General features: G+C 45.4%; 2 protein-coding genes and 1 long non-coding RNA gene across 11 annotated transcripts; 2 read left to right on the top strand and 1 right to left on the bottom strand.

The window, feature by feature from the left end:
• Positions 1 to 24,952: 24,952 nt before the first annotated feature.
• On the top strand, positions 24,953 to 136,117 carry USP48 (ubiquitin specific peptidase 48). 3 transcript variants are annotated; one of them, XM_049878190.1, is made up of 27 exons: positions 24,953 to 25,283; positions 51,004 to 51,124; positions 52,681 to 52,837; positions 56,154 to 56,281; positions 61,104 to 61,228; positions 61,778 to 61,886; positions 64,505 to 64,638; positions 65,373 to 65,455; positions 77,701 to 77,880; positions 81,586 to 81,711; positions 82,429 to 82,578; positions 86,748 to 86,945; positions 88,189 to 88,303; positions 89,286 to 89,416; positions 93,187 to 93,258; positions 108,936 to 109,060; positions 109,213 to 109,335; positions 109,629 to 109,690; positions 109,959 to 110,069; positions 111,364 to 111,494; positions 111,837 to 111,943; positions 118,135 to 118,239; positions 123,685 to 123,840; positions 127,894 to 128,019; positions 130,135 to 130,183; positions 132,325 to 132,351; positions 133,399 to 136,117. In XM_049878190.1, the coding sequence occupies exons 1-27, from the start codon at positions 25,150 to 25,152 to the stop codon at positions 133,419 to 133,421; spliced, it is 3,108 nt and encodes a 1,035-aa protein (XP_049734147.1). In that variant the 5' UTR covers positions 24,953 to 25,149; the 3' UTR covers positions 133,422 to 136,117. The 3 variants fall into 3 exon arrangements, with proteins under 3 accessions (XP_049734147.1, XP_049734146.1, XP_049734148.1); XM_049878189.1 differs by having other exon boundaries at positions 81,583 to 81,711; positions 133,399 to 136,116; XM_049878191.1 differs by lacking the exons at positions 127,894 to 128,019; positions 130,135 to 130,183; positions 132,325 to 132,351; positions 133,399 to 136,117 and adding an exon at positions 124,989 to 127,887 and having other exon boundaries at positions 81,583 to 81,711.
• Positions 136,118 to 142,606: 6,489 nt separating this feature from the next.
• On the top strand, positions 142,607 to 214,424 carry RAP1GAP (RAP1 GTPase activating protein). 7 transcript variants are annotated; one of them, XM_049878187.1, is made up of 26 exons: positions 142,607 to 142,702; positions 162,739 to 162,774; positions 184,209 to 184,302; positions 190,819 to 190,854; positions 191,895 to 191,942; positions 193,190 to 193,228; positions 193,851 to 194,036; positions 197,078 to 197,181; positions 197,411 to 197,489; positions 197,945 to 197,998; positions 199,075 to 199,158; positions 199,385 to 199,485; positions 199,620 to 199,749; positions 200,695 to 200,850; positions 201,607 to 201,678; positions 202,221 to 202,307; positions 202,995 to 203,132; positions 205,276 to 205,407; positions 207,962 to 208,039; positions 208,914 to 209,023; positions 210,109 to 210,222; positions 212,005 to 212,128; positions 213,057 to 213,159; positions 213,602 to 213,705; positions 213,948 to 213,990; positions 214,368 to 214,424. In XM_049878187.1, exons 4-25 carry the CDS (start codon positions 190,837 to 190,839, stop codon positions 213,954 to 213,956), a joined length of 2,070 nt encoding a protein of 689 aa, XP_049734144.1. In that variant the 5' UTR covers positions 142,607 to 142,702; positions 162,739 to 162,774; positions 184,209 to 184,302; positions 190,819 to 190,836; the 3' UTR covers positions 213,957 to 213,990; positions 214,368 to 214,424. The 7 variants fall into 7 exon arrangements, 4 of the variants coding, with proteins under 4 accessions (XP_049734144.1, XP_049734145.1, XP_049734141.1 ...); XR_007516552.1 differs by lacking the exon at positions 207,962 to 208,039 and having other exon boundaries at positions 213,571 to 213,705; positions 214,368 to 214,411; XM_049878188.1 differs by lacking the exon at positions 207,962 to 208,039.
• LOC126072679 (uncharacterized) lies at positions 170,595 to 171,494 on the bottom strand. The gene is made up of 3 exons (XR_007516553.1): positions 171,367 to 171,494; positions 171,085 to 171,277; positions 170,595 to 170,740 (listed from the first exon to the last, which is right to left on the bottom strand). It is a non-coding gene; the product is annotated as an uncharacterized LOC126072679 (long non-coding RNA).
• Positions 214,425 to 223,636: the final 9,212 nt, after the last annotated feature.

Raw genomic sequence — 223,636 nt, 5'->3', positions numbered from 1 at the left:
TGCAGTAATCATCTCTAGGATCAACATATTAGGGTTTGCTAAATTGCATATAGCCAATCATAGCAAGGGTGTGAACAACAACAAACACAGGGAAATGAATCACAGGAGGGTTCCAAAGGAAAAGAAAAATCCTAACCCTGATGCCACCTGCTCCCACAGCAAGAGTGCATGCTGTCCCTTGCTCTCGTGATGATGCTTGAAGGCCAGTTTCTAGGCAGATGATTGTGCCAGATCCAATTCACAGTGGCAATCTAGGCAGTGACTGAGAAGAGAGAGAATCATTCATATTGAGAAGGTGATTAATGGACCCACACAATCACCTACCTAGAGGTTAAGGCACTATGACCTTTTACTCCATCCCAAAGGAATATGTGTTGGGGGGGAACTAACGTATTAATAGAAAGGTTTATTCTAGGTGGATAAGATACTATCATATTCAATAATCTTTCATTATACTGAATAATTTTGTAATAAATATAATTTTCCAAAGGCTACCTCTGATCATTTACCGCATTATTGCATCAAAGTTAGTGGAGTGAATATAAGATAGTTCACTGTATGTCTCAGCCCCTCTCCCCACCATCCTTGTCAACAAATAACTCCTGGGTTGTAGATGTCAAAGGAAGACTCGATTGTAGAATATGATCATATACATGCTGATACATAATTGTAGCAGAGGAAAGTGTCAATGTTGCTTCCACAGTGCCCACATAAATGGTACCTCAGATACAGTGCAGCCCAGGCTCCTTCCACTCTTCTCTTCCTTAGGTGGTGAAACACTACAGCCATTCACTTCTCTTTTTGGCTTGGGATTCTCTCCCTCTCTTTCCCACTGGGTCTTGGAAGAATGGATGATGACATTGTCTTTGTTATCTAGTGCTGCTGTAACAGAAACAGCAAAGAGGATGGCTTTAATAAACAAAAATTTATTCTTTCACAGTCTAGGAGGCTAGAAGTCTGAATTCAGGGCACCAGCTCCCGGGGAATGCTTTCTCTCTGTTAGTTCTGTGGGAAAGTCCTTGTCATCAATTTTCCCCTCATCTAGGAGCTTCTCAGTACAGGGACCCCGGGTTCGAAGGACTAGCCCCACTCCCAGCATTTCTTTCTTGGTGGCATAAGGTTCCTCTCCTCTCTGCTTGATTCTCTCTGTTATATTTCAAAAGAGACTGACTCAAGGTACAACATAATCCTATAGGTTGAGTCCCACCTTATTAATATAACTGCCTCTAATCCTGCCTCATTAACATCATAGGGGTTAGGGTTTACAACACATAGAATAATCACATCAGGTCACAAAATAGTGAACAACCAAACAATACTGGGAATCATGACCTAGACAAGTTGACACACATTTTTGGGGGACACAATTCAATCTATAGCAACATTAAAAATAACTTGTGCTTCACGTATTCTTTGTAAGTCTCTGTTTAGATTTAAAGGCGCCTTCATTTAGAAAAAAGAACCTGCTTCTACCCACGCCTCTAGATCTAGAAAACTAATTCTTAATCAGACTGATGTACATCCATTCATTTAGTAAACATTTATTAAGTACCTACTAAGTGTCAGACGGGAAACACTGGTGGCATAGTGGTTAAGTGCTATGGCTGCTAACGAAAAGGTTGGCAATTTGAATCCACCAGGAGCTCCTTGGAAACTCTATGGGGCAGTTCTACTCTGTCCTATAGGGTCGCTATGAGTCGGAATTGACTCCACAGCAACATGGTATGTGTCAGGCAAGTTCCCTACGTGGCACAAAAGGTTTGTGCTCAACTACTAACCTAAAGGTTGGCGGTTTGAACCTACCCAGTGGTACTGCAAAAAAAAAAAAAAAAACCTGCTCTCATGGATTGAATTATGTCCCCCGAAAAATGTGTGTATCAACGTAGGCCATGTGTGGTTGCCCTCCATTTTGTGATTGTAATTTTATGTTGAGAGGATTAGGGTGGAATTGTGACACCACCCTTCCTCAGGTCACCTCCCTGATCCAAGGTAAAGGGAGTTTCCCTGGGGTGTGGCCTGCACTACCTTTTTTTTTTAATAATTTTTATTGTGCTTTAAGTGGAAGTTTACAAATCAAATCAGTCTGTCACATATAAGCTTATATATACCTTACTCCATACTCCCACTTACTCTCCCCCTAATGAGTCAGCCCGCTCCCTCCTTCCAGTCTCTCCTTTCGTGACCGTTTTGCCAGTTTCTAACCCTCTCTATCCTCCCATCTTCCCTCCAGACAGGAGATGCCAACACAGTCTCAAGTGTCCACCTGAAACAATTAGCTCACTCTTCATCAGCATCTCTCACCAACCCATTGTCCAGTCCCTTCCACGTCTGATGAGTTGTCTTCAGGAATGGTTCCTGTCCTGGGCCAAGAGAAGGTTTGGGGACCATGACCGCTGGGATTCTTCTAGTCTCAGTTCGACCATTAAGTCTGATCTTTTTATGAGAATTTGGGGTCTACATCCCACTGATCTCCTGCTCCCTCAGGGGTTCTCTGTTGTGCTCGCTGTCAGGGCAGTCATCGGTTGTGGCTGGGCACCATCTAGTTCTTCTGGTCTCAGGATGATGTAAGTCTCTGGTTCATGTGGCCCTTTCTGTCTCTTGGGCTCATAGTTATCGTGTGACCTTGGTGTTCTTCATTCTCCTTTGATCCATGTGGGTTGAGACCAATTGACGCATCTTAGATGGCCGCTTGTTAGCATTTAAGACCCCAGATGCCACACTTCAAAGTGGGGTGCAGAATGTTTTCATAAGAGAATTATTTTGCCAATTGACTTAGAAGTCCCCTTAAGCCATAGTCCCCAAACCCCCGCCCTTGCTCCACTGACCTTTGAAGCATTCAGTTTATCCCGGAAACTTCTTTGCTTTTGGTCCTGTCCAGTCGAGCTGACCTTCCGTGTATTGAGTATTGTCCTTCCCTTCACCTAAAGTAGTTCTTATCTACTAACTAATCAGTAAATAACCTTCTCCCACCCTCCCTCCCCACCTCTTAACCACAAAAGTATGTGTTCTTCTCGGTTTATACTATTTCTCAAGATCTTATAATAGTGGTCTTATACAATATTTGTCCTTTTGCATCTGACTAATTTCACTCAGCATAATGCCTTCCAGGTTCCTCCATGTTATGAAATGTTTCACAGATTCGTCACTGTTCTTTATCGATGTGTAGTATTCCATTGTGTGAATATACCATAATTTATTTAACTATTCATTCATTGATGGACACCTTGGTTGCTTCCAGCTTTTTGCTATTGTAAACAGAGCTGCAATAAACATGGGTGTGCATATATCTGTTTGTGTAAAGGCTCTTATTTCTCTAGGGTATATTTTAAGGAGTGGGATTTCTGGGTTGTATGGTAGTTCTATTTCTAACTTTTCAAGAAAATGCCAGATAGATTTCCAAAGTGGTTGTACCATTTTACATTCCCACCAGCAGTGTATAAGAGTTCCAATCTCTCTGCAGCCTCTCCAACATTTATTATTTTGTGTTGTTTGGATTAATGCCAGCCTTGTTGGAGTGAGATGGAATCTCATCGTAGTTTTAATTTGCATTTCTCTAACGGCTAATGATCGAGAGCATTTTCTCATGTGTCTGTTAGCTGCCTGAATATCTTTTTTAGTGAAGTGTGTGTTCATATGCTTTGCCCACTTCTTGATTGGGTTGTTTGTCTTTTTGTGGTTGAGTTTTGACAGAATCATATAGATTTTAGAGATCAGGCACTGGTTGGAGATGTCATAGTTGAAAATTTTTTCCCAATCTGTAGGTGGTCTTTTTACTCTTTTGGTGAAGTCTTTAGATGAGCATAGGTGTTTGATTTTTAGGAGCTCCCAGTTATCTGGTTTCTCTTCGTCAATTTTGGTAATGTTTTGTATTCTGTTTATGCCTTGTATTAGGGCTCCTAACATTGTCCCTATTTTTTCTTCCATGATCCTTATCGTTTTAGTCTTTATGTTTATGTCTTTGATCCACTTGGAGTTAGTTTTTGTGCATGGTGTGAGGTATGGGTCCTGTTTCATTTTTTTGCAAAGGGATATCCAGTTATGCCAGCACCATTTGTTAAAAAGACTATCTTTTCCCCAATTAACTGACACTGGGCCTTTGTCAAATATCAGCTGCTCATACATGGATGGATTTATATCTGGGTTCTCAATTCTGTTCCATTGGTCTGTGTGCCTGTTGTTGTACCAGTACCAGGCTGTTTTGACTACTGTGGCTGTATAATAGATTCTAAAATCAGGTAGAGTGAGGCCTCCCACTTTCTTCTTCTTTTTCTGTAATGCTTTACTTATCCGAGGCTTCTTTCCCTTCCATATGAAGTTGGTGATTTGTTTCTCCATCACATTAAAAAATGTCATTGGAATTTGGATCAGAAGTGTATTGTATGTATAGATGGCTTTTGGTAGAATAGACATTTTTACTATGTTAAGTCTTCCTATCCATGAGCAAGGTATGTTTTTCCACTTATGCAGGTCCTTTTTAGTTTCTTGCACCAGTACTTTCTAGTTTTCTTTGTACAGGTCTTTCACATCTTTGGTAAGATTTATCCCTAAGTATTTTTCTTCTTGGGGGCTACTGTGAATGGTATTGATTTGGTGATTTCCTCTTCGATGTTCTTTTTGTTGATGTAGAGGAATCCAAGTGATTTTTGTATGTTTATGTTGTAACCTGAGACTCCGCCAAACTCTTCTATAAGTTTCAGTAGTTTTCTGGAGGATTCCTTAGGGTTTTCTGTGTATAAGATCATGTCATCTGCAAATAGAGATAATTTTACTTCTTCCTTGCCAGTCCAGATGCCCTTTATTTCTTTGTCTAGTCTAACTGCTCTGGCTAGGACCTCTAGCACAATGTTGAATAAGAGTGGTGATAAAGGGCATCCTTGTCTGGTTCCCGTTCTCAAGGGAAATGCTTTCAGGCTCTCTCCATTTAGACTGATGTTGGCTGTTGGCTTTGTATAGATGCCCTTTATTATGTTGAGGAACTTTCCTTCAATTCCTATTTTGCTGAGAGTTTTTATCATGAATGGGTGTTGGAATTTGTCAAATGCCTTTTCTGCATCAATTGATAAGATCATGTGGTTTTTGTCTTTTGTTTTATTTATATGGTGGATTACATTAACGGTTTTTCTAATATTAAACCAACCTTGCATAAAAATAAAACCTTGCATACCTGGTATAAATCCCACTTGGTCGTGGTGGATTATTTTTTTGATATGTTGTTGAATTCTATTGGCTAGAATTTTGTTGAGGATTTTTGCATCTATGTTCATGAGGGATATAGGTCTGTAATTTTCTTTTTTTGTGGTGTCTTTACCTGGTTTTGGTATCAGGCATATGGTGGCTTCATAGAATGAGGCCATCATTTTCTATGCTTTGAAATACCTTTAGTAGTAGTGGTGTTAACTCTTCTCTGAAAGTTTGGTAGAACTCTGCAGTGAAGCCATCCGGGCCAGGGCTTTTTTTTGTTGGGAGTTTTTTGATTACCTTTTCAATCTCTTCTTTTGTTATGGGTCTATTTAGTTGTTCTACTTCTGATTGTGTTAGTTTAGGTAGGTAGTGTTTTTCTAGGAATTCATCCATTTCTTCTAGGTTTGCAAATGTGTTAGAGTACAATTTTTCATAATAATCTGATATGGTTCTTTTAATTTCAGTTGGGCCTGTTGTGATATGGCCCATCTCGTCTCTTATTCGGGTTATTTGTTTCCTTTCCTGTATTTCTTTAGTCAGTCTGGCCAATGGTTTATCAATTTTGTGAATTTTTTCAAAGAACCAGCTTTTGGCTTTGTTAATTCTTTCAATTGTTTTTCTGTTCTCTATTTCATTTAGTTCAGCTCTAATTTTTATTGTTTGTTTTCTTCTGGTGCCTGATGGATTCTTTTGTTGCTCACTTTCTATTTGTTCAAGTTGTAGGGACAGTACTCTGATTTTGCCTCTTTCTTCTTTTTGTATGTATGCATTTATTGATATAAATTGACCTCTGAGCACTGCTTTTGCTGTGTCCCAGAGGTTTTGATAGGAAGTGTTTTCATTCTCGTTGCATTCTGTGAATTTCTTTATTCCCTCCTTAATGTATTCTGTAACCCAGTCTTTTTTGAGCATGATATTGTTCAGTTTCCAAGTATTTGATTTCTTTTCCCTGATTTTTCTGTTATTGATTTCCACTTTTATGGCCTTGTGGTCTGAGAAGATGCTTTGTAATATTTCAATGTTTTGGATTCTGCAAAGGCTTGTTTTATGATGTAGTATTTTTATCTCTTCTAGAAAATGTTCCATGTGTGCTAGAAAAAAAAGTATACTTTGCAGCTGTTGGGTGGAGTGTTCTGTATAAGTCTATGAGGTCAAGTTGGTTGATTGTAGCAATTAGGTCTTCCGTGTCTCTGTTGAGCTTCTTACTGGAAGTCCTGTCCTTCTTCGAAAGCGGTGTGTTGAGGTCTCCTACTATAATTGTGGAGGTGTCTATCTCACTTTTCAGTTCTGTTAAAAGTTTGTTTTATGTATCTTGCAGCCCTGTCATTGGGTGGATAAATATTTAATATGGTTACATCTTCTTGGTCAATTGTCCCTTTAATCATTATGTAGTGTCCTTTATCCTTTGTGGTGGATTTAACTTTAAATTCTATTTTGTCAGGAATTAATATTGCTACTCTTGCTCTTTTTTGCTTATTGTTTGCTTGATATATTTTTTTCCATCCTTTGAGTTTTAATTTGTTTGTGTCTCTAAGTCTAAGGTGTGTCTCTTGTAGGCAGCATATAGACAGATCGTGTTTCTTTATCCAGTCTGAGACTCTCTGTCTCTTTATTGGTGCATTTAGTCCATTTACATTCAGCGTAATTATAGATAAGTATGTGTTTAGTGCTGTCATTTTGATGCCTTTTTGTGTGTGTTGTTGACAATTTCATTTTTCCACTTACTTTTTTGTGCTAAGATGTTTTTCTTTGTAATGTGTGTGTTCCTCATTTTCATAGTAGTTGAATTTATGTTTGCTGAGTCATTATGTTTTTCTTGGTTTTTATATTGAGTTATGGAATTGTTATACCTCTTTGTGGTTACCTTAATATTTACCCCTATTTTTCTAAGTAAAAACCTAACTTGTATTGTCCTATATCACCTTGTTTTCCTCTCCACATGTCAGTTCTATGCCTCCTGTATTTAGTCCCTCTTTTTTATTATTGTAATCTTTTATATATTGACTTCAATGATTCCCTGTTTTGAGCGTTTTTTTTCTTTTTAAAAATTAATCTTAATTTGTTTTTGTGATTTCCCTATTTGAGTTGATATCAGGATGTTCTGTTCTGTGACCCTGTGTTGTGCTGGTATCTGATATTATTGATTTTCTGACGAATTTCCTTTAGTATTTCTTGTAGCTTTGGTTTGGTTTTTGCAAATTCTCTATGCTTGTGTTTATCTGTAAATGTTTTAATTTCACCTTCATATTTGAGAGAGAGTTTTGCTGGATATATGATCCTCGGCTGGCAGTTTTTCTCCTTCAGTGCTCTATATATGTCATCTCATTGCCTTCTTGACTGCATAGTTTCTGCTCAGTAGTCTGAACTTATTCTTATTGATTCTCCTTTGTAGGAGACCTTTCTTTTATCCCTGGCTGCTTTTAAAATTTTCTCTTCATCTTTGGTTTTGGCAAGTTTGATGATAATATGTCTTGGTGATTTTCTTTTTGGATCAATCTTATATGGGGTTCGATGAGCATCTTGGATAGATATCCCTTCATCTTTCACGATGTCGGGGAAATTTTCTGCCAACAGATCATCAACTATTCTCTCTGTATTTTCTGTTATCCCTCCTTGTTCTGGAACTCTAATCGCATGCAAGTTATTCTTCTTGATAGAGTCACACATGATTTTTAGGGTTTCTTCATTTTTTTTAATTCTTCTATCTGATTTTTTTTCAGCTATATTGGTGTCAATTCCCTTATCCTCCAGGTCCCCCATTCTACATTCCAATTGCTCGATTCTGCTCCTCTGGCTTCCTATTGAGTTGTCTAATTCTGTAATTTTACTGTTAATCTGTTGGATTTCTGAATGCCGTCTCTCTATGGATTCTTGCAGCTTATTAATTCTTCCACTATGTTCTTGAATAATCTTTTTGATTTCTTCAACTGCTTTATCAGTGTGTTCCTTGGCTTTTTCTGTACATTGCCTTATTTCATTTATGAGGTCATCCCTGATGTCTTGAAGCATTCTGTAAATTAGTTCTTTATAGTCTGCATCTGGCAATTCCAGGATTGTATCTTCATTTGGGAAAGATTTTGATTCCTTAATTTGGGGAGTTGTAGAAGCAATCATGGTCTTCTTCTTTATGTGGTTTGATATCGACTGCTCTCTCCGAGCCATCTATAAGATATTGTAGTAATTTATTTTATATTTGCTCACTGACTCTTATCTTGTTTTGTTTTCTTTCAACATACACAGATGGGCTACTAGATTGCGCTGTCTTGATTGTTGTAGCCCTTGAATCACTTATGTCCTATTACCAGCTGGTTTGGGCTGTTACCAGATATATAAGCCTAAGAGTCCATTCACTATTCTTGAGTAGAATCTGCTTTTGGGTCACCAAGTGTGTGGTGCAGACTGTCACCTATTTACCTAGAGGAGTTGTGGTGCTAGTTGTGTGCACCAGATTTTAGTAGCAGCAGGGGGTCACACTCCAGGGGGGGCAGGATGCTCACAGGCTTCTCCCAAGTGCCAGTGAAGTAGGTGTGTCTCTATTCCTAAAGCACTTTGGTGGGTGGGCTCTGCAGCTATACCTTAGGCACCCAATGCCTGTACCTCTACAGATTGGTAGGTGTCACCATCCTCAGACCCCTAAGGCAGAGGGCTAGGTGGTCTGGGGGGAGCTTCAGCCCTCAGTTCCCCGTTGTGGGTCAGTGAGGGCTCTGTTTAATATGCAGAGATATCAGACCTGGGAAACTTGTCTTTCCAGTAATCCGCTAAAACAATTCCAGTCAGATCCCTATCACAATTGCCTTTGCATTATAACAGCCACCTTGTTCCCTGTAGGGATGAAAGCCCAAGACTGCGGATCTCTTATGCTTGGCTGGAGCTGGTTCTGTATTTTTAGTCCAATTTCAGGAAGTCAGGGAAGGATTTTTGGGCCCTGGGTTTTTTGTAACTGCTTCTCTCAGGCCAGGAGAATGGGTTAGGAAAAGACCAAACAAACAAACAAAAAAAACACAAACAAACAAAAAAAAAAACGCAGAGCACTTCACTCTCTGGCCCAGGAAATTCCAATGTTAATGAAGCCGCCTGGGAAGGGGAGGGACGGGATCAGATAGGAGAGAGTAGCACCTCAGAATATAGACAAAGTTACTTATCTTGCTTGGTGATGACTGTTTTATCTGAGATTCCCAAGAGGGGTGTATAGCCTGTGCGCGTTGGCTGGGTCGAGATTGCCCCCAAGGGCCAGGCCCGCGTCCTGTGCTTGTGCTGTCTCAGAAGCCGTGGTCAGTTTCTCTGCTCCCAGTCTAAAGCCCAGCGCCAAGGTTTCCTGGCTGGGACACCACACTCCAGGCTCCAAAACCAGTCGCTGTCTCCTGGTGACTTCTCCTCCTGTCAGCCGCGTCACTGTGCTGCCTGTGTGCACTGGCTGGGCTTCCCCCGAGGTCACTTCTGGGGGCTACGGCTGCGTCCTATGTTTGCGCCGTCTCAGGATGCTGTGCTTAGCTCCCCTGTGCCCAGTCCAAAGCCCGGTACCAAGGTTTTCTGACTGGGACGCTGGCTCTAGGCTCCAAAAACAGTCTTTGCTTCCCCGTGGCTGCTTGTTCTCAGTCTCTGTCACTCAGGTCAACTCTTTAGATCTGTGTTTGATGGTCAGGGTTCGTAGATTGTCATGTATGTGATCGATTCACTTGTTTTTCCAAGTCTTTGTTGCAAGAGGGATCCGAGGTAGCTTCTACCTAGTCAGCCATCTTGGCCCCACCTCCCCTGCACTACCTTTTATCTCTCAAGGGATAAAAAGAAAGGGAAGCAAGCAGAGAGTTGGGGACATCATACCACCAAGAAAGCAGCACCAGGAGCAGAGCAGGTTCTTTGGACACGGGGTCCCTGTGCCTGAGAAGCTCCTCAACCAAGGGAAGATTGAGGACATGGACATTCCTCCAGAGCCGACAGAGAGAGAAAGCCATCCCCTGGAGCTGGTGCCCTGATTTTGGACTTGTAAACTATTAGACTGTGAGAAAATAAAATTTCTCTTTGTTAAAGCCACCCACTTGTGGTATTTCTGTTATGGCAATACTAGATGACTAAGACACCTGCCAATCTATTTCCATTAAGATTACAGCCAGGAAAATCCTATGGGGCAGTTTTACGGTGTAACAAAATGGGTCGCCATGAGTTAGAATTGCCTCGATGGCAAGAGGTTATATCAGGGAATGTTCTGGGTGCTGAGAACACAGCAACGAACAAGGCAGTGAGGTTCCCATTGTTGAGGAGCTGATAATCTAGAGGGGAAGACATATAATGAGTGAGTATTATGGATTGAATTGTGTCCCCCAAAATAAATGTTCAAATACTAACCCCTTGGAGCTCTGGTAGTGCAGTGGTTAAGAGCTTGGCTGCTAACCAAAAGTTCAGCAGTTTGAATCCGCCATCCACTCTTTGGAAAACCTATCAGTCAGTTGTGCTTTCTCTTATAGGGTTGCTGTGAGTTGGAATTGATTAGACTACAATGGGTTTGGTGTTTTGGCTTTATACCTGGGGATGCAATCTAATCTAATGTAATCACTTTCCATATTCAATCTAATGTAATCAATCAGTTGAGGTCATACCAGTGTAGGGTGGATCCAAAACCCAATCATTTCTGAGTTATATAAAGAGTAGTATACACACAGAGACATGCACACATATACTGGTGAAGACAGATGGCATATGAGGCTCTCCAAGAACCAAGGAATGCCCAGGGCTGCCGAAGAGGAAGGAAAAGACACTGCCTAGACCTTAATTTGGACTTTCAGCTTCCAGAGCTGTGAGAAAATAAATTTCTGTTCTTAAACTCACCCACTTGTGGTATTTGTGCTACAGAAGTGCTAGGAAACTAAGACAGTGAGTAAACAATAAGACAATAATGAACACAATCTCTTCAGACATGAGAAGAAGAAAAATAAACAGGGATGCAATGAAGTAAGAGGGGGTATCAGAAGGGTGTCTACTTTGACAGGCTTGTTAGGGAGGCCTTCTCTGTAGAGATGACATTTGAGCTCAGACCTGAAAGGAGCCAGGCATGTGAAGAGCTGGGGAAGAAGGAACAGCAATTGCAAAGGCCCTGAAACAGAAAAGTACTTGACTACTGTGGCTAAAGCACAGGGAATGAGGGGGCAACAGTAAAAGAGATTGGAGAGTTAGGAGGGGCCAGATCATGATAGGTCCTTATATTAGCTTCCTATTGCTGCTGCAACAAATTAATACAAATTTAGTGGCTTAAAACTATCTCATCATTTTGGAGGTCAGAAGTCTAAAATGGGTTCCACTAAGCTAAAATGTGGACTGTGCTCCTTTTGGAGGTTCAGGGGGAGGAGTTTCCCTTGGATTTTCCTGCTTCTAGAGGCTGCCTGCCTTCTTTGACTTGTGGTTCCTTCCTCCATCTTCAAAGGCAGCAGCATAGTCTCTTCAAACCTCTCTCTGACTCTGACCCTATCCTGCCTCCCTCCTTCACTTGTAAGAACACTCGTGATTATATTGGGCCCACCAGATAATCCAGAATAATCTCCCCATCTCAAAATCCTTAACCTAATCCCATCTGTAAATTCCATTTTGCCACCTAAGGTAACATATTCATTCACAGGTTCCAGAAGTTAGGACATAGACATCTTTCGGTAGCCATTATTTTACCTGTGATAGCCCTGTAGGTCATGAAAAGAAATTTAGATTTTATTCAAAAATACAAAGGGATGACAAAAGGGAATGACATGATCTAAGTTTATACCTGTTTCTCTCTTTTTTAATTATTATTTTTTAATTGACTGATATAGCAGAGGGCCCAGGACAAAGGCTAGAAAAACTCCAGCACTCAGAAAACCAATAGAGGAGGAGGCAGCAAAAAAGACTGAGAAGGAGCAGCCATTGAGGTGGAGAACCAGGAGAGGGTACTACCCAGAAACCAAGAGATGGACATTTCAAGATGGCAGGACATTTCAATCTGTGCCAGTGATGGCTGAGAGGAGGTGAAAGCTGAGGACAGATAGAAGACCATTGGATTTCGTAATCTGGAAGTCATGGTGACCTTGATAAAAGCAGGTATAGAGGAGTGGTGGGGTCATAGGTCAGAATGGAGTTGCTTGATGAGTGAATAGCTGATGAAGAAATAAAGGAAGTGTATACCTGTGCTGTCCACTATGGTAGGCACCTGTGGCTACTGGGCACTTAAAATATGACTAATTTGAATTGAGATGAGCTGTAAATGTAAAACACACACTGGATTTCCAAAACATAGTGTGAAAAAAAGAATGCAGAATATCTCATTAATATTTTTATATTGATTACATGTGGAATGGTAAATATTTTGGATATATTGGATTAATGAAATATATTATTAAAATTAACTTCACTTCTTTAAAATGTGGTTATTAGAAAATTTACTTACATATGTGGCTCATATTACATGTCTGTTGGATAGTGTTGTGATAGATAATTCTTTCAATAATTATGCTGGGAAGAGAACTAAGAAATGGGGAGGAAGATAAAGGGAGATTTAACATTGCTGACCATTCCCACCTTCTTAAAACTTTCATCCCTCAGTTTGTGAGATATTCAATTCCTCCAATTCTCCTTACACCTATTGTTCCATCTGGACCTTCTTCCCAGGGTCCTCCTTCTATTCCCATCATTTATCATGTGAAGGAGCTGGCCACATGGCCATGTAGGGAAGAGTATTCTATGCAAAGGAAACAGCAAGTACAAAGGCCCAGGGTCCTAACAGTCAGGGTGATAAAAAGTGGTTGTATTCTGTACTTATTTTGAGGGCAAAACTGACAAGATTTACTGAAGGACTAGATAGGTGTAAGAGAAATAAATGAGTTAAGGCTGTGTCTTAGTCATCTAGTGCTGCTACAACAGAAATACCACAAGCGGATAGCTTTAACAAAGGGAAATTTATTTTCTCACAATCTAGGAGGCTAGAAGTTCAAATTCAGGGTGCCAGCTTCAGGAGAAGCCTTTCTCTGTCCCTGCTCTAGGGGAAGGTCCTTCTCATCAATCTTCCCTTGGTCAAGGAGCTTCTCTGTGCAGGAACCCCAGGTCCAAAGGATTTGCTGTGCTCCAGGTGTTGCTTTCTTGAGGTCCCCACATCTCTCTGGTCACTTCTCTCTTTTATATCTCAAAAGAGATTGGCTTAAGGAACAACCTAATCTTGAAGGTTGAGTCCTGCTCCATTAACATAACTGCCAGCTAATCCCACCTCATCAACATCATAGAGATAGGATTTACAACACACAAGACAATCACATCAGATGGCAAAATGGTGGGCAACCACACAATACTGGGAATCATGGCCTAGCCAAATTGACACATATTTTGGGGGAACACAACTCAGTCCATGACAGGTTGCCTCTAAGATTTCTGGAGGATGGAACGGCCATCTACTGAGATGGAAAAGATTACAGAGGGATTTTGGGGGGGGGGGGTTGGAAGTGGGGCTGAAGTGTGTGATCCCCACTGCACACTGGAGATGTCAAGAAAGCAGTAGGATATACAAGTCTGGTGTTCACAGCAGAGATCAGTCAGGTCTGTTGTTGTTAGGTGCTGTCAAGTCAATTCTGACTCATAGAGACTGATAAAGAGTTTCTAAAATCAAATTAAGGCTCTCAGTAAAGCCTAGATGACTGATGACTAGGCCCTCGATAAAAGGTTAATGCGGATCACTCTGAGTAAGCAAGGGAAAGACACAGAAAAAAAAGTGAAGCACGTGCTTAGAATGTTCCAGGGAGCATGTGATGCAAAAAAGATGTCCTTGGAAAGAATGTTTTGCACAGCTGATCTTCTGGAAGGAGATAAGATTAGCTGATATGAAGAAAAAGTTGTTTTTGAAACCTTTGTAGGATTAGTCATGACTAAGTTTGTGTAGAAAAGCTCAACTTTGTCTTCGGAAAGACAGAGCATTTTGGAAATTCTTCCTGAATGCTGCCCAATTCAAATCATATTCCCTCAATAAAACTCTTTATTTTTGCTTTCAATACACTCAGAGACTTTACTTTTGGACATTTCTGGTGTCAGAATTGTGAGATCCAAAGGCACATCATCTTCAGCGGCCCCTGAGATTCCAGGGACCCAGACTACAGTTCCAAGCAGAGACACTTGGGCTCTTCAGCTCTGTGGACCTCTTGGGAGCCATCCAAGGTAAATAACCCCTCGGATTTAAGCTGTTTTATTGTGTGAAGCTCTGTGGGTTTTATCTGAGAACTTATCTTTCCGTTTGTACTTGTGCATCTTGTCCTAACCATTGCATGGAAACTCAGAGCCCCATAAGCCGCAAAATAAAATGCAGGCACAGGCCAAACTGTTAAGAATTATTAGGACACTCGTTGCTGGCTCTAGAAAAGGAAGACACAGTCCAAACTCTGCAGCAGCTCCCAGTTAGGGATTTGTGCTGTCTCTCAGAAACCAAAAGCAACACTTTGCTCTTTATTCTTTTGTTTTCTGTGCGCATTGATTTAAGTTCATGATCCTCAGGAATCTCAAAGAAGATAATGGATAATGCCAAATCTAAGAGTGGATCAGGGTTCTTTTCTGGGACCTCTGCTCACAATATGAACCAGCATTTTGGTCCCACAACATGCTCGTTTTTATCTAGTTGGCATCACCTGACTAGGAACAGTTTGGAAAATCAGTGGCCACTGAGGATTTTTTGAGCTTTGTAAATTAGTTTTTAATGCACAGTGCTTTGAAAAATAAAGGCTCCCAGATGAAACAACTGCAATGGGATGCCTATTTTGATTGGTACCTAGAGGTTTATAAAAGATATCAAGACAGTAAAATTGCTCCCCTGCAGGATAACCCAAAACCCAGCGCCATCGAGTCGATTCCAACTCATAGACCCCTGCAGGATACTGTTTCCAAATTAACCAAACAAAGTAAAGAAGTACAATGTCAGAACTTTGATTCTGCTCCATCTGCCCTCTTGTCAGCTGTCCAGGGCCCTATCCGTGGAAAATAGCACCTATGGCTATTAGTTTTAAATTGCTGAATGATCTCTCACAGCTGGCTATAGAAACTATGATAGCCAACAGAAACTGCTCATTACTGCCCCTCCTCAAGTGACACCCAGAGTATGCATCCTACCTCCATGCCTTAGTTACGCCTCTACGGCTGTCTCTCCTTTAGACTCCTCTGTACCCTCCTGTTTCTCTGATAACATTATGTCTATCTTCCTTTTTTTTTTTTTTCTGAGAAACCAACTAAGAAAACTTTACCTGAAGTGCCCTTTAAGAACCATCCTACAAACACAGAGGAGTCTTCCTATGTTACTTTTATTCCCTGGACTTGCTCATAGCTGGGTAGCATTATGAAACATTTTTCAAAGCTGTGTGAATATCTTTACAAGTTTGCTAAGAAATTTTAAATCCTTGTAGAATTTTTCAGCCTTGGCTCACAGATTTGTTTCAATTAGTCCATATGATAACTGGGTCTGAATGAGCTCAGCTGTAGTTAAAACACGCTGGCTACTAAAACTGGGAATAATTGAGGTAAAACAAAAATTGATAATACCCTTACAGCAGACCTCTGCCAATGCTATCAGGCAAAAGGAGGTACCTCTAATTTGAAAACGAAAGATCTGGTTTGAGCCATAAATAAACTAGAAATAGAAGGCTCGTGGGATTGAGAAATTTTAAACTTCCATATAACAGATTTCTGAGTCCCCAGCACTGAGAACACCCACGGCAAAGCAAGAAAAACAAAGTGAAAAAGCCTTCAAGACAGGCTTGTGTTAAGTGATTTTGAAGAGACCTTAGAGGCTCCCTCTAGAATATGTTGATAACTGTCCTTGCCAAGAAACCAAGTAGCAACATAATTGCAGCTGCAATAGTAAGAAGAAATAGTAATACTAAGAAATAGGAATACTAAAATGGGAGGAATTGCCTTCATGTTTCCAGGCAACCGGGCTAGACCTGTGCAGCTTGCACTTGAAATGATGGAGGCATAGCTCCACAAATGACTGAGGGCTCTTCCAACTCTGTCCACATCTTCTAACTTTCAGAAATAATTAAGACTGAAGATTAAGCCTAGGTCCCTCTGTCACCAGGCAAGACCAAAGACTCTATGTTACAATTAAAGTTCAATGAGGAAATGAGAAGAGTTGTTTTTAAACACCATTATACAAGTGACTGTGATTCTCTATAACACCTGGTACCAAGATGAGGAAAACTTTTGGGTCTGAGGTCACTGAGACCCTTGCCCAAGCCTGACTATGCATAAGTCCCTTCAGGGTCCCAAAAAGTCCTGGTCAGTTTGTTGTGCCAAGATCTTTTAAATCAGTCTATTTGAAAAGTACACTGAAAAGGGCTAGATTGTTTATTTTGATTGGTAAAACAGGCCTTAAATAGGGACAAATTATTCTAAATTTCTTCTCCAAAGGATCCTATAAAGCATGCAGAAGACAGGGTTATGAAAACATAGTAATTTCCTACCTCCAGATGGTATTATTAAATTAGATTATAATATTCCTTCAGAGAGCTTTATTCTGATTGGCTTATGAATAAATAAGTGCTTATATAAATTCTATACTCCTAATATTCCCAGAAATTAATGAAATTGAATTTGTTCTGACAAATGTTTTCAAATTTTGTAGTATGTTGACTTAAAAGCATTTTCCAAGATCTTTTTTTTTTTTTAAGAAACTTAAGTAACTTTGGTTAGATTGAGTATATGGAATGTGTTTTGTTAAAGAAAAAGATAGTAATTTTGTCCTAAAATGCAAGAAGCTAGTTATTGCCACGATGAGAAAGAAGAAAAGCATAGAAAAAGAATTTGGATGGTCATGGAAGGTTATAGAAGGTTAGAAGAAGGTTAACTAGAATGTTATCTGAGATTTGATGGGTTTATTTACAGGATTGTTCTTAATCAAAAGTTATAAAATGACAGAAGAAGGCTAAACTAATTGCTAAGAGAATAGCAAAGAAGGACAGAGTCAAGGGACCCCTCCCAGCAAAATGGAAATCTTTAAAAGGTTATTGAAAAATGTTGCTTTTGTTGTTGTTGTCGTTAGGTACTGTCGTTTCTGACTCATAGCGACCCTATGAACAACAGAATGAAACACTGCCTGATCCTGCACCATCCCTACAATTGTTGTTATGCTTGAGCCCATTGTTGCAGCCACTGTGTCAATCCATCTTGTTGAGGGTCTTCCTCTTTTCTGCTGACCCTGTACTTTACCAAACATGATGTCCTTCTCTAGGGACTGACCTCTTCTGACAACATGTCCAAGGTATGTAAGATGCAGTCTCACCATCCTTGCGTCTAAGAAGCATCCTGGTTGTACTTCTTCCAAGACAGATTTGTTCGCTCTTTCTGCAGTCTATGGCATATTCAGTATTTTTCACCAACGCCACAGTTCAAAGGTGTTGATTCTTCTTCGGTCTTCCTCATTCATTGTCCAGCTTTCACATGCATAGGAGGCAACTGAAAATACCATGGCTTGGGTCAGGCACACCTTAGTCTTCAAGGTGACATCTTTACTTTTCAATACTTTAAAGAGGTCCTTTGCAACAGATTTACCCAATGCAATGCGTCTTTTGATTTCTTGACTGCTGCTTCCATGGCTGTTGATTGTGGATCCAAGTAAAAAGAAATCCTTGACAACTTCAATCTTTTCTCCGTTTATCATGATGTTGCTCATTGGTCCAGTTGTGAGGATTTTTGTTTTCTTTATGTTGAGGTGTAATCCATACTGAAGGCTGTGGTCTTTGATCTTCAATAGTAAGTGCTTCAAGTCCTCTTCACTTGCAACAAGCAAGGTCATGTCATCTGCATGATGTGGGTTGTTAATGAGCCTTCCTCCAATCCTGATGCTATGTTCTTCTTCAGACAGTCCAGCTTCTCAGATTATTTGCTCAGCATACAGATTGAATCAGTATGGTGAAAGGATACAGCCCTGTTGCACACTTTTCCTGACTTTAAACCACTCAGTACCCCTTTGTTCTGTCCGAACAACTGCCTCTTGATCTATGTACAGGTTCCTTATGAACACAATTAACGGTTCTGGAATTCCCATTCTTCGCAATGTTATCCATAATTTGTTACGATCCACATAGTCGAATGCCTTTATTGAAAAATAGTATGAATAATAAGATGGAAAAAAGATTTCTGTGACTTTAAAATGGTTTTTGAAATCTTAGCAAGACTAACGTTAGACTGGAGGATATGAACAAGGTTGATGAGATTAAGGTGAAAGTTTGATTTAAAAAAACCTGGAAGGTTTAAATAGACTTTATGCCATATAAAATAATTAAATTTATTTAATATGTTATGAATTAGTTGAGTAATGTTATCAAATCAGAATATCTGATTAATTTTAAGTTAAATTTGTTGAATATTTATTAATACATTGCAGAAATTGTATAAGTTCCTAGAGATTTGGCAATGTTCTCTCTGTCGCTGACACATTCTGATACTTCTTTGCCTGATACCAGACAACAAAAGTATAGTACTATCAGTTGTCTTAGGCTGGGTTCTCTAGTGAAGCAAAACCAGTGAATTGTGTATGTGTGTGTATACATAATTTATTTATTTATATCAAGGAAATGGCTCACACAGTTGTAGAGGCTGGAAAGGCCCAAGTCCATGGCGCAGGTTAGAGGCTCCTCCTGACTCATGTAGCTGCAGGGTTGATGAACCTAAGATCGGCAGGTCAGACGCAGGCCTCTGGTTCACAGGCTGTGAAGTCTGATGAATCCCAAGATGAACTGTCAAGCTGTTGAATCTAGAGACTGGCAGGTAAGACAGCAGGCTGCTGACTGCCAAGCTGCAGAGGCTAACGAATCCCAAGATTGGCAGGTAAGCTGCTAGCTCAAGTCCCAAGAACCAGAGGTCAGATGCAGGATCCAGAGGCAGCAAAAGCTAGTGAGCTTTGTCAAAAAGTCCACATATATTGGATGCAGGCCACACCCTCAAGGAAACTCCCTTTTGAGTCATTGGCTGCTCATAACAGATCTCACCATGGAGGTGATTACATCATTACATAGCTGTCAAAATACATCATAACTGCCAAACCACAGAAAATCATGACCCAGCCAAGTTGTCACACACCCTTAACCATCACATCAGTCATAATTTCCATTTTTTTAAAAGTATTGACTTAGTCACTACTTTCTTCTTCAATTTAAAAATAGCATCATCTAGGCTAACGGTTTTAACTGAGGAATTCATATTGTTTACCCATAGAGTTTTTATTACTATTCAGATATTTACAGACTTGATACATCTTAGTATATTCTTGGTATATCCTATTTCGTATTGTCCCAAGATTATTACATTACATCAGAAGTTCTTTTGAAAACAAGGTTAATCATTATGTTTAGATATTTTCATCTAAAATTTCCTTTTTAATTGACTTTATTTGGCTTTGCATTACTTTTGTAGTTAATGTCCATCAGTCTTTCACTTTTAAGAGTTATTATTATTTTAACCATGGACATTTTAAAGTTGTCATCTGCAGTTAACTTTCCTAATTCAGTGAAAATGCCTGACCAAAATATTTCAACAAAAATAGACTAAATCAAGATTTCTAGAACTCTTACATAGAAGCTGATGGAGTTTTCAGACTTCCGGGATTACATGGAACCAAAAATTAACTACATAAGATTGAGTAAGCTAAAATAATTATTATAAGGTTTATATAAGAATATTGCTGATGTTCAATGTTCTATTGTCTAGAATAATTACTGGTATGCCCATGGCACTCCCTTATGTTGCCCATACTGACTCCTCATTATTCAACTTGAATTGTTAAAATACTGTCACAGGTTAAAGAAGCCTTTGATGACCAAAAGCTAGACTCCCAAAATCTGCCTAACTTTAACCCAGAAAACTATATATGTATGCATTTGTATACATATATATTTTTATGAAAAGACACTAATGAGAGGACTCCTTAGAACCCTGTTGAAAGGGGCCTAGTCTTCCTCATCAGCCCATGTGCCACCAAAACTAGAAGGAGTCAAACCCTAGATCCATCTATCACAACTGAAAAAAAGGCCAAGCTGCCTCTGTAAACCAGTCAGCCCTCTGAGGAACTAAAAATTACCCCAAGATGCTTCGGGGGCCAGAAGCACATGACATCTGAAGTAGAGAGCCAATCCCAAATTCACAGAACAAGAATCCATGCATCTTGCTGAACTTTGTGGACTTTATAATTGTAGCTATCCTTGTTCTGTTAGCTTTACTCCACACTTGTAGTCTTGTTTCCTAGTAATTTTATTCAACATGAAGGTCCATTTAAGTTTTAGACTTCTCTTTATAGTAATTTCTTCTTTTTAAATGTCTTTAATTGGTTACCCAAAGGCATCAGTTCTTAGTTATGCTCATTATTACAAACTGGACTAATTCTTTTGATCATTGTAATGTTAGTTATAAGCCACGAAACCAAACTTGTTGCCATCAGGCTAATTCTGACTCATAGTGACCCTATAGAATGGAGAACTGCCCCATAGGATTTCCAAGGAGCAGCTGGTGGATTTGAACTGCTGACATCTAAATGTTAGAGACCTCTAAAAGCTGAGCTCTAAATGTTAGTTATAGGACTTGTTAAATGCATCATGTATTATGTATGTAACTTTTGCAGTCATACCACGAGACACAAAGGTATGCAAATGATTTTTTCCTCTTGAAGAGATTTAAGTTTCTGGAACATTCATGCTTGTGTCCTAGCACTCTTCTGCCTTGTGTATTGATGAGATGTCCCTCTAAAGAATTTGGCCTACTTACTCTAGGTTCCCCTTACCATCAGAACAAGAGAAGCAGAGTGACTAAACAATGGCATGATGAAGATACTAGATAGTGCCCAACTACTTAATAAAAGCATAAGTAGCACCTGGGTCTTAAAGGCTGAAAAGCAGCCATCTATGTTACAGCACATCTAAAAGACCACGTAGAATAAAGCACTCTTATTTCTATGGAAATTCCTAATCAAAGAGGGGATGATAATGAGTTTCTAAAATCAATCTAAAGCTCTCAGCAAAGCTGTCTTAGTCATCTAGTGCTGCTATAACAGAAATGCCACAAGTGGACGGCTTTAACAAAGAGAGATTTATTTCCTCACAGTTTTAAAGTAGGCTAGAAGTCCAAATTCAGGGTGTCAGCTCCAGGGGAATGCTTTCTCTGTCAGTCTTCTCATCAATCTTCTCCCGGACTAGGAGCTTCTCCATGCAGGGACCCCGGATCCAAAGGATGTGTTCTGCTTTCTTGGTGGTATGAGGTCCCCCCTTCCCCTCCTCGCTTTACTTTCCTTTTTATCTCTTGAGAGATAAAAGGTGGTGGTGCAGGTCACACCCCAGGGAAACTCCCTTTACATTGGATCAGGGATGTGACCTGGTTAAGTGTGTTACGATCCCACCCTAATCCTCTTTAACGTAAAACTATAATCACAAAATGGAGGCCAACCACACAATACTGGGAATCACAGCCTAATCAAGTTGACACATATTTTGGGGGGACACAATTCAATCCATGACAAAAGCCAGTATGACTAACAACTAGACTGTCAATCAAGGGTTAATACAATCCACTCTGAGTAAGCGGAGGAGAATGAAAGTATGTGTATAGAATGTTCCAGGAAGCATGCGATGCAAATGCAAAGTCCTTGGAAAGAATGTTCTGCACAGATGGCCTTCTGGAAGGAGACAAGATCAACTGATATGAACAGCTGTTTTTGAAATGTTTCTAGGATTACCCACTGTGCCTAACTTTGTGTATAAAAGCTCAACTTTATCTCCAGAAAGATATTCTGGAAATTCTTCCTGAATGCTGCCCAATTCAAATCATTATATTCCCTCAATAAAACTCTACTTTTGCTTTCAATAGACTCAGAGACTTTACCCTTTTACAAGACCCTATGTATAACAGACCAAATGTTGCTTGGTCCTGTGCCATCCTTAAAATAGTGGGTAAGTTTGAGTTCACTGTTGCAGCCACTGTGTTATTCCATCGTATTGAGGGTCTTCCTCTTTTTCACTAATGCTCTACCAAATATGATGTCCTTCTCCAGGGACTGGTTCCTCCTGATAACATGTCCAAAGTACCTGAGACAAAGTTTTGCCATCCTTGCTTCTAAGTAGCATTCTGGCTGTACTTGGTCAAAGACAGATTTTTTCATTTTTCTGGCAGTCCATGGTATATTCGATATTCTTCACCAACAACATAATTTGAATGTGTCATTTCTTCTTTGGTCTTCCTTTTTTTTCATCCCGTTTTCTCATGCATATGAGGCGACTGAAAAGATCATGGCTTGGATTAGGTGCACCTTAGTCATCAAAGTGACATCTTTGCTTTTTAACACTTTAAAGAGGCCTTTTGCAGTAGATTTGTAAAATTTGGAAGCCATCAACACACACATGGTATTTAAAGTCACAGGAAAAGATGAAATCACCCAAGGAGCAAATGCAGATACAGAATGAGGTCCAAGGACTGAACCTTAGGTCACTCAAGTTACAGGCTGGAGAGGTGAGAAAGGACAGCTAAGGTCACCAAAAAGGAATGACCAGTGAATAATGGGAAAACCAGGACAGTGTGATGTTCTGAAAGTTAACAGACACAGGGACTGATTAACTGGGTCCACTGCTGCTGATAGGTCAAGTAAGATAGTATGTGAGCTTACCATTGGAGTTAACAATGTGTTGGCCATTGTCATTTTCACAGAAGTGATTTTGGGAGGTGATGGAAGTGACAGCCTCATTTGGGAATGGGCTCAAGAGGGAATAGGAAGAGAGGAATTAGAGAAGAGTATAGACTACTCTTTCTAAGAGTTTTGCTATAAACGGTAGCAGAAAAATGGGGCAATAGCTGGAGGAGAGTATAGAGGTCAAAAGTTTTTTTTTTTTTTTTTAACTTGGGAGAAATTACAGCATATTTGTATGGCTGATGAAAATGATCTAGTAGGGATTGAAAAATTTATGATACCAGAGCAATACATCTCTCAAGATTCAGACTACTGCCTGCTATTCTATCATGGATATCCCTTATGCACCTGAAATGCAATATATTCAGAATTGAAATTATCATCTCCCTTCTAAGCCTGTCCCTCTTTCTGTAGTTTCTACCTCACTTGGTAGCAATTCTATTCATTTAATTATCCAAGTTAGAAAGCTGGGCATATAGCAGTGACACCACAGTGAATAACATTCACAATTTCATCATGCGCCAGGTGCAGCAATGGATGACACTGGGAAATGTGGCACTGAGGAAGGGGCTATGACTCAGAGTTGAAGGTTAAAGAACATAAAGGTGAACAAGCATTGGTCAGGTCAACATTATCAAGTTCCAACAATTCTCCGTTTCTCTCAAGGTTGCGCTCTGCCTCCATACCTATTACACTGTCACAGTTCAGGCCTTTGCTGTCCTTGGCCTGTATCACTGCAATAGTGTTGTAAGAGGTTTCTCTGGCTCTAGCCTTGGCCCAGACTGAAAAAACTAAACAAAATGCAAATTTCCCTTTTATCTCTCACCAGCTTTAAACTTTCCAGTTGCTTGTATTTATACAAGGTCTTGAGCTGCCTCTCAAGCCTTCTTTTTCATCTCTCTCTGCCTCCCAATAGATAACCATTTGCTGTGGCCCTCACACATCAAAGGATCTCTCTCTTCTGTGTGTTTGCTCCTTGTGACTCTGTCTAGAATGGTGACTTGCTTCTATCCTGGCAAAGTTACACTCATCTTTCAAGGGTGGGCTTAGGGATTACTGCTGCTGGGAAGCCTTTTCCCAAGTACTCCAAACCTCTCCCCCCGGGCTGGGATGGGGACCATACTTTTTGTTTTACTCCCCCTCCCTGCTAATGGCAGAGACCTCACCTTGTTTTCAACGTGCCTTCAGTGAATGTTTGTCTAATTAATAGCATACGGAAGCATCCAGTCCAAGGTTACCCAACTGGAAAGCAGCTGAGTCTGAAGTTCTTATGTAGTAAAGGCTGCAGGGCTCTCATTCAAATGTAAAGACTTCAATACCCTCACTCTGTAAGTTCCCTTTATAGCTTGCAAAACATTCTTCATAAGGCTACTCTTTACATCCTGGGGCGGGAATTGCAGAAAGGAAATGCTGTTAAACCCGGGAGATTGAGATGGAAGTTGGAAATCATCATATAGCGTTAACAGTCGTGAGGAAGGAGAGCCACTACCAAGTTTGACCCTACAGCAGGGTAGACCCGACCCCAACCCTCCCATAACCAGGGCCACAACGAGCTCAACACTTTGAAGACTACAAATCCCAGCATGCCTTGCATTCAGCGAGCGTCCGAACACAATGCATGCCGGGACACGTAGTCCCTTACTAACTCAGGAAAAGCCCCTGACGTCAGGAGGGCTCGGTAAAGGGGTGGGAACCGCTCCAAGCTACAGTTAAATCTTTCCCCAACGAGCCAATCCTAGTTTTCTTGGTGACCCGGTTTTTGCCCTAAACAGTCCCCATCCCGAATTCCAGGCGGACCCGTGGTGTACGTTGAGTAGCCTTTCGCGTGAATTTTTCACGGTTAAAGGGGTAATATCGGAGACCAAAAATAGGCAGCCTTCTGCCCTCGAGGCGCGGAACGGTTAGAGAGGACAGTGGTGCGCTACCCAGGACAAAAACAAACCCAGCAGCGCCGGTGAAGACGTGGCAAAGGTTCTTCGGATCCCACTTCCCCTTCCCCGCCCTTCGGGGCGTGTGAGTCGCAGAGGCTACTGGGAACGCGCATGCGCCTACCCCGGCGGCCGGGGTTGGGGGTACACTTCTAACGTCCACGGGCGCGGGGGTTGTCGGGTGTCGGCGGCGGCGCTTTGCGGCTGGTCGTGAGGGTAGGGCGCGGGCGGGCGCGGCGGCAGTGGCGCGCACAGGTGATTGACTGGCCGGCCGGCTGGCTGAGGGAGCGCCTGGTTCTCATCCGTGGCAGGTGGCGGCGCCCATCTGGGCGGTGGCGGCGGCGCAGGCAGCGGAGGAGGCCGGCCTCTGGAGGCGCTCCCCGGGCCGAGGCCATGGCTCCGCGTCTGCAGTTGGAAAAGGCGGCCTGGCGCTGGGCGGAGACGGTGCGGCCCGAGGAGGTGTCGCAGGAGCATATCGAGACCGCCTACCGCATCTGGCTGGAGCCCTGCATCCGCGGCGTGTGCAGGTGAGGCTCTCGCACCGGGCCTCGAGGCCCCTTCACGCACGGGCTTGGAAAGCCAGGCCAGGGACGAGGCGAAGGGAAGGAAGGCGGAGGCCCGTTGCGTGCACTGGGGCGGTGTGTAGAGGAGCGAGGTGGAGGTTTCTCCTTTTCCGCCGTCTGCGCGTCCTGGGAAACGCAGCCTTCCCGGACTCTCTGCGTGGTGGTGATGTTGGCGGGAGCCTTTTAGCAAGGTTCTGGGTTCTCATCTAGAAGATGGCGGTGGAGATGGTTGAAGGCAGCAATCGAGAGCTTAGCAAACGTTGATGGTTAGTGTATCTGACTAGGGCTTGGCTTTTTCTTTTGTAAAAAGGCAGCTTTTTCGACGTGCGTTTCATCATAGCGTATCTAGTATTAGTGTTGACGCTAAAGGCGTGATCACCTTAGTATTTATTTATTTATTTTTGGATAGGACGGCTTTAGAAAAAGACATGGTATTCTCCATCCAGCTAGTGTTTTTTTTTTTTTTACCCTTTTTTTGTCATTTTGACTCGACACCACACTGCTGAGTACTAAGTTTGAGCTGTGTAAGCGCTGCCCTTCACTTTTGCGTAGCCTTTGAAGCTTGCCTTTCCTTAACTCTCTGTTTTAGATTTAATCCTTCGGCTTTGTTTCTGTTTCCTTCCTTTTTCTCGCCTTTTAACGCGGGAACTATAGTTTTTGTTCTGGAATGTTGTCGAATTGGCTTGGCCAAGCCGGACATGCTTTATGGAGTTTTTAAATTCCGCAGGGGGATCTAGAAGGAATGGAAGGTATGGTCTCTGGCTTTTGAGCTTAAAGTCTGGTTTGGAACGTGAAACAAGTTAGGAGGCTTCCATAAGGCAAACGGGTAATTCCAAACTCTGAGCGTCTGACTCACGAGGGGGGCAAATCTGACTCCAACAGTAAGTGTTGGAATGACAGTAGAATTTATCAAGGCTCAGTCAGTATTTCAGCACACACACGTTCTAGGGTAACCAAAATATTTAAAATGTTTGGTTGTAATAGTTCTGATCTTAATGGAAGTGAAGGAGGAGGAGAAATTGGCTGAGATTACTCTAAAGGGATTTTTAAGTTGTGATTGCAAGGTTTATATTCAAGCAGTTTTTTTTTTTAGCAGCTTTATTGAGATATAATTCATATACCGTAGATTCATCCATCTGAAGTGTACAATTCAGTGTTTTCGTTTGTTTGTTAGTATATAGGGTTGTGCAGCTATCACTACAATCTCATTTTATAACATTTTGGTCCCCCCCTTAAAAGAAACCTTTTAACCATTAGATTAGCTCTTCCCACCCAACCGTAAGCAACCTCTAACCTATTTTTTCTAAATTTGCCTATCCTAGACATTGAATAAATGGAATCATACAATATGTGGACTTTGGTGATTGACTTCTTTGCCTGGGCGTAATGTTTTGAGGGTTCATCCTTATTGTAGCATGTATCAGTTGTTCGTTCCTTTTTACGGCCAAATATTCCATTGTATGTGTATATTACGTTTTATATATTCGCTCGTCAGTTGATGGATATTTGGGTTGTATCCACTTCTTGACTGTTATAAATAGTGCTGCTATTAACACTTGTGTACAAACTTTTGTTTAGATGTATGTTTTCATTTCTCTTGGGTGTATACCTAGGAGTGGAGTTGCTGTGGTAACTCATGCTTAACATTTTAAATAACTACTGTTTTCCAAAGGGAGGGCGCCATGTGCATACCCATGAGCAGTGAAATTAGAGGGTTCCAATTTCTCCACATTGTTACACTGGTTGCTGTTTTGATTATAACCATCCTGAGTCTGTGTGAGGAAACCCTGGTGGTGTAGTGGTTAAGTGCCGCAGCTGCTAACCAAAAGGTCGCCAGTTTGAATCCACCAGAGGCTCCTTGGAAACTGTATGGGGCAGTTCTACTCTGTCCTGTAGGGTCACTGTGAGTCGAAATTAACTCTACCGCAACGGATTTGGTTTCGCAGTTCGAATCTAAGAGCTGCTTCCTGGAAACCTTATGGGGCAGTTCTATTCTTGTCTTATAGAGTCGCTATGAATCAGAATCAACTCAATGGCAACGAGTGTGGGTTTTTTAGTCTGTGTGAAGTGACATTTCATTGTCGTTTTGCTTTAATTTCCCTCGTGACTAGTAATGTTGAGCATCTTTTCATGTGCCATTTGTATATCTTCTTTGGAGAATTGTCTATTAAAATTTTTGTCCATTTTAAAACTGGGTTTTTTGTCTTATTGAATTGTAAGGGTTCTTTTTATGTCTTGGATACAAGTACCTTATCAGATACATGATTTGCAAACATTTTTTTCCTAGTCTTTGGTTGTCTTTTCACTTTTCTTGATGGTATTGTTTACAGCTTTTTTTCATTGTGATGTAGTGCAATTTACCTACTTTTGTTGCTTGTGCTTTTGGTGTTGAAAGAAACCACGCCTAACGCAAGATGCAAGCAGTTTTTACTCCCGTATCGAGAAAGATCCTTTTTCCACTCATTTTCTATCCTTTTTAATCATGTTTTCTCTTTTTTTTTCTTCATGGCTGTAGGGTCACTATGAGTTGGAATTGACTCAACAGCGTTGGGTTTTATAAGTTTTTTGGGGGAGTTGCTAGGCGGCATAAATGAGGTGCCTCGCAAGGTGGGTCTAATCATCTGCTTCTGAAAGGCCATAGCCTCGAAAACCCTTTGGGGCAGTTCTACATCTTACACATGGGGTCGCCCTGACGCAGAATCAATTCTACAGCAACACTAACAAGTTTACCGGACTATACTTAATGTATGTTATGTACTACACGCCGTAGTATGGAAAGGAAATTCATTTTAAACAAGCTTATCAGACTACCTTCACATTTATTTTCTTTTTCTGTCGTGGTAAAATACATACGAAACATTTGCCATTTCAACCATCTTTACATGTACGGTTCGATGACATTAATTACATTTACCATGATGTGCAGCCATCACCAAATTTTCCACTGCCCGTAACAAACTCTACCCTTTATGCAATACCTCTCCTCTTTGCCTCCTACCTGCCCCTGGTAACCACTAATAAACTTTGATTTGTTCTAGATAGTTCATATAAGTGGGATCATATGATATTTGCCTTTATGTGTCTGACTTATTTCACTCGGCATGTTTTCAGGGTTCATCCGTGGCATAACATTTATCATAACTTCATTTCTCTTTATGGTTGGGTAATTTTGCATTGTATAGATATACCACATTTTGTTTATCCATTTGTATGTTGATGGACACTGGGGTTATTCACCTTCTGGCTATTGTGAATAATGCTGCAGTGAACATTGGTGTACAAGTATCTCTTTTGAGTCCTTTCAGTTCTTTTGTGTATATACCCAGGAGTGAATTGATTTTTTTATAGTAATTCTGGAGAACCTGGTGGCATAGTGGTTAAGTGGTACGGCTGCTAACCAAAGGGTTGGCAGTTGGAATCCGCCAACCGCTCCTTGGAAACTCTAGGGGGTAGTTCTGCTCTGTCCTCTAGGGTCGCTTTGAGTCATAATCGACTCGATGGCACTGGGTTTGGTTTGGATTTTTTATAGTAATTCTGGTGGAAACCCTGGTGGTGTAGTGGTTAAGAGCTGGGCTGCTAACCAAAAGGTCAGCAGCTTGAATCTACCAGGCACTCCCTGGAAGCCCTGTGGGGTAGTTCTACTCTGCTCTGTAGGGTTGTTATGAGTCGAAATTGACTCCACGGTAACAGGTTTGGCTTTTTTTAGTTTATAGTAATTCTGGAGCCCTGGTGGCACAGTGGTTAAGAGCCTGGCTGCTAATCAAAATGTTGACAGTTCGAATCCACCAGCTGCTTCTTGGAAACCGTTAAGTGCAGTTCTGCTATGTCCTATAGGGTTGCTGTGAGTCGGAACTGACTCGATGGCAACGGGTTTTTGTTTGTTTGGTTTTTTTAATAGTGATTCTGTGTTTAATTTACTGTTTATTGCCTTGGCTGCACCATTTTACTATCCTACCAACATTGGGTGGGCGTTCCAATTTCTCTACATCCTTGCCAACACTTAGGGTTTTCCCTTTTCTGATAATAGCCATCCTAGTGGGAGTGAGGTGGTATCTCATTGTGGTTTTGATTTGCATTTCCCTAATGACTGATGAGATTAAGCATCTTTTCATGTGCTTATTAGCATTTGTATGTCTTTTGTGAAAAGTCTATTCCAGTCCTTTACCCACTTTTTGACTGAGTTGTCTTTTTTGTTGTTCAGTTATAGGGATTCTTTATGTACTCCGTGTATCAAACCCTTTTCGGATATAAGATTCTCCAATATTTTCTCCCATTCTGTAGGTTATCTCTTTACTTTGTTGCTAAAGTTTTTTGATACATAAGAGTTTTAAAATTTTGACGAAGTCCAATTTATCTATTTATCTTTTGTTGTTGTGCTTTTGGTATCATATCTAAGGTTCCATTGTTGAAAACTAGGCCCCTAAATTTTGTTCTAAGAGTTGTTATGGTTTTAGTTTTGGGTTAATTTTCATATGTGGTATGAGGTATGAATACAGCTTCCTTCTTTTGCATGTGGAAATCCAATCGTCCCGGCACCATTTATTGAAGAGACTATTTTTCCCCCTTGAATGGACTTCAGCACCCTTGTCAGAATCAATTGTCCGTAGATGTATGGATTCATTTCTGAACTTTCATTTCTATGCCATTGGCCTATACGTCTGTCCTTATAGCAGTAACAGACTTATTTTGATTACTTTATAGTATATTTTGAAATCAGGAAGCGTGACTCCTACTGCTTTGTTCTTTTTTAAGATTGCTTTGGCTATTCAGGGTACTCCTTGCGATTCTATAGAAATTTGAGGGTTGGCCTTTTCATTTCTGCAAAGAAGGCTGTTGGAATTCCGCCCCCCCTCCTCTTTTTTAAGGCTGTTGGAATTTTGATGGGGATTGCGTTCAATTTATAGATTGCTTTGGGTAGTTTTGACATCTTAATATTAAATCTTCCAATCCATGGATGTGGAATGTTTTTCTATTTATTTAGATCTTTAATTTCTTTCAGAAATGTTTTATAGTTTTCAATGTACACGTTTTTTATCTCCCTGGTAAAATTTATTGCTAGGCATTTCTTTTAGATGCTATTGTAAGTGGATTCGTTTTCTTAATTTCCTTTTCAGTCAGATTGCTCATTGCTGGTCCTTAGAAACCCAGCTGATTTTTGTGTGTGGCCTTGTACCCTGCCACTTGCTGAATTCATTTATTAACTCTAGTAGCTTTCCAGTGGATTCTTTGGGATTTTCTATATATAGGATCATGTCATTTGCAGATAGAGATACTTTTACTTCTTCCTTCCCGGTTTGGAGGCAGTATGTTTTCCTTGTAGCTTTTGTATCTCATACATTCTCTCATGTGCGTGCTAATTTGGGAAGTATAGATACGGTAAAATGAACTATAGTTATATTAGGTTTCTTAGGAGCCGGAGCTCACTGCCGACTTAATGAACTGACTTAATGAAGTCATGTCAAATAAAAGCTACCATCCAGAGAATACAGATGGTAATATTTTAACGTTCCTTTTGATTTTTTATACAGTACTTAACGTAAAAACAAAAGGTCATCATGTTACATGTACATTACCAAAATCCGTTGTCACGTAGTCGATTCTAACTCATAGTGACCCTATAGGACAGAGTAGAACTGCCCCATAGGGTTTCCAAGGCCGTAATCTTTGTGGAAGCAGACTGCCACATCTTTCTCCCATGGAGCAACTGGTGGGTTCGAACCACTGACCTTTCAGTTAGCAGCTGAGTTCTTAACCACTGTTGCACCACCAGGGAGGGCTTCTTATATGTGCATTAGTTTTTTTTTTTTTTTTTACTTAATATTAAGAACGTGTTCCCAAGACGTTAACATAGCTTGCAAAAATAATTTCTGATCATTGCATAATATTCCATCTTACATACTGCAGAGTATTTAGCCATGTTCTTGTTGGGCATTTGCTCTGCCTGCCTTCCTCTTCTTCCTTTTTTTCCCCCCTTCATCTCCTTTTGTTTGTTTATTTTTGTTAAGCTCTATTAAGTGTTAGGATCATTCTTGTAAATAAACATCATCTTCTCTGGTTATTTCCTTAGGAAAAAAAATTGTGAAACTGGCGTGAACATTTTTAAGGCTTCTGGTACAGTTTGCCATTCCCATATTTGCTCCCACCAGCAGTGTATAGTATATGAACATTCCTGTCTCTCTGTATCCTTTCATCATTGAGTATTAATTTTTAAAAATCTTTGTCAATTCCATAGGTGAATGATGGACTCTTTTGATTACCAGTGAAGTTGGAAGATAGTTTTTCAAGTGCTACACCAGCGTTTACCAAATGATGTAAAGCTTGAGAAACATTCCAAATCCTCCTTATTAGAGAACTAAACATTCCAAATCCTCCTTATTAGAGAACTAAGAAGTCCCACTGTGAGGGGGAAAAATAGTTTTTAGTTATATATATATATATATATTTTTTAAATGTTTAATCATTAAATAAGCTTGTTGAGACAGGGAACGATGTTTTGACTTGCCAGTTAGCATGTCCCAACATTTTTCCTTTAAGACAGATTTGAGAGGTATCCTTTAGAAAGTAGGTTTATAGTATTACCAAGGAGGCTCACTTTTTAAATCCATTTTGCTTGGCTAGTCCCACTTTCCTTAGTAGAAGAAGTCTGAATTCCAGGCCATCTGATTTAATACACTAATTTTAAGAGTATCGGGTACATCGGTAATTTTTATGTCACAGCTTTTGAATTGCAATTTAGTGAGGCCTTACTTTTGAGATATTCTTATTTCACTTTTGCTAGGTGGCAGAGCCGCAAAGATTGATTGGATTCATAAGCTGAAAAATAATTAATTATTATTATTTTTAACATCCAATACACTGTTTAAAGGATTGGAACATTTTAGGAAGGCTTCCATCTGTGACGTTGAACATAAGTTTGGTGTTGAGTTTTGTTGACTTTGTCTTATCAGTGGCTTCGCAAACCTTTTTGCCCAAGACTTCTCCATATATGGCAGAAGAATCCTAGAAGAGTGGGGGCATAAGTGTTGCTGTTATGGGCCGTCGTCGAGTCGACTTCGACTCTTAGCGACCCTGTGTGCAACAGATTGAAACACTGCCCAGTCCTGCGCCATCCTCACAATCCTTACTGTGTTTGAGCCCATTGTTGCAGGTACTATCTTATTGAGGGTCTGCCTCTTTTTCACTGACCCTCTACTTCACCAAGCATGATGTCCTTTTCCAGGGACTGGTCCCTCCTGATAACATGTCCAAAGTACTTGAGATGAAGTCTTGTCACCCTTGCTTCTAAGGAACATTCTGCCTGTACTTCTTCAAAGACAGATTTGTTCGTTCTTCTGGCAGTCTGTGGTATATTCTGTATCCTTTGCCAACATCATAATTCAAAGACACCAATTCTTATTTGGCCTTCCTTATTCATTGTCCAGCTTTCGCATGCATGTGAGGCAATTGAAAATACCATGGCTTGGGGCAGGCACACCTTAGCTCTCAAAGGGGTATCTTTGCTTTTTAGCACTTTTAACAGATTTGTCCAGTGCAGTATGTGATGTACTGCTGCAACTGCTTTTGAATTATCTTCAGCAAAATATTACCTGCAGGTGGTATTAATGATATTGTTCCATAATTTCTGCATTCTCTTGAATCACCTTTCTCTGGAATGGGCACAAATATGGATCTCTTTCAGTGGGTCACCCAGGTAGCTGTCTTCCAAATTTCTCGGCATAGATGAGTGAGCACTTCCAGTGTTGCATCCGTTTGTTGAAATGAGGGCATGAGTGTTAAGTGATCTATTTGTGTTTTTTTTTTTTTTTGCTTATTACTTGCATGCACGTGCCATTTCTGAGACTGATACAGTAATTCCATGAGGGAGAATTAAAGTTTTCAGCAGATCATCTCTAGAATTTAGAGTATCTTGTTTCTCCTTTATTTTCAGAGTGTTTCAGAAAAACGTGCTTTAGTAACTAAGTGAACAAGTTTACTTCTTCAATGAAAATTTAAAATAAAGCTTTATTTGCTGAATAGCTAATACAGTCATGGTTTAAGTATGAAAAATGATTTTTAAAAGGTATAGATTGAAACATCCCATTCCCACATTCGTCCGTCCCTATTATCCCATTCTTTCACATGCTTTGTAAGAAATAGCTCTTACTACTTTGTTTATTCTTACAGTGTTTCCTTATGCAAATATAAGCAAATGCAACATATTTTCCTAAAATTCCTTTCCCCTAGCCTCCCCTTTCTTACACAGATGAAGGTCTGTATAGTACCTGTACTGTTCTATAGCTGGAGACACTTCCATATCAGTGCCTAAGAGCTTCCTGCTTTGTTTTTGTTTTAAGCAATCCAAGCTTTAGACAAACCCCCAAAAACCAAACTGTTGCCATTAAGTTGATTCTGACTCATAGCGACCCTATAGGACAGAGTAGAACTGCCCCATAGAGTTTCCAAGGAGTGTCTGGTGGATTTGAACCGCCAGCCTTCTGGTTAGCAGCCATAGTACTTAACCAGTACATCACCAGGGTTTGCAGGCTTTAGACAAGCAACGTAAAATTACATCTTGTGAAATGACCAATTCACTGTTTTTTTAAAACATGGTTACACCTATGTAACTATGTAACTACTACCCCAATCAAAATAAAGAACATTTTCGTCAACCCAGAAAGTTCTTCATACCTTCTGCCATTTAGTTCTCGTCCCCCTATAGTTATTCTCTGTTCCGATGAATGTACTCTTAAAGCAGTTAGTCTTTTGTGTTTGGATTCTTTTGGTCAATGTAATGTTTTTGAGATTCATCTCTGTGGTGTGTATTTGTGTATGTGTGTGTGTTTTTGGCTAAGTAGTATTCTTTCATATGAATTTATAATAATTTGTCTATTCCCCTGTTGATGGACATTTGGGCCATTTAATTTTGACTATTGTAAGTAAAACCTGCTGTAAGTTTTCATGTACAAGCCTCTCTTGGGTATTTGTATTCATTTCTTTTGGGTCCTCATTCTTAAGAGTAGTTACATTGTATACTGTTGTATGGATTTACCATGGTTTGTTTAACTACCAGTCTTGTTTCTTTTGCCTTTACTTACGATGCTTCAGTAAATAGCATTCATTTTAAGCTGTTTTCATTTGTGCAGGCGTGTCTGTAGGATAAATACCTGTGTGGGATTCCAGGGCCCAAGAGTAAATGCAGTAGTAATTTTGATAGGTATTGGAAATTGTCTTCCTTAGAGATCATTCCGTTTTTTAGCCTCATCAGCAATGTGTGAGAGGCTGCCTGTTTCTCCATGGCCTTGTCAGACTTTCTAAAGTTTTGCCAATCTGATGAGCAAAACAGGATGAATCAGTCAGGACAGGCTAGGTTATGCTGCAGGAACAAATAAACCCCAAATCTCAGTGGCTTAAAACAAGTATTTATTTCTTGTTCAAGCTACATGAAGAGTGTTGTGCGTGTGTGCCTGTGTAGGGGGAGGCTGGCACATTGTGGTCACTTGAGTACTCAGGTTGTTACAGCAGCCACCGATTGAAATAGTTTCTCTGGATGGTTTCAGTGCCAGCAGGTAAATGCTTGACTTGGAAGTATGCCTATCATTTCGGCTCTCAACTCTGGCCAAAACTTGTATCATGGTCCCACCCATCCAGATTGTGTCTGGGAGAGAGAAATACTTGGTTAACTGCACTGTTGATTACCATACAAGGTGTCTCAGTCTAGTTTTATTTTACATTCCTCCTAATTTCAAAGATTGAACATCTTTTCATGCTTAAGGGCCATTTGTGTTTCTCTAAATGCCTGTTGAGTCATTTATCCATTTTTATATGAAGTTATTAGTCTACTCAATTTGAAATCATGATTGTGGCAGGAGGGAAGGGACCTTCTTTAGGGGTCTGGAGTGGTGTGCTCTATGGCAAACTTTAAAACTACGGGACTATTGGGATGTATGTATTCTGTTCTATGACAGGACTTATTGAAATTGTATTAATAGTTAGTTTGCTTTTTGAAATTTTTCTTTTTAATGTGCCCTGGGAGATGCAAAACTTTGGATGAAAGTGCCTATTTTTAGCACTGCCAAATGTTTCAGAGCGGCATGAATCTTAGAGATAATGAAAGAGATAAAAAGATGGGCCTATGTTCAAAAATCTTTTGGTGAAAGAAGAATTGCTCAATATAGCTTTCAGTCTTCAAGTTGTTTCTCAAAGAAAAAGAACAGCTGTAGGGCCAGTAAACATGCCTCTGCGTATTACGGTAGCTGATAACTGCATGTTGTGAAAGATGCTTAACCAACACCCTGATGCTTTGTCCTGTTTGCTGCATGCTTACTTCCTCTCAGATCAGTTTGGTCAGAAGTCAAAATTTCAAATTGAAACCAGGCTCTTAGGTGAGTGAATAATTTGTTAATTTCCAGATCTGAGTATTCTCCAAGCATTTGTTACTAGTGATTGCCATCCTTCCTCAAAAGATACACAAGATTTTAAGTGAAACCATTTGCATAAAAACCTGATTTCTTCTCTTTCCTCACTCCCCTCAAAAATGACCCGTTATAAATACTGTTGATTTGAACTCTGTAGCATGCCTTATATCTAACCCCCACCTCTACTACCATCTTCTTATATTTCAGATTCTCATTTCTCATTTCTTTTATTATAACAGCATCCTCTCAGATCCTTCCTATTTGTCTTTCATATTACTATTAGAACATCCCCCCCCCCCCATGGGAGAAGAACCAGGATTTATAATTTGAAAAGCTCTTCCTGTTTAAAAACAAACTTGAAACTTGTCTTATTAAAAATGGGAAGAGCTTCTAAAAATGCCATTCATTGAAAAAGCAAAACTTGTAGACTCTTCAGGTTATTCTAATAAGCCATTTTGGTTAAGAAACATAATTAGAAGATCTTTCTGAAATGCAAATCAGAATACTATTCTACTTAAAACAGTTTATAGTGACTCTGTGTTTTGCTTACTGAATCAAGTCCAAGGTCTTATCATCATATTTGAGGGCTTCCTTGATAGGGTGGCTATGAGTTGGAATCTGCTTGAGGGCAGTGGGTTTAGTGGGTTTTTTTTTTTGGTGATCTCATCTGGCCACTGCCTTCTCTGCAGCCTCGTTGGCCTTCCCAGCTTCCCCACCCCAAAGCCTCCAGTTGTGCTGAACAGCATGCTCACAGACATCTTTAGCATGGCGTGTAAGCCTTCGTTGATTTTGCACCAGCTTGCCTCTCTAGTCTTCTCTCTCCATATGCTGTCCTTTGCCTGGAATGCTCTTTAGTTCCCCTGTGAGTCCTTGGAGGCGGCCAGCTCGGCAACATTTTCTCCCCTTAAGTGAGCTTTCTTCTGCAGCATTCTGTACTTCATGCTGCCACAACGCTTATTGTCTGGTTGTCCTTTCACCTGTCGCCTCATCAGCTGTGAACCCTTCTTTGATGCCTGGGACTTTGTCTTTTATCTTGGTATCCCCAGGTCCTGTAATTCTTACCTGGGCATCTCCATGTTTGAGATAACATGTGAACCTGTAAAGTATAGTTGCTTTTATAAGGTGATAGTTTCGGTTATACAAAATGACATTGTTTCTTTTATTCATGTCAATATGATATATCTGGTGAAAGGCTGAGGCTGCTGAAATTTATTGATGGTGGTTTGAAATTGTCTTGTGAAGCAGCACTCTGAGCGTAAATAACCCAGACTGGTCTTTCCAGTCCCAGGGCCCTTACTCAGGGCCGCTTCCATTCTGGATTTCATCTTCTGCTCTCATTGAGAAAGTAGGGCGACCTTCCTGCCACACTCAAGTGTTTTATGAATGTAAATTTCCAAGGGGAAAGTAAGAACAAAAAATTGTTAGAAAATATCAGTGGTCACCTACCCAGTTCCCATTGTTTTACAAGTAGTTTTTTTGTTTTTTTATGTTTGTCTGTCCCCTCCCTCCGTGGATATATGCTTGATTTTCTTACTTTTAAGCATCAATACCTAAAGTTTTTAAAAATTAAATGATACTTGGAGTTCAAACAATACAGAGCATTTGAAGCAAAAGTTTGCTCACATTTCAGAGGAAACCTGTTGGTTCTTATTGTTGTTTTTCCCGTGAAATGAATTGACCTCAAATTGTAAATGAATTGGTTACCTAAACATTTTCTGTAGAACCAGTGATCAGTTTCTCAGCTCATCTAATAAAACCTGACCTCATAATGCAATATTTCACTTTATATTTATGAACTTTGTGAAAAAGAATACTGTTTTGAAAAAGGTGAAATAACAAATCAGATATAGAGCATTTGTTTTTGAATAGTATTTGAGAATGTATAAATCCTTTTTCTTTTTCCTTCTCTGTTCAGCTTCCCCCTTTCTCCTGAGCGAAATCATGGCAATGTTTTGCTGCTTTTCAGCCAGCGCATAGTTATCCTGAGGAGCCTGGGAATGTCGGCTCAGGTCACCAAATTTTTGGAAAGGGGTTAAAAGTTAGGTAATAACCTGCCGTGGCACCCCCACCCCCCAGCTGTCAAAGGAAGGAAGCCCTCTGAATTTTTCCCCTTTACCTCTTGACATCAAAGGGATCAGCTTGTCTGTGGCTGTGAAGTAATATAGTAAAAAAAAAAAACGACAAGAAGATCTTAGTTGGAAGGAACTGGTGGGGAAGGGAATACACAAATTCCTTTAACGGGCCTACCTAAGCCTGAACCACCAGCTGCCATGGAATCGATTCTGACTCATGGCGACCGGGTGTGTGTCAGAGGAGAACTGTACTCCACAGGGTGTTCAGCGGCAGGTTTTTCAGAAGTCAATTGCCAGGCCTTCTGAGACACCTCTGGGTCGGCTTGAACCTCCAGCCTTCCCATTGGCAGCTGAGCGAGTTTACCGTTTGCACCACCCGCGGTCTCCAGCTAATTTTGAGCAACTGTGATTCTGACAGAGTGGTGACATTTGGAATTACAGAGTATTTGAAGTTTTGGAGGACAGTTCACACAATAAATAATTATTGAAACCAATTCATTAATATTTGGTTGACTTGTTCAGTTTAGTTTGGGTTAAGTTAGGTTTTCTTACATTTTGTTGTAATAAGTTGGACTATTTATAAGTTATGACTAAATATACATTTACAAATCCAGTATAGAGATTCCGAAGGGAACCAGACTGGTTGACTTTGGCAGAATACTTAACCTGCTTTTTTGTAGCAAAACCTTACTCGTTTGCCGTACTGTGGTGGCTTGCGTGTTGCTGTGATGCTGCCACTGGTATTTCAAACGGTGGACAGGTTTCCATGGAGCTTCTAAAATAAGACAAGCTAGGAAGAAGGACCTGATGATCTACTTCTTTAAAAAAAATTGACCAGTAAAGACCTAATGAATAACAGCAGAACAACACCAACCACTAATGTGAAAGATGAAGAAATTGAAGGTTTTTTCCAACTTCTGCAGTCTGAAATTGATCAAAAATGCAATCAAGATGCATTCATAATTACTGGTGATTGGAATGCGAAAGTTGGAAATAAAGGAAGAGGATTGGTAGTTGGAAAATATGACCTTGATAGAAATGACGCCGGAGATTCCGTGGTAGAATTTTGCAAGGCCAGTGATTTACTCATTACAAATAATTGTTCAACAACGTAAACAGCGACCATACATGTAGACCTCACCAAATGGAAAGCACAGGAATCATATCAACTCCATCTGTGGAAGGAGATGATGGAGAAGTTACATATCATCTATCAGAACAAGGCCAGGGGCCGACCGCAGGACAGACCATCAATTGCTTATATGCAAGTTCAAGTTGAAGCTGAAGAAAATTAAAACAAGTTCATGAGAGCCAAAATAGGACCTTGAGTATATTCCACCTGAATTTAGAGACCATTTCAAGAACAGTTTTGACACATTGAACACTAATGACTGAAAACCAGACCAAAAAAATGTTGTGGAAGGACATCATACATGAATAAAGCAACAGGTCATTAAAAAAAACAGAAAAGGAAAAAAAAACCAAAAACCAGGAAAGAAAGAAAAGACCAAAACAAATGTCAGAAGAGAATCTGAAACTTACTCTCGAACATAGAGTAGCTAAAGTGAATGTAAGAAATGATGAAGTAGAAGAGCTGAACAGAAGATTTCAAAGGGTGGCCCAAGAAGGCAAAGTATTATAATGAAATGTGCAAAGACCTGGAATTAGAAAACAAAAAGGGAAGAACATGCTTGGTGTTTTTCAGGCTGAAAGAACTGAAGGAAAAATTCAAGTCTTAAGTTGCAGTATTGAAGGATTCAGTGGGCAAAATATTGAATGACTCAGGAAGCATCAAAAGAAGATGGGGGGATGAGAGGGTGGAGGGGGTTAGAAGCTGGTGAAATGGATACGAAAAGAGAGAGTAGAGGGAGAGAGCGGGCTCTGGGAGTGTATAGCAAGGTGTATTTGGATTTTTGTGTGAGAGACTGACTTGATTTGTAAACTTTCACTTAAAGCACGATAAAAATTGTTTAAAAAAAAAATAGATGGGAATACACAGTCACTGTACCAAAAAGAAATAGCTGATGTTCAGCCATTTGAGGAGGTAGCATATGATCAAGATCCAGTGGTATTGAAGGAAGAAGTCAAGCTGCACTGGAGGCATTGGCAAAAAAGCAAGGCTCCTGGAATTGATGGAATACCAATTGAGATGTTTCAGCAAATGGATGCAACTCTGAAAGTGCTCACTCATCTATGCCAGGACATTTTAGAAGACAGCTACCTGGCTAACCACCTGGGAGAGATCCATGTTCGTGCTCATTCCAAAGACAGGTGATCCAAGAGAATGTGGAAATTATTGAACAATATCATTAATATCACACTCAAGCAAAATTTTACCGAAGATCGTTCAAAAGCAGTTGCAGCAGTATTTCGACAGGCAACTGCCAGAAATTTAAGCTGGATTCAGAAGAAGACATGGAGAAGGGATATGGTTGCTATCAGATGGATGTTGGCTGAAAGCAGAGAATACCAGAAAGATGTTTATCTGTGTCTTATTGACTATGCAAAGGTATTCAACTGTGTGGATAATAACAAATTATGGATAACATTGCAAAAAATGGGAATTCCAGAACACTTAATTGTGCTCATGAGAAACCTGTGCATAGACGAAGAGGCAGTCGTTTGAACAGAACAAAGGAATACTGCCTGCTTTAAAATCAGGTAAGGTTGTATCCTTTCACCATACTTATTCAGTTTGCATGCTGAGCAGATAATCTGAGAAGCTGGACAACATGAAGAATGGGACATTAGGATTGGAGGAAGACTCATTAACATAGCCTTCGATATGCAGATGACACAACCTTGCTTGCTGAAAGTGAAGAGGACTTGAAGCACTTACTGATGAAGATCTAAGTAAGTGTACAGCCTTCAGTATGGATTACATCTCAACATAAAGAAAACAAATCCTCACAACTGGACCAATAAGCAACATAATAAATGGAGAAAAGATTGAAGTTGTCAAGGATTTAGTTTTATTTGGATTGAAAGTCAGCACCGATGGAAGCAGCAATCAAGAAATCAAATGATGTATTGCATTGGGCAGATGAGCTGCAAAAGACCTCTTCAAAGTGTTGAAAAGCAAAGATGTCACTTTGAGCACTGAGGTGTACCTGACCCAAGCCATGGCATTTTCAGTTGCCTCGTATGCACGCGAAAGCTGGACAGTGGATAAGGAAGACCAAAGAAGAATTGATGCCTTTAAATTATGGTGTTGGTGAAGAATATTGAGTATACCATGGACTGCCGGAAGAACGAACATATCTATCTCGCAAGAAGTACAGACAGAATGCTCCTTAGAAGCGAGGATGGGAAGACTTCATCTCAGGTACTTTGGACATATTATCAGCAGGGACCAGTCATGCTTGGCAAAGTAGATGGTATTGTTTCGTTCTCTTGTACATAGGATTGCTGTGAGTTGGAGCGGACTGGACTGCACCCAACAACAACACAAGGTAAAACCTTGAGCACTGGAACAAACTCTTAGTTTGAGATCTGTGCAACCAGATTAAGAATTGCCCACAACATCCCTGTCTTAGTTGCTGCTGTACCACAGATACCACAAGTGGGTGGCTTTTAAAGAAGAGACATTTATTTTTTTACAGTCTTGGGGCTAAAAGTCTAAATTAGGTCTCAGTCTTGTTGATTTTTTCTTTCTCGGCAGCCCTAGGAATTCCGTGGTTCTCTGCAGTATTCACATGGCACATGTCCTAAAAACGCAGCATGCATGTACATGTGTCTAGTATGCCTGTGTCTATGCTGCTTTTTATATAACTCCGAAGGTTGGGTTTAGGATCCACCCTACGCTGGTATGGCCTCAGCTAATTGATAATATTACATTAGATTGCATTATGGAAGATGATTACATTATATTAGATTATATCCACAGGTATACAGGTTAAGATTTCAATACATAATTTTGAGGGGACATAGTTTAATCCATAGCTATCCCCAAACAATCAATGATGCCTGGTATAGCCCATTAATCAAGAAAAATGTGTAGGTAGTAGGGTTTTTAGTAGGGTAACCAGAAGATACAGTACAGTCTCTGGGCCAGTTCTCATTGGCTAAGAGCCAAGTGCTTAAGGGATGAGGGGGAAAGACTGTATTAACAGTTTTTTGGGATTAATGGTTTTATGTATGTTTGTTTTTTATTAAATGTTTTAGATAACTTTTAAATAAGTGCTGATTTTTAAATGATAGCTTGAAACAGGGCATTCCTGCAATAAATAGGTAATTTGACACCCCCATAATACTAATGTATGACACAATTCCAGTATTTTATCTCAGAGCTCTGAGTTAACTGTAGGAGGGATGAGTGTGTATATATACTTAAAAAAAGCCCTTTGCCATCAAGTGAATTCCGAATCATAGCGACCCTATAGGACAGAGTAGAACTGCCCCATAGAGTTTCCAAGGAGCAGCTGGTGGAGTTGAACTGCCTGCCAGCCTTTTGGTTAGCAGCCTGAGCTCTTAACCGCTGCACCACCAGGGCCCCGTACGTACATTTTACTACCTATGATTTACCATAAAAATATAAAGAATCTTGCAAATTTGATGATTTAGTAACCCCGGAATTGATGACAACTGAAAACTAAGGTGAATATGGTTCGAGGCCTTGTTTTCCTTATATAAATATTTACGGCTACAAATTCCCCCCCTAAGCACTGATTTAGCCACAGTGACTTACCTATTCCCTTCTTGCCCACCTAACCTAATCAGTTCCTAAGTTCCTCCATTGCCATTGGCACTGAATTGGTTTAGCACCTCATCTTCCACTAGGAAAACTGTTATTTCTCAACCTTGTTCAACTTTGGTCCACCCTTTATACTGCTGCCAAGGTGTCTCTGGCCTAACATTGCAGCTTAGCCTATCTGCCTCTGAAGAGAACCTGATTTTTTAGCTCCTTAAATTTGAAATAGCCTATGAAGTTTTCATGTTTTGGGTTGGGGCTGCTTTGCAGCAGCTCTTCCTCACAGGAACTGAGGAACAGTTTGTTGACTCCAGAAGGCCTAGAGGTAGGGGCATTTAGGTAATTCCAATGAGTCACACTGGCTAGGGCGTTTACATATTAAACAGAAATGTTTTTCCATGCAAACGTTTGTTCCCTGTTTCTTATTTCTGAAACACTCAGGGCCCTGGATCTGTCTTTTGTTTTATACTTCGATAGAAAGAAGTACACAGATATTTTTCTACTATAGGAAAATAGGATATACTGCATGGTTTAAAGTGAGGGAAGGTGTGCATCAGGGTTGTATCTTTTCACTATACCTATTCATTCTGTATGCTGAGCAAATAATCCGAGAAGGTGGACTATATGAAGAACAGGGCATCAGAATTGGAGGAAGACTCATTAACAACCTGCGTTATGCAGATGACACAGTCTTGCTTGCTGAAAGTGAAGAGGACTTGAAGCACTTACTGATGAAGATCAAAGACCACAGCCTTAAGTATGGATTACACCTCAACATAAAGAAAACAAAAATCCTCACAACTGGACCAATAAACAACATCATGATAAATGGAGAAAAATTTGAGGTTGCCAAGAGTTTCATTTTACTTGTGTCCACAATCAACACCTGTGGAAGCAGCAGGCAGGAAATCAAAAGACACATTGCATTTGGGCAAATCAGCTGCAAAAGACCTCTTTAAAGTGTTGAAAAGATGTCACCTTGAAGACTAAGGTGTGCCTTACCCAAGCCATGGTGTTTTCAATGGCCTGATATGCATGTGAAAGCTGGGCGATGAATAAGGAAGACCGAAGAACAATTGACACATTTGAATTGTGGCATTGGTGAAAAATATTGAATATGCCATGGACTGCCAAAAGAACGAACAAATCTGTCTTGGAAGAAGTACAACCTGGATGCTCCTTAGAAGCAAGAACGGCGAGACTGCACCTCACATACTTTGGACATGTTATCAGGAGGTATCAGTCACTGGAGAACAACATCATGCTTGGTAAAGTAGAGGGTCAGCGGAAAAGAGGGAGACCCCTCAACGAGATGGATTGACACAGTGGCTGCTACAGTGGGTTCAAGCATAGCAATTATGAGGATGGCTCAGGGCCAGGCAGTGTTTCGTTTTGTTGTGCGTGGGGTCGCTATGAGTTGGAACTGACTCGATGGCACCTAACAACAACATAGGAGAATTGGTATAGACATAATAAACGATATGTGACACCTGTGACCTACTCCTAATGGGGTAAAATGGAGTTGCCATTGGAGAAATCGTGATGAATTGGAGAGATTTTCTTCTACAGCAGGGAGTCCGGGAGTCCGGAGATTCTAAAGTCCTTCATACATGGCATGATATTGTGGTGCTTAGGTTGACTTGGTAATAATAGCTTGTAATTACAAATACTTTTATGATTTATGCTTCTTAGTAGATTCTTTACCCCTTCTCTTAGTCACCTAGTGCTTTCATAGCAAAAATACCACAAGTGGATGGCTTTAACAAAGAGAAATTTTCTCACAGTCTAGTAGGTTACAAGTCCAAATTCAGGGCGTCAGCTCCAGGGGAAGGCTTTCCCTCTCTGTCAGCTCTGGAAGAAGGTCCTTGTCTTCAGTCTTCTCCTGGTCGAGGAGCTTCTCAGGTGCAGGGACCCCGTGTCCAAAGGACTTGCTCTGCTCCTGGTGCTGCCTTCTTGGTATTAGTCTCCAACTCTCTGCTTGCTTCCCTTAACTTTTATCTCTCGAGAGATAAAAGGTGGTGCAGGCCACACCCTGAGGAAAATCCCTTTACATTGGATCAGGGAGGTGACCTGAGTAAGGGTGGTGTTACAATCCCACCCTCATCCTCTTAACATTAAATTGCAATCACAAAATGGAGGAAAACCACACAATGGGCATTGTGACCTAACCAAGGTGACACATATTTTTTGGGGGATATAACTCAATCTATGACGCCCCTCCACATGAAGCAGCAAATAGGAAAAAAAATCCTGCAATATAGGGCTCATGTACAGAAGGCTTAGCCACAATTTGGAAAGCTTTAATCAGTTGGCCTAAGTTGAATTTAATGCAAAGTACTGCCATTGGCTTTTTGGTTCCCAATATGGGCATAGGGACCCAGAAGCCTTAGGTTCTGCATGGAATTGGTACTGCCCAGGCCTTCATCCCAGCTACTTCCCGTGATGATGTTTTAGCTGATTGAACACTTGTTCAGTAATACCTGGAGCCCTGGTGGTTAAGAGCTATGGCTACTAACCAAAAGGTCAGCAGTTTGAATCCACCAGCCGCTCCTTGGAAACCCTGTGAGGCTGTTCTCCTCTGTCCTGTAGAGTCACTTTGAGTTGGAATTGACTGGAAGGCAAACTAGTCAGCAGTGAATAACTTAAAGAAGAGGTGCCAAAAAGAACAATGCTAGCACTCTAGGGCCAAGTAATGCAAATTACCCCTAACCTTTCACATTAGCTTTTGAAAGTCTTTTCAAAATTTTATGTTAAAGAAACCTATTGTAATTTTTAGGCCATAGATTGTTCCTGTCTGCCTTGTGAAGTCAGCTTTGGGGCAAGTTGTGAGCATGGGTGCATTTTTTGGAGGAGGAGGAGTGAGGACAAGGAGAGACAGTCACCTTTTTGTTTATTTTCTGTTATTTTGCTGTCAGGAATAGGAGGCTAAAATCTGAATGGTTTCACTGGTGCCATATTCTGAGAACGATGTGTATGTTTGTCCCCTAGGAGTGTTTTCCCCAGCTAATAAGCCATGTGACGAAGTCCTCCTCGTTCAAGTGGAGGAGGTGAACACACAAAGTCTTGGTATTACACCTTTGAAAGCAGATTGGAAAGAATCAACAAAATAAGTAGATACCATCTGGTACATTTTCACTCCAGTTATTGATATTATCTTTTACTGTCTCCCAAAGACCTTGTAATCCTATTTCTGTTAGATGTAATTCTTTTCATTTCAAAGACTCTTTCTAGTAAATCCTTATCACTATTCCAGAGAAAGATTTTAGGTTACTCTCCTCTGTCTCTGAATCAGTGTTTTGTTTCTTTACATCCTCTTCTGTTAGAAGAGAAAAATTACTTTTTATGGAAAAAAAAGAAAAGATTTAAAAAAAAAATTCTCAGCATTGTAACTCCCTTGTTAGAGGTGAGTTATAAACATTAAAAAAAAAAAAAAAAAAACTCCTTAGACCCCCCTCCCCACCTGACTAGATTGATCCTACTTTTATTTCTTTTGTGAGGGCTTCCAGTTATTTTCCAACATGGCTTTGACATAAGTCTGACAAAGACTGCTCTTAAAAATTGGTCAAACTTGTTTTCATTTTCAAAGAGCCAGAAAGAGTATGTTTAAGTAGAACTTTAAAACAATTACTTGTTTTTGTAGTTATGTCTGTGGTAGTACATTACATAGTTCTAAGTTGGAAAGGTATGAAAGGGATAGAGGAGCACAGAAAACCTTTACCTTCACCTGCAGCTAGAAGGTACCTAGATAACCATCAGAGATGGTGATTTCCACTCTGTATAAACTGGATCCTTCTACTGCTGTTTCGTGCATATATAAATAAACAGGTGTATCACCCCATTTTTAAAACATGAAGTGGTGAGGTTTTTTAACCTTGATTCAACTAACGATACTGTTGTAAAAAGCTTTCAGCATCCTTTTTTTTTTAAATGATTGCAATAGTTTCCATTGTTCGGTTACATTATAATTTATTTCATCAGTCCCCTAGTGATGATTTTTGATGTTGCCAGTCTTCTGCTGCTAACAATAAAACTATAGTGCATAACCTGCATATTGTCTGAATAACGTCCTTCATAGCAAAAGAAAATCCTAGCTCATACGTTATGTTCAGGTGTCCTGCCTCGTTAGTCATTTTTCTTCTGAACGGTTACTGAATCTTTCTTCGTATTCATGACGTTGACATTTTTGAAAAGTACAGGGCACTTATGTGGAAAGTTCCTCAAGTTAGGTCTGTCTGATACTTCCTCATGATTAGATTTAAATTATATACTTTCGGCAGGAAACCACAGAAGTGATGCTGTGTTCTCAGTGCATCGTATTCCTAGATACATGCTACCATTGCTGTTTTTGATCATCTAGTTAGTTAAGGTGGTGTCTGACAGGTTTCTGCACTGAAAGTTACTTTATTTTCCCTTTGTAATTAATAAATAGCTTTTCAAGAGCTACTTTGAGACTGTAAATATTCCGTTACTCCTCACACTTACCTCCACCGGCATCAGTTGGTAACCCTTGCCTGATGGATGCCAAATGGTGATTTTCTAATTCTGTCATTCCTTAGTTGGTATAAGGAAGAGATTCTCTTCCATCCATTCTTCCATCTCACCTTGAACTCGTGTATTCTTTACTTAAACCAAAAAAACCCATTGCTGTCGAGTGGATTCTGATTCGTAGGGACTCTATAGTACAGAGTAGAAGTACCGCATAGGGTTTCTAAGGCTGTAAATCTTTTTTTTTTTTTTTTTTTGCTACCCCACATGTGTCACAGTAGAACTGTGCTCCATAGGCTTTCCTTTCTTTCTTTTTTAAAAATTGTACTTTAGAGGAAGGTTTACAGAACAAACTAGCCTCTCATTGAACAATTAATACACATTGTTTTGTGACATTGGTTGCCAACCTCATGACATGTCAACACTCTCCCTTCTTGACCTTGGGGTCCCTATTACCAGCTTTTCTGTCCCCTCCTGCCTGCTAGTCCTTGCCCCTGGGCTGGTGTGCCCTGTTAGTCTCCTTTTGTTTTATGGGCCTGCCTAGTCTTTGGCTGAAGGGTGAACCTCAGGAGTGACTTCATTACTGAGTTATAAGAGTGTTCGAGGTCCATACTCTCGGGGTTTCTCCAGTCTCTGTCAGGCTAGTAAGTCTGGTCTTTTTTTGTGATTTATAATTTTGTTCTCCATTTTCCTCCAGCTCTGTCTGGGACCTTCTATTGTGATCCCTGTCAGAGCAGTCAGTGGGGGTAGCCGGTACCATTTTGTTGTGCTGGACTCAGTGTGGTAGAGGCTGTGGTAGTTGTGGTCCATTAGTCCTTTGGACTAATCTCTTCCCTGTGTCTTTGGTTTTCTTCATTCTCCGTTGCCCCAGATACTGCACTGGGGTGGGAACAGTGGAGTATTTTAAATGGCTGCTCACAAGCTTTTAAGACCCCAGACGCTATCACCAAAGTAGAACGTAGAACATTTTCTTTATAAACTATGTTAGGCCAGTTGAGCTAGATATTTCCTGAGACCACCGTCCACAGCCCTCAGCCCAGTAATTTGGTCCCTCAGGGAGTTTGGACGTATCCCAAGGCTGTTTTTGTCCTGCGGAGCAGCAGTAGGTTTGAACGTCTGACCTTTTGGTTAGCAGCTGAGTGCTTAGCCATTGCACCACCAGGGCCCCCTCCCAGAGTAGAGCTGCCCCATAGGGTTTCCAAGGCTGAAATCTTTTGCTGAGGCCGACTGCTGCTGCATCTTTCTCCCATGGAGCGGCTGGTAGTTTGAACCGTCAGCCTTTCGGTTTGTAGCTGAGCGCTTAACCATTGCGCCACCAGGCCTGGTTTGGTTCTGTATTTAGTAAGTTATAATTCAATTGTTATTTATTTCAATGCTTAAATTATCCCGGAATTGGCCAGTGGAAGTCTCTTCAAGCTGACCCTGTGTCCCTTTAGCATACCCCATCATTCTTTGAATATATCCTTACTTTTTGGCTGCAGTAAGATAGTCCAGGCTCATCTCATACTTCTCCTTGGCCCCCAGCCCTGGGATCAGCCATTTCTCTAAGGAGCTTTAGGTCATTGTAGTGTTACTGCTTTCAAGCCTCAGCTGACAAAAAAGCTACCTAGTTCAGGGTTGCCAGATTTAGCAAATAAAAATACAGGGTACCCAATTAAATGTGGATTTCAGATAGACAACACTTAATTTTTTAGTATAAATATGTCATTTATCTGACATTCAAATAACCACTATCCTGTATTTTATCTGGCAACTCTAATCTACCTACCTGTATGTATTAATTAAAACTTACGAATTTGAATTTACACCTGTAATTCCTAATCAGTACTACAGGATTCATTTTATTTTTCTTCCTTTCCTTATTTGTAACTGTGTTCTCCAAAACCTGATTTTTCCCCTGGTATATTTACTTATTTGTTCAATAGTAGATGGTACAGAAATTAGTTTTAGAATTGGTAACCCCTGCTTTTAAAAAGGAAGCCTACTGATTAGAGTTCAGTGTTTGTGCCTGATGTCATTAGCCTGAGGACACTGCTAAATGAGCTTGCTCATACCTCTGTTCCGAACTCACGTGGGTTAGTTTCCCTGCCCGCCTCAGTGTGGGTTTGTTATTCTGGTTAAATAGGCTTGATTTATTTGTCTTTGTGTTGAATTTTAGAGTTCCCATCACCTTTGTTGATTTTATTTATTTGTATGGTTTTGTTTATTTATGTATTTGTGTGTATGAGAGAGAGAGAGTGCGAGAAACATTAACATGGCCCTAAAAGTCAGCAGTTTTTGAAAAGGTATGTTCAGAAAAGTGTTACCCCCCTTTTTAAAAACCCTATTCGCACTCCTGCATTGTAGTGAACCAATTTCCTTAGTCTTTGGTTTATCCTTTCTGTGTTTCTGCTGAAATGAGCAAAATACATTTTCTCAGTTCTGCATTTTTCTTAGAAAATAACATACTATAGGTACATGTCTGTACTTTGCTTTTTTTCACTTAATAAAACCCAAAAAAAACCAAACCCGCTGCCGTCAAGTCGATTCCGACTCATAGCGACCCTCTAGGACAGAGTAGAACGGCCCGATAGTTTCCAGGGAGCGCCTGGCGGATTCAAACTGCCAACCTCTTGGTTAGCAGCCTAGCACTTAGCCACTACACCACCAGGGTTTCCTTTCACTTAATAGATCCCGGAAATGACTTCACATCATTTTACAGAGATCTTCATGTGTTTTTTTGTTTTTGCTTTACATTTGCAAAGTATTCCATTATATGTGTTGTAAGGTAAGAAACATCACAAAGTTTAGTAAAGCAAAAAAAGTTTTATTTGGCATATATTCAAAGAGGCAAAAGTGGGAAACAGACAGCCAAGCTGCCAGAGCCATGTCTGCCCTAGTCCAAGAAAAACTACAGAAGAGACAAAAGTGGGAAAACGGACAAGCATGCTGCTAGAGTCATATCTGCTGAGTCTAAGGAATATTACAGAATAGGCAAGAATGGAAGAATGACAAGCATGCTGCTAGAGCTATGTCCAAGGGATGTTACAGAATGACCAGTATATATTAACATTACAAAATGGGCAAGCCATTGAAAGCTTCACGTTTTCACACATTGGCTAGAAACTGTGATCCTACGTTTTGGATTGTCTTTCTTAACAATCATTGGCACAAGTTTCAGTAATGACAGTCAGGAGGATCTTCATTGATTCAACAAATTTTCTATTCACTAAATGCTAATAGAAAAAGATAAGAGTAGAAGGTCTTTTGTGTTCTGTTTGATTGGTTTGTGTGAAAGGTTCCCTAAAAGATATTTTCCAAGATTGTCCTAGCTACTGTCATTGTATCTCAGGGCCCAGTTGATGTGACCTTGTGAGTCCTTGTGAGCCCAGCTCCAACTGAGTCACATTCTCTATGCTTAAGGACAGGGAATAATGACTCCAGTATTATCTTCTAAATCGTATGGATGTACCATGTCCCCTATGTTTGGGCATTTGGGCCGTTTGTAGTATTCTGCAATTACAAACAGTGGTGCAATGAATAACCTAGTGCATGTGTGTTTTTTATTGTTGGAGGCGTATCTTTGAGGTAAATTCTTAGAAATGAGATTGCTAAGTCAAAAGGTAATGTAGTTTTGTTAGATATGGCAACAAAAGTCTACTAATTTGCATTTCCTTTAGCAGAATCCCCACAGCCTCTCAAGTTGAGTATGTTGTTATACTTTCTTAGCTTTGCTAATCTTACAGATGAGAAATAATATACCTTAGTGTAGTTTAAATTTAGATGTCCCTTGCTGTAGAACTGAGGCCCTTGAGTGGTGCAAACAATTTGCACTTGTCTACTAACCTGAAGGTTGGCGGGATAAACCTACCCAGTGGTACCATGGAAGAAAGGCCTGGCAACCTGGTTCTTTACACCCAAGAAAGCCCCATGGAGTGTAATTCTACCGTGTAACACATGGGGTTGCTGAGTCAGAATTAACTTGGCAGTGGGATTTTTCTGTTTTCATCATAGAACTGTAGTATTTTTTAAACAATAGTAATTCTTTTTTTGGTCCTTTTTAGGCGAAACTGCAAAGGAAATCCGAATTGCTTGGTTGGAATTGGTGAGCATATTTGGTTAGGAGAAATAGATGAAAATAGTTTTCATAACATCGATGATCCCAACTGTGAGAGGAGAAAAAAGGTAGGTCATCCTTTTCTAAGGGATTATTAAATGGTGTCCCCTCCCACCCTCACCCCATGATCAGAAACCATGACTGGTTTTGTATAACCTATGCAGTTTTAAGTAATGGAATTTAAGACCCTAAACCACTCCAATTGGAGTAGTCCTTAACATGATTTAAAACAGTAGCTGTGTAATCCAGTAAGCCTTTAAATAGTAATTTTAGTTTAAATGCTGATTTTGTGTTTCCTTTACCATTACATGTTTTATTTTGAACTCCTCTCTTTGAAAGGAGACAGTAATTCATGGAAACACACTCCCATAATGATATGTTACTTTGCTTTCTAAAGCTCATATTTTATATATTATAATATACGATATAACAAATCGTTTTACTTTTTAAAATACCCATTAATATTTTCTAAGCATAAAACCTAAACTCACAAAATAACTATGTTGCTGTTTCTTGTCTCTTAAGATATCTTGTCCCTTAAAAGGGATATAATTCTTTGTAAATTTAGAAATTCTCAACCTTATCTTTGGAAAAAGTTGTAACCCAAATCTGTAGGATGAAAAGAAACTTTTTTGGAAGTTTTACTTCATTATTCTACTGAATGCTTGCATTTTAGAAATATGGCAAATGAAAAACTTATATATGCGTGTTCGAAACTGATCTTTCATAGAGTCCACCATTCTAACTTTTTGTTCATATCGCTGGGGAAGAAGACATACTACAGACGAACAGTGATGCTCCCCTAAGCTCGCTCTGTAACTAGTTGCTGTCGAGTTGACCCCTACTCATGGCAATCTCAACCATGTCAGAGTAGAACTGTACGCCATGGGGCTTTCAATGGCTGATTTTTTTAGAAGTAGATCGCCAGGCCTTTTTTCCAAGGTGTCTCTGGGTAGACTTGAACCTCCAACTTTTTGGTTAGTTGCCAAATATTTAAGCATTAGCACCACCCAGGGATTTCAGGCTGTTCCTGTAGACAATGCAAAATGGGGCTTTCATGAAAATTGCACTGCCTTCTGGCCAAGAAAGGCTTAAGGTGCTTATAGCATGTTAATTAGGAGTCGCTGGATGGCACAAGCAGTTAAGACCTTGCCTACTAGTTGAAAGGCTGGTGGTTGAAACCCACCTAGAGGCATCTCAGAGTATAGGCCTGGCAATCTGCTTCTGAAAGGTCACAGCCTTGAAAACCCTATGAAGCAGTTCTGCTGTGCACACATTAGGTTGCCGCCAGTTGGAATTGACTTGAGGGCAGCTAAGGACAACCACGTTGATTAGGACAACCTTATTGGTGGGTGCCATGGAGTCAATTTTTGACTCAAAGCCACCCCATGTGACAGGATAGTAACGGCCCCCATAGTGTTTCTAAGCTGTAATCATTACCAGGTGTTCTCCTATGGAGCGGCTGGGTGAGCTCGAACTGCCAACCTTTTGGTTACCAGCTGAGCACTTAACTGTTGTGTCACCAGGCAGCTTTTTAATCTGGAAAATTCAAAATAATGCTTCCTATAAGTATTTTGTTTAAAGGGAAATTGATTTTATATTTCTAAATTTTGTATTTTTGTAGAACTCATTTGTGGGCCTGACTAACCTTGGAGCCACTTGTTATGTCAACACATTTCTTCAAGTATGGTTTCTCAACTTGGAGCTTCGGCAGGCGCTATACTTATGTCCAAGTACTTGTAGTGACTACATGATGGGGGATGGCATCCAAGAAGAGAAAGGTTAGTGGGAATGGGTGGGGTGAGGATTCACTTCTCAGTATATGGCCAGCGAGATCATTTCTGAACTCACCAAATAGGAGACACCTACCTGTCGAGTGCTCACTGTGTGCCATGAGTGATGCTAATAAGTCCTTGATAAATACAGTTATGATTCAAGATAATTTTCCTATTTTTCCCTGTATATTTATCATTTATGCACCAAATAGCTAATAGTCAAATGAGGGAAGCGTGTCTGATTATTTTTGTACGGTCTGCAGGTATGATTTCTCTGAAATAAGTGTTTTAGGAGCCATTTATTTCTAGTGATTGATAAAAGTTGGTTAACAAGGCAGAAAAGGTTACTGCTTTGCCTAGTTTGAGAAAAAAAAAATTTTTTTTTTTGAGAGACTTCATAAATTCTTTAGTGTAACCACAGTCTTTTGGCCTTTTTCCCAAATAGGCCTACTAAAATTAAGGCTAAATTTACTAATGTTGACTAAATCAGCCACTAATATGCTAGCTACTATACTCATTGAAAATTCAGACAGAATCAGTTTGACACTGTTCCTAATGGAATAAAATAGTTTGTTTCAGCACAGTTTGTGGGTTGTTATTGCTGAATGAACCACATTTTTCTCTTTTCTTCTCAAAACTGAGAGGGGGACAGAGGGAGTGGGTGTCTTGAGATTATATAGGTCTGGGAGCGCCAAACCTGAAACTTTTTTTTTTTTAATTGTGCTTTATGTGAAAGTTTACAAATCACGTCAGTCTCTCATACAAAAATTTATATACACCTCGCTATATACTCCTAGTTGCTCTCCCTCTAATGAGACAGCACACTTCTTCTTTCCACTCTATATTTTTGTGTCTGTTCGGCCAGCCTTTGACCCCTCTGCCCTTTCATCTCCCATTCAGACAGGAGCTGCTTGTGTAGTCTCATGTGTCCACTTGATCCAAGAAGCTTGCTCCTCACCAGTATCATTTTCTATCCCATAGTCCAGTCCAATCCATGTCTGAAGAGTTGGCTTTGGGAATGGTTCTTGTCTTGGGCTAACAGAAGGTCTGGGGACCATGGCCTCTGGGGTCCTTCTAGTCTCAGTCAGGCCATCAAGTCTGGTCTTTTTACAAGAATTCGAGGTCTGCATCCTACTGTTCTGCTCCCTCAGGGGTTCTCTGTTTTGTCAAACCTGGAACTTTGGACTGCTGTTCCCATCTGTAAACTTTGTGCTGTCTTTTTTATATGATCTGATTTGGACTGATGGCTCATGACTTTGGCTTCAGGAGAGCAAAGATAGGACTCTTAATCTCCACATCTTCCTGCAGCCCTGTAGACAGTGGTCATACTTCAGAGTTTTGCCCTGGTCAGTAGTAATCTTTGCTTCAAAACACAGTGTATAAGAATTCTTAAAACATGTTTTCCCAAAGCTTTATTCTTATAGTTGTGAATATTTAAATCGAGATTAGTAGTATAGTATTTAAAGTAATAGTGTGTATAAAGGATGAGTAATTTAAGATGAATAGTTGTTAATTTTTAGCATTATTTTGCTAAAGTATAAATTTATTAACAAGAAGACAGTAGAAAACAAGTAAAAACTAAATTTCTACTTTATAAAATTAGGTACCATTGCCTTCTTTGAGTATTGTAGCTTTAATGTATATCTAAGCAATATTTATTTCCTAAACACATGGATTTTTATATTTCACCAAAGTCTACCATATCCCCTGACAAGAGTGCACACTTCTTTTGTTTGCTTTCCTGTGACTTCTTTTTTTCCTCCCATGGAGTCTCTCTAAACAGACTTGAGTGCACTTCTAAAGCTCATGATAGGTGCAGTTGAGTATAGCGGAACGGGTTGGAGGAGCTGAGTTCTACTTGTAGTTCAGTTGCTCCTTGTTTTACAGATAGGAAAACCAGCAGAGTATAAGTTATTTAAGGTCTTAGACCGTAATTATAACATATTTCCAAACTGTGAAATGAGAGAGCTAGAACAGATATAAACTTACTTGAGTAGCTTTTAACAGCCTGCAAAGCCCCTCTACCCCAGGAAGTAAGATTTTATCTTTATTTTACAAATGAGATACTGCTTTGTTCAAAGTAGTGAGAGGTTATAGCATTCGGAGTCCAGCCAGGAGGCAGAAACTACACAGTCAGTTGAAGAGGGGTAATTTAATATAGAGAATTATTAACAGAGAATTAGAGTAATGGGGAATTAGAGCCAAAGACCACTCTAATGGGTTCAGGAATAGCAGATGTAGAGAGCGGCCCCTATGGCTGAGAGAGCACTCAAGGAAGAGACCCGCACCTCACTGCCAGGCCTGAGATTCATACCTTTTTGGAGAGAACACTGCTGTGGCTCAATGGCTGGCCGAGAAGGTGCCAAGATGCCTTCCTAGTGGGACTTGCTGGAAACTGTCTACAGGAGATACCAGGACTCAGGGACCCCCTGCAGAGTCACCTTATAGTGTGCCAGGGAGGTCATTGACCAGGAGGCACCCCACAATATGCTCTACGCTGTGAAGCTGTGAGAGGAAGTTTTGGGGAAGCTGCTGGCCACTGTTTGCTGCTGGAACCCGGAGCACTGGCGAAAGCTGCACCCAGCAGGATAGCAAGAGAGACACAAATGAACCTGCAAGAGAAAACCCTTCTTCCAGTGTGTCCCTCCAGTGCTTTCTACTGGCAAGACTCAATCTCAAGCCAGCTGACAAAGGAGAAATATTTAGAGTTCATTTCCATTATCACAGAGCAGACAAAGAAGGGTGAATTAGGAGCTGAGAGGCCAGAAGACAAAGGCTACTAACTCAGGTGTTTCAGGACCTTTCAGAGCCCTGCTTTCGATTTGCATACCCTCCCCCCCCCCAACTAAAATGTGCAATTCTAAAATTCCTGGATTTCTAACAATACTTCATTGTATTCTTCACTCAAGTGTGAATTGCTATGCTTGAGATTCCTGTCACTTGCTCTATTTGTGGGAAGTACGCATTAAAGAGATTACATTAAAGTGTTTGGCCATTTTATGATAATGGTAAGTATAGTGCAATATGGTTTTTATTACTGGAATGGATGTGTGATTTGACACTCTAGAAACTAGTCACGATTGCTGTTGTTGCTGTGATGAATGTACAGCCTCTTGCCTTTAGAGGGTGTATGTAGACAGCCATGGCTGCCTCAGTACTTCCAAGACATGCGATTGCTAATTTGTTCCTTTCAGAGTTTTAAAACTACAATAAATTACTAATATAGTTTGGATATAAGGGTGCTTCATTATGTTATCATGTGAAGAGGAAGTGGCATTTTACAACTTGTAAAAAACAAACTTATATTTTTCTTTTCTAATAGATTATGAGCCTCAGACAATTTGTGAGCATCTCCAGTACTTGTTTGCCTTATTGCAAAACAGTAATAGGCGATACATTGACCCGTCAGGATTTGTTAAAGCCTTGGGATTGGACACAGGGCAACAGCAGGTAGGAGGCTTTTTTTCTCTCTTTTTTTAAATATTAAAAAGTACCTAAGTGTTTATGTTACTACGAGGGTAAGTCAGAAGTATTGCTACTACGGTTGCAGTTCATATGTGCCACGGGTTTATTCCGGACATGTTTAAACATGTCTCTGAGAGCAGTGGATGACTGCAGACACATTCTCTCGGTGATACGCTTGTCTTAGTCTTGTTAGAGTGTCTTCAACAAGAAGGATACTTTTTGTGCCATGGGAAAAAACGATTCTGAGGTTAGGGCTAATCCCAAATTTTTAACAAAACTCAAATGGACATCTTCCCAAATCATTGACGCTTTGTAACAAGTTTATGAGAATGCTCCTTCACATAAAATAACAGTTTTTAGATGGATCCAGCTTTTTAAGGAGGGTCAGGAAGCCCCCAAAGATGAACCAAGAAAGGGAAGACTGCTGAGAATGTTATGGTGACTGTCTTATGGGATTCCAAAGAGATAATCTTGATAGATTTTTTCAAAGGACACAGAATGGCCACGGGGGCTTACTATGAAAAAGTTTTTAAGAAAATAAAAAACTGCATTGGTGAAAAAAAAGGCCAGGCAAATCAAAACTACAATGAGATTCCATCTCACTCTATCAAGGCTGACATTAATCCAATGAACACAAAATAATAAATGTTGGAGAGACTGTGGAGAGACTGGAATACTTAAACACTGCTGCTGGCAATGTAAAATGGTACAGGCACTTTGGAAATCGATTTGGTGCTTCCTTAAAAAACTAGAACTACCATACGATCCAGCAATCCCACTCCTTGGAATATATCCTAGAGAAATAAGAGCCTTTACACAAACAGATATATGCACATCTATGTTTATCGCAGCACTGTTTACAATAGCAAAAAGATGGAAGCAACCAAGGTGCCTACCAACTGATGAATGGTTAAATTATGGTATGTTCACACAATGGAATACTACACATTGATAAAAAACAATGATAAATCCGTGAAACATTTCATAACATGGAGGAATCTGGAAGGCATTATGCTGAGTGTAATTAGTCAGCTGCAAAAGGACAAATATTGTATGAGACCACTATTATAAGAACTTGAGAAACAGTTTAAGCAGAGAAAAAATATTCCTTGACGGTTATGAGAGTAGGGAGGGAGAGGGGTATTCACTGTATAGTAGACAAGAACTATTTTAAGTGAAGGGAAAGACAACACGCAATATGAGAGAGGTCAGCACAACTGGACTAAACCAAAAGCAAAGAATAAACTGAATGCTTCAAAGGCCAGCGTAGCAGGGGTGGGGGTTTGGGGACCATGGTTTCAGGGGACATCTAAGTCAATTGGCATAATAAAATCTATTAAGAAAACATTCTGCATCCCACTTTGGAGAGTGGTGTCTGGGGTCTTAAACGCTAGCAAGCGGCCATCTAAGATGCATCAATTGGTCTCAGGCCACCTGGAGCAAAGGAAAATGAAGAACATCAAAGACACAAGGTAATTATGAGCCCAAGAGACAGAAAGGGCCACATAAACCAGAGACTACATCAGCCTGAGACCAGAAGAATTAGATGGTGCCCGGCTACAACCGATGACTACCCTGACAGGGAACACAACAGAGAACCCCTGAGGGAGCAGGACAGCAGTAGGATGTAGACCTCAAATTCTCGTAAAAAGGCCAGACTTAATGGTCTGACTGAGACTAGAAGGACCCCGGAGGCCATGGTCCCCAGACCTTCTGTTAGCCCAAGACAAGAACCATTCCCAAAGCCAACTGTTCAGACATGGATTGGACCAGACTATGGGATAGAAAATGATACTGGTGAAGAGTGAGCTTCTTGGATCAAGTGGACACATGAGACTATGTAGGCAGCTCCTGTCTTGAGGGGAGATGGAAGGACAGAGGGGATCAGAAGCTGGCCAAATGGAGATGAAAATAGTGGAGAGAAGGAGTGTGCTGTCTCATAGAGAGAGCAACTAGGAGCATATTAAAAAAAAAATTTTTTTTTTTTGGTATGAGAGACTGACTTGATCGTAAACTTCCACTTTAAAGCACAATTAAAAAAAAAAAAAAAAGCCAGAAAAGTTGCCTGGAGGATTTTTTTTCCCATCATGACCATGCACCTGGTGATTCTTCTAGGGTGGCAAGGGCTGTCCTACGAGAATTTCTTTGGAAAACATTACTCCATATGCTCTACAGCCTTGACCTTGCCTCTTTGACTTCCTATTGTTCCCAAAACTCAAAGAACATTTACAAAGAATATGATTTGAGTCCCTTGGGGATGCCAAAACTGTCGTTTTGACGTGGTGTGAATTGGAGAGCTCAGAATTCTTAGGGGGAAGGGTTAGAGAGATGGAAACACCACCTTCCGAGGTGTATAGATCTAGATGGAGGATATGTCGAGAAACGGTAGCTTCACATTTTGATATTTTTGTTTAACTTAAGGTTTCTATGATTTTGTAGCAACACTTTTTGACTTACCTTTGTTAAGTAAATGAAGTGAAATCCTTTTTTTTTTTTAGATTGTGGTAAATATATATGTAACAAAACATTTGCCTTTTCAGCATTCCTCACATGTATAATTCAGTGACACCAACTGTACCTCCTGTTTCCATGTTTTCCCATCACCCTTTAAACAGAAACTCAGTGTCCTGTAAGCAGTGAGTTCCCCTTTCCCCATCCCTCCCAAAAGTGGTAACCACTGATAAACTTAGGTCTGTATGTATACCCTTGCTTATTCTAGATATTTCATACAAGTGGAGTCATATAATACCTGTTCTTTTGTGACTGACTTATTTCACTTAGTGTCTTACTCTTTGAAACCCAGGAGACTGAGGCCCCACCCTTTGAGACCCAAGAGACCATGTCCTTTGAAACTGAGAAGGCCCTGTCCTGCTGATCTGTGAGCTGCTTCAAGGATAGTCTTTTCCTTTTCTTAGAGGACAACAAGTGTAGCTCCTTTGGCCTGTTTCCTGCCTGTGGAATTCCAAGAGGCAGATAGTGTTCTTTCCTTTTGTCTTTCTAAACTGATGGATTTTCTGCTTTGGTAGTTGGTTAGAGCCATCAGTCACAGGTTTAATGTCTAACAAAAGAGTGTGTAGCCATGTCCTTGGTTAATATTCTAGGACACATGTCACATAGTTTGTACAACAGAATTTTCTAAGTCTTTAAGTTCTGTTTTCTTTTTGCTCAGTTCATTTTTAAGTCTATCTCTTTCTTCTCATGTTTTATTATAAGCAGCAGGGTGAAACCATGTGGCCCCTTTAAGATCTTGCATAGAAACCTTATCAGCCAGATAGCCAAGTTCATCCTTACACGTTCTACCTTCCACCAAACATTGGGACATAATTCAGACAAGTTCTTTGCCACTGCATAAAAAGCATCACCCTTCCGCCATTGTCCAATCACGTGTTCATCGTTTTCTTTAAAAGCCTCACCAGAAGCACATGTAACATCCACATTTCCAGCAACGCTGTGTTGCTGGCACCATATGTGTTCTCTAAAATGATAGAAACTTTCTCTGTAGCTCTCCTTACTTCCTTCTGAGCCCTCACCAGATTTGCCTTTGACATACGTAATTCTACCAACAGTGTGTTTAAGGCAATTCAGGCTTTTACTATTAGGCACCTTAAAACTCTTCCAACCTCTACCTATTACCCAATTCCAAAACTTTCCACATTTTAGTTATCTGTTAGATCACTACCCTACTGTTCTACAAAATTGTGTTTTAGTAATCTAGCGCTACTATAACAGAAATACCACAAATTGTGGCTTTAACAAACAGAAATTTATTTTCTCACCCTTTCACAGGCTAGAAGTTTGAATTCAGGGCACTTGCCCTGGAGGAAGGCTTTAGTATGAATTCAGAGCACCTGCTCTGGGGGAAGGCTTTCTCTGTCTCTGTCTCCTTCTCTCTGGAGGAAGGTCCCTTGTCTCTTTTGCTTCTTCTTCCTGGTTCCTTGGAGATCTCCATGTGTCTTGGCATCTGTCTAACCCCATCTCTCCTCTGCTTGCTTGCTTAATCTCTTTTTATATCTCAAAAGACAATGACTCAGGACACACAGTACACTAATCCTGCCTCATTAACATAACAAAGACAACCCATTCCCAAATTTGATTATAACCATAGGCATAAAAAAATCCAAACTGTCAAGTCTTTTGGACTGATAGCAGCCCTGTAAGACAGCGTAGAACTGCCCCATAGGGTTTCCAAGGAGCACCTGGTGGATTTGAACAGCCAACCTTTTGGTTAGCAGCCATAGCTCTTAACCACTATGCCACCACAGGTATATAGGTTAGGATTTACAACATGTATCAGTGTGATGTTTTCATTGTTCGTCCGGGTGAAATGTTTTTTAAAATAAAATTTTTTCATATTTTGAGTTAGAACATTTAACTAGTATGTAGTATGTTACACATTAGGAGCACTGGTGGCAAAATGGTTAAGTGCTTGGTAGATAATCAGAAGATTGGTGGTTTGAACCCATCCAGGTGCTCTCTGGGAGGAAAACCTAGCGATCGGCTCCCATAAGATAACAGCCTAGAAAACCACATTGGGCATTTCTACGCTGTCACATGGTGTTGCTGTGAGTTGAAAATCGACTTGACGGCACCTACCAACAACAGCAACAAATGTTACACATTAAAGTTGGTTTGATTCCTGAAAATTTGTATGTGGGCACAAACTGGTTGAACATAGCTGAAGTCCTTATTTTAAAATATTAAGTTCAAAGTATGGGTAGTTACTAGAATAATTTATTCCTGTTTATATTAGAAGTTGAAAAGATCAAGATCCAAATTTTCTTTTTATTAATCCAAACTTTTGTTGTAGGATGCCCAAGAATTTTCAAAGCTCTTTATGTCTCTATTGGAAGACACTTTGTCTAAACAAAAGAATCCAGATGTGCGGAACATTGTCCAACAGCAGTTCTGTGGAGAGTATGCTTATGTAACAGTGTAAGTCTAGTTCAGCTTTTTCTTGGTACATTTTATTCTAAGACAGTGGCTTATGTTATCTAGTTTTTAGTTCAGCTGTAAGTTATAGCTTTACTGGATGTGAAATATTTGTCATGGGATGTGAAATATTTATAGTAATAAGTTTCTATGGGAACCTGTAAACAACTGACTTGATAATTGCAGTTGATCTCATTCAGGTGTTGGGAACTGTGTCTGGTTGAGCTCTTGCCATTTACTTTATGGCTGTGTGGTGTGAGCTGAAAGAATAAAATTGGAACTGGCTAGTATCATTATAGAATATTAAAAATAAATGTAAAATAACTCTTAAAAAATGGAGAATTTTATTTCCTAATCATAAAATATATGGTTGGCCTTACCAATCCCTGTGTTTTACTTTTTTTTTTTAATATACATAGTATAAATAATTTCTGTGAAAGAGAACTAAGGTTATAAATAATTCCTTTCACATTTCTAGGATGTAATACAATAGAACTTTATTGATTCCCCCCCACCCCTCTGATCTTAATTTTATCACTTTATTTTCTATAGTTGCAATCAATGTGGCAGAGAGTCTAAGCTTTTATCAAAGTTTTATGAACTGGAATTAAATATCCAAGGCCACAAACAGCTAACAGATTGTATCTCGGAATTTTTGAAGGTATTCAAGTTTTGGTGTATAAGTTGTTTCTGCTCATTAACAGCCAAATGCTAATCTGAATGGTACTTTTATTTAATGGATAGACTCATTATTCCAGCTTTTTCTACTTAAGAACTATCTCTGTCTATGTAATGATCTTGGAGAAACTTAAAACTATTGAATTATAAATTATTTGAAGCAAACTACATCTTAAAATAATTTTTGGCTATTTCAGATTATTTTATATGCAAATTTATGTATCTGAAAACCTAGATTATTGTGTGATTGGGGTAGTTGAGTGTTTAAGGAGATCTAAGCTCTGTTATCATAAGGTTAACTTGCCTTTTCATTTAATGAGGGCTAGAATGTGTTCCTTCCAAATATTTTCTACATCAGTGTGGTCATTCTTCAGTTCCTCCACTCCATATTTCTACTTCTGTGCATTTCAATTTATGTAGTAGCATCGGGTTCCCTTTTGTTCTAAGTGGTAAAGCTGCTAAGAGGAAACCTTTGTTATCAAGCATGAGCTGACACATAGCATAATAGATGATCTGATTATACAGCTTCCTTTCTTAAAATATTTTTGTACATTTCCTGCTCCTCTAGCACATCCATTAGCATGCCTGAAGTAGTCATTTATTGAATGCATTCAGCTAAATATTTGTTGAATGCTTACTATGTGTCAAGCAGTGTTTCAGCTTTTGGGGAAAACAGTAGTGAACAAAATAGAAAAATTTTGCCTTAATGGAGCTTATAGGGTAGTGGTGTGGGGCCAGAGACAGACAGTGAAATAAATGTAAATGAAACAAATAGTTTGCTAAATATAATAAGTGCTTTGAGGAAAAATGAAGCAGAGAAGGGTCATGGGGAATGTGGTAGAGATGAAAATGAATAACGTTGGTTGCAATTTGAAATAAAACAATTGGAGGCAAAGAAGTGAGCCGTGTAAGAATGAGGGAGATGAGCATTCTGGACATACGAAATAGCAAGTGCAAAGCGTGAGACAAGAGTGTGCCTGGTGATTTGAGGAACAGCCAGGAGGTCAGTGTGACTTTAAACGAATAAGCAAGGGCAGACTGGTAGAAGATGAAGTTGTAGAGTCAATTAAAGGCCATATTAAAACAAAAAAAGCCTTGCCGTCGAGTCTATTCCAGCTCATAGTGGCCCTGTAGGACAGAGTAGAACTGCTCCTTTGGGTTTCCAAGGAGCGACTGGTGGATTTGAACTGCCGACCTTTTGGTTAGCAGCTGTAGCCTTTAACCACGTGTTACCAGGGCTCCAAAGGCCATAGGCTTTATAGATCATTGTTAGGACTTTGACTTTTACTCTGAGTGAGAGAAGATGTCATTGGAGATTGTAAGCATAGGAGTGATAGGATCTGTTTTAACTGGGTGATATCTTGTGAATAGGCTGAACGGAGGGCAAGGGTAGTTGATGGTAGCTTGGAGCAAGGGTTAAGCTGAAGAGGTGATAAATAGTGTTTGGATTCTAGATATATTTTAAAAGTAGAGCTGATAAAATTTGCAGAGTGAGTGGGGTGTGGGAGAGAAAGAGAAGTCAAGGATGACTGGGGTTTTTGGCCTGACCAGTTGGGACATGAAGTTGTCATATGCAGAGGGAGAAAGTGGACTGTGGCGAGTTTTCGGGCCTTTTACTTTTGAGAGGTGTAGTTCAGGGGAGAAGTCAGGCCTGGAAATTGCCAAGGGAGTGAGAGAGATGAGGACCAGGACTGAGCCCTGGGATGTTCAAACATTAAGAGATCAGGGAGATAGGAGCAGCTGGCAAAAGATCTGAGGAGAAATGAAAAGTGAGTGAATGAAGAGGAAACCAGAAGAGTGGTATTTTGGAAAGTGAAGAAAGTGATGGGGCCAGTATTGTTTTACTTACTGTAATCTGTTTCAAAAGGCTATTATAGAAATACCAAGGACATTTTTTAAAAAGAAACTACTGTCAGCTGTAACATTTTATTTTCCTGCACTCCTTTTTTAGCTTTGTCTCATGAATATGGCTCAATAATTTTAACCAAGTCTTTATAGGGTTGCCATGAGTTGGAATTGACTCAACCGGCAACGGGTTTGGTTTTTGATGGGGCCCTGATGAAACAGTGGTTAAGCATTCGGCTGCTAGCCAAAAGTTTGGCAGTTCAGATCCACTAGCTGCTCCTTGGAAATCCTATAGCGTCTCTATGAGTCGTAATCAACTTGATGGCGTGAGTTTTTTTTTTTTTTTTAATATGTATAATGTATTCTGTTGCTCATATGTAGTTTCTAGCCATTTTTCATTGTTTTTAAATTAATTTTGCATTAAAGTACATATGACTTTTTTTTTTTTTAACTACTTCCTTAGAATTCCCGGAAGTGGAATTATCAGAACAAAGGATACGAAACAAGTATTTTAAAAGTCATACAGTTTGGAAAGAGGCACATCAGTTTTAAATATTATTATATATACAAGTTAATAATGTCACTGCTAAATAGTACCTGTTAATTCTGTGTCTTTCATTATTTATAGCTGCTTGATTTTAAATAGCTTGAATGGATGCTATTAAGATGGATTTTTACATCAGAGATTTTATCGCTTGTTTTAAATCTTTTCCATGTTCTTTTCTTTTAAAACTAACATATCTTATTCCCGATCAGGAAGAAAAATTAGAAGGAGACAATCGATACTTCTGTGAAAACTGTCAAAGCAAACAGAATGCGACAAGGAAGATTCGACTACTTAGCCTTCCTTGCACTCTGAACTTGCAGCTAATGCGTTTTGTCTTTGACAGGTAAATATGTGTGAGTGGAGTGTTCTTTGTCGTAGTGAACTGGTGTGCACTGGTTTCAATTCACATGGACAGATAAGATAGCAAGGGGTTTATAATCTGAAACTCAGGACTTGTGAATGAAAGTTACGGGCAGAGTCTGCCATTTTGAGATGCCATTATTTCGTGATTTTATCACAATCATGTTTATCTTAAACAAGCCAGCCATATATATAAGTGAGAATTTTAAAAGTAGGAAGTCTGTATTTTTTATTTTACGAAATTACTAAAAACAGGAAAGGAAAAGCAAACATTTAGTTAGGAATGTGGAAATACCTTCAGACATCCTGTGTTGCTGTATATTTTAAGTAAATTTTCTACTCATTACAGTAATACTCCTCCTGTCCTGTGGGAATATATACTCATTTCATAATTAAAGTCAAGCCAGTGCTTGTACATGTACATGTCTTCCTTAAAGCAGAACTTCTGTTTTTCTTTTGTGATTACATTGAAACTTCTGGAAGTAAGTATTGTATTTGGAATCAGCATTATTATTTCATACCTTCTGACCTATCGATGAGTATCTGTCCAATTATAAGACAATATTATGTTTACTTTGAATTTTATGGGGTTTTGAGTAAGACTACTAAATGAAATCTACCTAGCTACTGTTGAGTTTATTAAAATAGCTGATAGAGCTTATACATTGTTTTATGGTTGTTTAAAATATAAATATAATCAGCTTTCCTCTTGGTTAGGCAAACTGGACATAAGAAAAAGCTGAATACCTACATTGGCTTCTCAGAAATTTTGGATATGGAGCCTTATGTGGAGCATAAAGGTAATATTTATACCGAGCAGTGATAATTGTAATACTCAGAGACTTTTGTGATCTGCTTGTTATGAATACAGAATAGCAGTTTACTGCTAATTTTTTTTAACGGAAGTCCAGGCCTTTTAGGTTAGCTGAGATGTAAGTTTCATTTTCTATGACTAAGCACATAAAAGCGATTCGTTTACCGATATCTATACAATTGAGTATAAAAAGAATAAAAAATGAAAAAGATACTTTATTGTCCCTGAACCCTCACTTGTAACCTTAGTCTTAGTATCATATCAGTGGTTCCTCATAAAAATTAAGCATCTCCAAGCTACCTTGTTTGTTTCTATTTCTTTAGTATTTTATTAAAAACATGAGGTGGCATGATTTATATCTGTGACCACTGATGTGTCCTAGGATGCTATATCATAATCCCAGCAAAGAATTAATGATACTTTTTTCTTTTGGTAGTCTTCATTTTACTATACTGGTTGGTTCTTGCTAGAGAAAATAAACGTCTTACCTTTTGGATCCCTTGTGTTCTTTTGCCCTGACTCGAAAGACAGTTTGACTTTCTAGTTAGGTTGGTCTTATGCTTTACGAAAATTTTAATGTAGAAATGATTATTATTGTTCATGTTTTATGTGTGTGTGGTGAAAGCATACACACCATTTACCAATCCATGGCATTGATAACATTTTTTGTGTTGTACCACCTTTATTGCTATACTTTCCCAAAATATCCATCACCATTAACATAAATTCAATGCCTCACAAACAAAAACTCCCCCTTTCCACCTCCACCCCATCCCTGATAACCATAAATAATCTTTGGTTTCTATGTATATTGGCTTATTTTGAACAAATGAGATCATACAGTATTTGTCCTTTTGTGACCGACTTATTTCACTCAGCATAATATTTTAAAGTGCAGCATGTATCAGAAGTTCATTTCTCTTTACGGCTGCATAATATTCCTTTTTTTTTTTTTTTTATGTTTTATCCATTCATCTGTTCATGGACATTTCAGTTGTTTTCACCTTTTGGCTATTGTGATGAACATTGGCCTATAGGTTTGTGTTTGCATTCCTACCCTTACCTCTTGTGGGTACGTATCTAGGATTGGGTTTGCTAGGTGTATGGTAGCTCTCTGTTCAACTTTCGGAGGAATCACCAAACTGTTTTCACACTGGCAGTATCATTTTACATTCCAGCAATGGATCATGGTTCCAGTTTCTCCACAACCTAGCAAACACTTGTTATTTTCTGCTTTTTTTTTTTTATTGCTGCCATTTTAATAGGGGTAAGGTGCTACCTCACTGCATTTTTGATTTGCATCTCCTTAATGGTTAATGCCACCATTCCTCTGTCAGTTGGTCATACTGTGGTGGCTTCTGTGCTGCTGTGATGCTGGAAGCTCACCCACCGGTATTTCAAATAGCAGGGTCACCCATGGTGGACAGGTTTCACTGGAGCTTCCAGATAAAGACAGATTAGGAAGAAGGAACTATCAGTCTACTTTTGAAAAAATTGGCCAGTGAAAACCTTCTGAATAGCAGTGGAACATCATCTGATACAGTGCCAGAACATGAGCTCCTCAGGTTGGAAGGCACTCAAAATACGAGGGGAAGAGCTACCTCCTCAAAGTAGAGTCAACCTTAATGACATGGGTGGAGTAAATCTTTTGGGACCTTCATTTGCTGATGTGGCACAACTCAAAATGAGAAGAAACAGCTGTAAACATTCCATTAATAATCGAAACATGGAATGTATAAATTATGACTCTTGGAAAATGGAAACGTCAGAAATGAAATACAGTGCATAAAGATTGATATCCTAGATTAGTGAGCTGAAAGGGACTGGTATTGGCCGTTTTGAATCGGACAGTCATATGGTCTGCTATGCCAGGAATGACAGCTTGAAGAGGAATGGTGTCACATTCACTGTCAAAAAGAACATTTCAGGACATATTCTGAAGTACAGTGCTGTCAGTGATAGGTTAATATCCACATGCCTACAAGGAAGACCAGTTAATATGACTATTATTCAGATTTATACACTAACCAGTAATGCCACATACAAAGAAGTTGAAGATTTTTACCAACTGCATTGGTAATTATTGGTGATGAATGCAAAAGTTGGAAACCAAGAAGAATTGGTAGTTAGAAAATATGGCCTTGGTGATAGAAGTGACGCTGGAGATCACATGATAGAATTTTACAACACAATGATTTCTTCGTTACATATACCTTTCTTCAACAACACAAACAGTGATTATCATGTACACCTCACCAAATGGAATACACAGGAATCAAATCAACTACTACATCAGTGGAAACAGACCGTAGACAAGTTCAGTGTTATCCGTCAGAACAAGGCCAGGGGCTGACTTTGAAACATACCATCAATTGCTCGTATGCAAGTTCAGGGTGAAGCTGAAGAAAATTAAAAGAAGTCCACGAGAGCCAAAGCATGACCCTGAGTATATCCCACCTGAATTTAGAGATCATCTGGAATAGGTTTGATGCATTGAACACTGATGACTGAAAATCAGATGAGCAGTGGGATGACATACAGGACATAATACATGAAGAAAACAAGACCAAGATGAATGTCAAAAGAGGCTCTGAAACTTGTTCTTGAACATAAAGCAGCTAAAGCAAATGGAAGAAATGATGAAGTAAAGGAGCTAAATGGAAAATTTCAAAGGGTGGGTCAAGAAGACAGAGTTAGAAAACCAAAAGAGAAGAACACGCTTGGCATGTCTCAAGCTGAAAGTACCAAAGAAAAAATTCAAGCCTCGAGCTGCAGTATTGAAACATTCTATGGGCAAAATATTGAACAACGCAGGAAGCATCAGAAGAAGATGGGGGGAATACATCGAGTCACTGTACCAGAAAGAATTGGTTGACGTTCAACTGTTTCAGGAGGTAACATATGATCAAGAACCAGTAGTATTGATGGAAGAAGTCCAAGCTGCACTGAAGGCATTGTCAAAAAACAGGGTTCCAGGAATTGACAAAATACCAGTTGAGATGTTTCAACAAACAGATGCAGTGCTATAAGAGCTCACTCATCTATGCCAAGAAATCTGGAAGATGGCTACCTGGACAACTGACTGGAAAAGATCTGTATTTGTGCTCATTCCAAAGGCAGGTGATCCAAGAGAATGCACCAACTATTGAACAATGTCATTAATATCACACTCAAGCAAAATTTTGCTGAAGATCATTCAAAATCAGTTGCAACAGTACATCAGCAAGGAACTGCCAGAAATTCAGGCTGGATTCAGAGGAGGACACGGAATGAGGGACATCATTGCTGATGTCAGATACATCCTGGCTGAAAGCAGAACATACCATAAAGATGTTTGACTGTGTTTTATTGACTGTGCAAAAGTATATGACTGTGTGGATCATAACAAATTATAGATAATGTTGCGAAGAATGGTTATTCCAGAACTCTTAATTGTGCTCACGAGGAACCGGTACATAGACCTAGAGAGGCAGTTGTTGGAACAGAAGAAGGGAATACTGCATGGGTTAAAATCGGGAAAAGTATGTGACAGGGTTGTATCCTTCCTCCATCCTTATTCACCGTACACGTTGTTGTTGTTAGGTACTGTCGAGTCGTTCTGACTCACAGTGACCGTGTATACAACAGAATGAAACACTACCTGGTCCTGTGCCATCCTTACGATTACTGAATGCTGGAGCTCATTGTTGCAGCCACTGTGCCAGTCTTCCTCTTTTTCATTGACCCTCCACTTTAATAACCAAGCATGATGTCCTTCTCCAGGGACTGGTCCTTCCTGATAGATAAGATGTCCAAAGTATATGAGAGGAAGCCTCGCCGGCCTTGCTTCTAAGGACCATTTTGGCTGTACTTCCAAGACAGATTTGTTCATTCTTTTGGCAGTCCGTGGTATATACAATATTCTTTGCCAACACCATATTTCAAAAGCATCAATTTTTCTTATGCCTTCCTTATTCATTGTCTAGCTTTTGCATGCATATGAGGCAATTGAAAATACCATTTTTGGGTCAGATGCAACTTAGTCCTCAAAGTGTAACATCTTTGCTTTTTAACACTTTAAAGAGGTATTTTGCAGATTTGCCCAGTGCAATACATCGTCATGATTTCTTGACTGTTGCTTCCATGAGTGTTGATTGTGCATCCAAGTAAAATGAAACCCTTGACAACTTCAGTCTTTTCTCCGTTTATCATGATGTCTCTTATCGGTCTAGTTGTGAGGATTTTTGTTTTCTTTATGTTGAGGCTTAATCCATACTGAAGGCTGTGGTTTTTGATCTTCATCAGTAAGTGCTTCAAGTACTCTTCACGTTCAGCAAGCAAGGTTTTTGTCAGCTGCATAACGTAGGTTGTTAATGAGTTCTCCTCCAATCCTGATGCCCCGTTCCTCGTGTAGTCCGGCTTCTCAGATTTTTCGCTCAGTATACAGAATGAATAATTAGGTGAAAGGATACAACCCTGACACACACCTTTCCTGACTTTAAACCTTGCGGTATCCCCCGTTCTGTTCAAACGACTGCCTCTTGATCTATGTACAGGTTCTCATCTGGAATTCCCATTCTTCCCAATGTTACCCATAATTTATTATAATCCACACAGTCGAATGCCTTTGCATAGTTAGGAAAACACAGGTAAACATCTTTATGGTATTCTCTGCTTTCAGCCAAGAGCCATCTGATGCCAACAGTGATGTCCCTCCCTTGTTGCATGTCCTCTTCTGAATCCAGGTTGAATTTCTGACAGTTCCCTGTTGATGTACTGCAGCAACTGTTTTTGAATGATCTTCAGGAAAATTTTACTTGCATGTGATATTAACGATACTGTTCATAATTTCTGTTTTTGGTTGAATCTCCTTTCTTTGGAATAGGCATAAACATGAATCTCTTCCAGTCAGTTGGCCAGGTAGCTGTCCTCCAGATTTCTTGGCATAGATGAATGAGGACTTCTAGCACTGTATCCATTTGTTGAAACATCTCAGTTGGCATTCATTCAGTTCCTGGAGACTTGTTTTTCACCAGTGACTTCACTGCATATTCATCTTCTTCCTCCAGTACCATCAGTTCTTAATCATATGCTACCTCCTGAAATGATTGAACATCGACCAATTCTTTTTAGTACAGTGATTTGAATTCTCCTTATCTTCTTTTGATGCTCCCTGCATTGTCCAGTATTTTGCCCATAGAATCCTTCAGTATTGCAACTTGAGGCTTGAATTTTTTTCTTTAGTTCTTTCAGCTTGAGAAATGCTGAGCATATTCTCCCCTTTTGGTTTTCTAATTCCAGGTCTTTGCACGTCCTTTACTTTGTCTTCTCAACCCAGCCTTTGAAATTTTCTGTTCGGCCCTTTGACCTCATCATCACCACTCCATTTGCTTTAGCTTCTTGACATTGAAGAGTAAGTTTCAGAGTCTCTTCTGACATCCATTTTGCTCTTTCCTTTCTTTTTAATTACCTTTTGTTTTCTTCATATATTATGTCCTAGGTGTCATTCCACAGCTCACCTGGTCTTCGATCATTAGTGTTCAGTGCGTGAAATCTGTTCTTGAGATGGTCTCTAAATTCAGGTGGGATATACTCAGGGCCGTACTTTGGCTCCTATGGACTTGTTCTAATTTTCTTCAGCTTCAGCTTGAACTTGCATATGAGCAATTGATGCTCTGTTCTGTAGTTGGCCCCGGCCTTGTTCTGACTGATGATATTGGGCTTTTCCATCATCTGTTTCTACAGATGTAGTCGATTTGATTCCTGTGTATTCCATCTGGTGAGGCCCACGTGCATAGTCACCATTTATGTTGTTGGAAAAAGGTATTTGCAGTGAAGAAGTCGTTGGTCTTGCAAAATTCTGTCGTGCGATACCCAGCGTTATTTCTATCAGCAAAGCCATATTTTCCAACTACTGATCCTTTCTTTGTTTCTGACTTTCGCATTCCAATCATCAGTAATTATCAGTGCCTCCCGATTGCATGTTCGTTCAATTTCAGACTGCAGAAGTTGATAAAAATCTTCAGTTTCTTTATCTTTGGCCTTAGTGGTTGGTGAGTGAATTTGAATAATGGTCATATTATTACTGGTCTTCCGTGTGGAAGTATGGATATTATCCTATCACCGAGATTGTGTACTTCAGGATAGATCTTGAAATGTTCTTTTTGACAATGAATGCAACACCATTCCTCTTCAGTTTGTCATTCCCAGCATAGTAGACCGTATGATTATCTGATTTAAAACGGCTAATACCAGGCCATTTCAGCTCAATTTTTAATATCTAGGATATCGATGTTTATGTGTCCTATTTCATTTTTGATGACTGCCACTTTTCCTAGATTCATACTTAATACATTCCACATTCTAATTATTAATGGATGTTTGCAGCCTTTTCTTCTCATTTTGAGTTGTGTCACATCAGCAAATGAAGATATTGAAAGCTTGACTTCATCCACATCATTAAGGTCAACTCTGCTTTGAGAAGGCAGGTCTTTCCCAGTTGTCTTTTGAGTGCCTTCCAACCTTTGGACCTCATCTTCTGGCGCTATATTAGACATTGTTCCACTGGTATTCATAATGTTTTCTCTGGCCAGTTTGTTTGGTAGTAGTCCACCAGGTTCTTCTTTCTAGACTATCTTAGTCTGGAAGCTCAGCTGAAACGTGTGCTATGGGTGACCCTGTTGGTATTTGAATACCAGTGTAATAGCTTCCAGCATCACAGCAACACACAAGCGCCCACAATACGACAAAGTGACAGATGCATGGGGGATTCAGTCCATACACTGGGCAAATAATCTGAGAGGCTGGACTATATAAAGAAGACTGTGACCATCAGGATTGATGGAAGACTCATTAACAACCTGCAGTATGCAGATGACACAACCTTGCTTACTGAAAGTGAAGAGAACTTGAAGCACTTACCGATGAAGATCAAAACCACAGCCTTCAGTGTGGATTACACCTCAACATAATGAAAACAAAAATCCTCAAAACTAGTCCAGTAAGCAACATCATGATAAATGGAGAAAAGATTGAAGTTGTCAAGGGTTTTATTTAATTTGGATCCACAATCAACACACATGGAAGTGGCAGTCAAGAAATCACAACAACGTTATTGCACTGGGCAAATCTGCTGCAAAAGACCTCTTTAAGGTATTAAAAAGCAAAGATACCACACTTTGAGGACTAAGTTGCACCTGACCCAAGCCATGGTATTTTCAGTTGCCTCGTAATGCATGCAAAAGCTGGACAGTGAATAAGGATGGGTGAAGTAGAATTGATGCCTTTGAATTATTGGGTGGGCAAAGAATATTTAATACACCATGGACTTCTTGAAGAATAAACAAATCTGTCTTGGAAGAAATACTGTCAGAATGCTCCTTAGAAGCCAAGATAGTAGGGTTTGTCTTATGTACTTTGGACATCTTATCAGGAGGGACCAGTACCTGGAGAAGGACATCTTGCTTGGTAGAGGGCCAACAAAAAAGAGGTGGACCCTCAAGGAGATTGATTGATAAATGTGGCTGAAAAAATGGGCTTAAGTTTAGCAACGATTGTGAGCATGGCTCAGCATTGGGCCGTGTTTTGTTCTGTTGTACGTAGGATTACTACGAGTCTCCTAACAACAACGGTGACAGCTTACAAAAGAAAACAAGCCGAGTGTCCAGAGGTTGTGTTCAGTAAATACTAAAGCTATAAAATATATGATGCTGTATGTGGTATGGTTTAAAATTTACACCTCTGTGGAAGAAGGAAACTGCTGTAAACTTTGTTTTATTTTGTCATTGTTACATTTGGTTGTATTAATAAACTTAACTGGAAACCCTGGTGGTATAGTGGTTAAGTGCTACAGCTGCTAACCAAAAGGTCAGCAGTTTGAATCTATCAGGTGCTCCTTGGAAACTCTATGGGGTAGTTCTACTCTGTCCTGTAGGGTCGCTATGAGTTGGAATTGACTTGATGGCAGCGGGTTTGATTTTTTTTTTTTTAGTAGTCTGCTTTATATTTTAATTTACTTCCTGTCTCTTTAGATGATTATTTGAATACTAGGAAAATCTGATAGTTTAGTGGCTTCTCAGGGCCCAGAAACTTAGGGAATGTGAAATTAATGCTTTCCTTGATGCCTCTGTCTGATTTTAAATATTAAATTTATTAAGTATTTGCTCTTTTGTGCTGTACAGAAAACAAGGAAGATATTTATCCAGTCAACTTGTTAGATTGAAAAACTTGTAGGAATTTTTAATTTAGTATGTTCACTTTACTAGATGTCGTCACCCTTCAAAGTAGAAGAAATACAGGAATAAAAATTGTGTTATTAGAATTGTTAGCTAGCACTGGTAAAATGAATTCGATAGAAAAACTACTACAGGCCTGTTTTTTATGGGATATCGTAGTGTTTGCTTTAAAAAATGTGCTGCCTCATATAGGTAGACTGCTAAAAACAAATTAAGTTTTATTGTAATTACACAGGGTTAATCTCTATGTTTTCTTCCTTTTTTACGTGCAAAATAGACATTCACAGAAGTTCAGAATACAAAAATGTACATTTTAGCAAATTATTACACAGTGTAAATCTTTATAAGCACCATGCAGGTTAAAGAAAACATTTCTAATACCCCAGAAGCCTACTTTGTGTCCCTCCCTGTTAGAACCTTATCCTTTCTCCCAAATATAATCGCTAACCTGACTTCTATGAAAATTACTTCCTTACCTTTAGCTTTTTAGTATATAAGCATGCATCTCTAAACAGTTTAGTTTACTCTTTTACCTTTGGGTAAATTAAATCTTATTCGCTGCCCCCTGTACTCCTTCATCAGAGCTGTTGAAGACAGCTGGAGAAAAACACTGTCATAGGCATGTTTGTCCTTTGCTCAAACTTTTAATTGTGGAAAATTTTAAACTCATAAAAATCTAGTCTGACTGTCTTGATCTTTTTACTGGATCATTTAGTTCATTTACAGTTAATGTAATTATTCAGATATCCTTTGACTTAAATTTGATGCTTTACTTTGTATAGTGTTAATATTTTTATTTTTCTTGGTTCCTTAAACTTAGAAAGTCTAGTTGTTTTATGACCCATGACTGACTGTTGGAAACCTATGTAGCTTTTCTGCTGTCTGAGCTGGCACTTTTTAATGTTGCCTTGTTTCTCTCTGTACCTGGTTATCTTTGACTGCATGCTGCTTATTCCACATGGATGAAAAGTTTTTGTGAGGGTTCCATTAGGGTGGAACTCCTTCTGGTGCTCCAATTAGATGTATGTTAGACATTCTCACTCTATGCCCCATGTCTCCTCTTTGTGCTTTGTCCTGCATTCTGCTTAATTTCTTCAGATCTACCTTCTACTTTATTGATTTCTCTGTTTAGTTTAGCTGCAGAGTTGATTCCAGTTCATAGTAACCCAATAGGACAGAGTAGAACTGCCCCATATGGTTTATAAGGAGTGGCTGGTAGATTCAAACTACTGACGTTTTTGGTTAGCAGCCCAGCGCTTATTCACTGCACCACCAGGGCTTCTAGTTTAACCTAATCTACTTTTAAGGAGCCCTCGTGGTACAGTGGTTAAAGTGCTCAGCTGCTAAGCGAAAGATTGACAGTTTGAACCCACCAGTGATTTGAACTCGTAAGGTGCTCAGACTACCTCTCCAAGAGAGAAGTATGTGGCATTCTGCTTCAGTAAGGATTACAGCCTTGGAAACCCTATGGGGCAGTTCTGTTCTGTCTTACAAAAACAAGAAAAACCAAACCCCTTGCCGTCGAGTCGATTCCAACTCATAGTGACCCTATAGGAGGGAGTAGAACTGCCCCATAGAGTTTCTGAGGAGCAGCTGCTGGATTCACGCTACCCATCTTTTGGTTAGCTGACTAGCAGGCGGAGCTCTTAACCACTATGCTACCAGGGTTTCCCATTCTGTCCTATAGGGTCGCTAATAGAATCAACTTTATGGCAACAGGCTTTTTGGAATCTGCTTTTGAAACTATAATTTCTCTTTTATTCGAGGTTAACGAAAACAAAAAAGCTTTATTTAGGGACAGTAAACAGACTGAAATGATTGTATGCTAATTTCAACATGCTTTTTGACATATGTCCAAGACTTGGGTTCCATTAAAATGTACGTTGTTCTTCAGACCTCTAACCTCAGACTGGAGCCCTTTCTGTGGAGTTTTAATTTTTAACTAATGTAAATGTTATTTCCAGAAGTTCTTTTTTAAAATCATAATTGCTTCATCATTTTTTAAATATCTTGTTCCTTAAGTCTGGTCTAATCCAATCATTTTTCTTTAAACGTACTTATTTATTTGCTATTTCTGGTACTGACGTGACTCTTACTGGGCTGATTTTGGTTGTTGTGTCTGCTTGCTGTTTCTCAGTTATAGTGACTTGTGTGTTTTTGTGTTTTGTCATAATATATGTATTTTTATTTTGGACTGAACTCATATTTCTTGGAACTCTCACTTATCTCACGACTGCATTAAAACACCAAACTAAACTCTTGGCTTAGGATTCTTCTGACTTTGTAGGTAGTGTGAACTCATGGTAGAAATCTTCCCAAAGGCTAATTGCTTATAAACTTGCAAGGGAGATTTATTTTTTTTCTTACCACCCAGTGTCAAAGTAATTTTAAGGGAAGTAATTTTTCCTTACTCTTTACTCTGGAGGGTAGGTTCATTTCTAGTTATCTGTTAGTACTGAAGAGCCCTAGTTTTGTAATGGGGATTCCCCATCTTTTATGAGCCTAAGGTTCTATCTCTGGTCTCTTGATGTGTGAAAAAACAAAAGTTCAAGTTGATAGGGTTTGCCTAATTCTCTTAACTGCCTAGCTTCCTGCTTTCGTGTAGCATTTGACTTCCGAGAATTCTTATTTTCTTGTCAGCTAGTCAGTGTATTTTAAAAGTTAAAAATATTTTTATCTTACCCGATATTTGTAATTATTTTCAGCTGAAGTGTGTTAGGAGGGTTTTGGTCCAGATACTAGTCTGCATTACTGCCTCCCTTACTAGAGTGTAAGCTACAAGAGTGCGAGGAATATGTTCTTTGAGTCAACTGCTGTGTCCCCTGAACCTAGGACACTGCTCAGCATGTTTATTACTTGTTGAATGAGTGATTTCCTATACGCTGTGACTTTGCCTTTAGAATTTTAAGGAAATTATGGTGAAGAAATAGTGAAAGATGTGTGCAAAGATTTTTACATCAAAGATAGTAGTTGTGTATAATGGCCAAAAAAATGCTGAAGGTTAAAATGCCCAAGAATGTGGGAGTGCTCCAACATATTGTAGTACTGGTAATGTAGTCATTAAAAATAATTTTTAGAAGAATAACTTAACATTGAAAAATGTTAATGATGTTTGTTCAGAAAATCTGCAAGTTTTAATACTGATAGTGATTATGTCTGTGTTGATATTATTAATATTTTATTGCAGTGTTTTGTAACTTTTAATAATAAAACCTGTAGTAGAAGTGAGCTTTTCCAACACGTTTCCCCTCTAATTGATTGACGTCTAGAATCTTGAAGATTTTTTTTTTAAACTTGGTAATGATGTTATTTCGTCTTAAAACCTAGATGCTCACCCATTTTTCAAGATTTTGGTGTATAGGTAGAGCCTTTCTTGGATAAATTGCACACATAATACACAGGATGTGATTTGCAGGTTTTGTTTATTTAAAGTGGAATAGGAACTTAAGATACTTATGAAGAAGTCTGATTGCAGAATAATTCTAGATTTTTAATGTCTTCTGTCTTTTTCAATTGTCTTGTCCACGCCTATTTTGAATGCAGCTTTTTTAATGAGTTGCCTCCACCTTTTTCTAAAATATTTATACTCTTTATAGAAACAATAGCTTTTTTAGTCTTAAACCCATATCATTGATTTATATAAGTTTTAAATTTTAATAACAAGTTGGAGGATATTTACAGCTGATTCTTAACAAGTATATGGCTCAGCTGGTTTATGTGAAAGGTGACAATACACTGGACAGTAGCCCCTAAGCAGCCCTGAGCAGTCAGAATGCCCTAGACACATTTCAGTCTGTTTTGGAGAGGGCATGGAGAACTAATACATTGAGTTGGTTAAGGTATTGTTTGCTACGTTATTTTTTAAGGACTAATTTTTTTATTTTTTAATGTTAGGTGATATATTTTGAATTCTGCCAGATGCATGAACAGTACTAATCATTACAGTTCAGGCTCAGCAGATAAGAAGAAATTCTTTTACCTGAAGTTTCTTTCACTTTCTTCCATTCCCCTTTTCTAGGTGGGGGCTATGTGTACGAACTCAGTGCGGTCCTCATACACAGAGGAGTGAGTGCTTACTCTGGCCACTACATCGCCCACGTGAAAGATCCACAGTCCGGCGAATGGTATAAGTTTAATGACGAAGACATAGAAAAGATGGAGGGAAAGAAATTGCAGCTAGGGATTGAGGAAGATCTAGGTAAAACCTTTAAGTTGTGAGTGCCTTTTTAAAATATAACTTTTTTTTTTTAAACCAGAAATATTTGTGATAAATCATTATGGTCCGAGATTGTTACGGACTCTCAAGGACATTTGCGTTTCTCAAGCACGCATAACATCTCTGAGGGTTTCTTGTTAATGATGCCTGGTTAAAAATAAATAAATAAAAAGATTTTGCTCGAAGTAGGGGCAGGGGTTTGGGGACCATGATTTCAGGGGACATCTGAGTCAATTGGCATAATAAAATCTAATAAGAAAGCATTCTGCATCTCGCTTTGGAGAGTGGCATCTGGGGTCTTAAGCACTAGCAAGCGGCTATCTAAGATGCATCAATTGGTCTCAGCCCACCTGGAGCAAAGGAAAATGAAGAACACCAAAGACAAGGTAATTATGAGCCCAAGAGACAGAAAGGGCCACATAAACCAGAGACTATATCAGCCTGAGACCAGAAGAATTAATGGTGCCCGGCTACAACCGATGACTACCCTGACAGGGAACACAGCAGAGAGCCCCTGAGGGAGCAGGAGAGTATTGCAGACCCCAAATTCTCATAAAAAGATCAGACTTAATGGTCTGACTGAGACTAGAAGGACCCCGGAGGTCACGGTCCCCAGACCTTCTGTTAGCCCAAGACAAGAACCATTCCCAAAGCCAACTCTTCAGACGGGGATTGGACTGGACTATGGGATAGAAAATGATACTGGTGAAGAGTGAGCTTCTTGGATCAAGTGGACACATGAGACTCTGTTGGCATCTCCTGCCTGGAGGGGAGATGAGAGGGCAGAGGGGGCCAGCTCACCAAATGGACACGAAAATAGAGAGTGTAGGGAAGGAATGTGCTGTCTCATTACGGGGAGAACAACTTAGGAGTATATAGCAAGGTGTATATAAATTTTTGTATCAAAGACTGACTTGATTTGTAAACTTTCACTTAAAAAGCACAATAAAAATTAAAAAAAAAAAAGGATTTTGCTTGAGACGGTTTAGTTTTCAGTTACCAAGTTAATTGGGGTAAAGGGAGGTAATTAAGCTAAAAATGATGAAGTGAATAATAGACTTAGCATAGTAGGATTCATAGTCTTTTCCCTGGGTCAAGAAATTTATTTTTGGGCAATAACAATAGCATTGAAACTTGCTTTGAGATTAATACCTGTTCCTCCCTGTTGAATATTCATTCCATCCCTGGAGTCAGGAGCAGTGCCTCTGTGGAGAGCTGTTTGCTGTTTTGTAACGATGGGATCTGCCATAGAAGATAATTCTAGAAATAGTATCTTGCTATGTAGTTCTCATCACCTCTGTTATCTTGGGCCTAAATATCGTTTTATTCCTCAAAGGAATGGATAAACCTTTCAGTTAAGAGCCGTCTTGGCTGAGCTTTTCACCACTCTTACCATATATGTCATTTTGGGGTGAGGTTGGGACTATGAGTCTAAATAGAAGAAGAGGAATGGGAGTAGGTGTATGTCTCCTACCACGGTTCTTAATGGATCAGATTCACTTTTCTAAGGTATATGGGTAATCTCTGTGGATATTCGTGTGGTAACCATTCTCATAGTTAAGAGAAATATTTCCTACTTTAAAATCATATTTACATGTTTATATACTTCCAGTAATCTTGCTATCACTAATATTCAAGTTCTTAACATTTGCTTGTATTTTTGGATTATTGGGGCATTCTTAACTAGGAGCCAAATTGAGATAGAGCTTTAAATTGTAAATAGTTATATTTTGGCTTTATTTGATTGTTCTTTATTGTGGCTTATTTGATCTATAGTAATTTTATTCAAAATTTTAGGATTAAAAACATTGTTAAGGCTGTCCTATTATTTGGGTAGTCTTAAATTTTAAAACAGCTGAGGAGAAAGAGGTTACATACCTATCAGTATTCCATTCCTTTAATATCTCATAGTTGCATACAACTTACGTTGCAGCTTTCATCTGTTGTTTTCTGTTTACCAAAAAATAGAAAAGATTTGTTTGTTCAATTGCATTAGTCTTCCATTACTGTATTCTATTGTGAACTGTGAATCACATTTATGCTCCATCTTTATACAGGGTAATGAAGATCTTAAGTCTTAATACTTACCAGTTTGAAATGGCTGACCCCCTCTTCTGTATAAATGTTCCTGATAATTTAATTCTCTGTGACAGGGGCCTTCAAACTTTTTTATGCATGTATTCACTATAAGAATATTGGACAATTTTGTATCCACTTGCACATTTTTAAATTGACATCCAACATTTTTATCATAAATTTAAGTAGCTGCAAATAATGAAATTTCTGACATAGTAGAAATATTGAAACTTAACCTGCAGCATCACTCTTTTAAAAGTATCCAAATAAAATTAAGTACTACAGGTGTTCGATACACACCATCACCCTTTTCAGAGGTACACAAGCAGCTCTTCTTTCGCAGTAGGATATTTTCCTACTTCTTGTCTCTTCTGTACTAGTATTTTCATTGTACTCACCCTACAGAATTTTATTCTAATGGACTATATACCAAGTGGTTTTGGAACATAAAGCTCTGAACTGTGAAAAAAAGGTCTGAATTGAATGATTTAAAAAATTATAAATACCCCTACACAATTGATCAAACCCAAACAAATGTGGTAAATTTTATTAAGCACAAAGTAAAATTTTTACTGTAAATTTGTCTTAATGAGATGGATGAGACTTTTTTGTCAGTTCATGTTGGTGAACTACTTGGTGCTAGGTTAAGTATCAGTTCTGTTCCTGTGTTTTATTTTGTAGTAGTTAAAGCACTGAGGAAACTTGCTTACATATAGATGTACACAAGAAAGAATGAGTTGTAGCAATGTCAATTTTTTCTTCTTAGTTATATGCTATCAAATATATAGTGACCTATAAAAACAAATTTTATTATATAATCGATCAGTTGTCAGTTATTTTTTTATTTTATTTTTTAATACAAAGAACCAAAACAACCTGACTTGCATTGGGTTTCTCAACCCTAGTGCAAATATTTCAAATTGTTGCTTTGTTTTCACACAGTGGGACAGCGTACCGTTTTAGTTTTTCAGAGAAGTAAGAGGTTTTGTCTTTCATTTGTAAAGTGAAAGTGAAGTGATTGTGAAAGGAGAGTTGGAAACCATTATGGAATCTCAGCTTCGTATCTATCAGTTTAGAAAGTACATAGTGAGCTGAGGATCTAGTTAGTGATTGACTTCATCTGAACTGTCCATGACCTTATACATCTTGGAAGGTTACCCTGGGATACTCAGATCCAATTGAAGATCACTGTCACATGGTATACTTGCAATCTGAAATGCTTAATAATTTTTCTACATCCTACTGAATTCATAGAGATTTAGTGGCTAATCTTTCTGCTCATTAGCATTCAATTCCATTTTTATGAATGTGCTATTGTATTTTTTGATCAATTATATTAAGTCTGAATTTATTTTTGTAATTTAAGACTAACATTAAAATCAACTCATAGTTCTTTGTTCAAGGTTTGTCCTCATGAAAAAATTCTTTTCATCTTTTTAAGAGCTTGCTAAATTTGTATGGCCTTTCAATGTTTTATATTCATGTTAAAATATCTTGGATGTGTTTTTAGAAATTGTTTTCTTTGGCACCCTCCTCCCCATCCCCTGGGAAAGAATGAACAAACAGTAGGCATTCTCGTTGAATCATCTTTTGATTTTTCTACCTCAGCAGAACCTTCTAAGTCCCAGACACGTAAACCCAAGTGTGGCAAAGGAACTCATTGCTCTCGAAATGCATACATGTTGGTTTATAGACTGCAAACACAAGAAAAACCAAACACAACTGTGCAAGTACCAGGTAAGCAGTGTTTCAGGATTATATCAGGCAGGTGTTTTAGAATATGATCAGCAATGAGGAACAGATTGCTTTTGTCGATAATAAGTTGATTCATGTAGTAAACATTGGTAAAAGTAGATATTAATCACAAATTTGCCTTAAATTGTTGAGTTTTTTAAAAATAAAGTAGCTTTTGACTAGAACTATTCTACCACTGTCCCCCTCCATAGAAAAGTAAAAGCAATTAAAAAAAAAAAAAACCCAGCAGTAATCAAGACACTTCTTTTAAGAGCAGTTTGATTTTATGTTGTTTAGTTTATGGAATACTTGTGAGTTTTAGCCACTTATTTATAAATTACTCTTGATGGGGAAGGGAAAAACAAAAAACACCGGTAGTCGCTACTGGCCTGAAGATAGTCTTTAGGTGTCCTTTCACCTAAATCTGTCTGTGCTCTCTGGCATCAGTTTTGAAGTGGCATGCCTGAACCATTTGATGTTTCTGGGTGGTTAATGTCATGTAGAACCAGGTTGGGTGAATCACTAGTATTTTTATAGTGGCTGGCTTCAGTTTTGCTTCTGCCTTCCGGTCAATAGAGATCTCTAGCAGAAGAGGAGGCCACAGCAGGAAGTTGCTACCAAAGTCTTGGCCAATGTTGCATATAATTTAGAGATCAGCATGGTTCTGTGTCTTTCAGAACCAGGATAAAGTTGCTTTTTTGTCTTTTCTGTTTTGAATAGCTTTTCTTCAAGAGCTGGTGGATCGGGATAATTCCAAATTTGAGGAGTGGTGTATTGAAATGGCTGAGATGCGGAAGCAAAGTGTGGATAAAGGAAAAGCAAAACACGAAGAGGTTAAGGAGCTGTACCAAAGGTTACCTGCTGGAGCTGGTCTGTAAGATATTCTGGGACAGCGCTGTTGCCATTAAGTGCCTTGTTTTTTTTATGTTCACAACTGTATATGAACAGACTTTTTTCTACCCTTTCTCATAACCAACTAAAGTCTGCTTAAGCACTCTGAGATTACTATGTAAACTAGCAATAACTTGATTTGTTGCATTTCATATAGTGTTTATTATTATGTACTTTTAAAAGTAGGAAGCAGTTATTAATAAATTGCATGGTTTAGGTCAGTACTCTGCATACACATCTCTTGTAGATATTTATGTTTTGTGAGATACTAACTTGCCCTAAGGAAAAATCAGGTTGGATTACGGTGGAAGCAAATTGCCTATTCTCCTTCCTTGTGCCCTGTCAGGCATTCTTTCAACATGAGTACTATTTTTGTTAGATTGACTTGAAGTTTAATACCGGATATTTTTCTAGAGTAGAAAAGCTTTCTGCTGATTCCTAACTTCCTAAGAATTATCCCCTATAATCCAGCTTGTCTCTTTACTGTATATATTTATTCGGGTTAACTTAGTACCTCGGAAACGAAACCTCTTTAGGGCTGATAATCCATTTGTAAAAATCCCTTTCGTCTATTTGAATTTCCCAAATCCAACTCCTACTTAAAGAAGAGAGGCAGTTTAGCCTAACTTAAAAAAAATAAATAAGCATAATTGTACTGTGGTTTTGTCTTTTTGATATCTTAATTTTTCATTACTGATGTAACTTTAAACAAAAGAATAATACGAAATGAGAGCTTTTAGTTCTTCCGAAGCTGAATCCTAATTTGATTTTGACCCTTCGTTGTTCCTGTTATTCTAACTCTGTCCCATAGGTTGGGATTGTCCAGAAGAATTAGACCTTAATTTGTTGGAAATGATTTGAAAATGACTCATGATTCAAATCTCTAAATTGTTAGACCTTTGTTCAAAGGAGTTGAGACCTAGAAATTTGTTTTCTGACCTTTACCCACAGTTTCTTATAAACTGGACAAGAGAAAGGGATGTACTGGCTCTAAAATGAAATGCTCTTCTGACCTACTCTTCAAAACTACATGGTCCAAAGATGTTATATATCGAGTTAACACTGCTTCTCTTGGCTATTTTCACTCAGTCTATAAAAACCTGTGCTTATGTTCTTAAGAATATGTCTGCATATGTTATCTATACTTTTACCAATTATGAGCTTGACAGTTTTTTCCATTTGCGGTAAACTTACTTAGTCGATGTTGTCCTAAAATGTTGTAAAATCCCCAAATTAATGACCATGGTTTTGTGCTGCCAATTGAAGTCTTTTGTTACGCATTTTCTAAACCTTATCTTGGTTTATGAACATATTTAAAGGAGGCTCATTTATCCTAAAATCTAATCCTTACTGGGAACGTGAACTGTTTTGGCCCTTTTTATTTACATGGAAATACGCTTAAATTTTCCCTAGGCAAAGCATTTCAAATGTTTTTAATGCAAGGATTGTTCTAGGCTTGATAACTTCCCAAAAGAAAATTCCTTGTATTCAAAATTCAGGCTTTTTTTTTTTTAATTTTAATTGGGCTTTATTTTTTTTAAATGGGCTTTAAGTGAAAGTTTATAATTCACGTGAGTTTCTTATACAAAAACTTGTATACACATTGTTAGGTGACCCTATTTGCTCTCTGTGATGTGACAGCACATTCCTCCTTTCCACCTTGTATTTCCAGTGTCCATTCAACCAGCTCCCAGGCATTTTTTAAAACTACAAATAACTTTGAGCCAGAATGTACATTTCCCTTTGGTAAATACTTAAACAGCTTCTGTCCCTGTTTATCAAATGCTGAAGGCAGTGTTCAGGTAGTTTACTCAGTCACCAATGATAGGGAATGTCTTTGTGAGCTTGTAAGGAGTCTTTCTCGAAAGCAGAAACAGCTGTTTGAATGCTGTAGTGTAAAACCTGCCACAAGGAGAATCTGCCGTAACTACAATACGTGTGCTAGACCCCTACTCTCAGGGAAATTCTTGACAGAGATTGATGCAGCTCTTCCTAGTGATAGAGGTTGAAATTGGAAAGACTAGTCACTCTTCCTTCCATAGATCCTCAACACCCTAAAATGAAGTCTGGAAAACTGGTAGAGTTAATAAGTACGCTATTAAGTCAGAATTATGGGCTCAGTCTCTGTTCTCCTCCTTCTTCTTACTGTAGAATGATACATGATTTTTCTAATCTTCATATCTTACGTTGAATTCGTATTGGAATATTCAAAACCAGAACAGTAAGCTCTACTTGGATGTTTTCTGTGCAACTCTAGTACAGGACTAAACATTTTTATCTTGAATTAACTGCCTCTGAGTCACATTATTGTATAGCTCAGGGTTATATTAAAAATATATATATATGTCACCCTGAATTCCAGCAGACACCCCCTAGCCTGGAGTGCTTTGTACACTTAGTTTTCCTAGATTCCTTTCCTTGTAAGCGTCATAATTCTTATAGGTTATTCTTTCAGTTAGCAATAGCAGTTGTTGTCTTCTATTTACCCTCCCCAGCTGCCAGGGAAACTAGAACACCTAGTGAATTATTCTTGGATGTTGCTCTATACCACAGTTCTGTTTTCCCTCCTTTGATAGCCTTCTAATTACTAAAAATTTTATCTGTGTGACTGTACTTGGGAGAGAATTAGAGATGCTTTGTGTTCTTAAGATACACAGCGTACTCTATCCTTGGCAGATTAAACTGGATAAATGACAAAAAGAATTGGGAGGTGTTTTGAATGTAATTTACCATGCCATTATATATTGTAAGATGCCACAGTCATGTTATCTATACTACATCTTAAGGTCTCCCCTTTTATATATTGTGTGAATGTATAATTAACTTTTCTATATCTCTTTTCTTCCAAAAAGCTCAAAATGCTTCATATATCTTATCTTTTACACTCAGCAACATCCCTGTGAGGTAGGTAGAAGGCAGGTATTATTACCTTCATTTTACAAATAAAAGACCTGAAGCATAGAGAGTTTAAGTGACTTGCTCAAGTTCAGTTTCTTGGTGGCAGAACGTGGATGAGACCTTGGTCTCAACTTGTAGTCCTATGCTCTTCCTCTATAGCCATGTTAGAGCTGACTAGTCAGAAGGCTCCCTGCTGATGTACAGTTTTAGTGCAAATAAAGGGTCCAAAGTTCCAAATTTCTATTTGTAAAAATTGAAATGTTTTACACTAAAACGGGAGTTTTCTAGACCTGTACATCTTAGGAAATTGGTCAAAATGGGCTTTGTGTTGAAGTGTCTGTCCCTCAGATCTCATCAGAAGTAGTACATACTATAAACATATAAATTCAACCTCTGTATGTTTTCTTCTATGTTTTATGCTGGGACTCACTGGAGATCTTTGTAAGTAATCAAAGCTGTCCCTTTATCTTTAAGTTTGGCTTTTAGGGAACTCTGGGATTCCCTTTCCCCAAATTAAAATTCGTTTTAAGCTGTTCGGTTTTGTCTTTTAATTTTTACAACTTCAAAATTGATAATTCAGTTCTCCTGGAACTTGTTTAAAATAGCTTACTTTTTTTTTTTTAAAATAAATAATAATGAGTAGATCATGATATAGATTTGGGTGAGGGAATTAAATACCTTTTCTTAATCAACGTCAGTATCATCTTAGATGAAGAAAAGTTTAGTGGTTGAATGGGCTTACGAAGTGTGATTATAGTTGATGAGGTTAATTTCTAGCTTAAAATGAGAAGCCAGACTGAGTTCTCATTTTCAGATGTATATCACATACTTATGAAAATAATATTTATGAAATAAGTATAGTAGTGGATGAGGTTGTATGATCTGTGAGCCAATGTGGAGCATGGTTATAGTTAGCAAACATGGGTATCCTGATCAAAGCTCTGCTGTGCTATCAAGCAAGACACTTCTCTCTGTGAATGCCTCTTTTGTAGAATGTGGTTAATAATACCAGCCAATCTCATAGGGCACTGTGCAGACTTGTCTTTATCATGTACAGCTCCTTGAACTCAGAAGAGTAGTAGTTAAGTGGAGCTTTGTGTTATAGTCATCACACATGTTCCAGCACAATCATTCTCCTGAATCTGCTAACATTGCTCAGAGTTTACATCATCTTTTGAGGAAAATGAGTGTATCACTTAGTCAGAAAGCTGTAAAAATACATAGGCTTTTTCCATTGCTTTCTTCCTCAGAGCCCTATGAGTTTGTCTCTCTTGAGTGGTTGCAGAAGTGGTTGGATGAATCGACACCTACCAAGCCTATCGATAATCATGCTTGCCTATGTTCCCATGACAAGCTTCATCCAGATAAAATATCAATTATGAAGAGAATATCTGAATATGCAGCTGACATTTTCTACAGTAGATATGGAGGCGGTCCAAGACTAACTGGTAACTCGAGGATGTCTTCTTCCCTGGTTAAAAAAGAGTAATGCGTTAAGTCCTCATCATATGGTCTTTAATGAGTAGTGGTTCATGATGATTTGACCCAAACTGTCCTAGACCAAATGTTCCTTAAGCTTTGCAGTTAAATAGATGAGCAGTTAAGCAACATTATACAAAAGATGACCAAACTAGAAAAGAAACTGATACTACTCATTAAGGTTTTCTCCTCTCTCAGAAAAGCAGACAGTGCTTGAAAAAGCACTTGGTAGTATTTTGTTACTGTATACAATTATTCTTCAAAGAAAGAATTTTAAATTTCTCTGACTTAAAGTAAGGATGGAGACTTGAATCGTGGTCTGGTTGATGATGAATCTTGTGTCTCCATGCCATGGCGACTGCTAATGGTATGAGATTACAGATTGTTACTTAGCTTATGAACAGAAGCTGCTTGATTCTGTGTATACCATGTAGTGTACATAGTCTATTTGATCTGGCTGCCTGTTCTTGAAACATTTTTCATTTTGATAAGCAACTGTCAACACAGTCCCACTCCAGCCTATAGATGAGTTAAACAAAACTGTATGACCACCCCCCCCGCCCCAAATTAAATGCTCTTTTTTGATTATATACAACTTCGTGCATAAAGACTGGCATTTAGCTACATGATTCAGGCCTTTTCTTGTACACAATTGAAGTTTTGATTTCTAAATATGTTTTTGATTCCGAATAAAGTAAACTACACTGGGAAGATCTTCCGAGGAATCAAGTTACATACAATTCTTAGAACCCCTGTGTGTTTGAAATCAGTCCCTTGATTTTTCTTTTCCCTTAGTGTTCTCTCCTTTGAAGTGTTCTAATATTTAATACCCGCAAGAAGCCCTCAAATAGTGTTACTGGGATAGTTGTCAGACACACTGATCTCCCCGACCCCCTGTCAGAGCCTCCGTTATTTGGTTATGGTCTTATAAAATTTGTGTCCAAACCTTGTAATAGATTGTACTCCGTGGTGTAGTTTTAAGCATGTTATAACATTTCATCTGTCTTATTCTTTTTTTATGCAGATAATAATATTGCTCTCTTGATAGTTGTATCAACAAAATAATTTAGGATATATACCAATTTCTGTGTTGTCAAGATTGGTGTCTCTGGTTTAAAGTTCATCTGTGTTTTTTGAAGTACTGCAAACATTTTTCTAACAGGAAATTCAGGTGTGAACAAACTATTTTCTTTCGTTCTCTCTCGCCTCTAGTGAAAGCCCTGTGTAAGGAATGTGTAGTAGAACGTTGTCGTGTGTTGCGTCTGAAGAACCAACTAAACGAAGATTACAAAACTGTTAATAACCTGCTAAAAGCAACAGTAAAGGGGTATGTTCCATAGTGTGTATTGTTTATGATAAACTAAAATATTTTTCAGAGATAATAACCAAGCTGCTTACTATTTATGGAAAAGAGGGGAATTGGGATTTTTATAAGAAAGAAAGGTAGATTGCAAAGCCAGATCAAAAGTGAATTTTGCACTGATTGCCGCCGTGGCAAAGATGAAGAAAGCGAAGTTAGGCAGCGTTTGAGGTTGTATTCCATCCATTAGAGAGGAAGAAGCAGAAATGTGGATCTGAGAGCTGAGCAAGCCAGGCACAGTGCTAGCCTGTGTTCTGGCATGGAATGATAGAGAGCTTACATCAGAGAAACATCCTGGCAGCCATGGGATGTGTCCCCCTTCATGAGGCCAAAGTCAGTACGTTAAGGAATGGTACCCTTTGGAACGTTCTTTTCAGAAACATTCAGGAAGTACCTTTTGACTCAGCAACCAGTAGAATCAGGTAGTTAATTGATGGTATTTATTATGTCTGGGTTTAATTTAAGTTGTATATGAAGAGAAAATTTATCCTCCAGTTTCCCAAAGATTAATCTACTTCACTGTTTTTGGTTGTTACACAAACAGCCTACTAAGTACCCTAAATGTATGTTTGTAGACATGAATGTACACAGTTATCTATACTTAAAGATACATCTGCATGTAGTTGTGAATGGTTATTAAGTGAAAGAAAGTGACTAGTTGATTGGTCTGATTGGCATGAATGTAAATGAGTGATAGGAGAAGTAGGGTAAGATTAAAGGTAGAAATGAAATATCAGATACCTACAATTCAACCAAACAAAACCTTTGATAGTGAAGAGTGGAAATGACCAAAAAAAAAGGAAGTGGGTTAAAAAAAAATTGTGTGCCCGACAGGTGATTTTGAATGTTTATTATAATTCATTTTAGTTGTTGCCTTTACAAGGGAAGAAGGGGAGGAGGACATTAGGAAACGTTACCTGCGTAATTTGACATTCTCTATGTTCCACAGCAATGACGGATTTTGGGTGGGGAAATCCTCCTTGCGGAGTTGGCGCCAGCTAGCTCTTGAACAACTAGATGAGCAAGATGGTGATGCAGACCAAAGCAATGGGAAAATGAATGGCAACACCTTGAATAAAGGTAATGCCTTTAACGTGTGTTTAGATAATTATGAATTGAAAGTAAAAATAAATAATTGTAAACATTTGTTTTTAATAAAATTAATTTCCGTCCATATAGTTTTAAAGACAATTTTTATTATATCAAAAGCTCTCAAAAATGTCTCAGAACAGATAAAAGACTTACGTACTATTGAAATTGAGCAAGGGCACAGCAACTCAAACTTGGAATTCTTCTGTATAACCTAGCATGCTTTGTGTTGAGGTTCTCTCTAGTTAATTACATGCATGATTAATTTTAATTTCTCTCCAGGTTAGCATATTTAAGAAAGATAGATCTGCTGCAAATTGCATAGTACCTTGTAAGCTCAGTACATTTTCATTATAGATTATTTGCAACACTTTTACGAGCTGCCTTTGTTAAGTAAATGAGCATGTACTTCTACGTTTTTCATCACTAAGGGAGGGTGGCTTTTTAGTAGCTTTTTGCCTATAAATTCTTCCTAGTTTTTTGAGTTATCTGAAGCTATGCTTTCAGATAAAAACTTATGTTAAGTAAGTAAACCACTAAATTTTATCATCAGTGCTTTATAAGGTATCAAAGGAAATTAAGGCGTCAAAATTATTTTTAAAGTCAAGACTAGCCTGACTGGACAATTTAGTAATTAAGAGCTACAGTTAATGATCTTAAAGCAATTATTTCACTTAATTTTCTTCAAATATAAGCAGTTTACATACATATGCATATTTATTATTTTTATTAATATTATTTTAAATAATTTATTATTTTTTAAAAATTCTTTTTACTGAATGTTCTGTATTTATTTTCTTTATTCAAGCATTCTTTGTTGTGGGTATGTATTTACCTGTGCCACTACCTTGCTCTGAGAAAATAAAGACACCAGTTTTCTTATTTTTAAGCTTCTCAAATTGTAATTTTTAACCTTTTGGAATTTGAAGAGTTTACTTTTGGTTAAAATATTTTGTTGTGCTGTGTAATCCAGGAACCTAACATTAGTTTCTATTTGATTATTTAAATCATTTGATCATTTAAAAACTGTACTATAATTTTAATGCTGTTACGTTACCTTGGTATGTTAAGTATTTATTTGCTGTTCTGTTGAGTCTGTTTATACTTATTGGTCCTTCATTTATTTATTTTATTATGGTTAAGCTTATACAAAAACATTTGCCATTTTACCATTTTTAAGTGTGCAATTCAGTGACATTAGTTCAATTCACCAAGTTGTGCAGCCATCACCATGGTCTATTTCCAGGTGATTTTCATCTCCCTAAACAGAAACTCCACACCCTTTAAGTAATAATTCCCACTTGCCCCTCTCGTCAGCCTCTGGTAACCACTAATAAAAGGTTTGAGTGACCCTTCATATTTTAAGTAAAGGTGGATTCCAGAATAGAAAGTGTCTTTCGATGTGTTGGCCTATCTAAAAACATTTTTCATGTTGTTTCCAGAGTGTTGTAATATTTCTCTCCTCTTCCCCATTCAAAAATTGTGAAAGCTTCAGAGATGGGAGGGAGGAAAAAAGGGAGAGTTACTACTTACAGAGCACTGAGTTTCAGCGATGAAAAAATCACATTAAGGCTGTGTTTACACAGCGAATTAACGTACTTGCTGTCAGTAAGCTGTATACCTGTGAAAAGTTGTATTGGCAAAAATTGTGTGATAGATTATATTTACATTAACAATAAAAAGAGCAGCTGCTGAGGCTGCTTTTGTACCACCAAATACCCCACAGGATTTGGTTTCTTGGTTTGGAGGCGTAGGGTCATGGCTTCATGGGATATCCCAGTTAATTGGCCTAATATCATGTTTAGTGCCTCTGTTCTATCTCCTAGTTTGTTACAATAGTGCCTAGGGTCGTAAAAGCTTGCAAGTAACCATCTAGTTGGTCTCCATTTGCCTGGAGCAACAGAAGAAGGAGAGGAAGAAATGGAATGGGTGGCTAATTGCCTCCGTGAACCACCTGTATCCTTTGCCATGAGACCAGGAGAACTGGCTGGTACTCAGGTACCATACTAAACATTTTGATCAAAGATTTTATAGAAGAATCCTGATCAAAAGGGAGAAAATGGTAAACAGAATTTCAAATTCTCATGAACTCCACTCTTTCTGGTGCCACAGAGACTTGGTGAATTTCTAAAACTGTTGCCCTGAGATAATCTTTAAACCTTAAACCAGAAATCTCCCCTAAAATCTTCCTAAAACCAATCAATAGCTCAGCTTAACTAGTAAAGAATGTCTGTCTTGAGCATTATGCTTTTTTTAGAACTGTCTGTAGGGGATCAGATTGACAACAGTGACTTGAAAGATGAGATAGAAATCTTAAGAAGCAGTGAGTTTGTGTTAATGCGAGAGGAACAACTCAGAAAAGGAGGGTGAGGATGTTTGCACAACTTGAAGAATGTAATCAGTGCCACTGAGTTGTACATGTAGAAATTGTTAATTTGGTACATGTCCTGCTGTGTATATTCTCAACAACAATATAAAATATATTTAAAAAAAATTTTTAAGCTTGAAGCAGTACAGAATTATGCATAGTAGAACTTGACAGCCCTCCCACCGTATATAATCACTGTAAATAGGGGCTTTATAATGGAGCTCATAAGCGCACAATTGTACGTACATCTTTCCCTGTCGAGACATACAATTGTTTTTATTTAGTAGCCGCATTTTGTTGTGTGGATATATTATAATTTACTTGATCGATTCTTAGGTTTTTTATAGTCACTGTATAAGCACTGAATGTTTGCATACTTTTTAGGTTATTTCTAGAAGATAAAGTCCTAGAAATTTCTGAGCAGAGAATTATGCTCATGTATAATTGCTACCTGCTGACACATACTGGTACATGTTAGTAAATTTCCTCTAGAAAGTACGTTAGGATGATTGTTTCTGCATGCTTTTGTCAAAGTAAGGAGTACCTCAGTTATCAGTCTTTTCCAGTCAGATAAATGAAAAATGACTTAGCATTGTTGAGGCTTATGTTTTTCAAAATTATAATTGGAGTTGATCATCTTCATATATTTGAGAAGCTATTTGTGTGTATATGTGTGGGCAAAGTTATCTGGTCATGTCCATCTTTTGCTCATTTTTCTACTTGAGTTTTTTTTTAATGATTAATAAATATTCTTTGTCTATATTAAGCATATGAAAAATTTACTATGATGTATACTTAACCTGGAAAACCCATGGATGACTATTCTAATCTCCTGATACTTAAAAACTTCTTTATTGTTTTCTTGGTATATACACCTACATGTGGGCAATTCCACAGTGTAGACAAGTAGGAAAAGAAGTTATTGGGAGAGAAATGTTAATAAGAAAAGCAAAGTTCTTATTATATTTTGTTTGATGTTAAAGGTTATGTCCTTATTTCATTAGCCTCTAAAACTTTCTGTTCCATCCCTGAAAAAGTAGGTAGGAGGAAATGACATGGCACGACATGTAGATGATTAAGTTGGTTATGACACAGTATGCTGAATAACCTTAACTAGAGCTAATAGATAAGTCAATTTTTTTCGAATTGAAAAAAAGACATTTTCTTGCATAACCTAATTCTTTAAAAATCCATCGAGGTTTTTTTTTTTTTTTCCTTTTAAGTAAATGAAATCTAACACTTTCACAGAACTTTGCAGAAATCACTTGGGTCAAATTTTCAGAATGTTAAAGTTTTCTTTGTTCAGAAATCGTGCAGAGTAGTTATTTTTGTTACTCTGAATTTTAAATACAACAGCTAATGCAGTATTATCTGTATTTTTTTTTTCGATCAGATGAATCAAAGGAAGAAAGAAAAGAAGAGGAAGAGGAATTAAACTTTAATGAAGATATTCTGTGTCCACATGGTAAGCTAGATGTGTACATCCAACTTTTGAATAGCATAGGTATTTTGTTGAACCTTTCCCACCTTCTTTCGGAGACTAGGCCCACTGGGACAGTCATGGTGGATAACTGGTTTTCTAAACTGTCGTGCTTGTAATGTTTCTGTGTTCTTACCTTTTTCAGCTGTTAGTTTCTCCTGCCTGCTTTCATGCTAACGTCTCACAGTTTTTCTTCTTGCAACATGAACAACAATTTTTAATACAAAGTAGAATTTTCTGATTTTCTGAGGAAATCACCGAAGAAGGAGCTTTATGTCATCTTGTAACATTGAGGGCCTTTCTCAATTTGAGGGAAAGAATTTCAGTTATTCCCCATGACTGTGTCTTTCCAGTCTGAACATTTTGAGGACAGGCTTTGTATATTTCTTATCATTATTAAGGCTATTTATGGTTTAACTTCTTTTTGAATCTAATGTATTGAATACTTACTATGTACTAGGTACCCTAAACAATAAATACCAAATTCTTATTTAATCTTAATTAATTTACATATTTCTTACTTGGTTTTGGCTAGTGTTCACCGTAAGAAATTTTGCATGATAATCAGATAAGACAGTCATTATATATATGAATCATAATTTTTGAAGCAGTCTGAAAATCTGACCAGTATCTGCTTTTCATAGCTTTCTACTGCATATTTCTCCCCTTTTTAGTCTTTCCTGAGAAAAATTGGATCCAGAGAAGTTGGAATACCAGTTAATAGTAATATTTTAACCCACATGTCCATACTTTTGTGTCCTCTAGTGTATTGCTCATACTAGAATTCCTGTGGGTCCTAATAAATCCCTAATTTTAGTTCTCATTTAGTTGGTTCGTTATGAACCAGTGGATGATGTCTTACACTTAACCCTGTGCACACTAGCACTCTTTTTTTTTTTTAAATTGTGCTTTAGGTGAAAGTTTACAGCTCAAGTTAATTTCCCATTCAGAAATTTATACACATATTGTTTTGTGACATTCGTTGCAATACCCACAATGTCACAGTATGCTCGCATTTTCCACCCCAGGTTCCCTATGTCCATTCATCTAGTTCCTGTTCCTTTCCTGCCTTCTAGTCTTGCTTTTGAGTAGGAGATGCCCATTTGATCTCTGATATTTAATTGAATTAAGAAGCACATTCCTCACATGTGTTATTGTTTATTTTATAGGCTTGTTTAATCTTTGTCTGAAAAATGGGCTTTGTGATTTCAGTTCTGAGTTAGCAGAGTGTCCGGGGGCCATAGTCTCAGGGTTCCTCCAGTCTCTGACAGAGACTGTCAGACCAGTAAGTTTGGTCTTTTTTCATGAATTTGAATTCTGTTCTACATTTTTTACTCCTGTTTTGTCTGGGACTCTGTTGTGATCCCTGTAAGTGGTTGGTGGTGGTAGTCAGGCACCATGTAGTTCTGGGCACAGGCTGGTGGAGGCTCTGGTACATGTGATCCTTTAGCCCTTTTCGCTAATATTTTCATTGTATCTTTGGTTTTCTTCATTGTCCTTTGCTCCAGATGGGATAAGACCAATAGATAGATGTACTTTAGATGGCAGTTCGCGAGCTTTTAAGATCCTAGACGCTACTCACCAAAGTGGGATGTAGAACATTTTCTTTTTGAACTATGTTACACCAATCGACCTAAATGTCCTCTGAGACTATGGTCCCTAGCCTCCAGCCCCATTAACTCAGCCCTGAAAGTGTTTGGATGTGTCTAGGAAACTTGTATGCTTTTTTGCTTTGGTCAGGTTGTGCTGACTTCTATATTGTGTGTTGTGTTTCCCATCACCAAGTTGGCACTTGTCTACTATCTAGTTAGTGACTTCCTCTTCCCCTTCCTCCCCACGCTCGTAACCATCAAAAAAATTTTTTTTTTCTGTGTGTAAACCTTTTCTTGAGTTCTTTTAATAGTGGTCTCATACAATATTTGTCCTTTTGACTGACTGACTTCACTTAATAATGCCCTCCAGATTCATCCTTGTTGTGAGAAGTTTCACCCATTCATCATCGTTACTTATTGTTGCATAGTATTCCATTGTGTATCCTGTGATTTTTTTTATCCATTCATTTGTTGATGAGCATTTAGGTTGTTTCCATTTCTTGGCTATTGTGAATAGTGCCGCAGTGAACATGGCACACAAACGTCTGTTCGTGTGATGGCTCTAATTTCTCTAGGGCGTATTCCTAGGGGTGGGATTGCTGGAGTGTATAATATTTCTATTTTTAGCATTTTAAGGAAGTGCCGTATCATTTTCCAAAGTGATTGTACCATCTGACATTCCCACCAGCATACATAAAGAGTTCTTTCCAGTCTCCTTGCAACCTCTCCAACATTTGTTACTTTGTGTTTTTTGGATTAGTGCGAATATTGTCGGGTGAGATGGTATCTCATTGTAGTTTTGATTTGCATTTCTTTAATGGCTAATGGTCTCGAGCATCTCCTCTTATGTCTGTCAGCTGCCTGAGTTTCTTCTTTGGTAAAGTGTCTGTTCGTATCCTTTGCTCATTTTTGAGGTGTTGGAGTAATTTGTAGATTTTACAGATTAGACCCTTATTGAATATGTCGTAGCCAAAAATTTTTCCCAGTCTATAGGTTCTCTTGTTACTGTTTTGGAGGTCTTTTGATATGCATAAATGTTTAATTTTTAAGAGTTCCCAGTTGCCTAGTTTTTCTTCTGTTGTTTGAGCATTGTTAGTTATAGTTTGTATACTACTTATGCCATGTGTTAGGTCCTCTAGCATTGTCCCTATTTTTTCTTCCATGATCTTTATAGTTTTAGATTTTATATTTAGGTCTTCGATCCCTTCTGAGTTAGTTTTTGTGCATGGTTTGAGGTATGGGTCTTGTTTCATTTTTTTGCAAACAGATATCCAGTTATGCCAGCACCATTTGTTAAAGAGACTGTGTTTTCCCCATTTAACTGACTTTGGGCCTTTGTCAAATATGAGCTGCCATATGTGGATGGATTTATGTCTGGAGTCTGAATTCTGTTCCATTGGTCTATATATCTGTTGCTGTACCAGTACCAGGCTGTTTTGACTACTGTGGCAGTGTAGTATGTTCTGAAATCAGGTAGTATGAGGCCTCCGGCTTTGTTGTTGTTCTTCAGTAATGCTTTACTTATCTGGGGCCTCTTCCCTTTCCATGTGAAGTTGGTGATTTATTTCTCCATCTTGTCAAAGAATGCTGTTGGAATTTGGATCAGGATTGCATTGTATCTGTAGATTGCTTTGGGTAGAATTGACATTTTCACAACGTTGAGTCTTCCTGTCCTTGACCATGGTAATACGTCTCTCTTGGCTTTTTGCAGTAGTGTTTTGTAGTTTTCTTTGTTCAGGTCTCTTACATCCCTAGTTAGATTTATTCCTAAGTACTTTACCTTCCACAAAGTACTTAGGAATAAATCTTTTTTTTCCTCTACCACATGTCTGTCAGTTTATCATACTGTGGTGGCTTGTGTGTTGCAGTGATGCTGGAATCTTTGCCACCGGTTTTTCAAATACCTACAGGGTCACTCTTGGTGGACAGGCTTCAGGGGAACTTTCAAACTAAGACACTAGGGTAAAGCACCTGGTTGTCTACTTCTGAACAAATTGGCCAGTGAAAACCTTACAAATGAACAGTGGAACATTGTCTGATATAGTTCCGGAAAATGAGCACCTCAGGTTGGAAGGCACATAAAATACAATTGCAAAACAGCTGTATCCTCAAAGCAGAGTGGACCTTAATGAGTCAGATGGAGTCAAACTTTCAGGACCTTATTATTTGCTGATGTGGTACGACTCAAAATGAGAAGAAACAGCCGCAAACATCTTTTAGTAATCGGAACATGGAATGTATGAAGTATGAATCTAGGAAAATTGGAACTCGTCAAAAGTGAAATGGAACACATAAACATTGATATCCTAAGCATTACTGAGCTGAAATGGATTGGTATTGGCCATTTTGAATCAGACAGTCATGTGGTCTGTTATGCCAGGAAAGACTCATTGAAGAGGAGTGACCCAGCATTCACTGTCAGGAACATTTCAAGATCTATCCAGAAAAAAAGTGCTGTCACTGACAGGATAATATTCATATGCCTACAAAGAAGACCAGTTAATACAATTAATAATCAAATTTACACATCAGCCAGTGAGGCCAAAGATAAACAAATTGAAGATTTTTACCAACTTCTGCTGTCTGAAATCGATCAGACATGCAGTCAAGATGCATTGATAATTACTGGTGATTGGAATGCTAAAGTTGGGAACAAAGACGAAGGGTCAGTAGTTGGAAAATATGGCTTTGGTGATAGAAATGATGCATGGTAGAATCTTACAAGACCAATGACTTCTTCATTGCAAATACCTTTTTTCAACAGTGTAAATGGCAGTTATACACATGGACCTCGCCAAGTAGAATACACAGGAATCAAATCGGTATCATCCATCAGAACAAAGCCAGGGACCAACTGTGGAGCAGACCATCAATTGTGCATATGCAAATTCAAGTTGAAGCTGAAGAAGAAAATTAGATCAAGTCCACAAGAGCCAAAATAAAACCCTGAGTATATCACATCTGAATTTAGAGTCCATTTTAGGAATTGACACTAATGACTAAAGACCAGATGAGTTGTGGAATGACATCAGGGACATCATACATGAAGAAAGCAAGAGGTAATTAAAAAGACAGGAAGGAAAGCAAAATGGATGTCAGAAGAGACTCTGAAACGTGCTGTTGAACAGAGTAGCTAAATTGAATGGAAGAAATGATGAAGTAGAAGAGCTGAACAGAGGATTTCAAAGAGTGGTTCAAGAAGACAAAGTAAAGTATTATAATGTGCAGAGACCTGGAGATAGAAAACCAAAATGGTGTCACACGCTCAGCGTTTCTCAAACTGAAAGAACTGAAGAAAAAACTCAAGCCTCAAGTTGCAATTTTGAAGGATTCTATGGGCAGAAAATTGAACGACACAGGAAGCATCAAAAGGAGATGGAAGGAATACACAAAGTCACTGTACTAAAAAGAATTGGTCAACATTCATCCATGTCAAGAGAGAACGTATGATCAAGAACCGATGGTACTGGAGGAAGAAATCCAAGCTGCGCTGAAGCATTGGGGAAAAACAAGTCTCCAGAAACTGACAGAATACCAGTTGCGATTATTGCAGCAAATGGATGCAGCACTGGAAGTGCTCACTCCTTTATGTCAAGAAATTTGTAAGGCAGCTATCTGTCCAACCGACTGGAAGAGATTCATATTTGTGCCCTTCTAAAGAAAGGTGATTCAAAAGAATATGGAAATTATTGAATAATATCATTAATATCACATGCAAGAAAATTTTCCTGAAGATCAGTCAAAAGCATTTTCGGCAGTACATTGACAGGAACTGCCAGATATTCAAGCCAGATTTTGAAGAGGGCGTGGAAAATATCATTGCTGGTATCAGGTGAATCATGACTAAAAGGAGAGAATACCAGAAAGATGTTTACCTGTGTTTATTGACTATGCAAAGGCATCCAACTGGGTGGATAACAAATTATGGGTAACATTGTGAAGAATGAAAATTCCAAAACACTTAATTGTGCTCATGAGGAACCTGTACATAGACCAAGAGGCAGTCATTTAAACGGAGTAAGGGGATACTGCGTGGTTTAAAATCAGGAAAGGTGTGCATCATGATTTTATCCTTTCACTGTGCTTATTTAATCTGTATGCTGAGTGAGTAATCTGAGAAGCTGGACTGTATGAAGAAGAATGTTGTATCAGGATTGATGGAAGACTTCTTAACAACCTGTGGTATGCATATGACACAACTTTGCTTGTTGAAAGTGAAGAAGACTTAAAGCACTTACTGATGAAGATCAGAGACCACAGCCTTCAGTATGGATTACACCTCAACGTGAAGAAAACAAAAATCCTCACAACTGGATCAATAAACAACATCATGATAAATGGAGAAAATACTGAAGTTGTGGAGGACTTCATTTTAGTTGGATCCACAATCAACACCCATGGAAATAGCAGGCAAAAAATCAAATGACATACTGCTTTGGGCATATCTGTTGCACAAGACCTCTTGAAAGTTTTAAAAAGCAAAGATGTCACTTTGAGGACTAAGGAGCTCCTGACTCAAGCCCCCGTATTTTTTTTTTTTTTTTTAGTACTTTTTTTTTGTGTGTGTGCTTTAAGTGAAAGTTTACAAATCAAGCCAGTCTCTCATACAAAAATTTATATACACCATACTCTCCCCAATGAGACAGCATACTCCTTCTCCGCACTCTGTTTTTGTGTCCATTTGATCAGCTTCTGACCCCCTCTGCCCTCCAGACAGGAGCTGCCCGCATAGTCTCATGTGTCTACTTGATCCGAGAAGCTCACTCCTCACCATTCGCATTTTCTATCCTATAGTCCAGTCTAATCCCTGTCTGAAGAGTTGGCTTTGGGAATGGTTCCCGTCTTGGGCTAACAGAAGGTCCTTCTAGTCTCAGTCAGACCATTAAGTCTGGTCTTTTTACAAGAATTTGAGGTCTGCATCCCACTTCTCTCTGGCTCCCTCAGGAGTTCTCTGTTGTGTTCCTGTCAGGGGGGCCATCGGTTGTAGCCAGACACCATCTAATTCTCCAGGTCTCAGGCTGATGTAGTCCCTGGTTTATATGGCCGTTTCTGTCCCTTGTGCTCATGATTACCTTGTGTCTTTGGTGTTCTTCACTCTCCTTTGCTCCATGTGGGTTGAGACCAGTTGATGCGTGTTAGATGGCCACTTGCTAGTGTGTAAACCCCGGATGTCACTCTCCAAAGTGGGATGCAGAATGTTTTCTTAATAGATTCTGTTATGCCAGTTGACCTAGATGTCCCCTGAAATCATGGTCCCCAAACCCCAGTCCCTGCCACACTGGCCTTCAAAGCTTTCGGTTTGTTCAGGAAACTTCTTTGCTTTTGGTTTAGTCCAGTTGTGCTGACCATTCCTGTATTGTGTGTTGTCTTTCCCTTCACCTAAAATAGTTCTTACCTACTATCTAATTAGTGAATACCCCTCTCCCACCCACCTTCCCTCCCCCCTCTCGTAACCGTCAAAGAATATTCTCTGTTTAAACTGTTTCTCGAGTTCTTATATAGTGGTCTTACACAATATTTGCCCTTTTGCAGCTGTCTAATTACACTCAGCATAATGCCTTCCAGATTCCTCCATGTTATGAAATGTTTCACAGATTCCTCACTGTTCTTTATCAATGCATAGCATTCCATTATGTGAATATATCATAATTTATTTATCCATTCATCTGTAGATGGTCACCTGGGTTGCATCCATCTTTTTGCTATTGTAAACAGTGCTGCAGTGAACATGGGTGTGCATATATCTGTTCGTGTAAAGGCTATTATTTCTCTAGGATATATTCCAAGGAGTGGGATTGCTGGATCGTATGGTAGTTCTATTTCTAGCTTTTTAAGGAAGTCCCAAATCGCTTTCCAAGGTCCTGCTTCTTTATGTGATTTGATATTGACTATTGTGTCCGAGGCATCAATGAGTTATTATATTCATTTATTTATTGTGTTGTTTTTTACTGTGTCCTGAATTTTAGTTTTGATATGTCCAAGTAGTGTGTGTGTAACTTTGATCTTTAATGTGTCCTTTTTGAAGCTTTCACCTCTTGTCTCCAGGTGATTGGAACAACTACTAGATGTGTGAGCGCTGGGAGTCTGTTCACTATTGTGGGGCTGCTGAAGACGAAGGAGGTGATAAATCTGCCCTGCCGGTCACCTGGCCATGGGTGCAGGGTATTGCATGTGTGCTGTGCTGCTTATCAGTTGGTCAGGGCGCAGGCGCCCAGGTTGTTGGTCACTAGGCGTGTGGTACAGAGACTCTCACCTACAGTCCTGGGCGAGCAGGGCTGCGAGGGGATGTCTGGAGCAGGCACAGGTATCTGGTTGCAGTGGGGGGCAAGGAAGGAGGCTATCCGCTGCCCCATTTGCCTGGATGGAGGGCATGCCCCCATCCACTAGAGCACAAGGGGGTGGGTAGTGCAGCTGGTCCTTGGTGCTGGGTCCCATTGGCTGGAGAGGTTGGTGGACTCCACTGGTTCTCAGGCCCTGGATATGGGTTGATGAGGCCCCTTTTCAGGGGGTGGAGCAGTGTTGAATGCTACAAATCTTTAGGTCCCCTTGGCTGCTGCAGGTAGAAATGGGCTTCAGCTGGTAGCCCTGCCTGTTTTGTTCCTAATGAGGGCAGCAGTGTTGGGTTAGTCAACAAGGCACTGGTGTGGGTGATTGGTGGGCATGAAGGGTGCTGCAAGCCCATGAACCCCCTATGCCAGTTGCTGGGTGAAGGGGAGTTTGCCTCCAGATGGATTAGGGAGTGTGGTGGTGTTGAATGCCTGCGGACTGGTGTTGGAGTGTGGAGGGGGTTGGATGACGAGAAGGGAGTGCTCCTTGGCTGTGGAGCCCTGGTGGGGGAAGGGGTATGGTGTGCGTGGTGGGTGGTGGGTTTGGAACTCGCGCTTAGCTTTCGCAGGTCTGGTGTCGCTCCTCCTTGTTGACGGAGGTGTGTGGAGAGTCGGTGCTGCTTAGCTTCACTAGATGGAGCAGGTTTCGGTTTGGGATGCTGTTGTTTGCTTCAGTATGTCTGCGCAGTACAAGTTCACCTAGCAGGGTGCTGGCAATCTGCTGATCTGGTAACTCCCCATTTCTGCTGTTTTTCAGTTGTCTTTCCATCTACCTGTCACTCAGTCCGATTCTTCAGCTTTGTCTTTGGTGCTTAGGGTTCCTAGATTGTCATAGATATCCAGTTCAGTTTTCTTTTCTTTCAGGTCTTTGTTGAGAGGGACAACATGGAGCATCTGACTGTTCTGCCATCTTGGCCCTGACTCCCACACTTGCACATTCATAGCATGGTTCCTTCATGACACCAGTAATAATAGTCGTCACTTGTATTGCTTGTATTCTTTTTGGACATTACCTCACTGCGCCGTAGCATTTAAGATGAGTGGCATTCTGATTTTACAGGCCACACAACTAGGAAGACGTCATCTCAGGATGTGGACTCAGTTTTGTGTGCAGCCCAAGCCCATCTCTTCTTCCCATTGCATCACCCTTACCTCCCAGTTTGTCTCTCCCTACGCTATTGTGAAAGAAGATGAGACCTCTTAAGTGGTGGACAGCAGGAGTAAATAAAGGGGAAAAGGAGGAGAACAAATAGCCAAATGTAGGTTAGTTTCTCTAACGATGCTTTAATACCAGCTTTTATTTTACCTTCACAGCACAGATGTGTGCGTATGATAAGTGCCTCTAGTTTGAGAATTGAGGAGTCAACAGCAAAATACTCAGTTTCTTGCTTGTTGCTGCCAGTCTGGAAGAAGTTGGTGTGCCAGAACTCAGATTGTCATCTTACCCCTTATTAGCTCATTGCCTTTTGCTCTGCATTCTCACCTCTTGTCTTCTCTTGTCATTTCAGTGAAGACAGTTTTGACCAGAAGTCGTGACAGAGTTGATATAATTTCAGGGTTCATTCTGCTCTCCTCAGCCTCAAAAAACTATACACAATCACTATGTTTTTTTGACTTTTAGTTTGATCTGCAACTCAGTGGCTTTTTGTGTGTGTGCTTTAGGTGAAAGTTTATAGAGAAAATTAGTTTCTCATTCAAAAATTTATGCACCATTTGTTTCATGACATTAGTTGTAATCCCTGCAACATGTCAGAACTCCTCCGCTTTCTACCCAGGTTCCTCGTTTCCATTTGTCCAGTTTTCTTGTCCCTTCCTGCCTCCTCGTCTTTGCTTTTGGGCAGATGTTACCCATTTGGTCTCATATACTTGATTGATCTAAGAAGTACGTTCCTCACATGTGTTACTGTTTGTTTTACAAACCTACTACCGTCAAGTCAATTCTGATTAATAGCAACCCCATAGGGTTTTCAAGGCTGTAAATCTCTGTGGAAGCCAACTGCCACATCTTTCTCCCATGGAGCTGCTGGTGCTTTCATACTGCTGACGTTTTGGGTAGCAGTCCATCATTTTGACCACTGCTCCACCAGGGCAGTTTTATAGGCTTGTCTAATCTTTGGCTGAAAGGTGAACTTCAGGAGTAGCTTCAGTTCTGAGTTAGAATGGTGTCCAAGGGTCATAGTCTCAGGGGTTCCTCTAGTGTCTGTCAGACCAGTAAGTCTGGTCTTTTTTTGTAAATTTTAATTTTGTGCTACGTTTTTCTCCTGCTCTGTCCAGGACCCTCGAGTGTGATCTCTGTCAGTGGTTGGTGGTGGTAGCCAGACAATATCTTGTTCTTCTGGTCTCAGGCTGGTTTAGGGTGTGGTTCATGTGGTCCATTAGTCCTTTGAACTAATATCTTCCTTGTGTCTTTGGTTTTCTTCATTCTCCTTTGCTCTGGATAGAATGGGACCAGTAGATGTACCTTAGATGGCTGTTCGCAAGCCTTTAAGACCCCAGAAAGTACTCACCATGGTAGGAAATAAAACATTTTCTTTATGAACTATTTTATGCCAGTTGACCTAGATGTCCCCCAAGACCATGGTCCAGTGCCCTCAGCCCCAATAACTGGGTCCTTCAAGGTATTTGGAATGTGTCTAGGAAGTTTCTTTGACTGTGCCCCCTTTGTGTGCTATTATATATGTGAATATACATACGAACATGTATGTTCAAATGTCCACACCCTAGTATGTAGGTGGGCATACTCCTATATGCCCTCTTTCCCCTATTCAGCGTATGTATGTGACTGTGTATCTGCTTGTAAGTTATTATTTGTTTTTACTGTTTTTGTAGGGTTGAATATGCTCTAATATTTATTGTGGTTGCCTTGCCCCCCACCCCCGTGTTCCCGTTTTCCTTTACCTTGGTCAAGTTGCGCTGACTTCCCCTGTATAGTGTTTTGTCTTTCTCTTTACTAAAGTTAACACTTCTCTACTATCTAGTTAGTGATTTCCTCTCCCTTCTCATAACCTTCAAAAATCGTTTCTTTTTGTGTGTAAACCTTTTCTTGAGTTTTTGTTATAGTGGTCTCATATAGTATTTGTCCTTTTGTGATTGACTTATTTCACTCAGCTTAATGCCCTACAGATTCATCCATGTTGTGAGATGTTTCACGGATTCATTGTTGTTCTTTATCGTTGCATAGTATTTCGTTGTATGCAGTATAATTTATCCATATGTTGATAGGCATTTTAGGTTTTTTCCATCTTTTTGCTGTTGTGAATAATGCTGCAGTGAACATGGGCGTGCACATGTCTATTCATGTGACGGCTCTTATTCCTCTAGGATATATTCCTGTGAGTGGGATTGCTGGATCAAACAATATTTCTATTTCTAGCTTTTTAAGAAAGTGCCATATTGTTTTCCATAGCAGTTGTCCATTTTACATTGCCACCAGCAGTGTATGAGAGTTCCAGCCTCCTTACAACCTCGCCAGCATTTACTGTTTTCTGAATTTTTAGTCAGTTTCATTCTTAAAGGGGAGAGATGGTATCTCATTGTGGTTTTGATTTATACCTCATCTTCCTAATGGCTGATGATCACGAGCATCTTTTCTTGTATTGGCTGGCCACTTGAATGTCCTCTTTGGTGAAATGTCTGTTCATGTCCATCACCCATTTTTTGATTGGGTTGTTTGTCCTTTTATTGTTGAGTTACTGAAGTTTTCTGTGTATTTTAAGAGATTAAACTGTCATCAGTTAAATCATTGTCAAAGATTTTTTTCCCCATCTGTAGGTTCTGTTTTTACTCTCTTGGAAAAGTTTTTTGGTGAGCATAAAAGTGTTTAATTTTTAGTAGATCCCAGTTATCTTCTGGAGTTTGTGCAGTTTTAGTTGGGCTTCATATTCTATTTATGCCATAAATTAGGGCCCCTAGCATTGTCTCTCTGTTTTCTTTGACAAACTTTAAAGTTTTAGGTTTTATGTTTAGGTCTTTGATCCATTTTAGTTAGTTTTTGTGTATGGGGTGAGGTATGGATCCTATTTCATTTTTCTGCAAATACATATTCAGTTTTGCCAGCATCATTTGTTGAAGAGACTATTTCTTCCACATTTAATGGACTTCTACCCCCTGTCAAAGATCGGGTATCCATAGGTGGATAGATGGTTTCTGAGCTCTCAGTTGTGTTCCATTGTTCTATATGTCTATTGTGCATACCGGTATTAGGCTGTTTTGACTATTACAGCTGTGTAGGAGGTTCTCAGATTGGGTAGTGTGAATCCTGCAACTTTGTTCTTCTTTTTCAATAATGTTTTTACTTATTTGGGTTCTCTTTCCATATAAAGTGGGTGATTAGTTTTTCCATCTCATTAAAGAATGTTGATGGAATCTGGATTGGAATTGCATTATATCTATAGTTTGCTTTGGGTAGTGTTGACATTTTCACAATGTTAAGTCTATGATCATGGTGTGTTTTTCCATTTATGACGATCTCTTTTGGTTTCTTGCAGTAATGTTTGGTAGTTTTATTTGTATAAGTTTTTTACATTCCTAGTCAGGTTTATTCATAAGTATTTTATCTTTTGGGGGGCTATTGTAAATGGTATTGTTTTCCTGATTTTCTCTTTGAAGTTCTCTTTGTTAGTGTAGAGAAATCCAACTGATTTTTGTATGTTGATCTTGTATCCTGCCAGGTTGCTGAATCCTTCTGTTAGTTCCAGTAGCTTGTGGGTTCTCTGGGATTTTCTGTGTTTAGGATTATATCTGTGAATAGGGAGTTTTACTTCTTCCTTACCACTTTGGATGTCCTTTACTTCCCTTTCTTGTCTTGTTACTCTAGCTAGGACTTCCAGTACAATGTTGAATAGGAGTGGTGATGTGATAAAGGGCATCCTTGCCTGATTCCCATTCTTCAGGGGAGTGCTTTCAGTCTCTCTACGTTGAAAATGTTGGCTGTTGGTACAACTCAGTGGCATTTTGATGTTGTACTTTGTTATCTGGTGTTTTAAAAAGGATAGTTCTCTACATTTGTTGTTTTTATGTACATCGTTTGTGTCAGCAGTGTCAGGTTTTCCAGGGTCAGGATATCTGACCTCAGAAACCCATTTTGCTCATTAAGTTTATATTAAAATCTGCTTCTAGAGATGTGTTGATGGTGTTGGTAGAAGTTGTTATTAGGTGTCATCAAGTTGGCTTTGACTCATGGCGACCTTATGCATAACAGAACAGAACTTTGCCTGGTTCTTTGCCATTTTCATGATAAAGTGAAACCTATGAGAGCTGGAATTGGATGGGACTGCTTTGTTTTTCCAGGTTTCGCAAGTTTTCTGCTTTGACAGGGTGCAGTCTTAACCAATTTCCTGCCACTCTCAATTATGGAAAATATTTGCATTTTCCTTTAATGACAGGAGCTCTGGTGGCGCAGTGGTTAAGAGCTATGGCTGCTAATCAAACAGTTGACAGTTTGAATCTACCAGCCGCTCCTTGGAAACCCTGTGGGGCAGCTCTGCTCTGTCCTATAGTGTCACTGTGAGTTGGGACCAACTTGATGACACCTAACAACAACAAAGTAAAAGTACCACACATAATCAAAACAAGAATTGATACATCGATAGTCTCTATGGAATCTTCTACAAACTTATATATTAAATAATATTACTGTGTTATTGTTTCCTTTATTCTCTGGTCCTTTTCTGAGTAAGATGGGGTCATACCAAACATAGGGAGAATACTTTTTTTTTTTTTTTAAAAAAAAAAGGAAACCTCTTTAAAATTATTAAGTGCCTTCCAGTTCTTTTTAAATCAGGTCATGGAGATCTACCTTAATCTTTTTTATGGTTGCATTGTATTTCACCATAAGGATATACTAAATTAGGGCTTGATAATCCACTTAACCTTTTTTAAAAATTAATTCCCTAACTGTGTCTTGGAATAGGCATATTAGAGTAAGTTTTCATAGCCTCAGGAAATTTAAGTTAACGTTCTACTCAAAAAGAAAGTTTTTACATTGTGACCTATTTTCTCTAGTGATAAGTTTACTAAAGCAAGTCTTTCTTAGTGTTATTCAAAGCTCAATAAGAGGTGAGGATTGAAAGATAAGAAGGTGCATTTTGAGGTATTAGAAATGATGTATTTTGGATGAAATGGACCTGAGTTCACATCCCAACTTTGTTATTCACCAGCTGTGGTTATCCTGGGCATATTATTTAATCTGTCTGAGTCTCAGTTAAGGAGCCCTGTTGGCACAATGGTTAAAATGTTTAGCTGCTAACCGAAAGGTTGGCGGTGTGATCTCCCCATTCGCTCCACAGGAGAAAGATATGACAGTCTGCTTCTGTAATGATTATAGCTTTGGAATACCCTATGGGGGAGTTCTACTCTGTCCTGTAGAGTTGCTGTGAGTTGGAATCAACTCGACAGCAGTAGGTTTGGGTAACTTACTATGTAAAACACATAAAGCAAAGAATGATACTATATTAGAAAGCCCCTGGCTTTATTACTTGTATTAAATCTGCAGATATCTTGCACATGGAGGCAAAAATAAATGTGTGGCTTCAGAAACTTAAGGTTAGTTTTCAAGGTAATGACCCTTATAATTAATTAGATAAGTGCAGTTTACTAATCTATCATTTGGGAATTACTGAAGCAGTAGAAAATATAACCACAAATGAAGGTAGGAGTAGAGTGGGGAGAAAGGTCCTGTAGAGCTCGGTATAGATTTGTAAACTGAGGAGGGGCTGCTGAGATTGTGGATTGCCTTGATCTGTATGTTTCTGTAATCTTCTGAAAAGAGAAGATAGTGGTGATTAGTATTATTCTCGTTCCCTTCTGCAATTTTGGAAGATCCAAGAGGGTTGGGGTGATGGCAGTAGTAATAGCAAACAAACTGGAACTTGTCTAGAGCTGGTTTTTAGATTGAACAGTAGATTGCTGTGTTACTTAACTTTAATTAGAGAATGGACCTGTGAGGGTTGGATACCACCTTAAAAATACAATTCCAACTCAGAATAATTTTTGTAAAGCAGCACACTCACATGGGAAAAAAGTTTGCAGGAAATTGGGGCACTTGAGTAGTGTGGGAGTAGGTGAAGTCTTGTTAGACTAATAACTCCTGCTTGAGACATAGGTCCCAGCATCCCTGGAAGCCCCTTCTTACTGCTGCCTTCACTGGGACGAAAAAAGACAGAAAATGCGTGGTTCTAGCCTCACAAAAAGGAACCCTGGCGACGCAATGGTTAAATGCTCAGCTGCAAGGTCAGCGATTCGAACCCACCTGTGGCTCCGTGGGAGAACAGATGTGGAGATCTGGTCCCCAGAAGTTCACAGCCTAGGAAAACCTACGAGGCAGTTCTCCTTTTGTCATATAGGGTCGCTATGAATTGGAATTGACTCAGTGGCACACACCAATAGCAACAGCCTCACACATTTGTTGTCACCTCCTGATTTTTCAACCAAAGACCCAGATTAAGGACACAAAATTGGGGTGAATGGCTAGCTCCTTAAGAATCAGATGAAATTAAAAATTTTGAGATTTTTGAAAGTAAGGGAGGGTATTATAGAAATATAGTTAGTAATTGCCATCGATTTCATTCTGACTCCTGGCGACCCCATAACACTTTCGTAAAGAAAGAAAAGGGTACCTATTAATTTTACTTAAGTTTAAGAAATGGGAGGTAGACTTTGGGGCTATATGTTGACCCCCCCAAATGAGTATATAATATGTGTATATACATACGTATATCTATGTTTTTTTTTCTTCCCAACTCAGGGGAGTTATGCATATCAGAAAATGAAAGAAGGCTTGTTTCTAAAGAGGCTTGGAGCAAACTGCAGCAGTACTTTCCAAAGGCTCCTGAGTTTCCAAGTTACAAAGAATGCTGTTCACAGTGCAAGGTACTGAACTACTGACATCTGTGGAAAGAGCACACCACCCCCTGGATTGACTTCCCAGGAGTATTAACATTGTACTTTTAACGGGGGTGTGGGGAGGAGGCGAGTCATGTGCTGTCAGCAGGAGATGCTGGATCTGCCTCATTCTCTTTCAGATTTTAGAACGAGAAGGAGAAGAAAATGAAGCCTTACATAAGATGATTGCTAACGAGCAAAAGACTTCTCTCCCGAATTTGTTCCAGGACAAAAACAGACCTTGTCTCAGTAACTGGCCAGAGGTATAATGATTCTCACAAAGGAAAGAATCCATCTTACCTTTTGAAGACCCTTGCCAAAGTCCTGGCGAGCTATATCAGAACCACCCAGGGCTCCTTTAACTCTCAATTGTTTAGTTATCTGATTAGGAGGATTTACTCTACGTTGCCATTTCTTGGTATATAGCTAAATTTCCCTTTTGTTTATAAAACTTGAAAAAGGAAAACCACAGTATGTGACAAGCATTTGCCATAAGGAATTTATGTCAAGAATGTGGTGAATTAATGGATATCTTCATGTGATTTTCATGTTCTAGGATACGGATGTCCTCTACATTGTGTCACAGTTCTTTGTAGAAGAATGGCGGAAATTTGTTAGGTAGAAACTAAACATTTTCTGTTTTCTTTTTTGTTGATGTTGGCTGTCATCTTGATAAAAAATGATGGATTCTGTTATTGGTACCCTTCATAATTACTTTTACTAGTAGACACTGAAAACCGTCTTTACTGTTAAGTTAAATAATTCTAAAATCAATTACTAATAATATCCTTTTAAATATATCTCTAGTTTTAAAATAATTATCTTTAAAAATACTCTGTTCGTACAATGATGAGGTATAACTCTCTTCCTTGTCTCATTTGTATAGAAAGCCTACAAGATGCAGTCCTGTGTCATCGATTGGAAACAGCGCTCTTCTCTGTCCTCACGGGGGGCTCATGTTTACATTTGCTTCCATGACCAAAGAAGATTCTAAACTGTGAGTTTCCTCTCTTCATGTGATTTTTCTATTTCTAGTGATTCATAAAGTGTGTTTAGGAAATTTCTCATCTGACCGTAACAGTCTATTTTAAGAATCTAGTCCTTTGCTGAATTGTGGGTTTTATTTTTTCCTTTTATGTGTTATATTAGAGTGAGCAGTTGTCTTTTAAAAAAAGAGACTGCTTCTCCATAAAAGGCAAGAGGCCACCCAGGGCTACCTTGCTCTTTATGCTGCTTCTTGCCGCTCCTGCTAATGCAGCTCTGCCTTCTCTTTCAGTAACTAGTACAGTGTCTCTAAGTGGAACTCTTTACCAGAATCACATAACCCACAGTGTCTCAGCTATGGTTCTATTTCTCTGCAGCTGCCAGGCTTCAGAAAATGAAGAGGAAGTGGCTCAGAGCAAAGCCACTGATCTGGTCACCTGGAATTCTAGGGCCTTAAAATAAAAAATTGGTTCCACTTCCAGAAGAGCTCATCTGTAAAATTCGCTCCTGATGTTCCTATTTTATCTTTTAAAATAACTTTTAAATAACTGTGTAAAAGAAGATGGAATGCCTCTGACATTGCCAGTAAACCATAAAAAGAAAATTGAAGCAAATAAATAAAAATTCCTTTGAGATTAAGCTAGAGTTAGGGAGTTTATTATTCATATATCTGTACTTTAACGTTCTTTAAGGGAACTTAGCATTAATACATGTTTTCTTCTAGGTCCCCCCTACCTTTTTCCTTTTGTTTTTTGTTGTTGTAAATGACAGGCATCCAAGAAGATACATATAATAAACAAATGTGTGCCACCATCCAGCTTAAAAAATTAAACAATTCAAATGTATTTGAAGGCCCCTCAGTACTTTCCCTCCTTTCCATTCCTCCTTTCTCTTTCCCCTTCCCTTTTTCTCTTGATGGAACCGCTGTCATGAGGTTGAGGATTATTAGCCCCAGAAAGTGTTTTTTATTTTTTAAATAACACGCACATAGTAATGTTTTGCATATTTTAAATTTTTACATAGATAGCATCACACCGTATTACTCTTCTGCAACTAACTTAATTTACTCACTTCTGTTTTTGAGATTTAACAGGTTGATTCCTGTAACTCCAGTCTGTTTAGCTTCACTGCAGCTGTAGCATTCCATTGTGTGAAAATACTGCTCCTCTTTGCTGATCATGATGTGTCTTTTTCCTCTAATTTCTTTGTATTAAATATCGATGTTGATAATTTTTGTTAAGGAGACTAATGAAGTCTGTTCTCTTAATTGCCATGTGTCTTAAGGCATGTTGTGTTTTTTTGCACAGTATAGCTCTCATATGGCCCAGTGAGTGGCAAATGATACAAAAGCTCTTTGTTGTGGATCATGTAATTAAAATCACAAGAAGCGAAGTGGGAGATGTAAACCCTTCAGAAACACAGTATACTTCTGAGCCTCGTAAGTTTTCATACTGCCCATGATTTCTGTAGTTAAAAGTTGACATTTTAGGCAAAAGGAAGGGTTATATGAATATCGTATTCTCATCTTAAAATTAAAGATCATGGGGTAGTCTAAACTAATAGTCCCCAGGCAGGAACTACCAGGTATTCATCTCATTATTTATATGTTTATTTGTTGACAGTAAATGGGTTTCCTTATTTGCATACAACGGAAGACAGCAATCAGAAAATATTGCTGATGTTTAAATGAATACTCACTTGTAACTTTGATATGTGGTTTTTGATTTTTGGTTCTTTGACAGTAACTCCTTAGCCGCTTTTATTTTGCATTTTTTTTTAGAACTCTGTCCAGAATGCAGAGAAGGCTTATTGTGTCAGCAACAGAGGGACCTGCGGGAATACACTCAAGCCACCATCTATGTACATAAAGTTGTGGATAATAAAAAGGTACTGATCCCTCTTGTGGCCTTGAGTAGTAATGATTGAGATTGTTTTTTGACTTGCTGGTAAATTTTTACTGAGAACTCCTGAGGACTGTGTTTTTGTTTCCTCAGAGATATTTGGCATCATCAGAATTGAAACTGGACAAGAATTGAAAATGGATGGTTATGTGATTATATGTGGATCTGGTTAGCTATTTGATATGCATATATTTATTGAATGTTAGCTGTGTGCCAGAGGTGGTCTTGATGCTGGGGATACAGTGAAGTCACACAGGGTACCTACTCTCGACATGTGCACATGATAAAGAGAAGACCAAGACTAAACTAACAAATTCATAAGATGATTTCACAAAGGAACACATTTTTTTAAGGAAATTAAGCAGGAGAAAAGAGACTGATGGAGGTGGAGGCTGCGATGTTAGATAGGGCGTAGAGGAAAGGCTTCTTGGAGGATGTGAAATGGTGGGGGCGGAGGAACGAGTAGCAGTGTCATCAGAGCCTAACTTCAGGGCAGATAATGAGAATTACCATCAACCCAAGGCTGATTCCTGTGAGGTTGTAGGTCAGACGTACCTCCACTCTCCAGCCTTTTTGCCAGTTCTGACACTAGCTGTCTCCCTGTGGCTCTCTCTACTTCTTTGCTAGGTTCGATAATTGGTTGCAGTGGCCACATGGAACTGACAGACCATACTTTACAGTTAAGTAGTTTATTAAGGAGCACAGCACAGCTCGGGATCAGGAACAACAGGCTACAACTCAGCATCAGGAAGCATGTAGGCAAAGTTTCCCTTCAGTGCAGGACAGCTCTTATGTCTTGATCACACAGGCCTCCTCTCAGCCATCTGAGGACAGGCTCCTCTTCGCCACTGGCTCTGCTGCTGGACCCCTCTGGGGCTTTTCGTTTTGTTCAGAGTTACATCCCTTGACCTGTGTTACAGCTCTTTTAAGACGTTCTTTGCCTCCTTTCTCTCTCTGCTTCTTCTCTCTTCTTTCTTCCTTCTGCTTCTCTGCCTGTTTCTTTCTGACTCAAAAAAGCCTGTGGGGTTTGCTGCTTATATACACAAACTCCTGGTCATTTTTAAGGCATGGCTGTCCCACAGACAGGACCATGAACTGATGAAATTTCCTCTCCCCTATTGGTAGGCTACAGCCACTTCATTTGCATAGTCTATTGACTAATCCCTGCAAGGTGCATACCAATCACAGGATAGGCTGCAGCCCAGGACCAGACAAAAACTGCCAAACCAAGTTGTTTAAAACTTACCCAGGAAATGTCAGTCAGCCTGGCAAAAGTAACAGACCCTCTGGGGTAGAAAATTAGGGCAAAAAGGTAACCCTCAGGACTTAGGGGAAAAAAATCTCTCAAGCTGTTTTTCTAAAGAACCAACGCAAAAGGCCACATAAAGGAACTCATTTTGCCACGGAGGAGGAGTCGTTTTACCTGAACACTGACTCTCAGGAATTCAACTTTGTGAAGAGCTAGGGAAGAGGGTTCCAGGCGAAGGCAACAAAGTCCACAAGGAAACCCCAAAGTGCTTAGGCAGCAGAGTGAAAATCAGTTCCTAGAGCAGTGCTGTTGAATAGAACTTTCTGTGATGATAGAAATGCTCTGTATCTGTGCTGTGCACTATGGAAGCCACTAGCCATTTGTGGCTGGAGTGATTGAGGAACTGCTTTTGAAATTTTAATTAATTTAAATTTATGTAGACATACGTGGCTAGTGGACAGCACTGGTCTGGAGTGAAGTTTATTTTGGGGAAGGGTCGTGATATGGGATGAAAGGCCGAATTCTGTAGAAATCATACCAAGGATTTGGGATTTTATTCTAAGTATAGATGTAAACCCCTGAAAGGTTTCAAGCAGTGATCTGATTTATGCTTTAAGGTTTATGCTGGCCAGTGTATTTAGAATTAGCAGGGGCATAACAGGAGCAAGAAAGGCAGGTTCAGAAACCCTTGGAGTTGATCTGCAAGGTTAGGTGATGTAGATAGATTTGAACATGGTTTGGAAGTAGTGACGTTAGAAATTGCTGTGGATTGGATTTGGAACGTTTTTATTATATCAGGGATGGCTCTTAGATAGATCCTGACCCAGATCTCTGGATATCTTACTAATTTAATGCCAGGATTTTTTAAATTAAAGACAAATAAAATAAAATGCATTTTATTTGATGGTAGTTACTAAACACATCATTTTAGAAGGGTGACTTTCAAATTATGCATCAGGAATCTAAGGTTTTGCTTTACAAGTTGAACTTATGCTTTCATTTCCTAATTTGCAGAGAAAACTAAGTTAATGAGTATAAAATTCTCAATTTTCTTCCTGGAGTTTGCTTAAACCTTTTATACCTGTTTGCATGTGTATATATCTAGTATAAAATAGTATCTGATTATTTATAGCTTCATTATGTATTTAGAGTTCAATAGCAGTATTTCTTAGTGGTTTTCAAAAGAATACTTCCTCCATCCTTCATTTTCTCAGTCCTTGAAGAGCATTGTATTCGTGGTATTCTGCCATCTGAACATCTTTGAAAACCTATGAAAGGCTTGGTAATCAGCACTAAAAAAGGTGTAGAACATCTTCGAATTTCTGCAAAATAACACCATTTTAAAAGCTTGATAATAATTATTCTTCAGAAACCTCTTAAGTTTATGGTGAGTATATTAAATACAAGAAAAAGTCATTGGATAAAAAACTAACATGTTAAAGGGATATAGAATTCAGTGGAAAAAGACTGAGAACTTTCCACTTAAGATCAAGAACAAGACAAAGATGCCCACTCTCACCACTGTTGTTAAATGTTTTACTGGAAGTCCAGCCAGAGCAGTTAGACAAGAAATATAAATAAATAAAAGCTGCCCAAATCTGGAAGGAAAAAGTAAGACTATCCCTTTTTGCAGATGACGTGATTCTATATATATAAAAAATTCCAAGGAATTCGCAAGAAAGCTGCTAAAGCTAATAAATGACTTTGGCAAAGTGACGTGGTTCAAGGTCAACACAAAAAAATTAGGTGAGTTTCTGTGCAATGAGCAATCTGAAAAAGGAAGTAAGAAAACAATTCCATTTACAACTGCATCTAAAAGAGTAAAATACCTAGAAATAAATTTTACCAGGGAGGTGAAAGACCTGTACACTGAAAACTATAAAACATTGCTGAAAGAAGACTTAAATAAATGGAAAGACATTTCATGTTTTTGGATTGGAGACCTTATATTGTTAAGCTGTCCATACTGCCTAAAGCATGATCTATAGATTGAACACAGTTCCTACAAAAATTCCAACAACCTTTGCAGAAATGGAAAAGCTAGTCCTCAAATTTATATGGAATTGCAGGGGCCCCTGAATAGCCAAAACAATATTGAAAAAGAACAATAAAATGGTAGGGTTCATACTTCCCAATTTCAAAACATACTCTAAAGCTACAGTAACCAAAACTGTCTGGTACTGGTATATGGTTAGATATATAGACCAATGGAATGGAATTGAGAACCCAGAAATAAACTTATACATCTGTGGACAATTGATTTTCAACAAGGGTGCTAAGTCCATGCAATGGGGAAAAAATAGTCTCTTTAATAAATGGTGTTGGAACAACTGGATTTCCACATGCAGCAGAATGAAATTGGACCCATACCTCACACCACCTATGAAAATTAACTCAAAATGGATCAAGGACCTAAATGTAAGTAGTAAAACCATAAAACTCCTAGAAAAAAACAGGGGTAATACTTTGGGACCTAGTTTTCAATGAATTCTTAGATATAACACCAAAAGCACGAGCAACAAAAGACAAAATAGATAAATTGGACTTCATCAGAATGAAAAACTGTTGTGCCTCAAAGGCCTTTACCAACAAAGTGGAAAAAACCTACAGAATGGAAGGGAATATTTGGGAAGTATGTGTTTGATAAGGATTTAACATTCAGAATATATAAAGAACTCTTATGACTCAACCGCAGAGAAACAGCTTAAACAAAAAATGGGCAAAGGACTCAAATAGACATTTTATCAAAGAAGATACATAAATGGCCAATAAGCGCATGAAAATATGTTCTTAATCATTAGGGAAATGAGGTACCACTTCACCTCCACTACCTAGAAATCCACTAGGATGGCTATTATCAGAAAAATGGAAAACAAGTATTGGCAAGGATGTGGAGAAATTGGAGCCCTCGTCTGTTGCTGGTGGAACTATAAAATGGTGCAGCCGCTGTGGAAGACAGTTTGGCAGTTCCTCAAAAGGTTATACATAGAATTGCCATGTGACTCAGCAATTCTCCTCCTAAGTATATACCTACAGTGCAGTGAATTGCTTTATATGGCCCTTCTAGCCATGTTACTTGTGGCTCCCACAAAATATTTCAGTGGGTTTATGCAAATAAGGTGCTTGTGGCCCACCAAGGGGATTGGGCTTCTTAAGAATGCAGATAAGGTGCATGGCACCCTTGTGGTGGGACAGTGCAAATAAGATGTATGGAACCTTAATGATATGGGTCAGTTTTGCCATCCTGCTAGGCTTAACGGGAGCCAGTCCCAGAAACGGAGAAGGGGATCTCATGATTATCAAAAAGAAAAGCCAGGAGCGGAACACATCCTTTGGACCCAGGGACCTTGCATTTAGAACCTCCCACACCCAGGAGACAGAGTTGTAACACCAAAGACAGCACAAGATGGCGAGAAGCAACAGCAAGCACAGCAGAGTCCAGCGGCACCAGCATGAGTGGCAGTAACCAGGAGACCAGCCAGAGATGGCATGGTGGACTTCCCTATTCACAGAGTGAGGTGGCTACAGTGGGCTTGCCAACCCACTATGCCAGGGAGCCTCCTGCCCGAAGGTGTTCAGCTCTCTCACTCTGTGAATAGGGAAGTCATCAGTGCAGCTAAAGAGCTTTATAATGTTTGCCCGAGTACAGCAGAGACCAGGCCAGAGCAGGGGCCAAGGGCTGAGAAATGGAGCCTGTCCTCAGGGGGCCAAGAGGAGGCCTACAGGGCTTAGAGAAGTTGAAAGAGCTGTCCTGCACTGAAGAAGGGAGGGATATGCTTCCCTCTTGAGGAGGCGCCTTCCAGACTTTGCATGCATGCTTCCTGATCCTGAATTGGAACCTATTACTTCCCTAATAAATCCAATAACTGTGTATATGGTCTGGGATTTGGTCATTGCAGTGAATTATCAAACCCAGCAGCAAGCAGAGAGTGCCGCGGGAGTGACAGCTGGTGTCAGAATTGGCAAAAAGGTTAGAGAGAGGAGGTATGTCTGACCTCCACCTCATAGGGATGAGCGTTAGGCTGATGTTGGTATTGATTTCCCTCTTCTCTTGTGAAGTTAGATGAGGAGGTCTGCCACACCATTTTCACAGTACCCAGAAGACTTGACAGCAGGGACTCAGACATGCTTGTACACTATTGTTCGTTGTTGTTGTTAGTTGCTGTCAAGTTGGCTCTTAACTATTGGTGACCTTATGTATAACGGAACTAAACATTGCCCGGTTCTGCACCATCTTCATGTTCATTCAATGCAGTGAACACCAGTGTTCACTGCAGCATCGTTCACAATAGCCAAAAGCTGGAAACAACCCAAGTGTCTATCAATTAGTGAATGGCGAAACAAAATGTGGTATATGCATACAATGGAATATTACTCAGCCAGAAAGGGAAATGAAGTTCTGATATATGCTATGACATGGATAAACCTTGAAAACATGCTGAGTGAAAGAAGTCAAACACAAAAGGACAGATATTCTATGATCTCACTTATATGAAACATCTAGAATAAGCAAATGCAGAGACCAAAGTTTATTAGTCATTACCAGGGATGGAGGCAGGGGAGAGTTACTGCTTAAAGGGGCACTGAGTTTCTGTTAAGAGCGAGGAAAAAATTGGAAACAGATAGTGCTGATGTTGTACAACATGGTGAATGTAATTAATGTCACTGAATTGTACACATAAAAATGGTTGAAGTGGCAAATATTTTGTTATATATACTTCACCACAATAAAAAGGGAAGGGGGGAGCATAGAAAACAGAACGCTTGACTCCTGATCCACTGTCTTGTTTGTTATCCCACAGCTGATAGAGGCTTCCCTGCTCTTGGTAAAGATGGCCAGCAGTCCCACCCCGACCCTCACACACACCCTCCGCAGCATGCCTTCCTAGGATCTGACCTACTTATCTCTGTTGTCCTGGTCCATTCAGGTCATGAAGGATTCAGCTCCAGAGCTGAATGTGAGTAGTTCTGAAACCGAGGAGGACAAGGAGGAAGCTAAACCAGATGGAGAAAAAGATCCAGACTTTAATCAAGTATGTGTTGAAGCCGCCCTTTATGGTTATACCTCCCCTGTTCTGAAAGAACCACTGCTCCATGCCCCTGTATGCCCCTCTGCCCTGTGGGGTGTTGGTTCTCAGCCCCCTTTTTTCCCTCTTTCCCTTTCCTCAGTTTTAGTGGCACACTACAACTGTTCTGATTTCTCGTGAAAAGCCGTGGCCCACATTATTCCAGAATTAATATATTTCTTGCTATTAAGTACAAAAGGCTAAAATGTAATGATTAATTTTTTAGTTGGAAAGAAGACTAAAACAAGATTCATATCTTGGTTTGTTGATTAGTCATGGAATCCTACAGCATGAAAAAATTATTTAACTCGGATTCCCTCTTTAGAAACAAGCAATAACCTTAACAGTGGAGTACATGGAGGAGATTTTCAGGTCTCTAAAGTTGTTAGTCGTATGGCCAAATCAGCTGATGTATTAGTCTTTCATTTCCAATTGTAACTAACTTAAAATTCTTCTATCAAGATGGGCTGTATTCTATTATGATTTTCTACTTTTATTGGTTGTTTGATTATATTCTACATGTTCGTTGTGATACTAGAGAAAATTGTCATAAGAACAGGAAATAATATGGGAACGTGTTTGGTTGATGTGTGATGTAGATAAGTTCACCTTCTCAAAAAGTCAAACCACTGTGTTCCAGGACATTGTATTAAAAAAAAAAACCTTAAATTCATGGAATTTCTACTCTAATTAGAGTTTAGTTTTAACAGATGAGAAACTTGTTTTCTTTACTGCTAAAATGACATAGTCAAATTACAGTTAGCATTCTCCCTGAAGGAATATAAGTGTTATAATGGCCATCTGCTAAATCTGTTACAGAGCAGAGATATCTGGGCCTGTTGGCCTGTCTGTAAGGGCTGATACTGTTGCTATGTTTTCAACATTGATTAAGAAAGTCTGAAAACCCTCTTGACTTCGTTCAGTGTTGGTCTCCCTGAGATAAATGTTAGACATAGTTTCCCAGCTTGTGTAAAAGAATACGTCACCATGGAAGAAACCTCATTTGTTTTCCATGGCTTGTAGGATCTCATAAAATGTTAACTTTAAATCACTCATGAAATCACTCATGCTGTTCTGTGCACCACCCTGCCAACAGTGATCAGCAGCTCTTGTGTTAAAATCGTCCTGCCAAGTTTGTATTTCAATTGATCAGCATTGCTTCGGTGCTAACCAAATCTATCCATTTTATAGGAATGTTACTTTGATTAGATAACCAGATTTTCAGTTTTGGGGGAATGTACGTGTCATGTGTTTCTTGAAATGCTTTTTGAGATTATATAATAAGTCAAATAATAAGAGTTTGCAGGCCTAATTTGCGTGCTGCCTTCTAGCCTGTTCTCCACTCTTTTTCATGTCCTCATCTCTACATACAATCCATCTTCCAAGCCACAGATCTACAAACTAGTTTGCTTGCTTTTTTGATATATTAAAAATACATACACAGGTGGTCCCTGACTTAGAATGCATTTGAGTTATGATGGACCGCACTTAAAACAACAATCCCTTTTTTTTTGTACATCTTATTGTTAGTAATACATACTACATACAGTGTTGCAGCATTATTCGTTGATGTTTTCATTCTCATGCCAAACCCCCAAAGACAAATAAAGATTGGATTTACAAAGATATTGATAATAAAAGGCCAAAATGAAACTTAAAAAAAAAAACAAAAACGAGGCACTCAACTTACATCAGAACCAACTTGTGATGGAATCGTCAGAACAGAACCCCGTTGTAAGTCAGGGCCTACTTGTATAATGTACACACATATATATGTATGAGAGCTGTGTGTGTGTACGTCGACATGCACACACAGGCCACAGATACCTGTCTTGATTTAGGACTCCATTCTCTGTCTTTCATCTGCCTGGGGGACAGTACAATGTTATTTTAATTATTACAGCTTCGTAAAACCGAAAAAAAAAAAAAAAAACATTGCTGTCTAGTCAGTTCTGACTCATAACAAGCCTATAGGACAGTAGAACTGCCCCATAGAGTTTCCAAGGAGCCGCTGGTGGATTCAAACTGCCGACCTTTTGGTTAGCAGCTGAGATGTTAACTTCTACACTACCAGGGCTCCTACAGCTTTGTAGTATGGTTTAGTATCATTTGGGAATCTTGTTTGTTCAAATCGCTTTTTGCCTGTTGTCACCATTTTATTCTCTGTTCTTCTGGTAAACTTTGTAAATTCATTTGTTAAGCTTCATATGTAGGTTCTTATTGTTGTTAGTTTCTTTTATTTCAGGCTTGGCGTTTCAGCCTAAGCTTTATTTTAAAAACTGCATTTTTAAAGTGATTTAGATTTGGAGAGGTTAATTTTTTTGAATCTCTAGTTTTTATTCATTGTGGTCATAACCATGCCAGCCTTTAAAAAGTGGATGCGAGTTGCTCAGTTGTGGATGACAAACATTCACGTTTATAAACACGGTAAAGAAGGTTGGGGAGCACTGCTTTTTAGGCTGTAATGATTTTTTATACTTTTTTTTCTTCTGTCTTTCTTCTCCTTGATGGGGTGATGTAATGCTCTAGAACATGTGTAATATTATTGGACCACAAAAGATCTCAAGGCTAACCTTCCTTTGCTAGAAAAAAGTAGATGGTCCCTGAAGCATGTCAAGCCTTTTCAATTAAGGGTTCCTCACACCTTTTCTTAATATTATGTTACAGTATCTCAGTCCATAGATAGCTTCTGTAATTGCTGTTTTAAATCCCTGTAATAAAAATTGATGCATTTCTGTTTGTCCTTAATGGAGGTGAACAAATCCTCTTTCCACCCTTTCTCTAAGCTAGATCAACCCAGTTCCTTTGACTTCATCTAAAATTTAGGTTAATGAGGTACCCAGTATTGGGTATCACTTAGGTAATTGAAAGCCTTGTAAAACCATTGGGCTGCTTTTTGTCAGTTAAGTTGGATTTAAAATTTATGGATTTTTAAAAAAGCTTTTAGACCCATTTAAAATCGGTTATTAAAAAATGTACCTTGCTTTGTTTTTAGGTTGTATTTTATATTTCTAAAGTAAAAATTACTTTTTTCGTAAATATTTTTTTTTATATTCCTAATTGTGGAATTGGCTTTTAACAGTCTAGAAAAAGATTTCATCAACTCCTGATTGTTTTGAACTCCTGTTCACTTAACTTTTTTATATGGATCTTAGAATCAGCTCTGTATCTGTTTATACTCAGGGCTAGAGCTGAACCTAAACTTGTGCTGTGCCTAGCCAGTGGATGTCACCCTGAACAAATGCTTTTCTGTGTTTGTGTCTTGATCCTCCTCCTCTTTATAAACCTCTGGAGCTCTGTTGGTAATGAGTATATACATCTGTGTCCATAATGATCCCTCAACCACTCTGCTTGTGTTCAGCTGACACCCAGTGATAGCTGCAGAGCCAGCCAGGGCTGTCGGGTTGCCTCATCTAGATTTTATTAAGCAAGAGAAGACTTTTTTTTTTTTCCTTAATGATAGGTACATTTTTTTTATTATGCTTTAATGAAAAGTTAAAGCTATAAAATTATGGTCATCAAACAAATCTTGAAAGATAACTGACACTTAAAATCCTGCTACAAGGAAATGGAAACCATATTTCCTCCTAATTTCCTCAGATAATGCCCTGCCTTCCAAAAGTGAGAAGAAAGAAAGCAAGGCATTTTGGACATTTAAATTTTATCACCATCTTTATCCTGTTTGTTGTTGTGTGCCATCCTGTCGATTCCGACTCATTAGTACCCTATATTACAGAGTAGACCTGCCCCAAGAGAAAACCATTTTTAAATCCTGCAGCTTTCATTCCCGAGCCTGGTTAACAGAAGAACCTTGAGTATTGATCCTTTTTTTTTCAGGTGTTCATAGGAGTATCATAGAAGGACATTTGACCTTTATCTGTTTTTTTGTTTTTCCTTACTTTTTAGTGCAAAAAATGTAAAAGACTAGTACATTTATATGCATGTACTCATAAATATGTGTGTGCTTTTTAGGTAAACCACTTTTAGGTAAATTGTGGCTATCATGACATCTTACCCCTAAATAGGATAAGCCAGCATATTCTAGAAATACTGTTTTTATAACCCTAATACTGTGCTCATAAATAAGAAAATTAATGAAAGTTCCCTAATGTACTCATATCTCAATTTTTCCTCAAACCAGTATGCAATCAAGGTATGCATTGTTTTGCCACCACGAAAGTCTAAAGATTGTTATAATCTAGAGCAGTTATCCTACCTCACCACTCATACTTTTTCCCTCCTTGACATTGACTTAGAAACCAGTCTGATTTCTTAAAGATTGCCCCACATTCAGGATTTGACTCATTGCCTTCTTAGCTTTTTTTATTTTTCTTTGTTTTCTTTGTGTTTTAATTGTACTTTAGATGAAGATTTACAGCACTAATTTCTCATTACCAACCCCACAACATGTCAACACTCTCCCCTTCTCGACCTTGGGTTCCCTATTACCAGCTTTCCTATCCCCTCTTGCCTTCTCGTCCTCCTTGCCCCTGGGCTGGTGTGCCCATTTAGTCTCCTTTATGTTTTATGGGCCTGTCTAATCTTTGGCTGAATGGCGAACCTCAGGAGTGACTTCAGTACTGAGTTAAAAGGGTGTCCAGGGGCCATACTCTCAGGATTTGTCTGGCCTCTGTCAGACCAGTAAGTCGTCTTTTTTTGTGGGTTAGAATTTTGTTCTACATTTTTCTTCAGCTCTGCCTTTATTGTGATCCCTGTCAGAGCAGTAGGTGGTGGTAGCTGGGCACCAGCTAGTTGAGTTAGATTTCTTATTTGAACTTATTCTTGTATCCTCTATATTTTCTGTAAATTGGGTATTGGATCTAAATGATTAGATTCAGGTTTAACATTTTTTGCAAGCGTACTTAATAGGGGAAGCTATATGTGACATCATCATGACAGGAGGCACATGTCCCGTCCTGTTTTTAGTTTAAACTAAATTTGATGTCTTGGTTAAGGTACTACCTTTCATTTTAAAGTTCTCAGCAGTTTTTACTTAGCTTCTGTGTCATTCTCAAAAAAAGAAGATTTAAAACAAATAAATGAGAATTCAGGCTGTTCATAAATTAAATTTAGTAACCTTGAGGTTTTTCAGTTTATCACGTGTTTTCTGATTTAGCATTAAACTTAATGTTTTGCTTTTAAACGTCTTTTTCAAAACGATTTTTTTTTTAAATCTTGGAGCTTACACACAGCTAAAGGTACGTAAAGATGAGATAGTGCTCATCCTTTTCTTTTTTCATTTTTATGTGAGACTGCAAAGGACCTCTGGCAAGTTTCCACTCACTGTTTACATTGAATTTCAAGTGGTTAAGGGACCTTAAGTAAATAGCTTGTGTTTGCATGATGAACTTTATGAGCAAGGGTCACACTGGATAATTTCACTGCTTTCTTTGTTTTGAATCTTTATTATAGAACAATGGAGGAACAAAGCGGCAAAAGATATCCCATCAAAATTATATAGCCTATCAAAAGCAAGTTATCCGACGAAGTATGAGACATAGAAAAGTTCGTGGTGAGAAAGCACTTCTCGTTTCTGCTAATCAAACATTAAAAGAACTAAAAATTCAGGTGAGGAAAATAACAGCATTTGTTCAGATGTGCTCTGGACTTACGAGGGCCTTCATGAATTCCTGCTTTCTGTTCATATTTATACATACACACACACATATATATATCTGTGTTTTCTTTCAGGGTTAACCTTTTAACACCTATCTGCTCATAGTATTAAGCCATGAGAGACGGCTTTTAAAATTTCAGAATAATGCCTGCAGGGCCCCCAAAATTATAGTAACTCCTTCTGTAAAAAGAATTAACATTTTCAGAAATAGCCAAGAATTTATATGTGAAGATGAAAGTGTTTTTTGGGTTCTGAATACTTGAGCAAGCCCTCACTAGCTTTCTAATAATGAGAAACATTGAGAACCATTTAATTTGTCACATGTCGAGGTTGTTTCAGGATAATTGTTCTCACTTTGCTGTGCTGTGTGTTTTTTCTTTGACCATTTAATAGGTATTGGAGCCTGTTACCAGGATCTGCTTTGAGATTTAAGAATAGATAAAAGACAGCCCCTTGATTGCCTGTCCACTTGGATGAGTCAGAAATTCTTTTTATCCCGATATTTTTGGTGGCAGATAAATCTACTTGATAGATTTATAAATTACCTCTACCTCTCTTCATACAGTGGTGTTTTCCAAGTAGTTATAGAAGTTCGTTTTAGATCATGCTCTTTCCAACCCACTAAAAGTGCTGATTGCTTTCTGTGCAGATCATTCGGTAAATGTAATGGAGGTATTATGAAAATATTCATGATATCGTTATTTCTTGGTATCAGTACTAAAGTGCTCTACATGAGCATTGCAGTGCTTAAAGTTTAGGCAAAAGAAGCAGATAAATTCAAGATGTTTCTGAAAAAATCTGGCCCCTAATCTGTTTTAGTAAGAATATATATCCAGAAAGTTGACCAAACTCCCCCCCCCCCCGCTACTTTTATGTGGCGTAATTTACTGGTTACGTATTTTTCTTCTTGCTGATATTTATGATTACAGTTGAAGCAAAAGTACAGGCTTTCTCTGAGGGTGTTATGTGTTCCAAATTGTCCCGAGAACAGTGTTTCCCTTGGTTGAACCCACAGCTCTGAAAATAAACATGTTGGCGTAGTATCTTTACTCTGTTATTGTATTTTTTACATCTGAGAAAGCTTGTTTTTTATCACCAGCTTTCTGCCTGTCGGTGGTAAACCTCGAACATTCAAAACCTTTAAATTACAAAAAGAGCCCCCGTGGAAGAAGACATTTTGAAAAGCCTGTGCTGCTTTTTTATGGACTACCATTTTTGAAGAATTACATCATAAGTCAGCAGAAATAACCTCTCCATCTGGGGGCATGTTACCTGCACAAATGAGCTGCTGGAAGGTGGCAGCTGTTCAAGTGAAGTCCCCAGATGTGCTCTTCTTGGATGGGCCCTTTGCAGTGTCCTTCCTGTCATCTCCCGTTCTTGCTTCAAAGATCACTGTGACCCAAACAGAATCAAAAGAAGGGGAACAAAATGTAATTTCCCCTCACTGCTCAGTGGTGGTAGCTTTTAAAGCTTCCACTAGACAGGACCCTTTTGCTTAGCAGCCTGAATAGCGCTGGAGTTTGCGGTGGGCCTATATGCGATCATCAGTAGGTGGTGGTGGGTTTTTTTTTTTAGTGCGTAATGCATTTTTTGTCTTTGGTGGAGCTTTTCCTCTAGGTGATACTACATTCCTAAGTTAATAGGATGACAGCCTTTGCAAAACTGTAAACGTTCTGGTTTTAGACATACCCATATACAGTTGTTTGAAATCTTAACAGACTTGCTTCACCTAAGTATCATTCATCTGCCTATAATGCCATAAAGTAAATGAAGTACAGTTTATTCATCTTTCTCAGAAGATTCTCAGTGTTTAATTGTATTATTTCGTTTTCCCAAATATAGGTTTTAAGTGGGTGGTACTCTGCCTTAGAGAAGAGGAAATTTTGGCACAGAGGTTAACTGGCTGGCAGCTGAGACCATTGCTCTTACATTTCCTTTTCTCAGCCCAATCCTCCGTGGTGAGCCACAAGGAGCAGCTCACCTTCAGGAACAGGGTTTTCATTGTTTCTGTTATGCTGCATAGATCAGGAATGCATCCAATTGTTAAACAAACTTAAGTAACGTTCATTGTACTCAGGCATTCTAGTAGCCTTTGAAGTTTATTAGAGATTATACCACAGGTCTCCATGCCTTCTGCCTGTTCCCTCATTCTCACTAGCAAACACTTGTTCATCTTTCCTAGCACCACTTCTACGAAACCTGCGTTAGCCCCCGTTGTGGGACTGACTGTTCCTTCCTCTGTGCACCCGTTAGATCCTGCACATACCTTCTGCCACCATCTTCAATACTTAATTTTTTCCCCACTCCTGTGAACCCCTCTTGAGTGGAATTATTCATGTTTATATTTCTAACACTACCACAATACTTGACACATTAAAAAAAAAACCAAACTCGTTGCCGTCAAGTCGATTCTGACTCATAGCGACCTTATAGGACAGAGTAGAACTGCCCCATAGGGTTTCCACTTGACACGTGGCAGCTTTTTAATAAAAGCTTCATTAAGTATTGAATAAATTTAAATGTTCTTGCCATCAGCCCCTCAGCAATGATACTCACGTCAGCAGTGATACCGTTTTGAATCCCATAGGGTAGTACAGAGACACAGCATTTAGGGACGCGAACAGGTATTCCTACCATCGAGCAGCTCTAACATTGCCCGCTTTAAGATACTTCCACAGTGACTCTCCTTTCTTCTTCATGGGCCCTGTTAGCTGACCTGGAGCTGGTTGCCTCTATTTAACGCCTGTGTGCTGCGCTGATCTTGGTAGAACTGTCTGACCAGTGCTTATTGCTTCACGGCAGATCGTTAATGCTGCCAGTATACTTGGCATTGTTAGCCACAGATCCCTGTTTAATCAATCGCTGCTTGCTTCTCTGGGCCTGTTGTCCATTTGAGAAGCTCAGATAAGAGTCTGGCCCAACAGTTAAGAAGCCAGTGTTGTTGTCCTTGTTTACTGTGTGCCATTATTAAAATCGTGTTTCTATCACCATCTCCCCAGCTTGTAAAGCCCTTGGGCCTTATTATACACACAGCTGGATCAGGGCTGCTTTGCTAGGCTCATTTTGTCTTCCCAGATCCGAAGAGTAGAGTGCAAAAAAAGGGTGGAATGATTTTCCCGTAACGTGATGGATGTGTGGTGTAATATAAGACACGTGCCCGTAGAGCATGTTCAGTGAATATGCAACTAAGTTATGAAGCATAATAAAATGAATACTCTTCAACTAGCTCTCTAAGTTAAAAGTTAGAACAGTATCACTGAAGGTACCTGTGTGTACCTCTCTGAGCCCAGCTCCTGCTCGTTTGCCCCCCTGAGGTAATTACTACCCAGAATGATGAGATTAAAAACAAACAAAAATGTTCTAAATGTAAAAAAAAATTAAAGTGTTATACATAACAGTTATTCTGAGTGTATTTAATTTTTATCATGTTAGCCAGAACTAGGGTGGAGTATAATGGCTCCTACCCTACAGAAATACGGATTTTGGTTCTTAGAAGACTCAGTCTAAGAATAGGACTGAATTATGTATTACAGGCTACATGCTAAAGGAATAAAAACAAAAGGGAGAAAAATCCACATAGACTGGTGATTAGTTTAAAGATGATCTCATGAAAGAATTTAGGCTTGACTTGTTTATTAAAGGATGTGGGGCCTGGAGATGGTGGGAGTGATAGTGGTGACCTTGCCCACGCCATATAACCAGAGTAACTCTCAGCTTGATTTCCCCCCACCCCCACCCTTGGGGAGGTGGTAAGGTAGAGAACAAAAGAATCTGTGTGTGATTGTTTCCTGATTCTCTGCCAGACCTCCTAAGGACGTGCATAGATATATTAGGATTATAGTCTCCGTGGGAATGTCACAGTGGGCAGACTGCAAGCAGTAGTATCTTTTGTACTCTGAAGCCTTAAAAAAAAAAAGAGAGACTCCATGCATTATTTAGTCAAATAGGATATAGGTCTCAGTATTTTGCTTTATGGAAACTTTATTTCTTTTATGTTGGCACAGATCATGCATGCGTTTTCAGTTGCTCCTTTTGACCAGAATTTGTCAATTGATGGAAAAATTTTAAGTGATGACTGTGCCACCCTAGGCACCCTTGGCGTCATTCCTGAATCTGTCATTTTGTTAAAGGTAAGTAACAGCTCCTTACTTGAGGAACTCCAGAAGATTTTCATTGATACACACCCAAGTATGAACTGTAATGAAAGGTGATTTAAGGATGCCCTGGACCTCTGCAGGATGTAGTGATAAGCGACCGCTGTGGTGTTTTTGCTGGCCTCTGGATCACCCGGCTCTGGTGAAGCCTCAAGAGACTTAGAGGAGGTTAAGACATTGGGTCTTGTTCATGTGTGTCACAATAGGCTGCAGTGGTGCCACGATGTCACCCACTGCTTGTACCCTTAGAAGGCAAAGGTAAAGGCTTCTTCTAAGGCCTTCCTGGATCGGCTAGCTCAGCATCCATGCCCTTATGAGGTTAGGTTATATCGTCACCGTCATTCTTGTTATTGTCATCATCATTTCCGTTCCCTGTTGGGGCAGGGTGATTGTAGAAATCCCCTCACCCAACTGCTAAGTCCTGTACTTGATTCTCCTGTTTGGTTTTCAGCAGCACGGAGCCCCAGTCTTTTCCGGATACAAATCTATTTTTCATCACCTTCAGGGAAGGGGAGGGAGGGTGGTGATGTTGGACCATGCCCCTCTGAACCCTGAGGATTTACTGTCAGCCCCAGGAACAACGTCGTTGGACCAGCTGGGTCACCCGGTCTCAGAACATAAAGTTTCTTTGGACTCTTGAAAATGTGGGCTCTGTTTTTGTTTTGTTTTGTTTTAAGTGGTTGGAGATTTCTTAAAACCACACCGATGATACTATTGTCTGCAACTTACTTCAAAATGGATTGAGGATGCATACATACGTGATAGTAACTCTCAATGTATTTTATACTTTAAAACCTGGATCTATTATTTTTAACAAAATTGTGAGAAACCCCCCATGGTGTTTGCTTGGTGGCTGTTCAAGGCCTCATCAACCTCTTCGCTAACTTCTGGATCAGGATTACTTAACAATACTTCTCCTATTAAATCATCCCCTCTTCTCCTCTTGGCCCAAAAGTACCAGCTAATCAAGCAAGGAGACAAGAATAAAACATGAGACTGTCAAAACAGTCAAAGTCTTTTCAGTTGGCTTGATGGGATTCTTGTCCAGGGTGTTGAAGTTGGCCTTGGGAAGAACGGATTTAGTAGAGGTGGAAGGTATTTTGGAAGGTGGGGGCTTCTGAGAAGTCTCGAAGAAAAAGAATCATTGAACCAGCCTCATTAACCCAGTCCTAGCCTCCCTGAGGGCCTAATTCAGCTACTTCCCTTGCCACTTCTGTTTCCTGGTGGCCAGAAGGATCCCAGTGTGCCAAACACCACTGCATCATGTGGTAGAGTAATTTTTCAGGTTTTTGAACTGTGAAATGTCTGCTTTTTATACCCTAGAGCTCTAATTCTAGTGTGATAAAGCTAAGCCCTGGAAATGATGAAGCAGACCCATATCTGCCCTACAAATGTACACATGCCCCTCACCTCACTGCCTACCTGTCCTCTGTTCACTTTGTGTGTTTCTTGCAACAGTACGTTCTGCGAAATGATTTTGAAAACCTATTGAATTGCTGGATCCTAATGATTCTGTCTAAAATCGTAGAAATGGCCTATGTTAAAGGGGTTGTACTTCCTATGTGCAGCCAGAACCTGTGCTGGTCATTGGCCTCTTGGCCCTTGCAGGTCATCTCACCATAAACTCTGACTCAGTGCTGGCTTCTGCCCTAGGAAGGAAATGGGTATTTAGCTCTTTATTTATAGTGAGGTGGAAGAAAAATTTATTTTACACTGAACTGGTATTTTCAGAAGGCCAATCTAACATTTTTACTTCTACCTAACTCTCCCTGCCACCACTAGCATCTTAACTCACATTTATTAAATCCATTTTTAGTAACCTCAGGGTATCTAAACATTTCCATAGCCAAAGGTGTTTTTAGGAACCAAAAAACAATGCCACACACACCATGAACCCTGGAGGGTGAGGAGTCCGTGTTCTTGCTGTGGCTTGAGCTAGGTTCTCTACTGGACATTGTTAGTGTTCGTATCTTGTAGCAACATCAGTGTTTGAATTGTGGCCCAGCCTTCAGTGTGATGAGTATCTGGCATGCTCTTCCTCCTAGCTCCCCACTCCCTTGTGGTTTTGAATTGTCTTCATTTGTTTTCTAGGCTGATGAACCAATTGCAGATTATGCTGCAATGGATGATGTCATGCAAGGTAAAAATGAATTTGCTTTAGGAATCGAACTGTTAGAAGGAGATGAAATTGTAGATATTGAAACTTTAGTCTACAATGCTTTTACCTTCAACCTTGAAGAAGCTTCTACATGCTGTTACGGTAGAATCTTATTTTATTGGTCTTAAAAGATAGAGAGGGGAGGTGTCCACAGGCTTTTGGGATGGGAAAGCAAAGAGGAAGAGTAGTATTTGGCTAACCTGAGGAACTGAAATAAATGTAAGCCTGCAGATGGAAGAGGTCAACAAGAAGCAAAGCTAACTCAGAACTCAAAGTCCCAGACAGGCACAGGAATTGGAAAGACCAGGTACCTCTGAGTGGGAATGAGGAGTAAGCCTAACCCCAGGAAGTTCGGTTGAAAAACTGTAAGAAGCCATTAGACAGCTTTCTAGCCCACAGGCCCTTGCGCCCTTCCCTTCACATTTATGTCACTGCTCCACTATACTTGAGATGGACTACTAGAGTCTGTGCTGGTCCTGGACCATTTTAAAAACTCCTTGAAGAAATTAAACTAGAAAGGCGGGAATGAGGCCTGTTAGGTGCCCTTTATTAAAATGCTGGCAGCCAGCCTTGTACCTCTCAGACAGGAGAGTAGGGGACTCCTCTCTGAGGAAACTGGCCAATTTAAGATAATAGCCTACAGATTTTTAAACACCGGTTGATCTGCCAGGTACTCTTTAGTGAAGCCCATCAATACCCATTGAACGGAGCTCTCAGGCATCTTTTTAGTACCTTACCCGTAAATAGTTAGAAATGGGCAGGCTGAGATCTCTGGGCAATTGAGGAGTGAGAGCATGAAACGAGAGATGTCTACCAACGAACTGAAAAAAAGCGACCCAGAGGAAATAGTGCAGGAAGCATAAGAAAACTTAAAAATTTCTTACAAATAATATATATTTAAAAAGGGCAAACAATAGCTAAGGCCTGTGTAAAAGGAACATTTGGAGAACAGAAGAAAATTCATGGAAATGCAAAATGATTGCACCAAGGGCATGATGCAGTGAGTGGAAAACCAGGGATAAGAAGATCCTAAAAGCATCTAAAGAGGTGGAGAGAAAACTAATCACAGTCCTAGAATGAGAAGTTAGGAAGACAGGATAATGGGAACCATGTCCACAAAATGTCCTCGTGCATCAGTACCAAGAGCATGTGAGGATGGGGACAGTAAATCAAGAGAAAAGTCAACATTGGAACCAGAAAACGGGATCTAGCATAGGAGAAGATGGTCAAGGGAAATCCCAGAATGGAAACTCCGCAGCAGGCAGGATGTCCTGTCCAGGTTGGAGCAGTTGGGATGCAGCCTTCCAGAAAGGCTGTCCATAGGAAAAGTGGAGTTGATAGATGATCATCTTCAGGATGTTTACGGGTCTTTAAGGATTTACAGTTGAATTGGAGATAGTTACAGAAAAACAAAGTGCATAAATTAAACAATTCAGTAGTTACCAAGCCCAGAAAGACAGAAAAGTTGTACTAGGCTAGAAGTATAACCAAGGTACACCAGGAGGCTCAGCTGTGGGCAAGTATTAGTGGAGTCAAAATAATGTAAACATTGGCGACTGGTTTAACAACAAAAAATATTTCTGTGTCAGAAGGATTGGGTTAGGAGGCAGGTGACATGTAAGAGGTGGTGTAAGCGAAATTTTATCTTGAGGAAGTTGTAGTTGTTATCTAAAATTATGAGATAGTAATGTAAGCATGTTATTGAGAAATAAAGAGGTTAAATACCAGAAGAAACAGCTATAAGAATCAAAAGTAGCACCTTCTAGAGTGTGGAATTGGGGGCCAAAGGGGGGAGAGGCTGCTGTAGGGCGTTACACAACTCCAGAGGGTGTCATTCACAGTGTTTTCTCCAGCCTTCCTCTGGAGTTGTGCAAGATGGCAGCCCTAGTCACACAGCTTGCTCTACCAGTATCTAACTTTTTAGTTGCATTGCTTTGATAAAAATAAAAACTAAAGACAAAAAGATTGTCATCGGATTAATATCATCCATAACTTCACAAGTAATCATTATAGGTGAGTAAGGTAATTAAAAGTTAAACTTTCTGTCTTAAGGCATTGAAGTGATCTTATTACTGTCTGTCACGACAATCCTTTTAATTTAGAATTCTTTTTTTTCCCCCCAGTGTGTATGCCAGAAGAAGGGTTTAAAGGTAAGCGACATTTGTCATGATTTTTGTTCATGAATGTCAGAATCATACTGTAATTTTCTATTAAAGTGAAGGCTATAATTTGACTTTAAAATTTAATTTAATCAAAGTCTCATGACTAAAATTAATTTTAGTTGAATGCATTTTTTTATTCAAGCTTCTTCATTATCGTTTTCAGCACTCAGGCCTCAGATAGGGTGTTGGAGGTATCTGCTGCCACATGTCCCTTCTGCTTCCTCGTTCTCATTTCACAGGAGGAGATTGGGAGATTAGCTAGGGGCGTTTCCAGATTTATGTGTAGCCCTTCTCTCGTTCCTCCTGTCAGTCCCATTTTAGAGCACATCAGTTTGTGTGTGACTGACAGCAATCAGAGATTGAAGAAATCGCTGAATTATATCAGGTTCAGTGACAAAGTTTAATGAATTTATTTAGAATAAAAGCTTTTCTTAGATTATTAAGGTAGAAACACGGTGCCATGCACCACATCTTGACTGCAGTAGTTGTAAAGAACAATAATATTAATCCATCAATTATAGACCTTTGAGATTTTTAGATGCACTGTTGCAATTTTGATTTTTTTGTGGGCCCCTCCAGAGGTCCATGGTAGGTTGTGATATTGGTGAGGCATGAGTTTGCATCAAATACTGGGGATTCTGTCCTAAAGCAGACGAGTGAGCAAAGCTCCTGGCCTAAAATCTTCCTCTCAACAGTTTTGTTGTCTGCTTGTTACCACTACAAAGAAACTCCTGATGTGGCCTAAACAAAACATTTCTTTATGAAAAATGACCATCAGATGAAAACACCAATGAGATCTGATTAACTTGTGTGAAGATAAGCATAGGAGGCACGAGGCTTTCAACAGAAATGTGATTTATCTGAAAGCCTGAAGTCCGCTGATTTTTTTTTTTTTTTCATATTCTCCAACATCAAGGGTCTGCCGTGTTCATTTATTAAATTGGATATTCCCTGTTGATACGTTCTTGGCAAATGGAGTACATTAACTTAATTTTTAGTTCACAACTGTACCTCCACGTTTGTTTCTTTTCCCAGGTACTGGTCTACTTGGACATTAATCTTTTGAACACTTGCTGACTGCTAAGAAAGGACCAGAGGGGAAGAAGAGTTTGACATGTTAGGGCATTAAAAGAAAAGGTGGATTTAAGAATTAAATCGTTACATGACTCTTCCAAAAGGCAGAAATCCATTCAAAAGTGACTGTCCCACATGCCTTATGTCAAATAAAGCAGATTGCACTGAAGGACATCAGACTTGAAGGAACTGTTTCAAATTTTATATTTAAAGGGGGGCGATGGGAGGGAAGGGGCAAGTACAGATTGAACAAGTTTAGTAGCAGTAACCATAAATCACGTTTACATGAGATTTATAGTCATGAGAGGGAATAAAGTTCTGTTATATTTCCTTGCTCAAGTTTCAGACCAGATGCATTGGTTCATAAAGGATTTGTATCACAATAGATGGGACAACCTTCTGCTCTGAACTAAAAGTAATTCTTTAGAGACATAAACCTGCTTACCAGTACCTGTCTTTGATTCATATTCTACTTTCAATAAAGCATGAAAGTGAAGAACTTGCCATAATTGTGGAAAATGTCTTCAGATTTAGACTCCTCTCCGTGTCAGCTCCAGCGCCCTGGCCTTACGCGCCGCCCGGCGGTCCTTCTCTTAGCATTGGGTAAAGGTTGGGGCACCTGCCGATCTCCCTGCCGGAAGCAAGGGATTATGTCTCAGTTTTGGCTTCAAAGGCTTTTTGCTTTGGTGCATTTGAGAAAGGATGGAGAATGTTTGTCACATGTGATGGCGTCTTCTTCCAGTCTCGCTGTTATTCAAAAGTGGGAATCAGATACACCTTGCACGTTTGAGAAATCTGACTACCTTATCCGAAGAATAAATTGGACTGAAGTACATATGGATAACAAAGGGCCTTTCCTAAAATTTGTGCCTCCCATCCTCTAAGCCCACTGTTTCTTGGATCTCAATTCTCTTTTTTGAAAAGCCTTCTTCCAAAAAGCCCAGACAGGATCTGCCTTTTAGATCACTTTGTTTAAAAAAAAGTATATTGATGGGGTGTGCTTTTTTATCCAACTCAGGATTGTCATTACTAGCAACAAATAATCAATATTCTTAAGAATATTGAAGGATTTTTTAGTGGAACTTAAGACTGGAGGTTTTTGTTTTTTTATAAATGTTTTCTCTGCTGAGAGCATATGTATGTATACGCTTGTGGCAGAGATTCTGTCGCGGGCATTTCCCTTGTTAACACTTTTGGGCCTTGGGTTTCTGCTAGGTTTTTTTTTTTCTGAAAATTTAAACTCAAATAATAGGTGGGGGAGGCAGATTTTGATTTGAGGACCAGTAACCTTGGCAGCATCCCTTTCAAATAGCTCTTTTTATCAGAATAATTATGGCTGTTCGCTACCATTATAACGTGTTGTTTGTGTTCCCCTGTGTATGTGATGTATTCAGCCTGTGCCCTGAGGAGGCGGGGGCTGTTTAATTAGCCTGTGTGGGATAGCGAGAGCTGCGCAAAGGACTCCTCACCATCCTGTGAGAAGCCACAGAGGAACCAGCCGGGCTGGCTTTGCCATCAGCACAGGAGAAGGACTCGGAGTTGAGACTGTCCTCAGTTTTAGATTTCAGTCATTTCTTTAGCTCCAGAGAAATGACACTGGAGCATAAAATAGTAACACATAAAGCAACTTGTTTTTTCCCAAGGTGAAGACTTGTGTATAAGTTCACTTAGTGCTTGATGAAGCAGCTTCCTTTCCCTACAGATAAGCTTGCTGGCCAGAGGAGGTTCTTTCTGGGGGATGGACAGACACATGTCAGCAGCCCCCAGAAATCTGATGTTTTTCCCAATTTGCTGTTGATAACAGTTTTTAAATTTGTTACTTAGGTCTTTTTTTCCTTATGGAGTGGTACAAAATAACACCTTTTTCATAAGTCTTCAAGGGTGATACTCAGTCTCACTACTGGCTTCTTTGTTAGCTCCGCCTGGGGGTGGCGGTGGGGGTGGAGGTGGGCTGAGCGGGAGCAGGTGGTTCCCGAAGAGTCTGTTCTCAGAGCCGCAGCCCTTCTTCTCCTGCCCTGGCCTGGCTGTTGGTACCTTCCCTTCCTTTACCTGCGCTCCTCAAAATGTCCCTGGCCCAGTAGCTCCGGGCCCCTGAATTGGAATCTGCACCATCAGCCCCTCATACGCTCTTAGAAGCTTGAGAAATCCTGGGCTACAGCCTCTTTCCCCCACAGTAGGCATAATTAAAAAGAAATGTCTGTGTATGTTTAATGGCTTTGCATTGCCACCCTGACCGCTTTGTACAGGGAACACAGGTGTAAAATCGGTAAAGCCCGGTTCCTGTTTTGTCTGTATTTTCAAATAGATGGAGTCCAGTTGTCTTCTGGGATGTGGCCATATTAAAGTGCAGACATTTTCCTTCAGGTTTGTAATGTAGTGCATGTGTACTTTTTTGTTTTATATTGGATCAGTCTCGCATAGAAGGTATTACGACGCTCGAGGTTTTTCCTCCTCATATTTCTGACCATTCTTTAATCCCCAACTCATGTGTACAACATACTATGCTGGTACAAATTGTTGCCCGTACCTGAAATGCAGGTTGCCATTTGAATGTCTTCATTCACTGGGGATATAAGTATCTTTCTGTGTATTAATGAATTTTATTGTTTAGAATTACTGTTAACTTTTGCCAAATTAAAAAGAATATCCCTTTATTTCCATGGAATCACAGTCCCGAGTGAGTTTTTTTTTTTTGTTTTTTTTTTTTTTTAATGTCCAGTGGGTTTCTCTGTGGTTATAGACTTGTTGATCAGACCCTGGTTAATATTTGAAGCTAATGCTGAGATTGCATAACCTGTTTTAAATACCCTGGGGATGATTTATCTCTGTCTAAACAAACTGCTGAGGTGAAATGAGCATTAAAGCCTGTCTTTCCTGTTACCGAGTCATGGAGGAGTATCACATCCTTTGAACGGTCAGCTTGTTCAGTGTTACAGGCGACTGAGAGCAGAGTGCAGCCACGTGAGAAGCCAGTGTTTTCATTTTAAGAGGATTCTCATCCCTGGGCAAATGCACCCTCCCTCACCTCCCATAAGTGCAGGGTTTTGTCACCAGCTGCGTTTCTCATCCTGAAAGCTAGCAGTTCACCACCACCCCAGACATTTTAGGGGGACAGTATTATCTGGGGGTTTGATTGTCAGCATTATTGGGATCTTTATTCATTAAGATGTGAGCTATAAACAGTTGTAAAACTTTGACAGATATTTGACGAAGCAACAGCCATGTGCCAATTCCTATAAGGAGGTTCCAAGGAAGCAGTCTAACAGGGAGACACAGAAAGCAACCTCCCCGCCCCATACTTTTCCCCTTTATGGTTTTTTTCCAAGGCTGGCTGTTGTGTTTACTGGGCTAAGGAGTCTACTAGCTGTTCAGGTAGCACATGCGCGTATAGGGGAGTGGTGATGTTGAAAGGGTAAGTTTTAAAAGATGGGTGGTCTGTGTTCCAGGTAATTTCAGTATTTACCTTGTAACTCAAAAGCGACTTATCCTGCTTTGCCTTAGTTTTCCATAAAAGCAGAGCAGTAATTGCTGCCCTGTTTACCCGACCACGCTAAGGATCACGCAATAATAAATACCGTTGAGGTAAAACACTTTGTATTATTCTTTGTGATTAGAGACTCTTTAGTCTTCTTGAGGAACTGCTACAGAATGTTCTTTTCTGCACGTCTTCGGAAAGAGATCTTTGTCACTTTGGAATGACTTGGCTATGGCCCTAGCGTTCTGATCGCACTCCAGCTGCAGGAGGGGCCACTTAAGTTCCCTCTTTGGACTGGGCCGCTCACCTCTGTCCACCTGTGGCACCTGGATACTTAGGTAGAACAGTCAGGAGAGGAAATTTGTAACTACACAGCCAAGCTGTCTGGAGCCCCTTCTCTGAGAACTTCAGGACACACCTCTTGCTAGAAGTCCTTGGGGCTAAAATGATGCCTACGCAGGTGCCCCATCAGCCTGTTATGTAAATCTTCCCTCTTGGCCCATACAGGAAATGAAGCTAATGGCCAAGCAGTAAGCCACCTTGATTCTGTGTTTATTTGCAGGGTCATATTGAAAAATACTCAAAACATGTTTAGAATGCGTGTTGAAAATTTATGTCTTTTTGATGGGCAGTTCCTGCCCCAAAGGGGCAGCTTCCAGTGTTTTGATTGTCACTGCCAAGAACATCAGAAGCAGGCGCCATGAGCATCAGAGGCTGGGCTGTGCAGGCAGCGAGAAGCAATGCAGAAGGCTGGCCAATACTTAGAGTCACCTTCCTGGTCTGAAAATCATGTGGTTTTCATTTTTTACCTATAGAGAATAATACTGTTCAAGAGTAGAGTACACAGAACAGGTATTTCTTGTAAGTGCTTCCCCAGACACCCCCAACAGAACCAGTTTTATCAAATTAAGACCATACTGCTGGCCATACCACATTCATCACTTTTTCTTTTTTTTTAATGCATATGTGTCAGACCATTTCTCTGTGTGGTATGGTTTAAGTGTCTTTCTGAGCGTCACTAGATTTTAGGAAGGAGGTTGAAGAACTCTTTGTTGTGACTCGTCAGGGGTTCTAGGTCTGGCGTTAGAGTTGGGATCTGCACCAGCTCTTGTGAACCCAGCCTTTGCCATGTCCCACCCAGCAGAGACGAGACCAAGCAAGGGTTTCTGTCCACAGAGGACCTGAATCCAAGTGAGCTCCATTCCATAAACACGAGTGACCTGTTGGCTTTTTCATACATTTCGTGAGGCTCTGTGAAGTTCACCCTAAGAGCTTGTTCAACGTGATTACTGTATTGCTTTCAAAAAGCATCATCTGTTTCCCCCAACGTGTTTAAAAGGGGGGGCGGTGCCTAATTCTGCTCTCAAGGACTTGGTAAGGCTGCACAGGCCAGGGCCTTTGAAGTGAAATTGCTCTGGGTCAGAGCAAGGGAGCCAGCTTTGTACCAGCAGCTGAAATGGCTGCTTGAATTCCAAGCCCGAGTTAGTGCTGCCAGGCACCCGGTTAGTGCAGCCAGGCCCTAGGCCACAGGAAGTGGGAACGTGCACTCCAGGGAAACCGAAAGGCCAGCCAGTCCTGCTCTAGTGGAATCACTGTTGGGCTGGCACACTGGCATCTGCACACTCGTTTCTTGGTTTTCCTTCCCCCATTTCTCTGGTGTTTTGTAACCAGCCGAGGGAACACTAAACCGCTGTGGGCTCCTTTTATGATCCTGGACAAGTCTGTGCCTCCTCAGGCCTTTCCAGGGAGTGCATTTGGAAAAGTTCCAAACTGGACTGCCTCTAAGAACTTCCCTTGTGTTACCAGTGTGTGAGTCACCTCTCTGGTTGGTGTGTCTGGAGGTTTTTAGCCTTGTTATCTACAGCATATCATTGGTTCTCTCTCTGGAGGAAAGAGGTTCTAAGCTGGGGTAGACTCACTGGAATTTGGGAGCTAGAGTGCGCTGTTTTTATCTTAGAACCAGTGTTGGAACTGGGCTGGATGTTACATTTGCTCCTGACACCAGAAAAATTAATCCGCCTAATGAGTGCTAGACTCCCCTAGCTCCCCAAAGGCAGGAGCCCAGGCCCATCTTGTTCACCATGTTATCCCCGTGTGAGCGAACGTTTCAGGAACCTTCAGAGGCTCTTGTCCTGTGAGAGGAATACCTGGGAGATAGCTTTCAAAGCCTTGGTTTGACCAGAGCTGCCTGTACCTTTGGGCTTGTTCGCCTTTGTGTTCAAAACAGGAACTCGTAGCAGTGTTCACATTCATGATCCAAAGACGGCTGTAATCCAAAGGTGGGTCTCTCCAGGGTTGCATCCTCTGCTGCATCTCCCTACAGCATTAGCTTGGCAGCCTCCCAGCCAGACACTGAGGCCTCAGGTCCTTCTCTGAGGGATTTGGCCTGGCAGACTCCCACCTCAGGTCTCACGCTGTCATGTTCTGACTGGTCTGGGACCATGCTCTCCCAGAGTTACTGGTAGATCTCCATGATCTGTGGACAGCACACCTTGAGGACCGTCCCCCCACCCTGCTTCTGCATTTTCTTCCCTGATTTTCCTGATGGGCAGTCCCTTTCCCATTTTTCTTCCCTTTGATCTTATCTGCCTGGGGGAGGGGGTGGGCACAGAGATCGTTTCAGAGAGGCACCATACCCATTTTAGGTCTCCCTCTGCCCCCTGAAACCCTGTTCAGATTCAGAGTTTACTGTTGTGGCACCCACATTTTCATTCTCCAGGCTTCTTAGATGTCAGTGTTTTTGAAGCCAGGTTCCATTGTCCCAGTGTTTGAGAGGGCAGGGGTGGTGGCTGGGTCACATGTATTAAGTGTTTGAGAAAGAAAAGGCTTGTGCCCAGAGGGAGCCATCCGTGCATGGTCAGTCCTGAGTGGTTTGGACTGAAATAGGGCAGGGAAAGTAAAGCTCCAGGGGCCTTGGTCCTATCTTTCCATCAGTACCCAGGCTTCCTGCCAAGCACCATGCCCAGCCCCCTGCTGGCACGTGTTGCCTCCTCCCTGGGGGCTGACAATCTCAGAATGCTGTCCCTCAGGACCCATTAGAGATTGAAAAGCTCTTTGGTTATAAAGAAAGGCCCAAGTCACAAGAGCCTTCATTCTTTGCCCTACCCAGCAGGGTCAGGCACATTCAGTCCCTCAGTGCCTATAGACTCCTAGGACCGACCTTGAAGCCCTAGGAGTCTGCTAGTCCAGACCCTGAAAGGAAAACTACCATGAAAGAGGTCACACAGCTGTAGCTGCTGGCTTAGTGCATTTCCTGTGCCATCGCTGTCTCCATCTGCTCTCTCCCCGCCCCCCCGCCTCAGGTGGGGCGTCTTTATCTCCGCCTGGCAGGTTGCAGTGGTACATCAGTGCCTTCCCGGTGAGGGTTGGGGAGCTGATGGTCTCTGTGTCTCACAGCATGGAGAGGGGGTGGGTTCTTTTGGGGAAGGGGTTAGGGAAGCAGGAGGAGGCACTGGGATTGTGGTTGGAATTGAATTCAAGAAGCGATCTGGCCCCAGTCTTCAAAAAAACCAAAGGGTGGGTGATGCAGTCCTTGAGAGACTCCTGGAATTTCCATGCACTTCCTGAGATCTTCAAGTCCAGCCCCAGCCCAGTGCACACTGCCCTCTAAGATCTTAAGGGATTCAGCTGGCATTTCCTAAGTATGGTTTTATTTCACCAAGCAACTCACAGGACAGTGCCCTCAGAACATTTGTTGGCAAATACCTACCCAGGACAACTGCTATACCATGCAGTCCCTTCCACACCATCCCCAGAAGCGCCTTGGCCAACCTCATTTGACTTCTTCCCTCTTCATTACAGCTTTGGGCCAGTTCCACAGCCCGGTGTGTCTTGAGAAGGATCCAGGCCTGATGCTAGGCAGGAAATCAAAGGACCCCAGGGGTGGGGGCGGGCCCCGAGTGAGCAGATGATGTCTGAGGCGTGTCTGCAGAGCCTCAGCAGTTTTCTTCCTCCCGCCCTGGCCTCAGCTGATGACAACTCCTTTACCAGTGCTATTCAAGGTGTTGCTGCAGCGCTTTTTAGAAATGCAGCAGCTCAAGCCCCAGACTCACTGAATTGGGATTCTGCATTTGCAAGCCAGTGCTATGCTCCTAGAAGTGCGAGAAGCACTGGGCTAGGGCCTCTTTGCCACTCACAGCGGTGGGGGGGCGGGGGGGGACTTGACACAGAAGAAGGATCCCCACCTCCCCTTTTGCCTTTTCACATTTCCCCAGGGGGTGGGGTGGGATGAGGTGAGGCATTTCCCTACATTCCCCCTTAACTCTGGGGTGAGACTCTTGGTCAGGAAGCATGCCTTGGTCCCCAGCCCCTGTGGGACTGAAAGCTCGGGACCGGGATACCCCAGATCTTCCAGAAGCTGGTGGAAGGGTTGCTGAAAAGCCCACATCTTCTCACTTACTGAAATGCAGCCCCTGTGGTTGGGAGAATGGAGAGATGGGAAGTGGGACTGAGTCACTGGGTTAAGCATACAGCAGGTGCTCAATAAATATGTTGAGTAAATAAATACTTGGTGGGTCCTTTCCCCTCTCTAAGCCCTATCTGTGAAGTGGGCCTCTTGGACTTGAAGACCTTGGAGGGCAGTGTCGACTCAGCCAACTAACTCGAAATGGTTGATGAGATGGAGGTTTGTCCCATTTGCCCCCTCTGTGTCTCTCCCCAGTTATTAGAATGGGGTGAGATCCAGGGATCTCATAAATCCCTCTAACATTAATATTCTGTAACTGGTGTCATGATCTTGAGGCCACCATCCACACCCTCGTTCATTGTCCCCCACCACTCTGACATTGTAGACACCCTGCTTGCTTCCTTGCTTATCTGGGGTTGCCCCTTGGGTGAAGGATCAGTGGAGAAAAGAAAGGTGTGTAACACAACCCGGTCTCCCCTCTGAGGGGGTTTGTGGCATTCTGGAGCCTCCCTCTCTGTTGGCCATCAAAGGGGGTAAGTCCAGTAGGCAGAGTCAAGTGTTGGCACTGCTACTCGCTTGCTGGGTGACCTTGGGCAAGCCTCTTCTCCCCCCCCCCCCCCCCCCCCCGCCAGTCCCCCTGCGGCAGGGATCAGATAGACTAAGATGATCTTAGCGGCCCCTTTCTGCTTGAGTTTTCAACTCTTGCCCTAACCCCACCTTCCCCCTGCTACCTTCCCTCTACTTCATTGGAGCGTGGCCTGCCCTCCCCACGTTCCCAGGAAGGAAGTGGAGGAGTGGCGGGCTGCTATGGCCAAGGTGGATGTCAGGGCCCATAGGCGGCTGGCGAGGGTCACTGTGGGGTCTCTGCTAAGAAAGGACGTCAGGCGGCCCTGCACTCAGCCTCCTTGCCCAACTAAACCCCTGCAGACAGACGGAGCCCCTGGGCGCCTAGGGCGTGCCCTCGATCTCCTCCGTCACCCCCACTGACCCTAGAGCTTGTCCGCCTCCCCTTGGGGCATAGGCTCTTCACCGCTGAGCTCTTGCCCATGCCTTGTCACTTTAGCTGTGTAACCTTGGGACAGTCCAAGGGACCAGCCCCTCTCTGGTCCTCAGTTTCCCCACCTGTAAAGTGGGGCCCAGAGCGCCTGCCGCCGGAACCTGTTGTGAAGGGGGCGCGGGCGGCAGGGGGTGGGCCACCGCTCCGGCGTGAGCTGCTAGGGCTCCGCAGTGATGGGGGGCGGCGCCGGGAAGGAGCGCTCCGCGGTCACGTGACGCCCCCTCCCCGAACTGCGGCGGCGGCGGCGGCGACCGCGTCCGAGCAGAGCTGCGGCGGCGCCGTGGGCAGCGGATGCAGAGCCCAAGGCGCCCCAGGCCCAGGCCAGCGGGTGAGTTCGCCCCTCCCGGGGCGCTGCCTAGGGAAAGGGAAGGGGACGGAGGAGTCCCTGCTCCCGCGGCCGAGCGGGATTAGGGAGCACGGGCGGGGACTCAGGTCTCGGAGGAGGGGTGCAGCAGGCACACGCAGACCAGGGTCGGCAGCGGCAGGAGGGCGGGGGGAGGCCTGGACTGCTCCCGCTGAGCCCCCCGCCTCGGGGTCGGTCAGGCCGCGGAGAGCGGAGGGCTCGGGTCCCACCCCCTATATGGGTGGGGGTCCCGGTTCCCGTTCACCCTGGAGGAGGGGGCACCTGGGGCTCAGAGAAGGACTGAGGGGAAGTGGGCGCGTTTCCTCGATCTCTGGGGAGGTGCCCTGGCCGCGACATCCCCCAGGAGTAGGCGCTCCGGTCGCTCAGAGAGAGGAAGCGGGGGTCCTCAGAGCCTCACGACCCTGAGCGGAGGATGATGTCCTTGCAGCCCCGGAGAAGAGCGTATTCCCCGCCGCCCTGTCCCTGACCCGCGGCGGAGCAGGGCACACGCGTCACTCAGTCGGGCGCCCCCTCGTCGCCTCCCTTGGCTCGGCAGGATCTGAGGACTCGGTGGGAATTCACAGGGCTGTCTCTGCGCCCAGCAGGCGCTTCAGGGTTAGCGCCGAGGCGCCTGAGCTGAAGGAAGAAACCTCGTGTACACACACACACAAACACACACGCACATAAACACACCAGCTCAGTAGGGTGAGCGCCACCCTCTCCGCCATCGCAGTTAGATCTCAACCTGTGTGCGACCCCAGTGCTTGCTGGGGTCTTACCGCAGGCCTCGGGGTGGGATCAGGAAGGGAAGCATCCCCTCCCGGATCACACATGGCACGTTAGCATCTGTTCCCAGTGCTTCCGCCCCTCCCTCACCAAAGTCAGAGGGCCAGCAAGATGTTTCTGAAGCAGGTGAGACACTGAGAGAAGCTGGGCTAGGACCAGCAGGAGAGAAAGGCAGAGCGGAAGTGGGGTGAGGTGGTTTCATTTCCACCCCAAACAAGGGGCCCTGCTCCTCTCTTCCTAAGAAAGGAGGAGGAAAGAAGGGGTAGGGAAGTCAACCTTGAGTTGTCTAGCTATAAGAGGGAACAGCGGCAGAAGATGTCCCTGAAAGGGTGCCTGGCCTGGCATGGGGCCCTGATGGGCAGCAGGTGTGTGAGGGAGATGGTGGCCAGAGCGGCTGGGCTCCCCGAATCCCTGCATCCAGGGTCGCAGCATCACTCTGAGGCCCCCTGGCAGTTGGAGGGTCTGGGCAAGGGGTGGGGATACCTTAATGGCCTTGGAAAGGATTCCAAGGTGACAATGAATACTCAGATGGTGTAAGCGCCTTTCCCATCCACATCAACCTTTCAAGGCAGGGGCTGAGGTCCCCATTTCAGATGAGGAAACTGAGTCTCAAAGAGGCTAAATAAACTGCCCAAGGTCACAGAGCCATCTTCTGCTGGGACCAGAATTGCAGACTTCTGCTTCAGGGCTCCCTCCCCATCCACAGCAGTGGCATGCAGGAGAGGTCAGTGACTGAGTGGAGGGGTCCACAGTGGACCTGCTCCCCTTTGCTGTCTAGGGGGTGGGGTGCATCTGGATGGAGATGGGGAAGTTGTATGAGGACTGAGGAGAATCCCTCTACCTTTCTTCAGGGCCCAGAGTTCAGACTTTTTCCTCCCAGAGCCCTGTCCTGGCTTTGCCACCTTTCACCAGAGCTGTGATGTTGCCACCTGACACACACACAAGGAGACCTCCCTCACTGCCATTCCTTGATTGAAGTCCTCTCCTGTTTTCTCCTCCCCAGGCCTGGCAGTGGTCTCCAGAGACCCTCTTCTGGCTCTGACCACCCTCTACCCATTAGGAGACAAGGAGAATTTTTCCTTCATCCTTTTGGAGTGTATTGGGCCCCCTTTTTGGCCCAGGATTGAGGGGGCGGTCTGTGCTGCACGGCCTCAGATTCCTACCCTCTTCCATCAGAGTCTCCACAGGCCTGGGGCTTAGGAGCCCTGGGACCCTGCTGTCTGCCTCCCTCTCACCTGGCCCTGCCTCTTGAGCCAGAGGCCCTTTGAGGCCACTCTGTCTTCCCTGCCTCCTGTCTGTCTGAGAAGGCCTTTGTCTTAGCTGTCAGAAGCTGCTGAGCAGCCACATATGCCACGCAAACAACTAAGACCTGCACACAGACAGACGCACAGTCACCAGGATTCACAGATCCCCAAGACCCCAACACCCAGGCCGAGACACCCCTGACTCAGCCACACCACCCAGACAGCGCACTGTGTACACACAGGCGGCAGAGCTGGAAGGCTGTTGTCAGAAGAGGAAGGGCCTCCTCGGAAGTCCTCTCAGGGCTGCTGTCTGCTTCCATTATCTCTGCCAGGGTGCACACACGCAGGAGAGAACAAGAAAGCCTGGTGCCCTTAAACATGAGCTGAGCAGATAGGCACGTGCACTCACCACACCCAAGCCCCCGTGGGTGCTCACCCGTGGGCATGACATCAGCCTCCTGCGTGTGGGACGTGAACTCCTCTTTTTCCCTCTTTTCCGCTTTCCCATGAACCCAGCTTGGCTGACCCTAAGAGTACCGGGAAACTGCCTGGCATTTCTCCCTTAACAGGCCCTCCTATTTTGCCCTTCCCTCCCCCTCTGTGCCAGGTTGCCAAAGGAGCCTCAGGCCTGGGCTGTCCCTTTTCTGCCTCTGAAGGTGATGCTCCACAGGCCCCTTGCAAGACAGGGCACTACCCAGCCTGGGCTTCAAGCAGGCCTGGGGGTTCCCTTTGCTTTGCTGTTTTTGCCAGAAGGCCTTGCTTGCCAAGTTCCGGTTTCTGCTTTACCCGCCCAGCAAAGCTGGGGGCCAGCTGGTGTGAGGTAGGGGAATCCTCAAAGTTCTCACTGGGCAGAATGTCTGCCAGGCTGGGCCCTGGCACCTTGGCTGGGCCTCCTAGAGGCTGGCACCGCTGGGAGCAGCTGCTGGGAGGTGGTTATGTGGGTCCAGAGGGGGCTGAGGCCACAGCCATGGTCCAAGGGCTCTAGGGCAGCCTGATGCTGGGTGACGTGCAGTGAGGAACTCTGGGGGACCCAGAATCCAAGCCTGGCCCTTCCACTTGCTAGCTGTGTGGCCAAGGCAAATCACTCCCCCTCTGTGGGCCCATTTCCAGCTCCAGGGAGGCAACTCAGGCTGGCTGGGGAGTGAGGAAAATCTGAGGTGTGAGGTGGCAGCACTGTGCCAATGAGGAGGAAGCTTGGCAGGGCTGGGCAGCTGAGGGCGAGAGGGGCCCCTGGCTGTGGACTTCCCGCAGCTTGGAAACGCTCTAGGTCCAGACCCCAGATGAGGCAGGGGAGCCAGTTCTGCCTCCACATCTGGGGCAGCCACCTTGGGTCAGCACAGAGGATGACCCGAGGGCAGGGGCTGCCACTGTAATTTTGCATCTGCGGGTATTTTTATCCCCCAAAGGAGCTCTATTTATAGGGCAAAAGACTGGCACTGGTAGGCAGTGAATGGCGCAGAGAGACGAGGTGAGAAGAGACAGAGGAGTGCTGGCAGGGAGGTATCCCAAAACATGGGGGCCCCTGGGATACTAGCCTCCCCCACTGGGGGAACGGAAACAAAACATACCATGGTAGGGACTTCCTGTGCTCACTTGGTAAGCATCTATCGAGCACGTAGTATGTGCCAGGAACTGTGACCAGCACCGAGGATACGGAGATGAGCTGGGCCTGAAGGTGACCCTCAGAGAGGTAAAGTGTCTTGCCCGCTCCACTAGTAAATACCTCTGCCAAGGTGGGGATACTCTCCCCTAAGCAGACCTGAGTTCAAATTCTGGCATTGCCACTGGCTGGCTGCACAAATCGTTCCAGCAAGTTACTTCACCTCTCTGACCCTTTGTTTTTTCACCTGTGAAGTGTAAAGGTTTTTTGAGAGAGCTTCCAGACTAACATAGACTAGGAAAAAGGACTGGCAACCTGCTTCTGAAAATCAGCCAATGAAAACCCTATAGATAACAGTGGCTGTGACAATAGGCCCAAATGTAGCAATGGTTATGAGGATGGTGGAAGACCGGGCAATGTTTCATTCTGTTGTACGTGAGGTCACTATGAGTTGGAGCCGACTTGATGGCAACAAAGAAGAAAAACCCGGTGGAGTTATTTTGAGGGTTGTTGTTGTTGGGTGCCATTGAATCGATTCCGACTCATTGCAACCCTGTGTTACAGAGTAGAACTGCTCCACTGGTTTCCTAGGCTGTAAAGTTTACAGAAGAAGGTCTTCATGTCTTTCTTCTGAGGAGGTGCTGGGTGGGTTCAAACCGTCAACCTTTGGTTTAGCTGCCGACAACTTAACTCTTGCGTCACCAGGGCTGCTTGGTTTGAGGGTTAAGAAGGCTCGTGTAGGCAAAGTATCCAGGGCAGTGCCCAGCTCATCGTGGGCATTTGTCTGGGCCTGAAAGGATATGGGTTGGAGTCATCAGGAATTCAAGTCCAATCTCTGCTGTTACCTTGCTGTGGGACTTTGGACAAGTTGCTTCACCTCTCTGTGTCTCATTTCCTTCTGTGGAACAGGAGTGATGAGCTCTTGTTTCCCTGCCTACCTGGGAGTATTGCTGGTAAGGACAGGACATAATGGCTGGGGGCTGCTTTGACAAACATAGAGCAGCACTCAGAGATGGCAATGCACAGAAGGAAAATCAAACCTCAGAAAAATCTGGAGAAAAATCTTTTTTTGAGACTTCAAATATTATATTACAGCAAGAAAAAATAAACCTTTTGGGAATTTTTCCCATGACTTCACACTTCTAAGGCAGCCGGCATTTTTTATCATCACTCGAGATAGGTATTTTCCCCTTGAGGAGCTGTGCTTGGCCCATAGTAGGTGTTCAGTCATTGGCCATGGTGGTTATTAGTAGAATTGTGAGTTGCATAGTTGAAAGGAGGGGTAAAGGCATTTCTGGTGTCATGACCAGCTGTGACCTGGGCAAAAGCTGGGAGGTGGCAGTCAGGATGCGGGTTTGGCTTCAGTGGGAGGGATGTTTAGTGATGAGCTGGGATCAGTTTATTAAGGACCTTGAATGCCAGGCCAAGGAGCTTGTGCTTCCTGAAAAGTCAATGGGAGAACCAGTGGAGGGATCAACTGAGCCTTCTGCAGTGCAGACCTTGGGGACCTGGCCAGGCCCACTCGCCAGGAATGAGTCCCTGGGCACAGTTCTCTGCCCTGCCCCTGCTGTGTAATTTTGGCTCTATTGCGTGTTTTCCTGGGTCTTGTTTTCCATGTGTGTGCAGAGGAGGGGGCCCCAGCATCTTCCATCTCAGGCAGCAGGGCACAGGGATCGAGGTGCCAACCTGTCAGGGAACTGGGTGGGGGGGCTGTCATCTGTGTTGGAAGTTGAGAGACCAGTGTTCCCCCCCACACACATGCTAGCTGGGTGGCCTCTGGCGAGCCGCCTGCCCCTGTGAACCTCCATCTGCAGAATGGATGGGTGCAGTGTCTTTGCAGTGAGGCGCCAGTGAGACCGAGCTGGTGCAGTGCTGTGTGAGCCGCAGGTGCGTCATGTCTCTGGGGAGAATTGTGCTGTTTCTTGCAACTACATGTTTCCCAGGCTCCCCTGAGAATTTGGGGCTGCTGTTGGAAACCCTGGTGGCGTAGTGGTTAAGTGCTACAGCTGCTAACCAAAAGGTCGGCAGTTCAAAACCACTAGGCGCTTCTTGGAAACCCTGTGGGGTAGCATTTCTTTGTCCTGTAGGGTCACTATGGATCCACTTGAGGGCAACGGGTTTTTTTGTTTTGTTTTGTTTTGTTTTGGCAGGGGTAGGGATCAGCAGGTAAGGATCAGAGGCCAGAGCCTCCCGAGAGGCTGTGACTTTCTCAAGGCCACAGGACCCACGTGCTGCTGCAGCCAGGCTGTTGCAGGGAGCTGAAGGAAAGGCATGGGACAGGCGTATAGGTCCAGCTTTTGCTCTGCCCTTGAGCGCTCGGCCCCAAGTTTGTGAGGGAGAGACACCCAACCCCCAGGTTAGAGGATGGCCCCCCCCCCCACAAAGCCCCTTTCTTCCTCATTAGGGTTGGGGGGTGGAGGTGGCTGATGGAGGTTGACCTTGGGAACTTCTCCCTGCCTGCAAGCCCAGTGCCAGAGCTCCTAGGGCAGCCCCAGCTCCTCAATTCTCAGGCCTGGGTTGATGCAGGGTGAACCTCCCACCCTGCCTTCTCTGTCTGACCTTGGAGGTGCAGAGGGAGTCTGCACAGCCTCCAGTGACTCCTGCAGTGCCCGCGGGCCAGCCCGGGCAGTGGCTCTGTGTAGGTGGGTGCTACCCTTGCCCTGTTCACCACCTAACCTGCCTTTCCTCTGAGTGTGGGAGCCCTCCCAGGTGCATAGAATCTCCCTCCAGAGACAGGGCTGGCAGAGTCCCTAGGGCTGGAGACCGTACCTGTCCTGTCACTAAGCCCTGGTCCTCCCTGGCTGGGGAGGTGTAGTGTGGGCCTCTGAGAGCAGAGAAGCTAGGGCTCTACCTCCAGCCCTTCCCCACTCTACCCTGGGGAGGAAGGAGGACTGACCTGTGTCAGTCACAGTGGAAACTGGACAGCTGGCTCAGGGATTCTGGGAGGTTCTGGAGTGGGGAGAGAAGCAGTTGGGGGCCAAATGATAGAAAGCACGTGAGAGGCATTCGTTGATCACTTACAACGTGCTTGGCCCAATGCTAAGCACTTGTCCCAGAGCTACCGCATTTCACCCTCAGAGCAGCCCTATGAAACACCCTTACTACACCCACCGAGGCTCAGAGGGCTTCAATGGCCTGCCCAGTGCCACCAGCCTGTGTGCGGTGGGGGCTGAGATTTGAATGAAGGGGTGTTTGACTCCATTTTTCACCACTTCCCTGTACTGCATGCAGAATGAGACGGGGGTGGGGGGTGGGGGGTGGAGGTGCAGAAGAGGGATGGGCTGTGCTCTAGGGGATGGGAGCAGTCCTGTGGGGGGGGTTGCTCCAACTCTGGGTGGTCCTCATACCTGAGGCACCTGGGCCTGAACCTTCAGCTTCCCCTCCTTCTCTTCCTCTCTCCCTGTGGCCTGTCTTTGGGGCTCAGCACCCTGGCTGAGCTGGGGGAAGAGGATGAATGGGGAAGATTTGGCAGTGGTTCTCAAGGACCTAAACCCACAGATCCGCTCTTTCCTGGCCCCTCTCTCTGCTTGAACTCCCAGCTTGGAAACCCGAGAAATCCTCGGGCATCAGAGCTGGAGAGGAGCCCATGGAGATCAGCTGGTCCAACCCCCTCGTTTTATAGATAATAATTACGATGATTACAACTGACGGTAGCAATTCCCAAAGGGTTTTCACATCTGGGTTGTCTCTGATGCGCGCCAGAGCACTGGGGCCGGCGGGACTCATGGGGTGGTTCTTTTTCTCCTCCTCAGTTTGCAGCTCAGGAAACTGAGGCTCAGAGAGGAGGAGAGATGTCCGAGAGGCACGCAGCTGGCTTCCCCCAAGCCTGTCCGCCCTACTGCCTGAGGCGGCATCCTGCCTGGGGCTGGGCAGGGGAGTAGGGATGCTCTAAGGGGACTGGTTCTGAGAAGTTTGTGTGGGGACAGGCAGGCGTCAGGTGAAGCTCTGACTCTCAGTGACACCTGCTTCTGCCCTGTCATGGGAACACACCCCCCTTCTCCATGTTGGCAGTGACAGACTGGCAGGCAGAGCCATCCCCAGGAGGCCTCCTGTCTGCCATGCCCATGGGGCCCCAGGCTGCCCCAGAAAATCAGATGGAGAAGGGCCTGGAGAGCCCTCATTAAACTTGGCCCCAGGAGGGTAGCGACCTGCCAACAGTCACACCACGAGTGAGGGCCAGAACTGGGCCTAGAACCCACGTCTCCCGACTCTGAGTGTGGAGCTCTGTCCTCCAGTAACAGTACCAAAGATCTCCCCATTTATTGGGTGCTTACCGTGTGCCAGGGCTGAGTACTTTACATTGAGTCCTCAGAACAACCATATGAGGAACGTACTGTTATCATTAAAATAAAACCACTTCCCGATGAGCATACTCCAACTCCTGGTGACCCCACGTGTGTCAGAGCAGAACTGTGCTCCATAAACCAGGACTCCAAATGCAGAACCCCACAGCCTGGGCATAGAGCCTGAACACAGAGTGAAGCAGAGTGGGGAAGGGGCAGGCGTGAGAGCTGGACAGAGTGGGGTTCCAGCCCAGGCCTGAGTGGTTTTCTATGGGTGATTTTTCAGAAGTAGATCGCCCAGGCCTTTCTTCCAAGGCACCTCTGAGTAGAATTGCACATCCAACCTTAAGGTTAGCAGCCAAGTGTGTTAACCTTTTGCACCATCCATAAAAAACTCCCATTATTATCGTTGTTGTTGTGTGCCACTGAGTCGATTCCAACCCGTAGCAACCCTATAGGACAGAGTGGAACTGCCCCACAGGGTTTCCTAGGCTGTAAATCTTTATGGGAGCAGATCTCCAGGTCTTTTCTCCCACACCACCCCCTTTTACAGATGAAGAAACTAAGGCTTTGAGAGATTATGAAGCTGGCCCAAAGTCACAAGCCAAGGAGTAACAGATGAGGGACTGGAACACAGGTCTGTATGACTGCAGATCTATGCCAATGCTAATCTCAATTCATATTATTACAGGAACAAAATTTATTTTATCTTTTTTGGGTTCAAAACTAACCCAGGACATTATTCATTCCTTCATTCATTGAACATTGATGGAGTGCTTGCTATGTTGAAGAGACCAGGGAGCTGGTCTGGGGGTCAGAGGCCGGGGGTTAAGGGTCAGGAAGAAGGCAGTGAGGCAAGAGATCTCCAGACACTCCTAAACTCTCTGCATCATCAAGGGTGGCTGCCCTTCCTCCCTCCTGTCCCCAACCCAGCCACACACTTCATTCTCTGCCCCTCATGCTTGCCCATGATATATGTCATAGCCTGATTTACCCTTACAGGATATGGGGACATGATTTAGTGGGAGCTCCTGGCCTTTGCATGCCCCAGAGAATACCCTATATTGACAGTACTAACAACCACCACCAGGCAAGCCCTTCGTGGGCACAAGGCATTGTGCTGAGTCCTGTCTTTGCATCATCTCATTAAATGCTTACCATCACCCTGTGAGCTAGAGCTAGTATTATCTCCATTTTCCAGATGTAGAAAATGAGGCTCAGAGTCAGACTGCTCAGGAGTGGGCTGGAACCCCGCTCTGTCTAGCTCTCACGCCTGTCCCCTTCTCCGCTCTGCCTCACTCTGTGCTCAGGCTCTAGGCTGTGGGGTTCTGCATTTAGAACCCTGGTTTCTGCAAGGCAGGGCTCCAGCCAAGCAGCAAGTATTTATTAAGCACCTACTGTGTGCAGGGCCTTTGTGGTGATGCTTTGTGAGCCTGAAGCTTGTGATGATGAGGAGATGGGGTCCATGCCCTCGCCCCACCCCATCCCATCCCTGTAGGTAGGAAAGGCTTTCAGGGCCCAAGGGCATCAGGGGAGTGCAGCTTGTGCTGTTTGTAGGGTTTCTCAGCAGGAGGGTCCCTCAGACTGACGACTCGGTGCAGATTAAGACCTCAAAGAGTCTCTACAGCCGCTTCCACTGACCCTTGCTGAGAAGCAAGCTATTCAGCTCTTTCAGGCCTCAGTTTCCTGATTTGTGAAACGGGGATGATGATAGCATCTGATTTACAGGATGGTTTGAGGACTGAATGAGAGTGCTTGGCCGAAGGCCTTGGGAGCTAGTAGCCGCTGTTGTTACCAAGCTGCGGTGCACGTGTGGTGGGGGCTAAGGTCTTGAGGGGGCGTCAGAAGAGTTGGACCTGCTCTGTGTGGGAGTCTCAGTTTCCCATCTGTCATGGCGGACATAAAACCTTAGCAGGATCTGCCTCACGGGGCTGTTGTCAGGATCACAAAGGTCTCAGGGCGCATAGATGCTGCTCCGTGATCTGTGCACCCAGTGAACGGGTCCCAGGGGAGAGAGGGCGGCCAGAACACGGTGGGCGGCTATGCAGGTGCCGCCATTGTGGCACGCAGGTGTTTCTTTTTCATTGTGGGTTGGGAGAGGAGCAGCGGTTCGCGCTGAGGAGAAAGGGGAAAACAGGCTCTGGGGGCCGCCTCCGCGCAAGGGGAGGAGTGAGGGGGTAAGGAGTCTGGCGAGCCCGCGGTCGGGGACTCGGGGCACTTCCTCTGGGGGCCTTGGGGTCCCCACCCTTCCCAGGAGAAACGCTCGGGGCGCTGTCCCTGGTCCTGGAGCCCGCCGCGTCCTCGCCTTGTAGTTTCTATGATGGCCAGTAGAGGGTGCACTGGACCACGGAGGACTCACCAACAGGTTTAAGAACACGTTTTTTGAAAAGCATTATTTTCCTTTAATGAAATTCCTGGATAATAAGCCTACCTACACACCTAATTTCAAAGACAAATTAATATTCATCCCTAAGAGAAGTAAAAAGCTCTCTACTTTCGTAGATAAATTCTCTGGCATGACCACACCCCAGGACCTGATGAAGTAACCAAATTCTTGCACCTATTTATAATTTAAAAAAAAAAAAAAGTTTAAATTTAAGGGCAGAAAACCATACTGATGCACCTGACTTCTGGATGCACCTGGCTCCCTGGGTGACGCAAGTGGTTAAGTGTTCAACTGCAAAAGGTTGGCAGTTTAAATCCACCCGAGGCACCACAGAAAAAAGACCTGATGATCTACTTCTGAAAGATTACAGCCATTGAAAGCCCTGTGGAGTGCAGTTCTACTCTGAAACACATGTGGTCTCCATGAGTTGGAATCGACGCCAATGGCAACTTTTTTTTTTTTTTTTGAGTACCTGACTTTAGTTGGAAACCCTGATGGCGCAGTGGTTAAGTGCTATGGCTGCTAACCAAGAGGTGGGCAGTTTGGATCTGCCAGGCGCTCCTTGGAAACTTTATTGGGCAGTTCTACTCTGTCCTATAGGGTCTCCATGAGTTGGAATTGACTCGACGGCAGTGGGGTTTGGTTTTGGTTTGACTTCTAGTTGGCTCCAATTGCATCTCTGGAAAATTCAGGATGTAAGGAGCCCTGGCAGTGCAGTGGTTAAAGTGCTTGTGGGTGCTAATTGAAAGATTGGCAGTCTGATCCCACCAGCCACTCGAGGTAAGAAAGATGTGGCAGTCTGCTTCCATGTAAATTACAGCCTTGGAAGCCCTATGGGGCAGTTCTATTCTGTTCTATAGGGTCGCTATGAGTGAAAATTGACTTGACAGCAAGGTGCATGAAAAGTCTTCATTGGGTGGGACTCTCCTGAACATAGCTTTCCTGGCTCCCACCCACTGACTCCCAGTGGTGAACTCCAGTGATTTTTGTTGTTGATGTTGTGTGCTGTCGAGTAGATTCCAACTCACAGTGATTGTATAGGACAGAGTAGAACTGCCCTCATAGGGTTTCCTAGGCTGTGGTTTTTACAGAAGCAGAAAACCAGGTCTTTTCTCCCGGGTTGGGGTTGCCACTGGTGGCCTCGAGCTGCTGGCCTTTTGGTTAGCAGCCGATTGCTTAACTATTTTGCCACCAGGGCTCCTCCCGCAGTAATTAGACCCCAAACCAAACCCATTACCACTGAGTCAATTCTGACGCATAGCCACCCTGTAGAACAGAGTAGACCTGCCCCATAGGGTTTCCAAGACTGTAATCTGTACAGAAGCTGACTTTCTTATCCTTTTTCATGGAGCAACTGTGGTTTTGAACCGCCAACCTTTTGATTAACAGCCAAGCACTTAAGCACTGCGCCACCAGGGCTCCATTCCTCAGTGTTTAAAAAAAAAACAGTGTTTACGGAGGACAAAAACCACCCCTGAGAATTTCTCTAATGTCCTCTAGGGGGCAGAGCTGCTCCTGTTGAGAACCACTGCCAAAGTGAAGGCCTTGGTCTGTGAAAACCGAATTTTGGAGTCACAGACTGGCTGGTTGAGTGGGCACCTAAGGAACTGTCAGGGCTTACAGATGGGCCAGCAGAGGCCAGAAGCAGGCAGGGGCTTGTGTTAGGAAACAACACATGTCCAGCAGAGCTGCAGCCTGAACCTGGATCTCCTTTCCTGTGGTACACGGCTGCCCTGGACATCAAGCAGTCTCCCTTCCAGCTCAGCCCAACTGCCCCTGAAGATGGGCTGGGAGGACCATGCCCTTAGCTGGGGAGGTAGGAGAGGAAGACTGGCTGGATTCCAGCCGATAATGTCTGAGGGGGCCTCGGCCCCTGTCTTTGCTCTCTTTGGAGCTGCAGCTTCCCCAAGGAGCCACCCTCTCTCTTACCTTTTTTCTTCCCGGTAGAGCTGGGCTATCCATGTGGCGGTGTGTGATGTGTGTGTGTGTGTGTGTATGTGTATGTGTATGTGTGCACATCTATCTGTGTGTATACTGTGTGAGCATAATGCAATCAGAATAATGGCACGTGGGCCTGTGTGTGATTTCTGTGCATGGATCTGATGTCATTGGTGTGTGTTCACAGGTGTGTACAAATCCAGCTGTAGTCAGAGGTGAACACACACTGATTTGGGACCTGAAGTGTGAGCTCTGTTTGACCTTTGCACTTGTGTAAAGGCTGATGCTCGTGTGAGCATGTCTGCATGTGACCTTGATATGATCTCTACAGGCACACACTGGATGTCTCTGTGCCTGTGCACAGGACAAGGGCAAATGCAGGTGTGACCTGGAGAAGTTTGTGCGCAGGCGTACGCATAGGTCCACCAAAAACCTTCTCTGTCTTGTTAATATTCTATTACCAGGTGCCTAAACAGTGTCAGGCACACTGTAGGTGCACACAAGGGTGCCAGATCTCCCAGGGACCCTGAAGGCGTATGCTCCATATGGAGACCTCAGGGGTGACAGCCTAAGTGGGGGTGTTTTATTCTGGCCAGGCTATTGTGCTGGTCCCTGATGGGGACACTTTGAATGGGTAGGGGTCTCAGGAACCAACTGAGTAGGGTAGGGGTCTCAGAGCCAGGGGAGGGGATAGCTGGATCAGTAACCTCACTGGGCAGCTTCTTGGGGAAGGGGTATAGCCAAGACCACTTCTCCAGGAGCTCACAGTTCGCAGCTCCGTAGGACTGAGTGGTTGTGGCTTGGCTAGAAAGGCAACAGGCTGAGGAAATGATGCTTCCTAGTCTATGAACTCATGGGATTCTCATAGGGCAAATGCATTTTTCCATTATTATTTCTCTAACCCAGTGAGTGGGGAGGGTGGGTGTTTAACAGATAAGCAAACTAGGACTTCGAACTGGTTCGTTCCAGTTTGAGCCCCTGCTGAGAATTTGTATTTCCACCCCCAGATATCCTGAATCAGAATCTACATTTTAACAAGATCCCCAGGTGATACTTACGTATAATAATTTTTTTTTTATTGTGCTTTAGGTGAAAGTCTGCAGCTCAAGTTAATTTCTCATTCAAAAATTTATACGCGTATCGTTTTGTGACATTAGTTACAATCCCCACAATGTGACAGTGCACTCCCCCTTTCCATGCTGGGTTCCCTGTGTCCATTCGACCAGTTCCTGTCCCTTCCTGCCTTCTCATCCTGCTTTTGGACAGGAGCTGCCCATTTAGTCTCAGATTGAACTAAGAAACACATTGCTCACATGTATTATTTTATGTTTTATAGTCCCGTCTAATCTTTGTCTGAAGAATGGACTTCAGGAATGGTTTCAGCTCTGGGTTAACAGTGCGACCAGGGGTCATAGTTTCAGGAGTACCTCCAGTCTGTCAGACCATTAAGTCTGGTCTTTTTATGAGAATTTGAGTTCTGTTCTACATTTTTCTCCTGCTCTGTCCAGGACTCTCTGTTGTGTTCCCTGTCAGGACGGCCATTGGTGGTAGCTGGGCACCATCTAGTTCTTCTGGTCTCAGGCTGGTAGAGTCTCTAGTTCATTTGGTCCTTTAGTCCATTGAGCTAGTATTTTCCTTGTGTCTTTGGTTTTCTTCAGTCTCCTTTGCTCTGAGTAGGATGGGACCAATTGATGTATCTTGCACGGTTGCTCACAAGCTTTTAAGACCTCAGATGCCACTCACCAAAGTGGGATGTAGAACATTTTCTTAATAAACTATGTTATGCCAATTGGCCTAGATGTCCCCTGAAACTATGGTCCCCAGGCTGTATAATAAATTGGTCCCTAGCCAGCAGTATTAGAACTGGTCCCTAACCAGCAACATTAGCATCACCTGGGAACTTGTTAGAAGGGCAAACTCTCAGCAGGGGGTCGAACCAGAATGAACCGGTTCAAAACCCTGGAGCAAATGGAGGCCCAGGGAGAAAAACTAATTAGCGCAAAGCCACATTGGAGGCTGAATGATCCAGGGCACAAAGCCCAGGCAGATGTCCAGGGTAGGAATAACAGAGACGGGGAGAGGGTTTGGCGGACAGGCAAGAGTTGGTCCCACCAGCCCCACCTGGGGCTCAGGCCTGAGATCTTCCAGGAGTCTGCCCCCCCCATCTTTACATTTTCCTGCTGAGGGATGGTAGAGGGAGCTGGAGGCAGGTGGGTGGAACTCTCAGAGTTCAACCTGAGGTGAACTTGAAAAGGGAACTGTGAAACCTCCACCGCCATGCCCTTCTCTCCTCTTCACACAGTCTGGCACCTGTTTGAACAACTTGGGTGCAAATCTCAGAGGCCCAGATGGAGAGGCTTCCTCCCAGAGAGAGGGCCTGGGCCCTGGAGGGCAGCCTGGCTCTGGTTTCTAGGCTAAAGGCTGGAGGGAAAGGAAGAAGAAGGCTTTACCCCACCCTGAAAATGGCAATGACTTCCCAGTACCATTTGGTGAGTACTCGCTCTGTGCTGACTTCGGAGTAATGAGTTCCCTGTCATAGTGGGTCGGTGGGGGTCAGATGTCTGGGGGTATTAGGTATTGTGTTTGAGGTCACACAGCTAGGAAGTGTCAGAGCTGGAACTTGAACCCAGGGAGCCTGGTCTAGTACCCACACCCTTAACCACTATACTACACTCTGTGTGTATGTGTGTGTGTCTGTCTGTCTTTCTGTCCTGGAGGCTGTTCCACGTACTCACATGCAGACCTGCCCAGTTCTTTCCAACTGCATGGTGTCAATGGATCATTATTTATCCAGTTCCCTCTTGATGGACATTTAGTTTGTTTGGGAACGCTTGATACTAAATCTTTGCTAACCCTACAAAAAATGGTAATTTCATATAGTCTAGCCTAATACAAATGATATTGAAGCAAGTGCTTTATTTATTGAGCGAACACATATTATGTACCAAATACTGTTCTAAATGCTTTACAAATATTAACTATTTGATCCTTGGCACAACTTTTTGAAATAGGTACTATTATTATTGTCATCGTCCCCATTTTGCAGGTCAAGAAACTGAGGCACAGGAAATTAAGTAACTCGCCCAGGTCACAGAGCTGACCAGCGGGATAGCTGGAATTTGAACCCTGGGAGGTTCACAAATCTGAGGATACAATTGTGGGCCTCACTCTCCCTTGTCCTTTGCCATTCATGGGCTGTAATGCAGAGGATAAATTCTTGGATATAGACTTACAGGTTAAGGAGGTACATTTAAATTCTGCTGTTGCTTGATGGACCAGGGACAGACTAGGGAGCTGGAGTTCTGCTGCATCCCTGGCCCCAAGAACGTGACCCCCACTAGCCACCCCCACCCCCAGCTCTTGCCAACAAGGCAGCTGCAGCCTGAGAGGCTGGAGTCCACACTAGGCTCTTTGTCTGCAGTGGGAACCCTGCGGCCCCCACGGCCCTTCTCAAGGGCCCACTGTCCTAGCAGTGGTAGGGCCTCCCGGGGGCCAGGCCCGGCTGGGAAACTTGGCACATTGGAGGCCCCTGGGCCGCCCTGCCAAGTGGGCATGGAGGGCCCACAGTAGTCATTCCTACTGAAAAGATGGACAAGCAAGGCTGAGTGTGAGGTGCAGGAACCCGATGGGGTGGAATCCTGGGTCCCAGCCCTGGCACTGTGCATCCCTCTCCATGGGCCAGGCCCACTCCTGGTTCCCCTACCCTCAGCCCCCTCCAGATCTCTGGTAGCCCCCACGGCTGCTGCTACCACTTAGGAAGGAAGGCCTTCCTTCCTCCTCAGGCAGCCTGAGTGCTCCTAGCACCTGTCCCTCAGGAGCCCTATGATGGGTGGGTTTCCCATACTGCCCTGGGCTGCTGTTGCTTAAGGGACCAGGGGCAGACCAGGAATCTGGGAGTGTCCTGCTTCATCCCTGGCCCAGAAAATGTGACCCCCAATAGCCGCCCCCATCTGGGAGCTCCGTGGTATGGCCCAGAGTAGAAGGGCGCCAGCCTTGGCTTCAGAGCGTTCTGGCAAGGGGAAGCTAGATCCTTCTCTGAGGGCTGAAGACCAATCACACTTGCCCCACCCAGGCTCTAAACTCTGGAGGGGGCTCCTCCACCTCTGTGAGCAAGAGTTTGGAGAGAAGGAGTTCAGGGTGGGAGCAATGAGAGGGGCTGGGTGTGGGCTAAGAGACAAATAATTGTTGTGAGTGAAGGTCTCAGTTTCCTTATGCCTGAAATGGGAGGGGGGGCACCCTTTGCTGTGTCACCTCCCCCTGCCTGCATGCTGGCCCTTTGCAAACTGTGGAGCCCTGTATGCAGGCCAGTCATTTCCTGGGGAAGATGGAGCTAATGAAGCCCTGGCCCAGGGCCCAGGCAGAACCGTTCCTGAAAGGTTTCTAAAGGACTCCTGCACCCTGTTGTTGTGTCCTTGGCTGTCCTTTCCCCTCTCACCCCCATGTGCCTGTTCCCTGCAAGTCTTTTAAACAGAAAACCCCATAGGAAACCTCAAGGCTCTGGGGGCCTTCCTGGGTGCAGGGGGCAGGGAGAATAATTTCTCTCTCTATGGGAGAAGAGTGAGTCCTGGGGACAGGGCCAGTGTCCTGGTGTCTCCTGACACATCTCCACTTGCAGTGGGGGAGACAGCTTACTGTGGGGCCCAGCACTGGACTGTGAGATCTGGGTGCTCACAGAGGAGGGCTCAGGGAGTGTTTGCTGAGTGAGTGAGTGAATGACTCACCAGCTGCATGCTCAGAGTCTTGAGTCTTGAAGGTTGGTGAGTGAGGGGTCCTGCTCCTCCTCCTCACCCCAGGGCAATGTTGGCCCCTTGGGGTTGGTGAGGGTAGGCAAGGGAAGGGCTATAGGAAACCCCATTCATTCATTCATTCATTCATTTGCCTGACGAGCAGACTGTCTAACCCAAGATCCAGACCTACACCTTGTAGTTGGCAGTTATTGAGCACTTACTGTGTACTAGGGTCTGGGCTGAGCACTTTACATGCATTAACTCAGATCGCCACAAGGGCCTTATGAGGCAGGTGGGATTAGTCCCATTTTATAGATGAGAAGCTCGAGGTGCAGGGAGGGGCAGTGGCTTGTCCACCGAACAGACCGTTTGACCCTGGATTTCAAGTCCTTAGCCTTGCCAGCTGGGAGCTCCCCCCTAGTGATGAAGGAGGAGGGAGGAGGGTCGGATCCCCGACAGAGCCCAGTGGCTAGAGCGGGGCTGGAGGAGGTGTCCGTCCCCGAAGCGGACCGGCAGCGCGGTGCCCTCAGTCGGGACTCGCTGGTCGGGGTGGTGGAGGAGGAGGAAGAGGTGGAGGCACCGCCCGCCCTCCGGGGCCCCGCTCGGAAAGTCCAGCAGAGCCCCCGCCGCGGCCCGCCGAGGGCGGCGCGAACAAGCGGCCTTTCTGTGCGCGGCCGTGGCCCGGCGCACGGTGCCCCTGGCAGCTGGCTCGCCGCCCGCGGGGGCGCGGACAATCCCCGGGCCTGTGGCCGGGGGCGGGGCGGCCCGGTTGCCAAGGTGACCGGGCGCGGGGAAGGCGGCTCCTGCTCCGCGCGGGCCGGCGGCGGCGGCACCATGAGCGGCCGCAAGCGGAGCTTCACCTTCGGGGCCTACGGCGGGTAGGTGCGCCGGGCGGGGGCGCCCGCGGGTGTGTGGCTGCAGGCCTGCGGCGGGGCCCGGGCCGACCTGGGTTTGCCTGTTTCCGTAGTTGTGTGTGCGGTATGGTGCGTTGGTGAGTCTTCGCCTGTGTATAATCTTGTGTGTCTGCGTATGTGTGTTATCTTGCAGCATCTGTGTGTGTGTGTGATCTTGCGTGTCTGTGCTTGTGTGTAATCTTGTGTGTCTGCATGTGTGTTATCTTACGGTATCTGTGTGTGTGATCTTGTGTGTCTGCCCTTGTGTGTAATCTTGTGTGTCTGCATGTGTGTAATCTTGCGGTGTCTGCTGGTGTGTGTGTGTGATAATCTTGCAGTGTCTGCTTGTGTTTGTGTGTGTTCCAGTTGGTTATCTCAGTGCTTGTGTGGGGACGTGAACACCCTGTGGGCATTTCTGTTTGTGTCTAAGTGTGTGACAGTGCTGATGTGTGTGTATGTGTGTGCCCGTGCGTATGTGTGTCCCCATATGTGGGTGCATGTATAGGCAGGTGGTGCCAGGGGAGGTCAGAGGAGGCCCTGCGCTGCCCCCTTGTCCCAGGGCTGCTGGCCACCCTGGTTGTGGCTGGCCCATCTTGGTGTTGCTGTCCCTCCTGGCTCCAAGTGCCCACCTCAGAGGGGTGCAGAGGAGGGGTGGGGGAATTCCTGCCCGAGGGCAAGATTTGGCGAAGTGGAAAGAAGGTGAGGCAGGCAGGCAGGTTCCAGAGCCCCCTCTATGCAGCAGCTGTGTGACCTTCACCAGGCCCCTGCCTCCGGGGGCACAGACTCCAGCGGTCAGAGGGACTCAGAGGACCCGCCTTTGGGGCGTGGAGGCAACTGGGGCTCATACATGTAAAATAGCGGGCGCATAGTAGGTGCTCGTTGAGCTATGGGGCTTGTGTCCAGGAGGCCTCCTCCTCCAAGGGAACTCAGGCTGAGGGCTGGGGTGGGAGGTGAGGGGGTTACCTCATTTCTGGGGGCCCTGCCAGTCGTCAGGTGACAAGGAGAGCCTGACTTGGGCCCAGAGTTTGCTGGTCAGCTGACCCCGAGGGGCAGCCCAGGGGGTGGGGCTGGGTTCTGTTTTGTGACCTTGGCCAAGTCCCAGCCTCGCTGGCTTCACTTTCCTTGTCTGCAGAGTCAACCTTTTGCATCAGGCAGCCCCAGGGCCCCCAGCCCTTCCTCCTCAGAAGACACCCCTCGCTGGCCCAGTCCAGTTTTCAGCCCCCTCTCCATCCCATCTGGTCTCTGGGCAGGAGGCAAGGGTTGTTTGTTGTCCCAACAACTGCTGGAGCCCCTTGGCCCCCAGCTGGGAAGGAGGGTGGAGGCCACTTCAGCCCTCCTCAGCCCTCCCCCACCCCAAGGTGCCCTCAAAGGGCACTGGGGGTGAGAATCTGGGAGGCAGCACTGTCCATACGCTCTCCCTGAGGCTGGACCTGTAGGGATTTGAGGGAGACAGGTTCTGGGGTGCCCCCTGAACTCTGGGGGCTTGAGATCTTCCTCGGGCTCTGCTTTGGGGGACAGGATATGGCTGTGTGTGTTGGGGGCAGAGGTGGGGGAGCAAAATCTACTCAGGTCTTCTGGTCCTGGCCTCCTCGGCATTTGTCCCCTGGGTGGATAGGATCGAGGCAGGCTGCTGGGGCTGGGAATTGGGAGGGTTGCTCTTGCCCGCACCATAAACACCCAGCACAATCCCCTCTGGAAACACTCTAAACTGGTTTCAGCTGCACCCCTATATCCCTGTTCTGACCCCCCACTATTGTTGTCACTGTCCCACTCATCCGTCCCAAGACCCTCCCCCGATGCTGGATCCCCATCTCTGCTAACACCCCATAACCCAGTCCTCGGCCCCTGCTTATATGTCCCCGTGACCCCAATCCTGCCTCTTTTCCTTACTTCTTAAGCCATACACTTTCCCATATCCCTAATATTTTGTCCCTCCCCTTAATAATTCTGCCTGCTCTTGGGGCTCCCCAGCTGGGGTGAGGGCCCCTGGCAGGGCAAGGGACATGGTGACAGTGCATCAGGCATCCTTAGAAACAGGACCTGCTCCAGGTCCCCCCAGGAGGGCCGGGGTGGGGGTGCTGGCCTGATGTACTGGGCAAAGGGGAGCTATAAGTGTGTGAGAAGGGGCTGCCCCTCACCTGCCACCCATCTTGCTGTGTTTCAGGGTGGACAAGTCCTTTGCCCCTCGCCGGAGTGTGTGGTGAGTACTTGGGCCTCTCAGGAAGGGCTGGGTTGGCTTGACTGACCCTTGGGGACACCTTCAATCCATTCTCATCCCCTACAACACCAGGCCACACCCCACCAACCCTCTGACCACCCTCTCCAGGCCATATGGCAGGAAGACCCTCTTACCAGTTATGCCCCCAAATATTCTTCCCCACAGTTCTTTCTAGAGCTCAGCCTTGGAGTTAGGCAAATCAGGTTCCAATCTCAGCTCTGCCACTCTCCTTGTGACCTTCAGCAATTCAGCTAACCTCTCTGAAACTCAGTTTTCTCATCTGTAAAATGGGGGTTAAAACACCTATTTAATAGAGTGTAGTGTCCTATAGGGTCGCTATGAGTCGGAATGGACTTGACGGCACTGGGTTTTTGTTTTTTTTTTTTTAGTGTTGTAAAGGAGTCCCTGGGTGGTGCAAACTGTTAAGCGCTCAGCTGCTACCTGAAAGGTTGGCAGTTTGAGACCCTCAAAGAGATAGGCTGACACAATGGCTGCAACAGTGGGCCTAAGCAAGCATAGCCACGATTGTGAGGATCGTGCAGGCCCAGGCAGTGTTGTACATAGGGTCGCTATGAATTGGTACCGACTTGATGGCACCTAACAACAATAACAACAGAAGTGCCTTGGAAGAAATGCCTGGTGATCTACTTCCAAAAAATCAGCCGTAAAAAACCCTGTGGAGCACAATTCTACTCGGACAGATATGGGGTCACCATGAGTCAAAATCGACTTGACAGCAACTGGTCACTGGTTTTAAAGTTGTAAAACACAACAAAACAAAACCAAACCTGGGACCTGGCATATTGCAGGCCCTCACCAGACATGTTTCCTTCCTTTTCCTCTTCTCCGTTCCTTCTTATCTCCTGTGGCTCCTGGCTGGGCTGGGGGGCCTTTCCACAGACCCCCCAACCCTGCATACCCGGCCCTCAGAAGCCCCTCCCCCACCCCTCCTCCTGTTCTATGCGCCAGAAGCTGCCCTCTGCTTTGGAGGAGGAGGGAGAGAGACAGCGCGTCTGCAGCTTCCCTAACACTGGGAGGAGGCAGGAGGAGGTGCAGCCTCACCTCGGGATTTGCGGCACCCCCAATGCCCCTGCAGGCGGGCGCTTCCTGGGCTCCCTGGCACCAGCGTCACATGGGCCCCGGCTGGCTGCTCCTGCTGCCACTTCGGCTCCAGCAGGCGAGCCCCCAACAGCTCTGGTTCCTGCTTCGTTCCCCTGCTGAGGGCTTCCCAGGGTCCCCAGGCCCTGCAAAGGTCCCTGGCTGATGGATGATTCCTATCTGGTATCATTGCCTCACCTGCCACCATAGCCCTCCTGGGAAGCTGCACCTGGGGTGGATGGCGTGGCAGGGGTGGGGGGGTGGGGGAGGGCCCAGGCTGAACTCCATTGCCTGCCTTTTTATTTTCCTTTGATGCTCTCTGTGCAACCTGGGGCCAGTTACTCTCCCTCTCTGGCCCTTATCTCCTGACCTGTGCCCAGTCAATCTGTAGACATTACTTCTGAGCCTCTACTGTGTGCAGTTCAGTGTGCTATGCCCAGAGTAGGGTAGGGCGAAGGGAGGTAGAGACAGGCAAGGAAGACATAGCCCTTCCTTCAGGGAGTTCAGTAATAATATCAACAATAACTACCACTAGTCAAGCACCTGCTATGCATATAGTAGGCACTGGTTTAGATGCTGGACATGCATCATCTCACATAATCTTTACCACACCCCCAAATTAGGGGCTATTATCTGTAGTTACAGATGAGAGCAGTGAAGCACAGAGAGGTGAAGTGACTTGCCCAAGGTCACACAGCTACTCCGTGGCAGAGCTGGGATATGAACAGTAGTCTTTCAGACTGTGCAGAGTCCAGAGCCTCATCCACAGGGAGAGTCTGAGCTAGAGATTCACTTGAGGGAAGACTCGGAGACAGAGAAGGCTCACTCTTGGGAGCTCTGGACCAAGAATCACAGACAAAGGCCTAGGATTGATAGTAACTGACCAGTTGTGTGACTTTGGGCAAGTTCTTTTCCCTCTCTGGGCCTTAGTTGACACATCTATAAATTAGGGGTCTGGAATCCCCAGGGCATGCCCATTACCCACAAGGCCTTGCCCTACATCTTCCTAGCTGGAGCTGCTGTCCAAGGTGCTAACCCCTAGGCCCTCTCTTCCTAACTGTGGGGAGCCAATTGTTCAGCACCAGCCTGAGGCTGGCATATAGTTGCTGTGTGCCGCCTGGTGGATTCCAACTCATAGTGGCCTTATAGGACAGAGTAGAACTGCTCCATACGGTTTCCTAGGCTGTAATCTTTACAGAAGCAGATGGCCAAGTCTTTTCTTCCATGGATCCGCAGGTGGGTTCAAGCTGCCAACCTTTCGGTTAGTAGCCGAACACTTCACCACTGCGCCACCAGGGCCCCTTAGCATATAGTTACTGCTTTGTAAGTAGTGGCCATTTTTACTTTTAATTGTGATTTCCGAGCATTCAAGGCCTGTCCCTACCTCCCTTTCCAGCCTACCCTGAGCTCTGTGCTCTGGTCAGCAGGAATATGGCACCTATCAGCTGCCTGTCTGTGCTTTTGCTCACATCGTCCCCTTGCTTTGACGTGCCCTCACCTCCCACCCCCACAAGCCCTCCCCATACCTCCAGGCGACCTTGGTCACCTTGTGTTGAGTGTTTCCTTTCCTGATCCCGGCATCCCATCCCTCTCTCCTTGGAGAGCCTCCCCTGCTTATTGTGCCTGCAGAACACACATTAGCACTCGCTCCCAGCCTAGTGCAGAGAGCACAGACTTCGAGTCTGACAGGCATGGATTTGAACCTGACCTTGGGCATATCACTCCCTCTCTCTGAGCCCCAGTTGATTTTCATTGATATTTGTCATATTGGATATTTCGGTGAGTTGAACGTGTCCACATAACACTGTAGCGTGAGGTAGGCTCTGAATTCCTTGAAAGCAGGGGTTGCTTGAGTTACTTTTGTGCTTGATTTAGCTCCATTTCCCAGCATGAGGCCCGTGAACCTCAGTTTTTTCATCTATAAAATGGGGATCAAAATATCTCCTTAACAGAGCCCCATACGGTTTCCAAGGCTGTAGATCTTTATGGAAGCAGACTGCCACATCTTTCTCCCTCTGAGTGGCTGGTAGGTTTAAACCGCTGACCTTTTGGTTAGCAGCCAAGCATTTTAACCACTGCGCTACCAGGATGCCTTTTAATAGAGAGTAAGTGGGGGGCTGTATTTTTCTCATCTCCCTGTCCTCCGTATGTTCTTACATAGCTTCCTATACCCAGTAGATGCTTAATGAATATTTCTGGAATTGAATTGGATGTGTTCAGAGAGTGGAATGAGTGGAGGTAGGCTGGGAGAGCTTCCTGGAGGAAGCATGGTTTTCCCCTTCATTTTTTTTTTTTAAGATTAAAAGATTAGGGCTTCGATCAGGGGAGCAGTAAGGCCTGGTAGAGGCCAGATGTGATCCTGGCTGGATTCTCCTACCTTGTCCCCATCAGCAGGTTAGGTCGTCTGTGGTGGAGGGGATTAGAGCAAGCATACAAAAATGTAAGAGGAAGTGAGGCCCAGTGGTAGGGCTTGGGGCCTGTGGGACTGTGGGTAACTCAGAGTGCTGGGGTAAGGGCTGGGCATTGAAAGGGGACACTAGTGGGGGAGGAGGAGGTAAAGAGGCATCAGGGTGGGGAAATAGCTGGGTGGACTTGGTGGGGGGGCATCTGAAAATAACCAGAGGAAGAGGAGAGTTAACTTTGACCTTAAAGCTGGGAACCTGGGAGGAGGAGGCAGGGCCCAGCGAGGACTGAGTGCTAGCTGGGCCGGGCATTGATGGTCTAATCAAATCATGGCAACACTTGACCCTAAAAAAAACTAGTTGCTGTCAAGTTGATTCCAACTCACGGTGACCCCTCAGAATAGATTTGTTCTGATTCCAATGGTTGATTTTTCGGAAGGAGATCTCCAGGCCTTTCTTCTGAGGTACATCTGGGTAGACTCAAACTTCCAACCTTTTGGTAATAGCCAAGTGCATTAACCTTTTGTACCACCTAGGGACTCTGAGTTGACCCGAATGTCCCCATTTTGCAGAGGCCAAAACCAAGGCTGAGAGAGGTGAAGGCTCCGCTGTCACACCGCTGGCAAAGGCTGGATTTGAATCCAGATTTTTTTCTTAGACGGAAGAGGCCTTGGTTAGAGATCGGAAAGCCACAGAAATGAGAGAAGGCTGGGCTATGAGGTGAGGGTGCAGAGGAATAATGAGATGAACCTAAACGGGTCCCCACATGGGGGGGCGGTCACTGACTAGCCCCGTGTGTCCCACCGGGAGAGCCCATCTGGTCATTGAGATGTCTCCTCTCGCAATAAGGCTGCCAGTTACTCCTGGATACAGAGCGCTTTCTCCATCCCAGATCCTGGGCCAAGAAGTTCACCTGGATTATGTCAATTCCATCCTCACACCAGGCTTACAAGGTGGAGACTCTTACCATCCATCCCCATCTTACAGATGAGGAAACTGAGGCTCAGAGCAGGGAAGGGGACGTAGTCAGTGAGTGGTGAGCCAGGACTGGCAGCGAGGCCAGCCTGATGCCTGAGCCCATGTCTTTAGCCTCTGCTATTCTAGATGCTGTTTGTGCCAAGTGCTGGGCTTGGGCAGGCGGGCCCTGTCCTCAGGTGGCTCCTCTCTGCGATCACTGCTGGAGGCCCTGGGGGCCCATGTGCTGCTGCGGGAAGCACGAGGCTGGCCTCATTAGTGGGTTTGAAATGCCAAGTGGGTACAGCCTCCTGGGCCTCCTCATCTATTATGCATCTGGTGGGCAGGCCCCCGGCAGGCAGCTGCCAGGGCAGTAGTAGCTGCTTCCTGAGCTCACACCTGCCACCATACCTCTGGGCAGAGATCCCCTAGGGAAAATGCCAAGACAGCTCCTGCCTCATCCCCCTGGACCAGCTAGGGCAAGGGAGTCCCACTGGGGACAGAGGCATGGACGTGGCCCCCAACTCATTATTGGACCTGTCTCAGCAGCCACTTCTGGAAGAGACAGGGACCTCAGTCAAGCTGGGGGTTCATTTAGGACCAGATGGGCAGGGGTAGGCTGACATAGAATCTTAGATGCCAGGCTCCTTGCTACATAGGACCTCAGAGTGATAGAGTCGTGGTCATTTATTCATCAGTCATTGATTCAGCCATAAGTACTACTGAGCACCTATGTATGCCAAGCACGGTTCTAGCTGCTGCAGGTCCAGTGGAAAATGGGACAGGCCCAGTCCCTATTCTCAGAGAGCTTGGTTTGGCCAGTACTTCACCTCTCTGAGCCTCAATTTCCTCATCTATAAAATGGGGAACGGGGGGACAGACTGTAAGGGAGTAGACAAGAAAAAAAACTATGATGGCTACTGGAATTTTAAAGCAAGGATATAAGCTAACCAGAGCTGGTCTTTACACCTAGAGCTCACTGTGTGCCTGGAGGTGCTCCACAGCCCTTTCCATACATTAATGAGTTTAATCCTCACAACAACCTCGTGTTTAGGGCTGAGGAAACTGAGGCACAGAGGTTAAGTAACCTGTTCAAGTCTCTTGGCAAAGCTGAGACTTGAACCTCTGCAGCTGAACTCCAGTTTGGCCATGACCCTGTGCTGTGTGGCTGGAGAATGGAGGAGGGAGAGTAGTTAGGGAAGGCCTTTCTGAGGTGATGGCATTTGAGCTAAAACCAGGAAAAGCAAAGAGGCCAGTGTGGCTAGTGGGATGGGGAAGAGCAAGGTCAGAGGTGGTTAGGAGAGGGGACCAGTTTGAGCAGGGTCTTGCAGGCAGGGTAGGAGTTTGGATACAATATCAGGAATTGACACACAGGACCATTAAGTCTCAGATTCCTGGCTTTGTAGAATCTTAGAGAATTTGGGCCCCTACAATCTTCGAAGGTAGAAGAGACCTTTGTGGTACCTCTGTTGGCCTCCCACTCAGCAAGGAACCCTGACCTTTAGTTTACAATCCCTTTGAGTGTTGGAAAAAGCCTTTGGGTGTCCTGAGAAAAAAGGCACCTTTATTTCCAGTGACTTCATGGGCCTCTTGAAGCCCACCATCCCCAGGCTGAGCCTACCATGACTTCTTGGTAGCTCCTTGACTAGCCTTTCCTTGCACACTCCCAGTGACAGGAGGCTCACAATCCTTGAAGTAGCCCATCCCATTGCTGGGCAGCTCAGATGGGTAGAAAAAGCTCTTCCTTACTTAGAACCAACTGCCTGAGCCTAGGTACACCCTCTGGGGCTTCCCACTCCCACAAGGGCCTTCCAGAGATAAAGGCAGAGATTATGTCTTTCCAGGTCTGCTCTTTCCAGACTCAACATTGATTCATTTCAGCCCTCCCTCTGTCTCATCCTCCATTCAGCTCTGAAGCCCTAAAAAAAAAAAAATTTTTTTTTTTTTTAACCTCCCTGGGTAGGGACCAGGTGACCCCCTTTCTGGAGAAGGCCACCTCCTTAGGGTTTCTGGAAGGGGCCCCAGGCCGTAGAGATACCTTCTCCAGAAAAGGACCTTCTAGCTTCAGGAGACATGAAAAAATCCCCTCCGTGTAGGTTTTGGTTCTAGGACTCCACTAGTTTGCTGTCTGCTCTTGAGCAAGGGAGTCTCCATCTCTGGGCAGTTCCTCCTACCCTACCTTTGGCACAGTGAGGAGGCACTGATGGTCCCTGATGGCTCTTGCTGCTCTGGCGGACTGTGATTCTGAGTCCCTGAGTCTGGATAGCTCCGCTCACTCCTACATCCTGGCAATGCTTGCGCTTGGGCCCCCTTGTCTGGGGTGGCGTATAGAAAGGTTTAGAAGGCTTGGATTCTGTAGTCAGGCACCTGAGTTCAGATACCAAATGTCACTTTCAGTTACTTGCTGTGTGGTTTGCCCTAGCTACTTTGCCTCTCTGAGCCTCAGCATCCACGTGATGAAATAACATTGCTTATCCCACGAGTGTCTTAGAATGAAATGAGATCCAGTGTGTGTACTCAGTGGCTGTTCTCCCCTCTCTCTGAGCATTTGCATTTTAACAGAAAAGTCTCATGAGACCAAAGAGAATCTCGAATGGTGGAAATTTAGGCACTGTGCTGATTTGGTTGAGGAGAGGTGGTTAAGGAGGGAATTTTTCTAATATAACCAAACCCCATAAAGGCTCCCCTGAGCGCAAGGTCTTCCACAAGGCAGAAAGTCATTCATTCATTTAGCAAATCAAATCAATAAACATTTAGTGGGGGTGCCCTCTGAGGGCCAAACCTGCTGGGCACTGGGGACATGGCGATGAAGATGGCAGACGAAGCCACTCTTCTCTAGGGGTTCACATTCTGGATGGGCGGAATAAGGGATGAGGTGGTTCTAATGGGGATGATGAGTGCTGATGGGGGAGACGTGGTTGTGGGGGGCACTGAGAGCTCAGAGAAGGACTCCTCCCCCACATCTGGGAATCAGGGGACCCTTCCTGGAGGAGGTGCCTCAGAAGCTGAAACCCAAAGACCAAGTTGAAGTGGGCCAGGTAGATGCGTGTCTGTGTGTGTGGGGTGGAGTGGGGGCAGTGTTGAGAGAATGTTCCAGAAGCAGGATAGTAGGTCAGCAATGTGGAGAAAACCATGTGGCAGGACGTGCTGGGCACAGGACAAGTGGGCCTGGCAGGTGAAGGCAGGAGAGGGTCTTGTGCCTGCAAACCCCATCAGGACTTCTGGTGGGGTGTTCTGGGAAGGCTCCAAACCCCCAAGCCACCATGGGGCAGAGACCTGCCATGGCTCCCATTTGTCCACCCACCCTCCCAGCTCCAGGAACTCACTATGCACGTTGAGTTATTCTGTAAGCGTTTACTGAGCCCTGTTTACTGAGCCCCAGTGCTGTGCTATTGGGATGGTGCTGGCAAACCCCGGAGCTCCGGGCTCTGGCCCTGGAAGGTGCTATGTGGCTGGGGCATGTTGTCCACTTCTCTGGGTCTCAGTTTCCTTGCCTGTAAAATGAGGAAGTAAAAGTACCTACCTCAAAGCATTGTTTTAGGGATTAAATGAGATTATGTGTGCACAGACCTAAAACCAGGGCCTGGCACAGTGAGTGCCCTGTAGATGCTAGTTATTACTGTTACCTTTGCCGTTGTTATCATTACGTGCTGAGCTCTGCAGAGTGTGCAGAATTGGTCAGTGTGTGAACCCTGCCCTCTGATGCTCACCACCTCTGGGAGGTGAGACCTGCCTGCACATGAACATACCCCTGGCCATGGTCGCTGGCCTTGATGCTGGCCCTGAGTCAGACAGGCCTGGCATTGAGTCCTGGCTGGTGACCCTGGGCAGTACTCACCCTGCTGAGCCTTGGTCTCTTCTTATACAGTGGGGATGTTAATGGTCCCTCCTTCAAGGTGAGTGAGAGGCAGAGAGGAGGCCCAGCGTAACAGGGTAGCTGTTTCAAACCACATGCCACAGGAAGGAGGAAACATTTTGGGCCCAGGTGACCTGGAGAGCATCACTGTCCCACTCTGAGGCTCACTTCCTACCTATAAAACAGGAAGATTGCTGTGATTGCTATGAAGATTGCTCTAAAGTGCTGGGGTTGTAGTAGAGTCAGATGGTCTCTATGATTTACCTGGTCCAAGTGTTTGCTGTGTGACCTTGGGCTAGGGACTTAACCTCTCTGAACCGCAGTATCCACATCTGCAAACAGGGACAACAATATTCACCTCACAGGATTCTTGCAAGGCTTCTATCAGCCATTCATTCACTCAGCAAATACTTACTGAGTCCCTATCGTATGCCAGGTACTAGTCTAAGACTTGGGCTATAGCAGCGAACCCAAGGGACGTGGTCTCTGGCCTCATACAGGTTATGTTCCAGTGCAGGAGACAGACGTGCAACAAGCTGACAGACAAGGTAGTTTTGATGTGTAGCGGGTTGTGAGTGAGGGGGTAGCTGGGAAGGAGCCTGCCTTTGCTAAGGGTACCAGGGAGGGTATTTTGAGACCCGAACGAGAAGGAACCAGTGTGGAAAGGGGGTAAAGCAAGTGTAAAAGCCTTGAGGCAGGAACAGGACTCCTTCCCCCACCCCAATCCTGGAACATTCTAGATCATCTGGCCACAGGTGGTGGTGACTGAGAAGAAAGGGGGGTTGGAAGCGCATCTTCTCTCAAGTCAAAAACTGCTGCCCACAGGGCAGGCGCAAGAGGTGGGGGGTGGACATTGTGGACAGACATGCCAGATGAGGGACACCAGGATTTGGGACATGGCTTGTGTTGGGCCTTGGGTGAGATGGGATGTGCAGGCAGAAGGGCAGGCTTCAGTGCTGTTGGAGCAGGCAGAGGTGGAGCCCACGCAGGGCACAGGTGGAGGGCCAGCCTGGTGCCCTCCTGGTTGGCCCCACCACCCAGGGGTGTCCTGGCGTCTGGCACAGAGACCCTGGGCCTGGGTGGCTATCTGAGGAGAGGCTTGGGGTCTGGGTAGGGAGCAGGCAGGGAGCAGGGGAACACATGCCCACTTTCCCTCTCGCCCCAGCCAGTCTGGGCACTTGTCCCAGAACGCCTGCCAGGCCCAGCCCACCCATGAGAACAGAAGTTCCTTGAGATGACCCCTACACATATGTACACACCCCACACACACACATACCTCGCTTCTCACACTCATGGACTTACCCCTTGTCCAGACAGCCTTGTCATGAACCTGTAGTTAGACATACACATACTCATTCCTGCCGCAGATCGTAACTGAGCGCTGACTATGTGCCAGGCCCCCCAACTGACCCAGTGCTAACCTGAGGAAGCTCTATGTCTAGTGGGAGGGACAGATTGTAATCTAATAATCACACCATGAAACGGGCCAGCCAAACTGATAAATCCATGAAGGCCCGGGACAGACTGCCGAGAAAGCTTATCAGACCTGGCCTGGGGAGGTGGCTCTGGAAAGACCAAATAGCTTTCAAGGTGAGGTGTGATGGAGGAAGACAGGGGAGTGGACCAGGCAGAGGGTACAGCGTGTGCAAAGGCCTGGAGGAGGGAAGGAACACCATAGGCTTGAGAAGCTGAAAGAAAAGGGGGCTAAAAGGAAGTTGGAGAAATGGGGGTGGGGTAGACACACAGGGCCCTGTGGGCCCCGGGAGGTAAGTGCGTCTCCATCCTGCAAGCGGTCGGAAGCCACTGGGGGCTTTTAGGCAGGCAGTGACGTGTTCGGATACAACACGCTCGCACCCAAACCCACGCATGCCCCAGACACGAGCACTTTCTCTCCCACATACGTTTCATGTTCCTGCCAGGCCTCCCATCCACACTCTCACCCACAAATCCCGCACACCCAGGCAAAGCGGCAGGAAACCTGAGCCTGGCTCCCAACAAAAGTGAATTCAGGCATCTGCCCCACCCACCTGCTGATTTGGCTGGCGGGGCGGGCCTCAGATGAGGGGCTGTCTGCCCTGGGCCACTTCCAGCCGGGATTGACCCTTCCTCACTCCACACGTGCGCACAGATGTGCACACACATCCCCCCCCCCGCCTCCCCACCCCCCAACACACACAGGGAAGATGGCTTCTAGCTTAGGAAGCGCTTGTGCAGACATTACCATCGCATTCTCCCAGCAACCTGTAGGGAGGAATTACCAACACCGTCTTATAGCTGAGGACACTGAGGCTCTGAGAGGTGGAGTGACTTGTCCCATTCCCACCCTAGTGCTTGGCATGGCTGAGATATCAACTCAGATCAGTCTGACCTCCTGGTCTGTGTTCGTGCACCCTCGCCACCCACCCAGACGCAGGCACATGCAGGCGAGCTCATCACCTTTCCATGCTCTGGCTGAGAAGCTGACATGCAACCTTCAATGCCAAATTCTTCCAGAAACAGGTTGATCAACACGGGAAGTTATTTAGAGCCCCAGGGAAGGGCCTGGGCCAGCGCATGCCCACCTGCCTGGTGACCTTGTGGCCTTAAGGGGTAGCGTCAGGGGTGGGGTTGGGTACCTGCCAGCCAGGCTGGGGCAGCTCAGAGCATGGAGCTGGAGCAAGGAGCGGAACCGCGTCTGCATTTGCAAATGAGGCAGACAGCCCTGACCCTGCACAGGCTGACCCCAGCTGGCCTGGCTCCCAGGATGTGACAGTTTAGGTCCCAGGGCACAGCCTGGTGTCCAGCTGCCTGGGCTGCTTCTGTCCTGCCTTCCTTCTTCCCTGACCCTCAGACCAGGTTGCCTAATGCGTAATGTAGGGGAAAGAGCATCAGCTTTGCAGTCTTCCGGACTGGGTTTATGACCCAGCTCTGTCAGCTCCTGGCTGGGGGACCTTGGCCACAGTGTTTAACATCCCTCAGTGTCAGCTTCTCCTGCTTGGAATAAAAACAAAAACAAAAAGCCAAACCTGTTGTCATTGAGTCAGTTCTGACTCCAGGCAACCCCGTGTGTTATGGAGTAGGACTGCTCCGGCCTAGGGTTTTCCTGGCTGTAATCTTAACAGAAGCAGATCACCAGAACCTTCTCGTGCAGCGCCACTGGCTGGGTTCAAACTGCCAACCTTTAGGCAGTGGTCCAGCACAAACCATTCGTGCCACCTGGGGACTCATTTGGAACAAGGGGTAAATGATAAGAAGGTTGAGAAAAATAAAGGAGTCATGTACTGAGAGAGCTGATTCAAAATAAGTGCTCAGGTTTTAAAGGTCCTTCATGCTTTTTTTCTGACGACAAAAATAACAAATGCTCGTTGTAAAAATCCAAGTCATGTAAAATATATGCCATAGAAGGTAGAAGTTCCTGCTCCCAGAGATAATCCATGTGAACTTTCATATGCAATTTTTAGTTCTTACAAATGAGACTTTTCTCTTGCAACGTGCTTTTTTCACTTAACAATAGGCCTCAAAGCCCTCTCCTTGTCAGGACTAGTGACCCCTTTGTGATCGATGTATAGTATTCCATGGTTTGCAAACACCTTGATGGATTTAACCAGCCTCCCTTTAATGGAGGGGCCCTGGTGGTGCAGTGGTTAAGAGCTATGGCTGCTAACCAAAAAGTGGGCAGTTTGAATCTGCCAGCCGCTGCTTGGAAGCCCTATGGGGCAGTTCTCTGTCCTATAGAGTCGCTATGAGTCGGAATTGACTCCACAGCAGTGTATTTCTTTTAATGGATGTTAGGGTGCCTTCCAGTTTTTAGCTCTTGCAAACCCTGCTGCAATAAATGTCCTTTGTCCATATATCTTTGTGTATTTGTGTAAGCATTTCTGGATGATAAATGCCTAGAAGTGGAGTTGATAGGCCAAAGAGTAGCACATTTTAATCTTCAATCATAAAAAAAATGTTGCCATTGATTCTGATTTATTGCAACCCCATGTGTGTCAGAGTAGAACTGTGCTCCATAGCGTTCAGTGGCTGATTTTTCAGAAGTAGATCACCAGGCCTCTCTTCTGAGATGCCTGTGGGTGGACTTGAACCTCCAACCTTTTGGTTAGCAGCTGAGTGCGTTAACCCTTTGCGCCAGTAGAGACTCTGTAATCTTTAATAGGAATGTCCACGCAGCCCTCCAGAGAAGTAGTAGCAATCTGTGGGCCCCCAGCAGATCTGTGAAAATCCATTTCCTCAAAGTATTGGGAATTCATCCCCAGCTTCTCCCTGCGGCCACAGGGATCCTAGAGTCATCAGGAAGCATAGAATCCCAAAAGAGGAGGCACCTGGGAAGTTATCTAGTCCAGTCCCTCTCCTCCCTCTGTTCCCCCCACCCCAGAATCTTTTACCCTACACCTGATGGACTCACCCTGCCTTTCTCTGCTTGACAAGGAGCTTAGCACGTTACACAGCTGGCTGCCCTCATGTTGGGCAGCTTTAGTTATTACACTGTTTCTTGTGTTGAACTCTATTGAGTCTACCTTCTCACAAGAAGGAAGAAAGGAAGAGAAGTAGGAAAGGCAGGCAAGTGCTCATAGTTAATGCTTATCAAGCGCTTTACATGTATGAACACATTTCATCCTGACGACAACCCTCGGAGGCCGTCACTGCTGTTATCCCCATTTTACACACTCGAAAACTGAGGCTCAGAGAGGTTAAGTAACTTGCCCAAGCTCGCACAGCTGTTAAATGGCAGAGCCAGGCAGTCTGGCTCCAGAGCCCACATCTCTGACATTATATTGCCTCTCCAGGCAGGACCCTGTAATTTTTAGAGCACCTACTGTATACTCAGCTCTGGGCTAGTCAGATTTTACATATAATATCAAATTTATTCCACACAACAACCCTGCAAAATAGGTATTACTATCCTATTTTGCAGATGAGGAAACCAAGGCTTAGAGAAGTGAAGTGACCTGAAGAACCTAAGGCCCCCTCCACAGGCCCCGCCAGGTGCAGAGTAAGCCACCCAGGGTTTCTCTCTCAACCAGTCCTTGTTGGTCTCCGTTCTTAGTTTCTCATTCTCCCATCCACTCTCTTGTAGAGTCATCTCATCTGAGTCTCAGTTTCCAGTGGAGAAACTGAGGCTTGGAGAGGTTATGGTGATGTAATCACAAATACATGGTGATTTAGAGGCAGAGCCAGGGGTTATCCCTGTCACCTTTAGTAAGCAGATGGTGACCTTGTCCCTCTTTGAGGGGATTTTCCTTGGCCTGTGTAGCTACTCCACCTGGGGAGCCACGAAAAGCAGGAATTTCTGCTCACCAGCCTGGCCTGGGTCCCCATGAGGCAGCAAACCTAAGCTCCAGCCCCTGCTGGGGCCGTGTCAAGAGGAAGCAATGGATGAGGCCAGGCCTCGGGGCTGGGGAGTTCTGTGCCTGGGTGGTGAAGCCAGAGGAGCCCCTGGAACAGTCAGAGAATAGTCAGGGTGGGTATCCCGGGGCTTTCCTTTGAGATGAGGGAAGGCTTGGCTCATATGCCAAGCCCCAGGGCGGTTGTCTGGCGTGAACAGGCGTCAGCACATGTGTCCTGAATGAATGGCGGAGTGTAGGAATGAAGGGCAGACGGGGGTGTGGGTGAATGAGTGAGTGATCAAGCGAAGGAATGCCTGGAGTTCAGAGAAGGGCCCCCTGGGCTGCAGAGGCCAGGGAAGGACAATAAGACTAAGGGGGGGTCAGTGTAGGCAGCTGTAATGTGGTGTGTGGGCATCACGTCGGGTACTGGGAAATTTATTGGGCACGGCCAGAATATTCCAGGCCCATCAGTGGGTGGTGTCCTGTGCTGCTGGGGCAAGGAGTAGAGCAGCTGACTGAGCCTCACGTTGGAACCTTGGGCCAGTTGTTTGCCCGTAGAATGGGGATAATGTTACCTGCCTTACCTGGCCTTCCTTGTAAGGCTGTTGAGAGGGTCTATGGCGAAGGCAGTTTGTGAATGGTAAAGTGCCAGGATGGGTACGTAGAGGTTGTTATTACCTGAGCAGGAAGACACTCGTGCCTAGATCCTCTCTGTCACCACAGCCCCCTTCCCCCGATGCAGGTAGGACATCCATGTGGACATGTACAGGGAGAGGAGGGTCAGGGTTAGGCCACAGCAGGTCAAGGGCTGCCTGGGCGGGAGAAGCGATAGGCAGGCGGGCAGGTGGATGGGAGGCCCAGTCCCCAGGTGCTGTGCCCCTGGGTGGGGGCTGGTCCTGTGACCTTCTCCCAGGGCTGCCAACTCGTTGTTTGCTTAGGAGGCTGCTGCCCAGCCCAGCTCCAGGATCCGGGTGTTTCGGCACCCAGCCAGCACGGGGTGAGGGTGCAGGCCCCACGTGCCACCTTCCTGCTCAGCACCCCTGCCTACCCTTCTCTCTGAGAAGGCTTTCTCCTCCCACCCCCAGGGGACCAGCAACCTCTACAACTTGCTAGCTGTAAGACCACTGGCCCATCTGGTCACCTCTGAGCCTCTGCTTCCTTATCCCTGAAATGGGGTGATAGTAAAGTGGCCTCTCTCAGCTTGTTGTTGTAAGGATTAAGTGACATCACAGTGCTTGGCTCAATAGTTGCTCCTCACCTCCATGCCCTCCCTCTCCAGTCCTGGCAGAGGTCAAAGGTGCCCGGGAAGGAGATTGGACTTATGCCTATGTCTGGCAACCTGGGTCCCTGGTGAGACCAGGGAGGAGGGGCCTCCTGAAACCCATTCACCCAGCTGCCCCTGGCCACCTTCCTGGCACCTTGGCAGGGGCAGGGGAGGGGTAGGCAAGCAAGGGGGAGGGCAATGTGGGGTGTTTGAACTCTGGAGACAATGGGCCAGTGTAGCCCCGGGGGAGGAGGCAGTTCCAGGGTGGCGGCTTGGCTCTGGTTTCAGGGGATTAATGTCCCCTTGGACCCGATACCTGTGGTTGGGAGACTCAGGCTCTGGCAGCCCCCCAGCCCCATCCTCTCTCTTAGGGGGTGGGGGTCCCCAGGAATAGCTCTCCACAAACCCCTTCTCACTTTGAGGTCTGTGCCCCCTCCCCTACTACCCCCATGAGAATCACCAGTTGGTCTCTTGGAGCCTGGAGATTGAGGGGACCCAGGCCTGAGCCCCCCCTCCTGACCTCTGGTGACCAGCGCTGGGCTGGCCTAAACCCCTTAGATCCCTTGTCCTGCGATAGCCCCCCACAAGTCCTTCTCAGCCCTACTTCCACTGGATAGCTGAGCCCTTCCTCCACCCTCCCAACCAACCACATCTGGTTTCTCAACTTTCCTGTATGTCAGGTGGGTGGTCCTCAGAGTGGTTTCTTTTCCTGTTCTGGCTGTCGCTCCAGGGTCCATCACCTGTCCAGCTCACATGCTCCACGTCACAGTCTGCCTGCCATCTGCCCTGGCCACCAGGGCTTTACCTGTGTAGGCTGACCTTTAACACATGAGTAATTCACCAGGAAGAAAAGAAGGAAAAGGGAGTCCCCGGCAGAGGCAACAGCATGTGCAAAGGCTCAGCAGTGGGCAACTATGTGGCTGGGGTGGGGAACTGCCTGAACCCCAGTGGGGCCAGGACAGGGGCTGAGGCAGGCCAAGAAGTGGGGAGGTATGGATACCGGGCTGGGGAGTCAGCCGGGGCCAGACTCGCCTGGGCACCTTCATGTAGGGCAGCTCTCCCTGGATGGCCCAAGTGCCAAGTCCTACCCAAAGGACAGCCAGCCATCTCTGTGGTGCGCTGAGAACGGCTGGGCTCTCCTGCAGAGCAGCGAATAGTAACAGTAATAGCAAACACTTCCATGGCGCTTATTCTGTGGCTCACAGCAATCCTATGAGCCTGGTACATTGTCTCTCATTTTGCAGATGAGAGAACACAGGACCCTCCTACAACCCTCCAGCTGGTTAACAGGTGGGAAGCAACCCAGGGAGGCATCTGGTCACCATCCTCTGTCTCCCCTATGCCGCTCACCGTGCCTACTTTTCGTAGAGTGTGGAGCTCCGCTGAGATGCCCCCCACCCCGTGTGTGGCATATGGAGCCCTGGACTGGTGGAAGGCTTGGGTTACCCTTGGTGGGTAACCTCTCCAAGCCTCAGTTTGCCCTTCTGGGAATTGGGGATCCTAACGACGACTGCCTTATCTCCCGCTCCAGTTCCGGTGAGAATCCCAGGAGTGAGCAGATAAAAAGGGCTTTTGAAAAGTACAAAGAGCTTCACTCACGACCGTTCAATTATTATTGTTACCTCAATGCAGAGATAAGGGAGGGGAGGAGGCACGGTGACAGTTGCCAAGAAACCCGGGAGCTGTCAGCAGCACTTCCGGCCTGGCCCATCCCACTCAGCCCCAAGGAGCTGGGGCACTAGGCCCTTCCCCCACACTCTGCCTCACCCTTTCCTTGGGAGAGATGGGTGCTCCAAGAGGGAGGGGGCTGGGGCCAGCTGGCTTGTGGCCATGCACTCGCAGGGGGTGAAGGTGACCTGGGAATGTGCCTGACCCGAACTCCAGGTTGGCTCTGGCTTCCTGTGTGACCTTGGGCAAGTCACATCCTGTCTGGCTGCCACCTCTTCATGTGTCAGAGGAGGCAGTGGCTGGGTGTCTAGACTGGACAGGGCAGGACTGGAGCTGGACCAAGGGAAGACCCTTGGCAGTGGCTGCAGGAGCCAGGGGTTTCAATGGGGACTCCACTGGGGGCCGGAGGCCAGCCGACAGGAGGGCCTGGGTTGAGGATAGCTGTGATGTACATAGTGAAAAGAATCCCAAACTGGAGTTCAAACCTCAGCGCTGCCCTTCCCCTGGTGCTGACCTTGGGCATGTCACATAACCTCTGCGAGTCTGTTTTCTCATCTGGAAAATGAGGTTAATAATATTCCAGCCTCACAAAGCTGCTGTGGTTGAGAGAGACAGTGCCTGTGTAAACTGTAAAGTGCTGTGCAGATATGACTACACTCATGACAGGGGGAAGAGGGGAGAGTTCCCCATATCCCGGCACGCTCCAGCTGCTTTGTGCAGAGAGAATGCAGAAATCTTAAGCTAAGCCAGGCAAGAGGGTTGGGAAGGTTTTCAGAGAAGTGGGGAGGGGGCAGAGACTTGGGGGACTCCATGTGGATGAGATCATGGAGACCAGGAAGAGAGAGAGTGGGACAGGAGAGGGGAGAGGGACAGAGAAGTTGCATGATGAGGAAGGAAAATGACCTAGTTGAGGAAGGTCTGCAGAGGCCAGAGGCAGAGGAGGAGAGGAGAGGTGGGCTAGAAAGGTGAGGAGGTGGGTTAGAGGTGAGGACAAATGAGATCCTGGGAAGAGGAGGAGGGGGTCAGAGGAGGATGGAGAGGTGAAAAGGGAGCTGAGAGGTTGAGATCATTCATTTCTTCAGAGTATTTATTGAGCAACTACTATTCACCAAGAGGCACCACTTACTGTCGGTGTGACCTTAGACAAGTCACTCAACCTCGCTGTGTCTCAGTTCCCTCATCTGAAAAATGAGGTCTAAGTGACTTAATACAAGTAGAGTAGTTAAAGTCTGCACGTAGTAAGCCACATATCAGTGTTGGCTCCTGTTGATGTGTTACTATTATTACCTCCCTGACATGTTGGGAGTTGGGAAGGAACTATTGCGTTGAGTCCACAGGGTTGGCCATCCATGTTATGAAGTTAAGATCTTGGGCTTTGGAGCTGAGAAATCTGGCTCATTACTCTACCTCATTATACAACCTTAGGTAAGCTACGGCACCTTTCTGAGCTCAGTTTTCTCATCTGTAAAATGGGTACCAGTTTATGAACACATACCTCATTGAGGAGCTGTAAAGATTAAATAAGATCACACAAGGCACAGGGTAAGTCATGTCTTTTGTTATACCATCCTTCTAGCCCTTCAGGGCTGGAATGGACAAGGCAGACAGGGGCCTGGAGCCTCTGATTTGCAACCCCCTTCCCCTGCCCTTTACAGAAACCCCGGTGGCTTAGCGGTTAAGTGCTATGGCTGCTAACCAAAAGGTTGGCAGTTCAAGCTCTGTGGGTCAGTTCTACTCTGTCCTATAGGGTCGCTATGAGTTGGAAGCAACTCGGCAGCAATGGTTTGGTTTTTTTCCCCTGCCCTTTAGGGCCTCAGCAATGGCTTTTTAGGTGGAATTGCCTGGCGGGGGTGGGGGGGGTGGGGGGGGTGGAGAGCTGGACATTACCTGTGAGGGGTAGGCTTTGGCCAACCAGGAACTGGAGAGCTGAGGGCCCTCTGGTAGGGTCCTAGAGGGACACTCCTGTGCCCTCTAGCTTGGTAGGGCTCTTGCCTGAATGAGGTAGACACCTGAACATGGGGAAACTGAGGCTAAGAGGCTCTGGGACGGAAGCCTCTTAGAGAGCTGCTGCATGGCTAGTCTGCAGTGGCTATTGTCTGAGTCTGGGGACATGAGGAGGGCAGACTGAAGGGCACCATCCAAATAGCTCATTCCTGTCCAACAGCCTCACTCAGCAGCCAGGGTCACACCACAACAGCAGTCCCCACTGCCAAGGGGAACCAGTGTCTCCTAGGCTTCAGCCCCAGGACTTCCTGGTCTCCATCCCACGGGCACTGCCCCTGCTGGGTCAAGGGCATGGGCTTTAAATTCCAGCTCTATCATCCACTTGCTTGGGGAAGTGGCTTCACCTCAGTTTCTCCATCTGTAAAAATGGGGATAAATAATACCAACCTTGGAGTCACTGGGTGGCGCAAACGGTTAACATGCTCATGTGCTAACTGTAAAGTTAGAGGTTTGAGTCCACCCAAAGGCACCACAGAAGACAGGCCTAGGGATCAACTTCCAAAAAACCAGCCATTGAAAACCTTATGGAGCACAGTTCTAGTCTGACACACGTAGGGTCGCTATGAGTTGGGATTGACTTGACAACAACTGGATTTTCCCAGCACTGTAATGACAAAAAAAAAAAAAAAAAAACTCAAAGCCATTGCTGTGGAGTTGATTCTAAGTCATAGTGATCCTATAGTACAGAGTAGAACTGCCCCAATAGAATTTCCAAGGAGCAGCTGGTAGATTTGAACTGCTGACCTTTTGCTTAGCAGCTGAGCTCTTAACCACTGCGCATATGTAATATGCTTGCCACAGCGCCAAGTGCATAGTTGGTCTCAACAAAGAGGCTCCATGGGAGCCTCACTGGAGTTTGCCTTGACCATTCCTGTAGGCTTCTTCTAGTCCCCCTGCCTCCTTTCTCTCTGCCCATTTCAGCACACCTTGCAATCTGCCAGAACCTATTTAGGCCATTCTCTTACTCACAAACCTTCAATGACGCCCTACTGCCAACCTTCACTCGTTCACTTATTCAACAAAAATTTAATGAGACTCTACTAGGGAAGCCAGAGCTTACCATGAATGAATGAATGAACACCAAGATATTCATTGAGCGAATACTTAACTAAATACCGACTCTGTGATGGATTATTTGGGAAACTGAGGCTGAGAAGGGCTGTGTTACTGATTAAAGTTCATATAACTGTTAAATGTCTGGGAATACCTCCCACACACTGATGTCATGACCACCATATCCATCCTTCCGGGTCTAGCACCACCCAGTGCAAACCCCCCCACCTTTTAAGATGCCAGTGCCCTAGGAGGTGAGGACACATCTGTGCCTACCTCTGGGTTGGTTCCTCTGGGCTGTTTCTCCTGCTGGCATAGCTGGGCTGAGGGGAGTCAGGAGGGGACTCAGAGCTTCCTCAGAGTCTCCTTCCTGGGCTAGGGTCCCTCTGCCCTTCCCCTCCATGGGGTGTGGCAGTCCCAGCTCTGCCTGACTCAAGCCTGCCCGTGGGCCCCTGAGCATCGTCTGGTGGTCCTGAGTGACTCACCCTTGTGGGACCGGCCTCTTTTGATGGGATTGGGGTGGGGGTGCAGCCACATCAGGGTACAGCTGTGTCAGGCTGGCCCTAGGCAACAGCGGAAGCAGGGCCTGCTCCCCCAGCCCCAGGCTCCCTGGCTTTCAGGAACCACTGGGCATTTCCTTTCCCTGACACTAGGGGCGGCCACCTCAGCAGGCTTCTAGGGCGGGAACTGACTTCACCCTCACCAGACCTGCTTCCTTTCCTCAGGTGTGTGGGTGTGGGCAGAGACTGGGCTTGGAGTCAGACAGGTCTAGCAGAAGCTGGCTCTGCCTCTGACCAGCTGTGTGACCTCTGTGTGCATCTGGGTCCTCATCTGTAAAGTGGGAATACCAGCGGGGTGAGGAGTCTGTGCCCTCAGGCCTGGAAAGACTGGTTTGGTGGAGGTCCTGGCACATAGTAGGCCCAGTGAGCGTCACTTATATTATTAACAAGAGCGGCAGCTCTGGTGGCCTCATTGCCCCAACGCAGCCATCTCCCTGAAGGCTCAAGGAGGGGGCCGTAGAGGCCGGGGCACCCAGCTCAGTCCAAAGGTCATGGCTCAGCCCTCTACAGCAGTCCTCACTGCCCCCTGCCTTGGCCTACCCCTCTTCAGAATGGGCTGCAGACATCCTTTTCGCTGGAGTGTGCTTTTGTTGTTGTTAACCTGCTGTCAAGTTGACCTCTGACTCACAGGGACCCCGTGCACAATGGCGTCCTACCCAGTCCTGCACCATCCCCATGATCAGTTTTGGATTGGACAATTGTGATCCATAGAGATTTCACTGGCTGATTTTCAGAAGTAGATCACCAGGCCTTTCTTCCTGGTCTTAGTCTGGAAGCTCTGTTGAAACCTGTTCAGCATCATAGCAAAACACAAGCCTCCACTGACAGATGGGTGGTAGCTGCACATGAGATACCTTGGCTGAGAATCGAACCTGGGTTTCCCCGCAAGGAAGGCGAGAATTCTGCCGCTGAACCACTACTGCCCCGGAAGTGTGCTTTAAAAAAAAAAAAACAAACACACTGCCGTCAAGTCAATTGCGACTTATAGCAACCCTATGCTTTAGGAGGCCTAATGGAGAGACTGGGAGAGACCCCCATCCTCATCTCTGATTTCTGGGGAAGGAGAGCCTTGTTTGGCAGGCCTGCTCGGGGAGGCCCCCTCTCCCTCCTAGGTAACTCGGGAGCCTCTCCTCCATGCGTTTTGTCATCCCTTGCTTCCCTCAACTCTGAGAGTGACTCTTCTTCCCAAAGTTCCCAAATCCACTGACCAGGGGCTCTGCCTGACCTCAGACTCCTTTTTCCTTCCAGGAGGAGTGATGGGCAAAACCAGCGCTTCCCTCAGGCACTAGACCTGCCACGAGTGGACTTAGCTCCCCACCACACTGCTTCACTCTACCCTAAGGTAAGTGCCCCCTCCCCACATCCCTTGATCTGGGATACCTCCACTCCCGCCTCCACCCCTGCTCAGGGCTGGGAGATGCCTCAGAATAACTACTGGGGAGAGGTGGAATGCTCAGGTAGACGCTCCCTGGGATTTATCTCCCTCAAGGGGTACCTCTCCTGACCCCTGGGTGGGCCTGGTACAGCCTCAGAGGTTGAACTAGGGTCTCTAGAACTATTTTGGGGAAGTCTCAGGCCGAAGCAAAACCACCTTGGGAATCAGCTGGCTAACCAGCTGTTCTTCATTATCAACATCACCATAAATTTCCTTGTCTGTCAATTGTGAGTACTATCATTATACCTACTTCACAGGGCTGTTGTGAGGATTACATGAAAAAGTGCCGAAAAAAGCACCTGGTACAGGTGAAGAGCCCTATCAATGAGGCTATTGTTCTTATCGTCAAAATCAAACGTTCGCCTCGCACCTGCTTTGGGCTGGGTGCTGAGGAGCCAGAAACCAATCTGACACAGTCCCTGCCCTCAAGGAGCCATAGTCCAGTTAAGAGATAAATAACTAAACAACTTATGCAGAGTGTCAAATATCAGTCATGACTGCTAGCACTTACTGAGAGTTATTATGTGCTAGGTGGGGTGCTTACTGCTTTCCATGCATTATCTCATTTCTTCCTCAAACCAAAAGCACTTTTTTTTTTTTATAGCTACTATTATTAGTTCAATTTTTCAAGTGAGAAAAGCGAGGCTCAGAGAGGTTATTTGCCCAAAGTTACTCAGCTAGGATGTGGTGGGGCTAGGACTGGTAGGCAGGCTGTCTGACCAGAGTGGTCTTACAGCCTCTGTAACGAAGAGGGTAATAAGCCCTGACTTTTGCAGGACACCTTACAGTTTATAAAGCGTGTCTCTTAGCCCTTTCATCAAATCTTAGTAGGTAGGCATTCTAGAGGTGAGGATCTAAATGCTCAGAGGGGTGAAGTGTTTCTCTCAAGGTCCCACAGCCAGGATATAATACAGGCAAGATTTGCCAGGCTCCTCCCCCAGAGCTCTGGCTTGGAACAAGGACCAGGCACCTCCCTTAGGCTGGGAGGGCAGATGGCCAAGGAATGGTATTTATGTGGAGAATCACTGCCTCCAAGGGGGACTCAGGTGGGGGTCCTGAGGGCAGCAGCAGGGGGTTCCTGAGACCCTCTCCTGCTCTCCATGCCTGGGCAACAACCCAAGACTGGGCCACGTGGATCCTGGGGCTTGGCGGGAAGGAAAGAATCAGTGGCAGTCTCTCACTGAGCAGCTGGGTTCATGCGTGAGGCTCCCATCCCTCTCCCCCTAAGCATCCTGGGAGGGGGCCTGGGTTTTGGCCAAGGGCTGTGTGCCCTTGGGCCATGGCTTCCCCTCCCTGGGCCTTAGGCTTTAGGAAAATGAGGGTCAGAGCAGCCCGCTGCCCTGAGCCCTGCCCGCTTACACAGCCTGGGGCTGGCCTTCTTGGAGCTTCACTGAACTGCCTCGCCTTGGGCTTCCTGGCCTCCTCCCAGTCTGTCTCAAAACCTCCATTTGTGCCAGCACAGCCCAGACGGCGGGCTCCAAGCAGCTCCATCCCAATGGTGCACCCCCACCCCAGAATCAAGACTCAGTCTGCGGATCATCTTCCTTTGAGAGGAGAGGAATCGGGCCCGTAGAGACTGACTCGTGTGGCTCCCCAGCAAGCCAGTGGTGGGGCTGGGGGAACCCAGGCCTGTGACACATTCTCCACCTACCTCTCCCACCCCACCCCAATGCCGTGTACATTTATAATGTAGACGCAACCAGTCTCAGGGGCACGTGACCTAGCTACCAACTCCCTGTGCCAATGGTTCCCGCACCTCTTGGGGCCTCAGTTTCCTTATCTGTAAAATGGGGATGATCATTCCTTCTCCATCCACCTTGCCAACTTGCAGTTGGGTGGTGATTGGGAAAGTACATGGGAATGTAGAAATTAGGAAGCGGAACTGTTATCAGTATCATTAAGTTCCCAGGGCTGGACAGAACACCAGAAGGGACAGTCCCTTCCCGCTGGGAAGCCGCATCGATACACAGACACTGAGCTATTCAGAACCTTCCCCTTCCCCCTCCTGGGGTTTCTCCACTCAGGAATTCAGAAATCTGCACACATGTACACACATGGACTACCCATACCTATGCACATGGACACAGTCACTGACATAGAACACAGACACGTCTGCACACACATCATAGATTTGCATGTGTGTGCCCCTAAGTATCTAAAAAGTATCTACAGACCCATAATTAAAAACACACAAATACACATACCCAGGCATTCCCATATACACTGAAACACAATATATTCCTGCACACAGAGCCATATCCATAGGCTTGAGTCACACACACATACTCATACACACCCGCAGGCATGCACACCCTCCACTCCACCTTGCACACGGACATCTCCATTGATGTGAGTAGGTCTCGCTTCCCCCAGGGGCAGTGTGGGAATGGATGTTTCTCTGGCTGCATTTCCATGGGTGCCCGGAAGCGCTCAGGCCTGGAAGTGGCTGTGTAAATCAATATTTGCTGCTGTTAATTATTAAAACCAAAGCTACACCGTGTCTGGAACACACATCTCCGGAGTTCCCACCAGCTCCCTGAGTCCAAAGCTGACCCAGGGCCAGGTCTGGGGAGAAAGGGAGGCACAGTGTCTTCCTTCCAGGAACCCTGGGCCCTGGGGACAGAGGGTGGTGGGGAGTTGCTGGTAGCTCCTTCAGGAAGCTGCAGAGAGATCTGGTACTCAGCTCGTGGATGATCCTGCCCCTGCAGGGTCCAAAACAGCTGGTGTTGACTTGACCACAGCTCAGGACTCACTTGCCACGTTCCCAACATCTGCCTGGTGGAGGGGATAGTGAGGCTTCACCTTGCCCATGCTGTACAGTGGCTTTTCCAGGCCAAGGACACACTTCAGGGTCAGCTGGAAGGGTCTGCAGAGGCCTTACATTTTACAGATGGGGAAACAGAGGCCCAGAGAGGGGGCAGGGACTCAAGGCCACTCGGCAAGTTGTAGCAAGGCCAGATCTTGAACCCACATGTCCTGACCTAAGATTGAGCCCCTTCCTCCATACTATGGGGGCCCTGGCAGCCCCTCCTATGGGCAGGGTGCAGAGAGGAAACAGGCCAGCCACTGTCAGTTCCATACCTTTCCTTGGATTCCCGGTTCTACCTTTTGCTAGCTGTGTGGGCAAGATATTTCACCTCTTGGAATCGGTTTTTCCATCTGTAAAAAGGGGATGATACGGGTACCTCCTGGGTTGTGGTGACAGGGTTACAGGAGACGAGACATGCAAATAGACCAGCATTAAGTAGATGCTCAGGAAAAGCCCTGTGTCTCCAAGGGAACTCCTTCCTCTTCCTGGCCGGCTTCACGCCCATCCCGAGAACCCCGCCCTTGAGGCCCTGAGAGGGCGTACCCAGAGACCGGGAGAACAGAGAAGGGAGGTGGAGGGCGCGCTGGGTAGAGCCTGAGGGTCTCAGGGTGTCGGTGCGCCGCAGTGTCCCGCGAGCGGTAAGAGAGCGCAGGCGCAGTGTCCACGAGCCGCGGGCTGGTCTCACCGGTGGGCGGGGCCTCCCGTGTCCCCGCCCCCGGCCCGCTGCAACCCCGCCCGGGCCCGCGCCGCGGGTACCTGGCGCCCCGCCCCCTCCGGGCCCGGCCGCCCGGCGAGGCCAGCGCAGGCAGAGGCTCCGGGAGCCGAGAGCTCGGAGCTCGGAGCTCGGAGCTCGGCGCTCGGCGCTGCGGGGCCGGGGCTGGGGCGCGCGCGGGCCGGAGCCGGCGGGCCAGCAGAAGCGCCGCCGGGGCGGGGGCGGGGGCGGGGGCCGGGGCCGGACCGGTTTCGGAATGGCGCAGCCGCGGCCCCCGGCGCCCTCCGGCCGTCCGCGGAGGGGCTCGTTGCCCGCTGGGACTGCCTGGCAGGTGAGGGCCGGGGTAGGGGCGGCCTAGCGAGGGGGTTCCCGAGGGCCCGGGCTGCATGACTTCCTCGGAGCGCGGCAGGCTCTGCCCGAGACAGGGCGGTGTGCGAGGCTCCGTCACGGTGGGTGTGTTAGCTTTTGGGCTGACACCCGGCCACGCCGGCCGCAGGGCTCACCCCTCCCTTGGGGTCCCGGGCCTTGGGGTTCTTTTTCCAGTTGCCCGCGGGACAGAATGCCTGTGGTGACATTGTGGTTCTCGGTTACAGTGGTACACCCTGAGTGTGTGTGTACTACCCTGGGGACCACTTACTCCTTCCCTGTGCCCTTTACAGGGGATCTGAGCCTGAGGATCACAGTGTAACTTTGTGATGGTGCCAAGGTGCTTGGCGCAGTGGAGATGCCCCCACCTGGGCCACATCACTCACAGCCTTTGCCATGTGTCAGGGCGTCTGCTGCTCCCTGTTAGGTTGTAACTGTGGGTGTTACTTGTTGCTGTGTGTACACTCTGGGTGACAGTACCATGTGTCAGTGTTATGTGACTGTGAATCGCGGTGCAACAAGGCATCTGCCATTCCCGGCTGTGTTCAGTCATCCGGAGTGGGGTGCCTTGGGAGCCATGAATGCACCCTTCATCGCTGTGTCTCTCTGAAAGTGGGATTGAGGCTGAGTGCTGACCTGGCCATAGAGGCCAGTATTGCTGTTGCAGTGTGTTGGGTTGACAGGTGTGTTTGTCTGCCTGGGCTGCAGGTGTGTGTCTGTGGCTTCTGCTTTAATTGCCTGTGGAATTGTTTCTTGGTGGTGTGGGGTATAGCCATGTGTGACTGTAGGTCAGCATCTCCTGTGGACTCCTGTGATGGATTTTTCAGGGTGGGTTTTGCCTCTGTGGGCAGGCCTCAGAGTGTGCACATGGGGTGTGTGTGTGTGATGGGTGGTGTTTACTCATGTGTGTATATGTGAGGGGGTAAAGGTTAGGCCTGCCCCCCTCATCCTTGGTGATTAACCACACCCGCAGTTGTTGGATGCTTTTTCCTCTTCTCAAAGCCCTCCTTGAATGTTGCCGCTCGTGTCTGTTAACACGGGAGTGTGAGTCCGAGGGTGAAGGGGAAGCTTGTACATGTGAGTATATGGGGCTGTCTGTCTAAATCGCCATGCACACACCTGCCTGTAGCTGTGAATGCCTGTTATTGTATCTCTCAGTGTGCCTCCGTGAGTGGTTTTGTGGTGTTTGTATAGCTTTGTGTATAATTGTTGGTGTGCAGACCTGCACGGGTGTGGGTTTGCATTTGTGTGTGCAGCTCTCAGGGTATATGGACCTGCGTGCGTGTGAGTGTAGCGTTTAAGTCTTGGTGTGCGTACTTGTGTGGGTGTGTTCGTGTATACTTGGGACACAGATGTGTATTTGTGTGTTAGCACGGCTTTGATTCTGAGAATTGGTGTGAACAGACCCCATGGATCTGTGTGTGTGTGTGCAGCTTTCTTAGTACACGCACTGTGTGCATGTAGCAGTGAGACTTTGTATTTAAGTACTGGCATGCAGGCGTGTGTGTGTGCGTGTGGGTGTGGGTGTGGGTGTGCGTGAGAGACAGCGAGCAAGAGAGAGAGAATGTACGTGTGTGGGGGTGTTTACTGGTGCACAATTCCATAGCACACATGTATGAGTTTGGGTGGTGTTCCACTGGGCAGCAGGAGCCCCAGAGTTGAGGCCTCGGAGGGCTGGGGGAGGGACAACACCTTGGAGACTTGGGGGGCTTTGCAGGCCCAGCCCCCAGCCCCACTAGCCGGCAGGGATGCCGCCTTCCAGGAAGGCTTGGAGGGAGTTGGCTCTGGAGAGTCTGATGCTGCCAAGCACAGCTGGCCGACGTCCGATTAACCCTGTGTGTGCCCTGGCTGGCCTCAGGAGAGGCTGGCTGGAGCCTGAGAGGGTGCATGTGGGCTCACACGCAGGTATTGGGCCAGTGGGGCATTTTGACATCCTCTCTCCCAAAGAGCTACCCAGCCCCCACTGCTTGAGAAGTTGCTGTCTAAGAAGGGACCCATGGCCCAGCTTCATCGGGACCTGCCCTCTTCAGAAGCCCTGAGGGAATCCTGTGGCGGGATGGTGGAACCCACACACCCCCTGGAGAGCCTGGGAGATTGGACTCTGGGGCAGGGACCTGGGGCTAGGTTCCTAGCTCTTCTGAGGGGTACATGTGCCCACCCTGGCGCTGCCAGCCTTCATTGTTTTGGGGGAGATTTGCCTCTCATCCAACCCTGGCTCTTGATCCGAGGGTCACAATCATCGGTGTTGGAGGCAGTTGGCCTCCTCCCTCAAGGAAGGTGACAGAGCAGATCCGGGTGTGATAGTAGGCCCAGGACACTGGGTAACTTCACTTGGCAATTGGTCAAACTCTGTGGGTCCGATGCATAGATCCCCCTCCCAAGATGACCCCCTCTAGCTACCTCAGAAACAGGTGCCATGGTGGTTAGTTAGAGTGAGGGAGGCAGGAGGGCTGGGGTGGGTAAAGACTCTTGGGGGCTGAGTGGGGCCAGCTGGGCCACCCCCAGGACTGACCTCGCTCCCCCATCTCTGTTGCAGAACACAGATCTGTTTGAGATGATTGAAAAGATGCAGGTGAGGTTGGCTCTGTAACCTGTTCTGGGGAACCACAGAGCCTGCTGGGTTGGGGCGGGGCGGGGGGCTTGCTGCGTCTTCAGCCCTATATCTCTCTGCGGACTGGCCAGGAGCAGGTGGTAGCAACATATTGTCCAAAGTTCTCTGTCTGGGGGACAGGGTAGAAGATAAGGCTGGTCCAGCTCAGCTCCCTGTCTGACCCAGGGGCCCAGCCTTGCCTCCCCAGCTCCCATCCCTGAGTAGATCCCCAGCATGCTGAAGTCAACTCCTCAGACTCCCCACCCCAACACACACAGTACGCACCGGGAAGATTGAGAGTATCCATTCTTGAACTTGTCCAGATGCCTACCCCCACCTTACTAAAGCACTGCAGGCTCTGCGGGACCCCCATTTGGAATAGGGGAGGGAGCAGGCCTGGCGGGGCTTTGTCAGCCTGAGGCAGCCCAGCATCCTGGGGTGCAGCCTCTCCTTTGACCCCTGCCCACCCTCCATCCCCGGTCCTGGTCTTAGAGGCCCTTGTCTGAGTTTTGCAAGTGAATGTGCTGTAAGGTGGGCAGGGGGTGGCAGGAGTGAGGGTGACTGGAACAAACCTCAGGAGCTTTGCCTGATGTCAGCTAACCCTCAAACCCCCTGCTGTTCTCCTCCCTCCTCCTCTTCTCTGCCTTTCCTAGTCTTTCTGTCTCCACCTTTTTCTCTTAACCACACACATCTGTGGAGAGGCAGTGCACTGCCCCCCCCACCCCAGGCTCACACACAGGCCACATACAGCGCCCCCGCCCCCACTCCCAGCGGCATGTGCATTCCGGCCGGTGCAGAGCTCAGCCCCCACCCGCTCTGGCAGCCTCCATGGCCTAGGGCACCACCAGGACAGCCAGCCACACAAAGAGGGCTAACACCCCGCCCTGGGGAGCACCCCACACCCGCGGGTCTCTGCCGGGACTTCCCCTTCCACACGCAAAAGGGTGCAACCCATCCATGGGGAGGCAGCGCTCAGCAGCAGGCATGGGGGGGTGACAGGGTATGTTGCCTTCTTTTTGCAGGGAAGCAGGATGGATGAACAACGATGCTCCTTCCCGCCACCCCTCAAAGTAGGTCTGCACCATAGCCCCCCTGCCCACCCCTGTGAACCACCCTCTGAAGAGTGTGGGTACCTGGGCGGGGATGGGGAAGGGAATCAGACTTCTCCTCCCCCTTTACACCCCCCATTCCCTGCCCCCCACTCTGGGGTAGCAGTGTGGGGTCTGGGAAGTGGTGCCACAGCACCTATAGAGACAGTAGCCGGGAGAACCCAGCCTCCCCTTTCATGAAGTAGTCACTTCTATGTGTCAGGTCTGGGGCCGTGAGGGTGATCCTTGGGGAGATCTGAGACACTGAGACACTCCCTTGTCCTAAGGCTGGAGCCTCCAATTCAACTCCATAAATTCAACTCCATAAACTCACCCCCCCACCCCACACCCCCGCTTTCCAGACCTCCTGCCCTGAAGTCGAGACCTCCACCTCTCAGAAGGCAGCCCGCTGCAAAACGTTTTCCCTAAAAACAATGACGGTCAGCAGTTGCAGGAAGACACAATCCCAGACCTAGAATGCCTTTGAGTTACAGCTCCATGTGGCTTCTGCCTGGGGTGGAGGGTGGGGACCTGGGGAGGGTGGTGGCGCTGCCCGCCGGACACCTGTGCAGAGACTGACGGGAGGCTGAGCACTGAAGGGCAGGAGGGAAGGCTCTTGTTTACGACTCAGAATTTTCTGGGGGGAGCTGCGCAGCCTCTCCAGATAGGCATTTAGTTCCTGGTACCTGGAGTGGCCCTGGAAGGCTGGGAGCTGGCCCTGGGGAGTGGGGCCAGGGCTACAAGGGTGATGGCTAAAGGGGGTTCATGGACCTGATGCTTTGTCCAGGGCGGTGGTTCTCCAAGTGTGGTCCCCAGACCAGCAGCATCAGCGTCATCTGGGAGTTTGTTAGAAATGCAAATTCTTAGGCCCTACCCCAGACCTGCTGTATCAGAAACTCTAGGGGTGGGCCCAGTGATCTGTGTTTTAACAAGCCCCTTAGGCTTGACTGATGCAGTAAGAACCACTGGTCCAGAAGTTTCTTCCCAGGAGGCAGAAAGATCCAGAAGATGCCAGGCCTCAGTGACCTAAGCCTGCTCGGCCTCTGCCTTGCGGGGTCACCCCAGAGGAAGCCTCTGCCCCATCAGCAAATTAGGGAGATGAAGACACAGCGCCATCCACACACCCAGCCCGTGTGGCTAGCTGAGAATGGAGTCATTCTAGGGAGACCGGAAGATGTGAGGGGTGAGGACCCGCCCCAGCTGAACTCTACCCTGCTTGTGTTTTGCAGACGGAGGAGGACTACATTCCCTACCCGAGTGTCCATGAGGTAACCAGCTGGACCCCCAAGCCCACCCTCACTCTGAGTCCCAGGACACCTGGGTCCTCCTGCTCAGGAGCCTGTCAACGGGCCTTGCTGTGCGGGTGGGGACTCAGTTTACAGGCCCAAGACTTCAGAGCTAAACATTTCTGCCTCCTCAGGCCGAGGTCCTGCTCCATTCACCCCCTTCTCATCCTTCCAGCCAGGGACACTGGGCTTGGTGCTGTCTGGGTCTGTGCCTGCAATGGGAGGAAGAGGGCTGGAACAGATACCCTGGGGGTAGATACGAACCCTGGGGGCTCACATAGGCTCCCAACTGTCCTTGGTACCCCTTGGTGTTGTTGTTAGTTACCATCGAGTCGATTTCTACTCATAGTGGCCCCATGTGACAGAGTAGAACTGCTCCATAGAATTTCGTAGGCAGTAATCTTTACAGGATCAGATTGCCAGTTCTTTTTCCCGAGAAGCTACTGGGTGGGTCTGTTAGCAGCCAAGTGTTTAACCATTGCACCACTAGGTCTCCTTCAATACCCCTTAGTTATGGCAAAAGTAGCTTCAGATCTGGGGGGTGGTACTGGGGTCCAGGGTGGGGCACAGTGTGGGGCAGCTCTCAGCCAGGTTCCCCCTTCAGGTCCTGGGGCGAGAAGGGCCCTTCCCCCTCATCCTGCTGCCTCAGTTCGGGGGCTACTGGATTGAAGGCACCAACCATGAAATGACCAGCATCCCGGAGACAGAGCCGCTGCCATCACCCACCGCCAAGGTCAAGCTTGAGTGCAACCCCACAGCCCGCATCTACCGGAAGCACTTTCTGGGCAAGGTCAGTGGCCTGCTGGTGCTGGGGCCTGGGCTGGGAAGGGGGTGGGCCTGGGAGGGAGCAGAACCCATTGGCTGGGCCTGAGTGACAGTCCCAGAGCCCGGATTCTCGGGGAGCATGTATAGGGGGTTCATTTGCTCATTCAGCAAACAGTACTGCAAAAGACAGGAGTAGTCTGGCATTGTGGTTAACAGCAGGGACCCCACCGGGGTTTGAATCCTGGCTCTGCCACCTACTACATGGGACATTGATCAAGTCCGTCCCTTTACCTCTCTGTGCCCCTTTTTCCTCACCTATAGAAAGGGAGATGGTAATGGTGCTCACCTCTTGAAGTTGCTGTGAGGCTCGAATGAGATGATGCTTAGGAGGTGTTTAGAATGGTGTTTGGTACACAGTAAGCATTCAGTCAGGGTTAACAAATATGAGCACCAGCTGTGTGTCTGGCCCTGTTCTGGGCCAGGTGTATATATGATAACCAACAGAAAAAGGTCCAGGGTCTGCCCTGGGGCAGCTTGTGGTGGAGGCTGGGAAGACACAGTTGATGTGGCTTGACCCGGATCGTGCAGCCCTACCCTACCACCAGCCCCAGGGCAAGGACCCTGCCCAGTGACAGTTCATCAGGGTGCTGCACCAGGGTGTCCAGGGGAGAGTTACTGGGTGAGGTTATGGTACACAGTCGTGGGGGCCGGAGGGGCGGGCATATGCTGGAATCCTGTACGTGCCAGGCCCCAGGCCAGGTGCTGTCTGTGTGTCAGTGTACAACAAAGCAGAGAAGCGTCACTTGGGTTCTGGAGTCCCAAGGCCTAGGTGCAAATCTTGGCTCTTCCATTTCTTGATGCTGTGACCTTGGGTGAGTTATTTAATTTTCCTGAGCCTGTTTCCTCATCTGCAAAAATGGGGAATAAAAGCACGTGTAAAACATATAGAGCCAGCCATGCCTGGCATGTAACAGTCAATAAATGTTAGCTGTTATTACTGAATCTTCACAATTACCTTGTGAGATCAGGATTATTATTATGTTTTTATGGAAGAAGAAAGTGAAGCTCAGAGAGGTGAAGTGACTTGGCCAAGGTCACATAATTACTGAGCTGGGAATTATTGGACAGGTGCTGACCTCTGAGTGGACTTGAACTGCCAACCTTTCCGTTAGCAGTCAAGCGCACTAACCGTTTGCATCACCCAGGGACTCTAAACCCAGAACAGGGCATGGAATTCCAACTCTGAGTCATTTGGATGGAAAGAGAGACATCCAGGTGTCTGCTGTCCAGAGGCTCTCAGTTGGGTCTGGACCTGGGATGTGGTAGCATCCAGGGGGAAGGCATGGGCTCAGCAGGTAGTGGTCCTCAGAAAAGTTTGCTGAAGGAGTGGTGAGTGACGGAATGGAGCTGCTGGGCCTTGAGCACAGAATGATTTGAAGAGGCACAGGTTGCGGGGTTTGGATGCCCCATTTTCAGGGCAGGGCCTGGTCTGTGCCCCCAGTATCTAGCACATGGGAGGAGCTTGTGTATTTTGTTGAATGGGATTGGCTTGGCCTTCTGTGATCAGGGACAACTTCCTGGAAGAGGTGTGGTAACCAGAAACAGGCTATCATTACAGAGGGGAGGGAGTTCTAGAGTGGAGGCTGCCCACCCTAGGGGCTGGCAGGGAGGCAGGGCCATTTCCTGACTCCAGGTGGAATGACTAGGGAAGCAGCCAGGTGCTCCGGCATCAGGCCCTGTTCTGGCAGAGGGAGAAGGTCAGGGTGACTTTGGGCCCTGACTTCCCGGGACCCTGAGCCCATCCTCCCACTGTGTCCTTTGGGTTCCTCTGGGTCTGGGTTGGAGGGTCCAGGGAAAATCCCAACCCCAAGTCATTGGTGGGGTCAGGGCTTTGGTGCAGCTCCCCTTGCCCAGTGCCTGCCCCTCTCTCTCTGTGGCTGGTGGCAAGCATCTGAGGGTCTCTGCCACTCTGTGCCCAGCCAGGGCTAGGGGGACTCTGTGCCCCAAGTCTACTCAGAATTTCTATCCCTGAACTACAGGTTTGTGGGGCACATCCCCTGGCCCTCCACCTCTCTCTCTTCCTGCCCTCTGAGCACAGGGGTTCATGTTTAAACAGGACTGACTTCTAGGATGATTCCTGGGGCGGGCGTGGCTGGGGATCCGGCTCCGCTCCCAGGGCTGGGGCTGGGCAGGGGAGCCCAGGGCCAGGCTGGGGTGGCATCTCCTGACACCCACAGCCCTTGGCTTTGGGACTTCCCCTCCTGGAGGGGCCAGCTCTGGGCTCCTCTGGGGGTGCCATCCCTGCTGCAGCCACCCCTTGTGCCCTCTGGGGTATTTGTTCCCAGCCCTGTGGCTGCTGTTCCAGGTGAGGTGGGAGGGTGAGAACCTGCTGGGTCAGCCGCCCAGTATGTTTATGAGCTGTTTCACTTCCTGTTTCTCATGGGCCCTGACTTCAAGGCCCTCTGAATAAGAGGTTCAGCAGTCAGTCAGTTAGCATAACTTTACTGAGCACCTACTGTGTGCTCTGCCCTGAGAAGGATGAGGCAGAAGGATAACCACTCTCCCTGTTGAGGCCCAGAGAGGGACAGGGATTTGCCTGGTTGCATAGCCAGGCCCAGGCCCTGTCATCCCCTCCAGTCCTCCCTGTGGTCTGGCCCCTCTGGTCTTTGTGCAGAGGGGCCCAGCAGGTACAAATATGGTCCTTGACTTTGGTGAGGACCTTGAGAGCCAAGGTTACTACAAATGTTCACTGAACACCTACACTGTGCTGGGCACTTTGCCTCTTGAGCCTCTGTCACCATCCTGCAAGGCAGGTGGCCTCACTCTCACCTTACAGACTCGGAAACCAAGGCACAGAGAGGTGAAGTGAGCTTCTTAGGCCACTGGCAAGGTGCAGAGCTGGGGTTTGAATGCAGGTCTGTCTCCTGCAGAGTCCATGCTATAAGCCGTGATGCCTGCTACCTGGTGAAGGACCCCCACCTGGGAGGGGCTTGTCTTTTCTGGTCTGGTTTCCTGGAGGCCTCAGGCTCTGCCTCACTCACTGCCCCGCCCCCACCTGCCACACAGGAGCATTTCAATTACTACTCCTTGGACACGGCCCTGGGCCACCTGGTCTTCTCGCTCAAGTATGATGTCATCGGCGACCAAGAGCACCTGAGGCTGCTGCTCAGGTAAGGGCGGGAGGAGGGATCCTAAGACAGCTTGAAGGGCTGAGGTCTTATAATGTGAGAGCCATCGAGGCCCAGACAGTGGCAGGGATTTTCCTGGCCGCATGCCAAGCCCAGGCCCTGTCATCCCCTCTGGCCCTCCCTGTGGTCTGCCCCTCTGGATTTCGTGCAGAGGGGCCCAGTCTCCCTTCCCCACTGCGAAGCTCCTCACTCTCCTTCTCCTTCCTCCCAGGACCAAGTGCCGGACATATCATGACGTCATCCCCATCTCCTGCCTCACTGAGTTCCCCAACGTGGTCCAGATGGCAAAGGTGAGGCCTCTGCCACCACCCACCACCCATGTCAAGACCCCCACATGCTCAGCGCCCTCTGGACACCCTAGGTGGGCACACAGCTGAGCTGTGGCTTTGCTTTAGCGGCCTCATCTTTAGCTCCAGGTCCTAGCCCTGGGAGCAGTAGCCCTGTCTGTGTGGTCTTTTTCTCCCATGTTCCCACTATGCTACGTCTTCTCACGGGTTCCTGTTCCCTGTATGCCTGTTTTGGGCACTCTCTAGAGCATTCTCAGGTACCAGGGGACCCCAGCTCTCTGCACCTCGTTGTGAGCAGCAGTGAGCTCCTGAGTCCTGCTTCAGCCTTTGTTGTCCCCAGCGTGGTCCCTCCTTTGGCCTTTCTGCTGCTGTCCTCCCCTAGACCTGTGTCAGTGAGGCCCAGGGGCCCCACGCCTCCTCCCCTCCCCCAACTCAGCCCCCCTTATCTCCTTCTGCAGCTGGTGTGTGAAGATGTGAATGTGGACCGGTTCTACCCTGTGCTCTACCCTAAGGTATGGGTGGATCTGGACCCCGCTCCCTAAGAAGGCATGGGGAACTGGGGGACTAAGCACTTACTGAGCACCGGCTGGGTACTGGTCAATTTTGCTAAATGCTCTCATTTAATCCTCACAATAACCCTGCAAAAATCCACAGTTTGCAAAAGAGGAACCAGGGGCCCAGAAAGGTTCTGTGCCTTACACAAGGATGCACAGCAGATAAGGAGGGCCTGCATTAAAACTTCAGCTGCCTGTCTCATGGCCATGGTACCAGGCATTACTTATAGCTGGCAACTCCCAACGCTGCTTTGAAGCCCTGCCACCTTTGGCTTGTGCTCCTGAGACATGGGGACTCCAGGCCTCCCTTGGGAAGGATCTCTTCTCTTCTGGTCTTGCCCTCTGACCCCAGAGCAGACAGCGGCTACACTTCCATTTCTGATGCTGGGTGCTGGTTTTGAGGTGCTATGGGAAAAGGGGCAGGGGCTTCTGTCTTCATTGAGCCCGAAGGGCTTCCTGGAAGAGGTGGGCCTTGAAAGACGTGTGGCTTTTGTGGCTTTGACTGAGTTCTAGAGCAGGGTGAGATCCCTGACGGGTGGTGTGGTCCAGGAAAGGTCTCCTAAGGGAAGGGGCCTCAGAAATCAAGTTCTGCCTCTTGGTTACAGAAGAGGAAACAGGGAATTGCTCAAGGCCCAATCAAGATGGTGGGACTTGGCTGTTCTAGGATGCAGTGGGTTTACGGAGGAGCCAAGGAGCAAGCTGGGTGTTACAGAGTGGCATGGGGGCGGGCTCAGCCGTGGCAGGTAGGAGGCTCCTGGGTAAACTCCAGAGCAATGAGCTTAAGCTTTGGAACCCAGTAGACCTGGATTCGAGTCCCAACTCTTCCACTTGGAAACTGGCAAGTTATTCCAGCTCTCTGAACCTTGGTTCCTCCGTCTGTAAAACAGGGACAGCAGGAGTGTCTTCCTCATGGGCTTGCTGTGAGGCACATAGAGGGCCTGGCACAGTGCTTGGCGCATAGAAAGAGCTCAATATGTGGCAACTTGAAAAAAAGCCATCTCTCTGTCCCACTTCCCCTTGTCCTCTCCACCCAGGCTTCCCGCCTCATTGTCACCTTTGATGAGCATGTGATCAGCAATAACTTCAAGTTTGGAGTCATTTACCAGAAGCTTGGGCAGGTGTGCTCCACCTCCCCCTCTCTGCTCGCCCACCTGTCTTACCCTGTATCTGGGACCTCACACCTTTGCTAGGGGAGAACGCCTGCCAAGGGGTTTCACTGCCCAGGGGCTCAGGGGCTTGCCCAGAGTCCTCCCTTCAGCCTTTTCTGGGTGCCAGCAGGGGTGGGGGGCAGGACTGCTCAGGAGCCCCAGCCCGATGACCTTGACCCCTCTTTGTGGCCCCCAGACCTCCGAGGAAGAACTCTTCAGCACCAATGAGGAAAGCCCAGCCTTCGTGGAGTTCCTGGAGTTTCTTGGCCAGAAGATCAAACTGCAGGACTTTAAGGGGTGAGCGTTAGGGTGGCAGAAACAGACCATAATTTGACCCATTTCCCTGGGCAGGGAGGGAGCCCTTGTCCTGGCCCCATGGAGGCCTGGCTGGGGCTAGAGACTGAGCCGTGGCCTGGGGGCCCTGGGGGCAGGTTCCGAGGAGGCCTGGACGTGACCCACGGGCAGACGGGGACCGAGTCTGTGTACTGCAACTTCCGCAACAAGGAGATCATGTTTCACGTGTCCACCAAGCTGCCCTACACAGAAGGGGACGCCCAGCAGGTAGCCTGGGCACCTACCCACCTGCTTCCCACCTGTCTACCCGTCTACCTGTCCATCCAGTGTCCATCACACCAGGCTCAGTGCTGGGCCTTGGGATAGAGATGGATATGATCTACCCCCTCCACCATCCTCACCATCAGAGGCTCTCGGTCCACTTGGGGAGGGGAGAGAGGCTGCTACAATGCTATAAAAAGCCTCAGTTCCCAAGTCTGTGAAATGGGAATAATGGCACCTACCTCGTAGGTAAGCATAAATGAGGGGATGTACATAGGGTGTCTAGAACCGTGCCTGGTTCATAGTAAGTGCTCAATAAATGTGGGCTAGTGTTATTACAGGGAGTGAAGGGCATTGTGGTGTCCCATGAGGGCACTTCGACTTGGTAGAGATAGGAGGCGTGGAAGTAGGAGGCCCAGAGGTGAGAAAGTATAGGGCAAATTCAGGGAACTGGACTCAGATATTTGCCCCATTTTCCTGGGCTTCCTGCAGGGCTGTCCAGGTTAGCCCCACCTGCCCCAGGGGATAAAAGTGTAACGTGAAAAAAATGGAAATGTTTATTCTTTTAGTGTCTTTTTATTTTCTTCTGATAAGACCCTGCTTGTCTGAGGAACACAAGTACATGCCAAGTAGAACTTGTTTATTCAGTGAGGCCATCTTGGGGGAACTTAGAAAGAAGGACTGAAGAGTAGGGTCTAGGGACCAGGAGACCTGGGTCTGAGTCTCTTAGCTCACTCTAGAACCTTGAGTAAGTCACTTTCTACTTGGCCTCGGATGCCAAGAAAACTAAAATAAGTTTAAGACAAGTTTTTCATCAAATTTTTTGGGGGGAAGCAAGTCTTGGATGTGCCCCTTGCCTGCCCCAAGTCCTCCACACCCCTGCCAGCACCCTGTACCCAGCCCCAGAGGGCCCCTCTTGGCAGGACGTGACGGCCACGACCCTGTGCTCAGTTGCAGCGGAAGCGGCACATCGGGAACGACATCGTGGCCGTGGTCTTCCAGGATGAGAACACGCCCTTCGTGCCCGACATGATTGCGTCCAACTTCCTGCATGCCTATGTGGTGGTGCAGGCTGAGGGCGGGGCCCCTGATGGCCCCTTCTACAAGGTGGGTGGTCTTGGAGCCCCCAGGGCCTCAGACTCAGACCTAGGGCATCAGCAGCTCTGCCCTCACTGCTGCAAGGCCTCTCTTGCATATAGGGGGTTCATTTGGGGGGCTCTGAGCTTGCTTCCTGCTTTGATGAGGGAGGATTTCCATTATTCCCTCTCTGCCTTCCCAAAGGCCACCCCCTCGAGGAGGCCTGTTACTCCCCTCCGCCCCGTGGCCCAGAATCACCTTCCTCTGCCTCCTTCGGCCTTCCCACCTTCACTATCCCCAGTTACTCCTGTTGCCCTCCTCCCCTTCCCATCAGTCAGGTTCAGGGCAAAGGGTCAAGGAGCTGAAATCATGTGGTTCATTGACCCAATCAGCAGTTATGGAGCCCTGCCTCTGAAGGGTAGGCCCCATGCCCAGCATGGGGCGGGAGGGGGTGTAATTTAGGGGTCCCTAGGCGGTATACTGGGGCTGGGTTTTTTAGGTGGTGTAAATGGTTTGTGCTGGGCTACTAACCAAAAGATTAGTGGTTCAAACCTACCAAGTGGTTCCTTGGAAGAAAGGCCTGGTGACCTGCTTCTGTAAAGATGACAGCCAAGAAAACCCTATGGAGCAGCTCTACTGTGTAACACATGGGGTCTCCATGAGTCGGAACTAACTCCATGGCAGTGGGTTTGGTTTGGTTTTAGTTGGCTGGTATGGGGCAGTGGGGCAGAGGTGCTGGGGCAGAGCAGGCCCCAGGCTCCACAGGGTCAGCTGCCCTCTTTCCAGGTCTCTGTCACCGCCCGGGATGATGTGCCCTTCTTTGGGCCCCCTCTCCCGGACCCTGCTGTGTTCAGGAAGGTGAGCAGAAACCCCATCCCCAGTCATGGGCAGGGAGGGGTGCATATTCTGCTGGATGAGGTCCTGAAGCCCCACCGTGTGCTGGGGCAGCTGGACTCCCCTGACTTGCAACTGGGGCCTGGCTTTTACAGGGTCATACAACAAGCAACTACACCAGTTACATTTCCGTAGCAGACTTTGTGGTTACAAAGCGCATGACTCCCCTCTGGAGCCACACTTTAAGCCCTGGCTCCAGCCCCATGCAGAGCACACCCGCTGCCCCAGATGGAGGAATAGGAGACCCCAGCCCAGACCTTAGCATCTGAGGGGTTTGCCCTCCTGAGGGGGTGGGTGGGCACGAAGGCACAGGGCCCTCAGATACCTGGGCTGTGGAGCTGAGCCCTAGGTGACACCCTTCAGTGAATGAAGTGAGGGCAGCCCCAGACCTCAGCAGGGGTGGCTTAGGAGCTCTGGCCCCTGCTTCCTGGGGGTTTAGCCCCTTGTTTCTGGTCTCAACTGACTCCCCTTTCTCTTCTTTTCTCTCCTGCACTGGGGGCTCCCAGGGGCCTGAGTTCCAGGAATTTTTGCTGACAAAGCTGATCAATGCTGAATATGCCTGCTACAAGGCAGAGAAGTTTGCCAAACTGGAGGTGAGGGTGTGGGTCTCCTGCTGGGGCTGATCCCCCGCAACTCCTTTCTAACTCAGAATCTCAGTCCTGCCCTGGGGAGGGAAAAGGCTTGTTGAGACTATAGATGCGCAGGGGTGAGGGCCTTGCAACAGTCAGGGAGGAAGGATTTAGGAATGAGTTGGGATTGAAAAATCCATGGAACAACTCTAGTCTGTACACATGGGGTGGCTACAGAATTGACTCAGCAGCAACCGACAACAACAGGGCATGGGTGGAGTCCTGGGTGGTGCGAATGGTTGATGCACTTGGCTGCTAATGGAAAAGTTGGAAGTCCGAGTCTACCTAGAGGTGCCTCAGAAGAAAGACCTGGTGATCTACGTCCAAAAAATCAGCCATTGGAAACCCCATGGAGTGTAGTTCTGCTTTGACACACACGGGGTCACCGTGAGTCAGAATCAACAGGGCAACTAGTTATAAGAGTGTGTAGGAGGGGGCCTCCGAAGTGGCAGGCTGATGAAGGGGGGGGTGACAGGAACGGAGCGGGGGGTGAAGCCAGATCTTGAGGGCCCATAAGGAGCCCTGGGGACTGCTTGAGCTGGGAGGGTCCCCAGTCCAGACTCTTTCCGACTCGGCACTTACTTCTGGAATTGGAGCCATGGGACCAGGACTGATCCCTGGGGTATCCTCACCACTGCACCTGGCCCATAGGAGCGGACACGGGCTGCTCTCCTGGAGACGCTCCATGAGGAGCTGCATACCCACAGCCAGTCTATGATGGGCCTGGGCGGGGACGAGGACAAGATGGAGAATGGCGGCGGGGGCGGTGGCTTCTTCGAGTCTTTCAAGGTGAGGTCCCTGGGTCTGCCAGTGAGGGGGGAGGGGCATGGTTTAGGACGGAGCTGGGACAGGGCTGATAGGTGAGGTGTGGGGGTGTGGCTAGAGGGTGGAGTCTGGATAAGGGTGGGGCTCAAGGGGACCCAAGGATTTAGGGTACCAGTTCCTGGAGAAGGACATCATGCTTGGTGAAGTAGAGGATCAGTGAAAAAGAGATGGACTGACACAGTGGTTGTAACAATGGGCTCAAACATATGAACAATTGTGAAGATAGCACAGGACTGGGCAGTGTTTCTTTCTGTTGGACATAGGGTCCCTATTAGTCGGAAGTGACTTGCAGCACCAAACAACAACAGGCTTGGGGGTGTGGTCTGGTTCTGGGTAGAACTTCCAGCAGAGTAGAGTGTAAGGTGGGGCTCTGGCCTGGGGAGGAGTTAATGTTTTGGAGGCAGGACCTAGACTTGGGGGTGGAGTCTGCCGGGGAGTTGTGCTGAAGTGCCAAGGGTGGTGGCTGCCAGGTCAGCATGCAGAGAAGGGGGGAGGAGGCCTCTCTTCTGACGGAGGGACAGAAACAGAGGTCCCTGAGTATGAACTCAGTGGCCACTGAAGAGGCACTTGGCCTGTGTGAACTTAGGCCTGTGTGACCCACCCTAGCTGTCTCTGGTTTAGCTTAGTGTTAAGGGCACAGACTCCCTGGGTTCAAATCCCAGTGCTACCACTTACGAGCTGGCTGTTCTTCGAGCCTCAGTTTCTTCATCTGTTAAGTGGGGTAGTAGAGACTTATTTCATACAACTGTTACTGAGTTATTATTTGTAAGGCAGTTAGACTAAGTTAGAAAGCAAAATGCCCTGCCTGCCTCAGCACCTATTTACTGTTCAGAGTGCGAGGCAGAGGTGGAAGGAGTTCTCCTGCCCCTTGGGACTCACCCAAGCTGCAGGTCCTTAGGGTGTAAGCAGCACCCCTCTTTGCCACCCTCTTCTCCACCTACAGATGGGGGACTGCCCATCCTCCAGGTACCTGGCCCGGCCAGCCTGAGGCCTCACCTTCACCCCAAGGCATGCCACAGAGCTAGAGACATGGGTTTGCATAAGAGAACTAGCCAAGTTGCCCAGGCCTGCTCCGGAGCTGAGGTGAACAGAAGGTAGCTTAGGAAGGGCCTTGCCTCTGCCCGCTGGAGACAGGGAACATGGATCTGGGTACCTTTTTTTGAGAGAGGGTCTGGTGGTCCCACATCTGGCAGGTGCTGGATGGTGCACCTATATTAGGTCAAAGAATTTCTAAGAGGCAGCAGAGCCCACAGTTAAGGGCATGGGATTTGGCATCTGGGTTCCGAGCTTGCCTCTGCCTCAGTTTCATCATGTGTAAAGTGGGCATAATAATAGTTAACCCCTTTGTAGGGCTGATGGGTAGATTAAGTGAGAGAGCAAATATATACGGCCTTGTGTCAGTAAAGATTCACTGGAAAAAGGAAGGGAGGGAGGGAATGAAAGAAGGAAAGAAGAAAGCTCTTAGATCTAGGAAGGAAGAAAACTGAGTTTTCTGGAAGGTTCTCTGTGCACATTATGGTCATGACCCAGTCTGTTCTTCAGTCCTTATGATAGCCACATGGGGAGGAGACCGGGACTCAGAGAGGTGAAGTGGCTTGCCCAAGGTCACCCCTGTTCATTGCTAGCAGAGCCAAACTACCCATAGGCACCATGTGGACCTGCCTCCTGTGTGACGGATAGGGAAACTGAGGCCTTATGAGAGCAAGGGACTTCCTGGGGTCACCCAGAGTGGCACTGGGCTACCAGTCCGTGGAGAAGGACATCATGCTTGGTAGAGGGTCAGCAAACATGAGATGGATTGACACAGTGGCTGCAACAGTGGGCTCAAACATAGTGAGGATGGTACAGGACTGGGCAATGTTTTGTTCTGTTGGATATAGGGTCACTATAGTTGGAACCAGTTGAGGGCACCTACCAACAACGGCCTGAGGGAGTGGTCTGTTTCTGGGGTAGCGCTTGGGCTGGGAGTAGAGTATAAGGTGGGACCCTGGCTTGGGGAGGAGTTAATGAAGGGACCAGATGCCTGGCTTCTGGTGCTGCCAGGGCTCTGGGTTTCCCTGAGGTGGTGGTGTCTTATGACCCCTGTGTCCCCTCCCCACTCCCACAGCGGGTCATCCGAAGCCGCAGCCAATCAATGGATGCCATGGGGCTAAGCAACAAGAAGCCTAACACTGTGTCTACTAGCCACAGTGGGAGCTTTGCGCCCAACAATCCCGACCTGGCCAAGGCAGCTGGAATAGTGAGTGTCCCCCTCCTGCTCCTCCCTCCGGGACCCTTGGTTCTCCCTTTCCTCCTTAGGCTGGCCCCATGTCCATTACCCTGCTGTCCATGTGCCTGTCCTGGGCTCTGGACTCAGTCTAGCCACTGCTCTCCATGGGATTGAGTTCCTAGACTGGGACACTGGGAAGCTGAGAGCCTGTGGCCCCCTCCCCAGCACCTCCACCCTCCCCTCCTCTGAGCCCCTCATTTGGGTGTGGACTTTCTTGGGGTCAGCTTGGGGTAGCCTCTATATCACATTTCTTACTGAGCACCTACTGTCTGTTGTGTGCTGGGAATTGGGCTGCTGTAGGGGGACCTATTGTCAGCCTTGAGTTTCTGGGAGCACCTACTGTGTGTCAGTCTGTGGGCACCCACTGTGTGTCAGGACCTGGTTGCAGTGTGCCTGGTTCTGGGATGCTGTGTGGTTACCTACTGTGTGTCATGACCCGGGTTGCTCTATGGACATCTACTCTGTGGGCATGTATTGTGGGTCTGGCCCCAAGCTTCTGTGAGTACCTACCGTGTGTCAGTTCCTGGCTTGCTGTGTGGATGGCTACACTGTGAACACCTGCTGTGTGTCAGGTCCTGGGCTCCCGTATGGACATGTATGCTATGAGCATCTATTATGGGCCTGGCCCTGAGCTTCTGTGAATGCCTACTGTGTGTCAGTTACTGGGTTGCTGTGTGGATGGCTACACTGTGAACACCCATTGTGTGTCAGAACCTGAGCTGCTGTGTGGACATGTATTCTACGAGCATCTATTATGGGCCTGGCCCTGAACTTCCGTGAATGCCTACTGCGTGTCAGGTCCTGGGCTGCTGTGTGGAAGGCTTCATTGTGAGCACCTACTGTGTGTCTGGCCCTGGGTTGCTGTGTGGACAGCTACACTGTGAGCACCTACCCTGTGTCTGATCCTGGGCTGCCGTGTGGACGGCTACACTGAGCACCTACTGTGTGTCAGGTCCTGGACTGCCGTGTGGATGGCTTCACTGTGAGCAACTACTGTGTGTCTGGTCCTGGGCTGCTGTGTGAACTTGTGCTTTGTGAGCATCTATTATGGACCTGGCCCTGACCTTCTGTGAGCACCTACTGTGTGTCAGTCCTGGGCCACTGTGTGGGCGTCAACTCTGTGAACACCTACTGTGTGCCCAGCCCTGGGCTGCTGTGTGAGAACTTACTGTATGTCAGGAAATGGGCTACTGACTGAGTACATAATGTGTGCTAAGCCCTGGACCTTGCTGAATACCTCCTAGGTGTCAGGAAGTGAGCTGCTCTGTGAGCATCTACTTAGTGAGCACCTGTGTGCCCGGCCCTAGGCTGCTGTGCGAGCACCTACTGTGCACCAGGGCCTCTGTGGCTGTGTGACTACCTATTTGTGTCAGGAACTGGGCTTCTGTGTGAGCATCTCCTGAATGAGCACCTACTGTGTGATTACTCACTGTCTGCCAGACTGGGATTCTGTTGCTAACACCTAAGGGAATGCTGGGGGCATAGAATGCTAAACAAGGCTTCACTTGCAGGCGTATCTGCTTTCCGCCACCCGGTGGCCACCCAGGGCACTGCACCTGTTGCTTTGCTTCCCAATCCCCATCCATCCCTCCATCCCTCCCTTCCTCCCTTCCTCCCTTCCTCCCTTCCTCCCTTCCTCCCTCCCTCCCTCCCTCCCTCCCTCCCTCCCTCCCTCCCTCATTTATTGACTGTCTACTGCAAGCCAGGCCCTGTGCTCAGTGCTGTGAGGCTGTGCCCCGTGGCAGGGAGGCACCCCCCAGCCCCTGCCCTGTGGTCTGGCCTGGCCAGGGGAGAAAGGTGGGTTCTCTGCTGTCCAGCAGTGTCACCAAGCCCACTGCCATCAGAGGAACAGGCCAACCCCCCTACTGAGATTTACTAACCCCCCCCATTCTGAATGGGCCTAGCCTCCTGTGGGTGGCCGAAGAGGGGCCCCAGGGACAGGGCCAGGCCAGCAACACCCACCATGGCAGTAACCAGACCCATTTCTGTTTTTGTCTTTGCACAACTCTCCGCTCTCTTCATGTTGCTTCCTTCTTCTTCCACTCTCTTCTTGTTCTTTGTTTCTCCTTCCTTGTCTCTCCCTGATGTCTCCCTACCCTCTCCCGCCTTTGTATTTCTTCTTTCCTCTTGTATCTCCATTTGCTCCTCCCTCCCCTTTCCACTGTTCTCTTTTTTCCTCCCCCTTTCTTCCATTCTCTGCCTGTGTCTGTTCCTGTGCCCGTCTCTGTCTTCTCCTCCCTGTCTCTGTACTGCACTGTCACGTGCCCTGTCTCCATCTCTGTCTTTCTGACTCTCTCTCCCTTCCCATCCCTCTTTCTGTTTTCTCCGTTTTTTGTTTCTGCACCACACTTTTCTCTTCCCTTCCCTTACCCTGCCTCTCTTCTTTGTTTTTCCCTGTCCGTCTGTCTTTCCGTCGTCCTTCCCGTTTCACCTCTCCATGTCTCTCCCTCCTGCCATCTCTCTCTCTCTGACTCTTGATGTCTGTCTGTCTCTCTCTCTGCCCCTGTCCTCTGCTACTTGCCAGTCATTGCTTATTCCTGGGAAAAGCGCGAGTAGATTCGGACGCCGGGGCAGTGCCATAGGCATAGGAACCGTGGAAGAGGTTGTCGTCCGCGGGGCCACCAGCTCTGGAGGCTGCCTGCACGCGCTGCTCTCTGCTCACTCTCAGGACGGAGGCCATATTGGGGACGTTGCCCCCCTGACCCCTGGGACAGGCCCAAGGGTGTGCAGGATGGAGTGCCGGCAGCTCTGATGGCACTCAGGGCCTGCTTTGGGGCCGGATACCAGTGCCAGCACCAGTGCCCCCACCAGAGGCCTCTGACCCTACCCTGTCCCCTGGGACCCTAGCCCGGTGCCTGCTGGGATTTGGTACCCAAAGACCCTGTGCCCAGCCGCACGTCCCCCAATATTGCCAGTTCTGCATGGAGCACCATCTTTCCCTCTGCCCTGACTGCCCCGCACTTCGTGACCATAAACTGTCCTGGGGACTCCTGCCCCTCTGTGCCTCCCTAGGGCCCACCTTCCTGACGCTGGTGCCTGGGGCACCCCACTCCAGTGTGTGGGGCAATGGGGAGGTTATCTTTTGGCTGCTGGGGTAGGGGCTTGGGTTTTGCTATGCCCGCTCTCTCACCATGCACCTATTGGCTGCAGGCCCCACCGAGACCTGGTAGGTGGGGAGAGGACTTGGCTTCCTCTCCTCTCAGCCCCACAGTGGCTGCCCCAATCCCCTTAGGGCTCTGCCCTTCTCCTCTTGGGCCGAGATCCCAGGCCAGCCCCACTGTGTGAGCTTGCCCCTGCTGGGCCCGTCTCCCTGTCTGTAAACTGGGAGGGCTGTCTCTGGAGATGGACATTTTCTCTCGCTCTTTCTTGCTCATTGCCTCTCTTCAGATCCTGGGGCAGTGGGGCTCCAGGGTAGCATGTGGGGGGCACGGGGACTTCCAGAGCAGGTGGGCACTGAGTTGGGCCTCTCCCCACAGTCATTGATCGTCCCTGGGAAGAGCCCCACGAGAAAGAAATCAGGCCCATTTGGCTCACGCCGCAGCAGTGCCATCGGCATCGAGAACATCCAGGAGGTGCAGGAGAAAAGGTGGGTGGGGGGCAGGTCCTGTGTCCCCTCGGGCCCCCTCCCTGTCCCCCCACTGCCCCTCTCCTGACCCCCACTCAGTGACAGAGGGGAGCAGGCAGTAGGGAGTGCCCTGGCCCTCTGTGTCCCCCATCGGTCACAGCTGTGCAGCCTCGTCCCTGCAGTGTGTCCAGCACCAGGGCCAGCACGTCACATACCCGGAAACGTTGTTACCTTCCTGCAGTCCTACTGGCTCACTGGTGGCGCCCACGCCTTGTGGGTGGAGAAGTCATAGGTCAGAGGGGTGGAGGCGCTTGCCCGGGCCACACAGCCAGTGAGGGGTGGAGCTGGAATCTGAGACCTGGTCTGTCTGGGGTCAGCACCCACTCCACTGTCCCAGTGAGTGGGGGTAATACCAGGGCTGCTGTCTTGGTATCAGGGCAGTACTGGCAGGAACATGGGGGTGAATGTATATGGGCAGGCACAGGGCAGCAAGCTCGTATTAGTAGTGGGGCAGCCCCTGGAAAGCAGAGGCTAGTACGTGGGTGTGACATGCAACTGGGCTGTGTGACCTTGGGCAAGTCACTGTACCTGTCTGAGCCTCAGTGTCTAAATCTGAAAAATGGGAATAAGAACAGGACCAACATTGCGAGGCTGCTGTGAAGATTTAGTGTGACGCACCTGAAGCTCTTAGCGTGGTGGTGGCACACTGAGAAGGTGCTGGGAGTGGAGCTGGCACTGTCCTCATTGTCACCAGAACTCAGAATTCTTTAATCTGAATTCAAATCCTAGCTGGGTGTCCCGGGCCAGGTTCCTTCCCATCTCAGAGTTCCAGGCTTCTTGTCCGTAACAGGGGACAGCCATAGCCCCTGCCTTAGTGGGGTGGAGTTGGGAGGTGCCCTGTCACACATATGCCCCAGCAGTGCCTGCCCCTCTCTGGCCAGGCCAGCTCAGGCGTCCACCAGGATGGCTCTGGGGAACTCTGAGCCAGGGCCCCTCTGGTACAAGGCTTGAGGTTCCCATGACCTCCACCCACCACCAGGGCCTCCTTCTACCCCTGGTGCGAGACCTGGTGCTGAATCCCCCCGCTGCCCTCGTGTGCCCTGCAGGGAGAGCCCCCCGGCTGGTCAGAAGACCCCAGACAGCGGGCACGTCTCACAGGAGCCCAAGTCAGAGAACTCATCCACACAGAGCTCCCCGGAGATGCCCACGACCAAGAACAGGTTGGGGCTCAGGACATGCCATGCTGGGGGCTTGGCTGTGATGGGCTCATCCCCTCCATCCCCAGCCTGGACTCCAGGCTCTGGGGACACTGACACCACCACACCAGACTGTCACCACACTGGGGCGTCACCAAGGCCTGGGTGCTCTCATGGGTCCTCCCCAAGTCACTGAGTGTTCCATGCATGCCTTACCCCATGCCAAACCCTGGAACACGGTGGCGAGCTGGCGTACACGGCCCCCACATGATGGAGCTGTTGGTCTAGTGTAAACATAACCAATAAGCTATTTGTAGACAGAGATGACAGGAGGTGAATAAAACAGGGATGTGGTGGAGAAGGACGGGGGCGGGGGGGTAGTGTTTTAGATGCATACGCAGGGAAGACGTCCCCGAAGGGTTGACATTTGAACGGGGGACCTGAAGGAGGAGTCACCATGCTGAGGCTGGCATAGCAGAGGGGAGAGGATTTCAGGTAAAAAGCACAGCCAGTGCAGAGGCCCTGAGGCAGGAAAGAGCTCGGCTGCTTGAGGGAGGGGAAAGACGGGTAGTACAGTTGAAGCCCAGGGAGTGAGGGGCTGGGCCAGGCAGGCACGTGCAGAGTGGTGGTGGGAGCGAGGCTAGAGAGGTGGGCACGACTTTGGAGGCCATGTGAGAATGTTGTGGGAGACCAGGAGCCTCTGGAAGATAGTGACTGAGGAAGTGAGGCTTTTACAAGCTGACTGTGGTCGAGGTGTGAAGAGATGGCACAGGGACAGGGACAGGGAGACCAGGTGATGGTGCTAGACCAGATGGTGGCTATGGAGGAAGGGAGAAGCGTGGGGGCTGGGGATGTATTTGGAAGGTAGAGCTAACAGGCCCAGGAGCATGGTATGGCCTTGGTGAGCTCTGGTGACATGGACTGGCCTAGGAGGCCACCCCTCAGACATTCACCCACTCTCCATTTTGTCCTCCGGCACGTGTTGGCTGAGCCTTTTGGTGCCAGGCCCTGTGCCAGGCCCCGTGCCAGAGGCCAAAAGTGTCAGGGGACTTGGTATGGCCTGAAGAGTCAGGCTAGTGAACATGGAGGCAGGAAAGGGTTATTAGGGACCAGGGACGGGGACGGACAAGGCATGCAGGACCCAGAGGAGAGAGGTCATTCCTACCTTGGGAGGAGGAATCAGGGAGGGCCTCCTGGAGTAGGGGGCCCTGGGCTGAGGTTTCAAAGATAAATTTGTTTTGGGGGATTCGAAGGAAGGACTGAGACTCCAGGCAGGAGACCCAGAGGCCCTGAGCATGAAACAGAATTATGGGGGAGTTAAGAGAGTGCACTCTGCGGTTGGAAGGCCTGACCCACACCTCTGTTCTTTCTGCCTGGGCTGGGTGACTTTGGGCCACATGCTTACCCTCTCTGTGCCTTGGTGTCTCCTCATCTATAAGTTGGGTGTAATGATAGTAATGAAATAATTCACATGAAAGTGCTTAGATAGTGTCTAGCACAGAGTCAATCACGCACTAGTTGTTGAAACTAAGCCAAGGTGATTGGACTTTATCTGGGGCACTAGGGAGCCAGGATAGGGTTCTGAGCAAGGAGGGACATGCTCAGGTACAGGTATTAGGAAGGACAGTGGCGGGGGAGGCTGCAGTGGGAGTCCGGGAGGCTTAGTGGTCCAGAGACCCATAATGGGGGCACAAAGGCATTTGGCTGGCTGCGGGCTAGACTCTCTGGGCTGGGAGGGTGGAGGTGAGGGCGTGGCCCAGGCCATGCCCAGGGTGACGCTGGTTGATGGGGCACTGTCTGTGGCAGAGCGGAGACAGTGGCCCAGAGGACAGAAGTGCTGAAGGACTTCTCCCGCTCCTCGTCCAGTGCCAGCAGCTTTGCCAGCGTGGTGGAGGAGACGGAGGGTGTGGACGGGGATGACACAGGCCTGGTAAGAGGTCCTGGGGGTGGCTGCACAGTGGTTGGGGTTCTTATCCCTGGAGATGCTCTGGGTAGAAGCATGTGGCTGAAATGTGATCTGGGGACCTAGCCCAAGAGAATGACACTGACTCTCCCCTCTTCTGAAACCTGCCATGGCTCCCCAGTACCCTTCACAGAAAGCCAAATCTCTAAGACCATTGACCATCTGGACCCTTGAGTCCTCCCTCCCCAGCCTCATCTCTTACTGCTTCAGCCACTCTGCACTCCGTTGCAGTCTCCCAGACATACCAGGCCCATTCTTCTTTCCAGGACTCTGCATGAGACTCTGTCTGGAATTCTGCCTCCTCCTTCCCCCTTTGCCTGGGTGACTTCTATTCACCTGTCTTGACTCAGCCTCACATCACCTCCTCCTGAAAGCCCTCCCTGATTTCCTAGTCCCAGAATAGGTTAGGAATCTCCTGTAGTTTCACAGACCCCCAGCCATTATCCTTAACACCCGTTGGTCATTCTTCAGTCAGCAAACCTTTACCTGTTCCAGGTGCTGCAGGTGTGGCAGGGAACAATGCAGACCAAGGCCCTGCTTCTTGGGGCTTAGATTTTAGAATGATTAGTTCTCCTCTCTGCTGTCTCCGCTCCTAGACCTTGAGCTCCCCAAGGGCAGAGGCCATGCCCATTTTCCTGGTCCAAGCCACGGAGAACATCAGTGAATGTTGCTGAATGAATGAATGTATGGAAGTGACTGGTGCATGCTTGTAGTCTGTGCCTCCAGGCCACCCTCCCTTCTGTGGTCTCCCTGGATCAGTTCTGGGCCCTGGCCTCCTTTTGGTGGGGCAAGGGTAGGGGGTCGTGGAACGTGGCGGGGGCAAGCCAGTGCCATGGTGTGAGCCAACTTCCTCGCCCCCTCCTCCCTTCCTCCCTCTGTCCTCCTGCCTCTCCAGGAGAGCGTCTCATCCTCAGGGACGCCCCACAAGCGGGACTCCTTCATCTATAGCACATGGCTGGAGGACAGTGTCAGCACCACCAGTGGGGGCAGCTCACCAGGTACCAGGCCAGGGGCAGCTTCTCCCACCAAGAAGGGTTGGAGGGGACAGGGCTGGGTACAGAGTGTCTGAGACCAGTTCTCACACCCCAAGTGGTGGGTGTGTGATGGGACCCAGGTCCAGGACCTGACATCCCTGACACCAGCAGACACAGACGAACCCAGTCACAGCCCAGCACTTCCGCCCAGTGCTCTCTGCCACACCACACGCCCTGCTTCCTCCTGATGGCCTGTGTGCCTGGACGGTGGGCTGGAGGACTGGTTGCTGCTGGGGGGGTCTTGGAGGATGACAGGAGGGACAAGGGAGGGCGTTAAGGGTGGGGGTCCCTGAGGGAGGGACTTGATGGGGTTGGGGAACATGGTGTCGACCGCCCACCCATGCCCCCGTTTCCCTGGTGCCTCCCCGCGGCCAGTGAGGTGGCTCCCTCCTGCCCCCCTCCCCAGGCCCCTCACGGTCACCCCACCCAGACGCCAGCAAGTCAGGGGACCCTGTGTGTCCCGAGATCAAGATCCAGCTGGAAGCCTCTGAGCAGCACATGCCCCAGCTGGTAGGTGCAGCCACGGGGGGCTGGCAGGGTGGGGGCAGATGGCCTGGTGCTGCCCTGGGTGTAAGCCCTCCGGGAGGGCACTAGCTGTTGGGGAGAGGCATAAACGGGACAGGAGTGGGGCTGGGCCAAGTGTGCCCCAGGCCAGGATGGGTGCAGCTGGTGACACCTGTGTGCCTGTGTCTCCTGCCCCACACTGTCGTCTGTCGTGTCACCTGCCCCATCACCATTGTCTGCCTGTGCAGGACTGTTAGTCGGGCCACCATCTCTGAAGAAGAAACTGAGCAGGTTAGACCCTGCCCCTCAACCCTTGCTTGGCGGGAGGAAGGTGGTTCGTGGGTAGGGGGCTAGGCTGACTCCTTCCGCTTCCCTTTGCCCCCTCTGGGGGAGAGTACTGTACCTGGGGTCAGTCCTCTGCTACTCAGTTGCCGGGTGACTCAGGCAGGTCATGACCCATCTCTGGGCCTCAGTTTTCTTATCTGTGTAATGGGGTGTTGCCTCAGCCCATAAGCTGCTGAGAGGATTCAGTGGGAATTTCTCGGGGAGGCAAGGGTCTAGGAAGTCCCAGTGAATAGAAAGGACCCCGAGCCCGAAAACCTAAGGGTGAGGCTCTCAGGCTCCCTTCTCCCTGCTTCATGGTGTCTCCCTCTCCCTTTGCCCCGCAGACAAGGCCGCAGAAGCACAAGGTGAAGACGCTATGTCAAGTCCAGGCAGAAGGAGCCTCTGCCCTCAAGGCCATGCCCAACTTATGGGCTGGCCCCCATCTCCCCAGCTCTGCCCCTGGCCTACCAGTGTGGGCTGCTCTGCAGGGTGGAGCCATCCAGACCAGGGAGCGGGGAAGCTGCTGGCATCACCCCCACCCCCCCAGGCTGGGGGTCTGGGCTGGGGAAGGGAGTAGACAGTTGAAGCAGGACTCCATGCTGGCCTGCCTCTGTCCTGAGCCCCCATCACCCGAGGCACCCCTCTGGACTCAGGGGGAACAAGATGGGAGAGGGTATTGAGATGTGTCAGTGCACATAGCTTACCAGGAGGAAGCAGGGTGCAAGGTGTGGCAGAGAGAGCACTGGGCTGGGCGTTCTGGGTTCTGACTTGGATTCTGCTGTGTGGTTCTGGGCAAGTCACTCTCCCTCTCTGGACACCTGCTACAATGCATGAGATTATTTCAGAGGTCCCTGAAGACTGTGATTTCATGCTCCTGCCCCAGAAGAGGCAACTCCTCCCAGGGCCCTCTCACCACCCTATCCTGCTTCTTGGGATCCCTGTGGCCCAAGGTGGGCTGAGGGGCAGGGAGCTGGTCATGCCGGTTGCCCCTCCTGGACCCTCAAGCTCGACCACAGATCTGCCAATGCCTTGTCCACTGCCTACACATGACAGACACGTGCGACCCCTTGCGGGGAAAGGGGGACCTACCTGGCTCCTCAGCCAGCACCCAGCTTAACCCCTACCATCCCATGCTGCTGGGCACCCCAGGCCTAGGGGGCTCAGCTGGCATAGAGCCGCAGGCTTCACCTCTGCGCCCCTCCTCCTGGAGGGGGCAGCCAGTCACAGCCGCTGTGAGTCCCCGTCCTTGTGTGTGTCTGGTCACACTTTTTAGGCGCCACGCCAAAGGCCAGCCTTCCAGCCCCAACACCCGTTCTGGAAGCTCCCGCGGCCATGTGTATGTCGGTAACAGGTGTACAAAATAAATTCTATTTATCACTATTGTACCCGGCGTTGGGCCTGGCTCTGCAGGGTCCCCACCCTGATTGACCCCAGACAGATGCTCCATGATCCCAAACTGAAGGGGGCAACCAGTCCCCATCAGAACTGCTGGGGCCAGGGACACCTCCAAGGGCAAGCCACAGACTCCATGACCGCAGGTGTGGCTTTCCCTCATGGCATTGTTTTCTCCACCCTGCTCCCCCTCCACAAGACTGTGGGGCCAGGCAGTCCTAGGTTTGAGTCCTGGTACCATCTCTCAGTGGCACTGAGCAGCTTAGGTAGCTTCCCTGAGCCTAAGTTTCCGCTTCTGTAGAATGGGAGTAATGGTACCTCTCCCAAAGGCTTGCTATGAGGATTAAATGAGCTGATGGATAGCAAACATCTGGCACAGTGTCTGGCACACAAGAGGTGAATAATTGAACGAGCTGCTTCCTTCTCTCCCTTCTGAGGAAACCCTGGTTGCATAGTGGTTAAGTGCTATGGCTGCTAACCAAAAGGTCAGCAGTTTGAGTCCACCAGGTACTCCTTGGAAACTCTATGGGGCTGTTCTACTCTGTCTTATAGGGTTACTATGAGTGGAAATCGACTCCACCACAACGGGTTTGGTTTTTTTTTTCCTCTCCCTCCCGAAGCTCAGTGAATCCCAAGAATTTCCCCAGTGTGGCCAGAAGGGGGCGTCAAGGGATCACTTACAGGGACTTAAGCCCTCACCAGCATCTCTGGGGCATGGTGGGTGTTCGGACGAATCTGGGATGACTCTGTTGAGGTCGGGGCCTAGAGGAGCTCACAGTGTTATCAGGGGGGACAGACAGATGTGATAAAGGGTCATCAGTGACCTGGGAAAGCGCATGAGCTGGGGGCCCCTCTTGGGTGTGGGAAGCATGTTCTCCCTGGAGCAGTGGGGCCTGAACATTGCTGATGCCTGGTAATTGAAGGTCCAAAGGCACGAAGTGTGGGAAGGCTCAGAGAAGAGTGTCCCGGGAAGCTGCAGGTGTAACAGTGTGGAGGAGAGGCGGCGCCTGAGGGTAGCAAACGTTCCAAATTGCAGGAGCGTGACCATGGCCTTGAATGCCATACCAAAGGGCTCCATGCTGAGGGCAGTGGGGAGCCGTGGAGGAGACTGGCTGGGCAGGGTCTGCAGAGGGAGGGAGAGTATTGAGGAGGCTATTGGGGGACAGGTGGTGGCCAGGACAGTGGGCAGGCCTGGGAGGTGGGGGGCACAAGTGACTGGATAGGGGGCTTGATGGGATATGGGGCTGAGGGAAGGTGCGTCCCGTGTATTGTGTGAACGGGGGTCTTCTGTGAGGTAGGACCGCAGGAGGAAAAGCAAGTTTGGAAGGTGGCTTAGGGGCACTGGGCTTGGTGGCTGGCAGATATGGGCCCCAAAGAGACCAGTCCCACCGTGGCCTCCTGACAGCCCTGTGGCCTGCCCCCCAGCACCCTCCCTAGGGTGTTGCTGAGTGCATCCCAGGGGCTGTCAGGAAGTGCCATGCTTTTTGTGACAGCCCTTCTATGGCCCTTAGATGTCTCAGGCCACCCAGTGTCTGTGACTCACACCCAAACTCCAACCACACCCACCTGGGTTTGGCTCTAGACTGCCTTGGGCTCCGTGGGTCCCCTACCAACCCCACTCCACTCCCCTGATCAGCCTCACCCCTATTCTCTACCCCCAGTGCCCCCTCTCGGCCCCAGCTCTCCATCCTCTCTGCCTTAGACCTTCACCCCCATCTCCATCTCTCCTCCTAAGGGCCAGCAGCTACAGTTCCAGTCCCAAGGTCAAGAGCTTAGCTTTGGAGTCAGCCTTGAGTTCTGTTTCATCTCCTACCTCTGTGACCTTGAGCTTGTGAGTTTGGCTTCCTGGGCCTCAATTTCCTCATCTGTACAGTGGGGATGCTAATAGTCCTGACCTCCTTGGCACCTCTCTAATTTTCACTGGTGAGGATTAAATAGACTGATACCCATTTAGGGTACAGCTCTAGAACATGGTGGGCTCAAAAAATAGTGTGGGTGGGAGATGATCAGCTGTTAATAAGGATCATATCAATAAACCTGTGGATGGTGTGGGGTCAGCAGGAAGCAGGGACAGGCACAAATCTCCAGATGTGAGGCTTTGGGGAGAGATGATTGTCAGTTGCTCCTGAGCCTCAGTGTCTCCGGTTTACCCAGAAGGGCTCTGCCCTGCACCCCCCCGCCCGCACCCATCCCGCACAGCTCTCTATGCTGTAGCTGAGGTTAGAGCAGCTGGGGACCATGGTGGCCAAAGCAGGTGAGACAGGTTGGCAAACAGACCTGCCTTTGCCCCTTCGCTGCCCAGGTGGTGCCAGTCCCCATCTGTGGGAAGGGCAGGCCTCTGGGCTGGGTGTCAGCCCAGGCCCCACCCCACCCCAGCCCTCCAGGCTCCAAGGTGGAACCAGGGGAGGCTGAGGATCAAAGTGTCCAGGGCTGTTTCTTTTGTGCCCTCGCCAGTGCTGGGCTCACCTGGGGTTCTGAGGTGGGGAGGGCAAGCCAGGACATTGACCCGAGGCTGGAATTAAGCCTTGGGCGGGGGGCACCGGGCTCCGGGAAGTGCTGGCCTCTGCTTAGAAATAGCTCTGGTGGTGGAAGAGGCAGCCAGAGGTTTCCCCAGACAGAGGAGGGTAGAGGCCTCCTGTGGAGGGACGTGGGTCCTGGCAGACCTGCGGTCACGTCATTCCCATCTCCTTTGCCTCATATCCAGGGGCTCCCCGTCTCTCCAAGTCTCTTTCCTCACCTGTAGCATAGACATCCCTACCTGTTGCTTTAAAGAGACCATCATGGCCTCCTGGATACCTTGCAAGGTGCCTGGCACAGAACCCATGCCCAGTATGGGGGTCCTCCCTGCACCCCCCCCACAGCTGGGGTATCCCTGGACATCCATGGCCAACCCTGGGGCAACTTTGCCAAAGAGATGACCGCAGACCCAGCCCTGCCTAGTGCCAGGGGACTGGGACCTGGATGTTCTCTGCTGCTCAGGCCACAGGGGGTGCTCAGCCAGGGGCCCTGGAATGTGGCAGTCTTCTCTCCCTCCCTGTGCCTGCCCTGCCAAGGGGACAACCCGGGACGGAGACTCCTGAAATAACCAGATCTGGTTAGTGAGGCTAATTTTAAAAGCCACTCTGGCTGCTCCACAGGCAGGAATGTCCTTGTGTTTGCCCCTGGGAGACAGGGCAAGGGGAGAGCGGCCAGGGATGGGAACGGGATCTGAGTGGACTCCTGCCTCTGCCTGCCAGTGCAGGAGGCCTGCCCCAGGACCCTGCCTCCCCCTGCTCCAGATCTGAACCCTGGAGGCTCTCAGGGCCCTCAACCCCCGCACTGGTCTCCCCAAAGCAGCTCTGGACTTAAGCTTTCTGTCTCAGCTCTCTCCCCCTCAGTCTCTAAGGCCCTGTATCTGTGTCTCTGCCCCTCCCCCCCATCTTTGATACTCTTGGTCCCTTTCTGCAGCTGGGCCTTGTCCCCCTCTCTCTGGGTCCATCATATAGGTGACCAAGCACAGCGTCCCTGATGGCCCATAAGCTGGACCACGTGCACCAGGTGCTGGAGGGGGGTTATCCATCTGGGAGCTAGGGTTGCAGGGGGTCCGGTGGGGGACAGCAGCCCTTCTAGGGGCAGACGGGAGCTATGACTGGGCAGGCTGGGTGCCAGCAGCCGGAATGAGCTCCAGCAGCAGGGTTGCCAGAGTCATCACAAAGATACGCAGGGCACCCAGCTAAATGTGAATTTCAGAGAAGCAACAGATAATTTTTAGTGTAAGTATACCCTATGCAATATTTGGGACATACTTACGCTAAAACATTATTCATTATATATCTGAAATTCAAATATAACGAGTGTCCAGTGTTTTACCTGGCAGCCCTGTCCAGGGAGGTTCTGTGGGTGAGGGGAGAGGCTTTTTAGACCATGGAAGCCTCCAGTCTGATGGGGGTGGCACTGCTGTGTCCTGGGGAAATCTCAGCCTGGTGGGGGAGAAATCTCTTAACTTTAGGAGCCCCTAGTCTGATGAGGGTGTCACAACCATGCCCTGGGAATCCCAGTCTAATGGGAGAGGCGCAGCTGCTGCCCACCGGGAGCTTTCTGGGGGCGGAGACAATCCTCTGGAACATGGTGGAAGGGAGCACATGACAGAAAAAGGAACACCAGTCTCCTCCTCGATGGAACCTTAAGACATCAGGAGTGTGTGTGTGTGCTCTGCTGAGCCTCAGTGCCTGACACAGGGCCTGGAATGTAGAAGCCCCATCATAAATATTGGTTGAATAAATGAAGACTCTTCCCAGCTTATCCCCACTCAAGGGCACATGGCCAGCAGGGAGCCCCAGCTCCCTGCCCCCCAGTGACTTGGAGCCTTCCAAGCATGCATGGGCCCCCATCCTGGGAACTCCCCAAGGTGAGTGGCAGAGGGGGGAGGGGAGCAGGCAGAGGGGTGGACAAAGGAGCCAGCTCCTTCCCTGCCCCATTCCCAACTCTGAATTCAGCCCAGGACAAGGGTGCAGGTGGGGACAGCAGGGGTGACCACTGGCTTCACGGGCAGCAGGGATTTGGGTCTGCGGTGGAAGAGAGGCCAAAGTGGTGTCAACTCAGTGCTTCTTAGGATCAGCCAGGGGGCTCCTAGAACCGCAAAGATGGGAACCCTTGTTGCCAGGGAGGTGAGATTTGGGCCTTTCCCCCAGCCCTGTGGTCTTAGGGGTCTCCCCGGAGGGCCAATGTGGGAGAGGCCCGTGTCCTTCCCACACCTCCCAAGGGCAGAGTCCCTTAAGCATCATTCTCATTCATGCGTTCTTCATTCACTCATGTGCTGAGTCACTCACTCGCTCACTCACTGTCCACCATTCTCTGAGATGACCCCCTACCCCCACGCCTTGTGCTAGAGGATTTCTGCAGCTAGTCTGATCCCAACAGAAACACACCTGTTCCTGTCCCGGAATTGCCCACTCGCTCCTGGTGTGACCTTGGGCAAGCCATTTGACCTCTTAGAACATCAGTCACCCCATCCCAAAAATGGGGATAATTACGCTAGCAGCTCCCTCACAGGGTTACTGTGAGGGTGCGTGAGCTCTTACCTGAGCCTGTGAGCGCCTCGTAAGGGGGAACTGCTGTTATTAGTAGTAGTAGTATTTCAAGGCTCCTGTGGCTTAGGCAGGGAGAGAGGGGTTGGCTAGCCTAAGGCCCTGGCCTCCTGGCCAGTGTTACGCTGAGACCATTCTGGGCAGGCCCCACTTCCTCTTGGGGCTCTGTCCATCTTAGCCCCCACCCCCCCTTGTCAAGGAATGTCAGTGCCTTTGGCTTCTGGATGCGGCAATAAATACTTCAGAGAAAAGCAAGAGGTGGGCATGGAGCTTGGAGTGGCTGTCGGGAGGCTGAGCTGGGGCTGGCTCCCCTCTTAACTTGCTCTGGGCCTCCATGTCCCCAGCTGTGCAGCAAGAGCCTGGGCTGGACATCCCACCATGCCCAGGATGGGAAAGGGCCCCTCTGTGTCATCCCGTTAGTAATGGTTTAGCTCTGAACCTGTAATCACATCTGCCTGGGGAGGGACTAAACAGCATTTCTTTAAATTGGGCTCTAATTGTGGCTCAATGGAGTCAGACACTCCTCATCCCTCAGCTGGTCTGAATCAGTGAGGTTGTCCCGGCCTGCCCCTCCAAGGTCCCCTGCGGTGGCTCCGGCTTCCACTGAGCCAGCAATAGGTCGGGGCGGATATCCCTGTGGCCATACTGTATGCCGTATCCTATACTGGACACTTTCCATCCAGGAGATTCTGTCATCTTACTGGCTGGCTCTGTCGGCCCTGGGAGGCAGGGGCTACTGGGGTCGTTTTAGAGGGGGAAACTAAGGCACAGAAAGGCAAAGTCAATTGCCCAAGGCCACTCAGCTAGAGTGTGACAGAGTCTGGATTTGAACCCAGATCTGCCTGATTCCAGGGCTTGGTCCTCAGCCTGAGGCTGAGAGGAAGCAACCACCCCAGCTGAGGGGGCACTTAGGACCCTCAATTGCAGCCTTCTCCATCCACAAGGTGACCCCAGCTGTTCTGCCCCTTCTCCACTGGTCACAAAGACCCTCTGCTGTCTGTCCTTTCTGGCCTGCAGCCTGTCTTCCTCTAGCTCAGAGCTGTGTACTGCCTGCCGGTCCTCCCTCCTATCCCCCCAGAAGTACAGGGCCAGACCTGGAGAGTGTGGTGTTGGCAGATGAGAACAGGGGCAGCTCCTCCTCCTTGGCTCTTGGGGCTTGCGGTTTCCCTGTTTGTTCTGGACATCCCAGCCGCTTCCCCAAAGAGACAGCTAGTGGTTCCCAGGCCACAGCCCTCAGGCGGAGCCAGACTGTGGTGGGCAGGCCTGGGAGCACGGCCGCCAGCCCCGCTGGGCTCCACCAGGCCCTGGCGCTGGGTGGTCTGGGCAGGGGCCAAGGGGCCTTGATCCTGGCCATGGCGCAGGAGCCTTGACCAGAGCCGGGTTCAAGGTTGCCCTACCAGAGACCTCAAGGGGTCCTGACCACCAAGGATGGGCCTGGCAAGGGGGCGGGGTGTGGGGTACAGGTAAAAGTCCCTTGGTGAGGTGTCCAAGAAGGAAGACCTTAAGTCCCAGATCCATCCGAGGGCCTCAAGAGAGACACCCCCTTCTCAGGAGTGTCACTGTTGGATGGTTTCAACCCAGCCGTTGAGGTGGCTCAGACAGAAGCTGGTGGAAAAAGTCAGGGTTGGCAGGCAGGCAGATCTAGATCCCAACCCTGCCTTCTTCTGCCCTCAGTGTCTCCATCTGTACAATGGGCAGAGGACAGGACTCCGTACTTAATAGGAGCTCTCCCAGGCTATGACTGGGAGGTGGATAGCCCAGGCTAGAAGGATCTCAGTCATTCTCAAATTAATCCTCAGGGGCCCCTCTACCCCACCCCAGAGTCCCATGACTCCACCCTACACCTCAGGCAAAGCCTCCTCAGTTCCCAGCTCCCCGAGGCGGCCACCTGCTAGAGTGGAAAATGCTCCTATAGGTTTTGGAGTCCGACAGACCCAAGTTTAAGGCACGGCCATTAGCTTTCTGTGACTTTGGGCAAGTCACGTCCCCTCTGCCTCGTCTCTTTACCATCATGACCCTCATCCTTCCGTCTCCAGCCTGGACTCCGCTTCTGAATGTTAGACCCTTTTTTTCCCCGCAACTACCTTCTCAGCATCTCCACTCGGATGCCCAGTGGGCAGCTCCAACCTAACATGACTCAACTCAACTCTATTATCTCCCAAATTTGCTCCCCTATTTCCCTAAATGACACCTCTATTTGCTTAGGTGCTCAGGCCAAAAACCAGGGGATGTCCTTGAGTCCGCTGTTCCCTCCCCTCCCTGCATACAATCCATCAGCAAAGCCCTCCAAAACAGAGCTGGGCTCCAACTCCTTCTGCCACTCCCACACCTCCAGCTGGGTCCAAGCCACCATCAGCTCTCACCTGGTTAACAGCAAGGCCTCCAAACTGCTCTCGGCTTCTGTTCCTGGTATGCCCGTCTCCCCTCTGCACAGCAGCCAACGTGATCTTCCCAAAGTGTAAACTGGCTCACACCACCCTCCTGCTTCAACCCTTTCCCTGTGACCAGGAGAAAATACGGGCTTCCTATCCTCACCCCGAAAGCCCTATCATGCCCTGAATGACGCATTTCCTGCCCACCCACCCCACCCACCTCATCCTGCCCACCGCTCCTCTCTCCATGGCCTTCTTTCTTGTTCCCCTAGCCTAGGACTTGTTTTATTCCCGGCTGGAACGTTCTTACCAATTGGGTTTCAGTTCAAATGTCACCTCCTCAGACACACTGACCACCTGCTATAGAAGTGTCCCCAGTTAACTCTCTGGACCTTGGTTTTCTTATCTGTAAAATGGAGCCCATGAAGAGAGATGGGAGAAGGGGAACAAAGTGCCCAGCATAACGCAAGCACTGGATACCTGGGAGTCTTCCCTTCTCACCAGCACCCACAGCCCCAATGTGCAACTGACATTGAGTTCAGGGGACCCAGAGTCAGAGGCCAGGAGAATCCCATGCCACAAGTGGCAGCTGGGCTTCTCTGTCCATTTTTTTTTTTAATTGTGATTTAGGTAAAAGTTTACAGAGTAAATTAATTTCTCATTAAACAGTTAATACACAAGTTGTTCTGTGACATTGGTTGCCAACCCTGCAATGTGTCAACACTGTCACCTTCTCCAGCCTGTGTTCCCCGTTTCCATTCATCTGGTTTTCCTGTCCCTTCC

The sequence above is a fragment of the Elephas maximus genome, chromosome 3 (genome assembly GCF_024166365.1).
Source record: "Elephas maximus indicus isolate mEleMax1 chromosome 3, mEleMax1 primary haplotype, whole genome shotgun sequence".
Taxonomy (NCBI): domain Eukaryota; kingdom Metazoa; phylum Chordata; class Mammalia; order Proboscidea; family Elephantidae; genus Elephas; species Elephas maximus.
The sequence above is the reverse complement of the archived record's forward strand: the minus strand, read 5'-3'. Positions and strand labels throughout refer to the sequence as shown.

Excerpts from the sequence above, each read along its gene's own strand:
- USP48 (XM_049878189.1), top strand. The coding sequence starts at position 25,150 with ATGGCTCCGCGTCTGCAGTTGGAAAAGGCGGCCTGGCGCTGGGCGGAG. Across the intron at positions 51,125-52,680 it reads ACTGTGAGAGGAGAAAAAAG|AACTCATTTGTGGGCCTGAC; the intron begins GTAGGTCATCCT and ends GTATTTTTGTAG. Across the intron at positions 111,944-118,134 it reads AAGTTGTGGATAATAAAAAG|GTCATGAAGGATTCAGCTCC; the intron begins GTACTGATCCCT and ends TGGTCCATTCAG.
- RAP1GAP (XM_049878184.1), top strand. The coding sequence starts at position 188,173 with ATGGCGCAGCCGCGGCCCCCGGCGCCCTCCGGCCGTCCGCGGAGGGGC. Across the intron at positions 208,040-208,913 it reads GCATAGGAACCGTGGAAGAG|TCATTGATCGTCCCTGGGAA; the intron begins GTTGTCGTCCGC and ends CTCTCCCCACAG. Across the intron at positions 213,160-213,601 it reads CAGTGGGGGCAGCTCACCAG|GCCCCTCACGGTCACCCCAC; the intron begins GTACCAGGCCAG and ends CCCCCTCCCCAG.